General features: G+C 40.3%; 3 protein-coding genes across 7 annotated transcripts; 2 read left to right on the top strand and 1 right to left on the bottom strand.

Annotated features, from left to right (window-relative positions):
- Positions 1-217: 217 nt before the first annotated feature.
- Positions 218-1,947, bottom strand: LOC110832762 (uncharacterized). Of its 2 annotated transcripts, none has more exons than XM_022070049.2 (2): positions 1,463-1,947; positions 218-673 (listed from the first exon to the last, which is right to left on the bottom strand). In XM_022070049.2, the coding sequence occupies exons 1-2, from the start codon at positions 1,497-1,499 to the stop codon at positions 417-419; spliced, it is 294 nt and encodes a 97-aa protein (XP_021925741.1). In that variant the 5' UTR covers positions 1,500-1,947; the 3' UTR covers positions 218-416. The 2 variants fall into 2 exon arrangements, with proteins under 2 accessions (XP_021925741.1, XP_087213624.1); XM_087357498.1 differs by lacking the exon at positions 1,463-1,947 and adding an exon at positions 792-1,105.
- A 265-nt stretch (positions 1,948-2,212) lies between these two features.
- On the top strand, positions 2,213-11,345 carry Srp54k (signal recognition particle 54k). 2 transcript variants are annotated; one of them, XM_022070040.2, is made up of 9 exons: positions 2,220-2,435; positions 3,494-3,670; positions 4,167-4,396; positions 4,966-5,116; positions 5,956-6,104; positions 6,768-7,029; positions 7,681-7,789; positions 7,893-8,159; positions 9,551-11,345. In XM_022070040.2, the coding sequence occupies exons 1-9, from the start codon at positions 2,358-2,360 to the stop codon at positions 9,640-9,642; spliced, it is 1,515 nt and encodes a 504-aa protein (XP_021925732.1). In that variant the 5' UTR covers positions 2,220-2,357; the 3' UTR covers positions 9,643-11,345. The 2 variants fall into 2 exon arrangements, with proteins under 2 accessions (XP_087213610.1, XP_021925732.1); XM_087357484.1 differs by lacking the exon at positions 7,893-8,159 and having other exon boundaries at positions 2,213-2,435.
- A 1,532-nt stretch (positions 11,346-12,877) lies between these two features.
- klar (klarsicht) lies at positions 12,878-215,125 on the top strand. Of its 3 annotated transcripts, none has more exons than XM_087357474.1 (23): positions 12,878-12,934; positions 85,542-85,663; positions 87,264-87,505; positions 88,508-88,640; positions 89,300-89,429; positions 90,396-90,566; positions 92,071-92,269; positions 92,944-93,074; positions 157,538-157,768; positions 169,563-169,676; positions 169,939-170,919; positions 171,938-172,153; positions 172,725-173,024; positions 174,283-174,855; positions 175,287-175,457; positions 175,802-175,960; positions 176,047-176,158; positions 181,704-181,885; positions 186,267-186,418; positions 188,815-189,046; positions 197,286-197,507; positions 197,703-197,857; positions 209,020-215,125. In XM_087357474.1, exons 3-23 carry the CDS (start codon positions 87,496-87,498, stop codon positions 209,291-209,293), a joined length of 4,848 nt encoding a protein of 1,615 aa, XP_087213600.1. In that variant the 5' UTR covers positions 12,878-12,934; positions 85,542-85,663; positions 87,264-87,495; the 3' UTR covers positions 209,294-215,125. The 3 variants fall into 3 exon arrangements, with proteins under 3 accessions (XP_087213600.1, XP_087213599.1, XP_087213601.1); XM_087357473.1 differs by having other exon boundaries at positions 87,258-87,505; XM_087357475.1 differs by lacking the exon at positions 12,878-12,934 and adding an exon at positions 48,361-48,829 and having other exon boundaries at positions 87,258-87,505.
- The last annotated feature ends 28,668 nt before the right edge of the window (positions 215,126-243,793 follow it).

Here is a 243,793-nt window from a genome sequence, read left to right as displayed (position 1 = left end):
GTTCTGCCTTCTACCTGTAAATTCATACCCCCATTTCTTAATGCAACTATATCTCAAACTTGTATTTATGTATGATAAATAATAGTATTGTTTTACCAAACGCATGTTTATTTTTTTTCACACGTTAAGTTACAACTGTACTGTTCCATAGCATGTCTCAAACTAGAAATTTAAGTGGTTTGATTGTGGAACAAAAGGAAAATATTAAAAAAGAAAAAACAGAATAAATGAAACTTTTAATTAGTACAGATCTTCATTGTGATAATGAATTTGTGTTTACAAGCAGGAAGCAACATTATTTAATTTAAAGACATTCTTCAGGCAGCTGCCTGTTAAATTTGAATTAGACTGTATGTTATTCTTGACATTTACATGTTTCATACAAATCTCACATAGATATATATCATTATCTCTATCTACAACTCAGTATGTTCTTTAGGGTGGAATTTCTTTATGATGGCATAATAAAGATTTAAGAAAGCATAAAAGCTAACACCAATGATCATGAGAAGAACAACTGTGAAAACAATGTTGAGGAAACTCCCATCTATAATTGTGTTTCCTGCTTGATTTCTTCTATTTGCTGTCTTATCTGGGTTGTCAATTAGTTTCTTCATAGCATCCAACCGCGCTCGCAGTTGCTCTACAGATTCTGTCAATACATCAGAAGTTTCTGAAAATGCAGAAAGAGTTATTCACTAGTACTTAAAGTAAAAATGGATGACCTGAAACAACAATTTGTTATACAAGATACCTAATTATCTAGCTGTAAACCCAGTATTCAACACCACCTTCACAATCTTCTTCTCTAAGATCCATTTTAATGTCATCCTCTCATATTCTAGGTCTTCCAAGAGGTCCTTTGCCAAACATTCTGTGGCACACCCAAGCAAGACTCCACATCAATAACATAAAATACTCTTAAAATTTTGCACACCATGTAGTATATTAGAATATAAAATAACAGTTTGTTTATTTTATAAATGACACATGTCATTTATAGTATTTAATTTATTTGTATATTTTCCGTACTATAAAAAATTTTGATTCTCCGTCGTCGTCAAACAATTTGTAGACGTCATCAAACAATGTTTTGTTTACTCGGCATTGTTGTGTTGGTATACCAACACAACAATAGCTTGGCAACAAGTGAGAACAAGACAATGATAAGCACAATCTGACGACATAGTGTAGGAAGGAAGAGATCACGTTTCATTTCAAGGTACTGTCCTGGCATTCGCCTAGTAAGACGGAGAAAGACCAAGAAAATATTACACAGCAGTACGTACAAATCTCGCGCGCCGTAAAAAATACCGTAATTCCACCTTAAAAACTATTCATTGTCTAGTTCTTATGAATAAGGCGACTACATCTTAATTGTAATGAAAATAGTTTATTTTCGTCCATAACTCAGTATTTTAAATTAGAGCACTGAGGCAATGTAAATTTTAACTGATCTTACCATTATCATCCGTCACATCGATGTGAGCAGTTGGCATTTCTTGGTGTGTTCACTGAATTTTTGTGTAAAATATTCTTGTTTATGCTTCCACCACCCACTTTACATTGGGAAGTAGTTTTCAGTGTTCATAAACATAAATTTACTTCGTGCAAAAATTTTGTAATCACAACACCTAATTTTGTGCCCTAGCTTCTTTCCAGCCATCACTTCCCAGTTTTACAGGGCTTGAGCAAATGGATGCTGTGGTTATTGATTTTGTCTGCGACGCACTTTTTTAATTGAGTGCACTTTACAAATGTAAAATGTAACCACTGCATTATTGTGTAAAAATTTCAATTTCAGACAACGTAAACGGCATAAATTGAATTACACCAAAAGTCATTGGTATTATCGGTGATAATCGAAAGTGTAATAACAGAATTCTAAAGATGTCTTATGTTTTCAAATTAGATAATTAAATTAAATGGGGGAGAATTGTTTATAACTTTAACATCTACATAACTAAAATGCTTTTAATCAGAAATGTGTGTTCAATAAACAAATCAGGAAATAGACGTTGCAATAGATAAGTGTATTTGACTATAAATGGCTCCCACAGGTAACAACGTGGACTTAAACAAGCGATACAATACTTGTAAACTTTGCTTTATTTTTAGTTTTGATCTGTATTATAATTAAAATGTAAGAAATTTACAATTTTAAAAATATAGTCAAATTCGAAATATTTGTGATGAAACTTAAAAATAATCAAGTAGTAAACGGAAGTAGTGGTGTATGTTGTTGGCGAAATGAGCCGAGCTAAGCGAGTGAAGCAGCGGACAGTGACATATTGTATAGGAAGTGTACACATTTTATATTTTGTTGACAGGTTAAGTAGTATATAACTCAAGTCACAATGGTGTTAGCAGATTTAGGACGTAAAATTACGTCCGCGCTGCGGTCTCTGAGCAATGCAACGGTAATCAACGAAGATGTAAGTAATGAAATATGGAAAGTAGTTAAAACATGGCTTAATTTTTATTCATGATACAGTACTCAAGAAACTTTCATTATTATACTTACTGCGTATATGAAACTACACGAAAAGTACATGATATAAATGTCCTTGGAATTGTGTATCAATTGATGACAAAATTTGTTAGTATGTATTACAAGACTGGTATTTTATATTGTACATCCAGTTACAAGGTTTCCAAAAATGCCATTGCACACTTTTGGGAGGAATCTGAATGAAGCAAAAGGAAGTTCGATTTATTTTTTGTCTTGTAGTAATTCCATGAAATGAATCATATTTAATATATCTGTTAGTAGCTTGTACTGTAGCATATAAGATGTACAACCTGGCCACCAGTTTTCCAACTGGAAACAAGTAATGGTCTTAAAAACCACTTTTTAATAAATTTGGCAGTTGCTAGGTTGGCTGTGGTTTGGATAACTGCTAAGCATTGTTCATACAAAATTCAAGACGGTTTCTATTTAGCCTGCTTGTCTTTGTGTTTTGGTTTTTGCTACACTGTGACCTTCACCTGCAACAGAGAGAAAAAACATGTCTATAAGCAAATATTAACATTTATGACTTAGTATGTTAACTTTAGGTAAAGTCATCCAAACAGAATGGTGCATGATTGCTTGATTGCTACCACATCACGTCAGATAATATTAAAATCAGTTATTTAGTCAGTCAGATGCTGAAAGAACTAAAATCAGATCTGATATGGTGTGCCTCACTGGCTAATGATGCGTGAAGTGTCAAATTGTTTTGGTACTGATTGGATAATTAGAGATTTTTCAGAAGTGTGTTACTTGTGTGTTGGCATACACATTGAATGGAATTGTGGGTTATCACAAATGTTAATTCTATGCTGACTTCCATATTGTTCCTTTTATCACAATATCTCTTGTAATTTGGTTTTCTGCACTTTTATTATTTGTGTATTTTCTCTTTTATAATTGTGTTTTGGCACCATGTTTTTCCCCGTTTATTTTTGTTATGCTACTGCATTTTGATTTGTATGGTTCTTTTACAAACAGGTTCTAAATGCTATGCTAAAGGAAATATGTACTGCTCTTTTGGAAGCTGATGTTAACATACGGCTAGTCAAAGATCTGCGAGAAAATGTTCGTGCTGTCATTGATTTTGATGAAATGGCAGGGGGATTGAATAAACGCAGAATGATTCAGAGTGCGGTCTTTAAGGAGTTAGTTAAGGTAAGGTAATGTAGTTGTGCTCTGTTATAGTAAATGTTTACAGTTATGATTTTATCAGCATTCTTGGGCTAATCATGTGAATCCATTGTTGGGTGAATTTCACTCTTGCAGTGGTAAGTTGGCTGAAAGTGATGGACTCATTATGGTGTTTTCCTGGAGTTCTCTTCATTTTCATAGTGGAAGTTCTCTGAAGGCTATGTCTGTATAAAGCAAACTTTGCATCAAAATTTGAACAGAAACTTATCCCAGGACACTCTTGAGATCACCATGTCCTCAGAGGTTATATATATATATCTGCTGACTGACAATTAAAGTGACCATCAGTATTTGTTGTAATACTTATGGTAAAAATATCCCTGATTTATGTTCTTAAAACTGTCTCTGATCTTGATTAGCTATTGGTCTCAGAACATTGACCTGATTTTATCTATGTTTATAGAATTTGCATTTAGAACAGCTGTTTAAACAATAATTTAAATTAGAAAGTGGTTTTCAGCTTGTGGATCCGGGTGTAAAAGCTCACCAGCCAGTGAAGGGAAAGCCGAATATCATCATGTTTGTGGGTCTTCAAGGTTCTGGTAAAACAACCACATGTACTAAGTTGGCATACCATTACCTCAAGAAGAACTGGAAAGCTTGCCTTGTTTGTGCAGACACATTTCGAGCAGGTGCTTATGATCAGCTGAAACAAAATGCTACCAAGGCCAGAATTCCCTTCTATGGAAGGTAAGTTCACATTCTTATTTTTTTTATGTAGTTTTGCTGTATGTACCTGAATTATTGAGCATGCTGAGTATAGACTGAATCAGTTTGTTCATATTTAATTTGTCTAAAAGCTGAGTCATGAATGTATTTCATGCATTTGTATTTAATGATTTGTTTTTGGAAACATAAGAAAATGTTGCAGCAAGATCTGTTGAAGCATTCCAGACCAGTAGTAAAAATAATGCTGAACTGCAAATGGAATGACTCATTTTGTCAGTTGATTACAATGAGACAATCTTACAGAAACCAGCATCATAGCATTCTCCTTCCTGTGACGAAAGGAACTTGTGTCTGTCATCACTGTGAGTTCATTACAATATTTTCAAGAGCCCACCAAGGGTCCTTGATATCACTGAATTCAGTCCACATTCTACTTCAGTCTACAACTAATTGTCTAAGTGGTCTCCTATCAGATATCTCAACCAAGATGCGTGTGTTTTGTATTGGGGAGCATGCGATCATTTAAGATTCCGCTGAAGCTGTCATGACGTTTTAAGATTTATTTTGATATTGATTTTTGTGGTTTTCAGCTACACCGAAGTGGATCCTGTGGTCATTGCACAGGATGGTGTTGAGATGTTCAAGAAGGAGGGATTTGAAATTATCATTGTTGACACAAGTGGGAGACATAAACAGGAAGAGTCACTTTTCGAAGAAATGTTACAAGTTTCTAACGCCATAGTAAGTACAGTAATAATGTGTTCTTTTACTTACAGGGTCCAACAGTTGTATACTAAGACAAGTTTGGTGTTTATGTGAGGCAATTAGCAACCCTGATGAATTGGTTTATGTCAGACCATGTGACTGAATGATTTAGCAATTTTATGTTAAACATTCGGCGTGATTCAGTGTGTTTTGTGAATGCAGCAAATGTTTTATTGGCACATTATACTGTTTCATGGTACATTGGTGATAGATAAATTGTCAGAACAGAAAATTAAAATTTTAAGGAACATTTACAAGATGTCTCGGCAAGTTTATGGAAAGGAAACAGTGAGTAGAAAACAGGATTTATGTCAGGTTGGCAATTTCAACATGGAAGTGATATCATATAAATAGTAAGAAAATCCATCTGTCAAACTTCAGGAATGTAAGCAGATTTGGAAAAGTTGCTGAAATGGTGATGAACTTGAACATGAGTAGTGGAAATGTGATTTTTTGATCAAAATGACTGAGCATGAAAATCTGTGCCAAAATGATACCGAAAAATCTGAACAAAAGACTGAGGAGGAGAGTAATCTGCTCGTGGTTAAATGTGATGAAAGGGAGAAATAAAAAATAATAACGTTAAATTCTGACTGCGTGGTCTCTGATAGGAAATGAAGAATGGAAGAGTCTGATATTGTAAAGTATTAATTTTTAATACTAACTAGAAATTTCAGACTGGTCTAATTGTAATTTCCCCATGTGTTTTATTTGGTTTGTGCCAACAAGAAATGTGCATGTCAGACCCCTGGTTGGAAACCTCTGCTGTACAATCAAACGTCTCTCTTCTCAACATCTGTATAATTCTGTTTCAGAGACCAGATAATATTATTTTTGTGATGGATGCAACAATTGGTCAAGCTTGTGAAGCCCAGGCTAGAGCTTTCAAGGAGAAAGTTGATGTAGGTTCTGTCATTGTAACAAAATTGGATGGGCACGCAAAGGGTGGAGGAGCACTTAGTGCGTAAGTATTGTACCTTAGTAATGCACTTATGTGCATTCTGTCTGCTAATGAAGAAACTTTTAATTATTGGAAGTGTCCTCAGTAAGATTTGCACCATTATAATATTTTTAAGTTTTAGCATAGAAAAATGCAGGAACCTGGTGTTTTTGGTTAAGACACTGGTCCCTCATTCAGAGTATTTTGTTTCAGTTTCTACTAGGATCTCTGTATGGATTTTTCTGCTCACAGACTGAAGCCCTTGCCTTTGCCAATGATAAACTTGGAAATGTGGAATATACTTCACCCATCTTATGGTTCGGAACCCAAATTTAACCATCTTCATAATCACCCTGTCATAGGTGATAATGGAATCGGCTATATGGGTGCTCCTGTTTTAAAAATAGATTTTATGCTTGCCTAGGGTTGGAAGAAGCCTTGAAACATTGTAATACACCATACTTAAGTGTATTATATGTCAACTAATCAAAAAAATTGAAAAAATTATTAATTAGAGATTTGTGTCTATGTTTTATTATCTGTAGTCTTACCAGATTTTATAATCTCCATCTCGTTATCCAGTTAAAATATATTTTTATATTCATGTTTGCTTTGGTTCGTAGTTACATACTAAATATGATTTTAAGAATTAAACTTATTAATAAGGTGTGTTGGTATCGGTGTCAGTGTTGCAGCTACACAAAGCCCGATCATTTTCATTGGAACAGGAGAGCATATCGATGATTTTGAGCCGTTTAAGACGAAGCCATTTGTAAGTAAGCTTCTTGGAATGGGGGACATTGAGGGATTGATTGACAAGGTGAATGAACTGAAGCTGGATGACAACGAGGAGTTGATAGAGAAGATCAAACATGGCCAGTTCACGCTGAGGGATATGTATGAACAGTTCCAAAATATTATGAAGATGGGACCTTTCTCCCAGATCATGGTAATTTATATTTTATAAGTATTAAAAATCTATTCCATTCACACCCGGCTAGTTTGATTACGTGCGATTGAGTTAAATGCAGTTGGATCTCTACATATCAGATGTGAAACTCTCAAATTTTTTGTCTTATCAACAATTTCTATATAAAATAGTCCTTTTTAATAATCGTTTAGTATAATTAAGTCAGCCATCTCAGGACTTTGCTTTACTACGTTATGTGTGAGTTTACGTAAAGCAGTTGGCATCAGAAGTGAAAATGATGGATACTCGTAAAATGAGATGTAGCTCACATTGAATTAAACTAACAGCAGATTTCTTTTACTTTATTTTATTTTATTCATGTTACTGTCACTAACTGTTGAAGAATTGCAAAGCCTGGAAACTGTCCCCTAATTTTATGGGGGAAAAAAGCATTTTCCTTGTTTTGTGGGCATCTGTTGTATAAGTGTTCAGTGTACAAGCTGTTAGTGGCTAGTGAAGTGTTGTGGTATGCCTGATTTCTGTTGCATATTATTAGATGAAGTAACATTTGATGTAGCACCCATGATGGATTCAGCCTTAGTACATGAAAATATTGACATGACTGAATATGTTGAATGTGTCATATTATTAAGCTGTGTTATGTATAATTTTGCAATTTTATTTCAATAGGGTATGATTCCAGGTTTTAGTCAGGATTTCCTATCAAAAGGTAGTGAACAAGAATCAATGACGAGACTAAAACGACTTATGACGATAATGGACAGCATGAATGATGGAGGTGAGTGGGTGCTAGTTTTCGTTAGATGTGTAAAGACAATAGTTTTATAGTATCCTTCAGTGAATGTTGGAAGCTGAGCAACTTCCCTCTATGTTTAATACAGAGCTGGATAGTAGGGATGGAGCAAAACTGTTCACAAAGCAGTCTGGGCGTGTAATTCGAGTCGCTCAGGGTGCTGGCGTCACCGAGAAAGAAGTGAAAGATCTGATTTCACAATATACAAAATTCGCCGCAGTAGTAAAGAAGATGGGCGGCATCAAGGGACTATTCAAGGGTGGAGACATGGCAAAGAATGTAAATCAGGCTCAGATGACAAAACTGAATCAGCAAATGGCTAAGATGATGGATCCAAGAATCCTACAACAAATGGGTATGTGTGTTATTTGTCATTGTATAGTCTGTGTATTGCAAATGGTATCATGTCAAAGTATATGTTACGTTTCTATGCACGTTACTTCAGAAAGCATTGCATAGTCCAGTGATCACCAACGCGGTGCCCGCGGTCGCCATGGCTTTTTTTGGGTGCCCGCGTTGTTACGGAAAGAGGTTACACTGAATAATGAAGGCCGTTCAACCATGAACATTATAAAATCGAAGCGCAGATCTCGACTTACTGACGCCCATCTTGACGATTGTTTGCGAGCAGGAACATCATCCTACACTCCCAAATTTGAAAAACTGGCTGATGAAATGCAGTGCCAAATATCACACTAACTTCCCACTTGAGTAATAATAATTGTACTTATAATACTACGTATTTTTGATTGCATCACTAAACGTCGTGTTGTTTTGCGTATTATTTGGTGTCCATATCTTATTTGTCCAGAGAAAAGAAAATTTGTCTTTGTTAATTGGTTGGTGCCTGCCATGATCTCATAAACTGTCAAATGTGCCCATAGGCACAAAAAGGTTGGGGACCACTGGCGTAGTCTGTAACGGAAGGTTCCTAAAGTATTAGCAGGCCTAATATATCTTACTTTTAAGGCCAGTTGCTAAGCACAGTGTAATTGGCCAGGTGAGGAAGTAGGGTAATCAGTATCAAAATCAATTCAACAGTGAAGGCAGGCAAAACTGAGACAGCTCAGTCAGTAAAGTAACCGAGATGACGAGAGATTGATTCCCAACAAGGGTAGTGATATTTGTTTTAGGCTATACAGTCTTCTGCCCAGCTGGTACTGGGCGCTCTTCACCTCGAGGTAGAACAGCTTGGTCATGAAGCTGATTTTTACCTGTATCCAGTGCTAAGATAAAGGTGCCTGGAAACTTTACCTATTTTAAATGGAATCAAGAGTCTCCTTTAGTCACTTCATGCAATGTGCAAAAGTTAATATTGTTTTATGTAATTCAACACGATTTCTGGTTATATCAAGGACTGCAATGTGAGATCTGTAGCGGGATAATATTTTCATATGGCTTGTCTAAAGTATATGAAAATATTTTAAGAATTTGTCTTACTTTTAATGCTCAAAGCATTTTAATGGAGGGAAAAATGGGGCTTTGTTTGGGATGAAGTTGTGCAGACTCACTTTTTACTCTGTAATATATTGATAAAAGAAAAGAATTTGTCTACAGTCCTTCTATTTATAGGTTTTATGTGATAGGATTTGCTGACCAATCTTAGTTAAAAAAATATTTAATTTGCCTCTTAAATTAATTAATGTTATTAAGGTTTTTATGAAAGATGGTATAATCAGTTCTGAATCTTGGAAAGTAGGAAGATGACGTATCAGTATATTATCTGTATTAACGTCTTATTCACAGGTGGAATGTCTGGACTGCAAAGTATGATGCGACAGTTGCAGCAAGGTGCTGGTGGTCTAGGAAATCTCATGGGTTTTGGGGGAAAATCATGAGCTCTACAGTTGATGTAAATGAACAAAGACATTTAAAGAGTGTAATAATATTTTAAAAGACAATTTTGTTAAATTCTCTCTGATAACACATGGTGAAGCAAGTTAACAGATGGTCTTTTAGCATGGCTGCTGTGAAGTGACAAACTCTCAAGTCATATCTGCTCCAGTGTGTACATAAATATTGCAGCTTTGATGAGAGATTTAGTCAACTGTGAGTAGCAGTAGCAAAAATTTAGTTAGCATTAAATTAAGAGTTGATATTTCTCATGAGAGCTGTTGAATGAATGATGAGTGCGTAATATTTACATGATGATTCTAGATTTGGAAGATAGAGATTCTTATCTTTTTACATTTCCAAAATTTGAGATTTGGGGTACTGATAGTGGTGAAGGTGTTGATTGTGATCTTCTTGGTTGTAACACCATGCAGTCATGTAGGAACATTATGTTTCCCTCAGTCAGTACAGTGACTGGCTACGGACTGGATGATGACCAGGGTTTGATCCCCAACGGGGGCAGAGGATTTTTCCTTTAGGGCCCTTGTCCACGACAAGAATTTTAGCCGTCCGCTGTTCCGATAGATTTACCGGGTTGGTAGTGATACATTGTTTCATATGAGAGTTTGTCCACGAGCCATCAAGGCAAATCTACCGGTCCGGCTGAGGGATGGAGCACCGGGTTCCCACTGTAGAGATGGCAGCCGGATGGTGCACCGTGTTCACAGTGACAAGGCGAGCTCGCCGTCAGTCATCAGTTGGCCTTGAGAGAGCATGCAAGTTTCATAGTCTGTAGTATTCTTTCTTTTTTTTGCAGTTCCGCATATTGGTGTCTTCATGTTTCAAATGGATGCATAAAATTGTCAGTAACTTGTCAAATTTTTCTTTTGACATTCTAAAAAAATTAACGTGCTTTGCGTCGTCCTGTTGTAGTTTTTTAAACAGAGTACTAAATGCACCAAATTTAAATGTCGTGCAACACAGGATGCACCCAATACCTTCTACGTTGTCGCTGTTTCTTTTTGTAAAAATAATATAGTGCAATGATGGTGCATACATCCTTATCCATTCTACCGCACCCATGCACAGACTCACCCCGACTCGAGTGAAATATTTTCTGCGCGCCTGCCGTCTCCGTGGACAAGGCCACCCGGTTTTATTTACCGGTCGGCGGAATTACCGTTCCGGCAGGAATTCTTTTCGTGGACAAGGGCCCGTAGTGTCTGCATCCAGACCGGTCCTGGGGCCCACCCAACCTCCTATCCAATAGGTACAAGGATCCTTTCCCAGGGTAAAGTGCAGCTGGGGCGTGACGCTGACCACTCACTCCCTTATACTGCTGAAGTCAAGAATGAGTAGGAGTTATACCTTGTCTCCCCCCAAGCATCTTCATGGCATATCGTGGGACAGCTTTACTTTACATTTTTACTTCATTGAAGATGGAGGCAATATGTTGGTCTGAAATGTTGGTAACAACCTACAGGACTGCACAGCATTGTAACCTGGAAAACCACATCCAACTCTTGGAGTTAATTAAAATATTTTAGTTTGTATAGTAAGTCTTGTTTAGAGAGATGTTGCTATGTATATAAAGAGAGTGCTTACAAATTGTTTTATTTGGAAGGTGTACATAAATCTTGTCATACTTTTTTTAAATATGAATGTTATTGTTTTTTAACGACTTTAATAAATTTCTGTGGAGTGTTAATTGTTTTATTTTTTTCAGCATGCACAGGAGTAACGGAATGTGTGACCATTGCTTCTCAGCCTCTCAATCTGTTGAGGCCTTGTTTTCAGAAGTCTGTTTTCTTTCTTGCCAATACATAGGTCAGTATCAGTTGTCACTGGCATTGGATGACTTCAAGTCAACACAAACACAGTCTCTAGAACTTCAATTGTTGAAAATTATGAAATCTTGTGTTCATATTTAAGTCTGTGGAGCAGAGTTCTACTTGAAAAGTTAATAATGATCACTCCACTGGTCAAGAAATTACCCTACCTGTCACAGATCTCGGAAGTTTATTACCAAGTTGACAATCCAAAAAGTATTTGTATTTGTAGAACCAGTTCCATGATTCAATTATTAGGTTGTAATTTATCTTTTCAGACAGTAAGAATATTGTCAAATAGAATGTAGTGCATTTTTGTAACTGTGAAAGAGGCAGTAATAACATTATATGAAGCCCCACTACAATTTATAAAAGGAAAGTCTTTACCTTAAGAAGGGAGAATTTGTGACATTGAATCTATTCAAATTAAGTTCTCCAATTCATTTATCTTATGAATTTGAGTTTATGAGAGCAGTTGGTTGTCAAAATTAAGTGTGACTTTTAAATAAGTGGTTACTTTGTAAAAGGAGTTGGCAAAATGGGCATATTGATGTGTGAAATGCGTAACACTAAAGTGCATATAAATGATTAGTTAAATACTGCGTTTTTATAAAACACTCGTATGTTTGGAAGTCATTCGACATAATTTTTACCCTTTTAGAATTAAAATTAAAAAAATTCACATTGTATATTTATTCAGTAAGCAATCCAGATAATTATTTATTTAACAATACTTTGGGTTCATTGAAATAATTGTGAGAAAATGTAATAATAAGTGGCAATTGTGGAGCTTTGGGTATGGGCGTGAAATAATAATAATAATAAACTTTAACGTTCCAAAAGTCTCGGGGTATTATGACGGAAAATTGTGCGACCATGGTCACATCGAGTTCTCGTTTTGTTCACAGATGGCAGCATATTAATGACCCGTGCTGGCAGATCAGGAGTAGGTAGTGATAACTTTTACAGAAATTTGTAGACTATGTGATTTGCAAGATGATAAACTTGGATTAAATTATTGATATAATTTTACAATAAAGCTCTTTATGTTGTCAGTAATATCAAAATTAAACGTGTGTACAGAACTCAACCGTTAACGTATTCAAGCAGTGTGACCAACATCGCGGAAGTACTGTTTCAACTAACCAATCAGATGATGCTAGATCATTACGAGATGTTGAGGATGTTTTCATGTATGATGGTGCGAGAAGGCGGTTTCAAAGAAATATGTTTTCATGTGGGTATTCAGTAAGAAAGTTAGAAACGTTTAAAATACGATAAGAAGCAAGTAGAGTATCCCAAATATAGAGAAGTCGTAGTTGGTGGAACTGTAACACGAAATAGTGTAGCAACCATTAGAACGAGAATTAAGATGAGTCAGTGAACAAGTGTCTGTTGTGTGTGTCCGCAGATTAACAGAAAAATCGTTACTTTGGATGACTACGGTTACTGGATAGCATCAGTGAATGTAAGTGAATTTTATATATTTTTATAATTATCCTAGATATATGTCCTTACACTCGGCCGAAGCACTGCCTTTCCCGGGTTCATTTATGTAATGGTACTTGTAGTTGACCGCCACCTCGTAGGAATTCGGTATGTGTCGTCACCTGAAAAAAAATGCCGCAGGTTTTTAAATTCCCGGTGAATATTGTTCAGCCTTCTCCTTGATCCAAGAAATAATGGAGGATTTAGTAAGTATTAAGACGTAATATTTGTAAAGTTCTGAAACTGACATGTGACTTCAGGAGGTGGGATACAACTCTTTCCATTCAAATCCATTTCCATGAATTTGGTAGAATAGGCCTACTTTTCTATTGTGAATTTGTAGTAGCATTTGAATGCATGAACGAAATTAAATTATAACTTTATAATACTGTAACCAGTTGCTTGTGTTCGTACGTTCTTATACTATTTTTTGGCCTAAGTATACTGTTTATTGATACGTTTTATCATGGAACATCAAAGTTAAAACAAATACCTTTCTACCACGTGTTCTTGTATTCTTCTAAGAAACCTGATTTTTATGTAACGCTACGCTAAATTTGGGTTCATTACCGGTTTAGAAAGATAGATGTTAGAGTGAGGAAATCAATGAGGATGACATGGGTGGGACATGTAGCACGCATGGGGGTGCATAAAAATGCTTCAGATACTTTGGTTGGAAAGCCTGAAGAGAAGAGATAATATAGAAAGAGAACTTAGAGAAATGATGTTGGAGGGTGTGGGTTAGATTCTTGTGGTTCAGGGAAGGGACCAGTGGCATTTTGGTTCCATAAAAGATGGGCAATTTATTGTAAGATTGCTCCTAATCAGATACCTCTTAGTGATTAATAGTCCTGTAGGTATTTCAAAAGGATTATTTTCGGAAAGTAAAGTAAGACTGTTGGATTCAACCCATTGAGGTTGATAATTTATTCTGTTGGTGAAATTGCTCACTGGTATGCAGTACAAGAATGGTTAATACTGGGATTTACCACTGCAGACCAAGTTCTGTCTTTGTTATTGGGGAATTTATTCCTTTGTAAACAAGTGGCAATAAGTTTATGACAATTCTAACCTTTGAATTCTTCGCCCATGTTTGAACTATTGTTTGTAACTGTCATGAACATAAAATGAGCGCAATTATGTATACATTTTTTCCTTGCAAAAAAGAATGGGCTGAATGAGATAGCCCGATATGTTGAAATTACTATCATTTGAAGGAGGCCCAAACCCCAACATATATGTGCTGAAAGGCCATGGACCTTGTACACCTGTGCTCTACTGGAAGGAAGTTGTTTTGGGCAGAAAAATGTGCTCTGCACTGAGCCAAAGTGTTCTGTAAGATTTGCGGCTTAATTGTGTCTTTGTGTTTCTTTTTGTCGCGTGGAATTTGAAAGCCTCTCAGTGCTTCAAGATTGCGTAGCATGAAGCGGGATATTTTTCGTAAAATGTACTAAACGCGTATATTTTCCAGCCCTGGTAATTTTGGTTTCAGTAGACACGTGCCTGTAAGCGTCTGACCCCACCTTAATGATTCATGAGGATTCTCTCTCCCGTTAGAAAGAAACAACCTTCGTTCAATGGCAAGGATATGAGAGTATGCGTGAGTGTGATACGATGAAATAAGCGAATCTTGGAGGTGCCGTATTCACATCCTGCCATTGGACTTGGTGTTCGCCATTCCACATTTTCCATGTTTCTGTTTTGTACTTTACTAAAGGTGCATTAAGAAAAGTTGTATATATTTTTTTGAAGATCTTTTATCGTACAAAATTCCAGGTCTTCTGTTTGTTCTCATCCTCTGTTTTAGGCAGCCATGCTGTATCCTCCAGAATTCAAATCCCTCCGTCTTTGGCAATTTGTCTGTTGCTATTCGTTGTTCCACTCAGTGACCCATTATGTTCACCCATTCTCCTATTTCTTCGATCCCTCGTTGATGGCTGATATGTCTGCTTCTCACACTGTCGGCCTTCGTTTTTCTCACGAGTTCTACATCCATTTAAGCTGTTTCCAATGTTTGGGTTTTTTGTGGTGGGCTTATCCGCTTGTAAAATCGCAAATTACAGCGTTCACGTAATTAATTTCAAATCCATATGAATACAAAACAGATAAAAAAAAACAACGAAACTAATCCCTCGATACAAGTTCATTTCGTATTACGGTACCCGGTTCGATTCCGCCGCAATTCGTTCTCTACCTTTCTGTCGCTTTTCGACAAAACCTCTACATTTATTATGGCGCCGCATGAGAATATTCCAGACATCTAAATTAAATTTCATTTCCTACGATGGTAGGTCCATTCCTCGTTTTATTATTTTTTTTCGATCAGCTAGACGTTTACAATACAGAAACGCCAAGGTCTGCAGGTGGATTAGACTCTCACACAAACTGAAATACAACTTGTGTGTATAAAAACGACATTCCTAACATGATTTCAGGAAAACGGGTATTTGCGTGACTGCCCGGACAGGTCTGAAGCCGGTGGAGAGAGAGAGAGAGAGGTAGATGAAGAGAAAACTGTTCACCATACTAAAACAAATATCGATTTTTGTAAGGCACGCCCACCCAGTTAGATTCTGAAGTGAATTAATTTTAAAGCGAAAGTACTTTTATTCTTACGGCAACTGTACTTTATATCGAAACACACTTTCGCCAATAAATTCTACTAAGGGAACATGCAGCAGCAGTGTGACAGACAGATTTTTTTTTCGCCGGACGATTTCATTTGTTCTGATCTCAGTACTCGAACTAAGTATACACAAAGCGGCAAGGCAGTTTCCTCTGTGCCTGCCACATCATAATTGTAGCTGCAGAGGGCATAAACCTGGACACATTCTCAACCATTTAAAGCCCAGTGGGAATTATACTTACCACCTGCTTTAAGAATCTATGGGCTTCGTTATGATTTTCAGTGTAAACAGCGCTGATTTCTCCAACAGCATCAACTAAGTGGAGAAGAGTTGTTTTCTTTGCGGAAGCAGCTGAGTCTTGCTATTCATATGAGCTTCGGATTCAAGGGGTTAATCTAAGCCCTGTATTGAGGATGCACTGCAGGCACAATCACCGAGGTCAGATGGCGCGTGCACCTGCCAAATGTGTTTGGACATTGACCATTTCTTGGTCTGTATGGAGCCCATGTTTTAGGGACTGTCAGCTTGTAGATTGTTATTGTAGTTGGTGTTGTTAATATGGGGTGAGACTGTATCTCTGTGCAACTGGGCCTCTGACGGTCTCTTTCAGTTTGAAGAGTCAAGGGAAATCAGTGTGTACGCTGAAACGTGATGCGATAGTGATTTCGTTGTCCTAAATTTTAGTTAGGAATTCTTTATTATCGTGGTACAGATTACTTAAAGCTATCGGAAGGTTGAAGATTTCTGTCTTCTGGGTTATTGCGCTGTGTAGTCTGGTCGATGTTAACCAACGTTTCAGAGGTCATACTGCCTCCGTCATCAGGGCGATGAAACGTTGGTTAACATCGACCAGACTACACAGCGCAATAACCCAGAAGACAGAAATCTTCATATTCACCGCTGTGAGAACCTCAAGTCTTATATCGGAAGGTTCTTTGTAAGCTTACATAATTTCACAATCCATGCTTGTGCCCTTCTTTTCCAACAGTAGCACATTTTAATCTCTCTGTGTCCTTCGCCTCTCTATTTAAATAAGAGTACGGTTTTCGCTACAAAAAGGAATTAATTAGTATTTCGTTATTATTCAATTAGCTTATAACATTTTCTTCTCTTGTGTCTGGTTTAGAATCTTACGCGGACAAAGTCTTCTCTATAGGGAATTAACCTTAACATATTATTAAATTAAACAGTTCTGAGTATATTTTATTAATTTTTAAGCATTTGTTTTCGAAATGAATATTCTGAACCGTTGTCAGGGGCGATGCAGACATTCAATTAATTACTTGTCCTGTATAATTTTAACTTTTGTTCCTTGTAAGTGTGAAACTCTGCTACTCTAATACAGGTACACACATTGAGGGTGTTCAAAAACAAATTGCTGAGGGGAATATTTTGACCTGAGAGAGAGAGTAACGGAAGGAAGTACTGAATGATGAAACACGTACTGAGAGTTAAAATTGTAACATTTTCGGGTTTTATCAGATTATGTTTCGTGATGAAGGTAGTCACGTCAGATAACTGTGCAGCTCCTTGCTTGAAATAGCGAGGTTCTGAACTGGAAACCTCTGTTCTGCTGTATTAAGTAGGATGTTAGTTGCTATTGGAAACCAGCTGTCCCTTGGTACAGCTGTTGTTCCTGCAGAACGTATGTAAACTACCCAGGTATACTTTTTATATTTGGATTTTAACCTTGAAATACAATGTGGGCATAAAATACTTTTACAACCCACCATTTAATTCGTATGAAATAGTACAGTATGGTAACTCATTTCTGCTGGCACTGAATGTTTTTACAGGCGTCGTGTAAAAGAAGAAACTCGTTATACTCATCTAATGTGTTCTGTGGAACCACATAATGTAAGTGTTATTTCTTCTGCGTGAACACTGGATGCATTTTCTTCAGCCACCAGCCCTACATTTCGTTTTATTCTGCCGATCGGAAGCCCCTGGGTTAGATCTTAAAATCTCGGTCCGGAGACTGGCTGTCATGACTAAAGTTCTTCATGGTTTTCTTCAACCCCTCCATCCAAATGCCGGGATGGTGTGCCTTACTTAAATTAGGCCGCGGTCCTTTCCTTCAATATCATTTCCGGTTGCTTCTTCATCAGTCGCCTCATTCGACGTTACACAGTGTGAGAAACTGACGTCATTAAATGAACGACAAATACGTAAACAAAGTAATTGTATGTGAAGTTTATGTTTCTTAAGGCTGAACGTACTTGGGGGCTGTAAGAGCGATATTCATTCTGCTGGTGGAAAGAAACAAGAATTCTGTTTGTACTCACGTCAAAGAACCAGCGTGGTACGTGGCTGCTCCTGTGGTAACCGCCCAGCTGAAATACTGCTACAGATGTATGTCATTTGTATAATATGGCGGATATACTGACCGGCCAGTAAAATGCGCTATTGTAGTTGGATGAATGGGATAAAGATAAGGAAACGAAGAGACACGCAAATATTTTGCACCGCGAATTGAATTCGGTCCCATGCTATTTTCTGAGTTGATTGGTGTTAAGTGTCGAACAACATTGCAATGCTGTGGTGGGTTATGTGTCGCCTTGCACTTATGAAGAACGTAGCGGCTTCGTGTAAGTGACGCTCATTTATTTGCATTACGCTGTTCGAGAAATATGAAGGAGAACAAGTCGTGTAGATACATATGTGTACTGAACTGGTTTTGTCCGGCCTCCAGTCCCAGAGACTTATTGTATCGCCTCTGACATTCGCTTTCGAGCAATTTCACTCACGCTTTGCGGGAAATGGCAACTGTTGATACCCGCCTTTATTGTTTCTTAAATTTCATCTTCGATTCGTTATTGACATAGAACTTTATGAAAGGTTTGCTACAATTTAATGTTCACTTAGGGATTCTGAGGAAACTTAGTTCGATCATATTAGTGTCAGAAAATTAACGCAAGTAGTACGGAGTTGTCAGGTATTTGAATGTTTGTGTCTAAAAGTTGATTTTCCAATTTTGGTGTTCGCCGTGTGCGTAAACTGGACTGTTTTGTGAAAAATCATGCATTTTTTGAAACTATCAAAAACTCTTGTGTTCTTCGATCATTTTTTTTTTCAAAATATATCACTGCTGAAATAATGAAGTTGCTTGCCACATATTACTTAGGGCACTGCAAGAAACAGACACTTTGCTTTTATGATTTGAGGTTCTCACGGTGACTGTCTTCTGGTTTGTAGCACCTATTAATTGGCATACCGAACATAAATAGCGATTAATGCATTTGCAATTGCAGGTAATTTACTTATGACTGATGCAGCCTGAGTAATGACGTAGCACTGATTTAGATCACATCTTGTATCATTATTTTGCTATCAAGGTTACTGTTCTACATACACTGCCGAATCAGCCATTCATAAAGGTTAACTTTCCAATTGGTTTGATACCACAATGATGATGATGATGATGATGTGTGCTCTGCAGTCGGAACGTTTTTTAATTCAGTCTGTAGCATGGAGAAGTATTTATTTTAACCTAGATTGTGCATTGGATAGAAAAGTGAAGGCTCTCATCACTCAAGAGATATTTATACTCCGTTTGTCTTGATTTTGCCACAATGTTATCATTCAGTACGTAATAATGGCTCGACTCGTATCGGGAAAACTTTGTAGCGCACTTATAGTAATTATTGATTTTTCTTAATGAAATTGGTCTGGAGGTTTGTGTTATTTTGCACATCTTGGTTTTTTTGTGACTATTATGCTCAGATATTACAATGTATATGTTTATACATTTTTATTATTAATTACAGAATCAATACATTTAAACTACGACAGTTTTGATAGTTGATAGATACACAGTAGGTGTGGACATTCCTGATTTCATGGAACCCAGAGGTTCATTGCCCTGATCTCTGTGAACGGAAAGAACAAGACTAGAACATGAACAGTATCTGTCGTCTGGGATATTGCGCCGTGTAGTCTGGTAGAAGTTTATCGAAATTTCTGAGGCGGTTGCTGCCTTTGTCATCGCCCTGATGATGGAGGTAGCAAGCACCTCTGAAACGTCGGCAAACTTCTACCAGACTTCAAGGCGCAATATCCCAGATGACAGCCATCTTCATCTGTATGCGTGTTTGGGTGTCTACAACTGTCGAATGCCCGAAGCAAATGCTCCCTCGTTCTGACCTTCGGAACACTAAATAAGGCTCCGCAGAGCCCCGCCTGGGCTTACACGTTTTCTGTTGTCATGTTGATTCTACATGTACCAGTTGGTAAAATATCGATCTGTTGTATCAAGAATTCACGAAAGTGATTCATCAGAGCTTGTGAGTCAGCCCGCAGGACGCAGGGCCACACGTAACGACGTCCTTCCTCCCCGCACTGTCGCAGGATAATAGACACGTGAGGATGTATTGTAAATGTGTAATTTACAGTTTTGCCTGCTACGTTACCTGCCTGAGGTATAGGTGATTTTCTGTTACAGGAGTTTCTATCCTTTTTTCATTTCGCTTCTGATAATTTTATTTTAGAACTGAGTACAGGGATGATCTGATCTTGTTTAGTCAATGGCTTTCTTGCAAGTTTTACTTGACCGCTCTTCTGTTACGGGTCAGAGTTCCAAATGAACTCAGTAGAACAGGGGTTTCCAATGTATTCACACTCGGTCGTGTGCTTGGCCATTTTGATTTTTAGGTTGTTCATTCACGAGACGAGATTTCTGGCTTATTGTTCGTATCTCAAGCGTTGTTACTTGTTGGCGTGTTACTTTTTTTGAAGAAAATTTAACAACTAAAGCGTCGAATTTAAGAACTGTTGCGAATGAGTAAATGGAGAAAATGTTGAAACAGCTGGCCATGGATTATTTTAAGTTACAGTCCCAGCCTTTGGGCGCTTCTAATTGAACTTCTGTCCTACCCATAAATTAATTATTAACTATATAATTATTCATTTGTGTTTTATTTTAGTATGGCCTTATAGATTGAAGCATCTGAATAAAGTTCTTTGCTTGAACTTATTATTTTGTCAACAGATGCTATTACATTCGTTTCGTGAGTTTTGTTATGAGATGATGTTTTTTTCTCCTATAGCTCATTGCTTGTTAATCTTGATCTGGAATCATGACGGTAAGATTTCATCTTCGGAGTTACCCTTACGCTGCCCTTGAATGTGAGTCATTGAATTGATCGCCTTTCCTGCGGGTGGCAATGGGTTGCTGTAACGCACGGCCACGCCAAAGGCAATGTCACTCGAGGCAGATGTTGGGTGGCACATGCCACAGCCGTTGTATTGTTGTGTTAACCGCGAAATACAAACAGGTCTGTTTGTGGACTCTGATCTCTGACTGCGAAAGAAGATGTGATATTCGTAAATTACTGACATGATTTTCATTTTACGGCGATCAACATCCAGGTTAGATAATAGTAAGGTATCTATTGATCAGTTTGAGAAATATCTGCTTCCTAAAAACTTGCCTGTATGATGGGGTATATGCTGTACTTAGAATTTGAATGGGCACTATACAACCTCGGAAGCTGATAAAGAGTATGTAGTTTAATAAAGCTGTGAACGTACATTCTGAGCGACCTATGTTATCGGCTGTGGAGCTGAGTTCACGGAAAGTTTAGGCAACTTATCCGACAGAAGTGTGTTGCGTGTGCTCGAAACTGCAGCTTGCAGGCGATATTGTCTACCACCATATTATTCAAGTTGTTGGATGTAATTGTAAGTATAATCGCTTTAGACTTTTGGAAGTTACATATTTGCTATTTTTTTGTTCTTTATTTTAAACATACTATTTCTGCTAGAAGTAGCGTGTTACCATATACTGCATTTGGTATCGGTGCAATACAACTATTAAAATAAGTCTTTGGTGGCGATGTTCAGAAGCCGATAATATTATCCCTCGTCTTTTCGCTATATTAATATTGCTCTGACATGGTTTCTGCGACTTAGCTTCCGGTAGGAGATATTAAGTCGGATAAGTCAGCTTCTGGATGAAAGCACTTCAAGTTCTTTAATTCTTGAATACCCCCTCCATTAACTTTGAGTGTTAAATAGTTTGACGAACAGTCGATGAATATTACTGAATTCTAAATAGTGTAATTTTTTTCAGTGACTTTCGCTTGAAATTATAATCACCCGCTCTGTTTTACTGGTTAAATTGTGTCTATACAAAAGCAGAATAATGTAGGCTGTCTCTCCATGACTAACGATTTGACGTTGAAGCCAGGGACTGAGATTTGGACAGCCGGTTTTAATTGCCATCGTTCTACCGGAACAAGTCGAGATCTGTTACATTTGAAGCAGTTGGTTTGTTTGTAACAGGCCTATAATTATCCTTATGAAAGGATCACTAGGAAAACAATTACTCTGAGGCGAGAGAGTTCCCGTGAAGGGACGCGAACTCATGTCTTGAGGGCCACTAGTTATAATAGTTACCTTTCAGATCCTTGCCAATTCATCACCATGGCTTACAGAATGTTTGAGCAGATTATCTTGAGCTGTAAGACGTCTGACTGTTCGAGTTCGAATCTTAGTCGCTCTACTTTCGGAGGTTCTTTGTGGCGTTTTTCAGTGCTTTCAGGCATGTCTTAAAGCATCACATGACCTTTCCTTTTTTTTCAATCCTTTCCATCGTAAGTAGTTGTTTTTCTTACAGTTGATGCAACATCAAGATCTAAAACCGAAAACCTCTGGAAGATTAATGCTTGGTCGAACACGTTGGTGTAGCCTGAACGATGTGGGCTCGTAAACGACAGTAACCTGCTCGAATCTCGACCAGTGTGTCTTCTGTCCTAATACAGACCTTTCTTTGCGTCACTCTCCGAAGACGATGAAATTGGGCGTAATACTTTCAAACAAACCACGAGTACCATCTTCCATACATTATCTACTTATGTTTCCCGCCTCTTTCGACAGTATATGACGCAATCATTTGAAACACCGTTGTTAATAAGCACTCTGATGAGGGGAACCAATAAAATGTGTACAAGTCGACAGTGTTTGGCTGCAGGTGCTGAGTTTCGCGTGAGGTAGACTGCGCGCGTGCTTGCGTGCAGGTACTTTATAGCAGCCATGATATAAATATGCAAATGTGTCGATACCGCTAGTGTGTGTGTGGCCTGCCTTCGCTTTTTGAATGTTGCATGCGTTCATTTCCGGCGGACGTCGTTCAGTCGGCCATTGTCGCCATCACGCAACTGACTGGTCGTTGTCAGTGCTCTCAAGATTGACCTTGAAGGTACAAAGATCGCCCTGCGAGTTAACAAAAAGCATTGCTTTATTGTTTTTCTTTCGTATGTTTCTCTTATTACTATTACGGCTTTGTTATGTCTGTCTGTCTGCACTGATGTTTAAGGAAGCTGAAGGTGTTTCGAGCTGTAGATTGCGGACGAAGAGGCATTTTCAGACTTTGGCTGTGGAAGGCGCGAATGATGTGGTGATAATAAATTTTTAGAATATCCTCGTATACCACAAACATACAGTGAAAATATACGTAATTTTTATCTTACCGTTATCTTTTTATTTGTATGGGCGTTAAAGTTGGTCACTCGCCCTAAGTAAAGAACATGCATTGAGAATATTTGAGAAAGAAGTTATGAGGAGAAAATTTTGACTTAAGTGGAAAGAAGTAACGTGAGACTGGAGAAAATTATATATGATGATTTTCCTGCACTATTCACCAAAATTTTTATTCCCACCTTTTCCCTTATTTTATATTCAGAAATGTTTACTACAAAGCACTTTTTGAGTCCAAAGCGCCTGTTTCTGTAAAGGCGCCATTGACCTATTGTTCTCTTTCGTCGATTCCTCCTGCGCATGCGTTCTGCGTCACCCTCTATTGTCCAAGTGTAGGTTGTGTTGCTTTAAGATGGAATTAGTTGGCATAACTGTAGGTAAGGTTGGGTTACCTTATCTTATCTTAGGTTAGGTTGGTTTGGGTTATATATTTGTTTAGGTTAGTACGTTGGATTAGGCTAGGCTAAGGAACATGAGGTAGCAGTGTTGCTTAAACGTCCAACCATACGTTTTAAGCACCTTTTTATGTTTATTATTGCATAAATACAGTAACTGCTTTCGAATTGGTAATAACGAAATTGGTCTAACAGACTGGTGCGTAAATTGAGGGTGATTGAGAATGTTGTGAAGCAGTAAGATACTTCATCAATTAAAATCCTCTAATTGACGTTCAAAACTCTTGTGATGAGTTCGAATACAAATAATTAATAAGTGTATTTTTAGTGGAAACACATTTCGTACCATATTTCCGAATTTTGATATATTTTTGTATGATACTGTTGCGTATTTTAGGTTCGTATTAAAAAGACACGGCGTTTGTCGGTGAAAAACATTCGCTGTGGAAGGTAATCCTTATTTTTAACATTCATCTCGTTAAATAAAAATCTTTAATTTACACTGTATTTTCTAAGAGCATAACTATTGCGTAAATCGTGGTGTTGTGTACATTCAATTACAAATTTTTGTTACATAAAGGAAGTATTGTTACACCTAACAGATGATCACTACAGCCTGCAGGGTTTTTATTACTACACCGCCCTTCCTCGTTTCCAATTATGCTTTTCTGCCAGAAGCAATAAAGGGCAGTAGTAAATAACTAAACTGTGCTTAAGCCCCCGTCCATTAACAAGAAGAGAGGGTAGGATGATTGACGCCTTCCTGGCACCGCCCTCTGAAACAACATTCAGCACCGAAAGAGATCAGGGCTGCCACCAAACAAGAGATAGGTGAATGTTCTGTTGCAAACAACGGGACGTAAAATACCAGTGTTGGTCTCATATAAGTGACTTCTCATTGGCCATGAAGTTACCACCCTTTCCTGTGAGTAGGATAGACGGAACTCAGAATAAAATTGCGTAGTCGACGGCTTCCGCGGACGTTTAGTGCTTGCACATATTCCAAACTTCGGCACTACACTGTCGTTTTATCCCAGAAGAAAGATCCCTGGCGGATGCGGTGACGAGGACACAAATCCTTGCACTTCCCGGGAATCGAAACCCAGTTGTCCGGTTCATGTTTTAGTCTGCGTTAGTATTCCATTTGTGTTTTTCTGCAGGCCTGTAGCCAATTATTTAGACAGTCTTCAGTTTCAGACATGTTTGATACGTTTAATCCTTTGCATATTGTCTGTTGTACCCGTTTCGTCTCGAATTATGTTTTTTATTTCGTTTATTTCATGACTAACTAACTAACTAACTGTTTCGATTATATGCAGTCAAATGAGACATGCCATTGGTTACGCTCAGCATGGCTCTTGGACGAACACCAAGGATTGAATCCTTGGAAGTGAAGGGACCCGATGACCTAAACCAGCAGTACTTTTGCCAAGTTAATAACCTGCGTGGTGCAATGCCTTTCTTATAGAACTTGTAGTTAATCGTCTGGTCAAAAGAAATTCTACGTCTTTTATGGAATCTGAAATTCATTGTCGTGTTGGGCATTGGAATTTTCACGGAGTCATTTGAATCTGTCGACACCTTTATCCTTTTCAATGTTCATCATAATATACTGGTTTATAGGGTTAGATTCATCTGGCTTAAGGTAGGGACCGGTGGCAAGCTCTTGTGTACGCGGTAGTGAACTTTCGGGGCGGAGAATTGATTTACTAGCTGAGCTAACTGTTATCTAATAAAAAGCCAATGAGGAATTTTTAATATTATCCTCCCTTCTATGTCGAGGTCTTCCTGTTAACTTCTCAGTTTCCTCATTCATGGTATTTGCTTTACCTGCTTTATTTAACCATTCTACACATAAGCCTTGTTTGTTTCTTGTTTCTTGAGGGGTGAAACGCGTGTCTTTTTGGCGTGGCAACTGGTGCAATGCAAGTTGTCTGTGTGTGAAATAATACTCAGTATGTAGCTGTTGGCCACTCCATTTGTCCTTTTTGTTTCGGGTTACGTTCTCTGGCCTGTTCAAGTTCAGAATTAACCTCAGAAAATATGGAACCTTTCAGACATTTCGTAGGATTTCTTTGGCGGGTGATACGCCCATAATAAAGGCCCGTACCTGCAGAGACAAACGCGGATAAACGCCACTGCCTCGTGAAGGATTCGAATCAGCGATTCCAGTGTTCTGTCTGCCTAAGACCTTGTATGACTTAGACTGCGCTGCCAGTGTGATCGTCCTCTTATTTCCTTTTTGTGTTTGTTTGTTTGTTTCTGTTTCCACGAGCTTTATTGTAGACGTACAAGAAGTGGTAAGGCGCAGATAAGTTAATTATGTAAAGAAGTATTATCAAACTGCTCCCAGCATATGTGCTGAGTTACAGTTTGCAGTTTTATTGAACCGTAGTTCTGAACTGTTAGTTCATCTCGAGAACTGTTGTGGAGAATGCATTGTGGTCTGATGATTGGTAGCTTATTTAACGCCAGTGTTTCAAACCAGAGAGTATATAGAGACAGGTAACGATTTTTAAAGAGGAGGCCGTAGTCTATTCATATTTCCCAGTATTCTCTTTGAGAGACTGACAAAAACAGGAAAATAATCAGCTATGATCGCTGGTGTCCCGACTGAGATTAGAACGGAGTACATCCTGAGTACAAGTCTGTAGAGGTATCGCTACATTAAACCCACACTGTGACAGTTAACGAGAAAGCAAAGATGGTTGTCTTCTGGGTTGTAGTGCCGTGTTTTCTGGCGGACGTTTACCGACGTTTCAGAAGGTTCTTGTTACCTCCATCATCAGGGCGATAAGAACATCAAAGCCTGCAATGGGAAATCGTCTTTTACCATATACGCAATTTATTTCGTAATAAAATAAACCGATAAACGTAAACATTTTGTGAACCGATGTTTTTGTGCATCTTCTTCGAGGTCTCTGTTCACATTGCAGTTTTTCAGATTAAGGTCGAACTTCCTTGAACGTCAGACATCGGTTTTCAACTTAGAAAGTATTTCTGATCCTTTGAATGGTGTAGGCTGTAGAACATTAACGATTGTCTCATGCTGTAATGACAATGTGACGGAGTGAATTTCCTTTCTTGAGACCCGCCGTCCGCCCTTTCTGTTCTGGTGAAAGGTCCCATCGCGCTTGTGCTTTATGCAGGGGTCAGTGTTCCTCTCGTCGCAGGTTCGTAACAAATAATGACCATTTTTTAAATAACTCATAGATATCAACATTTATTGGCCGTTTAACGTATTTCTCGTACTTCATAAAGGAACAGGATTTTTTCATTCTGATATTTTCAGCAAGAAACGTATATGTGTGTGTGGCGTATAGTTAAATAGCAACTTTTGAGATAGTGTACTGCAGAATTTCCTGTAGATGGCGGACCATTTTTGACTGTACTTTGGTCGTATATCATGTGAAATTAAGAAATTAATGTTTTAAAGGTCTATTTCGTACAGTGCCAATATCTCCTGCAATGATTCTTAAATCAGTCGTCTTACGTTTAATTCAGTATGATTATAGTTAGAAGTTGTAAGAAGGTAAGAGACGCATAGCATAATATAGCTTATTAGGCTATAGAAGAAATTAAGATATTTTAGAACTTTACGTGACCCCAATCAAAAATAAATCACCGCAGTATAAACAAAACGGCTTTACCAAGTTAGGATGAAAAACCTCTTAACTATACCGTCTGTTAGAAGACGAATTCCCGGACGACCATTAGACTGCAGAACGGTTACAACTTGAGGCTGAAACAGGTCATTTACTGGCCAAACTTCCTGGCAAAAACGTTAGATGGCATGTCTCCTCTGTACTTTTAAGTGCACACACTGTGAAGAATGCTCGGATGTTTAAGAAACCAGTAATTTTTTAAATCACATAATGATGAGCTTTATAATTTGTGCTGTTTATCAGATATTTTTAGCGTGATAAAATCGAGGAGGATCAGATAAGTACATCGTGTAGCACACGTGAACAAAAGAATTGGAAACATAAACGCCATATTAGCTATGAAACTTGAAGGACAGCGATGACCAACCTACGTATGTACGATGTCACGACCCACAGGGCCACAATTTACATATCAGCACTTATTATAATATACAGTATTTTAATTAAACGCTCAAAGGACTAAAGCGATGGAATATGAGAGTGTACGGATTTTAGATGATCAGAAAGAAGGGACAAGAATAACTGATCTAGGGATTTGCTATACACCGTCATTTTGATTTGTTTTTACCGACACAGTGTCATGTACTACTTATACACCGAGGCTCACTTTTGCTTGGCACTGTATGTACAAAACACTACGACCTGAACTTCACGAACTTGATGCGGCAAGAAACCGGAAACACTGCGGTTTCGATGTTCCCTAACCGATTCACCCCTTGGTGTTATTGTTGTCTCGCGAAGGTTTCAGATCCTCGAGTCTTGATTGAAACGTGTTGGTCGGTAAGAGTGAAGCAAAGCAGATGGGCCATTAGTGCCATGCCATTACAGGAGTTAGGAAACATGATTCGGTTTCCATTATCACGTCCTTTAAGAAATAAGCAGTTTTATTGTTTCAACAGGCAGCATACTTTAGCTAATGTTTAAATATACAACATTTCAAACAAAATTTGAGATTCAATAGCGGCGAGAATTAAGATGACTATCTGTATTGTCGCGTAGTCTGGTAGAAGTTCGCCGACGTTTCAGTGATCCGTGCCGCCTCCGTTATCGGGGCGATGATGGACTGCTACCAGACTACACGGCACAATAACCAAGACGACAGCCATCTTCACCACGTGATGGGTGATTATAGCATTGACGCAAGTTTACGTTTCTCATATCGATTGTGAAGCGACCTCACTTATCAATGACGGAAAGTAAATACGCGTTCGTTCCACCTGCCGGAATTCGCACAGAACACAGTTTCGAGAGATGCACTTGCGAGGTATTGATGCTGTTAGTTTCTGTGTTCAGTGCACTGTCCTATTAGGGAACGACTATCAGTATGGATTTTAGTCTTGACGGCGGAGTACGTCACTACTGATTACGCTTGTTGGGAAGGCCGCTAGTAGAAAGATGTTTTCTCGGTCTTTATATTAAGCGAATTGGAGTTCAAAAACTGATCTTTCGCGAAGAATGAAGTAGTATACATGTGTTGCGTATTCATGCCGGAGTGAAATTCGTAGTCCTTTTAACCTAAGCGGAAGGCTTCATTAAAATCTACCAGCCTGGCTACGACAAATATTCAATTTCCCTAAGGCGTGAGGTTTTATATGCTTCTTTGCCGTCACGTATGGGTCGTGTTTCGGATTCACCCTGCCTGCTATCAAATGTGTAGTGTGGCCTGATGGCCAAGTTGACCTCTCACCTGCGTTTAATGTCGAGTACAGGATTGTTTAAAGATTTATTTCACTTAGGTTGATGAACTACGAAGTAGAAAGTTAACCTTTTGCCTCACATTTATGTCCACACCTTGGCCTTTTATAAACCGAACGGACGATTGCATATACGAGCCATACTGGTCATTTTCTTCTTTTTGCTTTCAAATTGTAGCTCAACTGTTTTGACAGTTTTGTTTGGAATGTTCGTATGTTTGAGCAATTCAGAAATTGCCGCTTGGTGGAAAGGTACGGTTCAATTGCAATTTTGCATTGTTCATATCATTATTGAAAGAATAAAGAAGCCGAGGTAGCAAAATGTTGCGGATGTGGGCATTTTAAACAAATATTGTTGCTGAATTGTAAATTTTTTAAAATTGGCAGAATGCTTTTGAATTTGATTTCTAGAATATCTTTATTTGTTCGTATTAAGTGTACGAAGTGATCAGCATTTGGGTGTACGGACATGCCGACACATGTGTCGCTTTTCATTTGAGGAAGTGTGTCCATTCGCCCTGCAGCTGATCTGCGGCTGTCGACCGGAACAGACACAGTTGATCGTGTCAGAGATCGCGCGTGGCACACTTCGCAAGAGGGGGAAAGAAAGAAAGAACGTTATTAAAATACAGGATATTGATAATTCGTACAGTAACATAGATGTAAACGACCTTGGAACCACTTTCTACCGTTTGCCTTCATCTCACCGTATAATTACAAGTAACGCAGTTCATACAGTGCACATTAAAAGTGAGAAGATTATGTGCCTTGTAATTATTTAAAGAGATTCATAATACGCTACTGTATTGTGATTATATGCGTTGTTCTTTTTTCTTTTTGGATGTTCAAAGTTCTTAGTGATTATTGTTTTATCTTATCACGTTCATCGACCAAGTGATGGGATTATTATGTATCTGTTTTCGCTCTGTTAATAAAACATTCATTGTCATTTTCTTCGTTGCCGGGGAGGGGGTCCAGGGGTTATTGCCTGACATCTGTAACTTGTATATGGCGGGCTAAATAAAGATATCATCGAATAATACCATGTAACATACCATTTTCTTCAATGATGTACCAGGTTCTCACACACAAGGCTTATAATATTTACTTCTTAAATGTTTGTATGTAAGCTAAAGTGGCTGACTGCTAATAAAGATGGCCATCTTCTGGATTGCAGCGCCGTGTAGGTACAACCCAGAAGACGGCCATCCTCGTACTCACCGTCGTGAGAACCCCAAATCTTACGTCTTCTGGGTTGTTGCGCTTTGTAGATTAGTAAACGTTTATTGACGTTTCAGAGGTGCTTACTGGCTTCATCATCAGGGCGATCATTAATTTCTGCTAGACAACACGGTTCGGTATCCCAGAAGGTAGTCATCTTCGAGACATTTTCTGTTTTTTTCTCTAGGAGGATCTGATTCATTAAATACTATTGAGATTAGCTTCGTTCTTTGAAGAGTTGAATTACATCAAATCAGATTTTTCTCTGTGTTTTGAATGGTAGCGTAAGTAACAGTGAGATTAGACTTTATTGAGGAAATGTGAAGGAAAACGATTCTTTACAAGGTCTAGGCGTAGATGGAAGGATAGTACGAGAGCTGACCAAAATGTGTTCTAGACTGGATTAAGTTTTCAGAAGATATAGTCCAGTGACGAGCTTTTGTGAACCTCACGCCGATCTTCGGTTTACCTAAACGAGCGAGACTTTCCTGAGTGGTCTGCTGAGCGGCCATCAGCTTTACGAGAAAGATTCTGTTTCATGGAATTAGTAAGTCAGTGTTACCAACAGCAGGCTTTATTTCCTTGGCACTGTTTATCGACTCATTGTCGGCACTGGTGCATGATAGGATTAATTGTGACTCAGCGACCTTTCGTATTCCTAGCTGAAGACAGTGAAAAGCTAGAATATTCGGTTGACTAAGCTGGTAAATCGATCTGAATATCTGGACGTCCGGTGTTTGTTTCTTTGCATCAGCTCAGGAAGCGTTTTTCTAACGCCGCGCCATTGAACAGATATAATGATATCATCAGTTCAATTTTACGGGAGAAACCATCGGTGGTTTAATGGCATAAAGGAAGCAAACGTTTGATGGTCACGTTCACTTCGTGGTTCCTCAGCGGATGTACTTTCTGAAACTACTCTCCCTTGTGGGGCTTCAGGCGAGGTGTGCGCCGGGTTTGGTTCGAATACCACACGTATTGCCCGTATATACAGGCTGTCCCAGAAAGATATATACACAGCAGCAACTTGGTGGCCGCTTGTCAGTCACTGGCTCGTCACTGTCAGCTGTACCACGAAGTTAACGGTGGTAATTTTGAACACCTACACTAGTTTAAGTGCCAGTTCTGACGTATGTAATGGTTTGGTTTATTAAAATGTATTTATTTCATCCATTGAATATATAGATCTTTTTTTGGGACTTATGTATATCTATATTTATAATAGACAAGTGATGATGGGTTGGTGATAATTTTTTAAAATAACTAATTGCACCACATTAAATCGTATATCATCTTCATTTAAGCAAAGGTAAGTAATAATTTTAATTTTTATGTGCTGCTTTGTTTGACTTTTCAATAAAATGTTTCTAACTGCTACTTCAGATTTACCCTTCGTTCTTTCCGGGAAATGTACGAGTGTGTATTTATTACGTGTAATTCGTTTGTAAACAAAATTGAAATTATATTTTGAAATATTGTTCGAATGTTTTCTGCGTTATTTTTGAGTGTCTGTGTGGACTTATGTTCATTCATTGTAAGTAGATACGAACATATTACTGCGTTACTAATCCAGAGTCAGAAATTCGTTTATTTTGTGTTTTATTGAGTAGTGGCAGTGTTGGATAACGTTTCATATAATCGTTGTTGAATCAAATGAAGTGTAGTTAGTTATTTGTACATCACTCTTCAACTTTTTGTGTGACGAGCGTTTTGAGGTTTATTTGAAATATTATCTGTATTGTTTCAATACGGGCCAAAAGTAAATTTACTGTATAGATATTAATTTGTACCACCGAATATCAAATTCCATCGAAATGTGTTCATTATTTTCGGAGATGAATTATGCGGATGAACATACACCACATTCCAATTGTGCTTTAATTTTATGAATTTTATACAAAGAACGCGTGGCTAGAAATTTCTTCATTGTTTAACTGTTCGTACCGATGTAACTCTTAAGAGGTAATACTAATTCCTTAAGTATACACTACAAATTGCACGTGCTGTCTATGTATACAACGTCTTTATATCGCTCTTTTTTGAAGTTACGTGCACATACCCTAGTGCAATAACATACCTCATGTAGTAGGCCGTACCGTTTCGTATATGCATGAGGAAGATCATGGAAATTTATCTGTGGGCGTGCGATGGGATCGATCATGCGCACGAATATCGTGACATCTGTAATAACTATTCAGAGTTACGGTGAACAGTTGAATGAATGCCAGTTCCCAGGGTTGTGGAGTAGTGAAAAATAACAGTGTTTTAAAGTGTTGTCATTTTTCATAACTGTAATTCACTTACAAAACATCATGATGATTGAAACACGAAAAGATGTGGAAACTTAAACTCTAAAATACGGTATAAGCTACTTGTAAGAGATAGCCTTACCAAATATAAATTAGATGTACGTATAGTCATGTCCATAAATAATGGTTTACTTCCTGCAGCATATTAACACCTAGGTAGAAGTAATTGATTCAATGTCTGATCAAACAGGTTCCCTTTACAGCAGCATCTGTTAATTGTATTCGAGATTTTCAATATGAACTGGGGATTTGGTCATTCTGACGTTTTTAATAGTCTTGCTTAATTCATAATTGCTAATAATATTTCATTACCAACGTTGTGTAGTATAATGATTAAGATACGATAAATTTTATGCAGTGCGCACGCTCCTTAAATATTGCAGTATTCTTTTAAAGAAACAAGAATTATCGATCTCTGGTCGAGATACGTGATACCGGTTTAACCGTCTGATTTGTTTCAGTCTTATTATCATTACTTATGTCTGGGTATGAAAGTTACTTTCGAACTACGAATTTGTAACAATGGTTGTTCTATTTATCTGATCACAATGGCCGCTAGGTCTATGGCTCGTGCGGTCTTTGACCGTTCAAATGCTGGTATCTTGGGTTCGAATTTCGCTGGACGTATGTCCCCTTATTTGCATGCTGTATTGTTTTGTATACACGTTGTATTGACATAAGGAAACTTTTACACTTAATGACACCGACAGAATTATATAGCATTTCTGAAACTTACCTGCCTAGTTATTGTTACAACTTTACTTATGCTGTATGCAGTAATGTTTGTTTCCTGGAAGAGTTAACTTGTTGACAAAAGGAATTACTAGATGTTATTTTTTAGGACGGTTTACAGTAATGCGGAATCATTCGTTTCTTCTACCTCGTGGTCAGTTGTTAATTTGGAGTTTTCTTATCCTTTACGGACTTGTGAGTCATTACACGTCTAAATGCTCCACGAAGACTTAACTAGCTTAACAAATGGAGCAGAAATAACAGAGGAAGGTTGACAGAATTTGTCTTAAGTTTGCAGTGAGGCCATCAGATCCGTTAAAACGATAGTGGACACTGAATTACAGATTAAAAAGATTGTACAGGCGTTCTTTACTCTTTTGTTTTTTTAGGATTTCACACCTCTGTGAATACGAACTGTGCACAATAAGTTGTTTTGTGGCTTGCAGCAGGAAATGCGTGAACGTAAGATTTTAGATGATTTTAGCAAGACAGTTTTCAAAAACACACTTAATTAACTGAAGTAAATACTCGCTCAGCTGGTCAAAAAATCCCCCTTCTCTTTATGGAACCCGAATATTTATTACCGAGTTCAAAGAACACCCCCCCCCCCCCAACTGGACCCTTTGTTGAACTAGTTTAATCCACTTCATACTCTCGCATTTTATTTTTGTGAGATACATCTTAATATAATCTTCAAACTTAGGTCTCCTTATTGATCTCTCGTAGGTCCGATTGTGTCTGTCTGTATTACTAGGACGTAGGCAACCCGTGTTGAGCAACATTGGACATCGTGATCACATAGTTGGAACACGTTCCGCAACAATGTCCAGTCCACACCATTCTAGAATGAAACAATGACCTAAATACGATTTGCAACAGTTGAAACCTAGGCAATTGTTGGAATACAAATGGCGGGATAGTACTTTAAATTAGGCCACGTTCGCTTCCTTTCACATATTTTCCAAATCCTTATTCAGAATTTTCCCTCATTCGGCGCTATATAGTCTGAGCTACTGAGAAGGCGTCGTTAAATAGACTTTAAATATAATATACCACGTAGGTCTTTGTTGCAATAATGTCATTCGATTATTGCAACAATGACTGATATGGTGTGGTGTGATGAATGTCTTAGGTCGGAATTTTCGTGGACTCCAGAGAGTACACATTTATAATCTTGTAATTTTTGTTTTCGGAGGTAAGCCGTTATGTAAACTGTTTATAAATAGGCAATACATGTACGGCATTGCGGAAGTTAGCTGTTAAAATAACAGGAAATGCGCGTTCCCAGTGGATAAACTGGTTGCTTTGGACAATCCGTCGATTTGTAGGGTACCTGTCCCACGTAACGTATCTAGTAAGAATGGTCACATGTAACATCTGCTAGAGTTCTAAGAGTTGTCTCGAACAGAACTAATGCAATCCACGGTAAAAGTTACCAATTGACTTTGCATGTAAATGTAAGCATGTGCTGTTAAAGTCCTTACTTTCTTTCCTTATTCGGACTGAGCATGGCTATTCGTGTTCTTGTTCCATTTTAAAGACACACGAGCTAATGATCCCTTTTGTATTTTGCTTTCTCAATCGGGATCACCGTCTCTCTTCCGACTGTTATTTAATCAGTAAATGGCACAGCGGATATCAGGCATATGTTAGTTTGTTAACCGACTTATTAAGATGTGTTTTGAAGATACAGTGACATTAATATATCAAGCGATTATCGAAATAGACGGCTTCTCACTGGTGCCATTTGTTCAAGTGGGTCTTCGTTACAAACTCCGCCTTCGAACGCTGCGATTCGTAAATTTACTATTTAAATATACTTTGCATGTTGTGTATCATCAGGCAGAGTAAATAAACAGTGTCCCTTTCTGCCTAGAAGATGCATCTGCTCGGTCATTTATTTTGCAGTTTGCTTGTGACAACCAGCGGGCAGGTTACGTGAATACTGTTTTTGGAAGTGAAATCGTTGATTTTGTTATTTCCTGAAGGATCAGGAGACTGTCACTAAGAACCAAAAGAATAAATTGTAAATTTGTTTCAACAGTTGAGCGTTTGTGATCAGAAGAGAAAGTCCACTGACCATATGTGGGTACCTCGCTGCGTTGTAGTGGATTCAGAGGCTAAGGTTTGTGGAGCGTGTGAGTGAGAATTGGTCCCGTCACGTTTTGACTTGTAGCGATTTCTGATAACCGAGCTTCTGTAATTAATGCTTGTTTCCTTTTTAAAAATCCGTATTTGAGTCGTGCATGTTCGTAAGTTATAACATTCGCCATGAGTTTGCTGTGAACTTGAGGACTACATCGCCGTTTTAGCAAAGGTTCTCATGCGTGCTGTGTTTGGTTTAACACGTTTCTTTGTGTTACTTGCATCGTAATACCTGTTTTCATCCCATATCCTCACAGAACATAAAAAAAAGCATTTCAGTTCCTGTGTGTACAATGTAACCCACAGCATTTTTGCTTTCCTTTGTTTTCGTCTTGGGAATATGACACAAAAGGACGTGTGACCATGGTAACGTGACTGACGTGAGAGACGCTCTTTATCACCTGCTCCAAGTAGCAGGACATGGCGTTCCGTCTGTGTAGGAATACTTGTCGTTTCAGATTGATATTATTGTTTATTTTTGTTGTCCTATAAGGGTTTGACTCCAATCGCTTGTTACACGTCGTCTGATAAGTTGTCTTGAAGTTCCAGATGACTCTCTAAAGGCTTGTGATAATAGTTGAATAACCTTTTAAAGCCTGGTGATAAACTATATGTACCATCTGATTTAACAATCAGTAACACAGCATTTTGTGTTATGGGTTTCGTATGATTATCAGAATAAACAGGGATTATCGCCCTGATGACGGAGGCAGTATGACCTCTGAAACGTTGGTTAACATCGACCAGACTACACAGCGCAATAACCCAGAAGACAGAAATCTTCGGGATTATCGTCTTAAACAGCATTGATCAGTTTATCCTTAAATGGTGAAGGGCTGTGTTTTCTTTACGGTAAGGACTGAATTCTTAAATATTATTTAGATGGGCTTTGCTTTAAAGGGTTACTTTGGTGTATATTTTCTTATTTTTTCTGAGAATCTTTGATTAATTATTTTTACTTCTGATAAATTTGCTATTATGTTTTATAATATTACTGGCTCCCGATTGAAGTTGGCTTCTTGTGAAATATATCCCGATTTTCTCATAAACATTTATTTGAAAAAACCGAGAAACGATGGACTGCACAAATATACGTTCGTAGCAGTTGCGATGTAGTCTGCTGTCTTAGGCGTTCACCGGGGGGTGGGGGTGGGGGGTGTAAGGAAACTCGCAAAACTCCTAAGTGAAGTGGACCGACGTCCGGTCCCAAGTTTGAACCCGTAGCATCCGAATGCTGATCACTCAACCGCGACATACTGGTTCATTCAACATGTCCGTGTAGGGCTGCAGGCGATATTTATGATTATTTTTGGCCGCATATGTGGGATGGGCTATCACGAATGTGAATAGCAACTTTCAGCATGTGTGATGGCTGGCGCACGGCTTTGACTTGAGGCCCGATTGTTTCGCGTTCATATGCAGTCTCGATGGATCGTGTTTTCGATTAGAGATTGGCCCGCCAACTTTCGGCTTCAACGTGCGTGTCGTTGATATTATTCCAGCTATTCCGCCGGGGAACAAACATCATGCTCAGAATACTAATTAACTTGTTTTGGGCGGTGTATTATTTTATAATTACTAAATTAACATAAATATAATACAAGTATATGAATGAGCCTAATTGTCTCATCGAGTGGAATTTTAGCAGTACACCAAAAGAGTTCCGCTTCAGAAGTACACATCATGTTAATTGTGACATGTTTTGAATGTGTTTTCTCAAATTAACTTTCTGGTGATGGAAGTCGAATGTAAGTAACCGGTGACCTTACCAGGAGCCGAATATTCTACCGCTACAAAAGCTTCTCAGATGAAAATCTGTCCGCGTTTTAGTATCACCGAACGTTTGATCCGTGGCCATGATTCGTAGTTATTCAGTCTCCCAAAGTTCAGCCCAGATTCACCGTGAGAAGTGTTGTTAAGTTGCTATTTAACCCGGTTCTTTGTGGCTGTGCCGGTTTTTGTATGGAGGCCTACCCATCCGACACTCTTGCTACTTCCGTGACATGTGTATTTCTGGCTGCCTGTTTGGATGGAAGAATTCTTTCTAGCAGCGATGCTGGCTCCAGTCCTCTGGCGTGACGTACCGCAGTGTCGAGCTGCCTTAACATCTACGTTAGTGCTGTTAGTGTCGTGTGTTGCGGTGACTTGTTTAGTGGCGTGCGTCAGTGTTGATTCGTGTTTCTTTGTACAATTATCCTATATCGATCGAGTCTGATGGAAAGAAAGATAAGTTCTGGGAAGATTAGAATAATATGAGACTGAAGGTGCGAACTCTTTGGTTATTTTAAATTAGCTTTGTTGTAACAGTAATATGTTTTGTTCCACTGTTCAAAAGAATGTCTCAGCGCCAGTAGGACAGGAATAGTGGGCGGTTGAGCTACTCTAAAGGCTTTTGCATGTACAGGTTGAGAAGGGGCGTGGAAAACGATATCCGCCTAATTGCTTTTTCTACTGCTTTTTACTCTTGTGATTTGAATATGTTTGTTAAATGAAGCATCGACTGTCGTCTTTATAAATTTCTATAAGCCAATTGGTCCTGTTTCTGGCTATTCAACTGTAATTTACCATAAAAAGAGAATATTTAAGAACGCTGTGTCTGAATAGGGTCTGAATAGCTGGTCCCGGAATTCACTCCAGCTGTCTATTCATTGCCACTAAGCAACGTTGTCTGTGGATGCTTTTAAATGCAGGACTAGGTGTTCAAGAAATAAAACGTAATTCAGGATGTATGATTCTGATTTTCCGGTCATTCATATGATTGGCGATATTTGTGAAGGGTGAGAAAGCATTTTGTTGTTTACAGATAGGTTGTACGTATGGCCGACATAAACCGCAGAATTTTAGTTTTAAGTTATTTAATTATGCGGACAGAGGTAATTTTTATAACCTGATATTAAAAGTTTATTCTCTCCTTCCGTGTGCATGCGATTTTTATGGAACATTTATTCAAACAATTTGTTTTAGCAAATTTTTCTCATAGAGATGGCCCTGTATTAATGTGTTCGGCTTCTTGTAACAGTAAAATGTCCGTTGTGTAAACAAACGGAAAAGCCCTTGAGACAGAGAATGTTTATATTAGTCGGCGCTCCTACGACTGCTTACATTCTCCAAAAGAAATAAGAAGTATACTTACAGTAGTTGTCAGATCCTGAAACAGAAACTTCAACTAATAAGATTATGTGAGGTCGAATGGTAGTACTCTTGTCGATGTCTGATTGATAACGACGCGGAAGGAAGTGGCCGTTGTCTATTTTAAGATGTACCGGTATTTGCTCAGGTAGGCCCTGAGATATCATGATAGGGCTGAGTAACTGGTTTTGTGGCCAGGAATTGAACCTGGGGCTTCCAAATACACAACACATAGTGATATTCGGTATGTCATATTGAACAAGAGTATCAAGTGTTTTGATACGTGCACGATTAAGTTCGTGTTCAGGTTTCTCTTAAGGCAAAGACCTCAAATTAGATCTAAGCATTATTACTAAAAGTAGAAATTTTGGGCAATTAACCGCGTGTGTGCGGAGTAAAAATTTGCTTCCCTGTGTGAGAAACCGCAAGTAAAATTCCGGCGTTTCGGAGGCTGTTTGTCTTCAGGAAGGACGGAGTAGAGATCAGACGTTTCGAAGACCTTCTCTGCCCATAGTACCACAGAAAGAAAAATCTGTTCTTGTTATTAGCTGAAACAGTCTCCGTGGTCTGAGACGACGTCATTTTAATGACGAATGTTTTTTTAACAGCTGCTTGCTAATTGGTGGCGCCATCGCAAGGTTTTGATGTCAGTCTTCTGAGGGTGAAGTGGTCGATCGCCTTTCAGTTACGTCCCCGTGTGAGGCAGTCGAATTCCGACACGACATTCACACGCATTGATTGATGACTATGACTCTGTGATTACGTTGAATTGCTTATTATGTAAGCAGACACGTTTATGTACTGGCTAGCAGCCTCTGCAGTACTCAGGTCAACAGGTGGCAGTGAAAGGAACCCATTAACCCTTTCCATGGCGAGGATTTGAGGGAAAATGTCAATGACTTTCTTTCGATCTATGTTTTCGTGGTAATTCACAGTTAAGATTTATCTAAAAGCGCAGACATACATTTGAAATTGAAAAAGATGAGACTAGATTTTATTGTAGAAAAACACATGTATTGAGCAAGACTGGAGAGGTGAACTCGTGACATTCCACGGGGTGTGCTCCACGCCACATCGCGTGGGATATTGTTGCGAGACAGTGTTTTCCAACAACGATATATCTTTCCATTGTTATACAACAATGACCTCCCCGTAGGAAAAACTCGCTAGACAGACAGGTGTTCCTTGCTCATGCTAGAACATGGAGAAGACGTACGAAACAGAAGAGAGTTATGTCCATAAAGGCGAGGTCTTATTTTACACCTTGAAAGGGTTAAGATACAAATGCAGCACAAGTTTCGCAACGTTATTGGCTTTGCCGTGTTGAAAGAGATGAGTTTTAATGGTGGGTACTTCCAGCTGCATCAGGATTTGGCGTAACGGTGCTTTTGTATGTGCGGTTATGACTTAATGTTCCGTAAATGCAGAGAATTTCTTGACCACATGGCGGAATATAATCTTTTCTTGGAAGATCATTCCCTAGGTTTACGTATTTACTTATTCGGGGTTTTTATGCGCTGTCATTTTCTCTAGGCAGATTTATTAAACCAAAGGTCGTCTTAGAGGTCGGTGCAGTTTCTCGTTACCCCCTGATAGCTTTTGATTCCGTTGATCAGTTTTCATAGCAATGCATTCGTCGTCACTCCAACTCCAGTCTTTGGTTTGGCCTCAGTGTTGTCGGGTTGCGTCAGTGGACTCTGTAGACGTGAGATTCTTTCTCGGGCGTGGGTTTGTCTCTTTACAACATGCTTCTCCCAGAAATGATGACAATTTATTTCGGTTGTTGTTAGGCCTACGCATCCTCACTTGTTAGACCTGGAAGCAGATGACAATATTAATCAGAGGTTATTTTGTGAGAATGGGAGGTCGTGCTTAATGACGCGATTTTGCATTAGCGATTTTGAACTTCTGAATTTTGCTTTCGTGCCTTTATATTTAATTAGTATTAAATGTATATCCTGAATCGCTCTCTTTTTTGTCAGTTGGTTTACTTTCACTTTCTGCTTTCACTTATACGTATACTACGTATAAATTAAAATCTATTACCCACGACTGTTTTAATAATACGTGTTTAATAAAGAATTTAAGGCTTTCACGACGGTTTGCCTCTGCGCGGGTTCTCTGTTCTTGTGTGTCACCTTCACCCAGAGAACCGTATTTTGTATAGATATTATGACAATACTCACAACTCTCAAGGAAATTTATCGTAATTCTCCAGGAGTTATCTGCACAATATCACTGTCCATTTCGTAGTATTTAATAGCTTAATGTTTCACAGCACGCAGTGAATACGCACAATGGTGAATCTTCGCATCCAGCAGCCAACATACTTTCTCTACGCCTATGATCTTCCATCATTAGCAACATTGTTTATAATCTCAGTAGAAGAAAAGTAGGTTTCGTACGTTTCGATTTAAGCACAGAATATATTGCTTACATGCTACTGCTTTGCATTTTTACCATTCGATCTCTTGGTTCGGAATGAAGTCTGATATCATCCGTTCATATTGCCATCTTCTTCTCTGCATTCGTTTGTCATCGTCGTTGATTCATACGACAGCCCGCACGTTGCCACAACCTCACTCATTTCCACAGAGGAAGTCACCAATATCCAACCTCAGAACTTGAATTTTGCACTGTGGGTCAGTGTCTTCTCCTGTCGCGTTCAGACCCCAGGAGATGAGGTTGGCGGCACATGCGCGCCACATTCTGGGAAGATCAATAGTAGCACCATAGCTGGGGCAAACATACCGGCCGAATTAGTCTGTAGTTTGTGGGCCACAACTTATGTCCTGATACAATGTAGGAGAGCTGTTGTGGTGCGTGACACCTCAAAACCTACTTGAGGTCCTAGGACTTGCGTTTGGGATGCTGGTCCTTGTAGTGTCGTGGACGTATAGGTGTACCAAAGTGTTGAAGGAATTTACCGCCTCCATTTTCAATATCTGAAACGTTGTTTATGTGAAACCCCATTTGCTACTGTAGGTTTCCACTTAATTTCTTAGTCGTTGGCTGTTCCAGTGGTTCTTAGATTTAGTAGGATTTGAGGTTTTGAAGTCGATGAGTCCGAAGATGGCTGTCATCTGAGTTGTAGCGCCGTGTAGACTGGTAGAAGTTTACCGGCGTCCTTGTACGTCATCAGGGCAATGACTCATCGCCCTGATGCTGGATGCAGCAAGGGCCTCTGAAACGTTGGTAAACTTCTACCAGGCTACACAGTGCTCCAACCCGAAAGGCAGTCGTCTTCGGTTCTTCGGTTTGTTGACGTTTGTGTACTGTATTGTAACGCCATGCTTCGTGGACTTGAGCCCAGAAGATAAATATAGCATGTTCCTCCGAAACACTGATTTCTCTTCGCAAGTCCATACGTCGTTAACAACCCACAAGACCAAACATCGATATGTTCGCTTTCTTGAGAACATGAAGTCTCACAATTCTCAGGTTATTTAATGATACTCTCTGAACAGTAGAGGTTTTGACGTAGAATGATTTGGATATAACAGTGAATAGTGAGTAGATATGGATTCGAAAGGAAGCGGGTCTAGCCTATTTAAAATCACTGTCTCGCCCTTCGCCCTGAGAATTTAGTGGAACTACAGATACGCAGGATAACCGGTAACTCTGACGATATTCGAACCGCGTATATCCTGGATACGAGTCTAGGCTACACCACTCCTACATGTCTTGAACATCTGCCTCATGTGTTCCACTCCCAACCGTTGTGCAAAGTGATACAGGCTTAGTCAATATGAGCTGAATAAGTGTGTCGGTTACAAATTCGATTCTAGAAGAGTTAACATCGTAGTAAATATTTAATATGAATTTTTGTACCTACGCGTGCGTGTTGACGGGATTTCTTACGTGGGATGTTAATATAATGTGTGTAGCTCATTATTTTTCAGCAATAAAATTACGTATATATTCCTGACATATAAGGACAAAGTAATTCGAGCCTTGTGGTTTACGACTATAGCGTTCTGTGATTGTATCCTTCAGTGAATAGGTGTGAACAAAATCTGTAGGGATGGTATGTTATTATTATATTTTGTGTGGTGAATAACAATGGCTCGGATAAGGATTATACGCTCCAGGAAGGTAAGTTAATATCTTGCACTATTATTAACCCTTTCACTGCCACGTTTTTGTTCTGTAAAGTGGTTTTGAAATCACGCAAGGGAACATTCAAATCGGTGGTGAAATAATTTAATGGTACAAATATGTTCAAGCCAACCCTGCAAGTGATATAGTCACGAGTTTCTATTACATTTTACTTTAATACGAGATAAATAATGCACCTTATGTTTGAAATTCTTTTTTCGTTGGGCCCACCGAGCTTTATATCCAGTGGAAGCTTTCCTCTGGGGGTAAAACAGTCTAAATGTGAATTTGGCTACTCACTCCCATCAACTGTATTGGATAGTCCTGATGATGTAGGCAGCAAGCACATCTGAAACATCAATGAACTACCAGACTATACAGCGCAACAACTCAGAAGATAGCCATTCTCATACTCGTCGCCCTGAGAACCTGAAATCTCATTCTGGCAGGAAGTTGTTGGCCTGAATAGTCTCTCCGGAGGTTTTCTCAAATAGATGGTGGTCAGATGTTGCTTTCCAAGCAATCCGCTTTCTCACAGTTTCTGAATGCATTTGATTTGAAAAGGAGATCGGATTGCTTGAAGGTATTGGGCCAGAAAGATAAGATAGCGTTGAAATACTATAAATGTATAATATAAATTCAGTGCATCACGTTTCTGATCGTGCTGCTATAGTTTTATATTCTAAAACCTCTGAACCGTGTCTGCAGACGAAATATTAAGAACGAAGAAGATGGTTGTGTGAGGAAGAAGAAATGTTGATTGGCCACTTAATTGCCTGTCTAGTGGTGAATCCCATTTTCACCTAAGCGATTTGTAATTTTAAAATTGGATCGTGATCAGATCAGAAATCTTACAGATGAAAGATTCAGCCCCGACCTGCAAGGTATAATATTATATTGATATATAATGACGTTAGTTTGGAGGCCAGTGGTGGTGGAAGGCATTATTACGGTTTTGTTGTAGGGCATCGTTTAGCACTTGAGTAGTTGACGGTAACCATCACGTCACGTGACACCGCTTTCGGTAGGAAGACCTAGGTGTAGATGGGAAGACAATATTTGAGCGTGTCCTAATGGAATAAGGTGGTTCAGGATAGGTACCAGTGATGGCCTTTTGCAAACACAATAATGAAACTTGTGATTTCATAAATGCTGGTTATTTCTTGACCAGCTGAAGACTGTTACAGTCAGATGCTGAGAGATAAGATCTGCCTTCTCTGTGACTGAATTTTCGAGCACGAACGTGTAACTTGGTGCCCAGCGGAGTGAAATACTGGGAAACAGTTTATGTAAGTTATTGTATCAGCATTTTTTAATTTTATATCGTTCTCTTTTGAAGGTTTGGGCCTGTGATAATTAAGTCAGCAAGTAGGTCTGAGGTTTTAGATTCGTATATGGACATCTATTGTTCATGTCTGCCTCACCAGGTGGTTCAAGAAGCTGGGCCGAACACTGGCAGGGGGTACAGATTGGAGAGAGGCAGAAAATGTTTCGCGTCTCATCACGGTGTCTTCCCGATTGAAGTCAGTAGATCCCCAAACTAGAGGGCAGCTGTCCTAATGCAATTGAGTAGGCTGACAGGGATGACAACTGTGGCTGGGTATTTGCAAATAAATTAGGAACCAGTGTCGATGAAGATGGCTGTCTTCTGGGTTATTGCGCCGTGGTAGACGTTTCAGATGTCCTTGCTGCTTCCATCATCAGGGCTCTTTTTGTTTTAATATCCTGGTTAGGATTAAGTGCAGTAACAAGAAATATCGCTTGACCTCCTTGATATAACATATCTTAACAATTAAACTGTACCAGGTAACAGTTCCTTTGATCTGCGAAAGTCTGCTCACAAAAGCGAGCGTCTTCAAACGCACGAATGAAATAGGCTAGGAAGGCGGTGAATCTCTATTTAATGGTGACTGCCGTGTAGTCTGTTAGATGTTTACCGACGTTTTAGAGGTGCTTGCATCAAGCATGTCCATGTATTATGTCAGATGTTTTAAGAGTATAGGAATTCGGTTCTGGGAAGGGCCTGACTGTACTTGTTTCACATAGGCTATACCAGTTGTATGTTGTCTGCGTTGTGGACTTTGGATTGGACGTTGTCTGTTGCCTGAGTTATAGAGTTATATAGTATTGTATATACACGACGTTTCGACAGTTGGCTTTGTTCTCATATTCAGGTATTTGGCGTAGTCAAGTGGTTGCAGTAGCCTACTATGCTAGTTTTAAGATGTCTTGTGTTTCTACTAGCCGCCAGCATCGTAAAACAAAAATAATGTCCATAAATCTTTCCAACAACGACAACCAATCGCCTGAAAACAGAAGTAGTATCAACTCCCTAAACGAAATGTAGCCAGTGGATATGCGTACTATATGACTTTTGTAAGGAAATGAGCTGTAGTAATACGTGTGTGGTTTCATTACCAATTTTCGTCTCGAAATACGAATTCCGTTGATTGTGAATTATGCCAACGAAGAGGAGAGAACCCCGAAGTATTGTACATAGGGACCTGTTAGAAGAAATAGTTTTGTGGTGTATATAATGAACACTTTCATGTTACCATCATCACTCAGTTTCACAGTGAGGTAGGTGTCAGCTATATTTTGATACTAAAAAGATAATATGATAGGCAGTATAAGAGACGTGTACAAATAGGGAGAAAGGGAGATATTTTTACGTTGTACGGTTTTGTGACCTGGAGATGGTTTCGGACGAATATGAAAGGGCGTTGTTTCGCTTATAGATATGCAGATATAAACCACCATATGGTGAAAGCTGTACTGAAATATCATTAGCGTCAAAGAGAAATGGGGAAAGGGGTATGTAAAACATTGTCCCAGGGAAGAAAGAAGCAGAACAACGTGGAGCAGATAAGCTGTTCGGAGATTAATAGCTCTGGGGGATGGTGAATGAACAATGCGTCGTACAAAAATAAATAACTGAAACGGATGAGACATGTTATATTGTGGGCAAATTGTGTGTTTTACACGAAGTGCATAAAGCTTATTATACAAAATTTGGCTCGTATAAATAAGATATGCAACACTTATTTGAAATATCATCAGCTTTGATGCAGTGTATTTATAACTAAGTTAATAATATTAAAGACAATGAAGTATGTAAAACAGAGAAGAATGCACTGGGTTAATGCTCCTATGTGTATTCCGTAGGCGAAACTTAGGTTAAACGTAGTTACTATTATTGAATTTAAAATTTTTGTCTTGCTGTCATTCCAAAAATAAACAAATTACGCATTATAGGCCTGTATGACATTTGAGGTTCTCACGACGGTGAAGATGGCGATATTCTTATGGGTTTTGACGCCGTGTAGACATACAGGTAGGTAACCAACGTTTAGAAGAAACATAATGTTACCATCTTCAGGTATGAAGCCTTGAAGCTGAAACCCTGAAGATGGAAACAGTATATTTGCCTGCGAGTCCACACGGCGTAACAACCTAGAACAACATGAACACATTGTATATAAAAATACAAAAATGCTCTTGTTGTTTTAGTAGGCTGTCGGTGTCGCAGTGGTTAGTGCTGCGTGCGTATGCATGTGATTCTACATTAATCGTGATTCGTTACGCTTCAATGGATTCAGATCACTCTCACCCCCTCCCCCCGTTTCCTCACACACCTTCTCCTGTCGGCTTCATTGGTGTCCACCCACCAATCACGTATGTGGACTGTTTAGTTCGTTGTAACACACTTAAATCAAGTGGATTTATGAAATAGTTCGCTGATATAGAAAACTACATGTAGCCTATAGATCAGTAATTGGTATGATGCTTTGCTCAAATGAGCTGGCTATAGTTCTATATCGTGAAGAAATTTGTTTCGGGATGTTGACCCTTTCGGGTTATAGTGAATCTAGTTTCGCTTTCTTTTTATGATTTCTGCAGATCGGATAGAAGATTCATAAAACTTGAGAAATGTGATAATTGCACACATTTAACTGAGTGTATAATTCTTGTGAGATATATAGCCTACAGAATGCAATTTTGACTATCTACTATGAAATACAGTTTTACTGCCATAACGAATGTGCCACATCTCCCCATTTTAATTACACGGCTCTTTGTAAGCTGGAAGATCTTAGTTAATTCCGGAAGAAAGTTTTCTGTACCACATCATCTCGTATGCCGTTGTATGGATTCTTTGTTTTAGTCTGTAGATTAGTGTTTCGACTTATGCTGCAGAACATTGCCTTTTGTTAATTATCTCAGCTTTTTTCTTTATAAAGATGATAATTACAATAATAATGTATTGTTGTTTCTAATATATGATCATTGTATCATAGCCTTGACATTCATATATATAAAGTGTGTACAGACTTGCGTATAAAAAATTGCCTTTTTTCAGGGCTGAACCGACACTCTGAATACTTTTATTTTCCCCCAATGATGAATATTCTAACGTGTTAATTTTATGCTTATCTGTATTTAGTAGCGATTGGACAGCTGTGGACATAATTCGGTCTATGCGTTATGCAGTAGACTTGTATTCTGCTAGCAACTACCACGTAAAGAGGGAGGAATAAATTATGTTGATTAACGCCTACTAGAAGCTGTGGCCCAGCAGTGGTTCGTGTAACGCAGGTTGATAAACACCGCTGAGGAACAAACTGTTCATTTTTCTTGAACTCCTACATATCAGATACGTAGATATTAACCTCAAAATGTGTAATGACCTTTTGTCTTTTGATTTATAATCCACGGAAGTTTTAACATTCGTTCTCGCAGCGGAAATGACGGCTCTGAAACGTTTTGTAAAGAAATGAATGTAGGACTGCGTGCTTCAGCTTAGCTTGAGGTTGAACCTTACACGTGACCTCTGTGCTCTTTGCCCACAAAAGGGTTGCGCTTGCACAAAAATAACATAACCACGTGACTTTGTGAAAGGCTAAAACAATGGACGCAGCAGTGTTCTCAGCACGGAGACACTGTTGTGTGTGTGTGCTCTTTCATGACTAGGGTACATCGTGAACAGTGTCATTGAGGGTGGTATTTATAAGGCGGTCGGACAGAATGTGTCTCCTTCGTTTCACAGTTCTTTTGTGATGCTTGTGAAGATGAATGTTCACAGCAAGTCGTAAGGTGGGGCACGAAGATGTGGACTGTTTCTACACTTTCATGGAGAGATTATTTTGTCTTTAATTCCACTTCGGCGTTAGGGATTGATTTGTTTTTGATTTATTATTCTGGTAAGTAACTGTACAAGTGTGTGATAGAGGGAGTATCATTTTAATTAATAATATCAAACACTGTGTCTGTTATATATGAAACGCATAAAACATTGCCGAAAAACGTACCCGAATTAAATATCCGTCAGCTGCTCTGGTATATGGTGTTCAAATAACCATTTCATATCGATAAAATGCTTCATCTTCAACGTACATGAATTGTCAACTCTAATACCAAGAACCAGCAAATCCGTTTAGATTTCTAATTATTCTTCATTTATGGACGGCAAAACGTGCATTTACCATCGCATCTTAACATAGTTTCCTAACAAAACTCGTTCTGGCTGCCTATAATCACTTGTTTGCGTACCAGATTGAGCCATTCCTTTACCACGTCTTTTAGCAGGCGAAATTGTTTCGCTGTTGTGCTTCGTGTTTCTCTCCTGCATATCAGGTATGTTGTTTCGAATGCTATTTTCATTCATTTACATCGTCATTGTTCTGTGTCTGGATCGTCATGGAAACCGTCTCTCGACTTGTAGGTTATATTCGGGCGTGGTTGAAATTGTGTGTAGTTCTTCTCTTCTGTAGGTCATACTTGACAGAGGAGGTCCACCTCATTGATGAAAGGAAAGAAGGAGAATAGCCAGACGAGATACGCTGTGCCTTCCTTTGAAGAAATCTGCGGACCGGCTTGTGTTTTCTCCTCGTCCGCTTTGGTCAGTCACAAGCTCGCCGTGGTCCGATCAACCTGATTTTTCGCTCGAGAGTGGTCTCCAGTTCGTGAGTTTCGAATCAAGTGTGTTTACCTTTTTGTTTTCGTTGGAACCCGGAATTCAAGTTGCTAATTCTCATTCACTGTTCGTCATCTGCTCGTGAGTTGATAATTAGAACTGATCCACATTTTCTAGTGTACACAAACTAATGCAGTGGAAGAGTGACTGGAGTTTTTCGTGTGTTTTTATGGAATTTCCTTTTCCATTGCTTATTGTAAAGTGCGATCTTGAAGTTTATGATGACACAGGATTTTAAGTATCTTATATGGGTTTTGTTTTAAATAAAATGTGGCCCAAGAAATGCTGTCGTGGTGTGTCTGACCTTCGTGTCTATAATTCGTCCTTACTTTAATATGGATAACATCAGAGAGTTGAAGAGATGTTTTGAAGATGTGTGGCCACAGTATGGTTTTACAATCTTGTGTAAGGTAATGTACGATCTACAAATATATTTCTCAAAATGCATTGGTAGACCTAATTAATTTGAAAGCAACCTAACATTTCAATTACATGAAATTAACTTTCTACTTTTATATATATGGAGTGGTATGTTCTAAGGTTAGAGACTACTCCTTTTGTAAACATGTACTATTTAATTTCGTCATATTTAATTCTTGGTTTCCTAGTTTCCTTCAGAAGGAAGCATATTTTGACAGTGAAGCTGTTTGCAGAAGGTCTACACAGCTGTGTCAAGGTCTTTGTTGCTGCTGATGCTGATTATAATTATTATTATTATTACTTAATGTCCGCTAATGTACTGTCTAATTTATTCGAGGACCGATATACTCGATCCCTCATTAAAAGGACATCCGCTGTAAAAAGATAAAATATGTGCTGAGTTTTGGAGAGAAATGCAAACCGCATGAAGTTTAGGTCTGGAATTTTCTAACGCATAAAATTAATTTAATGTACAAATTTACACGTATATTTATATTTGTCATGCCCACTTTAACATGCGCTCGTTGGAGCTTGACACATTGAAACTGTACTTCAGAAACTTTGTTGGTCATCGCGCAAGTGCGTATTTACAGTTGAGTAACTTACAACATGCGTTAACTTTCAGCCTTGTACACTGTATGCTCTTTTACGCTGGCAGCGAGTGAGGCTTATCGCGGAAGACCAAGTGTCACTTGGTTTTCGCGTTGTGAAATCTCATGTTTGTCTGTCAGTACATAAGACCAGGAAATCATTGCTGTATCCATAGTAACGAGTTCTCAAGTACTTTGTCCAAGGTGGAATCTCCATTGGCCCTCAGCAAGTCAAGTATATACATAACTGTTCCCAAGATCATTGCAATCATGACTGCACAGCAGAACGTTACAACCTCACAGCTGTTGAACTGAACTCCGTCATAGAAACGGAAGAAAGATGTTAAAGTGTTTTCGGTGATTAGCCGTGTTAATTCGGAGCAAAAGCCTGGCGTTTTGGGGACAGTCTGCTTCTGAATCCGTACGCATTATATCCCATTGCATGCACTTACATTTTTCTTCTGGACATCAAGTAAAACAAACCGTGGACATCCTGAAATCCAATGATCAGTTAAGTTTATTGTGAAAATTGAAGAGCAGAACGGTAACATTGATTTGTACTATAAGGGGAAGATAGCTGTCTTTTGGGCTGTAGCGATGAACCATCGCCCAGATGTGGAAGCAGCAAGGATCTGTGAAACGTTGGTAAATTTCTACCACACAGCACGGCACAACAGCCCAGAAGACAGCCATCTTCGTACTCACCGACGTGAGAACCGCAGATCCTAAATAGTGTGAGGGTTTCACCTCGTTACGTTGTCTGGACTGCGTAAAGGGTTTGTGTATCGGTGTACATGTTTGCATGTTAAAAAAAGGAAGATGAACATCACGTGTGGTGGATTATTTCTATACGAACATGGATTTACCTCAGGAGACACTTTAAATTTTATTTGCTCGAGGTTCTATCTTCTGAGTCTTGTTCGTTGTTGCACTTTTACTTGGCACTTGATATTCTAACATAAGTTTGGTTTTATGAAGGAGTTTGTGTTGCACTGACATTGTTGGCAGAAGGACTTTCTAAGTAAAGACAGGATGAGAGTTTCAGTTTCTCACAGAAAGTTGATGCCGTTTGAAACATTTGTAATTTCCTGTTCCGTACTGACGACAAAAGCTTTGCAATGTATTTAACCCAAATGGACATGTATAGGCCTGTTTTCCGTTTGCACATGCATTTAAATGATGCTATACAAAAGATCGACAACACGGTGACCACTCACTTGGATGTGCTTTGGTCCTAGGGCTCCTTACAAATCGGAATCGCTGGTTCGAACCCCGCTTGAGACACGAATGTGTAGTACCCGGGATCAAACAGTGCGTTTCACCTACTCTAGTGGCTCTGGAGCAGAAGGATGATAATTGTAATGTTTAAGAACTCTCGAAAATTGAAATATGCAAATGACGGTTCATCTGAATGATTTTTATTTTGTTTTGACCGCTTTGGAATTCCTCAGGATCCACTGCGAGGTTTCTCCAAACCGGCTCCATTCATTTTTTCTCACTAACCTTTTTTCAATGGAGTATTTTCATTCAATGTTCCGTAGCCATAGCGATGGTGAATAGTCGTGAAGAAACCGCCCGAGGCTCTAGACAAATTTAATACGACTTGACGTCACTCTTTCTGTTGTGCATGGATAAATTACCTGATTGAATATGCAGACTGGGCTTAAGAACTTGAACGAAAGGCCTCTGTGTAGTAGAAGGAGAAGAAGACAAATTAAAAAAAGTAAGTTCAGGTACTTGATCCGCAATCAGCTGACGTCATATTAAGATTTTTTATTTAATCGAGACACACTGGTTTGAAGGCGTTATACTACAAACCTAAATCAAACATAATAACTGGCAATGCATTCAGTTACAGCTCATGAAAGTTAGTCGTCGACAGTAATTTTTCTCAAGTTGTGATCGCTGTTTTTATTACCAGTATAAAGCGATGCTTACGTTATGACGATGGTTGTCTTCTGGGTTATTGAGATTCCACCATCAGGGCTCTCATGCACCTCTGAAACGTCTGTGAACTTTTACCATACTACATGGCGCAACATCCAGAAGACAGCCATCTTCGTACTCGCCGCCCTGAGAACCTGATAACTCGCAGTAGTTAACGTTGTTCACTTCTAAGACAAGACAAGGTTTAAGAGGAAAGAATTTTTAATACTTTTTTCCTCGTTTATATAACGACGCTTTCAGTTTTCGTCAAATGACAGGTTAAGTAATCAATAATGAACGGTAAGAACGTGGAAGGAAGCGGTCGTGGTCTGGTTTCCTTAGAGAATCTGAGGGAAATCGTGTAATCTGTAAGTCAGGATGGCGAGTTTCCGGGCTGTGGCCTAACTCGGAGTCTCCAGTATACGAAGCATAAACACTGAATACCTGACCGCGACGGTAGGTCTGTTGTGGACTTGTAGGTAGATAGGTATGTTTGGGAAAATACTGTCCCCATTTCAGCTCTGAAGATGGAGGCAATATGTTTCTCCGAAAATTTAGAGTATATCTTGGATTCCGTTATCCGTAGTTTAGTTCATTTCCTGCATATGCAGAGATGCGACGCGTGTCAGAAATAATGAATGACGCGCCCAATTATCAAGTGCACCGTTGTTTTGTGGCAGCATGAAATTGATGTGCAATAAACCATGTAATTTGCTGGAACGAATTGGTAGTTGGGTTACGTTTATATAATTCGTGCTTGATTTTGCATAAAGCGATCTCTGTCCATGGCTTTGTTAAGACAAACTTTAAGCAAACTGTTTGGTAGTTACAAACCTTGGCACTACTCGGCCTAAATAATATACCATGAGAATATTTGGTTTTTTATTTTCCGCAGTGCGCTGTGTCGGTTGTTTATATAATTTATTAAGGATGCGTGTAAAATATCAATGTGATTAAACTATGAGCATAAGTAAAAAATCAAGGCGTCTGATATAATAATTAAGCAATTTAATTACACATTATTTCTTAGCATAATCCATGTTTTAACGCTGAGTCTGCATAAAGAAAAGTAATCTCATGTATTTTCGTCCTCCGGAGACGCTACTATTGAGCACACCTGTAGGCTCACTTTACTTTTAAAATAAATCACAAAGACAGTTCGCTGAAGAAACGTACAGTGCAGCATTAAGGGTCTGTCAGTAACTGTTCTGTTATGAAAAGACGTTTTGGCAGAGTTGCGTCTCATATTACGAATATGTGTTGACGGGGTACAAAGAGATTGAGGGCTTTTGTGCGACGGACGTCTTGAAGAACCGCCTGGTGAAACATGGCGGCATGGTTTCTGTCTCCCTTTTGTTGCACGTTTTTGCGTGGAGCCTTAGAACAACAAATTTGAAACGAGCGTGGCCATTAATTTATTCTTTATGAAGGTGAAAGCGTTTGGAGAGTGCGAAGTGTAGATTTGTTCAAATGCCACCTTTAAACACGCCGCCTCTAAGTGCCGCAGCTTTCTTGGGACGCAGTGTTTCGATTTGTTTACGGAGTATCTTCACTTTTCTTATTTGTCATTGCTGCTTGGTCACGCTTCTCACGACTTTTATATCAAATACCGTCTTCATAACCACGTAACAAAAAGTAGGACGTTAAAGTACAGACTACCCGAAAACTCAGGAACCACTTACCAGATGTTTTGTGTATGCCTCTGGGATTTGAAGAACGTTACGCGATTATTCTCTTGTGAGGTCTGTACTATCAAATATCCGTTGACATGAATGTAACAATAATCTCCCAAGTAGAAATTTATTTACGTATAGTGCAACTGTAAAATTAGTATTTGAATAAAATTGGCTGTGTGGTAGGTAGACCGTGTTGGTGTTGTCTTAGCACGTCGTAAGATGTTCATGAAATTGTCCTAGTGAAAGTACTTCGTAGTTTTAAGAAACCATTGTCTTTAGTCTGTGGAACTACATCCACTTGCACGTTTTCACTAAAAAACTCAGGTCAGGCATTAAATTAAAGAAACTGCTAATGGATATGTAGTTTCAGCAGCAAACATGCCCTGAGACAGGCAGAGAATCATTTAACACAATCTTAGCATCTTCCATATAGATTCAATATAAATCATGGTTATATCACAGCACACCATATAATGTATTATCGTAAAGTTGTATGTGGATATGCATTTGTAAATTATGTGTTATAATATTTTAAATGTCGTAAAGTTCGCGTTATTCTTCATGCTTCGTAATTTGAATTTCTGTTATTTATTATTTTGTGACAAAAGTAATTCGTAGAACATTTAGTGGTATTAACATTTTCGAAAAGAGTTACAAGAATAACACAGTTTGCGGTGAAAAAGAAACATGTAACAAACGTAAATAATGTAATAAATAAGGAGTCTGTAATTGCCAGACATTGTCATTGTATCGGTGATACGAGAACTGGTACACGCAAGATGTCACTACTGTTACCATGCGTTTCGTGGTAGTTTTGTGTCAGGAGGTGTAAGATACGGTGAGCCTACATATGAATTTAAAATATCGTGAAACATCGGTTGAGAAATACTGAATTCTTACTGCCACAACTCTTTCTCTTGTTCGTCGTATTTACCAGTCTAAGAAAGTTATCTGACTCTCTCCATATTATTGTTTGACGACGTGAACTTAGCTTTTTTCAATTATGGAGCGTGTGATGTGCAGAAAGGAGTCTCAGTACGATGAACTATAACTTGTTCATGTAACCATGACAACCATCTGTCTGCTCTGTCGAGAACGTTGCCTTGGCCTCATTGGCTAAAGACAGCTGTTTGAAATCCATTTTAGATCGATGTTTAGATCCTCGATATTATTATGTCTGTGCGTCGTGGGTGTGCTTGCTTCCTGCGTCACGGCGGAAGACGGTGGTCGCGTTGCGTTTGTCCCAGCTGAACATCTCTGTGAATTCGAATTTGCGGGTGCTTTCATCGGATTCCGAAACCGTGTATTTTGATTGTAGTTATTCGTGAGTTTTCCCAGTTACACCAGGGAAATTTCGTATCTAATTAAAATGGGGTATTGCCACTTCGTTGTCAGTTATATTCCTAATGAACTTATAACTTTGGTCAAGGAAAAGAATTGCTAGTTAACATCCAAGCAGTGCATTATCGTATCCTCAGTCCTAAGCAAGATACTTCATCTAGAAACACGGGGTCAAGGTAATGTTGCGATTTTAATCCATAAACGTATTATTTTGTAACGAGCGAAGACTGAGTCAGTTGGTATTTAATGACGAGGAAATAAATAAGACACGAGGAAGTCTACCCTAGCGCGTTTTTTTTATAATCACGGGTTATCCTTTTTCGGTTCCTCTTCTTTCCTGTTGCTTGAACATTATGAAAGTTTTCGTCGCATTTCCGTAAACAAGTTTGATTTTGTTCTTCCTGTACACTAAGCTTCTGTAATAATGTGTATTTGCACGTGCAATATTTGTGAGTCGTAATGATTTCTTGGAAACTGAAATCATGTTTTGTTGCAGATTTTATTAGCGCGCTATGCGCAGAAGCGGTCCAAGTCACGCCGAGTTGCGTGTCACTCCTTCAATCCAATAGGAATTTAAATTAATTGTTCTTTCATTACAGTGATTACTTTCTGCACGGAGATGGTGAAAGCTTAGGGTTGGAATTTTGGCCTTCGCTGTATGTAACGTGAAGACAGATTTTAATAATCTTGTTTCTCCTTCCATATTCAATTACTGCTTTTATCCGAGCTTGTTATTGCATGTTTCTATTAGTTGTGTTGCTGACAGAGCATTTGATTATTTCGCGTTGAGTTCGTGTTCGTCGCGATTGACTTCAGTAAAAGGCAATACGGAAAAGTTCAAGTGTCCATTATATTGAATATTCTTTCCCATCTTCCCAAGACTTGTTTATAGTAGAGTCACGATTTGCTGGCGATATTTCCGCCCCGTTCCAATTGCACCGTATGAAGTTTTCACGGCTTATGGAACGCACGAAGCGCGCTCTTCCACGATTATTCTTGTTACTACGTGAACCAACATTTTTGTTTAAATCTCTCGTGTTTAATACCTTAGCAATGTATCGGCTACTTTGTACAAGCGGTAATATTAAACATTTATTAACCATTTATAGGTCCACGATTACTACTGTACTTCTCAAGAAAGAGCAAGCACTTTGCTTCGTAGTATGATCACGATTTTCTTTATTGGAAACCAAACGCCTATTACAGAAGCCCGTCATCAGATACGTTCCCGAGCTGGTTCAGTCCAGCTCCCTGTCTCTACAGTCCTTGAAAGACCATGGCCGCCTCGCATATGAGAGGTCTGGACATTTGGTAGGACTCCTTGGACGAGTAATCAGCCCGTCGTGAGGCCTCTACCTGTACAGGACGGCATAAGACAAACATCCTTCCGTGCCTTGAGTGGTATTCAAATCCACTGTCCCAGTGTATGATCGATCAAGGCCCACGCCCCAAATCACGCGAACACTATTCTCTTACCCTGCTGCCCTAAAATTCATGTTTAGTTGCAAGACCAACCATACTTAGCCTCCCCCATTTCACTGTCTACACAATAACTGTATAATGTGTGACCTGCACAAATCCGTCATCATCGCCTCTCTGTCCTTACTGAAAATCTGAACACTGAATGGCGTAGGACAAAAGGCTGTTTATTATATTTCTAAGCTGACATGCTACTGCAGGCTCATATTCTATTTGAATCTTGGCCGGTTTACCTACAGTCCTAAGAGAATCGTTATTTTCCTCAGTCTCTCCAGGCGATTGTAGGGACAGTGCTTTCAAATAGGCCACGAACACTTCTTTCCCTTGTTGTGATAGTTGATGTTGTCATATTAGTGTGACGTAACATGATGTTTGCAACACATGTTAACCTTGAAATTCCTGTCGTCATTACATAAACTGCTAAATATTTTTGCAGTCATAAAGTTACCGATTTATGATCTTTCTCGTTCTTTCCTCCACCTTGTTGGGCATTGTGTTGTCAGAGATCTTCGCGAGATTAATTCTGAGGACGGGAGATAATGCAACTGGCTCTTGGTCTTATCCAGTGTCTTGCGTTCGTTCCTGTTAGATGTATTGAATCTTCGGTTTCTTAAGATCCTGGTACACATAACACTGGTGTTTCTAGTTGTCTCGTTTGGTCGTGAAACAAGGTTCTGCCACTCATGCTTCAAAGAGGACGTGAGATAAAACTGCTCAGGATTGTGGCTAATCGTTGGTTTTGTTGGATCTTTGCGTTCTGCTACCAGCCGCTTGGTCAGTAGTCGGAAGATAAATAAATACCTTAAACAAACCTGTCATTGTCTCGGCAGGTACAGTGGTGTGTGTCTCTCTTGGCATTACGGTGTTTCTGAAGTAAAGTACACAATGACTCGCTTAAAAGTAGGTATCTCTAAATGTGGCAGGTGTCAACTTAATTGAACGTGGTTTCGGTTGAGTAAAGATTAAAGGTCTCGTGGGTTAGTCAAGCAGCAACTGTGAGCTTTTCATTTCTTTTTAAGTTGAAGAACGTCACCATTCTAAAATTCAATGCTGTCTTCAAACATAACCCCCCCCCCCCCCAATTGACACCATACTTTCCCTCGTGCGCAACCAACGAGCGGCCAGGAATAAAGTATTTGACAGTGCCCGATACAGACCGTGTGCGTTTTATCTCAAAATAATTTTACATCCGAAATTTACAACCGAAGTAGCGTACAATGAGGTGTTAATTTGTGTGTTTTGCACTTCGCTCGCGTCACCGGAATTGCAGGGGCTGATTATTCCAGCGAAAATCTTTTCCCAGAATTCTTAAGCCGAAAGCCAAAGATGCGTTGTCTTTGGAGCAGAACCCAGGAGTTGAACAGTCATTGGAAGTGATGAACGGCGCATACATGCATATGTACATAGGTGACATGACCATACCGTCTGCAGCAGTTTTGATTTTACACCAAGGGTTATTAAACTGCGGTCAGCCGACGTATTTAGTATGACAAGTACATCTTCTTTGCAATGTGTCTCACTGTACCAAGAGAAATTGTTCCCTTATATCAGAAAATATGCCTTGAGTATCTGTTCAGCATAATGAAGAACACCAAATAAAAAATTTGGCTTCTTATTGATTTTGGAGGGCTGCATCGCAATGATAGAAATTAAATATGACGTTAAAGATTACTCAGACAATGTCACATGTTTCACTAAGGACAGGTTTTGCTGAAAAGAAGTAATATGTAAATATGCAACAGTGAGTTAGTGGTATTTTTAATAAATTGCTATGAAACTGCTGTAAGTAACATACGAGTTGATGAGCGTGGCTGTAGGTCTGGAAAAGGTTGACTACATCCGCCTTGCACAGAAGACTTTTATTTATTTCCCTATTGCCAGCTACCGAGTATAATTAAAAGTATTTCATTATTTCAGATTTAAATAGTAGACATACTTATTGAATTCGGTAGTATTGTATTGCAGTTCTAGGACTACTGGCCAGATTTAATTTAGATAAACGACTATTTATGTAGACCGCAATGCCAAATTTCATATAAATCCGTTAAGTAATTTTGCAGATGTAACATGTGGACGAACGGACACGCGATGTCATTATGTCTTCATTTTATACACATCGTGCAGAAGCTCGTAAAATACCTTTCTTGCATGTAGCGTTAGTTGCCATGGCGACTCGAGAACAATATGGCCAGCGGTGAAACAATTCTGTTAGGCTGTAGGTCTCTTCCTGTTCTGGCGGTACATGACGCCGTGGGTGTTACAAAGACACTTTACTACAGACGTGTTGGGATTGGGTGTTCAAGATCAATGTCGAAAGAATGAATGGAACCGCTATACGAGGAAGAGAGAAATAAGAACAAAACGATACAAAAGAGGGGATCATTGCGGAAGTGTTGATACTAATGTCCGTATCGTCTAGAGGGCTTGGCGTAACAGTGGCACATAGACCGCTTGAGCACTGGATTTGAATCCCATTATGACTACGTTTATCTGTTTCCCGCTGTAGGTTACAGGCCCTGTGACGGGTCGAACATGCCTTCAGAAAGGCCCATCATTTTTGTAAAAGATTAATAATTTTGTAATTATTCCGAATTTGAATAGACCAGAAGGACGAATCTTTGACAGCTGAAGCAGAGACCACATGAAACGTTAGTAGGCAATGGAAGACATCTGTAAGTATTGTGAAACTGTTCACCTGAAGATGGCAACTGCAATGATTGCCGAAAGGTTGAAAAAACCCCTCAGTATTTGATGCGGCTTAACACCGAAAGTCGAAGTTATACGTCGTGAAACAAGTTTAACGGTTTTAATTGCTGACTGATTCTAAGATTATTTGAGAATGGTGTTTCAACTGTGCGAGGATAGATGATGTATGATGAATAGGCAAGGATTTAGGAGGCGGTTGGGCCTATATGAAGACTGTCCCGGCATTGTCCTTAAAAAAAATGAGAAAAGCCGCGATAGAACCTTCGTCAGTCTGGTCAAGATGTTCTGGAATGTTGCGCCGTGTACTTTCGTAGAAATGACCGACGTTTCGGAGATGCTAACTGCCTCCGTCATCAGGAAAATACCGTAGCTGAAGGCTTTATGTGTCGGCACAGTTTTTTTTGCAGCCATAGTACCTACAAAATAAATGCATTTTATAATTTCTAAAATAAAAAAAAATCATCAAAGCTGCCAGGCTGTAATTGAAGTCTTTTAGTGGTGAATGCAGCTTAGAAGGATATGTAGTGTTTCCATGGTGATGTGTGAGATTGGGTTGTTTTCTGGCTGCATTGAAGGCTGATTGATATACCCGTACGGCCAGGTGGCTACACAGCGCAACAAGCCAGAAGACATTTCGCATCGCCCGTGAAAATCTCAAATCTTACATTATCATCCTCAGTAATTTGCTGCTCATGTGTTGAAGAGGAGATGCGTATTTATTTCCAACTTACCTCCCCAAACATGTTGATGTGTAGTCAGCATATTTTAAGTGAGCGATTGACACACTTAGCCGAAAGATGTCGACTTCCATAATTGAAAGAGAATGAACTTCGTCATAGCCCTATTCTCTATATGATTTCTGATTACTTTATGCTGTCTTTAACTAGATTGGTGTAGCCTTCTGTTACTAAGCAAACAAGATTGTCCCACCCAAAAAGTACACGAGATTGGAATATCTAGGTATGTGCGTGTCAATAACACGTCGAGTGTTTTTGGAATACAGGTCATCAAACGAAAGTTCCTGGTATGGTTAAGACAGCAAACACAGACGTTGATCAATAAGGTCTATTTGTGAGTCCATTAAATCCTGCTTATAACAAAACCTCGAAAACTATTTTTGTTTCTGTTTCACTCTTTTGTCATTTCAGCACCGATATTAATTTTCATATGTAACTCTAGCACGGATTATATATATATATTCATATATTCGTGTGTTTACGATCACAAGCATAATTAAGAAGTACGCCTCTCATGTCTGTGATCGTCATATCTGGATTAATCTGGCTTAAAATAGGCCGTACACTTAGTCAATTAGTGTAGCTCAGATTTCTTTACATTTCTGGTGTCGCTATCCCCTTTCCAAAATTATCCTTTATAGTTTGATTAAATAAACATAGACTAACGAAAATGTAGAGAGAAGGTATAGTTTTCTCATCATGTTCTTTGCTGCGGTGTTGAAGTAAAAACTGTGATGAGATAAGCGTAAAACGTACAGCGGTGAAGTTCCAAAAATAAAAGAGTAGAATCTACTCAACTGTAGGATCCATTAAGTACAACTTGTGGACTCCCGGCTGAGAAACAGGTGTGAATCATGTACTTAATTTCTAATAAAATTCAAGAGAGTGTTATGAAACGAGGCCACATAACACTTTTTCGCCCTGTAAAATTTGTGTTACAGTTTATACAGGCCGGCTCAGTAGTGTGAATGTCTTTCGAGACATAATAAGTAGAAAAACTGACATGACTGGTCTTCGCCATTGTTCTGTAGTGTGTCCTACCTTAGCTATCTTATAAATACACAAAAGGCAGTCTGTAAATAAAAAGGAACCAGGTGAAGGTTGTGACAAAACTAGTGCTGACATCCATCGATCGCGTAAGCCGCTACTGCAGTTTAGGGTGAATACTTCACCACCACAACCACGTTCGGCGATTCCAGGGGTAGGCATGTGACCTGAAATGTGTTTGTAGCCATATTAATTGAGTAAAACATAGAAGAAAGTGCACATATTGGAGGTAAATAATTTTGCGCATAAGTTTACAGTCGTAACAAAGAATGACGTAGCTTAAAGACCCTTTGTGTCTATTATTTTTCTGTTTATAGCGATTACTTTGATTAGGTTTATTGGATTTTCTTTCTGAAGGCAAAGAGTTGTTCCCGTGCTTAAAATATCCGAGATATAGACCTGTTTTATAGTGGAGAATAGTGATCAGCGCCACCCTTCGGCCGTCTTCACCCGAAGAGGCAAACCTTTAAACCCACTGCATAGTTGCTTTTGCCCGTGCCGGGAATTTAACGCCGGTCGTGTTGATCAGTGACTGAGCTATCCGGGTTCGTCAGATTGGACGACAGAAGATCTGAAATGTTAATGAGTAGTACGCCCCGGTCGTCAAGAAATCCCCCCGTCGCCTTTGATCGAACCCGAAGGTTGATTACAGTGTTTACAGGAGCCCTTAATTGGACCGTGTGCGGCGCTGATGAATGTATTTCACATCGTGGCACCTGTAGAATCCATTTTAATTTTGCCTTCCTTCCATCGACTCCATTTCTAATGCCATTATCATATACAATGTCGTTTTACCTCATACTGTCCATATGACGGCCGATTTCTCCCACTTGCGGGGATTATCAGTTATTTTGGGAGGATTTGGTTTTTCAGTACAAACGTACGCAAACAGAAACGAAAATATCCGTGTAGTTTAGAAACAAAAAAGCTGTCCTTTAACGTGTCATACGGAATTTCGTGTACAGTAAATATTTATAATCTTTTGCGTGAAGTAACAAAAGCCCAAGAATGAAGAATGCAGGATAGAAATTTTGTCAAAATCTAGTAATATGTTATGCAGTGTTCCTGAAAGTGCAGATGGTCGGAGTCGGAAGCAGTCATCTTGCACACTCTACAGTCAGACACTGAGTTGAGATTCTTCGCTCCAGTCTTTGCAACCGTTTCATTACTTTTGTCTCCGAAGTCGAGATTAATTGCTACGTTGCTGTGGCCCAATTAAGATCGTTATTGTTTCGGATAATTAGCCTCTAATTCTCCGCATAAGAAGTCACGCTGCAGATACTCCCCTGAGGGAACGTGTCTTAGGAACTGGTCTCTTGGTATCGTCTGCATAGCCAGGCGCTTCAGCTGACAATCTGAAAGGAGAAAACACGGTCAAGAAGATTTGCAGTGACACAGTTGCTATAAAATGCAGTTTTTTCAAATCTTGTATGAGATATGCAGGTAATTAAGGAGTGTTTGAATGTTTTCAGTTCAGTCTGAGCTACAACTGTTTTTCTGTTAACGTTGACAGCTGAATCACCTTCTCTTCTTCTTATATGGCTCTCCGGTCCGTATTCGGTCCATGGCCTCCCCAATTCTCCTCTTTCATTTGGTCCTATCCTCCTCTACCTTCTTCCAATTTCTAATCCTCAGGAGCAGTGTGGCATCCGTTTGAACTGCATCCTCCCATCTGTTCGTGGGTCTTCCAACTGGTCTTCTCCTCCAACACTTCCTTTGAATACCATCTTTGGAATTCGGTTGTCGTCCTTCCGAATCAGAATCACCTTCTCTGCCGGCAGAATACACCCATTCGTTAACACATTTTTCTTTTTTGATTTTGTCTCACGTACCTTCCGCGATTCACAAGTACATTTTATAATAACAGAAAATACAGTAAGAAAAATAATAAAATTTCTCGCATGCAGCCATGTAAGACGCAGTTTCCTTCGTTTAGAGAAAAGCTGTGAAAAACATTGTTTCATTCTGAAAAACTTGTGTATTTCTCGGGCTCTTTCCTCCTTTGGAAAGAGATTGTCAGTATTATTTGAAGCCACGAGAAGAGGAGAAGAATGACATCAGTCCAGTCGAGGAGAATTTTAGCAGACCTATGTCTGATACGATCATTCAGTGCGCACTGCCGAACCACATACGTAACAGCCCAGTCAGTCAGACTGTGGAGCCAGGATATCTTGAGTGTAGCTACTGGCTAAGGGCTCAACGGCCTTGGTTCCATTCCCGGCAGCGTTTTTACTCTTCGCGAGCACAGCGATGTCCAGACCGGCTGTGGAATCCAGCCAGCTTTCTGCCCGGTCGTTGCAAGTCCGATTTCCGCCGGCGATGAAGCGGCTGGATTATGAAATTACCATCTTATCTTATCTTGCCTTTTCCTGAGGTTGAAAGAATGTGTGGTGCAACTCAGCTACCTCATGCCTCTTTATGGCGCGGTTTTATTACTTACAGGTGTAACTACTTTTCTATACTTCGTGTGTGTGTTTGTCTTTTTCTAGAGAAAGGGCCAGAAACAATAATTTGGTCGAACTGTGTATTTGTGTAGGCTTCATCCACCTAGGTGCTGTACGTTGTCCTTTCATTATTAATTTTGATCTCGTCGATGTTGCATGTTCGAACAGTCCGATTTTCGTGCTAACGATTAAACCAAGAACAAAATATGCCATGGTCACTAGTGTAGGGTGTAAGAAGGGTACGTTCGCTGCACGCTATTTTCACTGAATCATTAATTCATTGCAGGCATCTCTCTGCGTGACCACAGAGTTCATAACTCTAGTATAAACGCTTACTTGAATTCTAGCTGAAGGTTATATTGCTATCTGATTTTCGTTTATAACAAGCGAGTTTTGGTATTGGTCTGTCTGTCCATCACTAGGTACCATAAAGACTGGCTTCAAACCAAGTATGCAGTGTTACAAGCATACAAATTCCTGTTAAATTCTATGATGGTAGTAAAAGTTAGCTTCCGGTTGTGTGTCTTACCTGGTTTGACACGTCCAGAGTGAGTGTACGTAAAATTATTTTGGACCAGCAAGGAAATTAGTTAAAAGAACAAATTCTGAGAAGTAGTTACGACTTCAAACCAATTGCTCTGTACGGTGACTCAAGCAAGAACATTACTTTAGTTAATGATATACAATTCTGCAATCTTTTTTCTTTTTTTATGGGGGGGGGGGCAATTTCGTCTACAAGGCCAACAGACTGTTATTTTTGTCGGATCTAATTTCAAGTTTCGCCACGTATCGATAATGTTTATAAATGTTAACATAAACCGAGTTTTCCACACAGAATTTTCCTATAATCTCCATACAACATTTAATATTTTGGTATCTGTTGTGTAGTTAATTTTGCAGCACTGGATTTGTATCTGAAATAATATATTTGTGTGTGCGGTGAATTGTTATCAAAGCAGGTGGGTGAGGCATGAACATTTGCAAAGAATACTTCAGAAAGATGTTGGAAATACAACTTTTCTCTCTTGTTTTACGTTCAAATTGCGTCCCTGGAAGTCAAACTAATAAAACCGGAACAGCTTTTAGCTCGGTAATTAGAAAGTTCTTTGTTACGTTCAGCTGGGCAGAAGACTATCCTGTGCACGAACACTCCTTCTAGTCCTTACGGTACACGTGCATGTACACGTGTGTCCTGTAATTGAATTGTCACACACCATGCTTCTTTCCCTTATTCGTATCTTACTACACTGTCTGAGTATTTTTTCCTCGTATGTCTATCAAGTAAAATTAGTACAATATAATGTTGTATGTCCAGTCCAAGTCGTACGTAAATTACATTTATAGTTCAAGATCATTTACCTTTTAAGATTCGCAATCGTGAAACAGAATCTGCTCATGCATGAGACTGGGGGAAATAAAAGAAAAATCAGAAGCCACTTTTGCAGGGTATTGAATATCTGAACACAATACAGTTTACAGATCTCTAAATGTGGATGTAGTTCCGCTCAGAAGGATCGGTTATGTGCTGGTCTATATACTCCAAAGCTTTTATGGCGTGTTGCACCATGATACAGAAAGATAAGGTTATTGTAATGCGCACTGTTTCTGAACAGCCAATAGGGCAGTTTGATGAGTTTTACGTCACGGAAGCAGTTTTTAACTTTCTTCCCCGTGCATCCGGCTTAAAAATGACATTGTTTACAGTTCCTGTACTTATGGAAAAGTTATTACTAGTAATTCCTTTTTACTTCACTCTGTAGTAAGCGAAATGAAAAGCTTTAAACACACAGTTTGTGTTGACTCGCGGCCTCTTTATTTCTTATGTTGTTCGCGCCATTGTGACCTAGATGTGGCGTCATGACAAAAATTGGAATGTTCAGAACGGCCGAAAACTCTCACCGAGTATGAACACTTCCTTCTCTTTGAACAGGAAGGCCCACCTAACTCGGAACCCACTTACTATCATGTGACGGCTGTGTTCTCAGTTGTGACTAACTTGTTTCCCGGTAGTTCGCTAACACAAACCCATCTAAATACCATCTGACAAGGCAAGATTTAAGCTATGCAATGCAAATCTATATTATTCATCACCTCGTCGTCTGAGTCGGAAAAGTGCTACGTCATCAAACTAATAAATAAGTCAGATCTTGTTCATTGTGACCATTTTTATTCCTTTCAACGCTCATCTGTCAGTTGAGGAAGTGATTATGTATGAGTTCAGATACAGGAACATTCACTGCAGTAACTTTTGAGAGTTGTCCTTGCAAGCAGGTTTTTCATTCTGATCTGTCGGCAATTAGCGATAAATCTATATATGATTTATATCGCAGGTTCGTTTAGCCTGCAGCATGCGGCTTTATGATTTCTGTCAAGTTCATTTGGCCCGTGTCTCTCCAGGCCATTCATTCTTCTTATGCACTGGCTTATCACGTTTAATCTGAATGTGTAAAATTGGTCAGGATATCAGAGAAATGACTGCTGGAAGGCCACTGTGTCCACAGTAAGTGTAGGTTTTATACAGGCATAATATAGGCTAATGAAAGTCTGCATTAGCATCAGGCACATTACTTAGAAATGGTGGGTATATCTTATATTTTCTGCCTTCTTTATTAGCTGAGTTTATTTTATTTGCTTGGCGGATGTTGAAGTGGGAAAGCTGTTGACTGAAGCGGTGGTTACTACATAAGATACTGTCTGACCATACCTTGAGGCACTGAAGAACACATCCTTTGTCAGGATGGTCGGTGTCGGGGCCGAGTTGCGAACCCGGACCTCCCGTATGTGAAGGGCGATTGCAGCGGTACTCGGCGACTTCTGTCGCCTTCACGAATGCAAATCATCGTCGTCGTTATACATAGCCTGTACTGTGCTGGGATGGGTTGCTGCGTTGCAGATGTTGTGTAGTACAATGATTTAATTATCAGCAGACTTTGTACTGACGTAGGTTACCTTGAGGAGACTCACTCAGCGGCCTTGTTATCAGCGTGTTCGAGCAGACATGAGTTAGAGTTAGTTTCATACTTAGCAGCCATTTTGTAGAAGTAAGACGCGTAATCGTGTTCCTTATATTCGAATTTCTACACATTTTAAGTGAATAAAAAGAAAATTCTCTTCAGACGACCAGGGTTCTACACTTATCGGTATGTTTTATGCTCTTAATATTTACGGGCCACTTAGCTACATTTGGCTTTGTGGTTGTGAAGGGTTAAATTACATGTTTGTAACTGGATTTATTTTATCTATTGCGTCACAACATTGTCTGTTTTTAGTTAGGAGTAAAATGTCTGCCCAGGTTCTTATCGTAACTGCTTTATAGATTGAGGGTGTGTGCGAACAGGGTGCCGGGGGGAATGTGTGGACGAAGAAGGGAAGTACTACATTGCGAGGAACGTTTTTAACTTGCAAATTTTGATACATTTACTGGGCTCATCATGTCAGTGAGGATTGCAGCCCGTATGGCTAGATCAGAAACGCTTTTTAAATGTTCTATCGAAAATCCGAATTAAGGAGACCACATATGACAGCTTAACTAGCTTGAGGGAAATATGAAGTCATACAAATATTTATTTTATCAGCTAGATACCCCATTTAGTCGAGTCATTGAGAAGCTGATTGTCTATTAGCTTGCCAAGGTATTCTTCGTGTTGTGTAACTCGAAGGTCCATTACCGTGTTTACAATAGCCAGCAGCTGTACCAGGGATTTAAAACTTTTGCAGGCCTGTGGCCACATTGATCCTTACTTTCAGGCTGAGGGGAAGCAAGATTGAAATCGAGGACTGTTGAAACTTCATGAGATTTTATTGAAGACGCTGCGAAGTTAGTATCGCAAGCAGGTTGCGCAGTAATTTTCTTTGACAAAGTAATTCATTGGTAATATATTTGAGTGTTCTTTTATTTCAAATGATCTGACTGGTATAATTTCTGTTAACATGATTCTCGTTCTTCTGTACAAGTTCTCATCAACAAGACATTCTTGTTCTTGATTTGATTGCCAGATACTGATGGTATTCAGAATCCTTATTCTCCTATTATCAGTATGTCCCTCTGCCTAAGTGTTTACACGGTATTATAACCCAGAACATCACCGTCATCATTATCGCCCTGAGAACCTTAAATCTCACATAACCTAACCTTTACCTCCTCCATGCGTGCTGCACATAGATTCCAGATCTGATGTATATGACTCACCCCTCTCACAATGCTAATTGGCGAACATTTGCCTTTATTTATGCCCACGGTCTAATATGTCTCTAATTTCCGAAATTTGTTGGTCTCAGCATTTTTACGAAAACAGTCTCTGCTCGTTCCCTGGTTAATAGGAAACTTGTAAACTGAATTTTTGTTCAGAATAACAAGCTACTTCACGTTATGACATATGGTACACACACTTACCATTGTTCTATAAAGGATTAAGCATTATTCTGAAGATACGAAGCATGCTAATAAACAGGCGGACACTTGAGAAATATCATTGCAAGATAAATAATTGCTGATTGTACGTAGACGAGGAGGTGAATCGAGATGACTAGTGGTTGTTGTACATCGTGAAGGAGCTTCTTATAAAGACTGTACGCGCGAAATTTTCTTATCTGCAAGTTATTAATCACGTCTGATGTTAAGGGCGGGCAGTTGCACTCTTTGGCAAGAGACTGAACACACACGGTGAAAGATACGAACAAGCTCTCTGAACCATTTCACAAACTACGGTAGTGATCGTGGAAACTGTATAAATCTGTTTACTTGATTAATAAACTTGCATTTACATGATTGAGTCCTTGTTTCTCGAGCCTTTCCTTGGGTGCTGAACATAAACGTACCCAGCCTAGCGAACACATCTTATCTTAGCTTGTGAGTCATTCATACCTCTTATCTGTGAAGCATAATTACTGTACATGCGTCGCGGTTTTAACCGTGCATAATGTATTATTTTAGTTTGTGAGAGATTTTGGTGTGAGAGTGATCCATCAAGCGCTTGTTTGAAAACGGTATGGCTGTTGTGACAGAAAAGGATCAGTGGGATAGGCCTACGTTATTGGTCTCCATGTTGATTTAGTTTGTTTTAAACAAACATGTAACTGTAAAATAATAGTTCTTATATTTCGCTTAATATTTACCATAGCGAAAAATTTCAAAGTAGAAAATTTATAATTTTTAAAATTTCTCACGTGTTTTGTTTATGATTTATTATTAATCACAAGCGTAGTCAGAAATTGTTCTTCCTGGTATTGATTTAAACATTTATCTCAGCGAAAAGTGTTTGAAATAAAAGTTGCAGACCTTGGAATTATATGCATTTTTTATTAATGTATCCATATTTTGTAGTAGGAACTGGACATTTGCAGTTTTTATACCGGTAACATTGATAAAATTCAATATGGACTTCATGTAAAGTTGGGCGGGGGGTTTGCATTTGAACCGATACGAAGCAAAATTAATTCTTACAGACAAATTTTAATGCGGACGTCTGGCAAGTCTAATCGAAATCAGTTTATTATGTATCCATCTTATGTAGATAATGCGTAACAGACAGTTGTAGTAGCTGGTTCATATTTGTTACGTTCTTATAAATTCTCTTTTATGAAACCTCCGATGGTTTATCAATATCACCAGAAAACATGGTAATTGACGATATCCTGACTCTTTACGGAATATGACGACTTAAAATTGTGAGCGACTGTTCAAAGAAGGTGTTAAGTAAGTGGAATATTGCAGTACCAAAACGCTGTGAAATTTAAAACAACAGAATCTCTCGTATTCAATGTTTTGCGTATTTGATTTGAGATTTGGAGTATGCCTCAGTCATGTCTGGACCGGGAGATTTTGGGCCCTCTTTTGTCACAAACTGCTGTGATCAGATTTTTCTTGCTTTAATAAATTCCAGAAGGTTCTGATGTCAGGGTATATTGCATTTAGCATTTTTAGGAGGTTTTTAAACTTCTACACGACTCTAATTGACATTTGTCAACAAAGTTTTCAAGTATTCTATTGTTAATCTGTATTTTGTCTTTGTTTCAGGTAAGTGTGATTCTGGCTCGTTAGAATTGACGGTGATGTAATGAGTAGTTGCTGTATTACCGAGGTTGTCTGACGTAAGGTAATGTGCAGTGCTTTTTAAACACAGAGATAAGACGCAGAGGGAAGTAGGAAACTTGGTACCGACTTGCGTATGAATACTGCTGAGAAACGAACGTTATGAAAGTATACAAAACTAAGTAAACAGATCCAGAGCGGAGCAAAACAGTGTATTGATCTTTTGTACAAAATTTGAGCTTTTTTCACCAAATCAGGGGACTGAAGAACTGATTTAACAGACAACAGATGAAAGCTTTCACGTGAATCTTCACACCAAGTACCGCTGGTTTTCCGCTTTGTGAGATTGACAACAATTATCAAATGTAATTAATTTTAAATTGCCAGTGGTGTAAGCAGTAGCTGATAAATATACATAGCCGTGGTAAAGTACCATGATTTTTTGTACTGATAAAATTCTAGAAAACTGAAAAAAACTATTTTATGGAATTCCCCAATGCTGTAATGCCCATGCCATATTTAATTGAAATCCGTCCGACGGTTCTCGAGTTGAACCATGCTTATGAAGGATGGACAGACAGACGGACAGACGTGACCGACCATATACGAGGTGCGATCGGAAAGTTTCCAGACTGTGTCAATAGAGGGCGAACCGGATGTAGTACGAGCTTCTGCCGCTAGGGGATGCGGCCTACATTCATAGTGAATCAGTGTGCCAGCCGGCATCATCGAATTAGCATTTGTTTCTTAGTTACGGGCGTTTTGGTAGTGCATTACACCGACCCTTTTGCGATTTCGGAATGGCGTGTGCATCAAATTTTGCCAAAGACTCGCCAAAACGGCTACGGAAACCTATGAAATGCTAAAGCAAGCATTTGGGGAGTCCGCAATGGGTCGTGCACAAACTTTTGTGTGGCATTCACGTTTTAAAAATGGCCGAACCTCTGTCGATGATGACGAGCGTTCTGGACGACCATCTTCGAGCACAACGCCCGAAAATGTTACGAAGATTCGGCAGGCCATTCACGAAGATCGACGTCGTACCATCAACGACTTGTGCGACATTGTTGGGATAGGCTATGGGACCTGTCAGCTGATTCTAAAGGAAGAACTCCACATGCGAAGCATCATGACAACGCGCCAGCGCACACCGCCCTCAAAGTTCGGCAGTTTTTGGCCTCAAACACCATGGCCGTCATCCCGCACCCTCCTTATTCGCCGGATTTAGCTCCGTATGACTTCTTCCTCTTACCAAAGATGAGAATTCAGCTAAAGGGAAGGAGATTTGAGACGATAGAAGAGATTCAGGCAGAATCGCAGATGGAGCTTGACAGGCTGACAAAGAAAGATTTCCAGGGATGCTTCCAGGCTTGGCAGCGGCGCTGGGATCGTTGTGTTCACTCCCAGGGGAACTACTTCGAGGGTGATGGATGAATTTAATACCTGAGATAAGTGTACGGGGTTTTATAGGCGCAGTCTTGAAACTTTCCGATCGCACCTCGTATGCGTTCGTTCCATGCACATCATGCAAAAGAACGCACAATAAAGAGGTGAACTATTTTTGTGACACCTCTCCGCTATCAAATGCTTGAAAGCAATCAAAGCGGAGTGTAGAGATTGATCTCATATGTAGGGTACACGTGAGGTCCGGATTTCGTGTACCGATGTCTGTCACTAATAAAATAAGCAACCATATGTTTCGTGATCATCCTACACCGTTTCTTAGCTTTGGCACTGTTGCTAACAGACACTTAACTCAGAAGATGAAATAATGTTTTAATAAAGTGCAAGCATTGATAATAACAGACATCGCATACGAATCAACCATCAGTGACTAGTTGAACGCCTTTAGGCGCAGGCTGCACGCGGTCTGTCTGCAACACTTGCTGGTGCTGTATCCCGGTAAGCCAATTAGCTGAATACGATGCGTGGATTGCCTCAGGCTGTCTGTGCCGTAACTTTTAGCAAGACAAATTAAATTGCTTCTGACGTCATACAGTCGATTGTGTCGGAGAAAGCAGTGCTATGTAAAGCTCATTGTTTGACGAGTTGTAATAAAACATTAAATATTACTGGGATTTGGTTATTCAGGTTGATCAAGGAATGTAGCGCCTGTGGACAAGGTGGGAAATGGATGGCTAAAAAATTTTGTTTCGAAAGTCTGAATGGAAGAGACAACTGCTAAAACCTAGGCGTAGATGGGAAGACAATACTAAAATGAATTTTAGCAAAAATTAGCTTTATTTGATATATGTATCTCACAGCAAAGTAAGAGTCACGTTAAACCACTCGAAAGACAGCTGAAAACTGTATGAGATGTTGACGTCTTCAGGTCAACCCTGGAAATTCTATGTTAGCGGAAATTTTTCATGAAGGCAGGAATATTATTTTTTATGTTTATGATTCTCTGCACAGATGATAGTATCTAAGTCAATGGAGGTGTCAAAGTTTCCAAAAGAACTGAGTCTTTAAGCCGTAAGTCGTAAGGGCGCTTTATTATCAGTAGATGGATTTTATTTTGTGTTTATGTGACATCCACATATCTGTCTTGTGTGTGCAGTTTCTCCCTCGTCTTGCACTTTCTCCGCAGACAGTGATGGACGGATATTCAGATGATTGCAAACATGTACGAATTGATCGTGACGGTGATTGTACACGATCAAGAACCTGGTTAAACGTTATTACCGTCTGGACTCGGTTGTCGAAAACTGAAATGTATCTAGTCGGCTGTTTAAAATATTTATCAAGTGCGATCATTTGGTTATCTAACACGTTGGATGTTGAGATCATCCTGAACTATGAATTGGAAGGGGTGCAGACAGTGGCGATCATTACCTATTCTGAGGTATTGTCCAACTGTTTGTCTGCAGAGAATGAGTAAAACCACAATATAATTCAGGATGATCGGAACTTCGAATAACATGGATCAGCGTGTTAACCACTCTACCACAGCGACCGTCGGAAATGACTTTTGGATCTATCGCTCATTACTCGACGGCTCTGTGATTTGGATTCTAGTCGTGCGTAGTTCATTATGTGAAAGTACACGTACGAGATCAATACTTTGCATGAAAGGCGAACTGTGATAGTGGGTCTAAAGTTCATGAACGGTTGGAATACGTATATATAACCTTCTTATTTCATTTTCTAGCCTTCAGGCAATCAAATAGTTCCCAAGACGTTGTGAAGCCCAGGGAATAACTTTGTGTTTACGTCCAGCTGGTTTTATATTTACGGCAGTTTAACGTACTGTCATACTTCCGTTCACATTTCTTTACGTAATTGTTACTCTTTTGTTTCTTTGGCCTTTATTACTACGTGTATGAAGCTTTGTATCGGGATAATCGTGTGAACTCCAGGTAGAACAGGAAGATGGCGACCGATGACCTTACATCTGAATACACGCCTGTTTTATGTGTTAAACATTTCTGCAGTAAGCTTATTGTTTATACATGTCATGACTTTTCCTTGAAATTGTGTGGTAGACCATTTGAATTTCGTCTTGAGTGCACTGACAGAATATGTAACAGTATGAAGTGTTACGCTGTCGTAGTTTCATACCCTTGATGTAACTTAGAAGTATAATGCTAAAACATGTAAATCAAGATGGGTTCAGTATGGTAAGTAGAACAGCATAGGATGAAAAGGTAAAGTAATCTCTGTGGTTAGACACCACGCCTTTAATACGTGTAGGGGAGTATAGCTCCACGCATTGCTAATATGGACACTGGGTGGGGGATGAGTGGCCAGATTCACGCCACGGCGTCTTTATTACCGGGGAAGATTTTTCTGTGTCCATTGGGTCAGAGGCTGGAGGTCCCACGGAATGGGTCTGAATGCTGTGGCGAAAAAGAAAGCTCTGCCAAGAATCGAACCTCGGTCTTTCAGCCCATGACCTAGACATTATAATGACCGAGCTGCTGTTGCATTTTACAATGTGTGTTTTTGTGTAATGTACATCTCATCGCCCTTGTTTTACTTCGGAAACGTTGATATTAGCGAGAGTTTTCCCTCTTGCGATGTTTAAGTACAAAGAAATCAGTCGAATATAACTAACTAACCAACTTGTACAGTCTTACTTGCTATGTAGGTAATAACCCAGCTAATAAGAATAGAACAGAAGTTTAATCACCGAGGTCCCAAAGATCCGTAATGAAACCCTTTCGTGAGCCAGTCCACACGCTCGCGCCACATATATTTAAGATCCATTTTAATATTACCTCTCCGTTTACGCTGTCTCCAAAGCGATCTCTTTCCTTGAAGTGTGCCAGATCAAAATTTTGTTTCTCGTTCTCCACGCGTAATGCATATCCATGAGGGCCTTCTAATTAGTCTTAATTTAATCCTACTACTAACAAGTGGAGGAAACTTTGCACTGTGTACTTTTTTCTAGTCCACATTTACTTCTTAGGCTGACTCCTGGGATGAGAGATGTCTTCCTCTGTACTTTGTTTTCTGAAGTCGTGTTATTTTGTTCCTTTCAGAGTCATATTAAAAACAATCTCCTCCAATTCATTAATCATGCCATTATTCGGCGTCGTTAAATGAACCACTTACATTTGACTAATATTATCAAGTTTCTACTAAATAAATTGGCTCCACTTTATAATATTAATATTTGAATCCAACCGTCCTTCTTCTCTGTAAGATATGTCGTTGACGCCTTGTCCTTAAAAACTGCAACTCTTTTTTGTTCTCTTTTCACATTTTATCTTGCTGTCACGAGGTCATGCACTGAAGGCCATACATTTTTTCTGTGATGGCGTTAGGGTCAGTAACTTCCAATCACAGCGACATTATTTTGTGCGTTATCTAACATAATTACACGCAATGAATATGTATAGCGCTTCTCATTTTTTGAACAGAACTGTACTGTACAGTACTGACTGTATGACGAAAGAATGCCATTCATGCACATGTTGCTCTGGTCCGCCATAATTATATGACGTCATCTAAATGAAGCCGAGTGATGATGCCAGCCACGTGGTGTCTTTCAAACTTGGCTTGTTCGTCCTCTCAACCGTTACCCTGTTGCATTCCGAACAACGGCTCCAGTCAAAGTGTCGAGACAACGCCTCTTCTTATACAAGTGAACAGTGAAAGGAAAAGTGGTGAATGCGAGATTTATTTAACTGCATTGTGTGGAACGTGTGAACTCTGAGGTAAGAGTGGTTACCGGTTGGGTGTGCAACTGAGGAACCGACAAATAGACGTTGACCTTCTACAGGAACGTATCTTTGTAATTGCGTAGTCCCTAATACACGTAGGTGAAAAACTGAGTATTGGTTAACTGATTGATGACACGGTTTTGACAGGTGTCTGTAAGATTGTGGATGTTCAGTACGTTCATATTTGGAAGTAAGCTTTTATGGAGTATGTCTAGGTGGTATTCCAGCATTTTCCTGGAAATGTCGGTTAAACCAAGGATAATATTTTCAAGGATGGATGGTAATTCGGACTTCACTGGAAACTGGTACGCTCCGAATACAGTAAAACAGTGTTACGATTACACCAGTGCAGTCGGTATTGTAAGCGTTTGGTGTGAAAGGATTTCATGACAAAGAAAATACACAGAGTTAGAATTTTTTAAGGTATTAAACCATAGGGACTTCTTACTTCTGCGGTGCTCGTGTTCCGAAGCCGTAGTTTCTCCACGGAATTGTCGCATGCTGACGGGCGTGTTCTTTTGGGGGATGTTTGGAGGGATTGATGTTACAAGTCTGGTAAAGCGTCTTTTATGTGGTTGATTCTTGGTCAATGCATACAAAATTTTAGTCGAAAATCCCCATAAAAGGGTGATATTTTTTGAGTGTCTGACACACTTTCATTAAGTGTGAGTTTGCCCTTTGGTGCCTTTTGTCTGTAACAGAAGGACATCTGTAATAGTCTCCGTCGATGGTATTGACCCTCTGATCTTGTTCCGGTCGGCTTCCATATGTCGCTGCCTGTTTACCAGCTGTATAGGAACTCTGAGGCAAAGTTGGTGATGACGTTGATTGCTGACTTACAGGTTACTAACTACCGCACTGAGATTAAAGAGGATGACCGCGTAAAAGTGTCAGCGTGTCAGGAAAAGGTAAAAAATCCGATTCTGCACCACTTCATTCTCCCAGCGCTGCGGTTTAATGGTTACCACTCCTGTTTCCTTTGCTGGAGATCCTAGGATCGAGTCTGGGGTAACTGTTTCAACTGCGGTCAGCGAGTTCGTATAATGATCATGTTTATTGAGTCAGTAGGCAATAATTCTGAAGGAGGCGATCATGGTCTATTTTAAAGTAGGTCTGCTAGCACGTTATTGGCCTTTGGGGACTGAGGAAAACCAGATACATCTTTCGATAGCCTCTGATTCGGCAGAGATTCATACCCTGTGACTCCTGAGCCTGTAGTTTATCAGACTATAATAGTGTCGTAATGAATCAGCTGTTGTAGTAAACCGTTACGGGACCACTGAACCCATTCGGTTGTACAAGCTTTTGGCTAGACGGACAGAAAACAACTCACTGCAGACGCTGAGTGTAAATTCGTTCCACCTTGATTATCGAAAGAAAATTAAAAGAGGATCTTGGATAGATTTCCTGTTTCAAAAGTCACATTCAAATGTTTTATTTTATTATCGATCCCAGCCATGTCATGTGTAATAACATAGAATGACATGTTTTAAAATAAATTTGTATCATGTTCTTAAGCTGAACTGTGAAGAAGTGAGCCGGTTAGCTTCCTCGTTCTAACACGATAAGGAAGGCCCTCAGATGAAAGAGATTATCCGAAAAACTTGGACATCTGATTTCTTTTTGATGCTTAATTCTATATGGCGAGACTAGTAACAACGTTTGAGTGATAATATACAGGGTATCCCACTTAACGCGGATCACGCCGCGACAGCATGTCGGAGCAGCAGCAGCGAGCCAACTGCCGGGAAACGAGTTAGGTAGGACTCCATGTTGTTTCACATTCTGTCAAAGAAAAATTTTAAGGACACGAAGTTCTTGTTGAAGAACAATGAATCGTGGTGGCTGGTAAGACGGTGTAGATACGTGGCACAGTTCGATTCTGAAGGTTTCTGACGATGGTGTAATACAATCTTGAATATTGGGTCTTTGGACTTTGTAACCTGTTTGATCATCTTGGATGCAGGCACATATAGAAGTAGCTAAATGTGCTGTACAATAGCAGGATGCTGAAACGCCGATACGGCTTGCCGTGGCGTGAGACCGACTGCTGTTCCACTCCGATGCATCCCGCTAGGTTCACTTGTGACAGAAGATTCTGCAGATAAAAATAAAAGAGATGCAGTGCAGGAAGAGAGCGTCACGCGCGGTTCATCCGCATGTGCGTAAGTAAACTCCGGTCTTGCAGAAAATCCTGCCACCCACACAGGGTCGATTTGGGACGCGTATTAACAACTGCGAAAAGGGATAGGAAACATTTAAAAATATGTCTAAACGCAATAACATTGTCTGGGTGTAAGGTTGTTGTCTCAAAATTACGTTTTGTTGATGTGCCCAGCCCAGATATGTGAATCGAACTTAAAAGTTGAACGAGCGAGCAAATATTTTTTAAATTCTTTAAATGATGGATGCGTGTTACTGACACGTGACGAAAGTATTAGGAATTTACTCTGACAGACTGAAAATCACGCCAGGTGTTTTCTTGAGATTCTCATAAATATTTTCTGAAGGTGTTAAGCACGTGGTACGGACGCTCGCCGAATAGGGCACATCTTAAGCCGTTCCGCCATATAAGGAAGTGCCATGGCAGTTCTGAAGCTGTGGGATATTTGGACGTTTGTTGGATCTAAGTTGATTTATTTTGGTTCAAGTCAGCTGCCGTTTATTTTCGTCTGTTTGGTCTTGTGGTGTTTCCCGTAGCATGAGGGTTGGACTCCCTTTTGAGAATTAGGTAGGAGCCGGCACGTTTCGGGTAGGATGCCTAGAAGGGGCTGTTCTCCAGTAAACTATAATTCTAAACATAGCTTCACACGCTAACGCGACTTCGTGGAACAGAGTAATGTCTTTGGTGGCGTTGTGACCTTGTTCTTTATGGCTTCGTGACATAACGTTGGGTTTACCGGTTTCTGGAGAAGAACGTTTAACAGTTTGAAACTGAAATGTGCAAATATTGTAAAGAAAGAACTTGAAAAGTTAATGTTTTCTCATTTATTTAGCCTGAAGCTCCTCATTATGTAACTTCACTTTTATTTGTGTCCAGATATTCTCTTCTGCGGCCTTTTTCTCAAATGCCCAACATGTATGCTCCTCTTCGGCCCTCAGCGGTCTTCTGCACCTTGGTTCTTATCCCAGAGCTCGTCGAGGGTTCTGTTCGCGACAGCAGCACATTTCTAATGACATTGATATCCATGTACAATATATCACGTCTCAGATGCTTCTCTTTTTGCTGTCTGTGCTGTTTAATTGTAAGTAACTGGAGAGTTTTCCGGTGCAGGTAGCAACGAGCTGATGCGGATTCTCATGGTCGCATGTTCGAATCTCGTACGCGGTGCACCGGTGGACCTAAAAGAGAGAGAAGGGAAGTAAGAAGGTGAAAGGTCGGAGAAAGAACAAGTTTCATGATTTGTACTCTTTATCAGATAGCATTACAGTGGTGATGAGACGGGCGGAATATGCAGTACGGATGGAGGAAACTCTGATATAATATTAATTCATTTGTAATTAGCGGTAGTTTGTCAATCTCGTTCTAAGAAAGGCGTTGGTACTGTCTTGCATGCATAACTCGGAAAAATCTTAGCGTTTCCTGAAGTGCTTTTGTAATGACGCGAAGGAATTCCTTTTTGTGGGATTGTTGACGGTGGGAGCAGCGTTTTTCAGCTGGTGTTCCTCTAATGTTACCATGTTAACCGCGAAGCAGATCACCCATCCCTTTTATTTCGAACTGAATTGATTACATTTCACTCAATATCTGGTCCTGATATAACGTTGTGATACGAGTTCTAGTAACAAGAGAAATAGGAACTGAAGGATAATGCTAGTCACAGTAACCTTTGTTTAGCTCATTAACCGGTGTTTATGCAGTCGTTTCCTTCCATATGTTCTTCATAAATAAAGGAATCTCAGAATACGTTTTGGAGACTACGTAAACACTCCCTGCGTATGAGCTGTGCTTACAAAAAGAAGACAAAGCTCTTGGCACCTTAAACATGATAAATGACCGTCTTCACAAACAGAGTCAAGAGTGGTTCATGCCTGTTTTGTGAGTGGAGTTTGTAATGAAATTAGTGTACACAGGGTCCCGTGTTCCCTCCTCCATTAGTGAAACTCAGCGTGATTAAAAGAGTGAAGTCTGGTGGGTATTTTCCGAGGTTTCTTCAGTTCTTTGTTAGGTCTGCTCAGAGGTTCACGGTTTCGCTGAAATTCCAGATTGCGAAGAAGCTGACGTCTGTTCAGGTAATTCATTGTGAAGAAAGGGCTGTGGTCCAGGCCGTACCACGTGGTCGTTTGGCTGGCATTTCTGAGGCACACGCAGAAAATTCGTACACATTACGTAATGCAATGTGAAGTAGAACTGAGTGGGTTTTCACACGTGTTATCGTAATAAAACTTTGAACTTTATTTCTTTATATGGATGTCACGTAAGGTGGAGTGTAAAGTTGGAGGCTGTGTCTCTGCACTGGCGCTGTAAGACTTGTCCAGAAGAATAATCCCTTCGAGTGAAAGTTCCAAAACGCGATGCTGGCGTGTAATTTACCAAAGTACGTCATAGTTACTCGTAGACTAGAAGCGTTTAACAACGAAGAGACTGGAAAAGATACTACTTGATAAGAGTTTACGAAAGGAAAGAATAAAAACAGGCAGGTTTCGCCACAAATTCTTTGCCCCCCTCCCTTCCGCCACATTGTTAGGTCATGTTTATGTGTTTGTGCACATGGGACTTAAAAAGTACTGTGAAGGCAGCGTGTGTGTACGGGGACTTAAGTAAGCGGTGTAGGAAGTTAAGGCGAACTGGGCAAGTAGCTCGGAGAATTGAAATAAGAAATAATTTACAATTTCCGTGGAATGTTGTGACTTTATTCACTTTGCCTATGATTGCATAACACTTGCCTGTAATGTTTGGTACCGGGCGATTATGAAACGCGTACACTTACGGCTGTATCAAGAGAAGTAGGGTTGTGATATGTCGTGGATGTCTCCTTAAATTCATTCCGTGCACGCATAAGCCTTTATCGAGAACCTATACTGCGATAACTTTCTCATATCACGTCAATGGGTTGTCGTGAAATATAGAAGGCTTCTGAAAATGGACATAAATGCCCATGGAGCTGCGAGTTGGTGCCCAGTGTTTCAACTTGGCCTACATTGCGGCTGTGATTAGTCGGTCACGAAATTGTGGACCAGTTTCGGTTAAGTTAACGGATTAAGACCGCTGTTACCTGAGAACTTTCCTTTCGCGACTCACTGAAGTATTTGAAATCTCAATCAGACATGTCATGTAAGTAGTATCCGCTGTAAACATGTTGAGCGGATCTTCAACTTCTGTTCCAGAACTCAGGCCTAAATAACATAATGGCAACTACACAGTCTGTAACCTTGCATTTTGCCCATCGAGTGTGTTCAAGGCTTTCACATGATTGTCAGAGTAAGCAGAGATTGTTTCCCTAAACAGCTGAAACCAGTTGATCTTTGTCATGGTGAAGTGTTTTCTTTGCGGTACGACCTGGTTATTGTTTAGACGCGCTTCGACTTCAAACAGCCAATAAAATCTGTTCATTAAAACCCAGTGTCCTCACTCCTAACGTGTTTCTCGGGTCACTAATCCTTTTCCGGTTGTGTTTTGTGAGTCTGAAAGCACGTGATGTCAGGGTGTGTGAGCATCATTTGTGATTCTGTCCAAGTATGTGAGAGGCAAGTCTTCCTGCATGAAGAATCAAAGTGTTCGCGATTGGACGCTGTCGTTATGTGCATTTCTAGACGGGAACGACCGCCCATCGTCGAGAGGACCACTCAAGGAGCGTGACTTGTCCTTTCAAGACTCAACACTTAAAAGTTCCAGGGAAGGCAGGGCAATTAGACTCTGCTAACTGGCTCTACGAATTGCACGACAGGCCTTACTCTTACAATCGGTTGTAAATGCTAAAAGGCTGATCGCCAAGAAGTCTTGTATCGTGCAACGCATGTCGCGCGCCCCCAGAATCACCCTGAGTCATTTTCAGTTTTCCCATGGCGTGTCTCTGGTTGGTATGCGTGCAAGGTATTTCGCATGGCGACGGATGGCTTACGTGTAAATTAAGGAAATAAAATTGCAAAGTAGCCTCCGTGAGTCGCGTCATCTGACGAGTGATCCTGTGAGCGCTTGGCACCACGTGTTGGCACAAGAATACAATTGTGGCGTCTTGCACGGTACGTCGCGGTCAAGTACTTTGGAGTTTTGCTTCATGTCGATAAAAAATTATAAATAAAAAACATCTGCAGATATTTAATTATGATCAGTGTAATTACAACGGGGGTGAGGATGTGGCAGGAGAAAGAAATAGAAAGGAGGAATAGAAGGATGAAAGAGAGACAAATCAAGAAACGACGGAGGAAAGAGAAAAGAAAGGAACTAACTCTTGTTAGTCTCAAAAATGTTACGAATCAGACTTCATCTTTGTTTCATGTTTATTAATTTATTCAACATAACTTTTTATCAGCTGCGCATTGTATCGTTTGAGTGTATATTTGTCAATAATTTATGTGTAAGGAAACATTCATTCATGTGGCGTTCTAAGGTGGGCCTACAAACCCAGAATTTGCCCGGAAGAACTTGGGAAAACCACGAGAATAGTAATAAAACTTATGCATCTGTAAAGGGTGGTTCTTTTTATTTTAACACCTTCTCACGAGTCAAATGGAGTTCATCAGATGCTCCAGTTAGATGTCGGAAAAGTTGAACTGTAATTAACGCTATAAAATAGTGTCATTTGTGTTTGGTATAATTGTTTCATAACTGCATCCTCGTTGCTGTTTGCAGTGGTCTGTCAGTAGGAAGATATGCCAGTGAGGGGAAACCTGTGCACAGACTGGGCAGGTCAGCATCTCTTGGCATTCAGGATGTACGAGCCTGTCTGCACATGAGCTGGGTGGTAATGTGTCTTTCCCAAGAGGGAGAGGCGACTTCCATAAATTTGTGTAGAACTTCTACTCCGTGTTCGTATCAACAGCTTTAGTGAATTCTTCTGTGTTATTACTACTACTGTTGCTGTAATTATTATTTATTATTATTACTGTTGTAATTGAGTTTTGTTTCTGTCGTTGTTTTAGAACTGCGCTGACAAGTTCTATCCTCCTACTACTTAGTTGGGATTTTCTTTTTGGCAGACAATATGTGCTGTACCTCCACGCCCTGTATCAGTTTATGGCGTGATACTTATGCACAGGCATGTTATTATCGTCATGAGGAACCGGAATAACTTGGTAAAATGGTCGTGACAAGAGAATCTCAAGATTTATCTGAGTAAGAAGTTGGAAAACCAACGCCCAAAGTCTCATATTTACCTCAGGTGCGCCTCGGGACGCCATCGGACATGACGTTGGAAGCCAGCGATTGTTCAAGTCACTAAGGCCGCTGTAACACCGCGGTCGCCGTGGTCGTCAAAGGCACAGTAGTCTTCAAGTCTGCACTGTCGCCTAGGTCACCACGTCGTTCATGTCGCCGCAGTAGCACTGCGGATACCCTTCTGTTGTTTAATAATTCAGTCCATACCGAACAGGTAACCCATAATAATAATAATAATGGTGATGATAGTAATTGAATTTTGTTTTCCGTGAAAGATAGCGAATTTCGTGACTGGATATTAACTTCTCAACATGGACTTTGCGTCATGGAGTTGGTTAAGCATGTAATTGTAAATAAGATTTGATGCTTTCACAGCGACTGAATGCAGTGAAGTATTTTCGGGTAGGCTCTAAGATCGGGAATAATGATGATAGAGGCAGAGACCGTCTCCGATTCGATTGTAACTCCATACGAACACTGCTGATCGCTCCGGAAATCTTTTTTTGCAGCCTATTACATTCAGAACCGGAAGTGTTTAACTGCCCTAATCTGTAAAGATGAGCAGTTTATTACACTTCCTTCTAGCCCAGGACAATTTATAGCCATCTTAACGTTAACCGCCGTGAACTTTACGACATACATAAGTGATTTCAAACCATGAAGATCACAACCAGAATCCCAACCTCCGTGCGTGTTGGAATTATTTCCACATTAGTAAGGATGTTCAACAGATTAAACATCCTTCCAGATCTGGCGTCACAGGTGTTGCAGTAACAATGACGCATGCGCTGTGTGAAACGGGTACATGAGACAAGGAAGAGGTCATATGAGGATCAAAACTTCCCCCCTCCCCCAAAACAATGCCGAATCCAGCTGAGGGCGTTTTCCGTAGATAACCGACGCCGACCTTCGCTACTCCAATCATCGCCACGTCGCAACAAGATGAACTTCCGCATGTCATTTGACATGACTTTGGAAAATGACGCCACGAGTTGCGATGCCTTCAAGGGACATCACAGTCACCGTACTTGAGCTAACGGGTTGCATCCTAAACAATGGAAAACCGACGCCGAGTGTCGCGACAATCGAAAAGAAGCAGCAAAAGCCATATTTTGGACAATTTAACATCACCACCACATTTAAAGCAGGTTAGGTCCCTGATTGCATTGGAAACGGCCTTGGAAAAGCGACGCCGAGCGTCGCGACATCTGACAGCGCCGCCACAAAAAGGCGTAGCATTTTTCGCTGTAAAACTTCCAAGTGCATTTTGAAATGAATGCGACGTCGAGCGTCGCGACATCGGTAGAAGACGCCATTTTAATACGGCGTCAGGATTTCTTCTAACGCGGAATTCGAAAATCGGCGCAGAGCGTCTCGACACCATTCTTGTCGACGCCCCCAGAATAAGCAAGGTTCAGCAAAAATTAACGTCAGAGTGCCATTGGATACGATGTTGGAAAGCCGACGCTGAGTCTTTGACGGGAACAATACACATCGTAAGTAGGATTTGAGGTTTTCACGGCGATTAAGTACGAAGATGGCTGTCTTCTGGGTTATAGCGCCATGTATTCTGGAAAGCTTCAGTACGTATTATTTAAGCCAACCTTTTTTTTCATGACCTTTTTTTACATTGCACAATGAATATGTAATAGGGTCGATACTTTCGTGTGGAAAGAACTCAAGGTGTTGGATGTATACAGCTGTAACGAGACGAGAAGTGTTACAGCAAACGTGTGAGAAGAATACGTAATTGTTTGTTTCCGGCGGGCAGACGATGTGTTGATTCGTATGTATTTACACTTCCACACCGGTTTCTCTGAATTGTGATATGCGGTTGATGGCTTCAGAAGAGACGACGGGCTCTTGTCGTTTGACAGTCCACATATGCGGAAGATATTACAATGCGCATGGTTTGCCGTGTTTACAACAAACAAGATAGTGATAGACAATCCGCGGACCGCATGCTGCCTTCGAATACAACAGCTGACGGAAAACGAAACTGTTCGTGGACGTTCCTTTCTCGAAATCCCAAATCGAATGCGAGGTTTGAGGTTCTCAATGCGGCGGAGACGTCTGTTGTTGTCGTCAGGGTTGTGATGTCAAGCATCCTTGTAGATATTTACCAACGTTTCTTAGGAACACCGGCTTATAACTGCCATCTTCAGGGTCGAATTATGTTTTTATCGTTGAAGATATTGACGCAGTTTCTGCTGAGGTGGGTTCTGCCCCGCCTATGCAAATGAACCGCTTACAAGATGGCAGTGCAGCGTGTACTTTGTTGATTCCGCTACCGAGAATACGCTGAGGCTGCAGTTTTAGCCGAGGTTTTATTTGCCATTAGAGACTAATTTCTTCTTTTCTTCACCCTTTCTCTGTACACCCTTCATTGGTCTTAAAAGAGGTAACTTTAGACATAAGACTTTAAACGAAGGTTGAAGCTGGAAATTATTTATTTATTTAATTTTTGTATATTTAACGGAGATTATTTGGTAGCTCAGCTATATAGTGTCGAATTACAGGATGGTGGTGAATAATAAATTTGAAGGGATGTGGAAGGAAGCGGTCAAGTCCCGAAACGCAGTGAAGTGCCTCAATGAAGCAGTTGGGCGCTGCACGTTGAATTCAATGGGAGTTGCAATAAATACTTCATGTGTTTACTCAGCTCAGTATTTGTGTCTGCGTTACTAGCACGAAGGAGCAGTGCATATGATGACTTATCTAGTTTCTTAAATTATTAAATACCCATTCATTTATTCTCTGTAAATGTATTTCGATTTTTTTGTTTAGTTATTCATAACCAGTTAAGTGGTTATCTGGTAACCGAACCCAACGCTTCTGCCTGTAGAACTTGATCCACTTCAAAACGTTATCCTCTGCATCAATTTGTTTACCCCATCGCGAGTAGGACTACTTGTTCTTCCAGCAAGAACTTCCTGTTATATGCGTTATCAGTAAATCTGTCAGCGCTGTGACATGTACATTTGTCTAACGACATTTTATGATTTAAAGTTAATTGGACGTGTCTTTTGTACTGAAACCCAGAAGTGGAGAGTAATTAAGGTGGAGTAATTGATGCGTCAAGAAAAGGCTTAATATGCAGGGCATAGTAGAGAAGTCTTTGAGAGAAAATTATAATACTGGGTGTTCAAAAAATCACAGTCTTCGAGCATTGCCAAGTATATGTTGCTACATAATCTCAATTGCATAGTGACTTATCGGACACACTGGAGAACAGTGTTTTATCGTCTTCCGTAAAATAAGTGGGTATATAAATAAGAGGAAGCATACTGTAATTCTTTGTCAGAGATTTCTGCTTGCAGTGATTGTCATTACGTAGCAACTGCCAGGTCAGTGATCTTAGCTGGATAGGATCGTAGTTATGAAACAGTGGGAGCGGGAAGACGTTCGAACAGGTGTAAGAACACGCCCGCCTCTTGGCTCCCTGTCACTGCTGTAACTCCCACCATATGACATAATTCAGCGCCTACAGTTTTCGTATATTCCACTCCTACATTTTGTTTATCTGAAGAGCTGTGCTGGGTTATTGCACGCTAGGTCATAAGTTCGCCGTCTCCCACACGCATGCCTGCAAGAATACGTTTATTATTTAGTACGGATGTGGTATTACTACTGTACAAGTAATACCCTGTAATCAAATCTTTCATTATTTTCACCATGCTTTGTGAAAATATATCTTTACTTCATTGTACATGGAGCTGCTTCTTCGTGATTTAAATTGTAAGCAACTACTCCATCAACTTTCATACAGTGTAATTTCCAGAGGCTCGAACATGCCATTACCTGGTTTAGAATGCTTTTGTTATATTTGTGTCTTTCCGTAATGCAGGATGTATGTAATCATGACATAAGAATGATGTATGTAGTCTTGAAAGATGCAGTAAGGTCGTATTTGCCGAAAATAAATTGCTTCTTCACAACGTATATAACTGTCAGAGAAAAGAACATACGTGAATCAAATAGAGAATATTAATCCATGACAAACAACACCGACATATAGGCCTAGTGCAAGAAGGGATTATAGGCTGATAAACAACTACGAAAACTAGAAAAGCTACTCCATTTCAAGAATGTCCAGAACTGAACTATCGACGGAATATATTGCAGTAGTTGGTCGTTTCAATACAAACTACGCCAGTGACTAAATTTATGAAGTCACCAGTATCAATCACGTTTGTGTCCTTCAGTTTCCGAGACTGACTTCCCGGCGTATTGTTCCAGGCACACCAGTTACCATGTGGAGGTGCAGGGCAGCCTCAGCGCGCCCGGTGCAGGAAAACACCTCATAGCGTCTCGCTTCCGCCACGACGCCAGCTCCAAGCATCCACCTACTATCGTTACAGGTATGAAACTTGGCGTCATTGAAATGTGAGATTGAAAGCGAATTGGAACGGACGGGCTGAGGGAAAGGAAATTTCAAACTTATAACCGCACAACTTCGCAGAGGATAGCCAAACCAGTTGGTAAAGTAAAGTTTGTCCCACTATACGAAATGTAGGAGTTTGGAGTGAGAGGAGGTATAGCTCCTCTCTTCCTTGACCTCGGCACTAGATGGGGGTGAATGGTCAGCACCACGCCCCGGCCGGCTTTACCCCCGGGAAAGGACCCCGGTACCCATTGTAGAGGAGGCTGGGTGGGCCCCAGAGCCGGTCTGGACCCAGAGGCTAGAGGAAAAATCCTCTGCCCCCGTCGGGGATCGAACCCCGGTCGCCCAGCCCGTAGCTAGTCACTATACTGACTGAGCTATCCCGGCTCATGCCAAACCAGTTGGTCGTTTCGAAAATATGCGTCATAAAAATTGCCCATATTTTGCCAGCAGTGTCTTTTGGTTTATGTTTAACCCTTGGGTTGGGGGGGGGTAGGATCAGCTGCAGTATAAAACCCTGCAGAAAGCTGGAAGGTCGCCTACCTACAATTATCCCCTCTCAGGAGGATCGCGGTATTTATCCATTGGTTGGTTAGCGTAAGTAATATTTTCTCCGTCCTATGTTCCACTGCTTAGACAAAGTATTTTCGGTATGAAGTTGCAACAGAACGGCCAAACAAAATGAGCAGCACAGGTACGTGAATCTTACTTGACCAGAGCTTTGGAAACACTTTGGTGTTGTCTTTCAGACCGGAAAGAACAATAATGAAATCACTAGGATGTGACGACTATTGTGCTTCCTACTCTGCAGGCGCGTCTTTTCACTACCGAGAGTCTCAGAAACAATCGGTATTTTGCAGCTACACATTTAAGAAGTATTTCATTTTTACTCTTAACTTCCATATGGGAATCGTTCTTTAGTTATGTCTTATTAATGTGCCGTGCATTAAATGATGAGTTTGGTAAAGAAAAGCCCTTTTTCTATACGTCAGTATGGCATGAAAATATTTACGACTGTATGACTTTCATTGGTGCAATTTTTTGGAAAATGCAGTGGGAATGGCAACAGATCAAAAGTATATTCACAGAGCTTAAATGAGAAGAAAGTGAGGGGAAAAGTTGAAAATAGCGTGTTTCCAATCTCGAGTGCTGGATTCTTTTTACCTGGGACGAGTTACTACTGCGCTACATTTTTTTTACATTATTTGTAATAAATATTACGGCGATGTTGTACGTACATCAAAATGACAGCGAAAGAGTGATGTATTTCCAGAGTGTCATGCAGTATCTGTATCTCCCTCACTTCCTCCTAGTTTGGAAACATCCGCCTTTCGCTGTCATGTTAACCTGGCAAAATCTCCTTAACTTTGAAGTGCTGATATTTAGAGTGTAGCGCTGTAACTACTTGTTGAAGATAAAATGTTCCAGCTCTTTAGATTGGAAACGCTCCATTTCCAACAACGTTTCCCTCATATTTTGCCAAATAATAGCGTTCTCGTACGACTTGGAACTCTCGGGACACTCTGTATATGGTACACATCAACAGCTGTTTCTGTCATGGCTGCCTCTAGTTGCAGGTGCGGGAGACTCTGGTGGCGCAGAAAGAGCAGAACCAAGTACAGAGGTCCGTGGTGGCGTTGGCCTGCAGTGAGCATCTTCGTTACTTATTCCGAGGTCCATGATTGGGTCAGTGTAGATAAGGATGACGCTCAGCGGAGTGATACAACACCGTGCCATGTGACGCGGCGTGCTCGTATTGTAGGAACTGACCAACTCTGTTACAATTCTGATTCCTCACTCTACAGCAAAATGCCTGTCGGTATGTAAATTAAATCGATCACCGTGTGTTTGCTAAGCATCCGCTCCCAAATGTGTAATCTCTGATAGTAAAATAACCTTTAAATAGGGATGTAATGGCAAATACGTTTATTGGCATTATTAATCAGTTTAGTCTTTAATTGCATGTTATTTTAAGTGATCGCTTTTGTGGTTAAGATGCATTACAAGGCAGACGCTATCTTTCCGCAAGTCTCAAGATTACAGTCGCGGACTATACCTGAAGTTGTTATATCTTAACCTCAAAAATAAAGCATATTATGTTCTGTTTGCCGTGCTTATGGCAGAAACAGTTACTACTACTAGTCTACAAGTCTTATAACTTTAAAGGTTTTTTAATGGTGGTAATTGTGTTAATTGGTCTGTTATGTATTATCTGCTAACTAACTAACTCCACGGTGCAGGGTCCTTGTTGAGAAGCCGATAGTTGTTCAGCTAATAAAGAAATTCCCTACTTTTTATGGAACTCTCAGGTTCCTTACCATGTTCACAAGAACTCACTGTTAGTCCATACTGTAAGCCAGTTGAATCTAATCCAGCCTTTTTCTCAGATCTAGTTTACGATATCTTCATATATGCCGAGATATTCCAAGTGTCATCCCTTCAGGCTTTTCAACCGGAGTTTTGTATGGATTTCTCATTCTTAACATGCATGCTACGTGCGCTTCTCATCTTATTTTCTGTGATTTCTTCATCCTGATAATATTTGACAAGTAATATAATAAATACACTCGTAAGAGGTTTATAAATGAGTGAAAAGGTGCTTTGAAATTGCTTGTCTAAATAACTGAAGACAATGCAAGTGTAGCTGCAGTTTGGCTTGGACATCCCTGTAGTATGGGGACTTATTTAAATCCACAGTTACTGTATGATACATTTTAAATAAAACTTTTAATTGTAATGAAGACTTTATGTAGCCACTTTGGAAGCTTTGATTAATGGACGACTGAAAATGTGTCAACGTACGTATTGTTAATTGTTTCAGGATTTGAAAACTCGGCTCTGAAGATGAGCTTCTCCCTGTCCTCGCTGCAGCGCTCTAGTGGCAGTCTAGAGAGTCCTGAGCACGCGAGACTACGGGCGGAGAGGCCATACAACAGTCTCACGAAGAAACCACGGTATGAGACCAGTCAAAGTGTCTCGCGGTCCTGAAGTGCTAATTATTTTGTTTAAACTGGCCAATGTCAGTACATAAATATTTGTTGGCCAAGACAAAAAAATCCCTTCTGTTTGCATCAGTAACTTAGAACGTGGGTGCGGAACCATCATTTTTTGACATATTTTGCACAGATTTTTTGTTTCAGAGTAATAGTAATTACAAAGTTTGATGCCATCAGAAACTTAATTTCTTTTCATCACGTATCTCCCCACCATCCATATGTATCACTGCCATAAACTAGATTTGCCAGCGCAATATCTCAATTTCATTCTTAGCTGCGGGTTTACTTCTGTCCCGACACGCGCAACGACTTACGCGTCTCTGTTGTACAAAGTCGTTGATTTTTATGTTAATGTCTGTCAAAAAATTGCTGCGTTTCAATTATCCTGCAACGTACAGCTGGAATATGAATTAAATGTGGTTTTGAGGTTCTCGCAGTGGTAAGGATATCAGGGTTGGTACTCACCGCGTGGACTCGTAGGTAAATACGAACATTTCAGAGAAACGTGCCATATCCTTTAGCACCGAAGATGGAGACGGTTTATTGAATGTACTTACCAAGTCTACACAGGATCAGTATTGGCACGAATAAAATGTTTCCTTTTTAATATCTCACAGGAAAGATCCTGAGCTGGATGCCTGGCGTCGGTCGTGGGGTTACAGCGTTGAGAACAAGGATGAGTTCTGGGCGGCGCTAAAGCCAGACTACTACTATCTTATGGACAATAACCTCATTGAGAGCTGCAAGGTGAGTTATAAGAAACAATAATGTTATATATTTGTTTGAACTGCACAAGAATCGTAAGTACTTCATTGTATCAGAAGGGAAATGTACAAGTTTTGTGCGATATAATTGTATAAGAAACAGTAAAACCAGTCGAAAGGTGTGATAGTAGGCTGTAAATGAATGAATTTACTACAGCTGCTGTATGTTCCCGAGCATTTACTTTAATTTATAACAAACTTATTAATAAAGTCTTCTCGGGCTATCAGCCGTGTCAGCTGGCGATCAACTGCTAACGTTTTGAGGACCGTCTCTGTCCTTATTTTCAAGGCTGTTGACTGTGTAGTTCACGCTACGAGCCACACAGTCGACAGCGTTGAGAATGAGGACAGAGATGGTCCTCGAAACGTCGGCGGTTGATCACCTACTGACACGGCCCGAGTAGACTTTATTAATGAAAGCTGCCGTGAAAGCTTCACATCATATATAACAAACTTGCTGCAAGATGTCATTCTGTTTGTATGTACATCGCTCTGTGCGGTGTGATTTTCTTTGAAAAGTCAGTTGTTTACTTGACTCTTCAAAGAATAGCCCACTTTTTCTTTGTGCATGCGGGCACAAATTATAGTTAATGGTTAAGAAAAATGTCTCCTTTAATGAGAAAATTCATCTTGTTTTATCAGTGACATTTTTAATCTTTAGTTTCACATGTTTTGCTTCTTCACTTCATGTTTTTATGTACAGATTTTTTTACAGCAAGCGCTAGAAATGACGTTATTGTTTTAGCCATCTTTAGGTCTCAATCATTTGATGTTTGTTAAATTTGTGCTTTAAGAAAATTCTTTGATTTTATCGAGCGTGCATCTGACCATCTAAGCACATGCACGGTTTTACCCTTACCTTCTTAAATATAATAGAGTGTTTAAGTATAAATTTGACAGAGTGATAGCATTCCGGAAAGCACGCCTTTATGATATGCTAATGTTTCAGGAGGCAAGTGGTGAACTTTCTTGGGATGAGAAGGATGTAACAGCAGCTTCCTACACCTGGAGCTTCAGTGAATTCCTCAAACAGTTCTCTGAACTCTATTCTTGGCTCAATAGCATTCAAGAGGCTGTGTATGGAAAGGAAGAGAATGTCATTGACAGGAGTCTCAGGGTTGTAAGTGTTATGTAATTGTAGTTTTAGTTCAAAACTACATTCTACATTAAACCACTTGTTCTTCTTTGGCGCTACAGCCCGATGTGAGCCTCGGCCACCTCAACGACCCTCCACCATCTGTTTCTGTCTCGCGCCACCATCCTCCAGTGTCTGCGTCCCAACACTCTTGCGTCCTCCTCGACTCCATCAACCATCTGAGCTTCGGGCGGTCCCTCTCTCTTTGTCCTCCAGGATTGCTGTCAATGATTTTCTTCGCTGGGTCACTGTCGTCCATCCTAGCAACATGACCTGCCCACCTTAGTCTAGCGGATCTAATAATACTCGTGACGATAGGTTCTTTGTAGATTAAATACAATTCTGTATTGTATCTCCTTCGCCATTGACCGTTTTCACCCACTGGCCCAAATTGGTCTTCGCACGACCTTTCTTTCAAACCCATCAGTGATAACGGTTATCATATTTTGTTAAGGTCCATGTCTCAGATGCATACATTAAGAGGGGCCTTATCAGTGTTTTGTAGATCTGCAATTTTGTTGGCCGAGATAGTAACCGTGAACGCAAAAGTGTCGACGGCCCAAAATATGCCCTGTTTGCCATCATAAGCCGCATTCTGATCTCTTCGGAACAATTGTTATCATGCGTTACTGTAGATCCAACATATTTAAAACTGTCTACTCTCTCAAAATTATAACTAAAAGAAAGAAGAGATGTACGCTCTCTTTGTGGGTTGTATCTGAGAATTCATCATACAAACACAGAATTCTTTTAGCATAGTATAATGACTATGCTACAGGCTGGAGTACCTGGGTTTATTTCCCAACGTGGCAAGACTCGTATCTTTGCCACAATGTTCGGACTGGCTCCGGGCCCCACCCAGCATCCTTTACGGCAGGTACCGGTGATTTATCACGTGTAAAGCAGCTGGGGCATGAAGCCAAGCACTGTCTTCCATCTAATGTTGAGACTAAGAATGTGTGAAGCCATATCACCGCTCAGCAGTACGTCGTCATGGTGTGGTCTTAATTCAGCACCAGGGGCAAGTTTGTTTTGAACCCTCCTGTGTTGGCTCATTCTCTTGACTTGTCTGGTGTTATAAAAGTTGCTAAGAATTTGATAGGTAAATAATTTTTGGTTTTATCTGTAAATAAATTTGAAAGGGACTTAAGCCCATTGAATTTAGAATCTGATGTGTTTAAAAATTATAATTAATTAATTACTAACCATGCTGTCAGTGTTTAAAATCATGTGGGGCTAAATGTATAAGGTGATCAGTAATTCAATAATTGGAAAGCGTTTACAAGGAAGTGGTCTTTGGCTTAATTTAAAATTCTTTTCCAGTATTTGCCTTCAGGGACTGAGGAAAACAACAAGAAACCTCTTTGTCTAGTCTCTGGGCTTAGATTTGAGACTGGTACCTCAGAGTCCTCTGATAAAGCCGTAGTTCTGACCACTTAAATGTAACATCGAGAGACTGACCGTTGAATTTCGTGTTTGTACGCTCTAGAGTCACGTGGAGGATATGCAGCACAAGGTATATCGACGCAAATTGTTCAATGACCAGGCAAACAGACTCTTACGTCGATGTCCAGACATGCGTGATGAAGTTATGTGGAGGATGGCTCGCCTCAACTCCAAATGGGAGATGCTGGAGCAAGCCATTACCCCGTGCAAGAGCAACCCGGGCCAGCTGGACGTGTGTACAGGTAACGAGGGACGTTTTAAGATTAGTAGCAAAGACTGGGGTCAAAGTTGGGACTGCAATTAGTGGATAGCATAATAGCCCAGTGTTCAAAACGTCCCATGTTTGTCTTTAAATATGAGAGGGTAGGATACATACGCTACAATCGTCTAGTGACATGGTCGATGTAGCACACTTCATGCATTGTACCGTTGTGATGAAGTGCTTTGAGAAATTGTAAGTAGGATGTATGAAGAGAAGAATAGATGCATTTTCGATCTGGTTATAGGCTGTTTATTAATGTGACCGGCCCTGGAATTTTTATGAAAATGCAGGCGTTGCCTTTTATCCACCTGCACCTCATTATAAAAGGGGCTCTGGTCACATAGAAAGCAGTTGAAAACACAGATGAAATAGTTCTTTTATGTAAGACTAATAATTGTTAAAAATGTTCAGCTTTTCGTAGTAAAGGATTGTACATATATGTACATTCCATTGTACGTTTTAAATGGAAAGTCTACTATTTATATGCTCCTTCAAGGGATTTGAAAGAGGCAGAAGCAGGAAAGAAACAAGTGTGATGTAATTTGACACTGGAACTGTTTTGAGATTTGAATCGCAGTTTCGCAAATCTTTATTTAAAAGCCTTTTTGTGTGACATTTAATATTTTGTTTTGAACAGTGGATTTTTCTGTGCAGATGTGGAACATGAAGTGAAGTGTCTGAGAAAGTGGATCCGGGATATGGAGTCGCGCCTGCAGCCGCTGGACTTCCGCGTCGGGGACGGTTGGAGCCTTCAGGAACTGGAAGAGAAAGCTTGGGAACACATGGTGAGTGCACCGTGCCTTTCGACGAATATTCTTCAAACCTTTGCAGTTCGGTTTCACTAAAACTGCTGGCGTGTCGTTAGCACTCTTGCTTTATGTTCACGAGTCGTCAGGTTTGAATTCTGGCCGGGAGATCGGCTGTCGTCAGTGGGGTATTTTGTGTTTTCCACAAGTTTTCCATCCTTTTACTGGGGTAATACCCCACTATGTCCCATCCTGTACAATTCTCTGTTGTTAATAATCCTGTAATTTGACAGTGTGTACCTTATAAAGCATCGGTAAGTAAAGTAAAAGGTCGGTAGGTCCGCTGTCATCTTCAGATGCCATCACGATCTGATGTGATGCCACTGGACTGCAAAGGTTTTGTTGTGGTTTGCGAGTAAACTGTATTTGTGTGGTAATGTGTCCGTCGCGAATGGTAAGAATTTCTTAGTATGGCAGAAAAGTAGGCAGAAAAGAACTAATGTGTTTTTTCTATGTAAGAAAATTACATCTGTAATGTTGACCTTGAAACTTTGGAAGGGAAGGAGACGTTGAGGAGTCTATGGAAAGCGAAGAAGAGCGGCTGTTGAGGTTGAGAGGTGAAGGAAGAAAGTTTTTTAGCCACCACATAATTAGCATAAGGGGTGATGAAACAGGATTTTAGGTGTCGAAAGATTCGAAAAGGAGGTTCGGCAGCGAGTGTTTGATAAGAGAAGTGGTTGCACGGCAGTCTTGAGGGGAAAAGAGGTGGGACCTCGTGATTGAAGTCACGGGGTGTTTAGTCCTGGGAAGGACAAAGGGCTTTTCTTCCAGCCTCTGCGTCGAGACTTGCTCCGGGGCCGGCCAGCGGGTAATGACGATCCACTCTCCAAGGCAAAGCGCAACTGGGGCATGTCGCTGGGTCTTGCCATCCAATGCTCAGGTCAAGGATGAACAGGAGCTACACCGTTTCCCATCAATTGCGCGCAGTGGGACAGCTTTACTTTAGTTTAGTGTCTTTATCACTTCCACCACATCCAGTAATTTCTGCAGCTCTGTAAGTTTGAATTGTTTTATGGGCGTAGAGTTGCAAACAGACCGCAGTCATGCATGTACAGGCCCGTCACAGTACACATGTCAGTGCAAGGGTGAATTGAAGCTGAGCTTGAAATCTTTGAAGTCTTGTATTAAACTCAGGAAGATGGCTTCGGAAACATGCGCAATGTCAGAAACAGAATTTTGTGATGAAGCGTAAGCCATCACTGTATGAGATTTGAAGTTTTCACAGTAGTATGAATATACATATATAAAACATCAACTAAATTGCATGAAATTGTTTAATTATCAACTTAAGTTGCCCTAATATGGCATTAAGGCCGCATTTGTACTACAGAAAATGAGCCGCGGCTGAAACACCAAGATAATTTAATGTTAATTTCTTCTGGGACGCAATGTATGTGGCAAGGAAGAAGAAGAACAAAAGTGGTATTCATGTTTAAATTATGAGAAATTTAAATTCACTTCTTATTTTTTGTATATTCTTTTGCCTCCTCGCTAAAAACCAAAAGGTTAAAAAGTTTGCTTGTTGTTTTGCTCATCAGTGAAGCTCGTTCCATATCGTGAACACAGTTTTGTACAGTACGAGGCCGTCTGTTATTCCGACTGGAAGCCGAGAGAGTCTTTGCGTACCTCTGAAAAAGATGTCTTTGTCGAAAACAATGAACTCCTGTGAAGGTCACAGTCTTTCTTCTTAACAACGTCTCCTCCCACTGCAGTCAAATAATTTGGATGTCTTGAAGTGAGATGATGGCAGGCTTGTTACGGCCGTTGACCCCCTCATTCATGGTGGTTGGCAAATTAGACGAGCAGTGCCCGGCCAAGTACAGGGCTCTGTGTAGATCCACAGACTTTCTGGTACCCAAAATTGTCATTCGTAATAGAAAGTTTCGTTTTTCATGTTTTTATTCCAACATGGAGGCAAATCATGTGATCAAACAGATTAAAACATGCAGAAATGCAAATTTAGGAAAATAAAAGGGCAGAAACTACTCAACTCGCCATTATGTCCAACATCCGAGGATACAAAATTTCGTTCTGCACATCTTCGAAGGTCAAGTACAGCAGAACGAAATGTGTAGATGTGCTTTTCAGTTGATTACGGAATATGAACCATGGTCACCATTTGCAAGATTTCGACACGCCAGAAAAGATAGTGTGTACCGTTAAGGCCAGAGATAAAGAAGTACCCCTACAGGTAATTGTTTACCTACCTGCTCATCTGTGGCAAAGAAGTAGTCGCTTTCCGTGGAGGATTGCGTTATGTTATTGCTGTCTAAAATTGTTTGACAGCGTAACAATTTCGGATACGAACAATGCCCTTGGATTTAGGAAAAATAAAGTCAGAGAAGTCTTCTGTCAGCAGTGAAGAAATTGACTTGGCACCCTGTCAGATCGATTCACATTTCACTTAAGAGGGTTCTTTGTCACTACAAAATGGCGCTTGTTCGCGTTGAGACGGCTTTCAGATATGGAAGTTTCTGACTGCACATGTATTTAACGGAGCAGGCCTACCACGAGCAGCCGATAAGGGGCGGCACTTCAGCTTGGAGGATGTGCACAGTACTCGCAGCCCTTCGCCGTAAGACGCCATATTTCGAAACGTAACGAATTGGACGAATTCTTCGGTTTGACATAGACGAGGTGAAAAATGGTTAGAACTTGCGCAGAATTGTGTCCAGTGGCACGCCGCGAAGCCTCGGGTTGTACGACCAGGGTACTTTGGCCACAGATACCGAACGACACATTTCTGCTATGTCTTACGTATTCTTCAGGGTGAGGATGTTCACGCCCACCCCAGAAGACGGAGCGATACTTTTCTCCGAAACTTTGATGCGGTTCCAGATGGCGTCTGAGTTGGGAGAACCAGGCGACTGGTGAAATCTGAGGTTGTGACGGACAAGAATCCACGCCGAATAGATAATGGGCGGTGTTTGATAAGACAGTGCGTGGTTGTAGTTAAGTCGACTCTTGTAAATGACGGGTAATTTGTTCGGAGTTGAGAGGCATTTGTTTGCGAACACTCTGCATATCACTTGTACTGACATGAGAAGTCAGATTACGAAGTGGGAGCAGTTTGGAATGAATAGAATCATTATAGTAGACTGTCTTCATTTAGCAAGGCTCATGCCGCATTCTCGAAAGCACTTTATTCATATTAAACGCATGAGTAGACCCCTTGACAGTTCATTAAGAGAGGAGGAATGACCCTGAAATGGAGACGCTTGAAAGTAGCTTTTATAAGAAGTATAAAATAAACTTGTCAATTTCGATATGTTTACTCTCTGTGCTGTTGGCACATACACGCTGAATAATCTCGAATCCTAATTAGGGAAATAAGTATTTTCTTCGTCTCTGGACACGTCTGTTAATCGATACCAACGCATGAAATGAAGTTTTTATTCGCATGAATTATTTGTTGCTTTCGGCTGGTGTAAAATTTTCCGCTTAAATATCAAAACTGATTAAGGAAAAGTTAAAAAAGGAAAAGGCAATTTTATATTTTATTTATCATCCGAAGTAACGTTGACAGAATTTAAAAGATGGCGGATGTAAACATTATGAACCTTCCCTAATAAGCATCCAATAGCTGTTAGATTCTTTTGAGTAGCGATAATACAGACGTGCATTTCGGATGACTGCTCCGTACGTAATGTTGTGTTGGTTGCGGATAGACCAGGCGCAGAGTGGGTTCCATTGGTGGACCGTGTAATAAAGCCACAGTTTTCGTTTGTGAGCGAGTGATGATGATTTTGCATGAATGGGAAATAAACGGGGGGCTGGGCCTCGAACTCTGACATACTTCGTAGAAGATGATTTCGTTGGCCAGAAGACCAACAGACCAGCATCGGGGTCTTTGTACCGTTGTGTGCGAAAATAATTGAACATCGTTCTGCACATGCTCCTAGCATATAATACGATTTCCATGCATGGCAGTCTTAAGATATTTTGCATATGCCTAATTTGTTCCACGACTGGCAAAATCTTGAGTCGCTGCGAGCACCAAACCGAAACTAATGTTTAAAAATGGAATTGGAACACTAATTAAGAAGTGAGTGGCTGGTTTTAGTACACTTCCAGCAATTTAGACGCCGTTTTATGAAATAACACCTCTTCATAGTTTCCTGTAAGCAGCTGCCGGTCATGTGGATTTTTTAGAGGTTAATTGCTGTGCTGACGAAATAAGAAATCACGAAAAATCCCCTTATAGGAAAACGTAGAACATGCCATACTTAATATTGTAGCCGGGTCTCATGAACATTCACATTGACATTTTCGGTACCACACACAACGAAACTGGAGCCTTGCCATCCTCTAAACAATGAGACATCGGAGGTATTTTTTTTCGAGGATGAAGCCGACTGGAGCATGCAGGTATATTTTTAAAATTGCTCGAGAAAAAGACTGATAACCCGGAACATTCGACAGCCTAATCCTTGGTGGCAGATGATGTTGGTTTGTGTCAAATGTGTAAAAAGAAGCAGGGTGGTACGTTTTATTGTAAACAGGATACACGGGAATGTCAGCATCCAAAGTTGCGGCTAGATCACGGGAACAAGTAACTTTAATGGCCGTTTCTGTTCGCTTTTTTCCTTTTTAAAGGCTAACTTGCAGCTCTAGTTAACTGGTTTTCATTGAACTAACGGGACAAGTCTCTTGATAATCGTGACGATGACAGCTATAGGGTGCTTTACAAATCGCAGTCTAGTTTGCTACTGAATGTTGAATGTGTATTGGTGCATTCATCTCTTTCTGAGCCTTGATTGAGCCGTAAGTTGGATATATAGGGGAGATCGGGGCTGGTTGTACAATATTTAATTTTTGTGTATGTTTTAAACCATGGAGTCGTGATCAGAATCCTCATTTATTAAGGGGCTTCGAGGTAGGTCCTGTCTACATAACATGGAAACCGTATGCCCTGATTAAGGAGTTTTTTTGTTTTTGTTCAACCCCTCCAATAAAATTGTGGTACGTTACTTTAAAAAGGCATTGACATATTTAATCCTCATCTTCATTTTCTCAAGTGGCTACTTCGAAGGCCGAGGAAGATATGGGAGGATAACATTAAGACGGATCTTGGGGAGATGGGTTGTGAAGATGGTATGCGGATGGAAATGGCTCGTGATGGTGTCTATTGGTGTTGGAGCTTTGGGTCCTGTTACCACAGTTTTAATTAGAATTTTTATGCGTGAATGTGGCGGAAATGTAAGCTGGTATTGCCAGGTTAGATGGGCTGATAGGTTGATCGTCTCTTTATTCTGCGGTGATAGATGGGTCGCTCGCCAGATGGCGTGTTAAAGTGGAAGTGCCTGATCGCCATGACACGCTCTGTCATGTAGTAGACGTTCTTCTGGTGTGGAGAGTTATACGCCTTGATCTTTATTGACTGTGACATCTCAGTTGTTTTGCGCCAGACTTTCCCTCTTTGATAATGAGGTCTGAATATAAGAACGTTGCTTAAACAAAATTCGTTCCCATTTCGCTTTGTTGTTTACGTTTTCAAACGAGTTTATTTATTTATTACGAAAGAACAAGTGAACGACTTCAAATAAACAGATAATACTAAATTCTTGTATGAGGCTTAAGTTGTAAGTCTGAATAAGAAAGATTCAAGTTGCCTGTACAACATAAGACATATTCATGATTTCATGTTTGCTTACTCTTGATTTAAATTCGATTGGACCTTATTCTGCTGTTCTGCAAAAGCATGTTTTGGAGGAATAGAGGTAAAATACGAAAGGAATTAAAGGGAAAGATGGAAGACTATGAAGAAGAAATGGCTTTTTTTTTAGGTGCAACACACGTTATTGCCACGTGCCTGTTTCCGAAGAAGCATTAACACACGTTGACGATTTGAAATTTCTCGAAAGTTGCAGGTTGAAAGGCAGAACTTTACCGACAGTTCGTAGACTCTGCCGATAAAAATCTGCATTCTGAACAAGACCACATTCTTTACACTGATATTTTCCAGCGGACTTTTGTTTCAAAATTCTGTATTCATTTCTTGTCTCATCTGTCCTAGTCAAATGCCAAATCCGCCTGTGTTGGAGTTGAACAAATAATTACAAGAGCTGCTTCAGAGACCTAGGCATATATGAGAGGATAATATTAAAGTGTATGTTAGAGAAGATGAATAAATAATGGGAACAGTCGCTGTGGTGGAAAGCGAAGTGTAAGCATGTCATCCCGAAGCTGAGAGTTCGACGAAACAGGTTCTTCCCGAATGACTGCTGCTAAATCCGTCTGCTACTGTTTGCTGTTGCTTTCCTATGGGTTCAGCCATCGCATCCTTACAAGAATATAACCAAAACGCTTCTTCTAATCCAGTGGCCCACAACACAAAACAAAGATGTAGAAGTATTTTAGGACATCTTGTAGTGTTGTATCTTTTGACAAAGTTTCTGTAAGGTGGGGTCAGTTTGCTACCCCTTTTGTTCGAAGCTTTCCCCCATTATGTCCACCACCAGTTCGGCCGTTGCCTTGGGTCTTCGTTTTTTTTTCCTGTAAATTTTTATTAATTCTTCTTCTACGTCCCATTAAGCGGCCTTAGGTTTTATCTATGACAAAAACTGGAAAGCAGGCTCACGTCTGTGTTTTTACTTAACGGCTCGCCATGTTAAGTGCCGACCTTCACAGCTTTCTCGTTGTTGGTACGAACTCTGGAACATTAAGTTCCCGTTAAGAAAGAGTACTTACTGAAGCGTGCTTTTTCCAGTTCTTGAGCGAAACACGTTGAAAAACAACGTTTACATTCTTCACCAAATTATTAGGGCGAAAAAATGGATGAGAATGACAAGGAGATGGCGTGTAGCACGTGTGAGATGAGATGAGAAGTTGATGATGCAGAGGTGCTGTCGGGAAACCTGACAGGCAGATATGAAGGGCCATCTTAGGCGGAGATTGGAGGATGTTATTAAAATGTAATGAATTATGTTTGAGGGTGTGGACTGGATTGATCCGACTCAGTGTCAGGGTAAGTGGTGGGCGTTATGAAGACGGTGATGAATTTTTGGGTTTCATAATTATGGAACCCAAAAATTAATTACCTCTCCTATTATAATAGGAGAGGTAATTCAAGTAGCTGAACGACTCTCAGATTTTCAAGAAAGGCTCTACTCCACGCACTACTACACTGATGACCTCTACTGGCGTCGAATGAATGCCGAAGAGAGTTTAAGAACCGCGTTGCACGGAACAGTGATTTGTGGACCTGAGTTTCCCTGTACAATGAAGTATAAATCAAGAGGCAACCTTTCTTCTGAATAAATGTGTTTTTAAAGTATTTTCCTGTCAATGTCACCGGCGAGTGGGAGGAATGGCTCTTGGCTCTAGGCGCTAGGCGCAGCACCAGTCATGTCCTTCTTCGTCAGCGGGATGTGGAGGACTGATAAGAGGGCGTGGGACGCTCTGCATGTTGACGACGCTGTTTGACACATACGTAGCCGAACGCGGAGTGAGGTGGCGAGAGTTGAACTTAAAATGCTTTGAGATTCTTTCGTATGACTAATTAGTTTAGTATGGACTTCATTTTACGGTGGGTTATATAGGATTTAGTAAGTAGAGAAAGGTGCCTCAAGTGGAAGCATAAATCATTCTACTTGAACAGTCCTAAAACCATTTGTTATTGTGTCCGAATATCGTAACAATAAAAGACGTATCATGACGAAGAGATGAACCCTGTCTTCTTTTCCTCGCTTAATGACATCGTGTAATTGAATAGGGTTATCTGCTTGTAACATGACTGTGCCTAATGCGGTAAAGTGATGACTACGCAGTATGTGAACTAGCTGGTGCAGGAAGGAAACTGGTTCATCACAACTTCCATATAATCTGCTTTTAAGTACGCGTGCAATCTTCTAATACTTTGAAGTACCGATGGTGAAAATATGTCATGTGCGGTCTGGTAGAGTTTACCGACGTTTCAGAGCTGTTTGCTGCCTCAGTCATCAGGACCAGCACTTTCGAAACGTCGGTACATTTGTGCCAGACACGTCTTCATACTGGCGCCCTGAGAACCTCTAATCTCGCACGGTGAAGTGTCGTCTGTTCGTGGTACATAGTTTTTTTTATTCCAAATCAAAATTGCAAGAGTCACATCGTTTAAACCCTGTAGAAGTAAAAGCGAAGGTTGGTAACAGATGGTCCGTGGCCACCAGGGTTGATACAAATGCTCGCTTCTCACTTGAACCTGTTGTAGAAAGTCAAGCCGAGTCTGGTCCAAGAGAAATTCTTTCTACGGGTCATGTACAGTGAATTAATTGAAGCCATTATCTTCTCCTTCAGCTTTCACGGATTAAGCCATTTTGCCTGTTTCATTTCCTACTGTGAAGTTATGGAACTCGTATGAGTCCTTCCTGTATACACTTTGTGGGTCTTCTTGGACCGAGGATCGGGCTGTCTCCATAGGACACCCGTAGAATTATTCGTCTGTTTGTTGACGTTTGGACCGCCATCTGCTAAACTCCTACGCATACAATGCCCTCATGAGAATATTTCGAGATAATGCCTATGCACTGTGTGATGTCATTCGTATATTTGCAGATGATATCATTGTGGCCAGTTGACCCCTTCACTCCTCGTCATCAACAAAGAATCCGGTACCCCAACTTGTACTGGTTTTATATTATAGGTCTTAGACCTTTGAAACACGAAGCCCGTCTAGGTAATATTTAAAAATACATATCTTCAATTGAGAAGCCGAGAGGAAAAAGATTCTGGGGGTAAAATTCGAGGTTACTGTGTTAAAGCAGGTGCTCCATGCAATTGTCAGTGATTTAAAGTAATAATTAAAGGACATACGTAGAGAAATCTGTGGTTGTGAAGATGAGCAGTTTCCGTTGAAGTAGGTTATGTCCATGTCGCATGAAAATCAAATTGTTTCTTGTATGAGTGTTGAAAACATGCATAAACTTACGTACGTGTTAAGGCACTCCTGATTCACATTGAATCCGATCCACGTAATTTTAGTATCCACTTGAATATCTCCTCTTCTAAAAGCTCTGACCTTGCATGTGGTACTTGCAAATAATTTCCCACCAAAATTTTGTAGGAATTTCTTATTGCTTGCATGTGGTTGCCGTGCTCTTCTGTAAACTTCAGTATACTTCCTGCTCTAACAGACTCCTCCCCTCTTTCAAGTAGGTACGACAGATGGACGTGTTTCGCTGGGTTCCTACAAACGTATCGTTTGTGTTCTCAGGTTGGTGTGTAATTTGCCTTATCACTGTGGTCCCTTCCGCCCTCATGTATAATTTCCCTCACCCACCATGCTGACATCAGGTCAACAGCCTGGGTACTCTGGTATGAGTCATTTGGTTACGTTTGTAGCCACACAAATGAAATACGGAATTCCGCCCTGTGTGTTTTAACAACGAAGTGCTTTACGTACGGACAATGACAGGTTCCAGAAGCAGAACGTCGTGCTCAAATGGACGTTATTCTGTCGGTGTTTGTTGAACGTTTTTACAGCATGTTTAGCGAGAAAGTATAAAACGTAAACCACATGAATACTTCACGCTTCTGAAGGTGGTGTGAGCGTGTCTTGTCGGATTTTGAATCCAGTTGGAGTAGCTGTATAATTTCTTCTTCGTAAAACATTTTAGTGATGTTATAGGATTTGAGACTTTCGCGGCGAATACAATCAATAAAATCTTCTAGGGCAATCAGCCGCGTCAACTGGTTTACTACGGTAACCAGTTGACGCGGCTGATTGCCCGAGAAGATTTTATTGATTTTAGTGATGTGTTGTTTGGGCTATTGCTATACTCCACTATTTATTTCGTCAAGTGTTCAAGAAATCGAAAGAAAATACGTTCGCAAATTTTTTTACATCTTTTTCTTAAATTATGTTTCCTTTATGTTGTCCGTACGATGATACAAGATTGGAAAGGTGTACTCCATGGAGTATACTTATGTGTCACGGGTGTTCTTCACGCATGTCACTTGCTCTAATGTCATTCGAAGTCACAGTTAAGCAACAATGTGTTGCGTCTGTCCTTAGGCAATTGTTGCACTCCTATGACCCAAGTTTATTTTTGCGCCTAATTGTCCCAGTAATGACCTCGGTTCCATTGGTGCGCTTCTGTGACCTCTGGTCATGGGGATTGCCTACCTTACAGGGAAACCGTAACAGATATACGAAAGAGTAATATGTGGCGTTCTTCGCCAACGCTGGATCGTGAAGAAAATATAAAGTTTACGCGGGCGGGACGACGCCTTAATTAATTTTCTTCTTTCTTTCATGCTTTAAAATGGCAGCCAGTTTCAGGCAGGTAGTAAATTATCAATTCTCTCGTAGGATCTCCGATTACAGGCAAACGGGATCAGTAAACGCTTTCTTCAGTTTCGTATCGTGCATATATTTATTGAGCAGTCTGTGCTGCTGAGGGTAACTTGCCGGGGGCTCCAGGTATCACGTCCCAGCCCTGATGTCGCCGTTGCCTGAGTCCTATGACCCACATCCGGAACGAATCCTTCGAATGTAGATTGTCTGAACGTGATGCACCGCCATTTTTTGGTAACGTAGCCTGAAAGCTTCATGTAGCTGAAGAAACGGATTGCCTCCGGGAAATCCTATTTTCAACACGTCTCTTTTTATTTGCTGCTCAGCTGTTTTATTATGGGTACATTTGTATATCGTGCAAAATTTCGAGATTTTTTGGGTGTAAATTATGTGTTTTTTCATATGAACTTGAACGATGAAGTACTACAAAAAGGCTGGATCTATCAGAATTCAATCACAGCAGTCAAATTCTCCCAACAAATTCTGTTCGAATCTGTTAAATGCAGAAAGACTATTATAATGAGAGATTTTTTTTCGTATTGTCCAAATGCTCGGACAATTCTTTGCTGCTGTCACGTACTTCTCAGTGGACTGAGTTCATCATAATCATGCACTATTCTTATCCGAATCATTAAGGTTGTCGGCTGAATTTTATGTATTAAGAACTGTGACAACTACCACGGGTTGTGATGCGCGTTGTTGCTACCAGCAACAGTTGGGGTGTACTTTACCAGTAAGTGGCAGGAAGGCGATGCGCGTTAGATAGGGAGTAATTGCTGTCCAGAACGTAATCGCTAGTGTCAAGTGCGGTCGAAGGGGGAACGTGCGTAGATCTACGCCCGTCGCCGTATCAGAATGATTGGTGATTTATGTGGAGTTGCAGACACATGGTTTGTACTGCACGTGGAATATAGGGTCATCAGATGTAGGAGGATGACATGGACAGAGCATGAAGCAAGCATGGGGGAAATGGGAAATGCGTGAAAGGGAAACATCACTCGGAAAACCGAGGTGTAGATGAGTGGATAATATTAAAAAGAATCCTATGGAAATATGGTTTTGGAATATGGATTGGATTATTGTTGCTTGGAATGGCGACCGGCAGTGGGTTCTCTGGCCTGCTTTCTCGAATGTACACTTCGCAATTTCAGCTTCTAGTGCCGTCAACAAAGCACAAAATTGTTACTGATTTTTTAACGTCCTTCGAGAATGCGATCTAAACCCGGCCTTCTCGGTATGCGGTATATCGAAATGTCATCGAGCCACATATCTTTATTACGTTCCATTTACGTACGTATAATTGCACCCACAATTTATATGAAATGTTAAATTTTGCAGGTTAATGATGAAATTTATATTTTCTCTAAACTTTATAAGGTCGATTCTCGGTTTTGGTTCACGTTTTTTCAACATGAGATGTACAGGTGAACATATACTGAGTTATACCACGTGTAGGCCCTAGAACAAGACTGGATATATTGGCGAAGTGACATTCCCGGCCCCGCAGGGAATCGAATCACGATCATCCAACCGGTAGCAAGTCAGTTCACTAACTGAGTTGTCCCAGCTCGTAAAAGAAAGTCTTATTGATTTGGAATTCTTTCTGTATTTCTGAAGGCTGAAGGGAATAGAAACGTTTGAAAACGCTGACTTGAGTGTTTGTAGGTAATTACCTACATGATACTAACTTTCAGTCCCTGTGGGTGGTTGTTTTGTTGGGTTACAAGTGCATCTATACTGTCAGTCCACGGTTATCAAAGAAGTGCACGTTGCTTTCCGTTGGTGATCGTGTTTAAATGGGAATTCTTTTCAAAGGCGATTGCACCGAATTTCGTACTGGATTCGACAGTATGATATGAATTGAAGTGAGTCCTTTGATCTGTAAGTGGGATCGGATTAATGGAGAGCCAGAGTCATGTGACTGTGAATACTCCCTTTTCACTGGCACGTCGTGAAGTCGTGACTTGGAGTTTTTCTGCCTTATTTTACTCTTCGCTTACGTGACATTTTTACCGAGTAAATTTACCTTTCGTGGTATCGTGATTTGACTTGTGTTCTGGAAGTGTTAGCTTCGTATCCAGGGTCCGTAGTTGTGGTCATTATTCGGTCGTTGGAAGACGGGGGAATGGTAAATTTTGAGAACATACACAATTTGTTGTGTGCCATCAATTTCACGCAAAACCTGTCTGCGTTTGGTTGGACTGTTCTGTGCTGCGTCCTGTTTCCGTTTGTGTGCAGCCATTCCTCCATAATAAGCGTATTAACTTATGGAGGTCATTCGTCATGAAAGCTCGCTCTACCCTTGTATTTCTATACACCCCATTCAGGTCACGGATTGGTTACCGGTCATCGTGACTGACATTTTTTTTTATTATTTTCCTCAGTGTGTCTCTTCCGTCTTGAAATGGCTTCATGTACAACCGTGCAAGTTGGTTAGATTTTTTACCCGTGTGTTTTGTATTTGTAGGATATCCAATACGAATCTCGGCCAATATAAAAATTAATCCCCGCCAGTGTCTTGGTTTTTCTCAGTCACTCCAGCCAGACGGATGCCAGGGTGGTACATTGAAACAGTCACGTCAGCTCCAGTCTGTCAAGGTCACTGAAAGAGAGCAATGTTCTTCCACTCTGCATATCCACTGCACTTAGTGCAATGCTGTTAAAACCTGCGTTGTATCCTCCAGTCGTCCTTCTAATACGCCATGACAACCTTCCAGATGTTTGTTTACTCATTCCATCTTGTTCTGTGTACTTCAAACAGTATCGTTATGTAATTACTGAAAAAAGTTACTAGTTGGCCTGCGATCTGATTTATAACTATCCAAACTGTGAAGGCGTCAGGTAATTGTTTACGTCACCTTGTGGAAAATGTCCCGTGAAAATTGTATCCGTATTTTATGTCATGTATCGCTTTATTATTAATTTACTGCACTTGAAAATCCTCATAAAGTTAGATTCGACCTTCGTATCCAATAGGAATTGTATTGGGCCGATACAAACCGAAACAAAATTTGCCCGGCAGGTTTAATGCAGTCATCATCCTTTTGGTAATGTAGGCAGCGGGACAGGCATTGATCCCTGTTGTGCCTTCCTTTTATATCTGTCGTGCATACGACGCGTAGAAATTACAAAGTCGTGACAAGGGGCGAAGCATTCAGAAAAGAGAACGTTTTGTTAGTGCCTTTCAAGTTTCATACGAAGAGTACGAAAGATTACTGACATTATAAAAATATATTATGACCAAAGTAGGATGAAACGAAATAAATGAATAAATAAATGTTTTGGCACTGTTGAATTGGCAGGTAATGTATAGAATAAGGCGAGGGAATGTATTTATAAAAATTAGTTTACATGGAGCTAACCGATGATCTCCATCTATAACAGAGGTTGAAATTGCACCTCTGCTCACCTCCGTGTGTTGATGGGATGTTGTCTGATTACAGTAACAACTTTACCTTATTATTTCAGTAGGCAGCATTTGAAATCAAATTAGTTATAACTTCATTTCATGCACTTGAATAATGTGCTCGTTTCTGTGAGGGATTATCTGTGCTTATAGGAGACAGCCAGAAGAGCACTCGCGTCAAAACAACTTTATTAACACCAGGCGTCATAACTAGCAAAGTGTTAACTGACAGCCATCACGCTCCGCTCAGTACAAACTGTTTCTGCAGTGTGCTTATATAATTAGCAGAAGTTGAAAATTCTTGGTAATTGTGTACATAACTGGAAAGCAAACTGTGAATTTGCATCCTAAGTAATCACCACGTACAGAGAGGGCCGAGGAGTCTGTACGAAGACACGTAGTTCTCGAGTGCATGTACACCGCACTTCTGTGGTTACTGCTTCTCTCTTATATTCTGTGAATGCAAGGATCAACATATGAAACGAGTTGTACGGACAAAATCTTGGCGAGTTTCCTCATTTCGACCAGGGAAATGCTAAAACCCTGGTCATCATGCCGTTTTATTCGTTCTTCGTGTCCTTTCCTTTCGAAGGAGACTGTGGGTGAGCATTTGGAGCAGTGCGCAACCAAGTGGCCCGCGACGTTTAGAATCCGGGTTGTTTCTATAAATTTGACAATAATTAATGAAGTATCAGAGCGTAACGGCAGCGAGATCTTTTCCTGTCTTACTTTGTCCGCGCGTTTTGTTCAATCCGAATAGAATTAGACGGGTGATTTATTGGCAATATCAGGCGGAAATTACAATGCGAATTCTTCTTTGTGTTGTCGATGTTGGTCTCTTCTGTTGTAACATGGGCTTGTCGGTAGACACCGACATTTATGAGGAACATACCACCTCTAGCTTCATGGTTGAGGATCGACGTTGATATCTATGTATAACATCGCAACGGGTTACAATCTGTGAGACCATCACCAACAACTTCACCGTCGTGAGAACCTTAGAATGTTACAAGCAGAGCCCGTGTTCCATGTTTAACGACTCAGCGTCAGCTGTCATGGCGTAGTGGTGACTGGCACGAGAGTAACATTGCATTTCAAAGAATCCTTGGAGTGTTTTAATCAGGTTTCCCATGTTTCATGAAATGCTGTTGCAGAAATTTTGTTCATGTTGTCATGGTTCACTGTGGTTCAGTGCACTGCAATGTTAGTCGTGTCTGGATATCATTCGACGTATTTAGTAGCAACGAGTGACTTAATATTGAACAAATAAAATGTAATACCACGTATAATTGATTTATTTTCCATGTTGCAATAATGAAAAGGTGACACTTGCTGGAAAAAAAACTCTCTTGCACGAAATCCTGATATCTTAGTTGGAAAATACATTTCCTTCGTTTTGTGAACCCTACGATTGTTAACCATGCCCGCCACTGCATCCGACTCGAAGCAGTCGAAAACATTACTATTTTAAGTTCTATTTTAGCATATACTTGCCATCTACTCCAAGTTTTTCCATATGGTCTGTTTGTTCTGTTTTTCCGATCAACATTTCGTATTCATTTCTTATCTCCACGCATGCTGTATGTCTCGTCATCATCGTCCGTCTTAATTGTATCACTCTAATATTTATTGAAGAGTGCCAATATGTGATCTCCTCCTCCTTGTTACTGTGGCTCCATTATTCCATTAGCTCCATATTCGATTTATCAGTTCTTCGCTTTGACTCTGCGATTGTATAATGATCTAATAATTGTTTGTTCCTTTGTTGCAGGTAAGTGTATCGACAGCCTTCGATTGATGGGGGTATTCGTTACGCTGAAATAACTAGTAAGTTGCGTATGATTACTGATAGATATGAGATGTTTATTGTGGATTTTGCGTAACAAAGGAATTCAAAGATACTATTATCATAGATATTTTCCAACAACGCACTGCGTTTAGATTTGCTTACGTAACACATTTTCTACGTAATTGAAAGTATTTATGGTGTGGCATGCAGAAAACGCAGGGCTAGGAATTACATTCGTTTCTTGTGTTCAAAGCTAACAGTCCCCTGTTCTTGTCATTATCTTCACAAATAAGGAACGCGTGTCTTAGGGTTTTCTTGGCGTTCCTAGAGTCGGTGTTCCTCGAAAAAATGTCTCCCGGGCACAAGAGACCTAGTCAGTGCACATTGTATTGTTCGACAGTCGTGCATGTGTGAAAATTGTTTAATTGAAATGTAAATTAGAAATCTAACCCATATTATTAACCTGGAACGTAATGTAAATACAGGCAAGAATAGTTATACTTTTCCATGAATTAAATAATTCCATTTGGGATAGCGTAACCTCGGGATTCGATTTTCAGGCTTTATGGTAGCAATAGTGATTTGTGTATCTGATAGCGAATGGGTTAAAACAGGATGCAGTGGTGAGCTTTAGGGAGAACCAGATTTAGGTTATATGACAATATTAAGATAGGTCGTGTATTGACTGGATGAAACTGATTTAATCTCATGAATACGGTAACGAACGTTTGGGTCACATAAGACATTTCTCTAGTATCCGCGTGACTAATAGCTTCTCAGGAACAATTGTTTTCCATGGAGTTAGTTAAACTCACGACAGGTTACAGCGATCCTTTTTAAATAGTCGTAGCTAAACGAAACACACGTCAGGACCACAGGAATCTGCTAACAGCTGCCAGATACACCGGAGCCTTACCTAGCTTGTAAGAAGCCAGAGAGCAAGACTGCTGTGGGAAAGTCTTCCTTGTTCAATTCTTCAGCTTTGCTGCAGTATCTTGAAGAATGTAGTCATTACTGCATGAATTCACTTCACTGGCAACATTTCTTGGGGTATATTCGAATCTTTCGTTTCGTTTCTCTTAGTTACAATGTAATGTTTGTTCAATTGAGAGTGTATTAAAAAATGCAGATTTGGCGTGGTCTTCTGTGCATTGTATTTATTCCGGGAATCATTTGGCCAGTCGATTCAAAAGCCTTCGTTTATTCAGGTGTGAGGATGTCGCTCTAAACGTGTATTTGGGAGGTGTCTGCTTCGTATCTCGGCTAGGTTACCGATACTGTTTCTCCTGACCTAGGTTTCTCGTACTTTCCCACATTGAATTCTGTGACGTGCTTTGAAAGAAGTCTCCATGGTATTCGACAGACTTTTTGCTTGCAAGTCGTGGCTTTAAGGTGGATTTCGTCTGCGTTGTTGCGCCATATTTTATATTAGAATTTACAAGCGTATCAGAGGTGCTTGCTGCCACCGTCATCAGGGCGATCGCCCAGTGTTTTGAAAGTTTCAGTTATTAACAAACAGACGGGCACCCACTGACTCGTGCGTGGTCTGTACTGATTCTCCCTTTGTTCCTAAAAATTTCTTGAGGTGTAAGTACGAAGTGTAAGAGAATAAATGCTTCTTGCGGTGACTGTAGCAGAGAGTATAAACCGCAACCCCGCCCCATGTAAGCTGAACCCACGCTCGCCATAAACATCGAGCAAGAAATATGTGCTCAAACACACATCGTAGGCTTGCAGGTAACCACAAGCCATACCAGCTCAGTTATTATGCCCCGGTATAGATACAAGTAACCGCCTTTAAAATATTTCCCTCCGCAAAGAACTGTTGTTACTTTAAGGCACGTTTACTGGGTATTTTGAACGTTGTTACAACCCGCAGGTAGGATCTATTGTTCTCGGTTGCGGTGTTCAGTTGAGTGTTTGCTGAAGTTTGTTGGCTGTGTCCGGAGCAAAGTTGCGATGTCACCAAACAAGATAACGAAGTGACGATGATTGATTTTGGCGCCGTGTATACTCGTCGAATGAAACGTTGGCTTTTACCGACGAGTCTACACGGCGCCAAGACATAGAAGAACATCATCTTCACCGCTGTCGGTAAGAAAAAAATGTTACTCTTCGCAGGGAAGAGCTGTGTGGGACATTTTCGGGGGGGGGGGGGGAATGTGTTGAACAGCGTTTTGGTCTGAAAGTGTCTAGGAAAGAGGCCTCTTGGCTATGTGTAGGGGTGGTTGGACCATTCACAAAGTTGAAACGCACTAGAATTGTTACGCTATGCATATATCGCCTTTCTTTACTTTGTGTTGTGCTTAAAGCCGGTGTTTGTTTCTTACGAAGGGAAACCTGTCACGTGATAACGTGATCGATCGTGCATAAGTATGATGTATTGATTTGTCTCGGTAGACGAATTGTGCTTTGTCTTTTAGGTTATAAACTGTTCTTTTATATCTCTTTGCTTCAAAAATGACGTCGTGTACGATAATTATATTTCTTTTCCAGTCCCGTATTATTCTGGCGTTTTTATGCCAAAGTCATGCCATATTGGAATGTTCAGAAAGCCATCTGCTGCAAGATACAAACATATTCACTTAGGCGATGTTATGCACTGTTGAGTAGGGCACAAGACACAGATGATCACTGAACCGGCTTGTGCTTCCCTGATAAATGGTTCCTTTCCATCACAAATTGTTTAATGTGTGCGTTATGAGCCATCTGTGCAGTTGGGCCACTCTTGCAGAAACTGTATCACACAAATCAAACTGTTCGTACTGTGTGTTCTGCTTTATGAGTGGAAGAAGTAAATTCATTGGTCAGTAACTGTAAAATATTGCTCGTCCCTTTGTCTGACTGCGTCTTTGAAAAGGAGTCGTAAATCAAGAGCGATTTCCCGAGAGAAACAGTGATGTTATAAGCTGTTCTGTTGTTGAAAAATCTTGCGTTAAACGTTTCATAGATAAATAAAATGTTCTCGGGCAATCAGCCGCCTTAACTGGTTATCGTAGTAAACCGACGTTTTGAGAACAAACTCTGTCCGCATCTTCAGGGTTCTGAACCCTATTACGGTAACCAGTTAACGCGGCTGATTGCACGAGAAGATTTTATTGATTGTACTCGCCGCGAAAGTCTCAAATCCTTTATTTCATAGATAGTTTCTAACGTCTGTATGTGACGAATATCTAAGGTGTCATATCCCAAGTTGTGGAAGATGGTTTTATATTCAATTATCGGGATTAGAAGACGAAAATGAATTATAAAAAACAATATCCGTGTTTAATAATTTCTATGTCAAAGCGTGAAGACCTTTGACTTGGTCTGAAAGTAAACCACGGGCCGGTCTCTGGTACTCCAAGTGTTAAGAGACTCTAATGGAAACATTCCATCACGCTCTGCTGTTGTTAGTTTTTCATTAACTTCTTTCTGTGCCCATCCTGTCATCCGTCTTTCATTCCACTTTTACACGATAGTCTATAGGTTTCCAGAATGCGACGCCGAGGAGAATATTTAGACCTGAGAGAGAGGTGAGAAATGAGAAAAGCACACAGAGCTTTAATCGGAATACACAAGGAAACTGACCACGAAGGAAACTAGGCATAGATGACGAGATAATATTAAACGTGGTTTGTAATGTGAGTTTGTTGATTGATTCATCTGGCTTCGAATAGGGTTAATGGCGAGCTTTTATTGAAGAACATGCATATCTCTTGTTTCAGTAACACCTTACTGTGTTCGGGGCAGACAGGAGATGAATTCCTTTTTTTTTTAACGAGATCTTTATATAAAAAATATGAAACCAGATTTGAACTTCTGATGTTGGGAATTTAAGATTTCATTTGCAAGATAGTATGTTGTGTACTGAAGTACGTGTTGTTACGTTTACGTAGAGATTCTCAATTCAAGGTTTTTGTGCATGCATGCATTCAACGCTTTTGTCAAGAGAGGAACACGGTATATAAAAGGATATGGAAGTCCTTATTCTAAGAGATTGATTAGAGAATTGAGTTTTAAGCTGAAGCTGAAAATGGTTGTCTTCTGGGTTGTAGCGCCGTGTAGTCTGGTAGAAGTTTACCGACGTATCAGAGGTGCTTCCATGATCCGGGCGATGAGTCCATCAGACTACACGACGCTATAGCTCAGAAGATTGCAATTTTCGTACTCACCGCCGTGAGAACTCTAAATTTTACTGACCTAACGTCGTGGCAGAGTGGTTATGACTACTCCTTCGTATCTGGAAGGTCCCGGGTTCAAAGCGCGACCCAGAGACCGACTCTCCTGACTGGACTTTTGTGGTTTTCTTCAGTTCCTCCAGGCAAATGCCGGCATAGTACGTAAAATTAGGTCACGAATTTTTCCTCCCACATCCTTTGCAATTCATTTATTCACTATCATCCTTTCATTTGATGCTCTATAGTTTGAGCTACTAAAAAGCGTTGTTAAATAAACTATAAATAAATTCAAATTCTACCGACTTTTCAGCTGGTGGAAGAAAGATCGAAACAGCATAAACATAATTTTTGATGTTGATTTGTGGAAGTGTTTGTCCTTGAGGAAAGGGCTGAAGAACAAAGGGATACATCGCACGCATACTTTCTGCGAATGAACCTTGTAGGATACCTGAGAGAATTTTAACATCGAAACCGGTTCGTCGGAGGGTTGCAGAAGATTCTATAAGACAGGAGGGAGTCCGGACGGACCAAGGGCATGCAGACCCAGTGGATGCTGACACTGTGACTCTTCCAGAATCATTCGAAACCCATAAATGCAAAACGCGGAGTTACTTATTGTTGATGCAGGTGGGACGTATAGTTACCATTGGGCTCGAAATGGTAAAATACCCTCATAATCGCTCATTGTCTCTGCCACTCGATGAATTTCGTTTAAATTATTTCCACCACAGAAATTAGATGCACGATTTTCTCATGATATACGGAAACCAGGTGTTGTAGCTTGGTTTCTTGCCGGAGTTGCTTTTCGTCTTGTTCTCTTTTCCCCTTCTCATTAGTTCCTGGTTGTCTGTGTCTTTCATGCGAAGCCTTGAGGTCGATTGAAGTCAAAAGGTGAATAGAAATTCTTGAGCTGTGTTCTATCCAGAAACGTGGTCGAGAATGAGTTGAGGGTATTGAAGCACCGCTTTTTAAAACGTATGCAAAGTTCTGTAGCGTTTTTGTGCATTGACCGCATCGGGCGTGACCCGAGAAACCATACAGCCTCTTATCTGCTCAGCTGTTGTTCGCCACTCACACAGGCAGGAATCACTGTCTGTCGTCCTACATGTAGTCACTTGCCTCTTGTTGGGAACCGCTGACAGTTACAGAGATGATAACTTGTGAATTTTGTTGTGGTTGTAGGCATAGAAAAATACAAGATAAATATTTTCAGATGTTAATGAATCGGTAAAGACCCATGTAATAGTAAATTCCTAAATAGATAGACTCACAAAGATGTCTTCAGACTGCACTGGAAATTGATTCCTATCCCGTCCGTCAGGGGAGCACATGTTGTGAAAATGGCTTCTTCACAGGAAAACTTTACATGTAGTGGTTCTGGCCCCTCTGGTCACCCGACCTTAAACCACGTGCTTTTTTATTTCGAGGCTGTGTGTTGGGTGTCAGGTCTGTGCCAGAGTTGCCAACAGATATTCCTGAATTACAAGGCAGGATCACTAAAATAGTGGCATGAATTATCAGGGACAAACTGGGATAGATGTGGGAAGAAATGAAGTGTCGAAGTCTGTCTTGTGACTCGTGTGGATCATAGGACACTTTCAGGTATATATTTTTTGCCTCATCATTTATAAATGCCAAGTCTGATTTATTGTTATTCTTTGGTGCATTTACTTTCTGAATTCCATTGGGGTACTGTAAACAAAAGATATGCCATTACTTCTGGCTGGAGGCGTCCATTCAGGTCCAGGGTTTCTGGTGGTCAATGAGACATCGGATCACTTCCAAACTACTGTTTTTTAATAATAATAATCATCATCATCACACATCATTCTAAAGACGCTGTCGTAAAATATATAGTCATCTCTAATAATAAAATTATATAATACATGTAGCACTTGCTAAAAACAATATGTATCCCGGAAATAGCTGCTGCCCTATTTACCTTAGGGACAAGGTCTGTCTCGGGTACATGGAAGTACATACCCCATAAAGTGGTGAAGAGATGGGATAATAATTTGTTAGAGACGCACAAATTTCCTTAGTAGTTTCTATTCCTTTGTTTATGTTAATGATCATAATTGAATGAGACTGGGGCGGGCCAACAAGTTGCCTGGGCCCTTCCTTGCTACATGATTATTATCTTGATTGTGAGAGGAGTGCAGATTTGCGGAATGTACTCGGGAGCTTTCCGCTGTCAGTGGTAATAAGAGGTGTACTTTCACCGGAGAGTGTTAACGGTTTTCGTAGATTGGAACAATAATAACAACGAGGACCACTTAATTACACGACCTGGTCGCAAGAAACTGTAATTGCTTTGTGATCTGCTTGCACTTACTGTTTCGATTACGTGTTTATCCCCCCGTCGGTCTATAATAAGTAGGGCTGAGATCACGACTTTTTGACGATTCAGAAGAACTGATTTACGAATACAAATTTTAATTCTCACGTATGTATTAAATTATTACGTTTCGCCACTTCCCCATTTGCTTTGGGAGGGGGCGGGGAGTAACATTGTGTTATTCGTGGGTTATTTAACGACTTTTTAAATGTATACCTAAGTTACTTTTGGTGGAATGATGACTGATGATGAACTGTAAAGAATCGGCAAGGAAGCGTCTGTTTTAAGGATATCTGCCTGCGTCTGAGGTTAAATCGGTCCATAAAGTGACTGGCGTTCTGGACAACATGAGTACGATTTGAGATTTTCACAGCGGTGAGTATAAAGATTTCTGTCTTCTAGGTTGTTGCGCTGTGTAGTCTGGTCGATGTTTACCAACGTTTCAGAGGTCATACTGCCTCCGTCTTCGGGGCGATTCTTAGTATAAAGATTTCTGTCTTCTGGGTTGTTGCGCTGTGTAGTCTGGTAGATGTTTACCAACGTTTCAGAGGTCATACTGCCTCCGTCAACAGGGCGATTCTTAGTATGAAGATTTCCGTCTTCTGGGTTGTTGCGCTGTGTAGTCTGGTCGATGTTAACCAATATTTCAGAGGTCATACTGCCTCCATCATCAGGGTGATATCGTTGGTAAACATCGACCAGACTACACAGCGCAACAACCCAGAAGACAGAAATCTTGATGGTCACGATTCCCTCTGCAAGGACAGTTTCTTGATCATGTGCTTTTGTGGGCTGATCACACGGATTCATGAGCCAGGATGTGTTTATTATTGGTTTGAGCTGACATCGGGCTGTATTCGCGTGATACCAACATTACGCCAAAACTTCCCCAAATAAATAAAGTTTTAGAGGCCATGTAAAACGAACCATGTGTACAGTCAGTATACGCTGTGGTGAATGTCTCACTGACATCTTTCCAAACAAACAACTCCGGCTTGTATAGTGTTTTTAGGATGTATATGGAGCAGAAGTAAACATAGTTGAGGAACAAAGGGTCAGATGATGTGCGTAGTTGATCACATGACGGTACACACAAACGTAGTAAGTGCGGGCAATATCCAGCGTGAATCTCGCTTAAAAGTGCTTCCTCACATCTTGTCCAATAGGAAGCCAGCCAGATATAGCTTCCCAGCTGATGTTTGTTGACTGTGATTCACACACGTGCTGAATAGACAACAAACGATTTTGACGATATATCACAAATTTCTGGGTATTCCATGATGGCAGAATGTACTGTCAGGTTTGGTTTGGAGAAATCCTCATTTGAAGAGTAAAAGCCCAATGAAAAGCAACTTAAAATCTAATGCACATGGGCGGGTATAATATAATTAACCCGTGTGCCATGAGGCGTGAGAATCAACCTGTTTCTCTGGCATAGTGAAACTGGTCCAGTTTTATGCATCCTTCGACCCCAGGTGTACGTGTTTCACTAAACGGAAAGGCTCGCTGCTTTCGTTTCTGCCTGAACCTTTTATGCACCGACACGCCCTTAAAAGGCTTTATCGATATGTTCATGAACTTAGAACATGTTAATTGATTGTATCTCCATGTGTTCACTTTCGTTTATTATAAGGAGGAAATTGCATTATACCAGAGTGTATTTGTAAAGAACCATGATATGTATCTACATAGTGACTTTTGAATTTTATGGAGCTTGAGGTGGGCGGACGCATTTGTGATTGGGGTTAAGTTAGTTCAAACAGGGACAGACAAATTGCGAGTTGTGTACGTGTAGACTGTGCCTTTCCCCGTATAATACACATTCTGCTAGTGTTCGTTATGTGGGTGAATGAGTTTAGATCGTTAAGAGCGCGGGAACTTCCAAACTTTCTAAATAATTTCGCGTTTAAAGTTGTGTTGGTTAGAACGTAAATAAATCATCTTATATAACCTATTAATTTGGAATGTCATCGGCAAGTCACTGTTAAGAATTTTACGTTAACTTTTTGAACTTCACAAATGTTGCTATGGGCTAAGTAATGTGAGTCGTGCTTTTTTGCATCAGCAGTTTCCGATTAACTGTTTGATTATGACGCACGTTGAGTTAAGCAACAACCACGAAATCACCACGAAAGAGGCTGATCAGCGCAATTGTTACAGAAGCCAATGCACGGCTTGATGGATGGCCCATGTGGGAAGCAGAGTTCATTTTGTGTCTTAACCAGGTCTCCTTTATACGAATTTCTCATCTCCCCATGCGTTCTGCATGCCTCGTCCATCTCATATCTGGATCGATAATCCTAATAACTAAAGATGGCTGTCTTCTTGGGTGTAGTTGTTTGCAGTTTTCTCCGGCCTCCAGCATCCTTGTGTCCGAGTAGTTTCCTCGGCGTCCTGATCTCTGACACCGTGGACATGTGTTATTCTTTCAACGTAAGGGTCCAGGTTTCACGCCCATACACCGCAACAAATTCTTCTGTGGTTTTACATTTTTTTTAGTGGCAGCCGGGGGAGAACCTTTCCCCGAATTTAATGTGCTCTTAAATGTCTTCGTGAATTTAATTTTTATCCGTTACCGCCTTTCTCATTGCCCGCAATTTCGGATGTTAAGGCGAATACAGTTCCAGAAGAAATAAGTTTACTTTGTAAGGGGGACTACTTTTTCTGAAACCTCTATTTCACAGGGCAATTTTTTACTTTATTTTAGCTGACTTGTGATCCGTAACGTTGACCTTCATTACTGATCGAAACCAAATCGGGAACGTGTAGATGAAGTTTCCAGGAATTCCTGTCGGCGTTCATCGTTCTGATGACAACGTCCGGGCCGATGTTTCCTCTCAGTCTCCACGAGGCAATTATCCGTGACGTCACATCCGTGATTTTCTGCCCAGAGCTATCGTTTGATGTGCCAGATCTGTTTATCAAGAGCGCAAATAGGATTTAATGTCTCGAGGCGTCGGAGACATTTCAAGTCTTGTTAGGGGGTTGCGGTTGTTTCTTACTTTTTCTTTGTCTGTACATTTATAAAAATTGGAAGTGAAAGTGATTTGTACCCACAGGGGAGCCTCACAGAATGGGGCTTTCAGTGTTAGTTGGTTTCAGTGCAGAAATATTTTCTTGAAGCAAGAGAGATATTGCAATGTTGATAACAGGAAGTAGATACATTCTCTGCAGTAGTAGACCTTTCTGTCCTACTTTTCCAGTCATATAATTGCTGTCCCTGTCACAAATACCCTTCGGGAAACGTATGCAAAATATCAACATTTCTTCATTCAAATTGCCGACCGTCACTTCGAATAAGAGTATGAAGGAGGTCTGTCGTATTTTTAGTTTTGCCCGATATTTTGGCATTTGAGCAGTAAACCTATGCAGCTTGCATTTATCGCAAGCAAGAGACCGTGAAAATGTATGTAACGGTATATTTATCTGCTGTTCAATATCTTCATTCTCCAACTTCCCGTGGTAAGAACAGAACTTAATGTACACCTTCGCAATGGTACGTAAGTTAATGCAGCATCAGCTCAGGAGAAATTTGATGATCCTGTTTCCTGGTGATTTACGACATTAACAATTTTTTGTATTTATAATAACAATGAATTGGTCTTTCTAGAGAGTTACAAGGGCGAAATTAAGTTTTCAGAAATAAATTAGAACTGTCCTTAAAAGGACATGTGATTTAAACAGTTGTTTGTGCGCGAGACGCATTGGTCTCCCTAATAATCTCTTGAATGACTCGACGTTATGGAGACCGATTTCCGTGTGTTTCCAGTTCTTTGTCGATCTCATTTTCTATCTGTATTCCTCCACAGCGTACAGCAGGACATGAAACTCGCGGTCCGCGGGCCCCATGCGATGTTCTTCGTTATTATACAACATGTGCCATATTTAATGAATTTCAGTTTCAAAGCCTTTCGAGTTAGTACATATGCACAGATTTTTATATTTTGATAAAGTCAGGCAGAAATGTTTTCCAGCAGAATTCATACTTGTGTCTGTTTGTGGGAAAACGAAGGAGCGACACACATGTCTTAAGCTTAAGCTTTAAATTGTTAAAATTTAGGCGTTTATGGTTTTCTCCACTCATTTGATGGGCCCCAGAGGAGCTCGCCTGTATTTAAGCGACGCGTAGCAGACATTGAGTTTGATATGGCTATTCTGCATTTACGGTGGAATTAATGAAATCTGCCGCCGGAAATTAACTAACTTGACTAAATGTAGACTATTATTACATGAAGAAAAATAAAGATGATTAAGGTGGTCGCCCTGATGATGGAAGCGGCAAGCACCTAAACTGTGTCGGCTAAGTCGTATCGGACTACATGGCGAAAACCCTCAGAAAGAAGAAAGTGTTCATTTTGGAACACCGAGAAAGACGTGGGAGGATAACATTAATATGCATCTTAGGAAGATAAATTGAAGGATTAGATGATGTTGATGGTTTCTACGTTTGCTTTGTACTAGATTAAAAATTATCTTTGAGATAGATGATTCTTCATCGTTTGTTAGTGTATGTGTGATTTGTTATGATTTAGTTCTCGTTAGTAATAATTTGTTTTAATTAATTATCGTTGTTTTATTATTATGCCGCTGGATACTACCATGCATTAAAATAAGACTGTCTGCGATAGGATGTTGAAGTCTGGAAGGGTTGGTACTTGTTCATTGTCTCGCGTTGAAGCCATCAGAAGTTTCAATTTCTTAAAATGCAGGCTTTAGCTAGTGAAACAGTGGAGCCAATTCTTTATACCCACTTCAGCCTGCATCAACTGAGGGAATGAAGTATGACAAGTTGTGTTGAAGTGGAAATAGCAAAGTGGATTTAATTACACGTGGCAGCCCAGCAAAAATGTGTCAGTTCTTTCTTCTAAAGATACGAGTAAACAATGCCTTAAAAAGAATTATCCAGGTGAATTATAAAAGGTAAACAAAGGCTTTCTTGCTGGGCAATTAATTTTGCGGTGCTTTCACTATTGTGCTGCATGGAAAAGTTTTTTTGTTGTTGTTAGAGAAATTTGTGACTTTCGTAAACTTGTTTTGTTTTACTGTGTCTTTGTTTGTGTAATGCCTAGTGCTCACATCTGTCATTTGATGTGATTACCAGTTGAGATAAGATGAACGCATTTAGGTTTGCTCGTGTTGAACCATTAGTTTCTGGTCTGACTGGACTGTTTTCACATTTTAAAATCCGTTCTATATTTTATAACTTATTTTTGCTTTCGTTACACGTACTGGAACAATTACAAAGTAAATTAATATTTATACTTCTGACCAATGATGGCTGGCATTATATTTTGGCATCATTTTACCCTATAGTAGTAAGTCTGGCGTCTTACTGTAGTATGAATTAAAATTAAATTTCAATTTACGTCTCCTCGTTTACAAGTTACGTTTTTATAACGTTACATACCAGCAATTTTCAGGCACTTTTCTCTTGCATGTGATTAAAGTGATCGCTTTTTTTTCCTGTGTTTATCGCTTTCGATATAATTGTAAACCAGAAAATTACAGTTCCTAGTAGTCGGTAAGATATAACGTAACTGTATTCAGAAGAAATCGAAGAACAAATGAAGGAATTTCGATTCTTCTATTTCGTAACCAGTGAAATGTCACGTAGAATGTCTTATCGTATACTTCGCTCACCCTTCTTTCTCACAAGATAACACGAAAGTAACCCCGTCATATAATTGAAACGATGTGAGTGGAGTTCAGCCAAAAATTATTTTTTTTGCGCACTGGGTAAGGGGACGCTTGAAAATTTTAAAGTAGTCCGAAAAGGTTCGGCTCTTTTTTTAGACCTCGCTCCTCTTTAAGTACCCCGTTCCCTGCTCCGTTGTTGTAAGGCGCAAAGAGATTGTATCGCCAGGGAGTGTAATTTGGTAGAAACCATGTTTATTGGGAGAAGTGAGTGTTTGTGGGTGGGTGGGGTATACGCCTGGGTAGGAGGACAATGGCGCGCTGTTAGCAGTTGGCGGCGTGGCAGTGAGCGTGCTATCCGATGCTCAGTTGAATTCAGAGTCTCGTCGCGTGTGGTTGTGTCGAGTTCGCCCGGTAACCGGCACGTGCAGATTCGCTCGTCGTCATGTGAAGTGGCTCTCAGTATACCATTGTGCCTTTTAGCCTTTCCGTCCCCAGTTTTTTAAGCGCAATATTATTAAGTATTAGCCTGTAGTTACCTCAGTTTTCACAAGTGATTTTAAGTACACGTGCAGTTACCGTCCTCGTCTGACATCTGTTGCCAGATTATTTTGACTGCTTAAGCCATAAAAGCAATAAACTATTTCGGCTAAAATAAAGTGTTAATACATCTTACTGCCAGGAGAAAGAAGACTTGTGTTTTAAGTGCAATTAAATAAATAAAAGAACGTGTGACATATGGTTTACACGTTTGGATATTTTTCAGCTGTGTCATTCGTGTCTGTACGCATTGGGGGGAAAACTTTGAACTGTTTAAAGTGGCATCTGAAGACAATGTTTTTGAACTATACAAATTCTTCCAGCGTTGTGATTTCTCATCTGGTTGTGAAGTAACCTTATATGGATGGATAGGTAAGAGCCAAGTAATGTTTCCGTTGGTCCATATACTCAATAAAGGTGTTTGCCGGTAACTTCATTAGTGCCGCCATCTGCTTCTTTACGATTGACGCTTGAAAGGAGTAAGTGATTACATTGATTTCAAATAGCTTCTGGTTATATCCCAGTAGGTGTATATATAGCAAGGGCAAGCAGAATTTGCCCTTGTTGAAGGAAAGTACCTTCACATAATTCGTAACCTGTTTGTTGAAACTTTTAATTTCATAAACTTATTTCAAATGCGAAGCTACTCTCAGCTTCTTAAGACTTCCTCTGCTCAGTGGAGGAAGTTGAAGTTTCTCGTACGGAGAACGGTATCTTTTATCGCCTGTGCTCCAGAAATCTGTCTGTAGAGCAACTTTTAAGGAAGACGATCAAACATTTCTGTAACTCGTGGTTTATATCTGGAAAGTGGCACTAATGAATACGATACTGTTATCTTTGATCAATATTGATGCGTCATGGAAATATCTCGTGTGTCCAGATAGCGTTATTTACTCAGTAACTTATACCCAGCCGCGTTTGAAACTACGTTCGGAATTTGTAAACTTACAACTGTTTGCTTGGCAGGTAAGTTTGCGTTGCTGTGTCCGAATTGATGTGATAAGTTTTAGAATTTTTCATGGGAAATAGGGTTTATGGACCGGCTTCTCACAGTTTCCCTACCTTCTACAATGCTGTCTGCATAATATAGTGTGTTAATAAGAGGCTTTAAAGTTTAAAGTTCTGTGAAAAAGAAGTTGTAGCACTTACAAAGATGTCGAAACTTTGGATGTTGAAGTTGCTTTCCGATTTAAATATTCCTGTTTTTCGCAAGCAGATTTTTCTATCATCACACGTTTTCATTAGTGATATTATATGCGCCATTATGTGGTAGGTAATGAGTCTGTTTAATTCGTTATTAAAATCACTCGGGGACGCCAGGAAGCCAGTTAAATACTTCACAAGCAAAGTGGGGAAGGAATTAGGTAGTTCTGTGCAAATACAATGAGAACAGGTAAACGAGAAGTGTCCATATATATATATATATATATATATATATATATATATATATATATATGATCTATTAGGTCCAGACAAAGGAAAGTATGCATTATTGCATTATATTAATATAATTATTCAGTCATTTAGAGAGTGGGAAATGTCAGCACTCGGCGAAAGAAATGCAATCCTTAATTGAAGTCAATGGCTGCAACTTGCGTTGGCGTTTGAATCATGCCCAGCTGAGGGACTGACCTTCCAGTAACGCTGTAAGCATACGCGTGGTAAAAGGAGTAAGCCACGTCTCTGATAGGGAAACCCGTAGATTAATATTACCAATCCAGAACTAAAACACCGATTGTAGCCCTCTGGGTTCTGACGCCATGTCGTTTTATAGGTGGTTAACCACGTTAATCCATCTTCAGGGTGAAGATGGAGGCTGTACGATGTTCTGAAACGTTGGTAACCACCTACAAGATCCCCGTAACTTCACAACTCAGAAGACCACAATCGACCGATAACGTCACTGCCGTAAAAACCTCAGATCTCAGATGAGGAACTTTTGAAAAACATTGATGTGGCAGCCCTTGGAAAGGAGTGATGAAAGACTCTGTGTAACTATAATGCCTTCCTCCATATTTAGTGTCAAGAAATAATTTGCTTTTGAAATCGAACCTACGGAATCAGGAACTTGTGAACCGCCTGATGTGTGTGTCCACTGTTTGATTATTTTGTCAAAAGTAGTAGTCAAATTGATATTGGGGGTTTGGTGTGCTCCGTTGGTCTCAGTCTGCAGAAAGAATAGCCAGTTTGCCCTCTCCGTTGCGTTGAGTCATCGTGTTTATCTCTTCCTTTTGATGGTATATTTCTTATCAGTTTGGAGAGTGGGTAGTGAGTCTTTGCGACCGAGCCTTGGTTTTCCCTTATTATATTTCGAGTGGGTGGTTAAGATGTGGGAAATGACGATAGCATCTCGTCTGGTTTCATGAAGCCAGAACATGCCCTTATAGGTCCCGGTCCATGCCTTGAGTAAAGCATTAATATTGCATTTGTTCTTGCAGTGAAATAGTACTGGCAGCCCCCGCTCATCGTAATTGTAACTGTGTTCATGTGTCAGCCGATGATTACCTCGTGAAGCCGAAATGCGTTTGGCAAGTAAATTAAATGAACAGCCAACAAATTTTGAAAGTGGTTGTTTTCATACCAAGCCCAACATTTGGTGAACGTGGCCGCCTTAAAAAATAAAGCTGGTCTTCGGCGTCTATGTCATACCTGGATGCATTCCCGGAAGTGATTTACCTAAAGTTGTTTTTAGGACTGTCGTTACTTTGCACCGAATGCCTCCAGGTCATTAAAAGTCAGAGACTTTCAAAGATACTTTTAGTTTCGGAATCATGCGGTGGCACCACGAATACGCTGATGTTTCAGATATCGCATTCAAATCCCCAGTTTTTGGTTGTTTTGTAGGGACGAATTCGAGAATTGTTGTCTTCAGGGTAATGACTTATTTGTAATTTTACCTTACTTTACCTTATGGACAGAGCCATCAAATGCCTATGGTTATGGTTCTCTCATCTGCCCATGGCTCTTGCTCTTATCGGTGTTTGAATTAGTCCGCAGGCTTAGCGGTAGCCTCCGGCCGTGCGTGACTCCTGTCAGACGCGTGGGGGCAAGCGAATTTCGAACATGAAACTTCCGCGCGAAAGTTTCCGTTGTTTTCAGAGGCTGTTCCGGTAACGTGTTTGGTGCTGTAATGATTGTCCGACCTCTGTCCAATCACCTTGCAGCTTGTCAGAACTACACGATTGCTGGTATTTAACTGTTGACCTGACGAAAATGAGGCGATGTTCACATTTATTTATGCCGTAAAAGATAAATCGCATGGTTGTAGGCTCATTGCAGACGCAAGGTGGAGTGTCATATAAGTTTGATTTAGAGCTGGCAGAACGACTCTTTATTAACTGGTATAATAGGATTACTACAAAGGGTATTTGAACTCTTTAAATAGTATTCAATAATTGAATGTCTCTGTAGTCCTTGCAGTTACCAGAGTGATGGACAATTCCCTGATCTCCTCTCGTGAACAAGCAGCGATTGTTAAAATTGCATATGTCATGGGGCTTAGAATTGGTTGGTAGGTTTTATATTCTGCAAGTGAGATTAATTCATTGTATCACTCCAGCTGAATTACGTTATTGGAGACTTGAACATGTGAATGCATCGTTAGCCCAGCTCATTCGTGTGCATTGTGGTGACCATTCTTGAACAGATTGCAGTGAAACATGGCGTCCTAGTATTATATTGTAGTAGCTTACCATGAACCGACTGAAATGAGTCTGCATACGTGCACATATTTGTGTGTGGGGAGTGTTATGCCCCACGCAGTTTTAATCTATGCACAAGCTGTCCAGTGGTTAGCTTTCCTGGCCCACAAGGGATACGGTAAGATAATACCGATTAATTTTGTGCAAGAAGAAGACGCCTTAGGTTGAAATCACGTGGTTGAAACTCTCGTACCCAGAAACACAATTCTCACGAACGTTCTTTTACAGGTGGATTCTTTGGTCTTAGGTTTTCTGCGAGAATACACCAGACATTAGATTTTGTTTCCGTAACAGTAGTTTTGATCGTTGTGGTCACTGTAAGAAGAAGCAATTTCTGATTGCCCGTGTTCAGAAATTCAGTCTGTAGGAATTGCGCGCTGTCGTCAGTGTTTTTAAGTCTTTTGTAAGAAGCACTGTTTTTACAAGAGCCTATTTGTTTTTTTCTGATTTAAGCTGAATATTTTCGGCATGGGGCCCCTGATACTTTCGCCTTCAGCTGCTGTAAGGACGTGCCGCTGACCCCTGTTTTATATATAAATGAAGGGTCTCTTGTTTGAGATGCTGTTTTCTAATTCCGCTGACTCATCGCTGTTGATTTATCTCCAGTGATCTCACCACTTGCGTACGTGCGAGGAAGTGCAGCACGAATTAAAATGGATAATCAGTGCTTTATTGAACTGCGTGTTTCTTTCTGATCACTCGATAGGTTTCCGCGTACAATCTCGGATGCTCATTTAACGTTTTTTTTTATTTTCTAAAGAGGTGGTTGGACTCGTGATAGATGATTTATAAAAAGTCTTGTGTACAGTGAATTTATCGTTCACCTATGTCATACGGACTCCCTCTAATTGTGGGAACCTTTGTTCCCTTACAGAAATACACGTGGGCAAACAAACAGCTGGTCTCTGACCCTCTCTCTGTTGTTTTACGGGCTCACTGATGTACAGCGATTGACATTGTTACCCCAGATCTTTCATTATTTTATGATGTCATAGTTCCGAATGAAAATATTAGGAGAATATAGATGGAAATGTGTGTTCTCGCCCGGAAATGCGCTTACAAAATGTAAAAGTCATTGTACAAGTGCAGATTTAACTCTGCGCATTTGACTCTCTAATGTGCATCGTAATATTGAACAACACTTTTTGAACTCACTATAATAAAGTTGTAAATGGAAAGCGTGGCCACATACACGTATGACGGAGTATCTGATATATAATTACATCACATAAGCTATATTTTTATAACATTTTTCATTGGGTTATTGAAAACATAGGATGCGCCTTCAGAAGGTTGTGATGACTGTCTTTAAGGAATACAGATTGAGACGAGAGTTGTGAAAATACTGATATTAAGATGAGTGTAAATGTAGACTTTTTTGGGAGTGATAAGGAGTGAGATTGTGAGGCAGGATCTTAGTGTATCCTCCACAGAATTAAAGATTCAAAACTGGAAAAGAGTTGCTAGATCATATCAGCATGAGAACTGTGGAGTTCCTTAAAATGATCGCCCGATTTGTACCGTGAGGCGAACCTAGAGATGGGAAGTCGAAACAGGCCGTACACCTTCGCTATGATTACGTCATCCTTAGGTCTGTGTATAGATTATATCACTACAGATGTTTCTCGTATCGTTCTGAGGTCTGAGAGCGTTTTTAGGAAGGTCGTACCACTTCTGTGTCGTAGTTTTTTCGTAGTGGATAACATGTTAAGAAACTATGCCAGTATGTCAGATTTTCCAGCGTGAAGAATCAAGGCTGTGTGGCGAAGATTGATTCGCGGATCCAGTTTGCTGTGTCTAGATAAGATTCCGGGGGTATGTGAATCTAAGATCGTTGTGGTACATTTCAAATTGTCTGCGTAGTACAGCCAATTTTAGCCTTTGATGAATCTTCCCCTCACGCATTCTTAAGCCTCTTTTGCGAATAAAAATCACAAAACAATGCGTCTAGTAGATTTGTTATGCCACTCTGCCAGTCTGTTAAAATTCGAGAACCGCTGTGTGGCTTCTGAAATTTTTGTAATCAGTAGTTTGCTAAAATGCGTCTACACGTTTCTGTTTCGGTTAATAATAGCAAACACGAAGAGGAATAAGACCCCAATACGTTTCTACTTGGGGAAGTGACTGTATTTGAAATAACTGCTTCTGGATTCCCTGCTCAGCGTAGCAAACACTTGGGGAATCCTCCATAACTACAGCTTGCTTGAAACAGTTGTTCGCCCATGAGTGCACAGAAGCGGTAAACTAGGACGATCGATTCAGTAATCATTTAATAACGGTCAGGAAATGGGCGGATGTATAATTCGGTTTCTAGAAAGGCTGTTGCGATATTCGCTTCAACAAGTGCCGAATGAATCTGGGGGTCTTTCTTTCGTATGAAGTGGCAAGTGGGGGTTCTTTCTACGCACGTAAAGGCGTCGGGAACACCCATCCGTGTTGTACCGAGGTTACTGCTCTGCGACGTGACCTTACCTCACCTCGGCTGCTCCTGCTGGAACTGGTAACGGGCAGACCTCTGTGCCCCGGACACAAACTGATTGTATTGGTTCATGTTGCGAATCGAGGCTAATAGCTCAATTGTGCGACTACGTTAAGCGAAGAAGAAATCTGGAAAGACGTGACTGAAGTATATTTTGAGGTAAGGTTTTCTACAGGCAAGCTATTTGGGCGCACTGAGGTCGATGAACTTTGACACAGGGCGTCTCTACAGATTTAAGCAAGAAAATAAATGAAAATATGGAGTTATGGGTAAAGGATTACGGTAGATAGACGTTATTGTGCGTGTAGTGTTTGCGTTCTGCAACGGAACAATTTGCCCGTGCGGTGTTCAAACCCATTTTTTCAATTTCAGCGTATATACATGTGTGTATCTAATAAATTCGTTGATGGAAGATTGCCTGCAGGTATAATTAATGTTGGAGGCCATCAAATCTGTCAACATCCTTGAAGTATTCCACGCCCCAAGGATTTGATTATGAAGTCCTTGGGTTCTTAAACCCATTACCAGGAGAGTCCACTTCAGTAAGTGATTCACATTGAATTGAGTATAAAGATCTGAACGAAGCGATAAATACACATCCGTGAACCGGTAGAATGTTCCTATATACAATTTATTTGTTGTAGACTTTTCGCTTTTACTGACTTCGGTGTCCAAGGTACACAAAGAGGAGCTTATCTCGGGAACACAAGACATTTCGGTGATGAAAATACAATAAAATGTAGTTCTAATGGTGATGAGAATTTCTTTGCTGTATACATGTATTCTCTTTTCTGTTCTCTCAACCTCTTTCGTGTCTCTTCTACTCTGTTCTCTATTATGCTCCCCTCCCCTCTGAACTCGTCTTCTCACTTCTTCAATCTTGTTGTCCTCTTGTTTCTCCTTCTCTTCGAACTCGCCTTCCCGTCTACTGCCACTCCCCTTTATTCTTTACCGCTCTGAAAATTTGACCCAACCTGGCAAAGTTTACCTACCGTAACCAGCATAGCCAACCCAAAGTAACATATCCAATTTCAAAATAATATGACGTAACCTATCCCGCCAATGCGAGCCTCGGGATGCTTTAAGTTTCTCTGCATGGAAATCGTAGTGGACCTTATCACAGCCTAATTGTATCGGCGTGCAGGTTGGTGAAATGTTGGCGCCACACACACAGTGCATGTGAGTGTCGGAAAGCCACTGAAGTCTGATCTGATTATATTGAAGATAGCGTAAATGCCTGGCTGTTGTGCATGGATTCTGAAGTCTTCCAGACCTGGAATCTGAATTCGTCCTTGTCTACCTGGGGGAGGAAGTTTGATATATGCAATTGAGGACATCTTATTGAAATTATGTGTTAGTTTATTAAAATGTCACGTCAAATGTTGTATACAGGTTCATACATTCGTCATTTATTTAATGTCACTGTTCGTATAATTGTTGAGACATTCGACTTTGCGTTATCTGGAGCAGTTCTTCAATATCAGGTTGATTTATTTTAAGGATTATCCTAGTTACTTAACTAGGATGGGAGACAAATACACGCAAAATTTTGGAATACGGGCAAAGATTTTACCCCCGGATCGGGTTTGAGGAACAGGGGTTGAACCTGTGTGCCTAAGGACATCGTCCAATGGCGGTCTTAAATATTTTTGGCTGATCTTCGTGTTTCACTTGTCATAATACATTTTACACGGGTGTTTTGGACTAAGGGGATCCTTACACGTGCAATATTAATTGCGCAGTAAATATTGTTGAATTAATATTTTGCAGTTTTCCATCCACTACGCGAATGAGTAAACATTGCCGAAACGTCTTTGATTATCATCGGCTTCTGGGGTTAACAAAACTCAACGATTGTCAAAGATGCAGTTAATGTTGCATCTGTGGAGCCGGGTAACAGCACCTTTCATCGTTCTTGACTCAGGGAGATTGCTCTCGTCGAGAGCAAGTATTGCGCAAGATTGTTGCTGTTGTCGGCACGCGGCAGATGTCTAGTCAGCCAGTTATTTTGTCTTGTTGATGAGTAAACCACGAGGAGCCTTCACCCCGGCAGCCTTATAAGTGTCCTCTCTCGTACGTCCTGGCATGAAGTTTGAAATTAGAATGGTGTGTGTGGTCTTGGGGATTGTTTACGTGATGTAAGTACAAATACATACTGTGTAACTGAGCCATAGAATACTACAATTGGTTATTTCCAGGTCGTGGTGATTCGTATCCGAAAGTAGTTTTAATAGTGCGTTTTAAATGTGGAGAGGACGTCGTTATGTCCTGAGGCGTCTAGATGTTTCGTAACGGAGAAGAAATGGCGGATTTCGATAAAATTGTACTAAGAAATGTAGTGTGTTTGGTTTGTTTTGCAACGTTGTACTGCTTTAAGTCTAAAAAATGAAGTTCACTATGGCGTTGTGTCTGTAAATAATGAAAACGTAGTCCAATATGGAATGAAGAATCGCAGAGAACATATTTGGAATCCATATTTTCTATAATTCTATACCGAAGATAACGGAATTCACAAGATTTGTGGTGCTACAATCTATTGCTTTATGGTGGTGGGGATTGCCGCAAGAAAGGTTTTTCTCCTTCCTTTTTTTAATTTTTTTTTTCAAAAGAAGTTGCATATACCACATACAATTAAATAGTTTGTTCTTTAATATATTAATTATACGAGTTTGACAAGCTGCTAGAACCTTGTAGAACTTCTGGTGTCGTATGTTTAGACGACTCGTATGGAATCTAACCTTTGATTTGTGTATCGGGGTGGTACATCTCAGGATAAAGACTGGAATGAATCAGTTGATCTTGCTTGACCTCAACCAGCTATGGGAGTTGTCTGTGTATAACTTCGTGTTGGTACTGCACAGTGCAGTACATTTGGTGCGTTCTTTGTATGTCGGGTATAAAATCCTTTAGTGTGCTTTTATCTGCATATACAATAAATTAACATCAGACCTGGTATTTTTCTAGTGTCTAAGAAGCCGTAAGATTGAGAACAGATATACTATGAGATTGGTAAATATAATCTCCGTTTGGTCTAAGTTGTGGTAAGGTTTTATTTATAATGCTGAATAGCCCTTCACTTCCTGTGAGCAGAGCTGGAAGGTGGTAGTTAAATGACATCATTTTCCAAACGTAGCTTATGAGTAATCCAGGCTGCGTTCTGCCTACGGAAGTGTTGGCGTACTGAAAAAAGCATTTCAAAGATCGCAATCACTTTAACTTAAATGGTAAAGCAGTCGTTAGTTGATATGTGTGGTTTATTTTAAGTGTCGTTTTCGTGACACACGCTCCGCTCTGGTTATCTGCGTGGTTTTACTTTGAAGTGTAGAGTTTATTTTTGCAAGTTCTCCTGCTGTGACTGGCAAGACAAAGGTTTCATGCCACCCGCAGAGAACTTTTCTGCGGTTCCTTATGTAGGAAGAAGACTGACTATGGATTCACTTGGTGTCGTAATCCTGTTAACCGTCTCGTTCAGTAAGCACGTTCATCGGAGTTGCGGTTTTCTGTAGAGATCCGTCACTTTATATCGGGACTGGACACTTCCCCTTCTCGAAACTTTCTCGAGACCGACCACTAGGAGGTCTATTACTCTAAACAAGAACGTCGTTCCGTATTGAAACTTGTAACTAGCGCTGATGCATTCTGGGAGAGTGATATACAGGTGTCCAAAAAGATATAAATACATTCAGTGATCGAAATCAGACATTGTAATAAACTAATCCACTCTGAATTAGCTGATCTAGTGTACGTGTTGCGTGTAGAAAGAAAATGCGAAATAAATAATGTAAATAAAAACTATTTTAAAACTTGTTTTGCTTAGTAACAGTGTGACGTTGCTGAGGAATTACTTCGCTATGCTGTTTCATCCGGAAGTTAGTACCTGTGTCAAGCGGAGAACGCAGAGATGCCCTCTAGGGCGACGTTTTAAAGGATATTGTTGTATAATGGCGTCGGTGCCCTGTCTCTTGAAGTCAGGATAATGGGGCAGTCGATGCTGGCTTTCCGGAAAGTTACTGTAAATGTATTTGTATGTAGATCCCGATGTTTCGGAGGAACATACTGCCACCATCTTCAGGACGGCCTGAACTGTGTATTAAACTGTCACTCCCGGATTAGATCAAAGGAGGTGGCAGGCGCTGTGCTACAAGCCCACCACACTCGGTTTCCTTTAACTGCACGGCACGTACAAACCAAACATGACAATACACATTCTGAGGTATCTGCATTGATTGGACAACTAGCAATAGTCGCTGTTCTTCCAAGGCACCAGAAACAAAACTGGGTACAACAAAAGACGAGGACTTTCAGGTGTAAAAAATTAATAGAAAAATTCTTTCTCTTTCTGTCCTAATGTAAAGTTGCACAGAAATGTCCAGTAGTCTGCAATCACTGAAGCATATCAGTTCTGAACTAGTACTAGACTATAAAAACTTAAGAAACATAATGAAAGGAAGAGAAGACCGTCTCTAGCCCTTTACAAAAACCACCAGCCAGTTCACTCAACTGGGAGTTTCATTCACTCGTTATTGTCATCTGCCTCCATAAAGTGTGGAGTTTGCGAATGAAACTCACGACGTCCAGTTGTGTGAAATCATTTTTGTATGAATGGAATCTTTGTTCGGGGGGAAAAACAGGATATTTGAGCTTTCTGAACATGTATCAGTCATTTTTTCTGGTACGCGAATTCATAATTGCCTTTACTGTTGGCGATACGTAGTTCAGATGTACTGTCACATATATTTGATATGCTTCATGAACTCGATTGTACCGATGGATGCAATTTATGTGTTTTTAAAAAAGTAAATCGCCACTGTAGTAAGGAGTAACATGTTACATTAAAGTGAATTCTCCGTCGTAGTATCGGAATTTAAAGAATGGAGAGGATTGTTTTGAAATTTTATGTTATTTTTGTAATTTGTGCACGAATTTAAGTGTGGTAAGGACGAAACGTTTATATTTCTGGCTACAGCTAAAGCGTTTTCTCCCGTCTTACCACGAGCGATAAATTGATGTCTAGCATTAAAAGTGGCGAACGTTTATTCCAGTTATGCATTTTTTTATTTTTGATAAAATTCCTGTAACAGCCGGTGATAGGATAATGAATGGGCGATGAATTGGAAATGACGTGGAAGGAGGGGGGCTTGACTAATACAAGGTTCTACCCAGGAACTTCCAAGAGTGTCTGAGAAAAACACAAATAAGCTTAACTTCATTCCTTAGAGGCGACGCAGATATGGCACATGGTGGCACTTCGTACTTTTTTTCCTTCTACCGTCGATCTAATCGATTTTGCATTACATTATTTTAGTGATTTCCTTCACGTGCGCGTTCAATTTGTTGGATTTCAAAAAATTCTCGCATTTACTTTACTGCTGAAAGAAGTGAGTTTGAAGCAGAGTAATTATGTGATAGAAGAACGTGTATGATGCAGTGTTTGTCAATTAAAATCATATGCATGTCTCTTGAGGTTACATTCATAACCTCTTAGTGTACAGTTTATTGTTTTCCACAAATCGTCTTGTAAATTATTCATATTTGTGACATCTGCCCCACTGTGTGAATGTGTGCCCCGTCATTTGATGTTCCGGAACACAGGGCAACTTTCATTCGGCAGATCTTCGGTTCGTAGCCCGCAGGTTCTTGGTTCGAGTCTGTCTTGTAACCTGTTGTCTTGATTGAAGGTTTGTCAGTTCTTTTAAAATCATTTCGTTTCGAATGACCCCACATTTTTTTACGTAATGTTACGATTAACATTTCATAGCTGTTTAATACAGTATCTAATTTCCAGTTACGCTTACATCTGATATTACACGTCAGTTATCACACGTTTCGGCGCCAGGGGTGTGATAGAACTGTTAATGACCTTTAATAGTTTCATCATGATTATACATCGGAAGGGTTAAAACAAAAATGGAACTAGCCGTAAGTTATGTTGTCTTTAAAAGTGGGCCATTAATGGAAAATCGTTGAACCGGCTTGGACGTTCTCGATACGGTAGCTGGGAATATTATTTATTATTGCCTCAAGTACGACAACCTCAAGCTGACCTTCAGGCAGCCACTGGAGCGAGTCCAGTAGACAGGACAGTCGAAAGTCGAAGATGCTGCAAGGAGAGATGAGTTGAGTTGAGTTGATTTGACTTAGCTTCACTACTGGGGTATATTTGATAATTGCGCCACGTCCCACAGCATGACCAGCGTCTTTCAGCACTTGTAGTCAGCGAACGTGACTGCGAACATTCGAGTTTAGTGTCTGCTTGGCAGTTTTTTTATTCTTTGCTGGAATGATTTTATGTAACTCTTTGTTGGTATTAGAAACTGCAAGGAACGAGTCCCACTTGAGGAGGTGATTTTGCACGAAGATGCTTAGGAAATTCCCCGTCTTTTATGGGACTCGAAGGCTGGTAGATGCTTGCCCTTCGTTCTCTCCATCATCAGATCCCTGATGGTGGAGGCAGCAAGCGCCTTTAAAAGTCGGCGAACTCGTGCCAGACTACGCGGCGCAACATCTTTGAAGACATTCATACTTGCCGTAGTGAGAAACTGAAATCTCCCCAACTTGTAGGTTCCGTATATGTTCTTTATAACTTCGGCCTTACATGGAGCTAAAGTACATTAACTTACAGCTTTAAAAAAAAGTGGCTTATGCAAAATTTGCACATTACAAAAAAATATCCCTTTGACACTGGCTTAAAGATGATTTATTTGAATAATTTTTTAGCATGTGCGTATTTAACGAACTGCAAAATGTCTATAGTCATTATGTTAATAATGTACGACATTGAAAACCTTCGAAGGATGCTGAGAAAAATATTGGCTCTTGTCAAACGTTTCGTTTTTGGAGGACTCGTGTTTAAGCAGGTTTTCCGTCTCAATAGTTGGTTCAAGGCCCAACATCAGTTAACAAAAGGTTTATTTTCGTTTTATGTTTCGAAGATGGACGCGTTGGGTTATTATGTGAAATATTCTGCTGTTATTCTGGTTAAATGCAAAGTTAAGCGAAATATGTTGGTTATATATTTTAGCAAACTTTCCGTATTGTATAACAAAAGAGACAAATTTAAGTTTCCTGCCATCAGTAATAACACGTGGCGCGTGCGAATTTCTGACGTGTCATCGACACCAGCGCCACTTACGGAGGGTCCTGATTTTTTTAAAAACCCAAACAGTTCTTGAAATAATATGCAAATTTTGTTAAACAATTGTTTTGTGAAATTGATCAGGCATTGTTGGTGGTCAGTGAATCTTCCGACTGAACTGTGAACTGTTGAAAAGGTTTTGTGTATGAAATTTTATTGTAGACATACCCACAAATTATGCATCAAACATGACTTCTGTTCGATATTCTGTACTGGACCCACTACTGAAAAATAATTCAGTGGAAAAGATTTTTTCTTGAGAAGCTGACAGTCGGTTAGCTAGTCAAAACATTTCCACATTTTTGTATAAAAATATTGATGGAGAGGGCTGTGTGCCGTGTAGTCTGATAGAAGTTTACAGACGTTTCAGAGGTCTTTACTGCCTCAGTCAGGGCGGTAACCTGATGATGGAGGCAGCAAGCACCTCTGATAGTGGATAAAGTTCTACTAGACTACATGGCGCAACTTCCCAGAAGAGAGTCGTTTTCATTCTCACCACTGTGGGAACCTGCGAACTCTCGCCAAGAATATTCATTTCTGTGTTCGCAAAAGTTCGTAATCACTCCGTGCTCATTTAAGATCCATTTATGCTCTGAAATGGATCAGGAAATTGTTTCTTATTAATTGTAAGTCCGTAGTAATTTCATTATACATGCAGACAGAAACATTGAAGGAAAGTGAATGGCATGAGGTCATCTCAGACTTTGTTTGTGTACGTGCAAATGCACATAAATGAAGGTGACATTGGTCTTGATGAGATGATGTACGTGTTGTAAGTTGCGTGCGCGGGAAAGATATTAATTTTATCTTGTATTTCATAAGCTGCACTTCTTATCTCATCCGCGCAATGTGGCATGTGAAACATGATGGCCTGAATCATAGGCTACTGCTGGTACACGTAGACTTTTAAAAAGTTTATCACACTAAATGTACCACTAACCAAATGCATTCAGGGAAAACTTATTTATGTTAAATATTTTGATTTTCTTACTTAGTTTGCGTACCATAGATTGAGAAACGCTGCATTAAATGGTTTGATTGCTGACCAAGGCGAGAAAGCGGTCTGAATAAGTTTTCTTCTTTAAATATGTAATCATTTACGTAAACATTTAAATGGACGAATGTAATCCCTTTTTGACAATTTATATTCGCTTATTTGACCAAGAAATTACTATTGTCACAATATTTCGCCTGTGTTCTCTCTCCTTCGCCAGTCTAATCCAGTCCATACCCTCGCATCAATGTTTATTTGTGATTCACAATTGTTGCTCACCTATCTACACCTAGGTCACGCATGTGGACACTTTCCTAACGGTTTTGTGAACAAAATGTCTATCCGCTTAATTTGAACGTCTTATAATATTTTGTGAATAACTCATGTTGTGAAGCTCATCGTCATATAATTTTCTTCATCCTCTTAACTTTTCTTTCGCGTAGATCTTCCGTGGGTTGTGCAGTCAGACGGCAGGTAAAGTATTGAGTACCTTCGTATTTGGTTTTCGGGTAGGAGATGGGATAAACCAAATAGTACCAACAAGCATTTCCCGAATGTAATGTGGTGGTACCATCTAAGTGTGCGGCATTTATTTGTTACTGTTGTCCCATTTTAAAAGGATTTGTTAGCTGGACCATTTTTATATTATCATTTCTAGCCTGAATCCTAGTAACGAGACATAAACATATGATTTTCTCTGCGTTTATTTCGAGATTGACCTCCTTACTAGCATCGTGGAGGAATGTTCTCTGTTTTTATTTGTTACGTGATCATCGTTATCAAGTACGATCGAAAGGCTGGTGTGATCCATCCATTTCCAGTAGCTGATCAGTCAAGCTCAGCTGTTGCGCTCTTCGGCTTTTGGTTTCTGGACATGAAGTATCCGAAGTAACCGTACCATTCTGTTGTTGAACAAACCCATTCCCTCCTCATGAATATCAGAGCCCTTCTTATCGTCGTCTTGTAGCTACTGGTGAATTGTTCCACCATTACGTCATCGACAGCAAATGATTCAGCAGACTTCTCGACGGCCGCACTAGTTCTGAAACCAGTCCAGCTCCGGTCTTTTTCAGACGGCGTGTGCACGAGAAAAGCAGTCCAGACCTTGATTCTACAGTCGACATCTCTACTCAGACTCCATTATGCAATACGTTGCCGGTTTTCTGTCGTGATTTGTTTCTGCTTACATGTACAGCTGGACGTATCTGCAGTGTAGTAGAAGATAAGAAATACCTGCAGTTGATACAGTCAGTAATGACACTAAATGACACATTTTATCTCAGATAGAACTTAATGTTGTTGTTTAGCGCGAAGATTGCACTAGTGATTATGTATTATCGCAACAGTTCCATCTTACTGAACCAGTAACTATGTCGTTGCCATATCGTCAGTCTACCTTTAACCCTGATACTGATGAGAATGCAGATGTCTTACAGGATACGGTCCGATACCCAAAGTTTCATTACCGTGTTCAAAAATAATGCAACGTTGGTACATATCCTGAGCCACACGAATCCACTCCAAACCCCATTGTTAAGTTCTGTTTTAATATTGTTTCCCCACCAACACGTTGATATTACACGGTTTGATGTTTTCGGACTGCAGTAGACTTGTCAATTTTGAGTTTGTATTAAAGATTGGGCTCTTCTCTTTAGGCAGACGTTGCAGTTATAGACAGTGTTGCTGAGTTTGCTGGCCGGAGCAAATCCGGGGATAGAGATAACTCCATCCAGTGAACCCAGCAGAGCGGAGTTCGTGTTTCTATCTGATGACGGACACAGAGCCAGCTTCCGAAACGTTTTATGTATAGTACGGCGAATCAGGAGAAAATCCCTGCTAGGAATTCGTTAAACGCGCATGCGCAAGATTTCGCGGTGAGTGACGACCCATCCTAAAAGCATTCGTTCCACAACCGTTGAACGAACAACAGACAACAATCTTTCATGTGTTCTAATGGGTACAGCTTTAGGATTACCTCACAGTGGCACAGTTATTTAATCTATAATATTATCGCAACACCTGCAGAACACATTAGAGGTTCACTCACTACACGCTACTCTTAACGGCTTGATGTTTTCAGTCTGTGTGTAGTAGCGTAAAACTCTGACGTGTCACACTTCCCACCAATAGCAGCCCTCTAGTCCAGCTGATAAGTAACATTCTCCCCGCACCGCACCAGAAACCAGCAAGGTTTTTCTCGTCATCTGTGGACAGTACGTTTGGTTCATGTCATCCAATCAGCTTGCTTGCTTTATCCTATGGTCCGTCATTTGAGGAACTAAACACAATTTTGATTTTCGATTACATGAAACGAACCGCATTCAAAGACACTGCTCAGATCCCATCATTTCAGATGTGTATTTTGTTCTTAGTTCATATCCATCGACTTCCTTCAAGCCTTTGTGCAGGTTTTCCAACAGCAGAGACATTCTATTCGTGGTCCATATGCCTTATATGCTCGAAGTGAAGCTTCACTTCCTCCTTTTCTTTTGTGCTGTTATTTCAGGACTTCGGATCGGGTTTTCTAACCATCCACAGTTTTTGTTGTTGTTGTTTTTGTTTGACGATGAAAGACATTAAATTAGCAGCAGGAGTTTTACCATTTCTTCCGAGAACAATAAGGCATTTTGTGTGTTCCAGACATGCTCACTTGTAATCCTGCTGGCGCCTGAATTGTTGATTATTTAGACAGTGGCGTGTTTTATTACAACGAATTGCTGAGACCATTAAGTAAAGTCGACGGCTTATAATTTTTACTGTGTTGTGTCAAGGGCCTCGCATCCGTTGAAAGTGCCTAATATTTCTTCAGAATTGTTTTGTTATATATCATCAATTAAAGTTTCGATATAGACCTAATCCCTTTCGTAGTACAACGCAGGGCAGCAAATTAGTGCGACTAATTAATATTGTAGTAACAACCATAAGATTCAACACCTCCATTACCACAGTCCAGCAATGAACACGATCCGGAGTCGAGTACGTCCAGCTCACATTTTTACAACCCAGCTATCTTAAGTTTAGTCTCAATGTTTTCTCGTTCTTTCATGTCTGCAGTATCCAAGACGTTCCCCACTAGAATCCTGTTTCTTTTATTATTTTGTGAAATTGTAGATTTTAATTCTTTATCTTCGCCATTCTAGCTGTTTCCAGCCCATCCTGGTAGACTGCTTATAAAACACGAAGTTTCTCTGTATGTTTTGTTCTAAGTAGGTTTCTTTTTCACGCCGTCTTAGATCGAAATCTTTTTCTGCTCTCCTTGTTTTCAGACCCTTGTAATATACCTACAACTACAACACTAAAAATGTTACGCCCACAGAAGTTCTTCGAAACCCAGATCATCAAGAGAGCTTTAGTTTCTTTGCCGAACTAGATGTACCTTCACATGCTGTCCTTTAAAGAAAGGTACTTTCGACTATTAAAGCCTTCTCCACACTCAGCACTGTTTCTCCTGTAAATCTACTGTTTCCCAGAGCAATGCAGGATGTTTGCGATGAGGTCGGGTGACTGTTTGCATTCTCGTGGAATGGCCCGCTCGGTTAAGTGTCATGTCGGATTATAAGGGACCAACCCCTGTGAGTGTGAGAACGAAATAAGTACCCTTTCATATTCTCGGGTGGGCAAGCTACTTTTGTGTGACGATGGAGGTACCCTGGTTTAGAAATCAGTCCAATGCGCCCTGATAGGGAACGTGAACTATTCTTTGTCATATTTCTGCCCGGTGGCGGCCGCGGTCCAGTGTATGGTTATTTATTTTCTTTATTGTGAGAGTTCATGTTCTCACGGCAGCTGTTATGAAGATGGACTGTCTTTTGGTATGTTGCGCCGTAGTCTCCTAGAAATTGATCGACATTTCAGAAGCGCTTAGTGCCTTAATTATTAGAGCTATGATTTGGGGGGGGGGGCATTTTATACGAGACTGGGACGCAACGCCCCAGAAAACATCCACCGTTATATTCTTATGGTTTTCAAGTCCTTTTAGCATGATGACTGATTTATGAATGACGGTACTAAGTGGAGCTTTGCTGTGAGGGTCTGAGAAATGGATTCAAGGGGAAGGAGCTAAATTAGGGTTACAAATGAATGAAGCACTCTGATACAACACGTGCACGATGGTTGCTTGGTCACAGAACTGAGCTGAAGGAAATGGGTAGCAAACGCTTTAACAGTGGTAGTGCCATTTTGTCATGGATATGTATAGACACGGAGAGCAGAATGTACGAAACAGTCATTCAGGACTTGCAGTGTATTATGCAACATTTGTGTTATTGTTTCTATGCACGAGGAAGGCTCTGCGGACGTGGAGCAGATGCCGTCCTCAACATTGTTTTGTCTACAGCTTTGTATTAACAATTCTTTTAGAGGAGAATTATTCTTGAGAAATCGCTCGGGTAGTCAAGAAATTACCCGCCTTTTATGGACTCGAAGTTTCATTACCGTGTTCACAAGAGCCCGCCACCAGTCTCTGTCTAGAACCAGATGAATTCAGTGTTTATTCCTATGCAGTGTTTTCCTAAGATACATTTTAATATTATTCTCCAATCTACGTGTAGGTTCTCCGAGTGGCCTGTTCCATTCAGGATTTCTATACAAATTTTTTTCGCGTTCTCCATCGCTATCATGCGTGCTACATATCTCTCCAGTTGTTAATCATTCTGACGATACTTGTCTATATATTTGTATATGTGTTGGCTGGTCAGAGTAAAGGTAATTAATTTTTAGCGATGTTTCTCGATTTATCACCAGCGCCAAACCGAACAGACTCGCCTTGACACAGTCAGTGTGCTGCGAAAGATTAACATTTGCAGTTTTTGCATTACTTCGCTGTTACGAAATGTATTTTTCTAGAATTGGCTAATGCCCGTTTTGAAAGCGACCAAGTCAATAAAATGGTCATCTTAATACTAGTGGCTGTTAGAACCCGAAATCCCACTAAGGGATTTAGTGTTTATAAGTAAAACACGACAGATTATTTTGAACGTGTTCAAATGAAATATATTCACGTAAAAACTGCATTTAAAATACAGTTTGGGCTGTTCTTGAGAATACCGAGTCCTGTATAGAAGGGGTAATGAACAGGATGGTGAGTAAGAAGCTGGCTGTCTTCTGGGATGTTGTGTAGTGTGGTTGAAGTTTACCGACGTTTCGGAGGCTCTTATTGCCTCCATTACTGAGTAATGAGTCTTCGGACCACTTAAAATGCTGGAAAATTCTTGATCAATTTCTCAAATAGACGCTTGTTTTATGGAGCTAGTTCGTTTTGATGTTTTCACGATTTTATAAAATTAATAAATGTGGCAGTGCAGAACATTTTTTCCCCCGGGTGAATATAATGGTGACCTTCATTCTGCAGTCTGTTCGGTAGACCTTCTGCCTTCATAACACGTAACATGCTAACCTAATAGAAAGTGACTTCTTGCACCCAGCTTAATAAACATAGACGACAGTAGTGGAAATGGCGCCATGTTGTGCTGGAGGAAGTCAGATCCACTTAGCTTCTTGAATGTCGCTTTTTATACTTCGTGACGATGCGAAAATTAGATCCATCTCCAACACGAAAGGACGAATTGTCACAAATTAAGCAACAGTTATTACCTGTAATTGTCATTTCATCTATTACGTCAGAATGGTGTTAATGGCTTTTACGCCTTCCCGATTAACAGCAATTAAGTCGGGACTTGATACACCTGTGCAATTTGTTATAATTCTAAATGAAACCTTTAAGAGTCCTTGCTAACCATACGCTGGCCTTTTCTATTGAAAGTGTGCCAGAACCGTACAGTTGTACTTTAAATGGCTTTTCCGAAAGGTTAGTGATGTCGGTTATGTTTCAAAATACAAGATACTTGCATGAAAAGTAGCTCAGAACTTTGAGCAAAGATTTTTCATTGTACTGTGTTTTCAAGTTTGCTGAAGTTACATGTGTATAAGTGCAGATTTTGTTTTTGATTCACTGAAATATTATAAGAAAAATATTTAATGCAGAATTTTAGCACGCGCGGTTATTTTATTAAGAAGTAAACGAACTTATTCCCGTTATAGTGAAGTTAATTTTGTCATTTTGTAGAAACCGCAACGGTTGGTTGATTGGTTCTTGATTTTGGTCACCGATTGTTTCAGTTGAGTGGATTATGTAGCGTTAAATGAAAAATTATAATTTTTTATGTACAATTAATTTGGCTGGAGGTAACGGTGGTATGGAATGGTCTGTTTTTTTAAGTTATGGCCTCAGCATTTGCCGAAGGAAGCTAAGATGACTGAAATCCAGAAAGTGCACTGAACGAGATGGTTATATATGCAAGACTATTGGACACGTTCTTTTGAAATTCAAGGGGGGGATGATTTATTTTGTATATTTACCCTGTTTGCTGCTTGTCTTTCTTTACCTTTCCCCTTTCTTACGTTTATCTCATCTTCGAGTTTCTTCCGTGTCCCTTCCCAGTTCATTTTAACTCAGAAATACAGTGAAATGTGTCTGCCGTGGTAACATTTTAGTGTTTTCATCACCCATACCTATTAGAAGTTGTTACTTCTAAAAACTGCCTCATAGTAGCAGCAATTGTAAAATTGATTTTTTGCAATTTGTCACATCTGAGGATTTTGCATTCCTTTTGGCGCAACCAAACATACATAAATGCAAGCACCAAGCTGTTTTTTTATTGGTTGGACTAGGTACAGTTAAGGAAATGTGCTAATTGGAGGACGTAAACGGAACATGACCATCTGTCTATCTGTCTGTCTGAAGACGTATTATACAGACTAGTCAGCTTTCTACTGCTATCAGGTTGCCGCGTATCTCTTGCAGTATATGGGCAATAAATACTGTATATTAATTGCTTCGTTGCATAATTAGTTCCGTAGCAAATAATCGTATTCCAGAACATGAAGATAAACACCGAATCTTACTTCAGACGAAGCTACAAAGATCTGATTGATCTGAATTGAATTATTCTGCTTTATTACAGGTGTTTTTCTTCTCTGTTTCAGGTGAGTGCGAAACTGGTTCTGTCATTTCCGTCAGTCCGCCATTACACGTAAGTTGCTTATTGATTCTTGGTTAAAATGTGTATGTGGGCCATCTGTGAGCAGTGTATTAAGGAATTGGATGGTTAAGGTGTGGTAAACTAGCTGTGTGGCTTAGAGCGCTGCTTGGAAAACTGGTAGTCGCTTATCTTGTCATTAAATTACTCAGTTTTATGGAACCGAAATACTAGTTTCTGTGTAAAAAGAGCCCGTCACTGGACGATTCGATGGCTGTCGAAACGTCGGTTTTTTACGGTTATCTGGCGCGCCTGATTGCCAGCGAAGACGTCATCTAGGTAACGATGTAGTTGTATATATTTTAATGTTTGCGTTTTAGATAACGGACAGGAAGCAAAGGATTCTGGGTTGCTGTGCCGTGTAGTTTGGTAGAAATCCTACAAGTTCCAAATAATTGTAAAATGCATTTTTTTTCCGCTGCATATTTCGTAAAAGTATATGCATCTGTAAGTCTGTCGTGCAGGGCTTGAAGACTTAGCATTACCAGTATTTGCTTCACGCTCTGTTTATAGGCTACCTACCACATTTCTTGTTCATGTCGGTCGAGAACACCGGCGTGGCACGGGTTTGCAGTCAGGAAGTGGAGTTGAAGTGTGCTCAAACCTGTCAGTCGCATTGACGCATGCTGATCCTGTGACGGTTTGCGACAATATAAGATCCATTACACCACGTTTATGATTAGACGTTTTCCGTTTCGTAAGACCCATTTAATATGCGCTTTTGATGGTTAGCACACAATTTTATTTTTTTAACCGTCCTGGGCTTTTCCTCTGTCGCTCTCACTAATATAGCAAATAAAACAAGCTGTGGCATCTGCCAGTGTAATGACCGCTTTGTACCCGAACGAAATGTTGTCTGAAACGGCGAGAAAAATACAAGTGCGGGGAGGGGGATAGCTATGTTTATACGAATTATAAAGTGATATTTTTTATCTTCATATATGCTACTTTTCCTGTTATTGGTGTATTAGCATCACATAATTAATAAGTTTAAAATTATGATAATGCATATGTGAACCTTTACTGGCATCTAATGTCAATGTCATCAGCGAGGCTGTCGACTTGTTCTATTAAACGAGGAAGTGGGACTTTAATGATTAGGTACAAATGTAAGTAAGCGTTGGCACTCTGGAGTACCATTGGTAACTCTTATCAAGTTAGTTTTCAAGAAATACCTTTGTGCGAATGTCTTCATACTCGCGGTCCCCTCTCAGGCACAACATGCAGACCCCCCCCCCCCCCCCCCCCGTTGAGAATCACTATGTTAAAGCATTCACGTTCCCATGTTGTCTGCGTGTGGAAGAACGGATTACTTTAACTCACCATTTCCTGCACCACAGTGTTGAGAGGATGTGGGTAAGTGGTCGTTAAGATGGTGAAGGCCTACACAATACTTTAAGGGATGAATGTGGCATGTGATTCAACCGTCTTTTCGTGATGTAAGCGGGGGCTGTATTTTGTTTGCAGGCGATACCTCCCCGTGAGATTTGAGGTTTCCGCGACAGTGAGATTGTGAGCACATGACGCGGTGTGTTCTTGTGGGCAGTTTGGCTGATTAACGTTTGTGTTGGCCTGCATTCTGAACATTGGGAGACTGCAGCGAAAAGTATAAATCCCAAGATTTGTCGTGATATCGTATCCATAATCTGCATACAGCCCAGCCGCGTTACGTTGTCGAAGTAGGCCGTCATGAATTTCCGCTAGGTACCGCTTTGCGTCATTATGCTCCCACACTCTGCATGTAATGTCTATTATCATCATTATCACCTGACGTAATTTTAACCATTAGAAAAGATTTTACCTTGACAGTGATGATGTTTGTTGCAAGGGGGGGGGACTTTGTGTTACAAGCCACTGGATTTGGTTAGGTTAGGTTAGTCAAGACAGCAATGACCAATGCCTGTGTGTGTGTTGGGCCGCCGGCATATTTTTTTTTCATAATGTGACATTCTGTTTGATGAATACTTAGGTGGTGTGAGAAAACACATCTCAAGGCCATAGATGTTGTCCCAGCAAACGGCCTATACCTGTGGCTGTGAGCTGCTGTATGCTTAATGATGAACATTGGGACATAACAATCATCTTATCGATGAACGCTTTAGGGGTTGCATGCGAGTGGCAACAAAAAATTAATCCTGACAATGAACGATTTCTGAAGCAAAGGGAAACCTTGTCAAAGAAAATTCTGAGTGATACGTGAACACAGTTTTCGATTTGGGTTGGTAGCGTTTTTTAAGAAACATTCATGCATTCATTTGTAGCCTCGGCGCCCGCAACTCGATAGAGAAGGCTGAATGCGGCCCTAGGACTGGAAAGGATTGTGAACCCCTGTGTTACCTCGTTTTTGTGGTGTGTTCTGGTTAAGGTTTGCTTCCAAATCTTCACGTCTCCCGGAAGAGCGAACTTGTGATTCATATCAAGCTGTGTATAGGATGGTTGCACAGTGATTGGACAGATGTTCAGCACTAATTTTTTCTTGCACCCTGTCCTTTTTATTATGTCATATTGTGATAAATTTGTTGCACCAGAGTGTGTATATATATATAGTAGCTTTAGGAAGGAAAAGTCGTTGACCCGACAATGCAGTGCGGCTTCAATCGATTTCAAGCTCTTTGTTTCCACTCTCTTTGACACGGATATGCAATGGTGAGTTCGATATCCTCATGTTTAATTTTCGAAATTGCCTGATTCTCTGAAATTTCGTTCTGGGTAGATAATACTAATTGTGCTGGATGTCTGATGTTCATCTTTTAATGCCTGCCTAATTCCATTCACTTGGGGGGGTCGGGGGGTTGCTAATAGGCGAGGCCGTGATTGGAAAGAGATATTTCTAAGGAACAGTAATTATTGTATGCATTTCAAAGAAAGGTGTCGAAGGTTTACAAATCTGACGCTGGATGATTGCTGGATGTGTGCTTTAACACTTTTTTTCTTGCATAAAATTATAGCGTAGGTAGGAAACCAAATTGTTTTTTGTGTGTGTCATAAATATTCAACAAACTAATACGGAAAAATGTTTTGACCTGAGCTATGCCGTATCTGTGGCAAATCCTTAGTAATACACCGTATGTTTATGCAGGTATGTGTCTATAAATGTTCTTAGGACCTCAGCCAGCCAGCTGAGTCGGTGAACTTGTTGGCTGTGGGCTAGCTTACGGGGTTGAATGTAGAGTAACCGTTTCCTGTATCTGACACGAAACGAATTTTGAACACGTAGTCTGTTTGTTGGAACTGAATAGGCTTAAGTCTTATATCCGCCCCTGCAATATACACCTTAGAAATATTGCTGTTAGATGCTGCAATCGGCCTGGACCACCCATTGATAACTTTCCTGTATAGAACGAGACAGCAGTAATATCGTAAGCACGGCCTACTTAAGTAATTACAATAACAGGATTTAGAGCTCCAGCGTCCTTATAAAAAGACGTCCTCCCAGAAGTCTTTCTTTTATAAGTGAAAGCCGCCGCGGCCAGGTGTCTGGGATTTTAAACTCAGACCATTGGTGTACAAAGTTTTACGGTATCGACTTAAAATTTTCAGTTGCTGTCGTTCTATTTTATAAATTTTGTAGATAATTTGTACAGTGGATTTAACGTAAGATCAAGGGAGACGTGAATTATGAAGACAGCGTGTAACTCTTTTTTAAGTTTCATGCATTTCAGAGACCTGATGACCTCTTATTAAGTCGAAACATGAAAAGAATTAAACATTACTCTTCGGAATAAGTGTTTACTCAAGGAAGTAAATTATGATTGTTATGAAGTCCTGTCACGTGATGTCTAGCGTATCGGAATGTCTTTCCACGAAACTTGTAGTGGAATGTACATAAATTGAAGAAAATAAAATGCTTCAAGCATAGTCAGCGTGTCAGCAATGTCTTTTTTCCGCGTACCTGCTCAGTGTACAGTACCAGCTTATTTTATGTTCATAAAATATTCCCAAAAGTCGTAACTTCATGGATTTCACGGCCCTAACAATAGTGGTTGTCCTCTGCAAGCCACGAAGTTCCTCGTAGATGTTACGGTTCGCATTTGGCTCTAGAACCTCATTTGATCACAGCTATTCTAGCTTTTCCCTAGTCTAAGTTACTCATGTAATCTTTATTTATGTGCGTCTGTAATGTTACTGACTTGTGTTTGTATACGCACGGCTTAACGAGCCAGCATCTTATCGTCTTGGAAGGGATTTGTTATGAGTGATGGGCGGAAATGCGCGGACGAGATCTCGGGCGAGCCACCTGGTTCTGTACGTACAGAGTGGCTACTTTAAAACGAACACGTAACTTTGAAAGTGGACGATTTCATCCCCGAGATGATTGCTGATTGTGTTTACCAATTTGATAGGAGGCTGGACTCATCTGGCTCAAAACGGGGGCCAGTGGAGGGTTCTTATGAACACGGTTTACTTAAACTTCGAGATTATAAAATACGTGGGATTATTATTTTGACAACTGTGGTTCTTTGTGTTTCTCGGAAGGACTACGCTCCGTTATGCCATCAGGCTGCATTACAGCCATTGTCGGCTACTTATTTCTGTAGTGTGATGTTCGTGCTTTTAAGTTTTGCGTCCACGAGTCAATTCATAATCCGGTTCCTCATAACACCTGTAATTATGGCAGTAAGAACGTGGGACGTTCCACTGGGAAAATAGCTCTGGATGCTGTGACACAATTTTGAACTTTGTAGTATTACTTTTTAACTTTATTTTTGTTCTTTTAAGGAAAAAGGATTTGAACTTGATTCAACTGGCTCCGGACAGTATCAGGTACAAAGATAAATTAGCTTGGAACAAACTGTAAGAACAGAAGTTTATCATCAGATATTTCAATGCATGTGGGGGACATAGAGGTAGATGGGAAGATAATATTAAAGTGCATTTTGAAAGAATGTGGTGTGTATGAACTGGATTCAACTGACATAGGGTACGGTGGGTTGGCTATTCGGAACTTGGACCCTCGAGGTTTAGAAATGGTGGGAGAGTTCTTCACAAGTAGCCTCTCGACACAGACTCATTTCCACGTGGTTTGGGAACTCCATTAATCTTGTGCGTTTCGTGTAAGTTTGTTGTGGTCGCCATTGTGAGGCTCGCTTGACAGTGCCCTAGACGCAGTGCATTTGAATCCTGAAAGCTGACCGCAGGTGAGTAGCAACCGTTAGATGCCCGCATCATGTGTTGCGGACTGGACTCAATTGTCTGAAAATATTTCCTTCTTTTTATTTCCTTCATTCTGTTCTTCGAAATAATAATAAGTAACTAGCATAACGGTTGTTCTGAACATATATTTTTATTAGGATCATATGATCTGTCTGTCTGGTTTTATTGTTTGAATGATCCCGCGGTTTGAGATTTTTTTTTGTGATGTTACGTTCCTTGGTGTTGCTTGTTCTTGTATTATGAACATGTGTGGTCTCCTTTCGAGATTTACTTTCCTAATGGGAGCATTGTTTTCCATGACAGGGAGCCTATGATCAGGTTTTAGTTTGCATTCACAGATAGATTTAATTATCTACTGAAATGGGAATGAAAAGGTGTTTTAAATAACATTGTAGGCATATTAGTTATTTCATGATTACATTACCCGAACATTCTCTTGAGTTTTGTTTTGTTTTGTTTTGTATTGTTTTGATTCTTTTGACGTTTATCAGTTATTTACTTAAATAATTTTGGCGCTGGCTAAAACCGGAACCGTCGATAATTGGACATACGACATTAGTGACTGGGAATGACCTTAGGTAGAAGTACTGGCAGGAGGTCACCGGACACGCAGTATATTTTTAAGGAATGACTCTATGTGAAGTGTAAACTGCATTAACACTTATCGGGCTTAACAAATTAATTCTACAATTTTGAAGGTCAGTGTAATAGCTAATCGATTGTGGATGGCGGCTACTTAAGTGAAGGAATATTCTTGAACCGTACATTTCCGGTATTGGTACGGATGTAAACATTAACTATGCGATTTCAGTATCTGCCTGCAGATACTGTCTGTATTAACGTATGTTCAGAACACGAGTTAAACACGCGAGGTGCAGACGCAGGCGCTCTGAACTGAAACAAAATCAATGGTTGCCTATTAATAGTAAACCGACGGAATTGTCTGCATGCGATTATATTATTGAGCCGCGTATTTATAGTCATTGAACGTGGCATATGTGCGGATAGGGGCCGACCAGTACATTGTACGTGATTATATGATTGGGGTCCAGCATGCTTGCATATAAATACTAGCCTTGTGACTGACTAATGTATTAAAACGGCGAGAGGAAGAACGGCTCAGGGTTCTGAAGGGTGAAAGTTGCAAATGTACGATGCCAGCTGCAGGGGCAAGCGGACATGCGAAACCAGAAACCAGAAGTTCATTCCGTATGTAGTTCCAAACATATATATATATATATATATATATATATATATTTTTTACAAGAAAGGGAATTTGTGAAAGTCCAGGAAGGATGTGGCAGCTGAAAGTTGTCATGTAAGATTATTAGTTGCCCTTGTATTATGCAGGAAATTCCCATCTTCGATGGAAGTGTTATTGGATTAATGCCTCTGTATCAACCTCAGAAGTTTCACAAGGTCGAATGATGAAGTGAACGTTGGGATTTGGAAGGTCGCTGAATTTGTCTGAGAAGCTGGAAGAAACGAGTAGCCTATAATCGGTCGCATTTCTAAACCGGCGTCTTTACAGACAGAAGGGTAGTGCCTACAGCAGCGCTGAACTGCGGGCCGAACTTCTCTGTTGCTTTTGCATCGTTCAGTAATTTTCTTCCTTCGCTCCGAGGAGGTTACATTAAGACTGACCACGTGCAGCGTCTCGGTTCATTCTCTTTCTAATTTGAAATAATTGTGCCTGGTTGTCTTAATAAGAAAGTGCTTTATTTGATACAGCGTAGCTAAACAAGGGTAAAGACTGGTAGGTTGATATTTATTATGATTGTCTACTAAGTGGCTGTTAAATTACCTGTTATGTTGTAGTATTAACAAGTAACCCCGCACTAGATTAGGAGGCTAATATATTTCGATGGAAGATGTTCTGGAAATCCAGAAAGTCGACAGGCGGGCAACTTGTTCTTCTGTGCACCCGACGCAAGGTATGTACCACTCAGACTGCCACCGACAATTGCTACGAAGGTGAAGGACGGCTGTCGGAGGATCAGGTTCCTAGCGCGTTAAACCTGAAGACCATTTCCATTCTGTAAACAGCGTATTTCTGTGCGATTATTTATTCACTCCACGGAAAATCAGGTTCTACGTACGTGGTGAAACTACCTTGTCGAAATAGTCCAGTTTTCTTTGTGGGAAGAATTACTGCGGCAGCGCTTTGTTTACAGTGCCAGCTGTTGTTCTACTTGTGTCAGCAGAATGTAATTATGAACTTTTACCAGTATTTTTATCATCACTGTCATGAAAATGTATTATTTTTTGTGAAAATTGTTGCTTACCTGAAATTCTGAGACGTGGTCATGTGTGCTAAGCAGTGAGCAGTGGTAACAGTTTTGTGACTTATAATCCGTATTATTTTGACGTGTAAGTTTATAAATATTTATCAGTTTTTTGAAGTATAGTCAAGTTCCTGCGAGATGCCTTCCGGTAATTGTCCATCGCTAAACCAGACGGTGACTGGCTTTACCCCTACACCAGTTGGCTAGAAGGCCGATCTGGGTGCAGTCACGGAGAGAGTTCTTGTCCTTGCCTGGGATTGAACCCTGGTCGTCCATCTGATAGTCATTTTAATGGGATATCTTAGCTCATCTCCATAAATAATTCTGTTTTAGATGATGTGCCGTAAGACGAAGTTGAAGGACGCAGATTGGCTTAGGTTAATGATCTATTGGTGGTGGTGGTGCCTGTCTTTTCAAATAAGATCCTTATTTCACTTTCAGACTTGTCGAGACTGGATTGATCATTCTTTTCCGAGAATTCTTATTTTGCATCGAGATTACCGCCGAACTTCTTTGTTTCCATCCGTGCTCCTTGAACAGAGGAGGTTCTTCATCCTGCAGCCCAGTTGGCCTTGTGGCAAGTGTACAAAGACCCAGTACACCCCACGCAGTTTGAGATAAAACATGGCGACAGGTTTTCTTTAATCCTTTCTTTTCCATCGACTCAACCCAGAAGACTCTGTAGACTGTGTAGTAGCTTTGGGATTTTTGTTTTTGCAATTCGGAGTGTTTCCATGGTTCCTGGCAGTCGCAGAGGGATAAATGCGACCAGAATGCCCGTTGTCCGACGTTTAAGATTGCGTGGAACTGTACCTCCATGCCCCTATACGACTTCGAGGTGTAGTGATTGGGATCAGAAGTAGTTGTAGTACATTCATTACTTGTCACCAGATGGTAATTTTTGAAGTGCGATCTGTCTTTTGCTATTAGTCGGGCTAACTGAATCTGCAGACCGCATGGTCTCTGGCTGGACGACCGGGGTTCAGATTCTTGGTGGGCTGAGTGGTTTCTGTTTGCCGCCGAGTGCAGACTGATTTTAGAGGACGACCCAGCCCTGTGGCTTATTTTATCTGGTCGGTTGTGCTGTGTTCCAGTGTTTGCAGTATCACTAAACCACGGAAGTAATACAGAATACCTGTTATTTTTCGTTTTTCAAAATGTTAGCCGGGCTAACACGGTTAACTTAAACGCTCCGCGGCAAGTGTGAAGGTGGTTGGTTGTCTTATGGGATGTTGCGCTTGTCCGGTAGGTATTAGCCGACTCACCGACTTCGTGATGGACTCATTGAGGATCCCTGAAAAGTGTGTAAGAACCTACCGCACTGCACAGAGCAACATGCCAGAATACAGCCATCTTCAAATTACATCATAGGCCTTTACATTCAGACCTGCTGTAAGTGGTAAATTATTGAAATATAGCGGTAATATTAAAAGTACGATACGAGAGGAAAGTTGTTAACACAAGTAGTGATTATAGTCATTAGACTTAATAATGTGTGTGCCCTGTCTCTGGTGTTCTACACGCTTATAATCGCAGGCCTGTCTAGCACTTTCTCTGCCTCTGTGCACCATCTGTTTACCATCGATGGTCACAATCGATAATTTCATCTTCAGAAGAGAGAGTGGAGTCATGAATATCGAAACTCCACTCAATTAGTTTCCAGTTTCAAACAATCGACAGTCACAATTGAGTGGTTTGGACACCTCCTTCATATTAAGAATGACCCGGGTTCAAATCTTTGTCAGACGGATGCGGGATATTCTGAGGTTTTCGTGGCATTACTCAGCTTCGTCAGCAATACTGGCTTTAAGATGGCTGTCTTCTGGGTTTTTACTCCATCATTGTCCTGATGATGGAGGCAGCATGGACCTATGAAACGTTGGTAATCTTCTACCAGACTACACGGTGCTACAACCCAGAAGACAGCCATAAACTATTTTAGTCGCGTGAAAGAAGTTTCTTTGTCCGTGTTAAAGTGTGCATTACTTGTGTATGAAATAGAAAATACTGAACGGTTTTATCGTACAACCTAGTGGAAAATGTATTAGCGAAAGAAATATCAGAATGTAACAGTGGTCGGGACACGGGGTTCTAGGATAGTCTGGCTTTGTGCTCGAAGACGCTTGTATCAACCTTAGCTGAGGTTTATGGTGTAGGGAAGGAGGTTTCTGGGAGTAGTGAAAATATTGTGAAGAAGAATAGGCTCTTACATAGAAAGCGTCAGTTTGTAATAGTGGAGATCTTGATAGTATTAGAAATCGACAGGGTAATCCAGTTAAATTTGTCTTTCTTATTGTAGCTCTCTGGGTTTCTTATTTGGCGTCCCATCACAGGTGTGCTAGCCTTAGGTTATCAGCAGTGAATGTATTGAAGCGGTCTTCATGTTAAGAGCATGAGACGAGAAGCTGATGACATAGTTATATGGCGTACGTTCATGTGTTATGTGGTTCGGGATTCTGGAACTACAGATCATCTGGCGAAGCTGCCAACTCGTATCTGATGGATGTTATTACTGTCACTAGATGCGATTTGGTACAGAAACTTTCGAACTTTCGTTTTAGACGTGATGTCAGCGATAGTGTCAACTTTGCTAACCAATGAACAACTTTGAATGATACAAATTATAATAATTTTATCAGGTAGCACACTAATGTCATGCGAAAATTTCTTTCGCTTTGGTTATTGTAAGATACCAGGAGAGCAAAAGTGGAATAGTGAGTTGGAATATTTTTATCACCTAGCGGATGTGTATTGCATGCAGTCGTTATTCCCTTCAGCAGTAATATTAATCATCGCTATACGAGAACCAATCTGAGATTGGGAAAGTAGAATCAGTAACATGTTGCAGCTTAATACCAGATGAAACTATCTTTCTCTTGTAATTATCTTGATCTCTGGTGTTACATGCGCTCAGCAGTGGGTGTGGGCAGGAACAAGAAGGAACCATTAGCTTTATCTCACGTGGCACCACGTGGCGACCCTGACCCACACTGTTCCAGACAAGCGTCTGCCTAAACCCGTGGCACGGCGGCTACCTGAATAGAAGGAATCTTTTCCATGGTTCCTCCAACTTCATGCCCATATTTGTCGCGAAACATCAGGCGAGGGAGACGGGGGTACTTGGAGAATAACGTCAATAGAAATTTGGATGGACGTGTTGGGAGGGTGCAGACTGGCGCACGATGGAATTCAAGGCTGGCTGTTTGTGAACGATAACGTGTCTTCGGGTTCCAATTATTCTAATGTATCAAGTGATTTGTTTCATTTTGGGCGTTCAACGAGAAAAATCAAATTTATTTCTGAACATATTGGCGTTTTGAACGGGTTTATTCGACCTCTGATTAGGAGGTGTGCGTTGACGTAACTGGTTCTTGCTGGTACTTTAATAATTTAATCGCAACTGCTTGCAGCATGTCCAGGCAACGCCGCGAGGCTTTATCTCTCGGTAAAGTAGAACAGTGCAACCAACTTCATGTACAGTAAATACCTTGAAGCGAGGTAATTAAATTGAACCCCATACATCATTTTATTGCATGGTGGTGTAAGGACAGGTGCTCGCAGGCATGATGTCGAAATATTACTTTAATTTCACGCAGAAGGATGAAGTTTCATGTACCATTTAAAGTGCACAGTAATAATTGTGAACTTAGACGTTTTTACTTACTGAAATTACGAACGTCAAAGCCATTCTACCCGCATGAAGATGACCATTCAAGGTAGAAACATGTAGTGAATCATTAATAAACGATGAAATATAATAAAAAATTGTTGCGTAGACGGAGTGTTAACCTAACGACTTGTCATGTACGTTTGCAATAAATCTGTGCATTTTCGAGTCTCTTACGTGGAGAGGCCGTTCGGAGTTTGATTATTCTGCGGGGGCGGTTTGACGTATTTCTTATCCATCGCACTTCAGAGCTGATCCGCTTCCGTTGGCCATGGGTATTGGATATTTGTTGCGGTGAAGACATCCGTGGATCTGAATTTGCGACGTGTGGGAGGAATGCGTAGAGCTTTACATGCGCCAGATATTCAGTTAAGCACAGGGATAACCTTATTTAGATTTGTACTTCTGTTGGAGATTCATATGGCACCAAATGCAGTTGTCGGAGGCACCATTTTCTTCGTTGCACCTTTGTTTGGTGTCATGTGGTGGCAGCACACAATGTTCGCTTGGCCACACCTCTTGGTACCGTCGCCTTTGTTGTGCAAATAACAATTTTTTTGCTCTTGTTGTTAGTCGTTTCTTGCTCGGAAGTTTGTTATTACCCCGCACGATGATTTGTACTGACCCAGGGTTTTTTTCCTTGCGTCACGGGGAAGCAGATGTTTCGTTCTGGGAGGCTGGCACGTGACGTGTTCAGATCGTGCCAGTCCGTACACACAGGTGCTCGCCGAGAGCTGTTAACCTAATGCGCTAGTGACAGGAAAACTTTGGCGTTGCCTCCCACATCTTTTCGTTATCTTTAGATCCCGATACGACGTTTAACAGCTGTTAGTTAACTTATCGGTGTTTGTTTTGTGAGTTGTAAAATCGTGTGTATGTAGATAACGTTACGGAGTAACATATTGCATCCAACTTTAGGACTGAGTGTTCTTCTATACTTTGAAACGTTGGTATCTACCTACATACGACGCCGCAACAACCCAGAAAACAGCCTATGCCTTGAGAACGTGAAATCTCACCTTAAATGTAGTCATCTTCCGTGATGCTATAGTTCTGTGCAAAAATCTGTGGTACTGAGTCGTAAACTCAAGAAAAAATTCTTTTGAAGGCAAGGTCTTGGTCTGAGGCTGGCTTAACCAGGAGGGACAGCAGATTGGTTTCCTCTCCTCTTCCTAATTCTCACCTGATGTCGAAAGCAGAATACAGCTCCCGAAACGTCTTCGTTTCATGTTAGTCGTGTAAAAGTAATTTAAACTCACGTCGTCAGAAAACTTTACACTTCGACAAGTTCAAATTTTTTGGCTTTTCATTTTTTTTTTTAAAAAAAAAAGTGACGTCTTATACGTTGACAAAAAGACAGTGAATCGTTGTTGCTAATTGTCTTGTAATTCTGGCCGCTCGAACATTTGGATCGCGGGTTTGAATCCTGCTGAAAGACCGCGGGCGTGACCCATTCCGGAAGGGATTTGTATAGCCCTAAGAAAGATGATTACATCGGGGTTCGAGATTCGAACCACGGAACTCGGGATTGTCGAGCGTGAGTGGCGAGCAACACTGCGATTGATTTGGCCGTGTAGCGTTCTGTATTTCCAAATCCCAGCAGGGAGCATCATGTTGCCCCCCCTAGCAGTTGCTGTGAGTCACATCTAGACAAGCCACATGCATTGTCCCTTCTTTCCAATGAAATAGAGAGGAGACTGGATTGGGTAGGCTATGCTGTGGAGATTTCTTCTACGAGATAACGCAGGTTACTTACACCTGAGATCTGGCTGTAATGAGCAGCTTTTGTAATTGCAATTTATTGTTACACAGCATAGTTGTGAGAAAAAATCCCAATTATCTTGACGCGATGTGTGGCCGGGTTTGAAACCATACATCGAGGGAAGATTTTATCTCATCGAACGTCAATTGAGAATAATGAAAATTCTTTATTTTGTGTTGTGATCATGAATGCAGCGGATGTATCTTTTTTTCTTCTTCAGAAAAATGTTTTTTCTTGTAATACAGGGTGTTCATAAATATGTTGACGTTTTGATGTGCGTGTAATTATTTGTTTCTGACACTTTCGGGAAAGTTGCGTACTACAGAACAGTCGCACGTCGCTTGTATTTTTCACACGTGGTCACGGAAGTTCATTCACAAGCTCTTCGGATGCGTAACAAGTAAATAATTACAAGCCCTTCAAAACGTCTGCTTATTTATGAACAGACTGTACTGTTCGAATTATCTCCATTAACTTGGTTGCAAAGGAGTAAGGAGTATAACGACATTCTTGCCAGTATTTCGTGTTGTTAATTTTTTTTAACATTTAGTTCTTACCGCAGAGAGCACCATTACAAAGATCAGGTGATTAATCCTGTTTAAGGAAATTATCGCCGTTTACTCCGAGAATCATACATAACCCATAAATACAATATGCAGAGTTGGTAATTGTTAAGGCAGGTCGTGTATATAATTACCATTTCGCTTTTTAACCAGGGGCATATCTTGGCCATGTTTAAAAATATCCTTTTACAATGGCGAAAACTAGTTCTGGGTGCCAGAGTTGAAAACGCAGTGGTCCCTGAGGCAGTAAAGAAGTTTCCCGCTTTTATGGAACACGGAGGCTCCTTGCATTGGTCTCAATAGATACTGTATATTCCTATCAAGTAGAAAATAAATCTGGTCGCAAATTGCTTCATGGTTGCTGTAATAATTATAAAGGAATTTAAACATGCAGCTTGATAATTGAGTCGGTGATCTTGAAAAGCCATTATTTGAGGTAATAAAGGTGTTGTTAGTAATAAACGAAATAACTGTGAGCTGTTTTAAAACGTTTATTGAACATTCGACAAGCAGTTCCCATTATTTGTGTTGTCCAATAATCATCTAGTAGTACAGAAGCATCCACATAACGACAGTTTAAAAATATAAATGTCGATTGCTCAGTGGAGAGGAAATTAAAAGCAAAGAATGCCCTCCGATTCCATTGTGTTAATTCCCACACCGGAGGCTTAATCTTAACACCGAATGCGTAAGATGTACATCAGATGATAAATTCTTCTCGCTTCGTTAGTTATGTTGAAAGCGAGTTTTTTTAGTTCCGTCATGTAACTATGCTCACGAGTACTTCCTGCTGCGTGGATGCTGCATTGTCTCAGTCGTCAAAACAGAGATCATGGCTTTCTCTTCTGAGTTTATTAGAAGGGTTTGACGTATATTAATATCTGCCATCAACAGCTTTCAACGAATTGTTTTAACACTTGCTGAGTGAGGCTTTCAAGATCGTTTCCTTTTTAATGTGTTACATGTAGCCTACTTCACTGAACTCTGTGCGCAGGCTTCAGGCCTGCATGTTGTATTTTTCCTAGGAACTAGGCAACCCGCATGACAATGCGTCATTATTGGAACGCATCGTTTTAAGAGTACAAGCCGAGGGTATTATCAGAACATTCTTGCAACAGCGGAAGCTGGGGTCAGTGTTGAAAAAATTGTTGCAGCTGTGCAACCGAGGTAGAGGTGATTTTTGAAACAGTATGTGTCGATGCCTTTGAGACACGTTGCAAGAATGGGGACCGAAATGGTTGTTAGCTCGCAACGATTGTGGCAGATTGTATCACAACAGTGGTATTAGATATTTTTCTGTAGTTTATATGCTTGGCTAGAACTCATTATGGTGTGGTCCTGTCCATCTGTCTGTCCAGTCGATTCAACTCTAGAACCACTGGACGGATTTGGATGAAATTTGTTATGGAGGTTGTGCTATTTAGTAGGACCTCAAAATCGCATTTTTATGTTATAATTAGGTATATTAACTGATGATTTATGATAAATGAGACGTGTAGATGACTTGTGATTGGTTCCGCAGGTGGTGCAGCGGGACGTGGAGTCGCATGGCAAGATCGTGTGTTCCGTGGTAAAACTGTGCGAGAAGATCGGAAGTTCCTGTCCTGCGACTCTCCGCACCAAGGGACACTACGATACAGCGCATGCGCAAAGCGTGGCTCGCAACTTGGAGCGACGCTGGCATCATCTCTACTTGAGGTCTCTGGAGTGGCAGTGCCATCTGGAAACACTTGCAGGAAAACTTCGCAATAATGTGAGTGGATGGAATGCGTTTATTTGTAAGACACGCCAAGTTGGTTCAACAATTAATTTAATGGTGCGGTGGCCACAGACTAAATCTTTGGGTCTGTAGCCGTGGCCTACTTCTGTTCTCGTTTGTCGAAAGCGCATAGCTCCCAAGTTGTTGCGCCCCTGGTGTTAGACCCACGATTTGACGCAGTATTATCCTTGCGTAGTGATTGAACATTTTTAATCGAGAATGGCTGTCTTCAATTTAAAATGGATATGGATCAAACTCTCAGAACGTTGTGAGTGGACAATTTTCAGCATAATTGCGTCATGGATTTACGGATTATTTTTACATTGAACTCGTTTGTAATCAAGTGACCGTCCATGTCGTGATGTTAGTATTATTATTTGGTGTGCTGTGTGAAAGAACGAATTAGTTAAGCTGTCTGGTTTTGATTGATACATAATGGCAGGGGATTTTGAGGGAGAAGGGAGGCCTTCAACTGCTACACCTTGCGTGAAATTATTTCCGTAGCAGTTGCAAGCGAGTGCACTTGGCAGACGGACGCAGCGCCAGTGTCCGCTTTACGGGTCGAACATGTGGCTGTGATGGGCATCTGAAGAGCAAACAGATTGGGGTGGCCATCCAGTGGTTTCCATGTTTGCTGATCACTTAGCGGCGGGTTACAGCTTACGTAGGACATGGTTATTTACGGGCGAAGAGCTACTCTGACGACATGAAACGATATAATCATCATACATTCTCGCGTTGTTGGGTTCGGTTAACATTTTGAAGGTCGAGCAGCCGCCGATGCAGAGGATATGGAGTCCTTGGTAGGATGTAAGATGCAAGGGACATAAATTAGTGTACAGAAGTGGGGTCGAGCGGTTGGTAGGTCTCTTATAAGCAGTCACACCCTCTGGAAGGACAGGGAACCTTAAAATTAATAATACGCGAAGAAATGAAAGGCCTCATGCCTGTCCGATATGGTAGTGCCTCCGTGCCAAATGTGATTAAGATCGTGCAAGAAATTCGGCGTAATGTGAAGTCAACTTAATTTCCAATCTGACGAAATCACTGTCACAGAAGCGTGAATTATCTCGGAATCACGCGCTGGCCCATTGTTCGTAACCCGTGCCTTGATCATTAGCCTACGTGTTGACATGCAACTTTCACGAGATGGACGTAGCTGACACGGGACATTCAGCGTTAAAAATAGACGGTTGTTAAATTCCAGTGGCGCAACACGTACGACTTTTCAGTTTTTGTTCTCCTACTTCTCAAACATTTGTTTAAAAACTTTTAAATTTCATGTACAGATCAGATTATTAGAGCCCAACCCGCATACAGCTTCCCCAGTCGTTGGCGAACCATGTTGTTGTCTGTGAGTTGCTGTGGTAACGCGAAGTGTCCTTTAGGGCCTAATCATAGAGAATGTGTAATGCTACTTCGAGTGAACGTGTTTTAAAACCACTGTCCGTCAATATTTCTAACGCTGTTACCATAAGAACAGTGATTCATTCAGGAAAAGTCGGACAGAACGTGTTTTTTTCCCATATGGGAATTAGAAAACAGGAAACAGTTTTGAATGATTATAGCGTCTCTAAAGTTAATGATTATTAGCTCGATTATCTTTGGACATGACAACAGATGCAGTATACTCCTTACCCATCAGTTTTTTTTAATTAATGGCCGATACACGCCGAAAGTTTGGAGTGTTTTTGCCAAACCCATTTTGGCTGACACGAATTTGTGATGTTTATATAAAAATGACAGGTTTGGTTGCCTTCGTCACGATCCACAGAGGAGAAGCTTTCTGTTGGCAACATACCATCACGCACATGTATAATACTCTCAGGAGAACTTTGGCAATCAATCGGTTTGTGGAGAGGCACAGCATTAAAGATCTCAACGCACCTCCACTGTTCCATCACGAATGCGCCAAAGGGTATGGAATTAACAGTTTAAATTGGGCACGACCTTTCTTGAAGTATTAGCTCGCAGTGCTTGCTGCAATTCGTGTTCTTAGAAAATCCAACATTTCTGAATGACACGGTTGTTCCAAAAGGCATTCTTTGTTATTGTCACGAAGAGGCGTGTTTGTATAAGCTGTATTTCCTCGCCAGAACCGAAGCTGTGACTGAAGATTTGTGGAGTATTTTCCGGGGTTCATAATCGTGATGTAACTCACTCGCTCATGAAACAAGGTGTTTCTCGGAGAAAAATTAAAAAAAAGAGAGAGAGAGGTTATTTCGCAGTTGGTCAAGACGTTTCCCCGAACATCATGGAATTCTGAAGTGCTCTACAGTGTTCAGAGGAACACGCCAGTGAACCATATCATGAGTTATTTGAATCCAGTCATCACACTCAATTTTCGATCCCTGCCCCCCTTTCCAAGAGCCCCCTCTCAGTTGTTCATACTTCAGTCTTATACGCAGTTACCATCTCCCATAAACTTGTTTAATTTTCCGTTTAACTCGTCGTCTTTTATTTGATAACCATGATAATATTTTGTGAAGAACACAAATTAAGACGCTTCATTGTCGAGGAACTGCATTAATTTTTTTTTTTTTAAATCTGTATAGACGCTTTCTAAATTGTTAGACCCGTGAAGTCGAGTGTCTGATTATACACGGCGCATAATGTACTCATGTCATTACCAATAGAACTAATTAATTTAATTGGCGTCGTCCATTATCTGTCAGTTATGTACAGCGTATTGTGCTCAGCCGAAGTTGTGTAGCGAATTGAAACAATGGGCGTAACAGATAAAGGGATTGAAGTTGAATTGCGACGACGTCCACGGATGTGTATGAAAAAGTGTCGGACTCCCCACAGGGACGCTGCACGCACCTGGTCGTCTGTCTGACCGACCACTTCTCTTTGTCACGCCCGGCAATCCGTCGATCCATTGTGTCGCCGCCAGGTGATGCAAACCAATTAGGGGACAACCAAAATTGCGGGGTGGGGGGTTCACGGAACCATGAACCAGACATTGTTTCATGGTAGAGGTTAGTTAAGGTACATATTGCTGCTATCTTCAGAGCCGAGTTTTTATTAGAGCTTTAATAAGTTTCGAAAAAACAGGTGATAAACCTGCAATTGTATATTTAGTCTCATTGATTTCTTTGCATCAAAGTGCACAGGCCGCTATATCGACAGGGTAAAGCGGCCGAAGCGTGAACCTGACCTGTCACCTCCGTCTATTGCCAGCTAGCAGAAGTAAAATCTCCATACTTCTTCACAGGACGAATTTTCGAAGACTTGTGAACTTGTGTGTTTGCGTATCGAACCGTTTCTATAATTATCGTCTCTTAACGTTTGAAAATATTTAGGTTGTCACGTGACACATGTTAATTGGTGAATGTTAGTTGACACCTGGGCTTAGAAAGTGGTGTGTCAAGTACATCGTTGCAAAATAGGATTTAACGTCGTTAGAATTGTGGTCGTAAATGTGACCGCGTGTTGCTTGCAAATTCCGCCTCTGCAAGCGTTCTGAACCTGTGCAACTCGATTGAAAGGCCCACGGCGTCTGGGGGTGGGGATACGCAGGCCCGTGACATGTCCGGTTTGTTCGAAACTTTCAGTAAGAGTTGTTGTAGGGGGTTTTGATATTCATTGCTTTGGATGCATTACTTCTGCTCTTTGTCAGCGAAAGAGATGAACATAGATCGATGTTTACTTTGAGGTAGGAATTTAATTTTATGAATAGACTTGGTTCTTTCAAGGGTTATATCGAGAAGGTTGGCCGAACACGTAGGTCAGTTCTGCATCGTGAGTTCAGAATGCAAAGGAACGCGCTAAAACTTGAATCGGTAAGTGCCCTGTAGAATAATAACAAAAGAGTCTAATGGAAGTACGTTGTAAGATTGTCAACTTGAATCCAGTTAATAAATATATGGTCCGCGGGTGGAATTCTTGTGACGGTGAAGAGGTTATGTTGGGTCACACACACAAACGTTTTGAAAAGACGCTGTCAAGGGACTATCGTGTACACGGTACACATTTTGTCGTTATTATAGCGTCACATGACGATTACAGGTCATTTTGTGTCTCACTGCATGTTGTATTTTCTTTTCTGCATGCTACAATTATCTGAAGCCCAGAATGGACATTTCGCATGACTGAAGTACCGAGAATAGGCTTATTATTTAGTTTCTGCGTTTTGTTATCAGGGTATAGTGTAATGATATGTTTCTTTCCCCCTTCATGCGATATCTGTCGAGGGGTGTAAATCAATTACGCTCTAAATTATCTGTTTCTAGTGCTGCCTGTCGATTATAACAATAAAACGTGTACGACATGGAAAGCTTTTTAAAGGAGATATTGTTGCAGGCCTTTTGATTTCAGGGTATAAGGACACAGTAGGCCTTTCCGAAACGTCGGTAATCACGAAAATGCTACACGGTGTCGCAGAGCAGAAAATAACACATGTAAGCTTCAACCGCCATGAAAACCTTATGCCTCGTGCATTGTAGTTGTTTGACCATTGAAGGCGATGACATTTGTTTCGGAGAAATGTACCGTCACTTCTTTTAAAGGAAATGGTGAGTGTGCAGTGCTGATGTGGCATCAAGTGTGTTGTCTACCTTACCTCTGGAACATTTCCTTTTTCTGTGATGTGAAACGCTTAGAGAGGAATCTTTCGGTATAATTATGCAGCTGGATGTGTTTTAGTAGTAATAGTGCTGTTCAAGGATACGGTTATATATATATATTTTTTTAAAATATCGTAAGATCTTTCTCGATTTGTGTCACAGCTTCAGTGCATTTATATTTGTATACTCAAATTTAGTAAGCATTGTTTGATTCCACCGTAATAATAACGGGAATTTTGGTGTTTCAGTTCTCTGGAGAATTTCGATTACCAGTTACGATTATCCTGACTACGAGTTTCGATCGTGATTTTCTTCGCATACGTTATAGACTAATTCTTGTTGTCCTCAAAGATTCGTGATTGCGCTACGCGTTTAAGGTTTACAAACAAATAACATCGAAATGAAGTCATTCTGAAATGTGTGTTGGACGTTGCTTAGTCAGCCAGAAATTAAAAATTTAACACACTTAATCCACGTTTTAGTTTATTGGCCATTCGATTAAAAATTAACAATACGTTTAGCGAATTATAAATTCAGTTATTTGCAGATGTATAATGGACGTTGCTGAGTCAACCAGAGATGAAAATTAAAATCAAAGAAATCTGGTAATTGATTGCCTCGAAACACTTCTTTCACAGTTCTGGGTGCAGCGGTAAGCAGCTGTGCACTTTGTAATGAAAATCCTGAACGTAAATTCCAGTCGACCAGTGACCGTGGCTATTGATTTTGTCACGCTTGAAGTACTATTATGGTGCACAATAAATGTAACTTTTTATGGTTCTATGCTCGTCACACCAATAATGGACGTGGGAGCAAAAACTGATCGGTGATCGAGATATTTGTGATTTCAAAATCTCGAAGTAATTGCTTTCGTTCAAACTAACCTACAAAACCAGTTACAAACGATTTTAATGTTGCTGGGAGTCTCTTTTACATATTTTTAGTTTCGGGCAGAATTCGTGTGGCACACATTAGGGTCTGTTGGCGGCGTCTTGTGACCACGGCAGTGAAGCTTCGAGTCATCACACACGGAATGTCGGAGTTGAGTGAAATATGACGCCTTAAAACTGGCCTTGTCCATCGACGTGTGTGTTGTTTGTAATTCGTCATTCTTAAGCACCCAATTGTCTACTGATAAGTTCGTGTTGTTAAATAAATGAAGAATTGATGAGTTACTTGTCATCCTACTCAAAACGCCTTGCAATGGGTAGAAGAAATAATATGGCTACCTTATCGTGTGGTGTGCCAACTGTAAGCTTGTACCTTGGTGTACGTGCCGATTGCTATGTATGATGGAGACATTTTATTCTGTTTTGTTGACTTTACGTATTGAACTGTGACACACATCACTATCTTATCTTGTTACTCTCCCATATTCGTAGTTTGTTCATTCTCGTTGTTGGCTGCGTATATAGATTGTTATCAATTCTTTGTCTTCGCCGTTTGCTATTTGCCGAGATACCCAGGCTATTTAAGGAAAGAAGGTTCCATATTAAGCACTGATTAAAAATTAAAATTAAATCCGTAGCATAACAGCTCCAGAGAGCCAAAGCCGACTAGCCTGACTGCTGGCCTCACGTTCACATGCCTAAGCAGAGGTGAACGATCATCCAACCAGATACAGGGTGACGTGTGGTCAGCACGACGAACCCCCAGCCATTGCTAGTTTTCCTGACCGGATTAAGCACTGATTAAAAATTTGAAATAAAGGAAATCGTGAAGCCCTTTCTGTAGGCTTTGCGGCCCCAAACGGACGTATGCGCTGTCCCCAATGTGGTGATGGAATGATTCTGAAATGTTGGTAGTACTGAAGGCATCTGCTCTAACCAGGCATTCCTCGGGATGAAGTAGGGGAATTACGAAGTGTTACGTTCAGGATTGACTTTGATTGTGTTTATTGGTGATTTATGCACTTAGCTGGAAAGTTGATCACAATGCAATACTGTAATTTTGCCTAGGGCCTGTGTTTTGTGCTATGGGGCTGTATGAATTATTTGTGTGTTGAACGTTTTTTAGGAACTCTTAAGCTAGATTTGAGTTTTATATGAGTGTTCGACACGCATGAACCAAATTAATTTCGTCTTAACAGATTTTAGTGATCCATACTCCACACAAATAAATATCATCGACATTTAAGTAGTTACGGAGATGAACCCCATTCGGGGCAACGTTTCTCGTTATCGAAAATCAGCGAATATTTATTTATATGCTTATCACTTTTACTTTAGCGAAAATATCTAACAGAAACATGGCGTAATGAAAGTAATTTTTGTTCCATAAGTGAAGAGTCTTTCATTATCTCAGCTAACAGTGAGCCTGTTATATCTTTCCTGATGTCACGTGATTAATTGTTATCGTTGTGTGGCTATGCGTTGATATCGATCATTCGTCGCAGTATTGTACTAGTGTCTGCAGAGGAGTGATGGTTCTGTGTGCAGATGGTCTCTCGTGATGACGTCTTCACAACCACAGAATGTGGAGTTAACGGCTGTCAATTGTTGCTTGTGTTTGGTGAGTTTGAATTCTTTTTTGCGGTATTAAGCGACCGTAATGTGGGGACATTGCTTTCTTTGCAACGTGCATTTAGAAGTATTAAATCCGCCTTATTCGACAGTTCCCACTTCGTCTGCCATATCCCAGCACCACTTCCAACCTCACGATTTTCCTCATCTGTCGTTTTATCAGCTCTCATAGGATATTCCAATACGTTTTCCAGGTCTTGTAGAATAGCAGAACCTCCGCATCAAATTTAATCCAAATCTGGTTCTGGACTTGAATCAACTGGTCAGACGGACTCGGACAAATGTGACGAGACCGTAATGCGTCTTCTGGAGAACAACATATGGACTCTGTTGACTGTCTTGAGCCACTCTTGGCTTTGTAGGAAGTAAATTGCTGTGTGGAGTTACGAGCTTGTCGCTAATGAGCCATAACTTTAGGTACAATTTGGCTGCACGCGACAGAGACAAGCGACCGAGGCAGGCGACAGAGTTACGAGACCGAGACTGGTCGCTTCCTGTCTGCTCTCTGTACAATCGTATGAAATACAATTACGAGCGCGAGACAAAGACAGGCGACAGAGACAAAGCACAGGAGACCGCTCTCGGACCAGTAGTGTCTCGCGACGGGCTCAGGCAGCACGTGTGTTGTTGAGTAAAATAATGGCAGAAAACCGACCACTGACTACCGACAGAAAGATCCTTCTTCACGTCTGGTTTTGAATATTGAACTCATAGGTTTTCTTTGTTTCTTTCGCAACAAATAACACAGCAACACATCATCTTCTTCTTCTTCGAGTAACCTTTTTAGAAGCATTTTTGTACTCATTTTTCATAGAATATGTGCACGTATGTCTCAACAAAACAAAAAAAAAAAAAACACTTTGCCGCATGTCTCGGTCGTCACCTCAAAAGTGTGTGGCGACAAGCTGCGATGTATCCGTCTCCCGTCTCTGTCGCCTGCCTCGGTCGCTTGTATCTGTCGCGTGCAGCCAAATTGTACCTTTACGCATTTAACATTTGGTGGTGCACCGAGGGTCGAGATTTCGTGATAGAGCAACTGAAACCGGGAGCTGACGGCAAGTGAAAGTCGCGACTCATTCGCAAATGCAAGTTGCCCTTTGTGAAGCCTGATGCGTTGTGCGTGTACTGATATCCGACATTCCAGCTGCCAGTCACGCACTGTTATCTCCTCAGCGGTGAATCTGATAAGGAGAAAGGTGTTTATTTTGGTGAAACGCCGTATGCCCCCAAACGAAGTTGTGCGGGCGGCTTTGTGAACAGTGACACAAAGACGTCTGGAGTCGTGGACCAAAAATTGGCGGTGAAGGGGAGATGGTATCCGAAGTGGATTAAGTGAATGTTAAAAAACATTACTTTGCAGTGAAACAGAAACAGTTTATAGAAACAGTGAGAATCGAAGGCGTATGTCAGCAGGAATGAAGCATGAAGATGGCGTTTTTTTAGATGTGTCATGTAGTGTGGTAGAAGTAGACTGGCGTTACAGAGGTTCTCACTGCCCCCATCATCAGGGCTACCACTCATAGTTGTCGCCGTAGGAACCCGAATTGCCTCCTAGTTTGGCAAATTCGATAACTCCATGGCGTGGTGGTGTGGGACAGAATCATTAAGTCTGTATTAGAAATTTTTCGACTTATTTTAAGTACGTGTATTACTTTTGAAGGACAGTTTTTGTAAGGAGTCTGTAGGTAAGGTTCTCAGGTTTAAATGTCATTTTGTGTAGTTTGTACGTGAGAAAGCTGTCCGTTTGCGTTTTTCAGACTTTGTGGCAGATGGACGCTTGGCATGTCTTTTCCGTTGGAAGATCCATGTTTCTCCTCGTATTTGTGGTTGAATTTTCCAACTCTTATTCACTTTCTTTAGAAAGGGGACTGGTGTCAGACGTTGGCAGCTTTTGGAAGAAACGGATTAGCCAGTATTTTGCATTAAATTTTTTTCTGATACACCATGGACGAACATTTGCGTGTTTTTAATATGGGAACTGAAGCTTTCTGAGTATAGCCCACTGCTAACAGACAGCGCAGCCTTGAACCGAGTCACGTGCATGTATAACAATGAAGTAACATCCATCATGTTTTGTTTTTTTCATTTTATTTAGAGCACTGGTCAGTGGCGTCTCTTGGCTTTCAGAGCAGCGACTTTGCGTCAGTGTTTCATAAATTTATCGCATCACAGGCTGGTATTAAACAGAAGCAGTTTGTTATCAATGTCAGTTTTACGAAGTAAAGTTGAATTGAATTTGGTCTGATTTTCACCCTAACGACCCCGGGGGGTGCATTATTGTTTCGTGTCACGCCACCCTCTGGATTCGATCGAGTTTAAAGACCCAATGAGGGATACAGGATTTGAGGTTTTTGCGGCGATGGAGTACACATTGTGATCTCAGACCATGGCGGGGTAACAGCCGATAAGGCTGCCGTCTGCATTATAATGGGAGATATGAGAAAATTGTATAGCGAGATGCTTCATAATCTGTACTTTTTACGACTGTTGGGTCGGTCAGAGACCGCTTTCTTCCACATCATTTGAAATTATTAATTTATAGTAATTTAATTTTAAAATATATAGTTTGGTTTGTGAGAGTTGTACAGGTGGAGACGCTGAAATTTGATTCACGAGTAAAATTCTCGTATGTTGTCAGCGTTCAAGAAAGCGTTCAGTTTCGTCGTTGCGTGCACATCGGTGAAGCATCTGTTAGCGTTTGATGATTGCCTGCGGTTCTGTTCGTGCATTCGTTTTCTCGTGAACGACATTGGAAGCCGTAACCTTGCGAACAGAATTCAGCATTGCAGAATGTCTTACATAATATTGTCGTTATAATGAGTTGTGGCCCTAGAGCCGACCTGGCCGCATGTAACATACCGCATAGTATGCAATTTAGTATAATTCTCCGAGACAAAGAAACAAAGCTACGTATTTTGTTGACGTTGAGTCCCGTAATAACTGCGTAAGTACATTTTCGTGAAATATCTCTGGATGAAAAGAGTTTGTATTCCAGGTTAATGAGATGCCTTATGAACGAATTTTTACAATTTACAAACTTTTAACAATACAATCTTTCAGTATTTCCTGTCGATTTATCTGTGTCAAAAATATTAACTACGAAGATTGATACTAGGTCCCTACAATTAAATGATTAATGCATTTGATGAGGCGAGGAAATTCCTTTTTCATACAGCGATTTATTTCTGATCTTAATTTACGCGGTCGTTCGCTCAAGAAGGCTTTTCTCACTGTAGTCACCTTGAAAGCTTTACGCCTTATGCAGTTCAGTGATTTGGGAAAAAGATTTGAATTTTAAAATAACTGCTCTATAAAGCATAATTCAAACACTGTTGAGTAAGCCAGGAAGAAGAAAATAAGGAAAGGTAACCTCGCCGAAGGGCTGAAGACGTTTTCATAGCAGTGTGTTTAGAATTCCCAAGGGAAGTCGCATGCCCCTTGGACAAGTGTTAAATCATATTCGTGTCCCGCCGCGCTGCTTGTGTGGCTTCAGTGATTGAATCACGTGTTTCAGAAAGCAAGTAGCGGTCTTGTAGTCGCTCCAGGGGGTAGCAAGTAATTCATAAAATGAAAACACTTTGCTGGCCCTCTTTCTCCGGGTAAGCCCCTCCGGATTCCCTGCCGATGTGTCAGATTTGAAAACATGGACAGACGTCTATTGCTTGCATAAGGGAGGATGCCCCATTGTTATGTCTTTTAAGTCACCCCTTGGGTTTGGAAGTAACAGTTATGTGTGGTATTATTTTCTACAACCCTTGTCCCTGTCCTCCCTGTTTGGACCTTATAACCACCCGCATGGGTTCTTTCCACAAAGTACATTTGGACCAAAGAGGATGAACTGACAGAAGGCTGGAGACAGTTGCAAACTGATGAGATATATAATTTGTGCTCTACAAAAAACATTATTAATACGATCAAATCAGGGACGATCAGATGATGGGGGAATGAAAGAAATCATAAATGGTTACAAAATATTGGTCTTAAATCCGGAAATGGAAATTCCATAGAAGATGTAAGCGCTAATGGGAGGATAATATTAAAATGGATCTTAATAATATGGGAGAAAGTACGATGTGGATTGGATTAATCTGATACCGTCGGGCTCAATGAAATAAGTGGAATTTTTTGTGTGAATGGGCGAGCAACTGTTAGCTTCTTAATAATTGTCTTTGTTCCGTGGACAGTCAGTCGGTTATGTTAGTGGCAAACGCACAGTGGTCATGTTAGTAGTGCAATTTCGTCTTTGATTGGGTGAGAGCGTTTTGTTTTGTTGAGTATCGGGCAGTTGTTAGCATTACACATATCAAAAAGAGCTCTTTTGAAAATGATATTGTTAATATTTAACGAAATACAAGGAAATAATTTTGCGTTTTTGCAATGCATTGCCTTCAGTGACGTACCAGTTGATCATTGTAACGGAGATGTATTGTGTTCTTTGGTGTAGCATAGCCAACCTCTTCGAAGTATTTAATAATTCAGATCGTACCGCGAAGAAAATAACGCATCACTATTACAAATATCAACTAGTTATTGCTGTTTGAGAAAATAATGTCTGTTTATTCTGTGAATCATATGAAACCTTTAAATATAAAGTGCCGAGTTGCACCTTGGAACCTAACGTAAAGTTAACGCTTGTCTCCAACGGGTAAAGCACATGAACAGTTTGTTAGTGCATTGCTTCTGTGTTGTATGTTGCAGAGCCCGACAGGGGTGCAGGTGTCAGATAGTGACGAGGAACCAGTGAGTAAAGCACCGAGACTTAGCGGCGACAACCATAGTGACAGACTGACGGACGACGGGTCGTACTTCGAGGTGAGTGCGTTGTGCCTTCTTCACGAGTCTGTGGAGACAACTGAAATTTCAGCTCATTGCCCGTTGTTCATATTGTATTAGGTTTTAGTTTTGTCTGTTTGTCTATTATATTATTTATTTAGTGTTCTGTCTGACGACAGGTCCATATGATCAGGATCCTTCCATCCTTGTCTGTTTGTCTATCTGTAGTTAAATAAAAAACATTTAGGTTTGAGCCTAATTCTTTTATTTTCTTGACAAAATCTCTCTATTATGACTGCAGGATGATTTGGAAGAGCTGTGTGTGATGGACACAAGTCCACCATCTGCGGAATCATTAATTCGAATTCCTGGTGACACTGAGGGAGAGCAGTCCGCAGGAGATTGCTTCTCTGAGGAAGCAGATCCGTCTGTTATCATGATTGTCCCCTCAAGTGACGTAAATAATCCTCATAATCATCAAAGGATGTGTTCCGCTGCCATCGCTCCGAATAGTGAAATGACGATGCACGAAGGTGAGACCGAAAGCAGAGAAGGAAAAATTGGCGCCATTGATATCGACGAAAATCGTTACAGTGGACATAAGGAGGGAGTAGCACGTGAAAGGATGACTACGTTTGGTAGCCTTGGGACAGGTTTGCCAGAGATGAGCTATTTTGGGGAAGACATTTCGAGATTCAATACGTCTAACCGTAACGGTCGAAATCTTGCCACCTTTTACATGAAGCACAGTGACACGGATTCTGATCAGGCCGTCAGTAGATCAGAGCCAGAGAGACTCGCGGACATGAAGTCTGTTGAGGACTCATCTGCTGATGAATGGACTTATAAACCGGGAAGCGCATCTCCTGTTAGAATGAATGGAACGACGTATGGTTCAGGGTCTTCGTCAGAAACAACTTCTTCTGTCAGAAAACACGGTGGTATAAAGAAGAGATTGGACTTTGGAAGTGCAGTTAACAGCAGTGATGTGGACAGTGAAGTGAATGGGAAACATGTCTCCAGCAACAAAGGTGACATTGCAGGTTCTCCGGGAAGGCTGTATAGAAGGAATAGCCTGGAAACTATAAATAGACTGGTCAGTCAGGCGGAAGAGATGGTTCGGGAGGATGCATCACCAGAGAAGATGGCTGCAGCTGCGAGAGCCGCTAGGGAGTTCGAACCATTTGTGTTCGATAGTGAAGGGAATGTGTCTGTTAGTTCTCGAGCCAAATATGCTAGCATCAAGCAGTGGCTTAAAGCTGATGCAAAGTCTCTGTTGCAGGTAATTCTTTCAGACTTATTCATCCTCATTTAGATTTTTGTCTTATTTTTCTTTAGTCTGCATCGTTTTGTGCCTTTTGGTGTATGCAATCAAATTTCTTGTTGAATATGTTTTTCGTATTAAAATACTTAGGTGCGTCTGTCTGTCTCTCTTTCACTCTTGTGTCTCTCTTTTGGTAGAATTCATCTTACTAATTTATATATCACTCAAATACTTACGGCATTTCCGATATTTATAGACGATGGCGATAGTAATGAAAGGAAATTTCAAAGTGAATTTTAATGTGCAAGTTCATTTACAGAGGTCACTTATTCACGTGTAATTATCCTTTAATTGTGTAAGGATTAATGTTGTACCGACAAGGACATTTTTGTTTCCTGTTGCAAATTTGTATGTAAAGGGCCAGTTCCGCGTCCTCGGTTAATGAGTATGGCCACCGCATACATGGCCCCTAATGTGGGACAAAATACATTTTTTGCTTATAAGAATGGCGTAATTTATGTCCTTGAAACCTTAAAATAAGACTTCCCTTTACTTTACGTCCTGTTTTTCTACTACTCGTTCACACAGCCTTTGCATTCTTAATTTTATTTTGCGTGTCGTAATATTCGTCAAAGCTTCAGCACCTTGCATTGCACCCAAGAAAACATTGGAAGGGGAATTCCCGATGTGTATTTCAAAAGGAATTACGCGGTAAAGTGCCACAGACACAACTGCCATCTGTGAACGTCAGAAAGAACTGTTTGGCATCATGATCAAGTCCATTGTGTGTTTACGTGATTCAAAGTTTCCTGTGGTTCATTAATTGACACGTTCCTTTGGAAAGGTGAACATAGATTTCGGGAACGTACCCCCCCTCCCCCTCCCCAAGTAGCCCTAATGCACTCGATATTACTTTTTGTCAGTTATTCTCGTTCGTTTTCTTGCAACGCCACGTGTTTTACTGTGATTTTGCGTATACTTTTTTAGTTCTTGACAGGATGATCATTTCTGTTGTGGCGTGTGAATTTGATTTCAGCCTGCGGACAGTTGCGATGCGAGTGGCGAATACACGACAGGTGACTCTGATGAAGAGAAGGAATCACAGTCTTCAGACGAGTTCAATGGCAGCGTCGCCACTTGTCGGCAGCTCGTCGGTGGCTTTAGCGCTTCGGCCGAGGCTGTACCTGACCCAGAGACGACTCCCGTCGCTGAGCGAACCCTGCCCCTCTCGCCTGAACACAGTATTACCAAAGTAAGCGATGAATATTACCGAACGTACTTGTAATATTAATTTTTCTGCGTAAGAAACAATTTATATGGCATTTAAATTAAGGAGATTAAACATTATGTTACTTAAATTTGGTTATTTAAACATTATTCTTATATGTGTATTTTATGTTGATAATATTAAATTGTTAAAAATCGTGTGTTACAAAATTTTAAAAACTTTGAAAATATATATAGTAATTCTGTTTTACGAGTACAGCGCTTTGAGGTCTAACAAAACTATAGATAGTGTGTTAACACGACTTTCTATTTTCACTTTTTTTTTTTATAGTTTTTCACTCTCGTTCATTGCGGATTTAATATAAAAATTAATAATGGCGAGTGGAAATCTTATACGTAAATTTATTATTAGTGAAAATGAACCAAACAGTTACGTTTTTCTGCTGAGTAACTAAATGGAAGAATTGTTTGAATGATTACATTTTTCATATTTGTATCTGACGTCTTCCTACCAGTGCCAGAAGAACAGAATTAGCTTTAGTTAGCAGATGAATACTGCATTTCTGTAACCAACAATTTCGTGTTCCGTGTCTCAGGTTGTATTAAGAAGTAAACGTCGACAAGTTACTGGAGAGCGTCCATGGAGTGTTTCTGGCGTTTCCCAGCTGGGAGGCAGCACACCACAGGCAAAAAGCGAACCTCTCGCTCACTTCTCAATCTCAGAGTCGGCCTTGCATCAGATGATTACAGCCACGCCACCTACGGGCAAGAGTGGGTCCGGCGTTAATCTCTCGTCAACGACAATCGACGAAGCCGCAATGCTCGCCGCAGAATGCTCTGGTTCTCGGAATGGTTCGCTCCGCAGGCGCAAAGTTCGACTTCGCAAGAGAACCATCGTGAGTTACGTGATGGAAATTTTATTCCAGTATTACTTTGATTTATAACATGTTTAACATCGGTTACGTGGAGAATCATCGATACCACTCAGACTTTTGCTTCTGGTTACATTCTACGATCGTACTGTTATCTGTTTGGATTGATAAAATGTGCAGTATCTGAAGCAAATGGGGTTCTCCTCCTCCTCCATCTTTCTTCTTCTTCCCCTTCCCCTTCTCCTCCTCCTCCTCCTCCTCCTCCTACTTCTCCTCTTCCTCCTACTTCTCCTCCTCCTCCTTCTACTTCTCCTCCTCCTTCTACTTCTCCTCCTCCTTCTACTTCTCCTCCTCCTTTTCCTCCTCCTTCTCCTCCTCCTCATCTTCCTCCTACTCCTCCTCCTCCTTCTTCCTCCTCTTCCTCTTCCATGCGGTCCTCTGTTAGGTCCGTCTGTCGAGGCTTTGATTGAGGTTTCGAAACATCTTCCTTTTTACGGTGCAAGGTTGTTAGCCTTGCGACCAACCCCCAACCTGGAGGACCAGGGTACCTGTCTTAGTTTGACCTCTCCCCCTCGACCAATCTGGCTAGGGAGGCCCTTCCAGTAGCTCTTTGGGTCACTGAAGTACTCAAGCCCCACCACCATGACGAGGTGCAGGTACCATTAAGTGGGATGTTACTGTAGGCTTTAAAGTACGTCTTGAGTGTTGCTTACTTTGAGGTGTTTTTGTGTAGTCATTACGTATTTGCCACTAACAAGTATGTATTACATACAGATTTTTGTCGCTCTTCCAGTACAAGTATATTTTTAATGAATGTTGAAAGCTGAAAATCAGATAGAATGGCACAGATTATGCCTTCTTGCTTTCTGTGTAGTTTAATGTACTGTCGCTCATGACCATGTTTTTCACTTCTGTTTGTGATTCGTCCACTTGTTTTGGCGACCCTTTACAAGAAATAACGATCATATCATTAATTTCTTCTGAAAAGTAGAAAATGTTTGTTGCATGTGACTTATGTTGACACTTCAATACGAAATGTGTGTTGATTTATTAATCATGACCAAAAAATTTGTCTGTCATCATCGGCAGTTGAAACGCCTGCTTGATTGTGTCACGGCCTGATGATGTCACTTATTCAACATGAAATAGGTTGAATTAGCAAGAACTGAATGAACCAAGAGTTGTTTTCGTACATTTTGGACAGATGTGAATTTGTTTTGGTTCATGATTAATGATGACGGCTGGTTTCAATGCTTTAATGTGGTGTCCCGCTTGTCCGCAGGGACGGAAGAGCGAATCTGGGTCAGATGGTGTGACAGTTAGCCACTCTGGTGGCAGCGACACACAGCACAGATCATCTCCGCTCAAGTTGACCCCCAGGACTCGTAATAGTTCGGGCGCAGAGGGAAGTGCAGGGAGTGGATTTTGCGTGCTTGGAAAATCGTACCTCAGTTCTGGCTCGGAAGGAAGCCGTCTTGGTTTGTCTCAGACGCTGACTAAATCTCTTACTAGTTCAAGTGCAGAAGCTAGTCCTAGAGGAAGGATATCACAGACTCTCTTTAAGTCAGGTTCCTTTTCTGGCACTCCCACGAGCGGGAGGAAGATACCCGAGAGATACGCCGCGAGTGACCCGGCAATGCAGGCTTACTCTCTCGCGGGCGACGTCACCAGCGGAACTGAAACGGAGGACGAATGTCGGTCACAGAAGCAGAAAGTGTTGCCCGTGTTCAAACTTGGGCCAGTGGCTGGTGATGAAGCGAAAAGAGATGGCGACAGCGACGTAGACAAGAAGAGTGCCCATACAGTGGAGGAGCAGTTGAGCTCGTTCTCCGAGCAGGCGTGGGATAACTACCAGGTTAGTTTCATTTGGCACTTGACATAACGTAGTGTCCGCCAATCATTCCACATGTCCCACGTGGACATCTCTGGGTGGAAACTTGGGGTGTCATTGGTGAGAAACCAGTCACTGACTGCCTGACCTATGGCATTTACATTAATTTTTTTTAAAATTACTTCATTTTATCATTGCGAGTGCAACGAGGTTATAGCGTGACTAGCGTCATCAGTCTCTCTTTGGTCTTTTTGAACAGAGAGAACGCTGCTCAACTTCCTTATCTGCTCCTAGTGATGCACACCTCCTCGCTTTCTTCTCCCCCCGCCGTCCTACAAATATGGCCGCACTTATCACTCGCTCAGAAAAGTTTAATGGATTAATGACGTGTTTAGTTGTAATGTGTCGGCCGCAAGCACAGTGAGGTTGAACGAAACTCACTTTTCTGCTCATAGGAGAAATACATGAGTGAGCCTTACAGTGAAGAACTGGCCGACTCTGAAACTGCCCGCCGCCTGCTCGAGTTTGGCGACGACTACCGCAATTACCTTGACAGCCAATCAGATTGTGCTTCAAGCCTGAGTGCAAATCAAATCCCGTCACCTGTGCGGAGGCGAAGACCAACGGTAAGTTGTTCGGTTCTTAACGGGAATTGGGGATGTTAACGGGTGAGATTTGACGTTCTCGTGGCAGCAATTATGGTGATGGGTGTAATTTGGGATTGTGGTCTAGTACATTTCATAACCACTGCAACCCTTTAAAACACGTTTATCTAATTTATACTGAAACGTTTAGTTTTTACCTCAGAGGAAACGTTCCCGTTACAAAGATTTGTTGGTTAGAGCTAAGATTTAGCATTTCTACTGTCATTTTTATTCCAAATCCATTTAAATTGCTTGAAAATGTGGATGTATATTTTAGGAGTTCATTTATCGCCCATGTTCTCCAGTCATGTAATTCTTGGATACAGGGCATACCCGGTGACAGTTCCGTACTGGATAGCGACTCGGACCTCGAAGATATTCGACATGTGATCTATCAGTCTCGCTCGCAGCTTCTTTACTCTGAACACGTGTTCAGCAAGCAGCCAGCCAAGTCGTCACCCGAACTTCTGCTGGCTTCTGACTTTGTAAGTAACTCGTCGATTGAGATCTTGCTGTATTCTGCTCTTTTGCTCTCTTAGTGATTAAAATAAAGAAAGAAACTTTATTTCAGGCAGAGATTGTGGCTACTTGTCACGAGAACATCCGGTGCCTTCGTATAATTCTGGACAACGTGGAAGAGGAGGGCGGACTCCTGTCTTCGCAGGAATGCAGAGACATACGGGGTGAGTGAACTTATCTCGGTATCTGCCTTTATTGAATTACCGATTAGACTGTCGTGATCTGTGTGTTTCGTGCATTAAATATATATTTCTTCATAGGTTGTAAGAGGCAATGGACCCGAAAAACCTCGGAGTAACTGGTAACCATGTTCAGATTGGAACCATTTAATTTCCAGGGACATCTTTGGGGTTTTATGGCTATGTTCAGTCAGTTTTTCTGTGGTCAGTTATTATTGATATATGATTCGCTCATTAGGACTGAATATTTTTGCATTAAATGTGGGATTCCATCCTGTGGTTGGAGATGGAAGGGACAATATTTGATGAGTACTCATTAACAAGCTACAGGAGGGTTTTTTCTCCAAATTTGGAGGTTGGCGAGGGCTGATGGTTCCTCATCATAAAAGGCTAATATGGGGTGTCTTTATTTCTTCCTTTATCATTGTTGCTGCATTTTTATAGAGCAAGAAAACACATGTCGACACAAAGAGAATCTACCACCTAACAGAATGTGTGTAATTTGTGTTCGTCAGTTGAACATTTATAGACGGTTTTAAATGTTCCTTGCGACTTTTCGAAACTGGTGATGTGCAGTACTGAACCTCACACGTGGCTTTACTGAAAACGTTTTTTTTTTTTTTTTTGGATGTGGACAGTACCTCCAAGTAGATTGTGTTTGTTATGAGAGAAGCCATTTCAGTTTCAATGTGTGAACAGGTAGTAGCAGTGCCCTAAAGGAGAGGCTGAATCTTTGGCGTGACGTAAGCAATAGGACAAAATATTTAAAACTCGGTGTTAGGATGTTCAATAGAACATTTTCATTGATATCTCTAGTGACAGACAGACAAATTGATGTTAGGATGGGTACGGTATGTGTTGTGCATTCAAGAAATAAGAAATGTGTACAAGATTTTAGTTGGGGAAACTGAAGGGAAGTGATTATTTTGGAGACATGGGCACAGATGGGAGAAGTATCATAAAATGAATCTGACTGGAAGTTTTGATAATTTGAGTCATGTGCACTGTGTTGAATTTTCTACTCCGTATTTTATTGGATTCAAAGTACAAACCAGAATGTACGTAAGGTAAATTATAAATGTAAATAAGAAATTCAGAAACTTGCCGTGGTATAATAACCATTCAAAATGGCGGGTAAACATCACGTGACTGTCTAGTGGCGACATCGCGTGAATAATGTTGGCACTATTTGAAACCCATTGGGCCGTAGTACAGCTGTGCAGTGGGGGCCGTGTGGAGTAGTCACGTGGGGCGCGTTACGTAACGTGTGCATGAACACCTGCTATTCCCGTTTTAGTGGCCTCATTCGCTCGCAGAAGCGATTGCCGCCGAGAAAACATTTCTGTTCGCGTCGTGTAGTCCGGAATGCGGTATTTTGTTGATTGAGAGTGCTGAGTCTTCGTGTGAGGATATTTAGAATGGCGGCTGTTCAGACACCTGGTGAGTGAATTCAGTTATTAAGGCATGGGCATTCATGACAAGAAAATAGGTAGGCCAAGGACACTCGTTGCATTCGCTAGTCGAGCGGTAACTGCTCTGTCCTCACAAGATGAATGTAGCAGGTTTCTGTTTTGACTCGTATAAGTCATTGTTTTCGTTTGGAAATGTGGAATAATTTTGAGATGCGTCTTCTGTATAGCGACGGAAAAGTTAAAAAATAACTCAAAGTAACGGTAATAATAAACGAGAATTTTCGCTTTGGTTTAGACCTGAAACATGTCATTAACATTTGAATCCTGGTTACATTAGTACGCAAAATATGGTTAATGCAGTGCAACTTTAACTAACAGTTTTGCCTGTAGTGAGCACTCCTGTAGCTATCAGTGATACTGACATTGAAAAAACCTCAGTTTACTCCGTTTCCTGTAAGATAAAAGACTTTATCAGAAAGTTGCGCGTGTGTGTTCTGCTAATTGGCTGATGTTTTTACACATTGCTTACTTGGCAGAACTTTTCCTGTTATAGTTTGCCCATGAAACCCCGTGATGATGTCAGAAATATGCTGTATAATTGTCTAGACCCGGGGTTACCGATGTTTTCAAGACTTTCGCCCTGCAAGTGTTCGCCAGTAAGACGCGTTATAGTAATTGATTTGACGTTCTTTATTAAGCTGTTGCTCGCAGTGGCAGACACTGCAGAATATGACTTCAACAAAGCGTGTTTTATGTATACTATATTTTGCCATAGGGTGACAGTATTACAAAAGTGCGTGCGGACAGTGTTAAAATACATCGACGGGACGCGGTTTGAGAACCCCTAATCCAGACTGACGTTAGAAGTTTCGTAACTTTCAACTGCCAATGACGGGACAAGTTTGCTGAGTGATAATTGGTTTGCTTTTGATCGGAATTGTATTGTTTTGAACCTTGACCGAGAAACCAGTTATCGTGTTTTTTGTTTTGTGAGTTGTCTCTGGCGATGTCTGCTTGCCAGCCGACCTATCCGTATAGGACGGCGTGTTGCCATCGCGTAACACCGTTACTGTCATCTTTGACTTCCTCGTGCTGTCCGCAGAAGTTGACTGACCCGTCATTGCAGCCAGTGTCTTGTAACAATTATCATAACTGTACTGTCTGGTGGTAGAACCCGAAAGGGGGAAAAAAGACACGTTGTACTTCCCATTTCATCTTATCCTTCCATTTACGTGGTCTTCAAAGTGGACGTTGAGGCGTTAACTCTTCTCCGTATCCTGTCCAAATGACCAACTTGTTGTATACATCTAGAGTTCATTGTTGCAACAATACTAGGTGACCTGTTTAAAACACGAAATTCGTCTCCGCAGAAGTTTTTGGCCGGTGGAATTTTCAAGGGGAAGGCTAGGAGCGAGTCACTTGTGCGAAGTATAATGCTGACTGCACCGAGGACTGAACGCCCAAACAAAAGAATTGCACTGACCGTGCCACCTCAGGTACACAGAGTAGGCCCGTCCGCCAGCTCCGCTAGATTCTCCACCGGCCAAAAACTACTGTGCCGACTATATCCTCAGAAAGATAGGTCCATATATATTCCTGAACACGTTTTTAAACACTTGTAAGAGACCACGTATCACATCCTTATAAAACAAATGACAATTGCATCTTTTGTATGTTCTTGTATTCAGCGTCTGGGAGGTAAACGAAATGATTTCGTAAAATTTAGAGGACGACTTCACCTCCACTGGTGGTGTTTATAATGTACAGAAGATGCAGATGTGTTGGTACAGACCCCTGACTGACTGCCTGCCATCACCTCCACTAGCTATAACGACTCTGGTCCGTGTTAAAGAAGCATCTCATCACGCGTGCGTGTTTTACGACGTACAACGAAACGAAAGAGAATATCTCATCACAGATTGAAATTAGGTGTCCTAAATCTAATCAGTTTATTATTAATAATAATTATAATTGTTCAGTACAGGCCTTGCAGATTTGTAAACTTGATCCCCCGAAAGGTATTTCTGAATAAGTAAGTCAGTTTACGCCTCGCGGCCGTGAGAAGTTTGTGTTGGTAGTAGAAAAGAGTCCACACGAGACTGCGATTAATAATTAGCAATTAATGTTATCGATACTAACAACTTCATATCTTCACCATTTGGTAACATCAATTTACGACTTGCGGAGGCCTAGGTGTTTAGTATGTTCTTTTTCTCTATTTACCATCAACCGTAAGGTCAATACATTGCATGTCTGGGTGGAAGATTTCACCCATTGTTAATTGCCTACTTAACATTCCGCCGTCGAGAAGAAATTTTTAGAAAGTAGCCTACAACAAGTTACATGTTCATAACTTTTTTAATTAGCGAATTACACTGGGAGAAAGTGTACTGAAATAATTTATTTAAAATTCCGCATGTTCTGCACTGCTAATATCCAACTATATTTTACCATTGCTCACGATTTTGAGCTTCTTACGCAAACTACCATCGTCATAACCAGTCGTAAGATCTATCTTAATGGTATCCTACCATCTCATTCTCTTTCTTCCAAATGAAAGTCTTTAAATGGGTTATTGCACCAAAATTTTTCGTAAATTCACCAGCGTATTTAGGCTACGTGCATAAATCAGTATTGACCGAAATAAAGATAAATAATCAGCGTAGTGAATTCCCTAAGCAATCTTGGTACTTAATACAGTGCCAGTAATTTGTATTGACCTGTGAATGCGTAAGACTTTAAAACCCAACTGTTTACGTCATATCACACGGCCATTAGTGTAATTTCCATTGTATGTTTTTTCCCCCTTTTACGTCAGAGATGTATATTACCATATAATCAAGTTCATAGAGTGGTAATACTTGTTTGGACAACCTTCCAGAAAGAAACGCCTCGCTTTTTACCCACTTCATAGCTACGAAATAGGTAATGTCCGCGTAGTTGCGAATGACTCAGACCAAGTTGGCTAACCTCACGGGTGTGATAAGTCACAGATGCGTAAAGGAGAGTTGAAAGTTGGTGGCGTTTGTGTAGCGGTGCGTTAGTTCGTAAAGAAAGAAAGAAAGAAAGAAACAGCGCTGTGGAACGAGGACAGAATTAACGCACGAGTAAGAAGGCTAGATAGAACAGCTGTGAGCGAGTTAGAAACTTCTAGCGTAGTTTATATCGTGTCAAAGACGAAGTAGAGTGACTCGTTGCGAGAATTTTAGTCGTGTCGTAATAGTTGGATGTATCAGCTCGTTTTGTTTTGTGACGCTGCTTACAAGGATATATCATTTGTAATTGTTAGAGGTTAGATTTTTTGTTCTGAAGTGCTGCAGATTTGTTCGTGTATTACGTAATGAATTTCACAAGAATTCTGTCGTATTACTAACCATTGTCAGGTTACTAGGAGACTGAACTTCCTGTTAGTTCAGTTGATTGTGTCCGTGACATTGTTGTACGACGCAGCGCAGTTAATTAAAGTGTGATTCCTGTTCTGTGTTGGTGTTACGTATTGCCTTTGATCTAGTGTATTTAACTGTGAAGGCCATTACTTTCCATTTACGAGGTAATTTCATACACAGCATAGACACGTTCGTATTTAGACATAATATTTCGTGCTTTTTTTGGTATTTCATAATAACGTCTTTTAAGACATATATTTTGGTGTAGTTATGATATTGATTTTTACCACATCGTTGCCAAGTCTCCTTTGTGACCCTCACGAAGACCGATGGTGCAAGGTGCACCGTATTGGACGGTGACGCTCACGAAAGATACGGCTAGGAGGAGGAAAATGTACTTTTAGTTATTTGCTTTCTGTTTATAGATAGCAGCTATGTATTTTATATTCCGCTTTTTATTTTTTTTTTGTGGATAAGAGGGACAGTGGCAGATTGAGACGAAGACCAACTGAGCGACTGTCAGTTTGTCAAAGAAGACTTTTCCATGGATTCTTTCATGCTACTTATTGTCGGCACATTCATTCTAACATCCATCACAATTCCATTATCAGTAACCTTTTTATGTTCTGATGTACTCAAAGTCAGCTAATACCTGCTGTTTCGAGAAAAACATGAAATGTTTCAGATATAAGGATCGGCATCAGTTCTGTACTTTCGTGTTTTTGTCTTTAGGTTTGGTTCAGAGGTGGGATATGCTGCAAGCACGGGCCGAAGATCTACAGCGAGTTCGGGCCTTGCAGCGCGAGATGGCAGCACTACGTGATGAGCTTCTCGATCTTGCCTCCAGAGTGACTTCTATGGAATCCGAACTTAAAGATCGGGACCAGTTGGAAAATAGAATTCATCAAGTGAAAGTAAGCACATCTTTCACTTAAATAAGTTTGTTGTGTGAACTTGCTTTCATGCAGAATGCAAGTTAGTTTTGTTTTCGTACGTAGGTAGTTTTGAGAACTGTTTTGATTCAGGACAGGTTTATTTTAATTGGCAAGTGGGTGAAAGTTCAGTAAATGTTTCTTAAGATCTGTGACACTTTCTATAACTGTATAAATGATAAGGTCACTAATTGGTTGGATATGTGATTGGGTATGAAGGTCTGAGTTTTCTCTTGCCGTTATGAAGTGGTTGTCCTCATTAACTTTGCCTTACAGTACATCTCATGGTCAGGCCCATTGGTGGATGTGGGTTTTAAGAACGAAGGTGGCATTCTGTTAGGCAGCTGAGGAAGCATTAAGCTTTCCATCAAATCTTTATTGCATTATAGTCGGCGCAGTAGTTTTTGGCCGGCGGAATTTTCAAGGGTAAGGCTAGGAGCGAGTCATTTATGCGATAGTATAATGCTGACTGCACCCAGGAGCTTATCAAACAAAAGAAATACGCTGACCGTGCCGCCACAGGTACACAGAGTAGTAGGCCCGTCCGCTAGCGTATAATACACGACTTGTGAACGATGTCAATAGACTCCTATATTGTCGGCTGAGCTATCGGTACTTGTTCCAATCCAGTTCATATGGTGACCGCTAGATGGCTCAAGCTGTGGCACATCGGTAACGCAGCTGCTTGCTAAATAATCCTTACTTACGTCACAGACATAATAAATTTATATCAGTATATCTTACAGTTTCAAATAATGGTGGCATTTTATAATTGGGTTTTGTTCATCGCACATCAAGGACAGGATTTTGCAGCCTTATATTTGGTGTTCGGGGGTAGTTTCGTGGTCCCATAAATGCGAATGTCCGCATTACGAACGCGTTTTCGAAGATACGAGTCAGTCATCGCTCTAGGGAATTGTGTCCATACCTTTGAGATAACCTCCAGGAATCTCAATATCATATTCATTTATGACCTCTGAAGATTAGTTGATTTCTGAGACTCCAGCCTTGAGGCGAATTTGATTAAAATGAGCCCCTTTTTTTCTTCCGTTGTCGTGGTGTTGAAGCAAGAAATGCCGGTAAAAGGGTAGTCGTGTCGCACGCGTTGGCTGGTGGGCGGGCGGAGGGGGTTCCTGTGAGGGCGCGTTACGTGTCCCGAATACGGAAAGGTGTTGGGGTCCCTCCATTCTATGTGAGAGGGAGAGTAAAAAAAAGCCAATACGAATTTCGTCGCCGTGCTAGACTGAAAACATTACAAAAAGCCCGTGCCCCATTGGCGCATGAGTAGAAGACGGGGCTGCCTGGAAATATTTTATGGACGAGGTTTTCGCCTTAAAGACGAAAGATTGAAAAAGTATTTAATTGTATGAAGATTTCCGTCTTCTGGGTTGTTGCGCCGTGTAGTCTGGTCGATGTTTGCCAACGTTTCGGAGGTCATACTGTCTCCGTCATCAGGGCGATTCATCTACTGCAAGCCACCAAGATACCACTACTCCTTTAAAGCTAGACTGCATGTACAACCGTTTCGTAGCTCATCGCTCTGCGTGGCATTCTGCCTGCTGATTCCTCTCTCTCTCCCCCCCCCCCCTTCCTCATAAGCTATGCGGGACCCGATTTCCAAACCACTCTGTATACTGAATTCGAATCAATTGATTGGCTGTTGATTGCAAATTGAATTAGAAAGGAATTCGCGTGTCTGTGCTCAGAAGCGGGAGCCTTCAAGTTGCACTGGCTGCATACAAATGAATTCGATGGCTGGCGATTGTTCAGCTGAGGCATACACACGCCTGCAGTTGTGCCGAGTGCCAAGTGGTCCATATAATACACACTCGCACTAGAAAAGTCTCGTATCGAGAAGATCCGGGGGTTGAAACTGGAAATAGTGCCAAATTCTTTTCTTTACTCAAGCTCGAAACGTCTCTCAGTTCTCGATTTTCGAAGTTTTACCCTTTCAAGTCCCGATTAAACACAGTCGTATTCATTATATTGCTAGCATTTTTGATATCAAAAGAGACGAGATTAAATAGTGTGCACTCCATTGGAGTACTCGTATATGCCTAATTCTTCCTTTGATGTTTTTGCGTACCTAAATTAATACTGCAGAGTTAGAGAATTTGATAAATAAATCAGTATATCAACCAGTCTCTGGGTGGGGAATCGAACCGAGGAACGAAAAAGGAATGCTAGCCAAGCACTAGGATTGCAGGAACAATTATCATCTGTACGAACTAAAAGGCACAGACTTTTATAATGTATAGATGCGTAGAATGTAGAGGAGAAACTAATTAGTGCTTCGGTTTGGACGGAGAAGGTTAATAAACTAAATCATGACGTCAGCGCGACTATGATAAAATTGATAGAATGTGGGAATGGAGACTAGTATGCGGCGGGAACTAAATATTCATTCGGTGAATCGAAGATCACTTACTAGAGAAAACTTTGGTCGAACAATCGGGAAAAAGAACACGGTAATTACTGACTGAGTACAACCTGAAGGGTACAAGGACGCGCGGGATGTCTTTCGAAAGTTGGTGTAAAGCCGAAGCGGTCTTGAATCTGATCCCTGAAGGTCAGAAGAAAAAGAAGTTTCCTGGCTTTGGGCCAGCAGTAAGTACGCCACTGAAGGATAATTTCACTTCTGTGTTCTGTCCGAATACTTCACATGGCCGTATATCTGGGTGCTGGGTGCAATTGCTCGTTGCTTGACAGTGATGCGACAACCTGGTCCTTGTACATAAATTATCCGGGTTTGTGGGTCTCTTCCTTGGAATTGGTCCTCCGGGGAGCTGCGTGTTGTGGACGTAGTTGCTCCCGGGGCGAGCTCTTCTTGTCAGGACGTGAGTCCAGCAGGACAGGGGTGGACATTGACGTTGTAGAACAGTAAGGCAGCCTGCGTTCTAGTCTTGGTTTTAAAAATTACATACGGCAGTAATATTAACTTCCGAAAAGAAATTGTCTGAGCTACTGCGTGCGGTGGAGTGGAGATATACTCAACACTATTTGCAGGTGAGTGGTTAGCTTCACGCTCTGACCCCGTTCTGTTCATGAGAAAATAATCATCCGTTCCCACTAAACAAGGTTTGGAGGACCCGTAGACGGTCTGGACACGATGCAAAATAGAAAAATATCGGTCCTTGCCGGGAATCGAAGCCAAAAGACAACAGTATTAATGCATTATAAATGGTACTTATTTGTTTCGGTTTAATTTACTCAAGGCAAGAGAGTAGACTACATTAAACTACCAACTTTACGATTAATATATACAAATAATTTATTAGAACAATTAGGTTTCTCATGTTCGTTGACAGGGGGCCTGAGTTAGTTTTCGGAGAAAAGTGTGTTCGCGGATGAGCAGTCTTGGCGCACCTTTTTTGGCCACAAAGAACATTAAAATCATCGTCTTAGAGTACCTGTGTGTTGGATGTTCTGGAGAATTGTGCCAGTCTCGGGTTGAGAACCCCGCACATTTGTTTGCATGCAACTTGTGTACTCAGGCTTGGAGTAGAGTGGTCTTGCAAATTCCCGCAGGAACTGAACGGACGAAACGTTTCGGCAGTAAAAACATGAGACATTCATGGAGGGACGGAGAGAGTTTCGATGCGGTCAGCCAGTAGGGAGAAATACGCCTAGAAATGGTCTCCTTTCCCATAACAGGTCACCAGGATACACATATCATATGGAAACACGTTCCTCCGCGTCTTACGTCATCTATTTTTCCTGATGGTCCTCCAGTGCAGCGGCAAGATAGTATTGTGCATTTAACGATGCTGTCAGTTCAGAATGTATAGCGTTGAGTGATAGAAATATTAATTATGAATTAGAAAGTTTATGGAAGGAAGTGCTCGTGGCCTAATTTAAGGCACTATCCCAAAATTTGCCTGGAGCGAATGAGGAAAGCCGTGAAAACACAATGAAGGTTACTTGTCTTCTTTGATGTTACGCCGTGCAGTCTGGTAGACGTTTACCGGCGTTTTAGAGGTGCATACTGCCTCCATATTCAGGGCGGTGAGAGATGAGTAATATCTAGCTCTTGGAATATTAGGTCTGCCACGACAGCGTATGGCGGAGCGGAGGTATAGTGCCACGTATTCTTGATGCGGTTACTATAAATGGGGGTGAATATGAAGCTGGGTGTGCCCCCAAGAAAAAGTACGGAATTCTTCGACTTTTGAATGAAAGTTGTTTGGCGACAATTCTTAAACAAAGCTGACAGTTGCCAGCGGGAAACCAGCTGCGTCGTAGTGTTGTGCCCACGATTCCTGATTTTTGAGGTGGAAGGTGTAATGAATTGGAGTGAAATATTGTAACAGATGGAGCTGAAGTTCGTAAGTGTAAGCCGCGGTACTTCGTTGACGTGTTGCAGACGGAGCTGACTGCCCTTCGTGACCGGAAGACCCAACTGTTGCAAGTCAACGTTGCCGTCCATCGTTTCCTCACCGACAGTGGTCATCCTGCAGCCATGCTTAAAGACGACGTGGCTGACCTCTACCGGGTGTGGGACGAAACGTTTCAAAGGTAAGCCCCGTCTTCATCTTCCGACTGTAGGAATATTTTTACGCATCTGAAGGTTTCCCTGCACAATCTCCGATTTGGACTGCAAAATGAATACTACAGGGCACATTTTTAGGATGTTCCTCATATTTACTGAGGACAGACTCTACAGATTTTAGATATCATAGATATTTGTCTCTCCTCCAGACGCACAGTTTTAACTGCCGTATCCTGAGCAATGCAGTTAAAACCTGGTAGGTCCTTAACAAACTTCTTCATTGTTCATTTCCCCCTTGACCTTGCTTGTCGCGGACGACGAGGACTGCATCGCCTCTTCATGTGTTCCCCTTCCCAGTGTGTGCGTTCGACTCTCATCTCTAGCTCTCCAGGATGTCCAGCAAACGGAGATGTTTCCTGTGTGACCGTCGAAGTAGGGAATGTCGAGGAGAAGCAAGCGATAAATTATTTGCACAGGATGGCGATCATGATGGCGCAACAGCGTGAGGGAACAGAAAAGACAGAAGTGTCGTAATAATGAAAGTGGGTGTCCGGGGGTCGCGAGTGCGGATGTTTATAAGAAGGGGGTGGCTGCAGAAATGCCGTCGGCAGTGAATGGGGGCGGGTATTGGCATGGCATGGCAGTGGCCATGGCGTATGTTCACCAGACTTCATTACTTGCGTCAATATTGACTTTTGGTGCTGAGGCTTCTTCCACTGCTATCGCCGACAGGTCAGATGCTCCTCTGTCTCGTGTCTGAGGGCAGGAAGATGTCTCGAGCGCGGTTGTATAGATGGTGCTGGCTGTCTTATTGCTACACAACACTGGTAGGGGTGACCAGAGCTTGTCTCTTGTTTGACGTAAAATTTTAAGATGGAACAGCGTCTCTATTATAAAGATCTGTTGATTAATGACTTTAAGGAAATTATATCTGTGGGTAAAATGCAGAATTGTTCATGTTAAAAAAGAGAAAATGGTACAAGTGTTTACCACTAGGCTTTAAAGGGTTTTTGTAAGAGTGTCCAGGGTGACTTGACATCTGGAATAGTCAGCTGCTTAAGTTACGTGGCGTCATATGGGATAGTTCTTTGAACGATGAATTGATTATAACGGTCCATAGGCTGTATTGATATTGATATTCTGCCTACCATTTGGTGTTAGGAACTGGGAAAAATTATTTGGGCCGAGATTCAAATTCGGTAGATCCCGAATTCGAATGCAACGATCGGGAGTTAATTGAGATTAACTCCGATGTCGCGGTACTTAGGTACGTTGTTAACGTCTGACACCTGATCTGCCCACAATAGTGCAGTGGTGACGGCCAGCGTTGTCTCTGTGTGTGCCCATGTGATTGCCAGCCCTGGAAATGTTTTTATTGGTGTGGATCTCAATAACGTCCCCGATTCTCATACTGAGTGCCCGAGCGGGAACCGACTCAAGTGGTTTGTTTATCTTGGGACGGCATGCTGGAAGAACGTCGTGGAGAGTTTCTAAGTACCCCAATGACTTAATTGCACTGACTGTCGGTGATTTTGATTAGATGGTCAGAAGCATTGTCGCGTCACGCCTCGGATATACTCGTTATTTACTCTCAAATGAACATTGCCTCGTATATGCACGTTGAACACAGGTTTCACAACTAATTGCTTCTATGACTTGGAGATCAAAAGACAAATTGTACTCTGAAGAATAAACACTTAAAATATCACACTCCGTTAAGCGTTTCCATTATTCTGTGTTAGCATTACGAGACGCCTTTATAGTGTTTTCGTTGCCGTAGACTTCATTATCGGATGCTGTAGTAATCAGTGCTGATGCTGTTCGACGTAATGTTAAGAACAGTTGCGTTCCTTTAGAGAGTTCGTAAATCGAGTCGTTATTTCCCATAAGCGCAATGTTATAGTTCCCGAACGACAGAAAAATAGCCCGAAACTAGAAATAGACTTTTTTAAACTTAAGCATGCCGCGTTATTATGATATGAAACTAAAAAAAAAATAACAGAGGCATATTCTGTAAACAAAGATGGGTAAATTAACATTTTTCTAGCCTTCATATTTTGTCTGTTGGCTCGAGTGATTTGTCTTGTGAGACCTAAACCACAACATCGTTAAAGACAGCAGCAAGATGCACTTACGTGGATGAAACGAGAATAGCATACAGAATTTTTGATGTGGAATCCTTGTTTAAAGCGAACTTTTGAAGGCGAAGATGAAAGTAAAGTGTTTGTGGAGTAGGCGCGTTTGCACTGTTAGGGTGACACTACGAATTTTTCGCGACCGTCTCTTTTTTCTGATCTGCCTTTATAACGTGATGCTGTAGCACAAATATTTCTGCCGGTGAGCGGCTTTAAGAGCATGTCTGCAACGACCGATTGACGCTGTCCTTTTGTTGGTGTTCTGAAATTCTTTGTCCCTTGTGTAGCGTGTCCCAGCGGCTGGGAGACCTGCAGAGGGTGTCTCAGGCTTGGCAGCAGTTCGAGGTACACCTCTGCGAACTGCAGGAGGCCCTTAGATCTGATCACAACACGTTGCTGATGCTGGACTCGGCGTTGCAAGGGGGCACCGTCTCTCCTGACGTCGCCACTTCTGTGAGGGATGTTGCGAAGGTGCTGTCCGAAAAGCAGGACGGCGACGGCGACGACGTCTTATGTCAGGTAAGTTGAAGTCAGCGTACATTGAGCGCGCTGAGTCGGTCGTAGATGCGGGATAGTATTAAAATGGGTGTCAGAGGATTGTGATTGTGTGGTCTAGACTGTCTGGTTGATGAGACGGTCCACTGGGGGTGGGGGGTGGGGTGGCTGTTGCGAAGACGATATTAATTATGGAACCTGAGGCCTTAAGCGTCGGGTTCCGTGAAAGACGGGGAATTTTTTGATTAGCTGAGTGACTATTATCTTGTCAAGAAGCTCTCTGTTCCGCGAAGTTAGTAGTTTTATAGAATTTTATAATACTTCATTCTCGTGTTTCTTATTATCTTGTCTTGAGCACGTTTCTGCTGTATCAGTTTTGCTACGGTTACCAGTGTGTCGTCGTCCCCTTTTCAACAACGCTGGTTTTATTGTACGTTTTGCATTGGCTAGTTGAGTATCTGTCCTGTCTTTACGAGTTTTTCCTCTACAAGTGTTTATGAACGTCCTGCACAAATTGACTTCCTCTAAAGTGTGAGGTAGATGGACTAGAAGATATTGGATCGCGGCCGTCTTCGGGGTTGTAGAGCCATATAGTCTGGTAGAAGCCGATCACGTCATTGCCCTTATGATGCTTCCTTCCATATATTTCCTATTCATTATTAATTATTCATCCTATCATCCGGCGCTAAATTGTCGGAGGTTCTGACAGCGGTGTAGCCGAAGATGAAAGCTGCGTGTTCCTCCGAAATGACAAACCATAAACAAACCGACGAACCCATCGGCGACTTCGGTGAGTGGAATGCAGCTCGATGGGTGGCGAGTTCGTATTGCGATTAGATGTACCTCGGAGGCTCATAAAGCCAGGAATTTAGTTCAGGGTAACTTTCATTCGGAGAGTATCGGGTGAGACCAAAGAATAAGTACCGCGGTCCATTGTGTTCGCGAGGCCTTTTGTGTGTCGGTCACCAGACTGATCGGCAGGCTACAGTGGCGAGAGACTTGTCAGATTGAAACACGGCTTTGACAAGATAAAAGCCTCTTGAGAGGAAATAATTGAGAATCACGGAGCGGGAGTCGTGAGTTCAGTCATGGCCGATTCGTGCGTTAGCTTCATACTTGTTTACGACGCATTGAGCACCATCATTATAATTTTTATCCCTCTCATCATTTTCTTTACCTCGCTGGTCATTCACATTTATGTTCCACATACGAAATTATGTGGGAATCGTCCGCCTCTCGTGTGTGTGTGTGTGATGGAAGATTTGTCTGTGTTCGCTGAACTTCGTCCAGCCTACATTTTGAATGTGTTGACTCATTTTTTACGCCTTCTGTACGAAAAGTTGCAAAAATATGCCAGTTGGCTTTGTCTGCCTGTCCACGTGTAACAATGATTCAACCGCTAAATATTTCTTAACGAAATATGATACGAGTCGAGATATCTCGGTCAGTGAATGGGTTTGTCACCTACAGACGATCTGAGTTCATTATCTGCGTGATATTTTTTTCCTTGATTCGAACAACAATTTCCTCGCCGTCTGTGAAACACAAAATTTATTGTTCTACTAAAAAAAACTACCCACCACCGGTTTGTATCCCGAAGTAGTCGAATGTAGTTCATCCATTGCTTTCTTATGGTCCATTTTAATATTATCGTCCCATCGTCGTCTACAGTACTTATCTCCTATGTCACTGTTGGTATTATCGGCATAATACATTGTATGTGGTTAATAGAACAAATTGTGAAAATCTACCCCCCACCCCCCGAAACCGTTTGAAATCGGAATTAATTTGGAATGTTTTTTTCAGCAGTCCCATAAAGGGAATAAAGAAGAAACCGGGTTATGATGCCCTGAACTTCAGAAAGGGATGCCCGTGAGGGTGATTCTTTGGGTTCAAGCGTAATACTGAGGCAGAAGTGTGAAGTGGCTTATAATCGTCTGACTTACCGAATGTGTCGTAATAGTGCGCAGACTGTGACGCTTGGTTGGAGGAAGGCCCGTGTAATGCCATATGCATGGCATCTCCCGTCGCTGGAATGCGAGAGATGACTAGAATATGTGACGTGTGTTCGGGTCTCGCGTTATTAGGCTCATAGATATGTAAGGAGGATGCCGTAGGTCTCTGATTTATTGGCCTGTACCGCGCTGATGGAATCGTCCCCCCTAGGCGTCCGGGATACTTCACAAATGCGAAGTTTTACAGAAATTTGATAGTCATCAGGGAAGAAATCCCTTCCAGTGACGAAATCCCAGTTCATTTACGAACCAGAAAGTTCATCACCTTGTTCACAAGAGGTCGCCACTGGTTTCTGACCGGAAAGAGGCAAACTCATTCCCCACTCTGACGCCCTACTTTGTAATTATTTGTTTTAATATCATCCTTCCATCTACACTTTGATCTTGCAAGTGTTCTATTTCCCTTAAAATTTTCTTACCAAAATTTTGTATGCATTTCTAATCTCGTCTCATCATCTATTTTAAGGATATAATCAAAAAATAGTTTTTAAGGGGTGGGTAAAAGTAGATGGTGATGTTAATTCTTTAAAAATTTGTTTATTTCCATCGCAGCGACTGTCTAAGGCATGAACGGTCTTGGCCTCGATGGGTTTGAATTCTCGGATGTTTGTACTCGTGTCCTTTGATTTCATGTACAGATTACTTTCGATGTGCCTGTCTCTGGTCCGAGGAGCCCCAATCTTTTTTTTTTTTTTTTGCAGATTAATGATTTTATGATTAATTCGGAATCTGAATAGATTAGAGAGTCTTGTCTGTCACATTGACAGTAAATCTCTGTTACGATAAATTCATTTTCAACTTTTATTTGTTCAAAAATTCATCTAATTTTTGTTTTATTGATAACATTCACAAGTAATTAATTGTAGTTCGAATTGGATTACCTGCGAAATAAGTGCCATTGTACACGGACTAAATTGCACATTTATTTGCATACGGGATAATTAACGTAAACACATCGCAGTTCTGCCGCATCGAAGCGTGGTGTACCGCGCTGAACTTAATAGGATATCACGCCGTTTCTGAATCATTGAGTGAGGGAGACGGTTGACTCCGTTCTGGATGTTGCCGTTTCGTCCTTCATTTGCATATAAAGTAATCGCGTTTAAAGGCAAGGCAATTTGTCTGCAACTTCTACTTGTTTGCCACTTTCTTCCGATTGCGCAATGGACGTCTCCTTTCACCTGTCACTGTGCAGTGGCGCATGTAAGAAATATAACAACCCCCCCGGCCCCCACCAATCGCGCGAAGGAACTCCGAAACCGAACAAATAGAATAGTAGTTTATAAATTGGCAATTTACGTAAGACGGAGCTCATGTCTTGTAAAACATTAAACTTGGTACGTGTGTATCTTCTATATCGTTTTAACGATGTGATAAGAATATCAGCGTTGTGTGTGACATCCGGTGAGGTTAAAGTCAGGGTCGTGTTGATGTAATCTCGCGTGGTGGTAACAAAATGAGCTGTCTTCGTCTTGTAGGAAAGACACTGTCTTAAGTAAGCCATGCCACGAAATTCGGTTATTGTGGTATTCGAACCCACGATCTATGAGTTTAGACGCTCTAATATCGTGCGCGTCACAGATCGCAATTCGACCATGGTCGCGTCGTTTATATTTAATGATCTGAAAACTTTACGTGTTTCGTGTGGATTATAGATAACGTATTACAGACTGACGAATGTAAGCGCCCAAATTTCGATATATTTTGGCCAATGTCAAGACCCCTGATCCATTTTTCTTAAGTTATCCAACGTTTCGGCAAACATCACAGTTACCATCTTCAGGATGAATATAAAATACGACGCTGCTCATCACCGATAATTTACACTGAACTCCAGGCGTAAAGACCTAAAAAACAAGAACATAGTTTAAAATCGACATTCATTATCCAGTTTGTTCTTAACAGGACAGGTGAATCGTGTGTTACACAAAGAAACACAAAATCCTATTACTGACTTGTAGATTTTCTCATAATGTACAGGAGTGTAGGATGAAAACGGGAAACTTTTCCAAGAAAAGCGCTGAAGATCTATCCTCCTTAACTTCGTGAGGGATGGGAGGGGTGTGGGATATGAAGTGTGTCCTACAGGATTCAGGCTGCGGCACCAGGATGGGCTACGAGTCGCCCGTCAGTAATGAAAAGCATGCATCCGCATACAAAGTAGTCCTACCGTAACCATAGCAGTGCGTCCTCGCTTCCCTCTGTGACGTTTCGAGGTTAACGTTGCTACTTCTCAGTTCAATTTTCAACAAACTACCACGTAACATGTTAAATGCAACTTAGCTAACGTTTATAGACACTCCATTAATCATTATTAATCGTGATTATCACTTAAACTTGCATTTTTTTTGCAAGGTTTTGAAATGAGGTACGTTACGTGGTGGGAAAAACGTACATTAGAACTATACAAGCGTCTGAAAACGTTGCAGAATACTGAAGATAACGTTCAGATCTAATAAGGTTGCTGTAAGTACGCTGAGATCGTACTTCGTAATTAATACATGACACGTAGTATTGTCAAGAGAGTGAAATCCCGAAGGCCATGGAGTAGGGGAGACAATGAAGGCAGACATCTTGGAAGTCAGCCAGTTGCAAGATAAGTAGTAAACGATATGATACTATTAAGCAGGATCCTAACAAAATTTGTTGTGACATAAAACTTGACCAAGAATGTGTACTATGGCGGGCTCTGTTATGTCAGGAAATAACCCCTTCTGAATTCAGCAATTGAACCGATCATAGAAAACGAAAAAGCTGCGGTTAGTAAATTGTAGAATTGGGTAGATAATCAAAAGACAGGTCAGTGCACTGGTCTGTTCTATTTCCGCCCATTCTGGCTTCTGAACATCACCAAGTGAAAGAAAACTATTCGCCACAGGTCTGCATTCGTGCGCACCGCAAACTTCATATATACAAGCAAGCTATCCAACCGTCTGCCTCTCGTCCTGTTTCCCATGTTGTGGGATATTTCCTCCCTGCCAGGACATTAAATTTGTATTTTTACGCTGATTCCAAGGCCCATCTGCGCTACGTGATCTGCGAACTTGATTCTCGTTACGATTAACGATCGAATTGCCTGCCAGGAGCGAGGTTTACTAAGACTATCTCCCCTTAACCCAATTCCCACACCACAAGCATAACAGCGAAACGGATTCTCGGAGGTGAGAGACTATTCAACTCTGTTGGGACATCACTTGGTGCGAGAGAAGTTCGTTGGTTTCAGTTGCAAGCACTGTCGTTGGCGCTGTTGTCTCTACTGTTGTTGTTTTGTTATTGCGGGCTTGGTAATGAACTTTTGACTAGCAGATCGTACAAAAAAATCTTAAGAATGATTTCGTCCATGCGTTAGTTATCATCATTTTGGAGATTGTAATGAACCTTGGGTTTCATAAAAGCGTGAAATGTATCGACTAGCTTGATACGAGCTTCTCAAAAACATTGTTCCATCAACGTGGTTTCTATCGTCATCCTGTGTGTTATGAAAACGTACAGGTTTGTCAAACCCAGCATCTACTACGGGCCGCTTGAAAAAGGAAGGGTGACTGAAGATGACATCTTCCGGGTTATTGCTTACCGACGCAGACTGGTCCTGTTCCTCCTGTTTACGAAATACTTCCAAGGCTATTGCATGTAGCCCTTGCCACTGGTGAGAACTGGTTGTACGAAAACTAGTTTCCGGTTGTTTTGTAACTTGAAATGTTGGCACTGCCGCCTTTTTGGTAACTTGGAACGCAAGACGTATTCTGTCGTAGGCACGTTTATAATCTCCCACCACACACAATAAATATCTCGTGTCCTGTCGTGTTGTCATGAGATCGAAAATAAATACAGTAAAACCTCTCTAACTTGGACAGTTGCGGTTCCACGATAATGTGTCCAACTTACAGGGGTGTCCAGGATAGAGGGAAAGGAGAAAATCATCCTTTCAAATTGTCGTGTAATAACAATGTGGTAATTGTAAAGTATTATGGAGCCCTTCACAAAAAGGAAATTATTGATAAGAAAAATCAAAAGGGTAAATTAAATTTTTACAAATTTTATTTTCACAAAATTAAACTTGCATGGATAAGCTCAAAGGGAAGGGCACCAATACTTTACGTTTACCGACAATGTAATCTGTTTACTTATATAATCTAACTACTGTAGGCTTGCTCGAATTAAGAATTAATGACAATAATAATAATCTTTTGAAACCCACTCTCATGGTTGCACATTATACCCCAGCCTCAATGAAATTTTAAATTTTCAGAATGTATTTTTTTTAATTGTACTTACGGCAGTAGCTCAACATATGATGTCACTTATTTCTTGTAAAAAAGTCCGTCACAAGACACTGCTTTTTTGCTTTTGTCTTGGAATTTGCCATCCTCTTTCTAATTTTTGCCGCAATCCGAATAAAGTTTCAACCATTCCTTGTTGGTTATGAGCGAAAGCACACTGTTCCAATTTCTGTTAACACTGTTTAACTCAGTTGCAAGCGTAGTACTGACAAAGTTAAAACTGTACCAGTAATACGTACTGTAGTCCAGTGAAGGGTTCAACAAAATAATTCCATTGATGTGTTCAAATTCTCACACCTTCAAACATAAGCTAATCCTCAGGTAGAAAGCATTCATAAGTCATAAATTCAAAGCAACAAAATACTAACTGTAAACGTTTCCCATAAAAGCATTGAAGCTAAGTGCATGAACCTGTCCAACTTACAACAAAAGGGGTGTTCAAGTTCCAGGATAAAGGGGTGTCCAAGTTATAGGGTGTTGTGGACATGTAAAATTATAGGATATTCGCCGGTTCCAATTAAAAGTGTCCAATATAGAGGGGTGTCCAGGATATAGGGGTGTCCAACTACAGGGGTTTTACTGTATGTCTTTCTTGTCCGGAAGGAAACTTAGGCCTTGAGGCCAAAGCCGCGTGGTGCATTTAGTGCACCTTCCAACCTAGGAAGGAACCTGTTCTTGTATTTCCCTGAAAGTCACTCGTAAATTAATAAACTCCCTAGCTTTACTTTTCAATCACAATAGCTCTGTTTGTGTAATATACCAGACTCCATTACAGGACGTGACCATTCAGTAAGTGCGTCGGTAAGTAGTTCTCTCTTCCAGTCACCTGACAGAAAATCGTTATGAACAGCAGGTGATTTCCCCCCCTCGTGAAGCTATTTGCTTACTAGTGGTTCAGAGAGGTAAGGTAGCGCACAAAAGGGACGGCCTCTCAGATGTACATGTACACAAGCCTTTATTTAACGATATTACCAGTGTTGTTTTACGACGCTGCTTCGGCGTAATGTGAAGGGATGAACAAATAACGCGTTAAATAGTAAGGAAGTGTTCTGCTGCAGAGCATTTCTACATTAATTTAGCCTACAAGTTTGGTCGCGTCTCGATTTGATTAACTCTGGAATCAGCGCCCAGTTTTCTCGGCCTCATAAACGGCGTTGGCCGACAGTCATCTGATTGCCTGTCTTCAAGTGTGGAGTTCAGCGATTGAAAAGCTGACAACGGTCCGTACAAACGTCAGAGCTGGGGCTTGCTACGTTACTCGCAGATCTTAAAACGGCGGCGCTGTTATAATTTGCGGTTGTCTTGAAAAGCGTTGGGATTCTTTCGATGAGATATACAAGATTTCTGGCATTCTTGACACAGTATATCGTCCTGTGTCGTGATCGTCCACTGTTTTTATATAAAATGTAATGGTTGACCTTTCCGGTCGTGGAAGTAACAGGAAGACGGATAAAATTACATAATTAAGGCCGCCGAATTAGTCTGCCATTTAACGCAACTGAGGGGAATAATAGATGCTTATAAATATACGGTCTGATATTTTCCTATAAAGTTGGCCACTTGAGAGAGTGAGCAACTCGTGTAAGGATAATTTTGAAATAGGTGTTGGAGATATAAATTATGAGGGAAATTTGTTTTAACTGGCGCACAGTATAGTTCAATGGCGGAATTGTTCGATGGCAGCCGTGCATCTTCGAGTTCCATAGCAACAGCAAATTGAGAATGCCTTACAGTCAAGTGGCCAGAAAATTGATGCTTAGGATTAGAGTGAATTCCCAATAACCTCGTCTAAGGAGTCCTACAGAATGTTTATAGATGAAGCCAACGAAAAGTTGGGACCCCGCAGTGCTCAGGCACTTGAAGAACGGGTCGTTCCCAGTATCCCAGTACCAGTGAATTCCCATTAAAGGTTTTGAAAACAGGACTGCAGTGGCCGAACGTAAAGACGCTGTTCTCTTGTTGATGCAGGTTCCCATGATTCTGGCAGACGCTAGCACCACGACACTTGTGTCCATCACCACGTCTCCTCAGAGTACCGAGGGCTCCCTCTCTGACAGCGGGATCTCGGATTCTGGGTCAGAGCAGGAACTCAGTGAAAGGGAGCGCCGCCTTGCAGCTCTCAGGCGACTGGCGCGCAATCTGGAGGCTGTGCTTGCGCCCGGCAGTGAAGCTCTAGTCAATATGGCCAAGGTTCGTGCGATGTTTTCTGAACAGTTTCCGTGCTAATGCAGATTTACAAGCAGTTGCACCACCTGGTATGAATTTGGTAGCGAAACTATTTTAATTTTGAGATTTAAGGTTTTACGACATCGAAAGCGTGGAATGATGCAACCAGTATAGCAATTCCGTGGTTTGTATTCAGAAGTGGCACTTTCCTCGTTGCAGCGCATCGAACAGACCGAAATTGACCTGCGAGGTCTGCAGCACGCCTGTCGTGATCTCATCGTGCGCACTGCAGTGTGCGTCGAGGCTCGATCAGTTCTTCACCCCACCGTCCCAGGATCGAACTCTGGTCTAAATCGCCCGGCTGCTGTCAACAGGTAGGAAACTGCAACTTACCTGTGTCCAGGGATAGAAACTAGACTTTGAAGGCTGTATTCAGACTAAAAGTTGATTTAAGAATGTTTTGTTCTGTTTTTATTTAATTAAGCTCAGAGTTTTACCATTTACTTTTCCAAATATTATTAGGGTCCTCAAGTCGAGTAGCACGCATTGGCAGGTAAAGACATTTCCCAACGATTTGGTTGGAAAACCTGGTGGAAAGCGACTACTTGGTAACCAATGCGTAAATTGGGGGATAATATTGAAGTGGATAAGTAGTGTGTTACTGTGACCAGCTGAGAAACCGTAAGATTTTCAAGAACTGCTGCATTGATTTGGTTAGTAGCGATGTCGCGTCCAGTAAGAGGAAGGTTATGGTGGTTTTGGAAGCGATCGTCGATAATGACGACATAGCTTTGGAGATCAACGTTGAACCCTGTTGGATTTGGTTCCGACACTGCGCTGAGGGAGCTGACGGCCCCTGACTTGGGTAGCCACAGAATCCGACCGGTGGAACGAAGACAGGCGAGCGTATTACAAAGTTCCCAACATTGCAGGTAGTCTATCGAATATTAAGCCGACCTCTGACTAATGGAGATCATAGAAGGCGAAGGGTAATTATTTCTAAGACGAAGCTTAACACGTTATAAACCCTTCCAGCAGATGTTGGAGAACCGGTGGGACGTGTTACATCGTGCGTCTTCTGGGGAACGTTTATGTTGAATTGATCTTTAATGAACAGGTAACTTAAAGACTGTTGCAATGCAGTATCTAAAACTAATGAAATAAACTCGTAGGATTTATATGTCCATTCTGTTGTGAACATATTTATAATGAACGGGAAATAGGAATGAAAGGAAAGTGAGATTGTAATCCAAGGCGACTTGGGCGTCATGTAATAATACGTAAGACGACACGGGATGGACGTGAAGAAGCGGTTCGATAAAAAGCCGACACGCCTTAAAGAACGCTGGAGGAAGAGATGGCGAAATGAGTTAGAATGAAGTAACGGAGTGGACTAGGTGGTGGCCGTCTGTCTAGTTGTCTTCTGTGGCGTACATCCCGTGTTTCTAGGCAAACGAGTAGAATTATGAGACCACACAGTGCTATCTGTGCGTGTCACACCTTTCAACTTCGTACGAACTCCACGCCATTGGAGACATTCCGGCATCGTGCTTTTTAAATTCCTGCAATCGGTAATATCAAAGTGGCATCTGCGCTGGGAGCGACTCTAACGCCATTGCTTGGGTGGGCGAATAGTCCATTTCAAGGTTTCTACGTACATGCGTGCCCGAAAGTGATTTCGAACCCGCCATTGGCCGCGTGCCAACCGTGTTTGGGAACACGAATTTGCCGAATTAAATAATCGAGTTATGTTGCCCAAGAATTTTTTTTTAGTCATCGTCAGCATTAAAACCAAACGGTAATGAAATGTGTTCGGTTGGCCCACTAAGAGACGACGTACCACGTAAAAGTGGACTCGTATCGCTCACGGCCGGTCGAAAGATAAATTGTCCGCTTGTATTATTCCGGCTCCGGAGCTTAGTTTGCGTGTTGAACTCCCAGTGTTGCTGCCAAGTGCCACGTAACGTCCATTAAAACTGGTAATTTTTGTTGTGATGTCTCTGGCTGGATGGACGTCTGCTGATACAACGGTCTTTTTCATGTCAGAGGGTATTGTTTCTTCAGGTATAGTGCGCATGCGTCAGTTAATGTTCCATTTGAAAAGACTACGCTTCTAGTTTCTTCTCTTTTCTTCGTACCGATAGACACATAAGCCCAATATTTTAACGTCGTCGTATTTTTGTAACGTAAGCGTCCTGTGTGAAAAAATGCATTCGTCTGTTGTTCCCATAGTAAAGCATTAATAAAACAAGTGCTGTGATAAAAAAAGTTACCGTGAGAACAACAAAACGAAGGCGAGGAAGTTGGATCTGATTTTAAATCGATCTGTTAGCGTCATCGTGTTGTGCTATCGAGTACTTCACGGGGTTTATAGACCATTAGACTCATTAATTCTCTCATTAGCATGCAAATAAAAACGACGCGGCTTTTAAAAGAGCGAGCGGGAAAGCTGGCTGGTCGGTCGTGAGGACGGGCGGAGATCACAGCCAGGTCGACCGACCCTCCGGTTATGAGTGATGGCTACGTCACCGATGGTCCTGCTCTTCGATTACTCACTCCTCTGCTTGTCTGTGGGAATGTGCAGAGGGTGGATGGAGTTCAGCAGTTTCAGGTCCGAGTTCAAAAACTGAGAAACTTTAAATTTGCTTTACTAGCGTCGTATGACCCGTCATAGTCGACGGGAATGGACTATTTTTTTTGTGTTGAGCAGTAGAACAGTTCATTGCACCATTATCTTTGCAAATCGTATTGAAATTGCAAAATTCGTAAAAATTTGTACGTGACTGAATTAAAAGTGAAAACATTTTAACGGCGGCTGAAGTCAAGATTACGGCCAAATGCAACAACACAAAACCAACCTCCTGACTCCCGAAAAAAATGCAGACCCCACCATAGGCACCACAGCAGCTTTTGCGTTTCTTGCTACCAGAGTCAACACCCGTCAGAGCTAGTTCAAAATTTTCCCGCATCGCACGGGCGGCGCACCCGTCCAATCAAGCATGATCGACATTTGCTGTGTTTTGTGAGTGTTAGATGCATGAAGTGAGCTTTTCTTAAAGTTACGAAAAATAATCCCGTCTTAAGTGCGACCTCTGATAGCAGATGCACAGACGACCACCAGGTATGGAGGACAGCTGCGAATACAATGAATAAGCAGTCGCGGACAACTGACAAGGGGTTTTGGGCTTCCGTTGTTTGCATAAAAATAAATTCTTATGACACCGGAGAAATTGTTGCTGTTAATTGAGAATCGTGCGAAACCCGGTAATACATTGCGGGCAAAATACAGACTTGAAGATTATTAAATCAGGCGGTCAATATAATTACCACTGGGCTTTTAAAGGTTAAGGGCTGTCACGCCATATAGTCTGGTAGATATTGACCGACGTTTCAGAGGACCTTACAACCTGTCATCAGTCATTAATCGCCTCTGAAACGTCCGTCAGTTTCTATAATATGCAGCATCCCACAAGACCGTGTATTTATATTAATTTGACATCGCTTTATCCTTTTAACCGTTTAACGAAATTGTTCCATGTTTTTTCATCGCGTTTGCGTTGTAAGAATTACATATAACTTACCGCCCTGGCGTACCATGATGATAAGTGTTGTAGCTTACATTTACCGAATTGATCGCTGTATGCATTATATTCGTGTATTGCACCGTAGCTAACACCGGGCAAGCAGGACACATGATTTATACTATCGATTAGAGGATATAATGAATTTAGAGCGAGCCTTGTACTGTAAATCTGTTGTTATTTTCATCCCTTGGCCACAGTTTACCCTTAAGTTGATGAATAAATCTTGCTGGGAGTGTGGGTCGCGTTGTAAAGGTGACTGATTAGGGTGTGATCCTGTAGGTTAACAGACATGCGGGGGGTCCATACTTCCCGCCAGGATATCGTACCGAGTGGCAGCAGTTACAGATTCTCCGTGTTCCTTTTCCTCGGCAAGTAGCCTCATAACATTGGCGCTACTCGGGCAGAGATGTGAATTTCGGCTGAAAATGCTTTTTAAAGTGATGCGCCTGTTTCCGAATGACCACTCGTCCTCGTCTCATTTATTGACGCCCAACTATCTCAGTTAACAGTAGCCGATATTCAACAATTCCCTGCCGCTAGTTAAATTGTCTTTCGGATACGTCTACCCTTACGACTTCCCTTGTTCCTGACTTACTACTTACCCTAGTCAGAGGAACCATTTATCATGCATTAACAATAGAATGCCAAGTATGTAAAATTATTAATAATCTGATGCCCGTTCACCCTTGACTCAGTAGTTGGCCGTCGTATGATCATTGCCGGTTGGATTAGACTCGGTGGAAGATGATATATAAACACAGGTGGGGAGTGGGAGGAATTATTATAATGAACAGAAGTAATTCGTCAACATCTATTTGTCCCGGTTCGTTGTGATGTTTGTTTCATTAGCAGTCTGGGTTTGTGAAACAGTTCAGTATTTATTGCCACATGTTTCACGTAGTTCAGAGGTGGGACGCATACATCACGTGTCTGGAGCAGCCACACGTGCTGCATAAACTTGACGACCAGGTCAGTTCGATTCTTCGTGGGGGCAAGTATTGTTCTCTCTCCACTTCGCTTCGATTTTCTACTCTACTCAAGTCGTCTAGCCCACATCCAATTCCTTCGCTAGTTAATTAGTGAGAGAGAATGCTGTGAGATACGAGGATTTAAAACTACGATTACCTGATTATAATTCCTGGTCAACATGCGTTTTATTCAAGAAGCTTTTGGATGTACTTAGGTACCAGCATTAACACATACGAGGTGCGATCGGAAAGTTTCAAGACTGCGCGTATAAAAACCCGTACACTTATCTCAGGTATTAAATTCATCCATCACCCTCGAAGTAGTTCCCCTGGGAGTGAACACAACGATCCCAGCGCCGCTGCCAAGCCTGGAAGCATCCCTGGAAATCTTTCTTTGTCAGCCTGTCAAGCACCATCTGCGATTCTGCCTGAATCTCTTCTATCGTCTCAAATCTCCTTCCCTTTAGCTGAATTTTCATCTTTGGGAAGAGGAAGAAGACACACGGAGCTTAGAAAGGAAGTTGGGGTCGGTTCTTGCAAGATCTTTGAGCTCCTGACAAACGAGAAGTCGATTCTGCTTCTGGTCCTCAGACAAGAGCCTTGGCACAAACTTGGCTGCGATGCGTCGCATGTGGAGTTCTTCCTTTAGAATCAGCTGACAGGTCCCATAGCCTATCCCAACAATGTCGCACAAGTCGTTGATGGTACGACGTCGATCTTCGTGAATGGCCTGCCGAATCTTCGTAACATTTTCGGGCGTTGTGCTCGAAGATGGTCGTCCAGAACGCTCGTCATCATCATCATCTGCTTCTGGTCCTCAGACAGGATGCGTCGCATGTGGAGTTCTTCCTTTAGAATCAGCTGACAGGTCCCATAGCCTATCCCAACAATGTCGCACAAGTCGTTGATGGTACGACGTCGATCTTCGTGAATGGCCTGCCGAATCTTCGTAACATTTTCGGCGTATTTCTTTTGTTTGGGCGCTCAGTCCGTTAAGCTCCTCGGTGCAGTCAGCATTATACTATCGCAAAAGAGACTCGCTCCTAGCCTTACCCTTGAAAATTCCACCGGCCAAAAACTACTGCGCCGACTATAGTACGTACCAGCGATAGTTAATTAAAACAGACTGGGACAGAATGTTCTGTCTCTGATTTAGAGTCGAGAACAAGTTCGAGAGTCGAGATAATTGCTGAGAATCAAGTGCTTCACGTTTCGTCTTTCGAGCGAACATGTCGTATTTCATAAATAAAGAAACGGATGGCTTATTAGCTGTTATTAAAGAACGGAAAAGACAGGAAAAAGATGTCACTAGGCTGCTTCGGGACTAAAACGGGTTATGTCCTGTTTAGGGAATGCCAGGAGGTGAGAGGCAGCTGTGTGGCGTGTCTTCAATGGTGGTGTTTCGTGAAGGGAATTGGCAAAAACTTGGGTTGATCTGGCGTTTTACATTTTTAAAATGTTTTAGTCAAAGTGTAGCGGCCAATTCATGGGCAGAAGTAGGACCCTCAGGCGACAAACGGGCGTGTTCGCAAATCGTATGTACGGGCTGTTCCAATTACAACGCAGCCCCATTTAAAACAGTATTTGTACGCTTTCGTGACATCAATATAACAAGAAAGACGAGTTGTTTTTCAGTTTTTATTTGTTGAGACGCGTCGTGTGCCTTTATGCTTGTTACCTGCTAGTTGCTGATATTGGAGTGAACCCAATTACCAAACATTTGTGTCTTGTATTGCCGAATAAATCTAATAGGATTCGCAGTTTCGTTAACGAAGTCTGAACACATACGTTGGAAATGGGTCGTTTATGGGTTTCATTGTAATTGAAAGTGGAGTAACCGCTTATCACAGTTTGTAGTCCTACCCGAAACCTGATTCATAAATACGGTTCCATAAATTCGTAGGCTATAGGTCTGTAATATTATATGGAAATTGGTTAAGAAAGCGTTTGGGCTTCAGATAGTTAATTAGTTTGAGTAAACTATCGAACATGGGCCATGCAGGTCGTCCTTGAAAGAGTTTGTAACTCCAGTCCCAGGGATTAGGCTGAGTATCTCTCTGTTTTACGCGGCGACTAAATTTGGTTGCAGCTGGTTGTTTTACTGTAGCCTAGTCAGGGGGGATACAGTATTATTGCTGTACTCAGAATCTGGTGTGAACACCTAAGTTTCGTTCTTTTTGTTGTACAGATGGGTGCAGCTGTAACATTTGAAGAAGACTGGGGAAAAGCGCCCTCACGTGCATGTTTTTGAAACAGTTGTAACGTAGACCTTATCTTCAGCCCCGCTCTCAGATCCTGTATTTATAATTTATTTAACGACACCTTTTCATTAGCCCAGACTACAGCGTCAGTTCCTTTAGTTAATTTTAGTTCCAAACGTTTCAGTCGCAAAATTTGGCTGCTATTGTTCCTGGGTTAAATAAAATTGTTCTTGTCTGTCATTATTAGAGACCCTGAGTTGAAATCCCGTTGGTCGGATATTTTGTGATGTGTGTATAATGTTTATTTTTTTACCCCAAATTTCCCTAGGCATATTCCCAGTATTGATTTCCTCTTTGTCGTGGTTAAATCGAGGATTGTGGTGTGCAGAAAGACGTCGAGGCGATACCGATTGGTGTGTCTTCGTATAAGCAGGACGCACTCTAGTAACTTTATATATACACGTTTATTCCAATAAAATCGGAGTCTTCGTGTTTCTTCCACATTCCCTTTTCAGAAAGCCTCAGCCGTGAGAAAAATATATTAAAGCCTACGTTGGGACGATACCGACCTAAATTGTAATTATCGACGTAGTCGAGCCAAGGAAATTCTTTGTACGGCCCTGTAGATTTTATATATATGAACTGGCAAACAACATTACCTCCATATTTTGCGCTCTTTTGATCTCATTGTGCAATGACGAACAAACGTGGAGTCCGTTCAGAACGCTTCGTTCTTTATAGCGAACTAAAGCTGGTTATGTGTTTGGCGCTGGTTCCCGACGCGCAAGTGTGCACCGTACTCGTCCAGTACAAGGGACTCTTATTCCTGTATCTGGCTATTAGACCTAATGCCAGCTCTGATAGGGGACGGAGCTGAGGGCAATCAAAATACCGGAACGTTGAGGTTAAAAAGACCACTGGACAGGCTCCAGCTTACAGATCAGACAGTAATAAGACTCTAAAATTAACTTCTGTTTTTAATGAGGATGCTCTATTAAAATATCAGATATTTTCTGCCTTTACTCCTCCCACTTATACACCTATTACAGTCTGCTTTATTTAACGCGTAAGATTTAAATGTGAAGGAGAAATCCTTGTTCTAATGCAACATCCCTAATGCCGCATGAGTTCAAAACAAGCTGATCCTTAATTGGTCAATTCTGTCGAAGCTGTTAACTGTCACTACTACAACAACAACTACTATGTTGCGATTATCTAATCAAGGAGGATGAGATGTGCGGTGCATGTAGCACGCATTGAAGCGATGAGAAATTCGCACAGAAATATAGTAGGTTTAGAACTTAAGGGAAGACGGTATAGTGAACCTGGGCCTTCATAAAAGTCTTAACTTCTTGCCTAGCTGAGCGACTATTAGCTTTCTGGTGACTGTTGAACAGTGTTGGTTCATTTTAATAACCATGCTAGGTTCATGGAAAATTTATATGAACAGCTGACGCAAATACGTTTCTTTCGTTTGAAGTCAGTTGAGTCACAATCAGCTTTGGAATAAATGTTATTAATTTTTTGTGTTGTTCAGTGACAGAACGTCCTTTAATTGTTTCACCCACTTGTAGGATACACGAGATGATTTTCTTTTCATTATTTTTTAAGTTGATTTTCAATGAATTTTGCTCATAGAACTTCGTCTCCTTGTGAGGTCTTGGATGTCCGTAGGATTCGAGAAGCGTCTTACAGTAAATAATATGAGTGGCTGCAATTTCTCTGCCTGCTATGACCCGCAAGAATGTTAATAATATAGGGGCCAACAAGGTGCAGGAGGAATAGTTCACATTTTTCTCGTACTTTCTGGATAATTTTGTGGAGCTATTGGATGAGTGGTCTCTAGTGCTACCAACTTGTGTTAAAGAGTTTCAGTGAGTGGTGGGGGAAAGGGGTTGAGCTAGGAGGGTGTGTGAAAATGGGAGTGGTGTAGTAACTAAATCAGGTGATTCCTATGCGTCCCGACGCCTCTAACTGGCGCGTCATTACCGACTACTTAGGCAAGGGAGCACAAGCGGGCAATGTGGAGGAAAGCGAAATGGTAAATAAGGAACGAGAAACAGTGTAATGCGATAAAAATGAAGCAGCGAAGAGGACGTTTTAAGAATATGAGAGTCAGGGTGGAAATTTTCGTACATATAAAAGACGATGATTTTTGAGGTCGACATTACAAGACGTGAAGGAAAGTCACACACGACTTTTTGGAGGATAAAATAATTTTTCAAGGCGCAGGGTTTTCGGGTGATTAATGTTTTCCTGGATTATGGACGAATCTTTAACGATGGAGACGTTGATTTTAAACTTATAGTTTCTTGGTTTCCGCAAATTGCATTGCCCAAATGCACACACGCCTTTTAGGTATTAAAGATATAAAACCGAAAACAGAACATTATTTTTCCCGTCTCACAGGATATTAACCATTGGAATTCGTTTCCCGGTCGAGGCAGAAATATTTTCCTTTATCACCTCGTCTCGTTTGGTTCTGGGATAGACAGACGTAGCTTCCTGTTCAACGATGAAGATTTTTTTTAGTACTCATGTCTGTGGTCATTATTTTGGACATTGTCCATCGTCGTTTAACATAACTTTTCGCAAACCAGGTCTGTTTTCGTTATTGGGTAGTGGGTGTAAAAGGTTTCTATTCAGTTGGACCATTTTGACAGAGCCAGACTCTCAGTTCCTAGGTTTTGTGGTTAAAGTTTCCGGAGCCTGAAGATATCTTCGTCTGCATCTAGTACTGACGTTTGGAATGCGTGAAATTTATTTCTACCACACCACATGGTGCAACGTCCCGGAAGATAAACATCTTAATATATTTGTAATAAAGAAATATTTTTTGAACTGTGTGTACAGCACCGTCGTCGGTGCATTGGTTTTTTGCAATTATCATTCGTGTTTCATAATGACAGTAATGCCTAATCCCCAAGTAGCAGAAATATGCAGATACCATCCAGCCCCTCTGCTAGTGTCATTAGTTTTCTGAGTAACGTACTCGAGACGCCTCTGACATAGTCTCTTGCGCTATTGGCAGTCCACTAGGTTTTAATGTGTGGCAGGGAAACAAAAATGAGATCGCAGGGATTGAGTGGAGTGGCAGGACAGTATGAACCCAAAATACTTGTTCGTACGGGCAAGCATTGACTTGAAGTATGGAGAAAATAAGCAGTAAAGACATTGCCTGTTGAACTAGTGAGATATACAAGAGTGAGGGTGATGGGGTTTGCAGTGGCCGCGCTGTCTGAGGCGTGGGCCTTGTGCCGCTTGGTCGCTGGGACCGTGGGTTTGAATGCCACTCAAGCCATGGATGTTTTTCTGTGTTGTGCTGTCCTGTGTACAGGTAGATGCCTTGCGACGGGCCGATCCCTCGTCTAAGGAGTCCTACCGAAATGTCTATAGATCGAGCCAACGAAAAGTTGGGACCCGCAGTGCTCAGGCATTTGAAGAACGGGTCGTTCCCAGTATCCCAGTGTTATATGACACTAATGATTGCAGTCTATTGATTTCCTTTGACCGTCATGTAGGAGCTGACCTTCACATAAGGTTTCCTTGGTGTTATGTGACCAGCAGTTGTCCAGTGCTAAATGAAGCTCCTAAACATGAATGGCTAGATAGGGGACCACTTCCCCTCGTCATTATGCCATGTGCATTCCTGATCAAATACTGCAGAAGATTTATAGATATCTCCTGCAATAGTATTGGTCATTACTAAGCAGGGGTGGGAAAACCGTGGTATACGTGGAATATACTGCTGATTCTCTAATCGTTGACAGTGCATGATTTTCTTATGTGCTATTATGCTGGACACTGCATATTCTGAGTTATAACTTTATTCATTTACTGAGTGTTTTTTTTTGGGGGGGGGGACTTGGCCATATTCCAATTTCTATCATGTCACAAGCTGGTTTATGGTATATTTACAGATGTCAGAATCAGGTTGTGGTGGTGGAGTTCGGATTCTCCAAGATTATTCCCAAGTGTCTGTCGCAAATTCCTAACCCTCAGCTGGAAAGTCAAAATCCAATTGACGGTCATATTCCCATTTGAAAAAAGTTAATTTAATTACAGTTCAGTCTGAATCTTAATATTACATTTCCCCATACATTTATGTGGAATCATTACAACACGAAAATTTTTTAAATGCAGTTCATTATGTTGTCGCAGTGTTTATATAGAACAGTTGTATTCAATCTAGGGTACGCGTACCCCCGGGGGTACGTGAAATTTAAATATATATATCTATATATATTATTTTATGATAAACACTGAATAATCAAGGCCAGATTTAGGGTTGGCCACAGGAGAACCGGACGTAAAGACATTCGATTTGGGAGCCCCCCCTCCTTTATGCAATTCTTATCTGGGCGGCAGAAACAAGCTCAATCATCTCATTAACAGGTCTGAACCACATTAATTACTAATTGATTTTAAAAAATTTTGCTTTGCTAAAATACCTTTGTTCCATTATTAATTTTTATATGATAGACAATAATGTATTTATTGTTTAATATCTTGATTTTCCTTTTTCTCATTTAAAACTTATTATTTAATACATTATTTTGGATGTAATTTGTTTAATTTATTTTAGATGTAGATTATATACTATGTATAACTTGAATTATACACCAACAACTTTGTAAGTTGAAGAGAAATTATGTCTGGGGGTACGCGAACAAAAAAGGTTGAATACCACTGATATAGATTGTTGAGCCATGTGATTCCTTCCTGGAAATAGCTTACAGTTGTAAGGAAGAAATGTAAACATGTTCTCATCTCTTGTTAACAGTCGCAGGAAGAAGCATCAGCGTCACTCAGGAGATGACCGGCGCTTGATCCTGGGTGTGTCTGGTTCAGGTGACCCGGACGATGAACCAGAACCAGGAAAGAGTCGACCCTGGTTATGGCGAGTTATGAGGGCCGCTCTGCCCTTCCAAATGGCCATTGTCGCACTTTTCTGCGTTGCATGTCTGCTGGAGCCCCACTGTTGCGATGCTATGAACAACTTGAACCTATCGCTGACGCCCCAGCTCCGTTATGTGAGAGGCCCTCCCCCAGTCTGAACTGTTACCATTGCCATCAATTTTGTATTTGTGATGTCATCAGCGCTTCAGGGTATGCGCCGAGATATTCGTAAAGGGACTGTCGCAAGAAGCCGAATATAAATGTCATTAATGTATAAAAGGAAATCAGATTTGGTGTCCTTGCCGCATGGAACTCTGATACTGAATCTATGTCTAATGGATGGAATGTACCTGGTAGACTTTATTTTTTGATGCTACGTAGGATGAATTTATTTTACGATGTGTAATTGTAGCTCCAATTTCCGTACTTTGATATTTTGACTGACACAAAACTGACAATTTTCTAATCATTGAGGTACAATAAGCTCAGATGACGGTAAAATCTAGTACAAGTATTTTAATATTCTTTGTAGTCATAAATTTGTATGCAGTGTTTGATTCTTACTGTGTACGTCTTTCACCGTTTTGTAATGTCGTAGCAACTGTACTGTAGTTTTCACGTGCTTGAGTAACTACTGTAAGAAGACCAATAGCATTTCTTTAGAAGTCCCTCGGGTTAGAGGAACCTATTCATTTCTAGATGAATGAGTAGAGAATTTATTTTACTCCTTGAAAAATATTCAGATGTAAACTATCAGGATAAAGGAATAATTATTTACCTGGTTTCCTTTGCAATAAGTTAGGATTAATTTCTTCAGAAATGTAATGGGTTCTATAAAAAATACAAATAAGACTTTCGTATATCGCTATGCACTTTTCTCGAGGCTTCTGTTCTGATTTGCTTCTCACATGGGAATGTTTTAATTTAAAAGGATGACACGCTGGAAATACTTAATCACAGATAAATACAGTCAAAAGGATGTTGTTCCTTACTCCTTTCTGAGAAATAAGGTCTTCTGTTTTAGACAATGGGGTTTGCGAAAGAGATCGCTATTCTTGAAGATTTCCGTCTTCTGGGTTGTTGCGTCATAGTCTGGTAGATGTTTACCAACGTTTCAGAGGTCACACTGCCACCGTCATCAGCGCAAGAACCCAGAAGACAGAAATCTTCATACTCACCGTTGTGAAAACCTCAAATCTTACATCGCTATTCTTGTTGCAAGAGAAAGTATTTTAATTTAAAAAAATCGTTTATCCAGTTGTGACGCAAAGTGGCATTCTGTCATGACAGTTCTCATTTAAATATTTCACCCCCATCTACTGCCGAGGTCAAGAATGAGTACGAACTATACCTCCTCTTCCCCCAAGCGCCTACATGGCGTATAGTGGGACAGCTTTACTTACTATGTTGGGAGGCAGTTCCGTGACGTACTTAACAGTTAATAGCCTAGTTAATAATGTTCAAGACTGAATGAAGTAAGACGCAAACACTGCCGTTGATGCTAAGGCACATTGTGTGAAATTTCACTAATCAGAATCCATTCTGTGGGTATCAGTTTCTGGATACGCTGATAATGACTTCAGTCCAGAAATTTGATTTTTTTTGATGTTTATATGTGTAATGAATTCTGTGAATAGTGTTCATACAAAAATGTATGACAAATATTTATGAGAAAGAATAATTATTTAACCTGATTAGTTACGAATATAATTTTATTTTGTACATAAGTGTATATGGCGGCAGTAATTATGAATCATGTATATAGTTTGAATGATACGCACGTTGTAAATTAGTTGTGAAATACGTACTTGAATTTTGTTAGATTAATTTTTTTATATAAACTTTTCTATAAATTGGGGTTCAGTTTTTATAATTAAGGAATTGCTCAAAGACGATCATTACGATAGTGCAAGGAAACTGCCCATGTAAAAGTGTCAATACGGTGTTCAGAACTTTAATTCATTGTTCTTGAAGACTTAGAGATAAAGTCAGTAGCGGCTTTTAAGTAACTGCGAGTAAGCAATATATAGATCATGAAACATTTTTTGAATTAGTCACGCATTTAAGGAAAAAACATTTGCATTTCTCTCAGCTCAGCTTTGAATTTTACCTTTCTTACTGCAGTTAGCATCGTCAGATGCGAAGTTACTGATTGGTTGAGCTGAAGAGAAGAGTGTGCAATACCGATCACGTCGCTGCGTAGATAATTCACTGCACTTCTGATTCAATGGATACTGAAGAACAGTGAAATTATCGTACGCCTATTCACGATTATACAAATGAATGGAGTAGGACATTTTGTTAAATCATGTTCTACCAGAGAAGATTTAAGTATTGTAACGGATTGAGTGCGTTTAATTTCGCATCTCCTCCCATTTTCATCAGTGAAATGGAGGGAAGGTGTACTGGATGCAAACTATCTGCAAGCTTGGGCTATGTCGCAGTAAGAGGGGAAGGGAAGAGGCCTTGTGCACTGTGCTGTCCCCCCCACCCCACCCCCAATCTGTGCGTATTTGTAAAGGTCATTGAAAGTTTGGAGATGGGTTGCAAGAAATCTGTGTCATGCTGACGTAAGAAACATTTCAAGACACTAACACTCGTATGGTTGTCCTTCATGAAGGTGGAAAGAATTTATGGAGCATGTAATAAAAAATACTGTTTTTTTATTACAAGGAACAAGTGACATTTTGTCGGACATAAAATGGCCGCCTTTGTTTTCACAGTTGTGTTCCCTTGTGCATGCGGTGTGCGCTTCAATGTACCTTCAAGTCGACTGCGTTTACTTCAACAGGTGAGAGAGTACGCTACCACTTATTATAAGTTTAAACGTGATCTGTGACATAAAGAAGGTGAGGGAATTGATTGTGATGTACAAACATTCAGAAAGAGAGCTAGATCAGAATTGTCTGACGAGTTACCGTCTTACGATGAATTAATTACAAAAATGAAAGACTTGATTCCAGCAGCGGCAGGGATTGCAAACGTCTTGAAATATAAGCAGGCTCAATTATGTTCATCATCGGTGATTGAGGGGAAAGGTTTCTGTGTACAGATCGCTTCTGTGGTTCGCTGGATTTGACTGTACGTTCAGTAGTTGCCTGATGCGGGCTGGAAGAAACAACATATGTCTTTGTGGCATTTTCTCTGTTCCGTTTGGGCTGCCACACCTTGGCGTGATTGCATGGTCGCGTATTATTCCAAGAACTGTTCTTATGAATTCCAAACATTGACAGAAATATCAATAATATATATATATATATATATATATATATATATATGAATTTTTTTGCCAGGGAGGTGATGATTCACTAGCAAGAGTAAAATGATCGAACAATATTTTTAATTTTGATCTCGTTCCTGAATGAGACAGGGACTTCTGTCTCTCTCTCTCTCCCACTATTGACTTTTTTTTGTAAAACTTTAACATGGTTACATTAATTTATTTCTTTTCAAAATGGAGGATATGTAGAAAGGATTTCACAACATGTAAACATGCCCGCAGTTAATATTATAAATGAGTGTTGATTTTCAGTTTACAAACAAAACATTTTGTTAATGTGAATAAAAATTAATTAAAATTAAGTGTTTTTGTAAATTGTGAATTTTAGTATTTAACAAAAATGGCCTTGAATCGTGTAAAATTTAATGGCAGATGAAAAAGATTTATATATTTAAATTTCTAAGGGCGCAGTGGAATCTTTTATGTACATAGCTTCTGATTTGATGATGGCAGAAATCGTATAATTTAAATGGAGTCCAGCGAGCACTATTTGCAACAGTGTCTCTGACGGGAATGAAACAAGTTTTTACAAACGTGTTTGGAATTTATAATGCAGTATATATTTCTGTGCATGAAAACATTGCATTATTTTTATAAACTAAATGTTAAATTAGCTTATTTCACTAACAAATATATTTTATTGTGTCAGTTGCTGCATGTCTATCGGGAGATATCTTAGTCTTGTAACACCGAGACAAAGCGGATGATTCCATAGAAGTCTGTGGAGACTTATCTTGGTAGATGCAAATCTAAGATAAACTTGGGCGTTTAGATAGTTACCTGTAGGCGATAGTAATTTGTGCCTAGTAATTTATAAAACAAAGGTTTTTCAAGAATAATGTTAGTAATTTGTATTCAGGAAATTCATATCAAACTGTAGTAAAGATGTCATTAAAGATTAATTTTAAGATAAACACAGATGACATTGTTCAGTGTAAAATAGTTCGCATTCCGAACACAGACATTATTTACAAAACATATTTTGAGATAAATGTATTGCATGAAATCAGAGATACAAATTTCCATTTGTCTTATAATGAATGAAAAATAAATGCGTATGATGTATTATCTTTCCGGTGCATGTAATTTACAGTAGTGTCTTTGCTAATTTATACCACGACACGTTTTTTCTTTACTGAATTTAATAGGCGGTGTTGATGTTTAATAGAAAAGCGATCTCCTACAATTGTTCTCAAGACAGTCGAGGAGACGATTCCATAGTACGTTTGTTTCTACCACGAATCAGACAAGATTATGGCAGTTATATTACATTAATACATTAATAATTTTACTTGATAATTGACTTCATTTTAAATGTGACAGAACCTCCATTTTGTTTGGAGAATTGCATGGTTTATATATTATCTATGTCCAGTTATATTGACGTTGAGACACATTTAGTTGTAAAAATTCTTGAAAATATTAAAATAATGGTTGTATCTTCATTTTCTTGCTTCATGTATGGTTTTTTTTGTATATCCTTCACAAAGGAGGTGAAAAATGAATGCCGGGCACTGAAATATCTTTGATGAAGATCGCATTTCTTTGTTTTGATGAAATACGTGCCGAATTTGAATGGCATCCACCTTATGTAAACTGAAATGACATACACGTTCAACGAGTTTATATGTGTGTATTTAAGTCTTATTGGTAGCTAGACACATGTATGCAAGATATTTTATAGACGGGCACACAATATGTCATATTTTAAAATTTTGAGAATTTAACAGTCATATATCATATTGCCATCTTGCAGTAAAATGTCTGGCAAGCTTAACATAAGCCCTTTTTTAAGACTGTATTGAGGGAAACTGAAATATAAAAATATTGAAAGTGAAAGTTTAATTTTATGAATTTTTGTGCAGATTTGTGATTTGGTATTGTACTGAAACTACATCGACAGGAAAGTTTGTTGGAAATGGAAGAAAAATTGAGATTTTGTTTCGTTACAAGGCTTGAAATCCGAAAAAAGAAACCTTACTTTCTGCTGTAGTATGTATTTAGTTCACATAAAACAAGATGGTCAGATGTGATTAACTTTATGTTTGTACACACGCATTCAAAATTAATTAGTGATTTTTTTTATTATTTTAAAAAAATTCCAATGTACATGTAATTAATTTTTGTATTGTTGAAATGTGAATTTAATTTAGGTTTAAATATGCAGTTGATTATATTTTTTTAGATTTCAATTGGTACCTGTTTTATATAACATATAAACTATAAGAAATATTATTCAAAGATGCTAATGTTGTGCATCAATATGGATTCCTTCTAAAATATTTAACCTGTTTTGAGTTTCAAAAGAAATTTAAATTTCTAGGTTGTGTGCTTTGAATTGCCAAGTACAATGACAAAATTTCTCATAATTTTAGTTATTTGCCATAGTCAAGCGAATTTTTGTTAGTATTCATCTTTAAAGAGACTTACAAACTCTTTTTTACTTCGTAGTAACATGTGATTTTAAAAAAATTGGTATTGAGAATTGAATGAGAAATGCTGTGTGACTTCCTCTAAAAGTTTCCTGGTAACTCATACTTGTGAATGATTGGCATGTAATACAGGATAATTCCTATTTTATTTGAACTACTGAAATTAAAGTCAGAATGGGTTATGACATTTAAATTATGATATAGTATATACAAACATAATTCTTACTTGTATACATTTAATATGTATCAAAATCTAAATACAGATACTTGCCAATGTGTGTTAGAATAATTTATTTAAAAATATTTAAAATGTTTTGGTATTGATCCATTGTACCACAACTTGGGCCCTTCTCCGTTTTCCTATTTACTGTACCATTTTAATACATTTACGTGAGTGAATACCGATTTAACATTGTAGGCGATTTTATTTATGTTGACATTAATGCAAATGTAGTTTATGTAGTTCACACACATATAGGTTAATTTATTTTATATCTTGCAAATAAGCATCTATCGTAAGTTTCAGACGAAAGACAAAAGAACTGAAGAGGTATTGATTTAAATCTTAATGCAAACTTTCTTCATTGTGAGATTTCAAGTTCTCGTGGTGGCGAGCATGAAGATGGTTATCATCGATTGTTATTTCCATTCGAATAACCGAACGTCACTGAAATGTGCGTGGCCTCTGTGGAATCGTTCTCTGTGCACGAGGAAATTTTTGCTATGATTGTTTTCACCCTGCTCTTGTGGTGCAGTCTCTATGTCACGTTGCACGTGACTTTCATTCGGGTTTTACGGCTTTACTTCCGAAACTTTGCTTCGGGTTTTCTCTGGGTAACCACGTGTTCAGTTGACGTAGTGAACTTGTGTGATGTGGTGCAGTGTACTGTCGCAGAAATTAGTGAAAAATCAGGCGTAACTTGGCTTAAGTTACGTCGAAAATCTGGACCTGTTCGGAAGATTGAAGTGACACGTTTTCAAAAGGTATGTTGAGACATATTAATGCTTTATGAAACTCGCTCATGTGACCTGTTTCGTTTACTGAACGAATGTAAAAATGGCGTATATCTAAATGTGTTTGACTTTGGTCGGAAAAGTAACCTGAGTTGTCGCATGGAGGACGAAAATCGACCTGACCTATCGTAGTCGACTATAATGATCAATTTTAAATAATTAATATTGTAGTTCATGAGCTACTAGTAGATTCTCACATTTTGAATAGGTGAAGAAATTAGTTCTCTCAGGTATTGAATGTGCATAGGGTTTATGATGTTAGACGGGAATTAATGGGGCTGAACCATTAGTACCAGTCCTTTCGAGGTTGAAATTGATATTGTAAAGCTGAAGGTATAAATCCCCAAGTAGTATTCAGATTCAATCTGCAGGTGGAACAGTGCGTTCTGAGATCCATAAAAAAGTTGCCACGTTGTACGCCATGTAGGTAGTTGGGGAGAGGGGAATAGCTACCACACATTCTTAACCTTGGCACTAGATAGGGGTGGGTGGTCAGCGTCACGCCATAGCCTCGCTTTACGCCCGGGAAAGGACCCTTTGGATAGGAGGCTATGTGGGCTCCAGAGCCGGTCTGGACGCAGAGGCTAGAGAAAAAATTCTCTGCTCACGACGGGGATCGAACCCCGGTCGCCCACTCCGTAGTTTGAGCTATCACGTTCTGAGATCCATTAACTCCATTCTATCTGGAATAAGGATTTGCCTCAGCAGTGGAAGAAATCTATTATTCCAGTTTACAAGAGGGTCGATAAAACTGACTTGTAATTATCGAGGCATATTGTTATCAGTTTAGTATACAATTTTATTCAACGTCGTCTTGTCATGTAGACGAAATTATTGGGAATCATCGGTGTGGGTTTCGATGTAAGAGGTCAACTACTGATCAGATAGTTTGTTCGTCAGTTACTAGAGAAAGGAGGGGAGTTCAATGGAACAGTACATCAGCTTTTCATAGCCTTCATTTAGGAGGGAAGTGTTGTACAGTATTCTCATTGTGTTTGGTTTCCCCATTAAGCTAGTTAGGCTACTTAAAATGTGTTTAAAATAAACCTATGGTAAAGTCCGTATAGGTAAACATTTGTCTGACACGTTTCCTATTCAAAAGGGTCTAAAACAATTAGATGCTATATCGCCCTTGCTTTTCAACTTTGAGTTAGGATACGCCATTAGGAAGGTCCAAGGAAACCTGGTGTGACTGAAATTGAAGGATACATCAGCTTCAGGTCTATGCTGATGATGTAAATCTATTGGGGGATAAAATAATTCCAGAAATATTAAAAAAACAAGCTCTACTTGACGCTAGTAAGGTTGGTCTGGGGGTAAACAGAGAAAACTAAGTATAAATATGTTGATGTCACCAGAATGTAGGATAAAATCGTAACATAAAGGTAGCTAATAGGTCCTTTAAAAATTGGCAAAGTCTAGATATTTCTTATTTTGTATCTGCTGAGAAGCCAAATAATTTTATTTATTCCTGATAGTTTATTTCTTATTTAATTACACCCATACACGAATTAAAATCGTGGGTGATATTGCATTGAAGGATTGGTTATTTCTACGCAAGTATTCAAATTATGTGAATGTATAATATGTTTCACTTGCTAGCGTTAAATTATGGATGATGCTAGTACCTTTCTAATGCATGAGTGGTAGTTGAATGGATTGGTAGGTAGGCAGAGATACAGATTCGTGACATTTACCATGTTAGTGCTTTCAGAAATTTGAAGTCGCAGGCTCTTTAAATTACGTAAGATTTGAGGTTTTCACAGCGGTGAGTATGACGATTTCTGTCTTTGGGTTGTTGCGCTGTGTGGTCTGGTTGATGTTAACCAACGTTTCAGAGGTCATACTGCCTCCGTCATCAGGGCGATTCTTAGTATGAAGATTTATGTCTTCTGGGTTGTTGCGCTGTGTAGTCTGGTCGATGTTAACCAACGTTTCGGAGGTCATACTGCCTCCGTCATCAGGGCGATTCTTAGTATGAAGATTTCTGTCTTCTGGGTTGTTGCGCCGTGTAGTCTGGTCGATGTTTGCCAGCGTTTCGGAGGTCATACTGCCTCCGTCATCAGGGCGATTCTTAGTATGAAGATTTCTGTCTTCTGGGTTGTTGCGCCGTGTAGTCTGGTCGATGTTTGCCAGCGTTTCGGAGGTCATACTGCCTCCGTCATCAGGGCGATTCTTAGTATGAAGATTTCTGTCTTCTGGGTTGTTGCGCTGTGTAGTCTGGTCGATGTTAACCAATATTTCAGAGGTCATACTGCCTCCGTCATCAGGGCGATTCTTAGTATGAAGATTTCTGTCTTCTGGGTTGTTGCGCCGTGTAGTCTGGTCTATGTTTGCCAGCGTTTCGGAGGTCATACTGCCTCCGTCATCAGGGAACTTGAGTTAGTTACGTATTCTTGAGATTCCTTAAATGCTTCACATCAAGGATTTAACGATATATTTGATTACCTCGTGTAAATATATGTCAAGGCGTTGTTTGTACAGAATGAATAAAAGGAAACCAAAGAGGAGTTTGTATTTGTACGATTGATTCATCTCTGAAATTTCTGAACGGATTTCCAGCAGGTCGAAATGTAGTAAAGTGAAGTCTGTGCTAAAATGTAATTTAACTTCGCTTAATATCGTCCTTCTTAACCCCTGCATCATGTGAAGCTGAAGTCAAACTTATTACGTGTTTTTCCAGCACCAACGACAACAACAAAGAAAGGTCACGACCCCTTCCTTCCATATCCTTTCCAATTCATTGTTCATTAATCATCCTATCGTACGACGCTATATATTTTTGGCTACTGACAACGTCATTATATAAATCACAATAAAAATAAATTAAAAATCAAACGAGCTAACAAAATCTTGTCGTACCAACACTTAATATGAGGCATAAAATACGGTCTCATTGAGGTATATGACAGTTTTCTCGAAAACGTTTAGGTCTATATCGGTTTTCATTAAAATTCTCAAATTTAAATTTTATGTTAGTCTTTAACTATCGCGTACGTGTTTTTAAATTGAAACCACTATTTTTTTGGAAGTTTGGTTCTACTTTTGTCTTCGTGTGGGGGCACAGAACTCCACTCTGGCCCCCTGGTTGATCTAGGAAGCACTTAGAATCAAATTCTGAAACGTTGCGGGTTTAATTAAATGAGACACTCAAACGACGAGTGAAGTTGGAATAAATAGTCCATTTCCTTTAAGTCAAAACGAAAACAGCTGACATCCAGGACCATTTATTCTTAAATAAGTGAATCAGATGCGAGAAATTTGTTGTGGTGTGCTTTTGTGCATAGTTCAGCAGATTCGGCTTATGGCGTCCCTTAACACCGATGAAAACTGAGGATGTCCTAGTCGCGTTTACTCCGTGCAGACTCGACAACTATTTCAACAGCTTTTTATGCGTAGGACGCTCTGACGAGGCTGATCGACCAATACGAAATATTACTAGCCCCATTTAACCACCAGTACAATATTCCTTCTGACTGAGGCGATCAGATTCTGGATTTGACTACGAAGGAAGTGTAATTGACGCTATCCTCAAAGGAGGAAGAGGTAAACTGAAATCTCTCTTGTGGGATGGAGGGACACATGCTGCTTGTGTGGCAGTATCGTATTTAGTTTTCCTGTTTATGTTCTGTCACAGAGACAGAATGGCCCATGCTTTCCTGTTAGTAACCACAAATGCACGTTAGCAGTCTGGAATACGTGACGTCTGATAGTCTTTCAACAGACGACCAACAGAAAGTTGAAAACAATAAAAATAGAAGGAAGGAATGGCGGGAAAGAAAAATCTTATCTCTTATTTCCGGCTGGAGTACCCTTATGCATCTCAAGATGCCGCCTTAGCATCATAAAGGCCTCCGCGGTGCATAACCGGACCCTTGCATTTGCATGTCGTTCCCATGCACCTGGATACTTTCCAGTTCGTGCTTGTGTGGGCAGAATCACTAACGAGCTCAGGGGACTCACGTCAGAATTATCAATTGGTATCTGAAGCTGTTACAGGTCGAAATTACACACGCACAAACAACGCAGAATTGACGTCTTTCGCTCTTCCCTTCTCTTTTGTTTCAATATTTATTCCTTTCATGTTTAAGGGAGGCATAAATATCGTTAGATCGTGGTCTACGCGTATAGCGTGTACCGGTATGTTCCTGGAGAAACTGAGGAAAGCCGTGAGTGGTCTCTAAGATTCGAATTCAGTAGCACCCCCTCTCACAACACAGGGCAAATTTTACGTGATGATAGGTGGTAAGTCCTTTGAAAGTGTGGCAGAGCGTGTTATAAATGGCTGGAAACAACATAACCAAAATTATTTTCACGAAAACATTTAGGACAGATTGAATCCATTTGTATAAGAATATTTTGTCTTCTTATTTGATACGGGTGTGAAATCTGGGCTCTTTCTCTTGAGATGTGTGCAACTTTACTCGGTAAACCTAGTAGGAAGAGACCAAGGCGTGTATGAGACTGTAACGTTAAGATGTATCTTAAAAGACAATATATGAATGTGCGGACTGGATTTGTCTGACTGAAGTGGACTGGTTGCGGCCTTTAGTTGTCACAGTGATGAACTTTCGGGTTTAATAAAATTCTAGGAAATTTCTAAGGCAACGACCTTCAGCTTCTCAAGAAAGACTGCTGAATGGCGTTAGAAATGGCAAATTTCTAAGGCATAAGAAACTATTTACTTAATTTTCTGTTCTTTGCCTGTATTCTGTATTCCTTTCTCAACAACAGATTTCAAGAATATGTGGAATATACTAGTATCTCTCCTGTAATCATTGTCATCGGATGGATTTAAAGACAGAAAGAGTTACGGAATTGGAAACTTTGCTAGTGCACATTTGAGCTCTTCATTTTTAATTGAATCTGCGTAGTAACGTTGTGACATTCTAAAAAGCATTACAAAGCTCTTTGTGACGATGACCATTCGCCGAAGTCTGATGGTTCGTGTAGACGTTGGGGAGGGATCAGTGGATGATGTGGGAACTGCAAGGTATCATGGTCGATGACGTCACGTCCGTGACGTATCGTGATGTGTGCTTCCGTTGCGTTAACACTGGGCTGACGGACCGAAAGTCCAGTGAACTGTCGGGTTATTGAACACCCAAATATGACTCCTCCTCGGTGTGTGAACAGGAGATAATGGCTACTGAATTACAATGACAAACGTCATTCTAATCGTAAAACAACGTTACGCAATTTTTGTCACAAAAAATGATGCGTAGAAATTTCGTCACAGACTTGACGTAGATGGATGGAATCTTCGAGAACCAAAGTATGAGGCTGTGGACTGGATTCATCTGGCTGTGGATGAAGTCCAGTGATGCGCTTTTGTGAACAGTGTAATGAACAATTGAGTCTTATAAAGTTCGGGAAAGTTGTTTGCTAGCATCTAAAGAAATACTTTTTGCGATGTAGTTATTTATAAATACTCTGTGTCAAGAAAATATTTAAATTTGAAAGCGTTTGGCTTCTCTTATTACGTTCTCAAATCCATCCACGTTTAGTGAGACATTTACTGTATTTAATAAGGTCGATCTGTGGATCAAATCCAAGCTTTGATTGAGTAAATACAAAATCCATTTACCACGTAGGATCCACATATCTATTGTCGCTAAGCTAATTACGCTGCATATCCGCTTTAGACAAGATGATGAAGTGTAGTTTAAGGTAGTTGTTTTATTACATCAAGGAGAAAAAAATTATGATGTCAGTCTTTGGTACAGGCCCACAGTACCCGTTTCTCGTCGACATTTATTAAGTATTTTCGGAGACGAGAAGACCGGATATACAAACGGACACGGGTTATGCATTTCGTTTTTATCTCGTGAGCTTTGTGCAAATAATGCTTGATATATTGTTGCTCAAAATATCCTTATTGACTGTCATTAGCACTTTGCTCTGCTAAGACCTGTCTGCAAGTCACAATAGGAATTGTTATTTTACTCAAATTGATCAAACACTTGTAGATTAAGTTGGAAGTTGTCTCTTCAGTTCGCCTTTTTCGGTCGTCCGGTTGGATGCTATCCGTCTCGAATAATGGGGCGAGAAAGGCGCCCAGCGTGGGGTCACTGGGAACATGACCACTCCGGTAAATACAAGAAGGGAACAAGGATTCACCCACGGCTGTGAGGATGATGATGATGATCTTCTGGGTTTAGATGTCATGTAGACTTTACTTAAGTACTTTCCAGCGTTTCGGAGAATCATACTGTCTTCATCAACGCGGCTAGCAGCACAGAAACAAGAAGGTATGGCAAAATATGAGATCGTAGCTCTGATTTAAGGTATTATATCGACATTTGCCGGCACTGATCCGAACCTGTGACTTTCCGAATACGAAGCCGAGGTTCTAAACCACTCGATCACGACGTTGGGTCCACCAGTTAATCATGAATTTATAAATTGATATCCGTACTGATTTCTTTCTTGTTTTGCAAATCGTAAAACTTTGATCTAAGCAACGATACTTTGAGTAAGGTTACGACTGTTACAAATCTTCTCGGACGATCAGCCGTGTGAGAATAGTTGCCATTGCCAGCGTTTCGGAGAATGTTTATGCCTCCATCATCAGGAATTGTTGCACCCCAATGATGGAGACAGAAAATTCCTAAACAATGGATGCTAACTGCATTCTCAAAAAGGATTATATGTATTATATTAAATATCGTCGTACTAGTTTCAGAAATTAAAATAGACCAATGGAAGATGTGTTAAGATTGTGTGATCCGAACTGGACTGAAGTTACAATGACGTATTTTAATGGACAGGCTGAGAACCCTAGGGTTATGCAGTATTCTCTGTAGGACCTAATAGTTAACCCGTTGTGGTGGTGGTGGTGGGGGGGGGGCTCTTAATTAACTGGGCGTAACACTTACAAGTTTTAAAATAAATGACGTTACAGACGCGTTCCTTACATCATTGTAGCACTGAAGCAGCCAATTACAAAACAAGAGATCTCCAACATAGAATCATCGCATGTTGTAGCCTCGCAGCTATCGAGCACTACGGGGGTCGTAATCGAGATATCGAGGTTGTTTGCAATGGAATCAAACGTGATTGGCTTGTAGGGGGCCGTCTGTAACTATTTTCAAGACTCCACTGGACGTCTTATGTCCGTCCGCATCTTTGTGAGTATGTTATATACAGAAAAAAGTGAATAGAACACTTTTCGATTGTTGAGCATCGCGTGGCTTGCAGTCATGGTGTTGCATCACTGCGTGGCTAAGTGGTTTGATTGGCAGGACTAATCCCACCATTTACATATTATTTCGGATGTTTTGGTGCCAATGTACAGATGCCATTCCTTCATTGCGGTGTTTGGTTGTGAGGCTATAGTTGTTTATAAACACGGATGGAGCAAGGATTAATATCGAAATTTGACAGTAAATTAGTGCACCTTTGTGTTTATTACACTCACGAGATCTCTGTTGCGTTATTTTTTTTAAAGTTTTTATGACTTTTTCATACCTATGAGCATAAATGTGTAAAACCGGCCTAGAAATTAACCCTTTAAGCTTAAAGGTAAATATATATTCCACCTGAATTAACAGTCAGTGACTCTACATTTAATATTTGTTGGTTTCGTTTAATTTTTATTGTAAACGGCATTTAAGCAGCTGATCTTTGTAATGTAGAAGCGGTACGGACTGGGATATTAAATATTATTTATGCGAGCTTCAACTTCAAAGGCTTAACAAGAGCACATAAGCTGTGTGAATTAATTCTGAGACAAACTAATGGCGTAGTTTTTCTTTAAGTGGGGAGGCAAGCAAGAATAATAATTAAGTAGTATATATATTTATTTCTGTAAGCAATTGTCACTAGTGCAGATTCCGATAAAGTTAAATTTGTCAAGTTTGAAATCATCTATTTATGATCTGTCTTTATACAGAATTTCCCATTCATAGTTTTAATCATCAAGTTAAATTTCTGAAAGGACACTATATCGTTTCTATTAATTTCAGAACGAGATAACTTCAAAAGTTCCTTGTTTTTTAATATTTGTTATCACAAATATTCGGCTTGTGTGCTGAAAATCGAACCAGGGATTCCGAGTTCGTAGGAAGAGTGCTAACCTTCACATTCAGTGAGGATATCAAGTAGGAAGTAACATGGGAGGCCGCGATCATAAAAATAATGCATTATTATAAAATATCACAAATAACATATTTCATATCCGTTATCTTGATACATCGGGCAATGGGTGGAAAAAATTGACCACGGTTCCCTAGTTAACGTTGAATAACGTTTAACTGTAGAAGTATATTTGTACCGAAATAAAATTTTATTTACACATTAATATATACCTTTACGTCATCCGCTGACAGCTTATCTATGTTGCGTCCTGTACTCAACACATTCGCTCTAGATTCGTTCTTTGTTACCAAATAAATGGCCAAAACTCCTAAACCGTAAGAGTTAGCTGAAATTTGTTTTCAGATTTGGAAAGCTCGTGTTTATTTACGTTTTTCACTCGCAATATGTCCGATTTAACTCTTACGCTTTAGACGTGGCAAGCGGTTGAAGTTAAGGAACGAGGGTATAGTTATTACATGTTTTGGGTAATTATTTCGACAATGTGTAAAATATGCATTATAGAATAAAGTAAACATCATGTAGAAAAATCCCTTTATTTACTCTTTAATTTACATATAGGTTTATATTCTCTATCTTACATAGGTCTATAGTTATTGGTGTTTGAAGAAGTCACACACCAGCGTTACCTTACATCTTACAGTTTCCGTCGAGTGTACCGTGATTTTATAAACGTTATTCAACATTAAAATATTTTGTAATTAATCGCGTAATTCATGCGTATGTACAGAAGATTACTTAATAATAATAAACCTTCATCAGACTATTTTTACGGGTATGGGTAAAGGTGTATCACAATTGGAGGTGGTTGCAGGGCATGGTCCTTGAAGGTGAGGTTATATCCATTAATTTCAAGTGCATGGGAACACAATCGCTACTTCGACCGACGAGAGCAACCATGACGTACCGCTCCTTAATTCCGGCGAGGCTGGCATGTGGAAATTGTTAAACGAAAATATCGGATCCTAAAACGAGTGCTTTACTGACGCAATATTAAACTCGCTCAAAAACAGTCTGGCGAAAGTCGACATTTATTGATTCATTTCATCTCAGTTCAGATGCGAAAGGAGTAAGTCTTAAAGTCGTCGTAGAACCCTGGTTTGCTATCTGACAGAATGCATTCGAATCAATTTTAATTTGTGGCTCTTCTCATGCGAATGAGACGGTGGGGACAGGGGAGTGCTGGGAGATTGGTACGCAGAGTAAATTGATGCCAGCCGCGAAATGGGCCCTGAAATCAAAGGTGGCATAATGGGCAATGTTTTCTTTTCTTCGTGGAGACATCTGTTTTACAAGATCAAAAAGTCGTTCCAGGCACTGTAATGTGTTATTTACTCTGCAACCTTGTAGAAGCAGGTTACAAGATCCACGCTACGTGACGACATAAGAATTAGCTGTCAGTTCAAGTACAGAAAACACCGACAAGATGAAGGAGAATAAAATCCTAAAACTACATGCATGTGAGATGCCGAAATAAAGTGAGATCTATATGAAGAGGACTTTGCAGTGTAACTTCTGAAGCTCGGAACGCGCTTAAATACACCGAATCCTTAATGAACAAGGAAAAATGATGTAATGAAAATAGAAAACTCGTGAAGATTTCTGTCTACTGCGTTGTTGCGCTGTGTAGTCTGGTCGATGTTTACCAACGTTTCAGAGGTCAGGGCGATGAATCGCGGAGGCAGTGTGACCTCTGAAACGTTGGTTAACATCTACCAGACTACAGAGCGCAACAACCCAGAAGACAGAAATCTTCATACTAAGAATCGCCCTGATGACGGAGGCAGTATGACCTCTGAAACGTTGGTAAACATCTACCAGACTACACAACGCAACGACTCAGAAGACAGAAATCTTCATACTAAGAATCGCCCTGATGATGGAGGCAGTATGACCTCTGAAACGTTGGTAAACATCTACCAGACTACACAGCGCAACAACCAAGAAGACAGAAATCTTCATACTCGCCGCTGTGAAAACCTCAAATCTTACATAGAAAAATCGCGTGGTTGGCATTTTTATGAAGGTAAGGTCATGCAGGAATTGTGTGTTTTATACCGCGTTTCGGTAATCATTGTTTCTGTTGCTTTGTTCAGAGGAAGAATTTATTTTGTTATATTTTGATAATGGCGCAATCCTTTCACAGTCTCGAATTCAGACAGAAACAGTGTCATCTTCTTTCGTAGAGTGTGTGTAGGATCGTGTAACTCTCAGGATCCCCTACGGCTGACAGCAAACGACCTACAGGACGAGCTGAGGGCGGCTTCTGGCAGCAAGTAACTACTTGTTGTGGGTCGCAGACCACCTCAATTTCAGATCGAATTTGAAGAAGGAAGAACTTGAGGATAAATAGAAAGAGAAGACAAGGTAGAAGTGGAATGGAATACGATATAGTGATGAGAAAGTTTTTATGGGATACCTTAAAGTACTGGAACAACAGGCAGTAATGCTTTGAAATGAGAGAGAAAAGTTAAATTGGATATGTGAGATTACAGTGAGGGGACTGGCGTCTGATGTAAGACGTCTTTGCATATTATCTTGGACTAGTAGTTCGGCAGTAAAATTTATCGCGCTGCATTCTGAAACAGAGACGCTGCTAGTTCCGACAGCTTCATTTGGTAGGCGGACTGTTTGACTTCAGTCGCTTGACAAATTTGGAATTGTCTGATAATATTCATGGCGCTGGTGACAGTCTCTTACATCAATGAATATACTAACTAGCTAAATAAATGCAAGGAGCAGAGGCTTTGTTGAGAAGCTATTAGTCTCTGATTTTCCAGTTTTCGTAGAGCTGGAGGACCGCCCTATGTCACCTGTCCAGGACTGCTTATTCAACGTATTTGCAGCTACCCTCCTTCATCTGCATCCTGAGGACGCGTGCTCTGATGACAAGGGACTCACTCAATTGGCTCGTTGTGTGGCCTATGAAAATGTAGAAAACCTGGGCAGCACTGTACATAAATATTCGTAACTGATACTGTTTGAAGTATACATTTTAGCCTACTTTCCCTTCTTCAAGGCAAACAAATAACATTGTATAACCATTTTTTTGTGTGTATGTAAGGATATTCAAAGAAATAAACCACTTGACTCATTTTAAAGAAATATAGTGAGTGGCATGCCATTGGAGGTCACTCTATCCTCGTACGGTGCTTTACAAAAAAAATAATTGGCGTTATACTACCAGCACGTGACAATTATGAATTGTATAATTTCTGCTAGCTCACGATATTGAAGTATTTTAAGTAAAATATTTGTCGTAAGTCGTTTTATTGTTTCCCTCTGTAGTTGCAGCTGAAGTTTGGGTGTCTACTAAAATAACGTTTGACTCCGCGCCGGTTACGTTAATGCTTGTACAAATTTACATTTCAAATAAAAGATGACCACAGACGGTCGGTCAAACCAATAGCACGTCTCGAATAAGTCCAGGGAAGTCAACCAATCATAGACCACACATATTTCTTGTTTACTGCCAGTTTCGACACACACAGACGCACATTCGATGCGAATGGTTTGGGCGCGATTGTACTCTGAAAGTGTTTCGAAAATTGAGCTGTTTCCATGAGTTTCACGCAGTGGCCAAACCGCGAAGGCACTTTTTTGCGGCGTGGCTGTGCGCACAACTCCGTACAATAACGTAATGTAACCGTATTACTAGATTCGTAACATACGTATTGGATTCTTCATACAACCTGTATACGTGCGTATGTCTTTGCAACAAAAGTAAATAATAGTTTAGTGATGATAATAGCGATGATAAGGATGTAATGACAACTCAGTTTAATTCTTTATTATTATTACTGTGTCGCATCAACAACCAGAAGTCCGATTACAGATGCAGCATAAGAGGGGAACACAGGAACACAATAATAAATGCAGAATGGTAACAACAAAGGGATTATCTAAAATTACACGACTCTAGAGGACATTTATACATAACGGAAACTTTATACGAAATACATCAACATTATTATAACAATAGTTTAATTGAATTAAGTCATTTAGATTAAAATGAGAAGAAAATTTTCAAAGCGTACAAGGTACTAGATCAGGGAATTTACATAATTATACTTATTATAATTATTACTGTTGGTCAAAGGCTATCGTCCTGATGATGGAGGCTGCGAGGACCTCTGAAATATCTGTAAACTTCTGCTAGACTATACGGCACTACAACCCAGAAGACAGCCATCTTCAAACCCACCGCCGTGAAAACCTCAAATCTCTGTGCTTGGTCGTCCAGATGCTTTGGATTCACTGTACTTAGCGTGTTACAGATTATTATGTTTCGTTATGTTAATGTTGTTTTGAACTTTGGCATAGGCTTACATATTCGCGACATCTGACTGCCATTCAGTAGGTACAGCAGCTGACACCTGTTGTGTTTCCGAGTGAAACAGAGCCAAGTGCATGAGCCCTTCTTGCTTCGTTGCTTCGGGAACGTTCTTTTCACGGACCCCTGTGCGTTGTTAAACTAAAAACAGAGTTACATGGAAACTTTTGTTGTGGCCAGCTTTCACGTACCCAGTTAAACCCGAAAAAGCATGTTTTTCTCCGTCACTCTGCCTTTACGCCGTACAAATTTCGTGCGTACGAGGTCCACCGTCGACCTCAGGGGATCGTCTGATCAGTGCGTACCTATAAATTACATTTGACGAGCGAAATTCTAAACACTATTCTCGCTACCTACAAAAAAATCTCCAAAGTTAATAACACGTTGTTGCATCGCCTTGAGTAAGAGACTGGACTTCATGACTTTTATTACGCTAATTGGAGAAAAAGTAATCCTTTAATGACTACGCGTTGTCTCGTTCTCAACAAACACAAGAATGAAATGAAATCGTAGAAGTTTACCGACGTTTCAGAGGCCCTTTCTGCCTCAATCATCAGGGCAATGAGTCATATTCACTTTCTTTGTCTAAAATGGATGCAAGTCTTAAAGTACCGAAGTTTAATATGATGTTGGTTGTTTCTTGCACTAATTACCAAAAGTTATGTAAGTTATTTAAGATTCAGGCCATGAGTGGATCTTCGGCTCTCCGCTTTCTGAGCCTGGGCATTAGGCCTTTATCTCCTGTCGGTTTACCCCACGAGGGCTTTGCTTTTTGTATCCTAACGCTAGAGGGGTATCTTGACCCAGAAACCGGTCTGAACATTGTACCAAACAGAAAATATAATTTAGAATTATATTACTTGTAACGTTTGTAGGTTACATGCTGAAGAAATATATCGATACTGTGAAAAATAGTAGGAATATAAATAAACGTGAAAGATACTTTCCTTCCCATTTTAAACTATGCAGCGTGAGATGGTAAGTTCAAAAATAAAAATTAAAAGAAAGTAGCTTATGAATAGCTGTATAAAGTAAATCTTCTAGACTGGCTGCTTTGTCGTGCACACAATCATGACTCTCGGGATAATTTAATTACTAAGAAGACGCGCTTATATTTACCATGGTTACTTTATCGTGTGCACATTTGTAAAGATGGTCAGGATTTGCGACGCAGCGTGACCTAGAGGTCTCAACCTCGTCCTAATAATTCTCGCGATTCAAACGAAAGGGTTGTTGTTGTGGCATGAGCAGCGTTGCTTTTCACTACTGTGATCATTCAGTGAGAAGACAACGTTGTCAGTTTTGTGGACGAACACACTTAAGTCAAGTATTGGAAAAGGCTGCGTACGACACGCTAAATTTGTGTTGTAAATTTCGTATTAGACCATGTTGAGAATTTTCGACATGACGAAGGAGGAGATGGCTACCTTCTGGGTTGCGCCGTGTGGTCTGGTAGCAGTTTACCGTCGTCTCAGAGGTCCTTGCTGCCTCTATCATCAGGTCGCCCTGATCATACATTAATACGCGATTCTTTAAAATGTGTTGATCACCAAAAAAATTGATGTTTATAGCTTCTTAAAACTTGCTAAATATTGGAATGTATCCTAATTGGACGTTGAAGGTAATTTAATTTTTAGATCCAAATCAAACATGCTGAATATATTTTTACACCAAAATATATTTTATTGCCATGTTTCTATATTCTTTCAACAAAGTATCTAAGTTAGTTTTTTAAAAAAATATATATAAAGGACAAGTTTTATTTCATAACTTCTATGGAGAAGAGCATAAACAAATGAAACAATAAAATGTAAATTCTATGTCTTTTCATGAATCGTCGTGTTTTCCACTCCGTTCAGCATACCAAATTGTGTGTTACCGGAGTAAAGGAAGCCGGTTGGTGTGTGTTCAGAAGCCACGCAAGTTTGTACGTAAATAGTTGAACGAAATTAATGGAATGCTGCACTACAGCTTCCTTTTCCCATTAGATTTTTGTACAGGCATGTCTATCGCGTAAAAACATGGTCCTCCATATACACGATGATTTTTTTAACTCGCCTTGCAAACGAGTAATACAGGCTAGCAAATAAGCTGAAGTTTAAATTGCTTCCTCCAGTAAATTTTGGAATCTGAGAACAATTACGTATTTGTAAATATTTCCAGTTCATAGCTAACAGCAGTTGTTTAGTCGGTTTCCTAAAAGAATGTTAGATTCTAATTGGTACGTATTTGCAGTTATTAGCATGCTCATTCAATTGGCAATGAAGGGCAAACTTGCTGGAGCGTAGCTGTAGAATAGGTGGCAGCACCTGTGTGGTTTGACCTGTTTGTGTTATAGGGATCGCTACACTTATTATTGATGGCCAGACAGACGTGTAGACCCAGGGTAAGTTCCTTTTACATCGTATTAACTAAAAATAGAAATATGTAATTTGTTGAACGAAATATTATAAGAGATTTTGCATGTGTATGCATAACATTTTGTTCCTTTAATCACGAGCCTTATCTGTCTTGCGGGATCTAGCACAAAACTTGGGAACGTTATATATTGTTTAAAAAGAAAAACAACTAACCTCACGTGTGCGTACAGAAATATTGTATGAAGAAGTCTGAAACATGGAGGGAATAAAATAAATTGAAAGATCACGTTCATTTGAAAACTTGTAAGTCAAATATTAAATGTAGGGTACTTCGTACATCCATGGTTTACTAGGGAGTTTCCATGCTTTCACTTTAGCTAGAGAAATATGCAATTGTTAGCAAAGTTATGGTTTCCTCGTGTTGGAAAGTGACAAGAGGCATATATTTAATAGCCTAAGGCTTCATAATGTTTTCTAATACAGATAATAGATGCACAGTGATTCCTCCATTTTACAGGTACTTATATCTATTTACTGGCACCATATTTTGCATAACGCTGATAACTGCAAGAATGACGAGTTTCATAATCGAAGACCATTTCTCTTCGTATAAGTTAGGTTCTGGAACTTGAAGTGTCGTTCTTTCGTAAATGTCACTGTCTCTCAATCTCTTATCGCATAAACCGGCTCGTACGTCTTTTGTCTTTGGCGAATTCTACCGATGGAGCTTTATCACAGTGCCGAAAAGACGACGAGAACCAGGTAGGTTCTCAGGCGTGTTATCGACGGTGACAGTAACTGATTTCGGGGTGCTGCTCCCTTTACGGCGTGAATGTCTTTAAATATTGGTACGCTTCACTTGAATTTCGAGATTAACTAGATCTTTGTGTCGGCAGCACGGCGAAGAGAACGTTAAATGGTGGAAGACTGCAACTTTCGGGCCTTCGTAATAGCGCGAAACTAGGGCGCCCTTTCCGTATGTCATTGTACTCGCAGCTCTGCCATCCAATGGACCCGGAGGCACGTGGAAACAGATGTAGTCTTACAGAATGCTCCAATGAATACCTGTCATTAGTCCCTTTTTCTTGTCACATGAGAAAGAAAATATGTTAAGAAAGTTAGGAACGTTAGCCCAACCTTAACAAGCCATACATAATTCAAATACCATTTGTAAACAGTGTGTTTAGTATGTCACCAACGTACTGTACTTGACAAAATCAACAAACGTCCTATTTCAATATATTTATTTCTTATAGGAGGAATTACTCTCGTCTCAGTTTTTAAAACAATGCTATCATGCATGGTTAAGTATTTTTTATTACTGAATCTTGTATCCTTTTCTGAAGAATTCAGCACTCGATGTAGACATAAATTTTACGTGGTGTCCGTGGGAACCGGACTATAACACGTATGCTAACATTTTGCTTGAAAATTAACAAGCCAGTATCTTAATTTAACGTACCATGTAGGCTAAAATGCGTACCTGAATGTCTTACATTTTTATTTGATAGGTTTATGAAAAAAGTTTACTAAGATTTTAGGATACTAGGTATGAATTAAAGGATACTGTCAGTCAGTTAGTGTCTTGTAAGGATTCACGTTAGCTAAGCAATGTGAAATGTTAGGATAGGCGGTGACGTAGATCAGATGTGGACCTATGCAATGAACGTGACAACGTAAAGGCCTATAAAATGAAGGATACTTGCTTCGTCTCATTCTCAGTAGGCCTGTACATTCTCTAGTGGTCACTTCAATATTTTGGAACAAGTGTTGGCAAAGTGCTGGCCGCAGGCCTCCAGCAGTCTTGAAAGTCAGTCAAATAGCTAAGATGTTCAGGCATTGTTAATGACCCGTCCCTCTATCGACCTTTCACTTTCTCTTAGATTTTGTAATTATAGTTGAAATAATGACGAGCAGATTCGAGATTTTTATAAATTCCATATAGGTCTGTATTCGATAGCCTTTATTTAACTAGACCTGCTATTTTAATTTACTGCTCTTACACTTACAAGTCGGTGTGAGGAATTCGCGTGAACTGCACTCCAGATTATGTTTAATGCACGCCTTATGACCTTGAGAACAGAAGATTACAGTTTGGGAGGGTGTGCACTGGAGTAATTTGGCTCATGATAGGGCCAATTATGGTTATGAGTTTTCAGGTATTATGAAAGGCGGAAAATGTATTTACTAGCTGAGCGACTACCAGCTTCTCAATAAAGTGTCTGTTCCAAGAGTGAAGGACTGAGTTAAATTGTTACTATTGTCATTGGAACTCATAATGGTTATATACAGAGAGAAAAGGATTCTGATTTCTCAAATAACCTCTGCAGTTAGTTAAATGTAGTTAATCAAACCAAGGCACAAACATAATACAAATACAAATAAACAATTTTATACAGCAGCTTATGAGACACGTTAACAAGCACACAGTTACTGTAAGACTTTCAAAATTGTTTGTGACCACATGAGAGTGTTTTAAGATGCGATTAGAAAATCAATGCCGAACGCATTTGTTGCAGGTTTTCCTAGAATATGGCGTGCTTACTGAGCGATGAAGGCTTCCACTTTTAAAATGTTCCATGTTTTGGTGTGATTGGGGCAATTAACTCTGTCCTTGCCCTAGCGCTCTATAAATCTGCACCTGCGAGAAGGCGTCATTAGCCACCAATAAGCCAGCGACCTTCTGACCCTTACCGAGGTTCTTATGGCCATTCTCTTAAGTATTATCTTTAATAACTAAGAACAGAGAGGAAAGACGGGTGTAATTTTTGTACCTTCGTAAGGCATTGTGTTTTATCTATACTTGTCTTTCTTTTTTGCTGAATCGCGTTCTTGATGGTCTGTGTTTACATCCCGACTTCTCGTACTGTGGTTGAGAGCCTTCATGAATGCCGTATACAGCACCTTTTATCGAGTTTAAGTGTTAATATCTGACAACCATTAGAAAACTTCTTAGCAATCCATTTCTGTGCGTGCATGTAATCCACCGGTGGAAATTTATTCTGCGTTATGTTTTAACGTTGGAACGTTACACTTTCTTCAAGGTCTTATTTTTTAAATAACCTTTTTAAACACAGTCTTTTAGGTTTTTTATACATTTCCTACGTTTATTTTCAATTGTTAATTATTCTAATAAAGTTGTTGGTAAGTATTGGAACCTGAACGTTATTTTATGGCGTTCAAAAATAAATCTCTTCAAGCAAAAAGTAAAAATTGTCTATGGTGTAGATTGATCAGCGCCCCAAACAGACGTGTGGGGTGATGGGGGTATAGCTCCAGGAATTCTTAATTTCGGGGCACTAAATGGATATTAGTAGTTAGCTCTAAGATCCCACCTTTACCCCCTACACAAGGGCACCAGGTAGCTATTACGCAGCACGCTGGGTAGGCCATGGTTGCCGTAGGAAGGAGAAGGTTCCTGCCGTATTGGACAACGAACTCCGATCGTCCATCCATTAGCCTAATCAATGTAGTGAGTGAATTATTTGTATTTTTTGAGATGTGATATTGCTCCACGGTTTAGAAAGTTGAATGAAGATCTGCTAATGTAACTCTTGCAAGAACTGTCCTTGTGGAAAGTTGTTCTTTTTCTTTGCTGGGTCTACAAGTTTTATCTTGAAAGTCCGAAACAAACTAAAAATTCAGTTTTATTTTAGTTTGCCTCAAAATGTACGCACCCATACCAAAATCGCCTAAAATTATAATTTGCGTATTTCAGTATTGAAGTTTTCTGATTATTGAAGCCAGTTTTATTGTTTAAAAATGCTAACTCATAGCCGTTAACAGCTTACTAAGTTCAAGCGAGCGTCAAATGTTTTTATAAACTGCGTTCTCCAGACTTTTGTTGATCAAAATACATGGTATTTGAGACTTTTCCATTCCTGTCGCCATCGGAACGTTTTATTTCTTGTCATTAACCGTGCATTCGGTTTATGTACATACATACATACGTACGTACGTACATAGACGTCTACTCAATTTTGTTTTTCCTCCCCACTGAGGTTAATTTTACATAAATACAAAAATCACATAAATCAACAGAAGAAAATTACGAGTAATGCATCGTGTGTCGTGGGTATGGACACGTAAAAAACAAAGCACGAGCTATGTTAGCCTCTGCAGGAGGCTTCATTAGTAAACAAGAAGGTGAATAATGGGTAGAAAGAACAGTCAGATGAACGAACGTAAGGGGTCAGAATCGAATACGAAATTGTTAACAGGGAAAGAGATGAATGTTAGAGCGAAGAAATGATGATAATAAGCAAAGAAAGCGTACTAAATGGTTGTCAATGATGAGAGAGAGAGGGAGATGGATTAGTGTATTAACATAACAAGTAATTAGATCATCCCATGTTTCAGAAGCTTGAATTTTTGTTATTAAATGATGGAGTATAGTCATTTCTCCTAATAGGGGTGTTTATAAATAGTGGCGTGGATATTATTAAAGTGATCCAACTTCGTGGTAAAATGTCTTCACTAAAAGAAAGTTTGATATTTGCTCATCGGGCCAAGAAATTCCATATTTTCGTCGCCGTTTAAAGAAACGACAGCCACTGAAAGCTATCCTGACAAGTTGAATTCAGTCCAGACCTTTACATCCCATTTCTGCAAGTTTCATTTTAATATTACCTTCCAATCTTTGCCTGCAACTTCGAAGTTGTCTGTTCGCGTACGGGTTTTGATCAATTCTTTACGTAATCCTGAATGTAATTTCTCTCATGCTACATATCGTGCAGATATAATTATTCTAAATTCCGCCACGCTAACGATATTATTTAAAAAGTAAACAAAAAGTTGACGTTGTTTGTTTACTCCGGTCTTTCGATTCTTTATTCCTCGTACATCCTAATATATTTCTCAGCAATCAAACAATAGCCTACATGTTTTTCACTTTTTCCGTAGTTTAGCATTGAGTACTTTATCAAAAGCGATATCAGAATCTTTCATAAATATAAAACTAACGATAACTGTGACTTTAGTAAGTGTACGTTTATTAACCAACGAACGTTTACAAAAATTTATTGTTAATCTTGTTATCTTTTAGCAACAGCATTACAGTTGGCGTCACGTATGTTAGGAAACAGGAAATGTAGAATATGAATCTGTAAGAAGCAACGTAGAGAGAAAGGAGACGATACAAGTAAGCGAAGATTTACGATTTACGGTTATCACATGCATGAAATTAGCTCCAGTCGTGACTGCCAGGAACATTGCGCCAAGTTTTCCTGAAGATGAATGTATTAATGTGCTCGTTTCTTTGCTGCACAAAGTGTCCTGCAGCTCGGGTTTTCAGAATCATCTGCCTGTGTCTCTTTTTTATTTCTGTCTCTGAAAGTTCCCGTTCTCTGGTGATTGGAAATTTGCATGCAAGAACAGAAGATGACGTCTTGACATTTTAAAATGTTTCTTTCATCATCTGATGTTCTTTTGTATGAGAGAACAATAACTGGCTTCCTTTAGGCTACAAGGTGTTTACTCATAACAGTGATGTAGGGTAAAAAATGTGTTCAGCGAGGGAAAATTTAACATCGTTGCTGTTGCACTTTTTGTGGTTAGAAAATCAATTTTAAGCGTGTACTTTCACGCCATCATTCTTTAGCTACAGCCGTTAAAGTTTGTAGATTCTGAATCTCGATGAGTGTGTCCGCTTCGAAAGTTCCAGATTTGTTCTTTCTGTCCTCCAGTCGGAAAGCAGCAAACGGTTTATTCATTTTAAGTTTCTTGTTGCAGTTTATCATGTATGCTGTAGTGATGTCCGACTTAGAATATAATATGGACGGGAGATTTAGGCTTGTATTTTATGGGAAGATGTGATTGAAAACCTGAAGTTCAGTATGGTTAGCGGTAGATGGATTTTGAGTAATGTTTTGAATATGTGTTTAAATTTGTCAGTCTAATCACAAAAGTTCCTATTAAATATTAAAATATTACTATAATTAACATTTAAATATTTAAAATATATTAAATGATGATCTCTATCGAAATGTTCGATTTACATTAGATCAACACTTTTTACACGACATGTTTCAGTTCTATAAGAACCATCTTCAGGTGTATAAAATAATATAAACTTAAATATAATTTCTTAAATGCAACTTTTAGTCAGATGTTTTCCAGATTTCAAATGATTTCAATTTAAGAAATTATATTTAAGTTTATATTATTTTATACACCTGAAGATGGTTCTTATAGAACTGAAACATGTCGTGTAAAAAGTGTTGATCTAATGTAAATCGAACATTTCGATAGAGATCATCATTTATTATATTTTAAATATTTAAATGTTAATTATAGTAATATTTTAATATTTAATAGGAACTTTTGTGATTAGACTGATAAATTTAAACAAATATATATTTATCACAAAATGACGCAACTTTATCATCTCATAATGTTTTGAAGTTTTGAACGAACGTAATAAAAAGATGGCGCACGTCGCACACCAGAGCGCAACACGCCATCAAACATTCCCTGACTCGCATTCCTTATAATCGTAATAGCAACCAGTAATTTTGTTCGGCGAAATCCGAAGCGCAGCGGAAACAGAACTCATCGTAACAAAGAACAACTGGTCATGTTTGTGACTGGGAGTGGAACTATGAAATGTATCTGAACTAGGCGTGAAATTGAATCACATTTTTCTTTGCAAATGTTTCTTAGTGACTTCAACAAAGTCCCTCGGTCTCTTCCGAAATAGCTGTATTTTTTATTGGTTATGCGCTCGTATGTTTTCTGTGCAAGAGAACGTCTTAACTACTTTTTGATGCATCTTAGTGAAATTTATAACAGTCAAAGGGCTAGTTGTGTATGAACCTATAATTTGTTTACCATTTAATTAAAGAAAAGGGAGAAAAAATAACATGATGAAAAGGAATAACTTACGAAAAGTGATGATAATAATGATAATAATATGTTGATGGTCATAATGCAGAAGGAAAATAAGAACGAATGGATGAATCAGACGGAAAAGGTAATTTTAATGATGGAGATAAATATTCAGAAGGATAATAGCGTGAAGTGATGATGTTTAAGACGAAAAGTAACTTTTAGTTGATAATTTGGACGAAGATCAAATATGTCAAAGTAGAATTAATTACCAATCCTGGGGTCTCGGGTTCGATTCCCGGCGGTGCCCGAATTTATAACTTGTGTTGGGCAAGGCCGTGGTCTAGGCAACACGGAGTTTTCCTCCGGGGGCTTCCCCGGTTTCTCCATTCACACCCACAGAAGAAGGCAATGGCAAACCACTTCTGGATCATCTGCCAAGAACGTATATGAACAGGTCCCAGTCCGAGAAAAGGATGGAAGGATCCTGTTCATATGGACCTGTCGTCAGATAGAATACCAAATAATAATAAATAGAAGAAAAATATTAAAGTGAAGGATGGTGATGATCATTATGCTGAAAGTGACAATGAAGGGAAATAAGAAACAGGTATAAAAGGAAGACTACAATAGAATGGCGAAGAAGAAGAAGTGTGGTTGTGTTGGTGATGATAAATTTGACGGTGACGTAGAAGCAGAAGAAACGTAAGACGCTAATTATTACTCTGAAGGTAATGATGAAGAGAACGAAGAAAGGACGAGAATGAAAGAATACAAGCTGGCAAAATGGATAGAAAATATAAATGCAAACGAAACCTGCAGAATGGACTCGCTGTGAATTAGGGCTAGTGGACCTAAATTTGTTTAACTTAGATCAGTGCAGATTAAGACAGACTTATAAAAGACTTGGCATAAAATGCAGGTACAGGCCTGTATAAATTTTGTGTTACTTCTGCTAATGGCATTCGAAGGGACAAGCACGTGATTTGATGGCAGAGCCACTGTGGCACATTGCATAGAAACAGACTGCAAGTGCTTTAGTACTGTTGGTTGAATCACGTACCACACTGCAGTAATGCCCGTCCAGAACAATAGATCACAGACACCTGAACAATTTACCTCCCCTCCCGTCCTGTCTTCACACCCTTGTTGCGGCCATTCCCATCCATTGTGTGTGTGACAGAATGTATTTTTCTTGAGTACATTTCTTTTATTAATATTTATGATTTTATTTGATTTAATCGTCGGACCTTTATCCGGATGTGATGTCATAATACTGTGCGCTGCACATACATGAGCTGGTGCTACGACGTAGCTCGCAAAGAGTGTTGTCCAGTGAGGAAGATTTTCCCAATGTGGTCTATGATGTTTGCCCTCTACTCATTTTCCTTCATACAGAACTGTGCCGACATCAAATTCTTCAGCGGTCTTCCGCCTAGTTCCAGGACTGTTTCGGGTGAAAAGGAGACACTTAAAATAACATTAAGGCATCCAACAGTTATCTAAATAAGCATCTTTAATTATTTTGTTGAGTTCATATATTTTAAAAAAAAGCTTATAATCGTCTTAGATGTGATTGTATTTATGTGGTATAAATCATCATTAACATATTTTGTATTTAGTATCGGATTTAGTGTAACAGTTTAATATTTTTATGTTAACTTTATTATTAGTGAAACGTAATTACTAGTTCAGAATGTACTTATGTGCATGTTTTGTACTCATGATTTATTTCACATTATGTAGCCTGACTAAATTTTTGATCCGTATTCTACCCAGCGCATTCGATATACAAATGTCACATTGGTTGAAAATGTTACAGTAATGCTGAACGCTTAGAAATATTATTTCATTTCAAATTACTCGTTGTGGTAAATGAAAAAAAAATTATGTTTTGTGTGAAATAAAATAAAAAACGTACGAAACTCTACCATTTTACATCGTCCTGAATTGTGATGAAGTACAGCAAAGATCATGACAACCGGAACTTCAAATTGATCGGTATAATTTGGTACCAGCTGACACGCAGACGTAATTGCCCTTCGCGGAGAAGCCCCCACTTGCAAGTCGCACGTCCCGATGGCGGCAATTGTTACCGGCGCGCTTTCCCATCCAAATCATAAGCTTTACCCGATATTAGGGCCTCCAGCCACGCCCTCTGTTCTCGCCTTCAACAGTACAGTTTGCGGCAAATTAAATGCGACACAGAACTGGACAATGTTAAAGAAAATCGAGAAGTAGGGCATCGGAGTGAATCCTTTAACGTGTTTTCATTGAAAGCCCGTCATTGGAACATGCTTTGAGCCGGTTCGAGCCCTTTCACATCCTTACCACATTTATTTAAGATGTTTTTTAATATTATCTTTTCATGTAAGTCGAAAAATTGTTCTTTTTTTCTTCAGGTTTTGTGACTGAAATTTGGTACGTATTTATCTTCACCACGCATTCTACTTGTCTGTTCATCTTATTTCCTTGGTTTGATCTTCATAATAATATTAGTTGGAGATTACAAATTATGAAGCTTCTCGTCGTCTTCTTGTCTGTTTCTCTTTATCCTAATGTTTTCTTTATAATTTTATTCTTCCACGCCATCAGCCAACGTTCTTCTTGTATATAAACAGCAGAAGATTATGATTTTGTATACTTTAATCTTTAATTTTCTGTAATAAGGACTAGAACATACAAATTCTGATCTGAAATTAGCAAGCACTCTAGAATTTAATGAGATTTTTATTTTGTGGGGATTATGATTTTGATTTTATATTGGTAAATATTCTGCTAATTTAGAGTCAAATTATCAGATTGGAAAATTTTTAATAAACATGCCAGTTTAGTCCCATTTGTCCCATTCATTTGCGTGACGTTTAATGACATGCAAGATTAGAACAGTATGTCTCTCACCGCGTCGTTTGATACAGTGTGCTTTCCAGGAGATATCAGAGTTTGTTATTGTAAGGGGTACACCATCTGAATAACATCCTTTGTCAAAATCTGGAGTCACAGGTGGTTGTGGGCGGTTAAAGTCGTGCTTCAGAGGCTGGACTAAAAGGTGGAATAGCATCCCCTAGATAACAGGATGCCGGACGAAATGAGGCTGTATTATTGATGGATAATCGGGTAGGTAGGACGAAGCCACAAAGTGGAACCGCGGTGTAATATACCCCAAGTTCTTGCGTATAAAGCGACTTTGAACTCTCTCTCTATCTCACTCTCTCAGTTTTACTCTCAAGAATCGAAGACCGTTGATTTGAAACACCTCCGTTGCTGCTCAAGAAACAATTTAAAATTGCCGATGAAACGTGCGGTTCTGGACATAATATAATAAAATAAGACAGAACTATATGGCAGTAAGTATCGTCTGTATTTTTCTATTTATTTTAAATTTCTACTTGATTGCGGCAGTTCAAAGATATTCCACATTCGCCTGTCATTGCTAAAGGTCACATTGCAAGTAATTTCCACAACTTGTAGTTTCCAGTACCAAATAAAGAGTGAGTTGATTATTATGTTGTCTGTCTTGGACGTCATAATTAACACGGAACGTGAGAGTTCAAATAAATGTTCGAGAAGAGACAAAGAGAAAGTGAACTTTTGTCTTGGAGGACAATAGTTCGATGATCTAAACTGTGCATTCTGTAGAATGATGAATTCTTGAGACACATGATCTTCAGAGTCACCGCCTTGAAAACCCCAAATCCCACATAAGTTTTAATTTTTATCCTTGGCATTTAAAGTGGAAATTTCTCCGAGCCTTTTTGTCACCTGTATATTTAATTTCGAGTTATAAATAAGAGATACGCCCTTGACTTAACTGTAGAAATTCATTTTCAGACAGGCAAACAGTAAGCTGTGTCTCTCAACATCGGTTTTTTTGTAAGTTTATTTAATAATGTTTTTGAAGAACATACGTGCAATATCAAAATCTGATTCGTGAATGACGAATTTAAAATATCGTGGGTGCAAGCAGTTACAACACATTTTGAAAGACTGTCCAAAGTAAAACATTAAATAAAGAGATTTAGAATATCAGAGGCTTCACCCCGAAGGCTCTCAACTACAAAAGCAGATTGCGAACCACTCAAAGCCTGCGTTCGGCTTCTTAGGATTCTAAATTATTTTTTGGTTTTATTGTGATTTATAAAAATATTTTGATGAAGTAGTAACCAATTTGAGGGTGAGGGGGCAGTGTGTTCTTGCTTTGTGATGTCGGTCCATCATCGCCGTCTTCGGTGATTCCGCTAATTAGCAGGGCCATAATGCCAACCTGGGAAACCATAAAGTCCCTGGCTGATAACACTCACGCGGATGCTTCATTCAAAGAACTAGTGTATTAGATATTTAGTAGGCAATAAACAGCGAAATCTTGTCCATCTGTTTGGAGAGAAATTAACTAACTTAGGAAGAAGGTGTCTGTATTAGCGTCCTAGTACATCCGCTTCGGAAGGTCTAGCAGCGTGTCACTTTATGGGGCCATTTGTCTTTGTTCATGTTGCCCGAGTGTAATTGCCATTAACCAGGGTACCACGTTATTGGTCTGTGAGTGAGACGAGGTCATTTATACGGCTGGGTTCTCACGTGTAGACCCCCCAGTTTTCTTCCAAGATCCTGACAATTGTATTTCCAGTTGATAACCACAAAAATTTTGGTCTGGTTGTGAGTATTTTAGAAACTTATGCAAGATTTGTGCCTGTTAAAAATTTACAAATGGTTTGCGGTAAACATCTAAAATTGATAAGGATTTGAGGTTTTCAAGGCGGTGCGTCCGAAGATGGCAGTCTTCTGGGTTGTAGCGCCGGAATCAAGGACCTGTGAAACGTCAGCAAACTTCTACCAGACTACATGGCGTTACAATCCAGAAGTTAGCCATTTTAAAAAATTTAGTGTTTTAGTTGTCAGGAATTTGACTTTTACAGTGTAAAAATATTGTGTGAAGACAAATGTAACTTGCACATTACATATGCCAAGGCTTATTTTTACGTATGGAATGACTGTCTGTTTCCACAGCCTACTTATTTAAGAATAGTTTTAATATTATCCTGCCTCTTATCCGTCCATTCAGCTTCTACGACGACTAAAATTCTGCATGCATTTCCCGTCTCTCTCTCGTGCGCGTTCTACATATTCCGCCACTCTCAAACACAGATCATACTTTTTATAAAATTTTGTGTTATCTTTATCTTGTGACTTGTGTCTGGTCATGCACAGTGTTGCCAAATTGGAAAAGAAACACTAACGACAATTCTGCTGCTGTTGCTCTCAGTTCTTTGTTGTTGTCTCTCCGTTTTGGAGTTTCTTCTTTTCCGATTTTACGAGGGTCGCTACACTCATGAGATAGCTCATAACCTGGGTTTTACTGCCCGTGGTTGGGATGTCGTGGCACTGCGTGTTGAGGGCGGAGGGATATTTTTCCGGCAGTAAGTCAGCTGGTTGGGGACGTAAAGGGACAGGAAGTTTAGTAGCGGAAGTGATGTAATAACGAGGAGTGAAAAAATAAGATAGAAACGGATAAAAAAATAAAATATATAAACAATAAAGTGGAATTGAAGTAGAAGCAGCAACAGCTTCTGGCGAGGAAAAAAGTTAATATATTTCGCAGGGCCGTAGAGAAAACTGGTGGCATGAGCCACAGAGGTTGTTGGTAAGGAGAAGAAATTGTGGCTGCCGTACGTTTCAGCGGCCAAACCAGCTTTCTCAAAGGAAAGCCAGTTGTGATTCTGAACAGTTATTTCGTTTGAGTGAGATTTTAGGTTCTCAGGGCGGCGAGTGTGAAGACGGCTTTCTTGCAAGATGATGTGTCGTGTAGCCTCGTAAAAACTTGCTAACGTTTCAGATTTGCGTATTGTCCTCATCATCAGGGCGATCTTCCTGATGATGGAGGCAGTGAGCACCTCTGAAACGTCGGTGAACTTGTAACGGAAAATACGGCGCGGCAACCCAGAAGACTGAAATCTTCATACTCGCTTCTGAGCCGTGAGAATCTGTTTATGGATAGTATGCAGCTTAATTGCTGTTGAATGAATCAAGCTTTGTGTTTCGTAAACTATATTTTGTTACTTTCTTTGTTAACTGCTGAATTCTTACGCTGTATCCCCCCCTTTCAACTGGACAGGCAAGATCCAAGTATCTGCAGGACACAGATTCTCATCCAGATACTGTAGAAGCTCTTTGCTGCGGGAAACACGAGCTCCATCACAGAAGCTTGCAGTCAGCCCGGGAGAGATTCCAATCAACTTTATTATAGTATTAAAATACCACTAGCAAGTCTCTCCTCTCCGTAATATTTCTTTTACCTTTCAACTATAGGAACAAAATAAGTT

Source organism: Zootermopsis nevadensis, unplaced genomic scaffold (genome assembly GCF_977971745.1).
Source record: "Zootermopsis nevadensis isolate Lab colony 2312 unplaced genomic scaffold, Znev_1.0 Znev_ptg000028l, whole genome shotgun sequence".
Classification (NCBI taxonomy): Eukaryota; Metazoa; Arthropoda; class Insecta; order Blattodea; family Termopsidae; genus Zootermopsis; species Zootermopsis nevadensis.
Note: the sequence above shows the minus strand (reverse complement) of the source record. Positions and strands in the feature narration are given on the sequence as shown.

What these genes read in the sequence shown, in the direction of transcription:
- LOC110832762 (XM_022070049.2), bottom strand. Translation starts at nt 1,499, where the DNA reads ATGCCAACTGCTCACATCGATGTGACGGATGATAATG. An exon ending in CGATGTGACGGATGATAATG is followed by an intron (nt 674 to 1,462) that starts GTAAGATCAGTT and finishes CTGCATTTTCAG; the next exon opens with AAACTTCTGATGTATTGACA.
- klar (XM_087357475.1), top strand. Translation starts at nt 48,755, where the DNA reads ATGGATAACATCAGAGAGTTGAAGAGATGTTTTGAAGATGTGTGGCCA. An exon ending in TCCACCTACTATCGTTACAG is followed by an intron (nt 85,664 to 87,257) that starts GTATGAAACTTG and finishes GGCTGCCTCTAG; the next exon opens with TTGCAGGTGCGGGAGACTCT. An exon ending in GGAATGCAGAGACATACGGG is followed by an intron (nt 176,159 to 181,703) that starts GTGAGTGAACTT and finishes TTTTGTCTTTAG; the next exon opens with GTTTGGTTCAGAGGTGGGAT.
- Srp54k (XM_022070040.2), top strand. Translation starts at nt 2,358, where the DNA reads ATGGTGTTAGCAGATTTAGGACGTAAAATTACGTCCGCGCTGCGGTCT. An exon ending in TCTTTAAGGAGTTAGTTAAG is followed by an intron (nt 3,671 to 4,166) that starts GTAAGGTAATGT and finishes AGTGGTTTTCAG; the next exon opens with CTTGTGGATCCGGGTGTAAA. An exon ending in GGACAGCATGAATGATGGAG is followed by an intron (nt 7,790 to 7,892) that starts GTGAGTGGGTGC and finishes TGTTTAATACAG; the next exon opens with AGCTGGATAGTAGGGATGGA.